The sequence below is a fragment of the Pestalotiopsis fici genome, assembly GCF_000516985.1.
Source record: "Pestalotiopsis fici W106-1 unplaced genomic scaffold PFICI_Scf_1, whole genome shotgun sequence".
Taxonomy (NCBI): domain Eukaryota; kingdom Fungi; phylum Ascomycota; class Sordariomycetes; order Amphisphaeriales; family Sporocadaceae; genus Pestalotiopsis; species Pestalotiopsis fici.
Genome location: NW_006917091.1, coordinates 4,358,426 through 4,611,940, shown reverse-complemented (window position 1 = coordinate 4,611,940; position 253,515 = coordinate 4,358,426). Strand labels below are relative to the sequence as shown.

General features: G+C 48.0%; 69 protein-coding genes across 69 annotated transcripts; 38 read left to right on the top strand and 31 right to left on the bottom strand.

The window, feature by feature from the left end:
- Nucleotides 1–3,608: 3,608 nt before the first annotated feature.
- PFICI_01382 (uncharacterized protein) lies at nt 3,609–5,664 on the bottom strand (the record flags this gene model as incomplete). The annotated part of the gene is made up of 4 exons (XM_007829963.1): nt 3,609–4,757; nt 4,814–5,080; nt 5,164–5,294; nt 5,355–5,664. The coding sequence occupies 4 exons, from the start codon at nt 5,662–5,664 to the stop codon at nt 3,609–3,611; spliced, it is 1,857 nt and encodes a 618-aa protein (XP_007828154.1).
- A 1,352-nt stretch (nt 5,665–7,016) lies between these two features.
- PFICI_01381 (DNA-directed RNA polymerase I subunit RPA2) lies at nt 7,017–10,794 on the bottom strand (the record flags this gene model as incomplete). Its single annotated transcript, XM_007829962.1, has 2 exons — nt 7,017–10,274; nt 10,333–10,794. The coding sequence occupies 2 exons, from the start codon at nt 10,792–10,794 to the stop codon at nt 7,017–7,019; spliced, it is 3,720 nt and encodes a 1,239-aa protein (XP_007828153.1).
- An 8,591-nt stretch (nt 10,795–19,385) lies between these two features.
- On the top strand, nt 19,386–19,995 carry PFICI_01380 (uncharacterized protein; the record flags this gene model as incomplete). Its single annotated transcript, XM_007829961.1, has 2 exons — nt 19,386–19,534; nt 19,659–19,995. The coding sequence occupies 2 exons, from the start codon at nt 19,386–19,388 to the stop codon at nt 19,993–19,995; spliced, it is 486 nt and encodes a 161-aa protein (XP_007828152.1).
- A 4,732-nt stretch (nt 19,996–24,727) lies between these two features.
- On the top strand, nt 24,728–25,387 carry PFICI_01379 (uncharacterized protein; the record flags this gene model as incomplete). Its single annotated transcript, XM_007829960.1, has 2 exons — nt 24,728–24,896; nt 24,993–25,387. 2 exons carry the CDS (start codon nt 24,728–24,730, stop codon nt 25,385–25,387), a joined length of 564 nt encoding a protein of 187 aa, XP_007828151.1.
- A 527-nt stretch (nt 25,388–25,914) lies between these two features.
- On the top strand, nt 25,915–26,233 carry PFICI_01378 (uncharacterized protein; the record flags this gene model as incomplete). The annotated part of the gene is made up of 2 exons (XM_007829959.1): nt 25,915–25,972; nt 26,031–26,233. 2 exons carry the CDS (start codon nt 25,915–25,917, stop codon nt 26,231–26,233), a joined length of 261 nt encoding a protein of 86 aa, XP_007828150.1.
- A 1,131-nt stretch (nt 26,234–27,364) lies between these two features.
- On the top strand, nt 27,365–27,694 carry PFICI_01377 (uncharacterized protein; the record flags this gene model as incomplete). The annotated part of the gene is made up of 1 exon (XM_007829958.1): nt 27,365–27,694. The coding sequence occupies one exon, from the start codon at nt 27,365–27,367 to the stop codon at nt 27,692–27,694; it is 330 nt and encodes a 109-aa protein (XP_007828149.1).
- Nucleotides 27,695–27,890: 196 nt separating this feature from the next.
- PFICI_01376 (uncharacterized protein) lies at nt 27,891–28,097 on the top strand (the record flags this gene model as incomplete). Its single annotated transcript, XM_007829957.1, has 1 exon — nt 27,891–28,097. The coding sequence occupies one exon, from the start codon at nt 27,891–27,893 to the stop codon at nt 28,095–28,097; it is 207 nt and encodes a 68-aa protein (XP_007828148.1).
- A 724-nt stretch (nt 28,098–28,821) lies between these two features.
- Nucleotides 28,822–29,211, bottom strand: PFICI_01375 (uncharacterized protein; the record flags this gene model as incomplete). The annotated part of the gene is made up of 1 exon (XM_007829956.1): nt 28,822–29,211. One exon carries the CDS (start codon nt 29,209–29,211, stop codon nt 28,822–28,824), a length of 390 nt encoding a protein of 129 aa, XP_007828147.1.
- Nucleotides 29,212–32,888: 3,677 nt separating this feature from the next.
- On the top strand, nt 32,889–34,681 carry PFICI_01374 (uncharacterized protein; the record flags this gene model as incomplete). Its single annotated transcript, XM_007829955.1, has 2 exons — nt 32,889–33,076; nt 33,154–34,681. 2 exons carry the CDS (start codon nt 32,889–32,891, stop codon nt 34,679–34,681), a joined length of 1,716 nt encoding a protein of 571 aa, XP_007828146.1.
- Nucleotides 34,682–36,492: 1,811 nt separating this feature from the next.
- On the top strand, nt 36,493–37,458 carry PFICI_01373 (uncharacterized protein; the record flags this gene model as incomplete). The annotated part of the gene is made up of 6 exons (XM_007829954.1): nt 36,493–36,530; nt 36,651–36,674; nt 36,738–36,794; nt 36,856–36,983; nt 37,046–37,135; nt 37,187–37,458. The coding sequence occupies 6 exons, from the start codon at nt 36,493–36,495 to the stop codon at nt 37,456–37,458; spliced, it is 609 nt and encodes a 202-aa protein (XP_007828145.1).
- Nucleotides 37,459–39,079: 1,621 nt separating this feature from the next.
- Nucleotides 39,080–40,344, top strand: PFICI_01372 (uncharacterized protein; the record flags this gene model as incomplete). Its single annotated transcript, XM_007829953.1, has 2 exons — nt 39,080–39,649; nt 39,718–40,344. The coding sequence occupies 2 exons, from the start codon at nt 39,080–39,082 to the stop codon at nt 40,342–40,344; spliced, it is 1,197 nt and encodes a 398-aa protein (XP_007828144.1).
- Nucleotides 40,345–41,865: 1,521 nt separating this feature from the next.
- PFICI_01371 (uncharacterized protein) lies at nt 41,866–42,791 on the top strand (the record flags this gene model as incomplete). The annotated part of the gene is made up of 2 exons (XM_007829952.1): nt 41,866–41,954; nt 42,023–42,791. The coding sequence occupies 2 exons, from the start codon at nt 41,866–41,868 to the stop codon at nt 42,789–42,791; spliced, it is 858 nt and encodes a 285-aa protein (XP_007828143.1).
- A 965-nt stretch (nt 42,792–43,756) lies between these two features.
- PFICI_01370 (T-complex protein 1 subunit delta) lies at nt 43,757–45,488 on the bottom strand (the record flags this gene model as incomplete). The annotated part of the gene is made up of 3 exons (XM_007829951.1): nt 43,757–43,954; nt 44,009–45,361; nt 45,432–45,488. 3 exons carry the CDS (start codon nt 45,486–45,488, stop codon nt 43,757–43,759), a joined length of 1,608 nt encoding a protein of 535 aa, XP_007828142.1.
- Nucleotides 45,489–46,207: 719 nt separating this feature from the next.
- PFICI_01369 (26S protease regulatory subunit 7) lies at nt 46,208–47,638 on the top strand (the record flags this gene model as incomplete). Its single annotated transcript, XM_007829950.1, has 3 exons — nt 46,208–46,210; nt 46,263–46,354; nt 46,414–47,638. 3 exons carry the CDS (start codon nt 46,208–46,210, stop codon nt 47,636–47,638), a joined length of 1,320 nt encoding a protein of 439 aa, XP_007828141.1.
- Nucleotides 47,639–47,952: 314 nt separating this feature from the next.
- PFICI_01368 (uncharacterized protein) lies at nt 47,953–48,431 on the bottom strand (the record flags this gene model as incomplete). Its single annotated transcript, XM_007829949.1, has 2 exons — nt 47,953–48,185; nt 48,281–48,431. The coding sequence occupies 2 exons, from the start codon at nt 48,429–48,431 to the stop codon at nt 47,953–47,955; spliced, it is 384 nt and encodes a 127-aa protein (XP_007828140.1).
- A 1,110-nt stretch (nt 48,432–49,541) lies between these two features.
- On the top strand, nt 49,542–50,040 carry PFICI_01367 (uncharacterized protein; the record flags this gene model as incomplete). The annotated part of the gene is made up of 2 exons (XM_007829948.1): nt 49,542–49,597; nt 49,671–50,040. The coding sequence occupies 2 exons, from the start codon at nt 49,542–49,544 to the stop codon at nt 50,038–50,040; spliced, it is 426 nt and encodes a 141-aa protein (XP_007828139.1).
- A 528-nt stretch (nt 50,041–50,568) lies between these two features.
- On the top strand, nt 50,569–53,742 carry PFICI_01366 (uncharacterized protein; the record flags this gene model as incomplete). The annotated part of the gene is made up of 4 exons (XM_007829947.1): nt 50,569–51,190; nt 51,250–51,479; nt 51,529–52,561; nt 52,622–53,742. 4 exons carry the CDS (start codon nt 50,569–50,571, stop codon nt 53,740–53,742), a joined length of 3,006 nt encoding a protein of 1,001 aa, XP_007828138.1.
- A 1,074-nt stretch (nt 53,743–54,816) lies between these two features.
- On the top strand, nt 54,817–55,460 carry PFICI_01365 (uncharacterized protein; the record flags this gene model as incomplete). Its single annotated transcript, XM_007829946.1, has 2 exons — nt 54,817–54,873; nt 54,948–55,460. 2 exons carry the CDS (start codon nt 54,817–54,819, stop codon nt 55,458–55,460), a joined length of 570 nt encoding a protein of 189 aa, XP_007828137.1.
- A 437-nt stretch (nt 55,461–55,897) lies between these two features.
- PFICI_01364 (uncharacterized protein) lies at nt 55,898–56,323 on the bottom strand (the record flags this gene model as incomplete). The annotated part of the gene is made up of 1 exon (XM_007829945.1): nt 55,898–56,323. One exon carries the CDS (start codon nt 56,321–56,323, stop codon nt 55,898–55,900), a length of 426 nt encoding a protein of 141 aa, XP_007828136.1.
- A 1,349-nt stretch (nt 56,324–57,672) lies between these two features.
- Nucleotides 57,673–59,889, top strand: PFICI_01363 (uncharacterized protein; the record flags this gene model as incomplete). The annotated part of the gene is made up of 8 exons (XM_007829944.1): nt 57,673–57,899; nt 57,962–58,147; nt 58,220–58,352; nt 58,465–58,513; nt 58,570–58,949; nt 59,002–59,025; nt 59,108–59,464; nt 59,557–59,889. The coding sequence occupies 8 exons, from the start codon at nt 57,673–57,675 to the stop codon at nt 59,887–59,889; spliced, it is 1,689 nt and encodes a 562-aa protein (XP_007828135.1).
- A 479-nt stretch (nt 59,890–60,368) lies between these two features.
- PFICI_01362 (uncharacterized protein) lies at nt 60,369–64,203 on the bottom strand (the record flags this gene model as incomplete). Its single annotated transcript, XM_007829943.1, has 4 exons — nt 60,369–60,609; nt 60,718–63,700; nt 63,763–63,858; nt 63,954–64,203. 4 exons carry the CDS (start codon nt 64,201–64,203, stop codon nt 60,369–60,371), a joined length of 3,570 nt encoding a protein of 1,189 aa, XP_007828134.1.
- A 7,003-nt stretch (nt 64,204–71,206) lies between these two features.
- PFICI_01361 (uncharacterized protein) lies at nt 71,207–72,613 on the bottom strand (the record flags this gene model as incomplete). Its single annotated transcript, XM_007829942.1, has 2 exons — nt 71,207–71,734; nt 71,867–72,613. The coding sequence occupies 2 exons, from the start codon at nt 72,611–72,613 to the stop codon at nt 71,207–71,209; spliced, it is 1,275 nt and encodes a 424-aa protein (XP_007828133.1).
- Nucleotides 72,614–95,537: 22,924 nt separating this feature from the next.
- On the top strand, nt 95,538–97,860 carry PFICI_01360 (uncharacterized protein; the record flags this gene model as incomplete). The annotated part of the gene is made up of 6 exons (XM_007829941.1): nt 95,538–95,694; nt 95,756–95,836; nt 95,966–96,045; nt 96,234–97,252; nt 97,318–97,342; nt 97,579–97,860. 6 exons carry the CDS (start codon nt 95,538–95,540, stop codon nt 97,858–97,860), a joined length of 1,644 nt encoding a protein of 547 aa, XP_007828132.1.
- A 524-nt stretch (nt 97,861–98,384) lies between these two features.
- Nucleotides 98,385–99,884, bottom strand: PFICI_01359 (uncharacterized protein; the record flags this gene model as incomplete). Its single annotated transcript, XM_007829940.1, has 1 exon — nt 98,385–99,884. One exon carries the CDS (start codon nt 99,882–99,884, stop codon nt 98,385–98,387), a length of 1,500 nt encoding a protein of 499 aa, XP_007828131.1.
- A 551-nt stretch (nt 99,885–100,435) lies between these two features.
- On the top strand, nt 100,436–101,560 carry PFICI_01358 (uncharacterized protein; the record flags this gene model as incomplete). The annotated part of the gene is made up of 3 exons (XM_007829939.1): nt 100,436–100,999; nt 101,074–101,296; nt 101,394–101,560. The coding sequence occupies 3 exons, from the start codon at nt 100,436–100,438 to the stop codon at nt 101,558–101,560; spliced, it is 954 nt and encodes a 317-aa protein (XP_007828130.1).
- A 308-nt stretch (nt 101,561–101,868) lies between these two features.
- PFICI_01357 (uncharacterized protein) lies at nt 101,869–102,411 on the bottom strand (the record flags this gene model as incomplete). Its single annotated transcript, XM_007829938.1, has 1 exon — nt 101,869–102,411. One exon carries the CDS (start codon nt 102,409–102,411, stop codon nt 101,869–101,871), a length of 543 nt encoding a protein of 180 aa, XP_007828129.1.
- A 1,685-nt stretch (nt 102,412–104,096) lies between these two features.
- Nucleotides 104,097–105,817, bottom strand: PFICI_01356 (uncharacterized protein; the record flags this gene model as incomplete). The annotated part of the gene is made up of 3 exons (XM_007829937.1): nt 104,097–104,626; nt 104,690–105,617; nt 105,689–105,817. 3 exons carry the CDS (start codon nt 105,815–105,817, stop codon nt 104,097–104,099), a joined length of 1,587 nt encoding a protein of 528 aa, XP_007828128.1.
- Nucleotides 105,818–106,447: 630 nt separating this feature from the next.
- Nucleotides 106,448–108,753, bottom strand: PFICI_01355 (uncharacterized protein; the record flags this gene model as incomplete). Its single annotated transcript, XM_007829936.1, has 2 exons — nt 106,448–106,800; nt 106,878–108,753. 2 exons carry the CDS (start codon nt 108,751–108,753, stop codon nt 106,448–106,450), a joined length of 2,229 nt encoding a protein of 742 aa, XP_007828127.1.
- Nucleotides 108,754–112,874: 4,121 nt separating this feature from the next.
- On the bottom strand, nt 112,875–116,525 carry PFICI_01354 (uncharacterized protein; the record flags this gene model as incomplete). The annotated part of the gene is made up of 3 exons (XM_007829935.1): nt 112,875–113,918; nt 114,075–115,816; nt 116,036–116,525. The coding sequence occupies 3 exons, from the start codon at nt 116,523–116,525 to the stop codon at nt 112,875–112,877; spliced, it is 3,276 nt and encodes a 1,091-aa protein (XP_007828126.1).
- Nucleotides 116,526–119,391: 2,866 nt separating this feature from the next.
- On the top strand, nt 119,392–120,105 carry PFICI_01353 (uncharacterized protein; the record flags this gene model as incomplete). Its single annotated transcript, XM_007829934.1, has 4 exons — nt 119,392–119,400; nt 119,460–119,473; nt 119,572–119,625; nt 119,769–120,105. The coding sequence occupies 4 exons, from the start codon at nt 119,392–119,394 to the stop codon at nt 120,103–120,105; spliced, it is 414 nt and encodes a 137-aa protein (XP_007828125.1).
- A 1,718-nt stretch (nt 120,106–121,823) lies between these two features.
- On the bottom strand, nt 121,824–123,371 carry PFICI_01352 (uncharacterized protein; the record flags this gene model as incomplete). Its single annotated transcript, XM_007829933.1, has 3 exons — nt 121,824–122,512; nt 122,604–122,918; nt 123,017–123,371. 3 exons carry the CDS (start codon nt 123,369–123,371, stop codon nt 121,824–121,826), a joined length of 1,359 nt encoding a protein of 452 aa, XP_007828124.1.
- Nucleotides 123,372–131,811: 8,440 nt separating this feature from the next.
- On the bottom strand, nt 131,812–134,047 carry PFICI_01351 (uncharacterized protein; the record flags this gene model as incomplete). The annotated part of the gene is made up of 8 exons (XM_007829932.1): nt 131,812–132,127; nt 132,202–132,328; nt 132,392–132,789; nt 132,870–133,062; nt 133,127–133,589; nt 133,716–133,789; nt 133,911–133,925; nt 133,981–134,047. The coding sequence occupies 8 exons, from the start codon at nt 134,045–134,047 to the stop codon at nt 131,812–131,814; spliced, it is 1,653 nt and encodes a 550-aa protein (XP_007828123.1).
- Nucleotides 134,048–137,776: 3,729 nt separating this feature from the next.
- Nucleotides 137,777–138,691, bottom strand: PFICI_01350 (uncharacterized protein; the record flags this gene model as incomplete). Its single annotated transcript, XM_007829931.1, has 3 exons — nt 137,777–138,297; nt 138,360–138,561; nt 138,620–138,691. The coding sequence occupies 3 exons, from the start codon at nt 138,689–138,691 to the stop codon at nt 137,777–137,779; spliced, it is 795 nt and encodes a 264-aa protein (XP_007828122.1).
- Nucleotides 138,692–141,969: 3,278 nt separating this feature from the next.
- Nucleotides 141,970–142,497, top strand: PFICI_01349 (uncharacterized protein; the record flags this gene model as incomplete). The annotated part of the gene is made up of 3 exons (XM_007829930.1): nt 141,970–142,007; nt 142,134–142,290; nt 142,423–142,497. The coding sequence occupies 3 exons, from the start codon at nt 141,970–141,972 to the stop codon at nt 142,495–142,497; spliced, it is 270 nt and encodes an 89-aa protein (XP_007828121.1).
- A 716-nt stretch (nt 142,498–143,213) lies between these two features.
- PFICI_01348 (uncharacterized protein) lies at nt 143,214–144,496 on the bottom strand (the record flags this gene model as incomplete). Its single annotated transcript, XM_007829929.1, has 3 exons — nt 143,214–143,697; nt 143,763–144,268; nt 144,329–144,496. 3 exons carry the CDS (start codon nt 144,494–144,496, stop codon nt 143,214–143,216), a joined length of 1,158 nt encoding a protein of 385 aa, XP_007828120.1.
- A 2,436-nt stretch (nt 144,497–146,932) lies between these two features.
- On the top strand, nt 146,933–147,951 carry PFICI_01347 (uncharacterized protein; the record flags this gene model as incomplete). Its single annotated transcript, XM_007829928.1, has 3 exons — nt 146,933–146,960; nt 147,030–147,465; nt 147,522–147,951. 3 exons carry the CDS (start codon nt 146,933–146,935, stop codon nt 147,949–147,951), a joined length of 894 nt encoding a protein of 297 aa, XP_007828119.1.
- A 2,371-nt stretch (nt 147,952–150,322) lies between these two features.
- Nucleotides 150,323–150,505, top strand: PFICI_01346 (uncharacterized protein; the record flags this gene model as incomplete). Its single annotated transcript, XM_007829927.1, has 1 exon — nt 150,323–150,505. The coding sequence occupies one exon, from the start codon at nt 150,323–150,325 to the stop codon at nt 150,503–150,505; it is 183 nt and encodes a 60-aa protein (XP_007828118.1).
- Nucleotides 150,506–155,574: 5,069 nt separating this feature from the next.
- PFICI_01345 (uncharacterized protein) lies at nt 155,575–156,396 on the top strand (the record flags this gene model as incomplete). The annotated part of the gene is made up of 1 exon (XM_007829926.1): nt 155,575–156,396. The coding sequence occupies one exon, from the start codon at nt 155,575–155,577 to the stop codon at nt 156,394–156,396; it is 822 nt and encodes a 273-aa protein (XP_007828117.1).
- A 4,687-nt stretch (nt 156,397–161,083) lies between these two features.
- On the bottom strand, nt 161,084–162,586 carry PFICI_01344 (S-adenosylmethionine synthase; the record flags this gene model as incomplete). Its single annotated transcript, XM_007829925.1, has 3 exons — nt 161,084–161,545; nt 161,604–162,269; nt 162,515–162,586. 3 exons carry the CDS (start codon nt 162,584–162,586, stop codon nt 161,084–161,086), a joined length of 1,200 nt encoding a protein of 399 aa, XP_007828116.1.
- Nucleotides 162,587–164,414: 1,828 nt separating this feature from the next.
- PFICI_01343 (GPN-loop GTPase 3) lies at nt 164,415–165,458 on the top strand (the record flags this gene model as incomplete). The annotated part of the gene is made up of 2 exons (XM_007829924.1): nt 164,415–164,462; nt 164,598–165,458. The coding sequence occupies 2 exons, from the start codon at nt 164,415–164,417 to the stop codon at nt 165,456–165,458; spliced, it is 909 nt and encodes a 302-aa protein (XP_007828115.1).
- Nucleotides 165,459–165,697: 239 nt separating this feature from the next.
- Nucleotides 165,698–166,334, bottom strand: PFICI_01342 (uncharacterized protein; the record flags this gene model as incomplete). The annotated part of the gene is made up of 2 exons (XM_007829923.1): nt 165,698–166,102; nt 166,167–166,334. The coding sequence occupies 2 exons, from the start codon at nt 166,332–166,334 to the stop codon at nt 165,698–165,700; spliced, it is 573 nt and encodes a 190-aa protein (XP_007828114.1).
- Nucleotides 166,335–167,547: 1,213 nt separating this feature from the next.
- PFICI_01341 (uncharacterized protein) lies at nt 167,548–168,808 on the top strand (the record flags this gene model as incomplete). Its single annotated transcript, XM_007829922.1, has 2 exons — nt 167,548–168,239; nt 168,292–168,808. 2 exons carry the CDS (start codon nt 167,548–167,550, stop codon nt 168,806–168,808), a joined length of 1,209 nt encoding a protein of 402 aa, XP_007828113.1.
- Nucleotides 168,809–169,503: 695 nt separating this feature from the next.
- PFICI_01340 (uncharacterized protein) lies at nt 169,504–170,877 on the top strand (the record flags this gene model as incomplete). Its single annotated transcript, XM_007829921.1, has 1 exon — nt 169,504–170,877. One exon carries the CDS (start codon nt 169,504–169,506, stop codon nt 170,875–170,877), a length of 1,374 nt encoding a protein of 457 aa, XP_007828112.1.
- A 1,013-nt stretch (nt 170,878–171,890) lies between these two features.
- PFICI_01339 (uncharacterized protein) lies at nt 171,891–172,673 on the bottom strand (the record flags this gene model as incomplete). The annotated part of the gene is made up of 1 exon (XM_007829920.1): nt 171,891–172,673. One exon carries the CDS (start codon nt 172,671–172,673, stop codon nt 171,891–171,893), a length of 783 nt encoding a protein of 260 aa, XP_007828111.1.
- A 21-nt stretch (nt 172,674–172,694) lies between these two features.
- On the bottom strand, nt 172,695–173,057 carry PFICI_01338 (uncharacterized protein; the record flags this gene model as incomplete). The annotated part of the gene is made up of 1 exon (XM_007829919.1): nt 172,695–173,057. One exon carries the CDS (start codon nt 173,055–173,057, stop codon nt 172,695–172,697), a length of 363 nt encoding a protein of 120 aa, XP_007828110.1.
- Nucleotides 173,058–177,037: 3,980 nt separating this feature from the next.
- PFICI_01337 (uncharacterized protein) lies at nt 177,038–179,285 on the top strand (the record flags this gene model as incomplete). The annotated part of the gene is made up of 3 exons (XM_007829918.1): nt 177,038–177,082; nt 177,142–177,408; nt 177,462–179,285. 3 exons carry the CDS (start codon nt 177,038–177,040, stop codon nt 179,283–179,285), a joined length of 2,136 nt encoding a protein of 711 aa, XP_007828109.1.
- A 542-nt stretch (nt 179,286–179,827) lies between these two features.
- Nucleotides 179,828–181,351, bottom strand: PFICI_01336 (6-phosphogluconate dehydrogenase; the record flags this gene model as incomplete). Its single annotated transcript, XM_007829917.1, has 3 exons — nt 179,828–180,268; nt 180,326–180,760; nt 180,818–181,351. The coding sequence occupies 3 exons, from the start codon at nt 181,349–181,351 to the stop codon at nt 179,828–179,830; spliced, it is 1,410 nt and encodes a 469-aa protein (XP_007828108.1).
- A 3,800-nt stretch (nt 181,352–185,151) lies between these two features.
- On the top strand, nt 185,152–186,330 carry PFICI_01335 (uncharacterized protein; the record flags this gene model as incomplete). The annotated part of the gene is made up of 2 exons (XM_007829916.1): nt 185,152–186,086; nt 186,147–186,330. The coding sequence occupies 2 exons, from the start codon at nt 185,152–185,154 to the stop codon at nt 186,328–186,330; spliced, it is 1,119 nt and encodes a 372-aa protein (XP_007828107.1).
- A 1,391-nt stretch (nt 186,331–187,721) lies between these two features.
- On the top strand, nt 187,722–189,455 carry PFICI_01334 (uncharacterized protein; the record flags this gene model as incomplete). Its single annotated transcript, XM_007829915.1, has 1 exon — nt 187,722–189,455. The coding sequence occupies one exon, from the start codon at nt 187,722–187,724 to the stop codon at nt 189,453–189,455; it is 1,734 nt and encodes a 577-aa protein (XP_007828106.1).
- A 1,019-nt stretch (nt 189,456–190,474) lies between these two features.
- PFICI_01333 (uncharacterized protein) lies at nt 190,475–192,535 on the top strand (the record flags this gene model as incomplete). Its single annotated transcript, XM_007829914.1, has 6 exons — nt 190,475–190,544; nt 190,645–190,887; nt 190,944–191,064; nt 191,134–191,385; nt 191,445–191,543; nt 191,593–192,535. 6 exons carry the CDS (start codon nt 190,475–190,477, stop codon nt 192,533–192,535), a joined length of 1,728 nt encoding a protein of 575 aa, XP_007828105.1.
- Nucleotides 192,536–193,735: 1,200 nt separating this feature from the next.
- Nucleotides 193,736–194,194, top strand: PFICI_01332 (uncharacterized protein; the record flags this gene model as incomplete). Its single annotated transcript, XM_007829913.1, has 1 exon — nt 193,736–194,194. One exon carries the CDS (start codon nt 193,736–193,738, stop codon nt 194,192–194,194), a length of 459 nt encoding a protein of 152 aa, XP_007828104.1.
- Nucleotides 194,195–194,566: 372 nt separating this feature from the next.
- Nucleotides 194,567–196,629, bottom strand: PFICI_01331 (uncharacterized protein; the record flags this gene model as incomplete). Its single annotated transcript, XM_007829912.1, has 7 exons — nt 194,567–194,802; nt 194,852–194,904; nt 194,958–195,408; nt 195,474–195,673; nt 195,725–195,760; nt 195,822–196,105; nt 196,228–196,629. 7 exons carry the CDS (start codon nt 196,627–196,629, stop codon nt 194,567–194,569), a joined length of 1,662 nt encoding a protein of 553 aa, XP_007828103.1.
- Nucleotides 196,630–198,927: 2,298 nt separating this feature from the next.
- On the top strand, nt 198,928–199,910 carry PFICI_01330 (Proteasome component PRE2; the record flags this gene model as incomplete). The annotated part of the gene is made up of 2 exons (XM_007829911.1): nt 198,928–199,065; nt 199,179–199,910. The coding sequence occupies 2 exons, from the start codon at nt 198,928–198,930 to the stop codon at nt 199,908–199,910; spliced, it is 870 nt and encodes a 289-aa protein (XP_007828102.1).
- Nucleotides 199,911–200,182: 272 nt separating this feature from the next.
- Nucleotides 200,183–201,721, bottom strand: PFICI_01329 (uncharacterized protein; the record flags this gene model as incomplete). The annotated part of the gene is made up of 1 exon (XM_007829910.1): nt 200,183–201,721. One exon carries the CDS (start codon nt 201,719–201,721, stop codon nt 200,183–200,185), a length of 1,539 nt encoding a protein of 512 aa, XP_007828101.1.
- Nucleotides 201,722–202,993: 1,272 nt separating this feature from the next.
- Nucleotides 202,994–204,550, top strand: PFICI_01328 (uncharacterized protein; the record flags this gene model as incomplete). Its single annotated transcript, XM_007829909.1, has 1 exon — nt 202,994–204,550. The coding sequence occupies one exon, from the start codon at nt 202,994–202,996 to the stop codon at nt 204,548–204,550; it is 1,557 nt and encodes a 518-aa protein (XP_007828100.1).
- A 3,580-nt stretch (nt 204,551–208,130) lies between these two features.
- Nucleotides 208,131–210,310, top strand: PFICI_01327 (uncharacterized protein; the record flags this gene model as incomplete). Its single annotated transcript, XM_007829908.1, has 3 exons — nt 208,131–209,000; nt 209,104–209,404; nt 209,460–210,310. 3 exons carry the CDS (start codon nt 208,131–208,133, stop codon nt 210,308–210,310), a joined length of 2,022 nt encoding a protein of 673 aa, XP_007828099.1.
- A 1,016-nt stretch (nt 210,311–211,326) lies between these two features.
- On the bottom strand, nt 211,327–214,008 carry PFICI_01326 (uncharacterized protein; the record flags this gene model as incomplete). Its single annotated transcript, XM_007829907.1, has 1 exon — nt 211,327–214,008. The coding sequence occupies one exon, from the start codon at nt 214,006–214,008 to the stop codon at nt 211,327–211,329; it is 2,682 nt and encodes an 893-aa protein (XP_007828098.1).
- A 574-nt stretch (nt 214,009–214,582) lies between these two features.
- Nucleotides 214,583–215,862, bottom strand: PFICI_01325 (uncharacterized protein; the record flags this gene model as incomplete). Its single annotated transcript, XM_007829906.1, has 2 exons — nt 214,583–214,689; nt 214,743–215,862. 2 exons carry the CDS (start codon nt 215,860–215,862, stop codon nt 214,583–214,585), a joined length of 1,227 nt encoding a protein of 408 aa, XP_007828097.1.
- Nucleotides 215,863–216,219: 357 nt separating this feature from the next.
- PFICI_01324 (uncharacterized protein) lies at nt 216,220–217,922 on the top strand (the record flags this gene model as incomplete). Its single annotated transcript, XM_007829905.1, has 2 exons — nt 216,220–216,843; nt 217,332–217,922. The coding sequence occupies 2 exons, from the start codon at nt 216,220–216,222 to the stop codon at nt 217,920–217,922; spliced, it is 1,215 nt and encodes a 404-aa protein (XP_007828096.1).
- Nucleotides 217,923–218,248: 326 nt separating this feature from the next.
- Nucleotides 218,249–219,174, bottom strand: PFICI_01323 (ATP synthase subunit 4; the record flags this gene model as incomplete). Its single annotated transcript, XM_007829904.1, has 3 exons — nt 218,249–218,274; nt 218,375–219,055; nt 219,144–219,174. The coding sequence occupies 3 exons, from the start codon at nt 219,172–219,174 to the stop codon at nt 218,249–218,251; spliced, it is 738 nt and encodes a 245-aa protein (XP_007828095.1).
- A 681-nt stretch (nt 219,175–219,855) lies between these two features.
- Nucleotides 219,856–221,317, bottom strand: PFICI_01322 (uncharacterized protein; the record flags this gene model as incomplete). Its single annotated transcript, XM_007829903.1, has 3 exons — nt 219,856–220,394; nt 220,494–220,709; nt 220,768–221,317. 3 exons carry the CDS (start codon nt 221,315–221,317, stop codon nt 219,856–219,858), a joined length of 1,305 nt encoding a protein of 434 aa, XP_007828094.1.
- Nucleotides 221,318–221,995: 678 nt separating this feature from the next.
- PFICI_01321 (uncharacterized protein) lies at nt 221,996–223,516 on the bottom strand (the record flags this gene model as incomplete). The annotated part of the gene is made up of 1 exon (XM_007829902.1): nt 221,996–223,516. The coding sequence occupies one exon, from the start codon at nt 223,514–223,516 to the stop codon at nt 221,996–221,998; it is 1,521 nt and encodes a 506-aa protein (XP_007828093.1).
- Nucleotides 223,517–224,594: 1,078 nt separating this feature from the next.
- Nucleotides 224,595–226,354, top strand: PFICI_01320 (uncharacterized protein; the record flags this gene model as incomplete). The annotated part of the gene is made up of 5 exons (XM_007829901.1): nt 224,595–224,694; nt 224,762–224,963; nt 225,041–225,175; nt 225,239–225,626; nt 225,698–226,354. 5 exons carry the CDS (start codon nt 224,595–224,597, stop codon nt 226,352–226,354), a joined length of 1,482 nt encoding a protein of 493 aa, XP_007828092.1.
- Nucleotides 226,355–227,620: 1,266 nt separating this feature from the next.
- On the top strand, nt 227,621–229,365 carry PFICI_01319 (uncharacterized protein; the record flags this gene model as incomplete). The annotated part of the gene is made up of 5 exons (XM_007829900.1): nt 227,621–228,405; nt 228,524–228,737; nt 228,797–228,830; nt 228,911–228,969; nt 229,297–229,365. The coding sequence occupies 5 exons, from the start codon at nt 227,621–227,623 to the stop codon at nt 229,363–229,365; spliced, it is 1,161 nt and encodes a 386-aa protein (XP_007828091.1).
- A 6,205-nt stretch (nt 229,366–235,570) lies between these two features.
- On the bottom strand, nt 235,571–237,433 carry PFICI_01318 (uncharacterized protein; the record flags this gene model as incomplete). The annotated part of the gene is made up of 1 exon (XM_007829899.1): nt 235,571–237,433. The coding sequence occupies one exon, from the start codon at nt 237,431–237,433 to the stop codon at nt 235,571–235,573; it is 1,863 nt and encodes a 620-aa protein (XP_007828090.1).
- A 7,883-nt stretch (nt 237,434–245,316) lies between these two features.
- PFICI_01317 (uncharacterized protein) lies at nt 245,317–246,957 on the bottom strand (the record flags this gene model as incomplete). Its single annotated transcript, XM_007829898.1, has 1 exon — nt 245,317–246,957. One exon carries the CDS (start codon nt 246,955–246,957, stop codon nt 245,317–245,319), a length of 1,641 nt encoding a protein of 546 aa, XP_007828089.1.
- A 521-nt stretch (nt 246,958–247,478) lies between these two features.
- Nucleotides 247,479–248,692, top strand: PFICI_01316 (uncharacterized protein; the record flags this gene model as incomplete). The annotated part of the gene is made up of 2 exons (XM_007829897.1): nt 247,479–248,288; nt 248,342–248,692. The coding sequence occupies 2 exons, from the start codon at nt 247,479–247,481 to the stop codon at nt 248,690–248,692; spliced, it is 1,161 nt and encodes a 386-aa protein (XP_007828088.1).
- An 811-nt stretch (nt 248,693–249,503) lies between these two features.
- PFICI_01315 (uncharacterized protein) lies at nt 249,504–250,612 on the top strand (the record flags this gene model as incomplete). The annotated part of the gene is made up of 2 exons (XM_007829896.1): nt 249,504–249,641; nt 249,869–250,612. The coding sequence occupies 2 exons, from the start codon at nt 249,504–249,506 to the stop codon at nt 250,610–250,612; spliced, it is 882 nt and encodes a 293-aa protein (XP_007828087.1).
- A 449-nt stretch (nt 250,613–251,061) lies between these two features.
- On the top strand, nt 251,062–251,532 carry PFICI_01314 (uncharacterized protein; the record flags this gene model as incomplete). The annotated part of the gene is made up of 1 exon (XM_007829895.1): nt 251,062–251,532. One exon carries the CDS (start codon nt 251,062–251,064, stop codon nt 251,530–251,532), a length of 471 nt encoding a protein of 156 aa, XP_007828086.1.
- Nucleotides 251,533–253,515: the final 1,983 nt, after the last annotated feature.

Here is a 253,515-nt window from a genome sequence, read left to right as displayed (position 1 = left end):
GGAAAGAAAATGAAGGAGAGAGGTGGCTACTTTGCCTGAACCTGAAGCATGACCTACCAAGGAATGGTACCCCAAATACTGCGGGAACAGAGAGAAAGAGAAAGAGAAAGAAGTCGAATTCCAACCGACACGCATACGATTTTGAGCTGGAAGCTAAAAAACCAACAGCCTTATCAACCGACCGTTGGAGGCGCCGTCTCACCCTCCATCGTGTGGTTCGAGAATGCGCAAAAAGACGCCTTGCAAGCTGGTCCTGGTCCCTTTCCAGGTCCTGGGTGTCCAGCCCAAATGAGGAGGCGACCATCCGGGCTCGGCAAAGCAACCCTGCAGGTCGCGTCACAGCAGCGAATCACAGCCTCGGTTCGGTCATGGACTTTCAATCATGGTCAACTCTCTCACATAAGAAGAGAAGCAAAAAAAAAATAAAGTAAGAGGAAAAGCAAGAAAGGAAGAGAAAGAAGTCATTGGCCCTCTTGTCTTTCTTTCGGCGGAAATAACCTGGTCCCAAATCATCCTTTCCATCGTCCTAGCCAAGTGTCTGTCTACTCTTTGCGCCGTCGCAACCAGTCGCGTGTTGTATGTATGTTGTCCCTCTGTTGACGAAAAGTGTACTATAAGTTGAGTTCAGGGTAGTCGGTTAGTCTAGTTCTAGTGTAAAGGGTCGTGGGGTGGCATCAATAGATAAGGGAAATGAATTAAAGCCAAGTATTAGTTTTGGTGTGTTGCAACTGGTAGTACTTGGCTGTAGCGTATGTACATTGTAGGTGGTGGTAGTAGTGGTAGCAAAGAGGGGGCCAGGGCTGAGTGAGAGTGCATTAAAAGCGTCCACTGGACTGGGTCTTTCTCTCTCTCTCTCTGCGCTGATGGGTGGTGGCCTGTGTCATTCCTGTCGCGTGGGGGCCCTCTGCTGGTTTCTTGGGATTTTTCAATGGGTGGCACGTTTTTCTTTCTTACCTGGAACCGACTTTCATGTCCCTTGTTGCCTTGTGATTTTACTTATTACTAGTCATGATTACCACCCTTTTCCCAAAGGATCTGATACACACCGGCAGTTGTGAGATCTTGACGTCAATGTTCAACCTTGACAAGTATATCTCAATGGCTAGCTGTCGGCAAAGACTCAAGTAGGATATATACTTCAAAGAAGTTGCAATTGTGGCAGACAGACATCATACAAAGAACAAGAGCAACAACAACTACTATTAACAAACTTCAACCCTTTGACCCGACCCCAGGTTTATTTCTTTCCGCCCCTCTTGCGGAAAGAAAGGCCGAAATGGACCATCAGCAGCAGGGATTCCAACACACAGACAGACCCCAAAGCTTACATAGGGACTGTTTCGTAGGTAGGCATGAATACACAATTTATATTGCGCCGCGCGCGCCCAGAACATTACATTAAATCCGATCAATTAAACCGAACGACTATTTGCCTTATGCACCTCGTACCTGCGCTGATGTTGTTCCGTCTGGGCATAATACCCGAACGTAGGTACGAATGCAACAACGACAAACAGAAGCAGCAGCCAACCGATTGGAGGGGAAGCGGCCGCTGGCTTGACATGCAAAGATGAATTCATTTTACCTTTTTCATTTTTCACCAAGGGCGTATCGTTGGGTTGATGACATTTGTTTCGTGCACAACTAACTGTCTGCTGGAAAACAATACTTCTTCCTCCTTCTCTTCCAGTCTCTCTACTATGTATAGATCGGAAATATATCGAGGCACACGCTCACTGTTCCCGCATCGGACGTTGCCGTGGAACCTCCCCCTCTCCCTCCCTCCCAGCGCTAGGCTCCGGGTGGCACACTTTGAAGGGGACTTTTCTCGAATAGTACATAGTCACCCCTCCAAAAAGTTGATCACGACTCTTACGTGCCCGCATACGTTCTAGTATTCCGACGCCGCCTGCGTTCTTGCATACAGACTACTGCAGCGTGTGCCAAGTCAAGCGGGCTCTAAAAAACTGTGGCACTTTGTACATTCAGAGCTATTCCGTCGGACGGCTAGAAAGGTCGGAGAAAATAAAAGAGAGGACAGAATGAGAGTGGCCAAAAATCCGGCACACAATAGTCTTTGCCTCCATCATTGCTAAAAATTCCTCCGCCGGCGGCCAGACATGATCATGGTCTCTGGCCAAGGCAATCACAATTACCACCATTGCTTATAGACACAATGAAGCTACAAAAATACCCAAAAGTCTAGTATGTATTTGCACACAAGTACGAAGCCATTCTTGAAGACCATCTGCCTTTTTTCATTTTGGATATATATAGCAAGCAATAGAAGGGGGCAAAAGGGTGGCTAGTGTATAGAGTACAGCAAATCCCCTGAATCGCGTTCAACCCACCAACTTCTTCTTAATGGTTTGCGGCAGTTTGCGGCAGTTTGCGGCAATCCAGTCTTGATGGGGGCATACAAATTGCCCGTCGCCATGAGCCACTCGATTCTAGGTTGGAACCGAAATGCAGATAGATACACACAGATTTTTGACTACTTGCCGCAAGCAAAGCCCGCGGCAAACTTCTTTGCCAGTCTAACAGCGTCCTTGATGTCACTTGTTCTCCCCCCTTCTTGTTGCAGCGCAAACAACCCTCCTCCTCTAGCTGTACCTACTGATATGATGACTGTATCTAAACACCCCCAAAGAATCGCGTGGGGGAACATGGGATGGGATGGGATGGGATGGGATGGGATCGACGGCGGGACACATCCCGTCAGCCTCAGCGACGCACCGGTTCATATGACGATCTCTCTTGTCATTTCCTTCATGATTCTAGAAAAGACATGTAAACCTTCCCACCCACCCCGTTACCTTAGTCAAGGCTTAGGCTTGGCAGTCCACGAAATCCATCCACGCCAGCCCCCGTCCCGTCGTCAATAGTAGATGGATGAAGGTTGACTTTTGACAGGTAGGATCGTCATGCAACGAAACGTGTTTTTGAGCCAAGATCTGCCTAGTAGCCGCTCATCGTAATTGCCCAATCTTGTTTTCTACTGTCATACAATCTAGTTTTAGCTACTATTTGTTTTTATTTCTCTTATTAGCCATTATACTTATTGAATCTATTGAATGTTGAGATGGCTCGCTGTGACAATAGTAGAAGCGATTGACCCAGTTCATGTCCATACTTGTCCCGTCTTCTCCCTCGGAATTGACAGTAGCTTCTTGAAAGTGTCAAACGCAACATGATAGCGATCGCAATATGAGAGATCATATACGCTCTCATGGGCACCTGTATGTTTTGTTTTGCAAAGCGGATTGACGCGCACACCGCGGTTCAAACTTGTCAAGCATCAAACAGAAGAGCCATTCAAAAAGCAGAGTTTCAAATTATCTACTGTACATTGGAAGAACAGACTGAATTACCATTAGCCCCTGCTAAGAGACAAAGTGTATGGGTATCTGAAATTATCGAATGAACCAGCTTTTTCACCTCACGTAATGTACCAAGATTGTGCTGCTGCCTGGGGCCGATAGTATACTGTATTTGCCAACGATTGAGAATGAACGCAAACCACCGATGCCACTAACCATCGTGAATTCATATGCAATGATATATCGACTGAATCCTGGGTATCAGTCCTTGGTGTAGGAATGTCTGTATCAATAAAGGTCGAGCCGTGTGTCTACTTTACCCCAATCCGCCAGCTCTGTCTTTGTTTCCGGTGCTGTGACTTGGGAGCTTACGATGCTGATATGTAGGCCATTGATTGCATTCGGGTCCATATATGATCCATTCTGATGTAACACGAGGAATCCCAGGCTCTGTTTCAGAAAAGGGCCAACGTCCACGGGGTGCATACTGGGAAGGTTTCCTGAGATTACCAGCTCAGCCAGCACTGATGTCAGAGGGATGGTCCCGCCGACTTGGAGAGGTCCCAGACCGGCATGAGTGTGATGACCGCCTGCAAATATGCCCAGTGTTCCAATCGTGCCATTTGACATTTCAAACTTGCCAAAGTATTTGGGGGCATGACCGAGAAAGAGGTGAACGGTAAAGGATGCACCCAAAGCGAATTTATTGACATGAATATTGGCAATCCACTCTCTGTACACTCCGTCTGTGGTGACAAGATCCTCAGAAGACCTTTCCTGAAAGCGACGACCAAAGTTGGCTTGGGCTCCATGCACATTGTGCTTGGTGGGTGACAGTGTTGCAGGAGTGAAGTCAGTGTACAGTCTGTTGATGGCCGCGATCACGTCACTTCGATTTCCACTGACCACATCCGCATAGCTGTACCCAAACACCTTGTGGTCACGGACGTCGTCAGAATTCCAGAACTGTGTTTCGTTACGGTAGAAGGGCGTCAAGTCTGATAGAGAGGTTTGATTGTCTCCAGTTCTGATCGTCCTGGTCGGGAGTATGGCCTGTGTCGGCTCTAGCCACGATTCATTGTAGACCACCTGCCACATTGCAAACAGCCTGTCAATGTTTGCATGGTGCAGAAAGAAACAAGGGTCGAATGACGAGTACGCGATAATGGCCATGTGTCCAAAGTTGCCTCCGCACGTCAAGTGAACAGTATCATGGAGAGATTCAATCGAGTCGAAGCTCGAGTTGCTAGAGTCTGGAATCCACGCTTCATTGCTCCATTCACTATAGTTGCCAGAGGTCGCAAAGAGTGCGTAGAGTCGTTGCTGGATGGTGGGCAAATTCTTGCTGAAGGCCTGCGACACCCATTCGTTGTCCGACGTCGCATTTGGGCTCTGCAGCGGATTCGGTCTTCGCTTTGTCTCGTTCCAGTACATGAACTATGGCTCAATATCAGTATTTTCTAAATTCGTCCCAACTACTACGTAAAACCTACGGGGTATTCCTCAAAAATGCCAGGATTCAAGGGGTTGAAGACGTAACTGAAGAGGGGGTTGCTGATATTCTGTTTCCCGTTTGGACCATCAACTTCTATTTTCGATGAGCCCCAAAGAATAGAAGGAAAGACACTAGATCCGTTTGATGGCTTCATTGCCCAATCCCAATAGGGTATACGGAAAGTATCGGCTGCACGCTGAAAGGTCTCACGTTGCTCATCGGGATACCATGCCGCAATGGTCTGGACAATAGTGAAGAGAGTTTGCTGTTTACAGTTAATCAGTGAGGACCTGACCCATGGGCAACTGCTGCATACTAGATATAGTCGCCTCGTGGACCAGTGCTTACCTCAAAGAGGGCCAGATATGCGCGATGCCAAGGAGGAAAGAGGATAGACACGTGGGTACAGTATCCATTGGCCTTATTGCCAGGCAATGCTTTGACACCGCCGTAGTCTGCAAATGGTGCGCCGTGTATACCTTTTCATGAATCCCTTTAGTCATTGTACATGAGAAAACAAGGAAAAGAAGAGTGCTGACCTGCGATTGCGTACCAAGAAGCGGGATCGCTCTGGTTGAGCCACTGCATCCAGCTCAGGGCCAAGATATAGAGATTCCACTGCTCATGGTAGTCTTGAAGTTCGCGCAATTCTGGTCGAAGGGGAATGCTGCCATTATAGGCTATGGGCTGCACCAAAGCATTTTGTGAATCATTCTGGGAGATGTCGCGCTTTCCAATGGTTTCCTGCGCTGTAGGGCCATAGTCATAGCCTCGAGGCTCGTTGGCGGCCAGCAAGGGGCAAGAGAAAAGCCCAAGGAGAAGAAAGAGGTGGCGCCACAAGACCAACATTGTAAGTTGCCGAATCGAGGATCTGGGGTTCTTGTCGAGTAGCAAGTCCTTCGCCAAGATCGCACAACAACGCTGAAGCTGGAGTACACAGCGAGCCCAGACGCTGAGAGCGCACCTGGATAGTGATCAAAGTGCTGGCTGGTCGGCTTGCAGTGAGCAGCACAGGGAAGACGGCGAGAATGAGGAGATTAGATTAGTCTCGGGAAGTCGAAGCAGAGCCCCAAGCTGCCTGTAGCAGGTCAGACATCGATATCTGGAGGAGCAGATACAAATGGTCAGCTGAAGGCTCGGGGATGCCGAGAAGTCCGAAGAGGAGGCGGAGGACAAAGATCAATTAGAGGTAATCAACGGGCGAGGGGAGGGTCTCGTCTCGCACGAGTACGGGTAGACGCTGCCCTCAAGTGCTCCTCCCAAAAAGGAAAAGAATTGATCAAGTAAGACAAGTTTGAGGATGGACAAAATTATTCCACCTAGTGGTTTCGTGTGTGAGGGTCGAGAATTTTTCCGTTTGTTCATTTACCTGTTTGTCTTTGAGGGCAGGTGCAATGGTCACCGGCTTGTCGTTGATTCGTGAACTTCAAAACACCTCATGTAGGTATCGCCTTGCCAACCATCTGCACCTGCCCGGTTTGTTGATCACTGACCACGCCATTTCTGTGTTTGATGTTGATATTGTTCTTTGTTTTTCCCCTCTCTTTTCACATTCTCCAGGCACTCTTCCAAATATCTTGAATATGTTGGCTTCATGACTGGAGAATTATGCACCTTCCAAAGTCGAACCAGTATGGATGACTTTGAGTCTCGGTCTCATGACAGCTTCACCTACCATGTCACTAGTTCTCGGAGAAAATACAACTGCAAGGGCCAGCCGAGTTCAGGATTCCCCAATTTCTAATTATACAGTGCAGAGACAGAATACGTATGTTTCGCTGGCCACGGCTTCAGTCAGGAAGAACAAGGCTCTGTATCCCACGATATACCGCAGAACTTCAACCCAACTTCATGGATGTTGTGACACGCAGATCGTGAGGAACTGCGTACCGCTTCTCGGCCCTCGGTGATTAAGCCTGTTTGATTCAAATGAAGGGGTGCAATATCGGCTACGTGCAGAGCTGGAACTTGTGCGCCGGAAGGGAAACTGGATTTATTACACGCCAATGCAATTTCAATGTACGAATACGTTCTTCTGTGGCTTTCTACCAACAGGCCAAAGTGTTTAATGTAACTACTGTAACGACTACTGTGCGATAAACTCCTAACTCACAGATGTGGAATCATGACAGAGGGAAACCCGAACCAATTTTGAACTCCTTTCAATGCTTAAGTGACTCCAACATGCTGTTGCACAAAAGCTATGCGGCCGCTTCGAGAGCAGGCTGCGCTTTCTTGCCAGCCGCCTCAAGCGCATCCCAGGTGGTCTGTACAAGAGGGCCCTTGCGAGCAGCGTCCTTGGGGTCGACCCTGTACTTCAACTTGATACCCATGGCCGCAAGCTCGACATCGAGGTACTTCAAAGCACCAGGCACGGCCACCAAGGTGGTTTGGTCACCACCGACCCATTGGTTGCCCTGTCCATCCTCCCAGATCTCACCAGCCACCTTGCTCAGATCGGCGTCTTCTAGCTCATCGATGCGCGTGGCACAGTTTCTGCAACGCACGCTGCTGACTGTCTTCTTCTTCCCAACATAGGGAGACACCGTGGGCTGCATCGAGAGGAACGAACCACACTTGCGGCATATCCACGAGCGTGAGTAATCGGAACAGTTCATCAGGCGGTCCTGGAGCAGGAAGGCTGTACCGTGTGCCAGCAGTGCATCGCGTTCCATCTCTCCCACACGGATACCACCACCACGCTTTCTTCCCTTAATGGGCTGGCCCGTTGTTGGCACCACAGGGCCCGTTGTTCTGACTTGGTACTTGTCGTTCACCATGTGACGAAGACGTTGATAATAGACAACACCAATGTAGATGTCAGCCGCCAGTTCCTCACCAGTGATACCAGAGTACAATGGCTCATTTCCATGGTAGTTGTAGCCAGCCATCTTGAGCTGGTGCCCAAAGTAGTCGCCTGCCGTGTTCTGTTCGTCGAATCGGAAAGGCGTGGAGTCCTGGGCCAAGCCGTGAAGAGCACCGGCTTTGCCGGCCAAGGACTCGACAAACATACCAATGGTCATTCGCGACGGGAAAGCGTGAGGGTTAATGATGACATCAGGCTGGATTCCTGACTCCGAGAAGGGCATGTCGACGGCTGGCCACTTCTGCGAAGCAACACCCTTCTGTCCGTGACGAGATGAGAACTTGTCTCCGATAACAGGAGATCGAGGGATTCTCAGCTTGATGGAGATTGTCTGCATTGGCTCGTTGCCTGTCTCGCTACCAATGACTCGCACCTCCTCAATGAAAGCAACTTCAGTCTCTTTGTACTTTTCATAATGGGTGATGCCATCTCGGTTAACCAGGTTGCCGCTGTAATCAGCAGAGACAGTGTGCCATGCGCAGAGAATGTCGCCCTCTTGGATGCAGCGACCGACAAACGGGAGGCCATCCTCGTCAAGCTGTGTCCGCTCCCAACCCTTCTGAAGTGTGTTGGGCGCATGTCCGAAAAGCTTTGTTACATGCTTGGCGGACTTGGTACGATTCTCTTCCTTCAGAGTGATCTTTTTGGTTTTGTAGATCGTTCCGTGACCGAATCCTCGTTCATGTGCAGATTTGTTCAGAATCATGGCGTCGTCCATGTCGTAACCGGTGTACGAGATGACAGCTACTACAGCATTGGTTCCGTTCGGGAAGTTGTCGAAGCCGTAGGCGTTGTGGAGAGGAGATCTCACAATAGGGGTCTGGCCGGTCTGGAGGCGGTACATCTTGTTGTCTGTTCTGTATCGAAGGGACGTGCCTGGTGTTCCCATGGTTTGCTTACCCATCTGGCACTGGTACATGTTTCTCGGCGACTGGTTGAAGTCGGAAAAGGGCGTCATGTTGGCCAGAATGGATAGAATGTTGGTGGGATCAAACTCGACGTGTGTAGACTCTCCGGAAACGACTTCAGATTCGGTACAGGCAATCGACATGTAAGGTTGTTCGAGCGGGCCGACAAAGTCTTCCTGCTCAAGTGGGAGGTACTTGGTAGGACGGACCATACGAGCTGGCTCAGATGACATGAAGATACCAGGGTAGGTTCCACCATTCGATGCTGGGACAAAACCAACCTCCAAGTGCAACGGCACACCATGGGAACCCTCCACCTTCCAGTGGCGGAAAGTGTCTGCAATTCTCCTCGACTCTGCTGGCTTACACCAGCCGATGATTTTTCCATTCAGCATGACAACAACACTTTCAGAAGTGGCAGCAGAGGAAGTGTCAACGACTCCCAGCTCAGCTGCCAAGGCCGGGATTGCTGACGCATCAACGGAGCTGGTCATGATCTTACACTTGTGGGCAAGATGGTTGAGCAAACCACAGGGAGATCCATCAGGTGTGTGGACAGGACATAGGAATCCCCAGGACTCCGGAAGCAATTTTCGTACCGTGGTTGTCTTCAGCTGAGCGAAGAAGCTACCTCTGTGAACCATGCGGAAGTGGCTGATGAAACGCAAAAAGTTGAGCTTCTCGGCCACAACAGTGAAGCCGGATACTTGTTGCAGATCCAAGCCCGATGGACTGGAAAGGTTTCCGGTAGACAGGAAGTATTCAAGAAGGTTTCCGATGTTCTCGCTCATCTTTGTGAAGATTCGTGCTGGGAAGTCGTTCTGGAATTCTTGTGATGTAAACGTGCGACCGGGAAACCTTCGCCAGTATTCGCGTAGCGACAGACGCAACCCGCCAGAAATGAGCTCATCCAGGCGTTCCTTCAGAATCTGGCCGTAGAGGAAACCTCCCAGGAGAATTTCCTGATTCTGGACCGCATCAGGGTTATCAACGGCACAATCGCCCGCCACCAATGAATAGAGCTTGCGGATCATGAGAAGAATGAGGCGGAACTTGTCAGAGTCCTGTTCCTCGGTAACGTGTACATTTCCAAGATGGACAAGTACGATTTTCCGCAAAAATTCGGTTCCCACTTCATAGTTTGAGAGAGTTTCTGAAACACCCAAGACAGGCCTGAATTTCTCGCCAAGATAGGCCCTTGTCTGAGCTTTGGTGTAGATACCATATGCCTTGTACGTCCGCAGCAGGAGCTCGACTCGATCCGTAAGGAAGGTGTTCTGGATTCCCTTTGAGTCGGGTGAGCCCACGAGACCCTCGAAGATTTCCCGATCATTCGTTTCCACCAGAGCCTTGAGAATCATCATGGCGGGCACGAGGAACTCGGACTTTCTCCATGAAAATCGAAAGGTAATGTTTCCATCGTTCAGGTAGTGCAGAGTATTTGTCTGGGAGGTTTCGTCTGGTCGGACGGATCTCAGAATGATACCCTTGGAGGTGTAGGTCGGTCCTCGGTTCGCGAAACTTGGTCGGTCAATGGCCAGGGGGAAATTCCTTCTGTTCATGAGGAGAAGACGAATGATCTTCTCATTTCCATTCACGATAAAATAACCGCCCAGCTCTTCTGATTCCTCCTTGTTGGCGACCAATTGAGCGGGTGTGTTGTTTCTCAAGTGGCAGAATTTGGACTGTGTGCAGCATGTCAGTTGGGAGCTTTCTTCCCGGGCTATCATGGAATTCTCTCACCTTGACCATGATGGGAAGGTTTCCGATTTCTCGGGTGAACTCCTGCGGGTCGCCACCATTGATTCGGTATTCAAAGGTAGCAGAGAGCTTGCCACGGTACGTAGCATGTCTCTCTCTGCATTCGGCGGGCAGGATCTCTCGCTTTTTTGCAAATTTGTTGCTTGGCGGGACTTGAGATTTGAGGAGCTGTACGCTCTTGTATCTAATGCTCAACCGGTTCCTGCCGGCTGTTGACGTCCTGTCGTCGCCATCGAGGAGGACTCTGGTGCCAATGTCGGCGAGACCCCGTTGTAACAGGCCATCAGGCTCGAAGATAGCATCAAACGATTCGATGTGTGGGTTGACGGCAAGCTGCAAGAGCGGGTAGGCCGAGTGGTCTTTGGGTGGCTCGCGAAACAACTTCTCTCGGCGCAGGGTGTTGTATTCGTGATCCCATGTGGTCTTCGTCGCTGCAGGCGCCATTGTGGGCTGATGCAGCCGCCAAATGCGGCAAGCTGTTACGACAATGGACGGGATATTCTGACGGTGAGAACAATTCAAAGACTGTCAGCTTGGCGCCAGTACGGGGGCTGACAGTTCCCTCCAGCGGCCGAATTGAGTTTGGGGGGAAGAAGGCGAGGCTTAAAATTTGAGGTTATCGCAGCATGTTATCGAGGCTCCGTTGCAACCGACCCGAGAAAAAAAAAAGTTTCCTTATCGCGGCTAGGAAGTAGCTGATAAGCTATCCATTGCACTGCGCTAGTGGTGGGGATACTGGGATTATTCATTGATCATTGCAGCCCCGCCATAAATTGTAACAGCAAATCAATTCACTCAGAGGCCGATGCGAACCAAATCACCTCGTGTCACCGTAGACACCAAAATAGAAGCCTGTATTAGAGTTTCAGGGGATCTATATAATCATGTATGCTAGCAAGGATCGGGATAGGATGTGTATGATATAAATTTCGAGCTCTCGTGATGGTTTGTAGGCACTCTCCCCATGTTTTGCGACTTATAAAGTGGGCAGCCCCGCCGGCTTCTGGTGTGGGATTTACAAGATACAAATACATATTTGTTTTCGAGATTTCCCGGAACATGAAATATGGCCAGATATGCTGGCAGATATGGAGAACTTACTCCAGGCAGTTCAGCGTAGATTGTACAGGAGATGCATAGTGCTAGCGGAAAAGGTCATTGAACAAACTCTCGGATATTGGCACATTATGTATGCATGGCATATAGTTCTCCAGCGTGTCGGTTCCTGCAGGAATCACGAGTCTCCGAAGGCAAAGCAGGAAATGCCGTCCTGGAAAGAAACATACTCTTTTTTACTTTGTGTGTACATGTCAGGTGCTCGCCCTGGCTGTGCCGGGCTATATGCTTGTCATTTTTAGAAGATATTCCACTACACGAAGAGGCACAGAGAAGCGGGCAGAGCTGTAAGTGGCTTAAACGTCCAGGTTACTATTGCCAACAGGTCGAATCAAAATCATGGTACAGTGAGCGGTCTTGTGTTAGTGGCCGCTGCTACTGCAGCTTGGGGGAGATGTAGCGAGCATATCACGTAACGTTTTTTTTTTTTTTCAATCACAGCGTGAGTACCTACATTGAGGTACCTACCTTGAGCAAACGCTGCCGCCATCGCGGCTAGGTTATATACTAGATACCTATCTAGCCTCTTTTTCTTGTATGTTTGCATAGGATGGCCAACTGGTGCCGGCCTACCTAGGACCTCGATAGATTAGATAGGCGCTTCTTGTGGTATAGCTGGTTTATGCCCCTCTTCATCAACGTCCTGTTTTCTGTTGAGGCCGTTAGTCTCCGACCCGTAAGTACGAGGGGGTGGTTGGTTTGGTCCCAGTCGTCGTTCCCGTCGTCGTCGGCGGCGGCCTTGAAGTCAGGCATCATTGCAACACATTTTGAACACTTGAGGAAGCTTCTTGCGGCCCGTACTCCAGCTCAGCCCACCGATCCCAAGCAGCTTTGCCAGCCAGTCATTTTGGGAGGACGCACGCCGTACGACGTGCATCGCCGCGTGCAGGGCACAAGCATCTCGAAGCCCAATCTGCCCGCCGTGCAGGATACATCATCACCTACCTCCCCTTCCCACACTCCAGGATTTCTCATATTGCACGACCATACCTAACCTACCTACATCCATACCACATGCGTACATACATACATTACCTACATTGCATCGCTTCTCAACTACGTACATTGCCTTTGGGGTTAATGTAGGCAAGGTAGTCCAGGCAGGCAGGCTGGCAGGCAGACAGACAATCTTCGGGTCATCGGGTCTCTTGCTTCAGCCCACTTATTAGTATTCCCTACCTTTCTTTGCTTGCCGCATATTACCATTACCCTGCCTCAAAACGTCCGGGGCCCGGGTCTTCTCCAAGGAACATAATCCATCAGTAACCTACCATATTACATACCATCACCTCACCAGCTACAAACCGACTGCTGCTGCTGCTCTACTCGGTTCTGCTCTTTCTTGCGCTGCTCTGCTCACCGGATCACAGCTGCCAACGTCGCCGTTCTCCACCAAGCGGTCGGCCTGTGTTTCCTAGAGACAAGATTCATCGATCGCAAGATTGCACCACCGTGCTTTGAAGTGTTTCAACACTTGCTCTATCTTGTGCTACGTTCTTCTGATTGCTTCCCCCCCCCAGAGCAAGGGTAGTGGAGTCTACAGAGGACGGCGAGAACTCGACCAGGCTAGGACCATTTCTGCTCTCTCCGCCGTGTCCTGGCAAAGAAGAACTTGCTCGAATTATCATTTACTTGCAAAAGCAGAAGCCAATAGCTTCCCACTCTATTGACCAGTCGAGTGCTTTTATATACGGAATCCCGGATCCCAGCGAGAGCGGGAAGCCTCCACGCACACGATCTGCAAAAGACCCCCAAACGAGGGACCGCATCGGCTCTTAGCAACAGCGGCCAAATCTACTGCGCCCGGCTCTTGTAATCTCATCACAATTTGATCTGTGCAACTATTGCTGTATTTGCTATTACTTTGTCTCTTTATTTCCCGTACGAGGAAGACATTGGACCATTTAATATCGTCTAATCGGTGTCAGCGTCAATCAGCACAAGCTGCGCACTCTTCTCTCCGGTGCAGCACCACAGCTGCCTGCCTGTCTATTTTTTACACACCTTCTTCCCACGGTACCTACTTTACGTGGGCACCCAGGGCCGCACTCTACGTCAACCAAGCATCAGCGTCAATCGCAGCTTCAGTCGCTGCTCTACCCCAACTCGAAGGTCTCACGGGTCTCGACCCGCCGCGCGCCCCGTCTGCCGCCGCCGTCCCGCACTGTTCGTCTTGGACAAGGTCTCTCTGCGCTTGCAAGTTGGACCGCTGCTGGGGCCGGTAGAGATCAGGCGAATGAAACCCCGGTCACTCTAGCCGCTGCCTTCGTCCAAAGTGCAAGGTTCAAGCTCAATTCGCTTCCGCTTGATCACCACCCTTCCGAGGCACGGTGCGCTATACAGTTTTGCAAACCTCGTGGTGGGGACTGGACTGCCATTGCGACCCTCTGCGACTTGTGAGCTCCTCGAGGGCGTCACCGTTCATCCCACCTGCACAGCTCCATCATTCTGTACCTACCGGCGTCCCGTAGAGGTACTGTACCTACTTCACCTGACCTGCCTACATACCACATACATACTCGCACACACACGCCTGCTTCCCTTTCCTGGACCACCGGCCAGCCAGCCAGCCAGCCAGCTCGGTCTTGTCGCCAGGCGCAAGAATTGCTCCTGGTCCCAGCCTTGCACCCATTTGACCCGGCAAGCGCTACAAGTCTATCGTCATACGAAGCATTTTATTTCTCATGTCACCAGAGCTTCAGGAACCGAGCGCAACTATTTAACACCTTGTCTGAGAACCCCCCCGTCACATTGGATCTCGAGTTCCCCACTAGTCCTCTGACACCCTAGCCTTGCGCAACTTACAATCACAGACAGCTTGCGCAAAACCAAAAGTTCTTATTCACTTAGGTGCATCTCAAGAGTTTGCCACAACTAGCTACCATACGCTCAAGCATATCAAGCGTATTGCCAAAAATGGCGGGCCTTTTCCGGAAAATGTATGACTGGTTACTGCGAACCTTTTGGTAAGTAGTACGCGACCCGAGCGACAAAGCTGCCCAGCGCGGGGTTATAATTCTCACCGCCGCATTCGCTCCTTGCGTCCGCGTGCAAAAACATACTAGCCAGGGCGCTTTATTGGTGAATCAACGACTGATCTGTCCGTGTAGGGCGACCGAGATGGATGTGACTATGATCGGATTGCAAAATGCTGGCAAAACATCGCTGCTGCGCGTCTTGGCGGTAAGTCGCTTCGGCGGGTTCTGGAGCTACGTGTGAGATGCTGAGTCTTTTCTTGTGTTAGGGCGGAGAGTTCACGATCGAGTAAGCGCAACCACCTCTTTTGCTTCAACGCAGATGAAGGAAAACCCTCCTCTTCATGCTTGTTCTTCTTCATTTTTGGGGGAGCATGACTCGGTGGCCATGAGCTAACATTTCACAGTTCCATACCAACAGTTGGCTTCAACATGAAGAAGGTGACTCGTGGCCATGTGACCCTAAAGTGCTGGGATCTTGGTGGGCAACCTCGTTTTCGACCGATGTGGGAGCGTTACTGTCGCGGAGTAGACGCTATAGTATTCATTGTCGACATTGCAGACATCCAAGTCCTCGGCCAGGCCAAGGACGAGCTTCATGCTTTGATGTCGCATCCAAGCCTCGAAGGCATTCCTCTGCTCGTTCTGGGAAACAAATCTGATCTTCCGGAAAAGCTCAGTGTAGATGAGTTGATCGATGCCCTCTCATTGAAGAGCATAGGGAACCGCGAAGTCTCTTGCTACGGCATCAGCGCCAAGGAAGAGACCAACCTAGATGCCGTAGTCCAATGGCTCGTGAAGTTCTCCCGGTGAAGAGATGCTCTTTGCATTCTGAACCACCCGTACACTCGAGGGTGAAAACATTCAATCTCCAATCGGCAAGGGCGAAACGATCTTGGCCCGCATGCTGATCGATGTACTTTCTGGGGGGGCAAAGAGTTTGGCGACGATTTTACGAATACTGCCGGCACCCGGGATGCGAGGCAAACACGGGCGTGTTCCACGGCTGCTCATGATCGGGTATATATACAAATTCTCTCGCGAGCTGAAAATCCCAACTGAGGTTTTGCTGCAGCGTTAGTTGTAATCGGCGCTTGTGCGCCTTCGGTTCCTACGAATAACGTATTTTCTTTTAGATGGGTTTTCGGATTCGAGTCAGGGCCAGGCTGCATAATGTTGGCGTGGGTTGATACCACTTTTTCGAGTCGCGAGGGTTCTGGGAAGGGTTTGGCGGGCTGCTTAGCACCTATTTTCCCCATTATTTTCTTCTTTGGAGGGCTTCCCTAGAAGCTGGCTTCAGCTTCCGTGGCACTACTCAATGCCGAGCATTGGAAAGCGAGCATCAGTATCTGTAGGCGCAAATCTTGATGAGATAAATGATGACATAATGAGAGCCGGGTGTTAGTCTTCTTGTTCCCTGGGCGCGTCATTCGGGCCCCGGTGATGTTGAGACAGTGCATGACATTACATGCCCTCGCCTGATAGTAGATGAGAGCACGGGCTGGACGTGGAGCGCACACGGTGAAAATGAGCGCAACATGGGGTGGCGCCTCGAGTATAATGGCTGCTTGCTGTACGGCCGACACATTGAATGAAGCACGCTGAGAACCCGCCCCATACCAGGGAGAGCGATTTTGGAAAAGTCGAGGAAACCAAATAAAGAGTTGAGCAAAAGAAAGACCAAAAATGGCCGTCTTTTTTGTTTCTAGGGGGATGGTGACCAGGAAGAGCAGAGAAAAGAAAAGAGGTGGGAGAAAAAGCAGACAGAAGAAAGAAGACCATCTGAGAGCCTCCGGATGGGGGATACTACTACTTGAATGCTACACACAGACCACACTGATGCGGTGATGCGTTGGCAGAAGCGTCGTGATTTGATCCGCGGGCGCGCGGTGCTAGATTTGATGCGTTGTCAAGACATGGAGTGCAAGGCGTTGCAATTGGCTCGACAGGGCACGCAGAGTGGATTCCTCTGGGAGATCCTTCCAATCATCCACGTAAAAGAAGGTATCAGCTTGTACAGACCCGACTGGCCTTTTTTGCTGCCCTTCTCTCAGTCTCCTCCATCTTCTCTTTCCGCAATAATAGGCGCGCTACTTGGGCAATATAGTGGTATATTAAGTATATATGTGTGCGAAATTCAGGAATCCGGATAATTAATGGGAGTTGCATGTTAGTGCTGTGACGAATTGTGCTCTAGCTGCAGGTCTGCTTAGTTGGGTTCAAAAGAAACAAAAAAGGAAAAGAAAAAAGTCGGGATCCATGGGCTGCAATTCGATCTCGCAGGAAGGGCGCGAACTACTGTACAGAGTACACCACCTACTCACCTAGGTCCAGGTTATCTACGGGACTTGCTCGAAACCCCCCCAAAACCCAAATTCGAAGCGCACATTGCACACACTATTACCATGCCCGCAGGTCACACAGCCTATCACAAAGAGCGGAAAGCAGGGGAACACGAGATCGGAGATATTTGACGTGTTCGCGCAAAGCAGCAGTTGCATATGCAATGCGCTTTGTCGAATCATGTTACCAGAACCTGGGAACCCCCTACAGAGAGTACTTACCTGCCACTCTTCAACAAGTTCTCTTACACCACCTCAAGTAATTCTGCATGGCTCACGGCACATGGATTGCACGGCAAGTCTTTCTTAGCATCAGCAGCAGGCATTAGTATGTAGGAGGAGGAGCAGGAGGAGCAGCTACATCGTCATCATCATCATCATCATCACCATTGCCACGCGTGATGTTGTAGCAGTGTATACACATGAGGCACGGTAATGATTCACTAACTTTACATATCCTGAACTTGTCTTTCGCTACGTTTCCGCGGGTCTGCTGTTTCTTCTGGAGCCAGTGCAACAAGTCGACTGCCATACGAGACCGGCACTCGCCCCCAGTCTCTCCCAAATCACCGACCTAGGTGTTTACTGAACGCCCAAATAGTACAGATTACTGGCCAAGAGGTATGTCCGTCATATGGCGCTGTGTTGAGAAATGCTGGACTAGGGTCGAGGCACACTTTCCAGAACCATGCCATGAGTGAGTGGCTCGGATATCCACATGATACGCTATTCTCAGTTCCTGGTTACTGTGTAGAGGTGGGAGTTCTCCATGTTATTGTAATCCAATGTACGATATACATTGGCTACCAGGGCCATGGTAAAGGATCGTAATGATTTCCTTTTCCCTCCTTGTCTTCTTCCATCGCTTTCGCATTCATCGCGCACTATCTCATGATGAGTAGGTAGATATTTAATGATGTTGGTGCCAAAAAATCACTGCTCATACCTAAGATGATGAACGAGGTAGCATGGGGAACAACGTATACGCCATTTGGACTTTTACACAAATACTAGTATGTACATGTAATCAGCAGCTCCTACAGTTAGCCAATAGTGCCCCGGGCGGGGGCGTGGAACAAGGCGCACGTCAGAATGATCACCCACTTATTCAGGGCTTGATGGATCAATTGATCGTTGCAAAGCCTGGGCCATCAGTGACCTACCCAGTACGTTTGCTAGTTATGGTATTACCGCTTTGGGGCATGCAAGTCCGAAGGAGCCTAATGGATGTTCACGATACAAATCATACGACTGTTCGGTAGATGCAAAAATGTACGCAAATGGCTGAGTCATACCATAAGCTGAGCTATGCTGGACTCTGACCACGTCGAAAGATTACACTATCAAGGCCGCACAAGGCCAAAACAGCCCACCGAGGAACAGCAAAACCCGGTTATCCGAGGGAGTGTCTAGTGTTGCGTGTCGGGCTCAATCGTATCCGACGTTTCCAAACGACGAGGCAACACTAATGTATGGTAGATCAGGCATTAGTCAATCGGACGAAAGCTGGGTAAGTAACTAAGGCTGCAGCTATAGCTCATAAACTGGGGATTGATTGATATAGAGCTACAAATGGGTATCATCATGCAATAGCTATGTCTGTCTGCGTATTGAGCAGCAACAGGTGATAGGTTGGCTGAATAGCTGTCAAACCAGATAGCGAAAGGCTATTACAAGAATTTGGAATGCGATCGTTGTGTTAGCAGCAAAAGTTTGACCACACAGCGAGTGTATTGTGTCGCCCTATCGTCGTCAGCATGCTCAGCCACTCCATCCACGCGACCTCCTCAGCACTTGGGCACAAAACCCAAGCAGCAGCCAGCTAGAAGGTGCTAGCAAATACGTCAATCGAATACGCTCTTCCATTCTTACTGATCATGGACAAAGGAAAATCAATGGCACGAGGTAATGACCCCTCTCTTGCCTCTAGCCAAGGAATGCTAAGACGATTCTGCACAAAAGGCCAAGCTTCCAGTCTGCACTGCACAGCCACCTGGAATTTGAAATGTTTGGATTGGTTTTAGGCGTGGAAAAGACGGGGGAATCTTGGAATCGCCACGCCACTGCCCCATGAGCGCCCCGGCAATACGGCAGCGGATCCCAGTGTAGAAGACTCACCTATCAGTCTGCTAGGCATTTCACCAAGAAAAGACGTAAAAAGAGACCATCATTCCGGTTCTTGTGCCAGCTTCTGGCTATTTTAGCTCGTCCTCTCATGCTGTTGTAACCTCTTTACACCGTGATACTGTAACTCCCTACAAAATCGCCCGGTGCAACCATAATAACCTGTAGCGTCGCATTCACAGACTCTACGTCAGTCATTCATACTGCTTAGGTGTAATCGACGTCACCAAAAGCATCGACCTCGTAAGGTTCCGATCCTCTTTAAGCTTCATAGCTGCCTACCTACTGCCCACCGGCTGCCTCCGAAATTATTGTCTGCTTGTCGTCCGTGCCGCAAAACACCAAGCCAAAACTTTTCCGCATCCTCCCAATCTGAAAAGGGAGTCATCGGTTTTGTTTCTTTACAACCAAATAGTGTCAAGCCATTTGACAATTCTTCTTCTCCCAATCACACGCGCCTGCCGCCTGTAACACCGACATGGCGCCAACAGACTCAACGTCGCTCTTGAGCGCGCGCCTCTACTACAATGATGGATACTACCATCACTCGAACTGGTATTACTACGGTCGCTGGATCTTTGCCGCCGTTGTCATTGTCGCAGTGGTATTCCTCTTCTTCATATGGGCGTAAGTGACCCTCCATTCCCCCCCCCCTTCTTCAACCCGCGCGCTTAAGGGCGTTCCGCTGGGGGGCGCTTTTCGTCGCAACACGCGAGTATAGATTCATATATGCTGACATGTACCCCTGCAGTTGCATCAACTCGCGCCGCCGCCGTAGACGCGGTCTCAAGCCCATGTACGGAACCGGCTGGATGGCCAACGGCCAGCAGAACTACCAGAACAATCCCAACGGCTACTACCAGAACGCCCCGCCCGCTTATGGTGCACCTCAGGGCCAGTCGTATCCGATGCAGAACCAGTACACGGGCAACACCTTCAACCCCAACGACGGCTATTACGGCCAGCACGAGGGTGTCCAGCAGCCCAAGGACGCGCACGCTCCTGTCCACAATAACAACACTGCTGCGACTGGCGACTACGCTCCTCCTCCAGGCCCGCCGCCCCCGGGCAACAAGCCTACCTACTAAATACGAAAGTGGTAGGAGTCGGCGTCGGTCTTGTATGATTGGAACGGAGAAAGTGTTTGATATTGGCCGATAGTTGCCATGAATGAGAAACCGAATTGACGGAGAGTTTGGATGGAGACATGGATGATATACCCCCAACAACGAGGCATCACAAAAACTTGACAATCATTATGGCGTTTGAAGCTTTTACTTGGATTTTTCTACTTTCAAAGGGATCAGAGAGCATGCGTTTGCCTACCGTCCTTTCAGAGAGCCTATACATAATGATATTATTACTCTTCATCACCTAAGTACCTACTCGCTTATGCATGGCAATGTGACAAAATGTTGGCAAATCTAATACATTGACAACTTGGCGCGTCGAGCTTAAAATCCCTTGTGACTTACGTTTGACAGCCAAACCATTCAATGCTCAAACTCAACATGAACAAAAAGAAAAGACAAGAGGTCAAAAAAATTGTTTTGCTCTGAGAGCCAGTTGGTTTCCAAAGATTATTATTATATTTTGCAATCCGTGAACAGATTTGCAAATCATATAGCATTGTTGAAATGCCATGTAACAGAAGCAGGACACTAAAGGGTCCAGGCAGACTGCAGAGGGGCCAAGTAGACGTCAAGTCAAGTTGAGTAGCAGGCTGAGCCGTGCATGTATGTAAAGTGTCAAGAAGAGTCTGTTGTCAAGAAGTGTCTGTCAATGACACAAGAATGAGTCTCAAGCCGTAGTCTGACGAGCTAGACCACTCTGCCATGTTGGTTCAAGAGTGGATTACCTTCGGGGTAGCTGTCTGTGCTGTTTCCCCGAAGGCGAAAGCAAGACGGATTATTTTCATTTATTAGGTCTTCTTTCTGATCAAGGGAGACAAGAAAGCAAATCATGGCTTGGAGGGCTTGAATGTCTTGAGTGGGCTGGCAGAGATAGCCAAGAATTAGACGACATGGAAGCTAGAATCACTTTGGGAAATGTGTCTCGGGACGGGACAATGCATATTATGACCAGTCGAATCACCGCCCAGGTAAGGGGTCCTTTGACTGACCGAGTATTCTCTTGAATATCTTCTTGTATAGTATTTTGTCATCATTGCCATGCTTTGAACTGCTACAACTGAGTTCATAAATCCCAACACCGATGTTAATAGGATAACTCAGCACATATGATCTTTTGCCATGAGACTAGATCATATATGACTTGTCACATCATGAGTATTTAATATTACTAGAGCTATATTGGCCATCGCCAAGTAACCCAAGAATCTCAAATATTCTCTGACGACCATAGAGAAGCTAATATTATCTTCTTCAAGCATCAGCAAGTCGACTGTAACAGTTCCTGGCAGCCATTCTTGAGTTGGAGGTTACATCTTCCACATATATAATGTTACTCATAAGCGAGTGTGTAATTCTGCTTACTCGTTGACTTTGCTTGGAAATCTTGATCAACAGCCAAGAAGATGGACTCCAAGGCTCATGCCTATTGATATTGCTTTGTAACTCTGGTATTTGAGAATATGATAGCTAAACCGACTATATGCCTGGGTTAAACCCCATTCGCATGATTTGACACTCTCATGATTCCGGTTCGGCTCCATCTTTTACTTTAGGGAATGTCCTTGATTATAATACTAATTCTTTATTACCGGTTATAATCATGTTGTCCACACCCTATTCTTTGTACTGGCAATTACCTGGCCGTCTACAGTCTCATTCTTATTATCGGCAATTGCCTCATCGTCCATACCTTCATTATCAGTATGGGCAACTACCTCGTCGCCTAGCTTCTCATTATCAGTATTGGCAATACCTTGTCGTCCACAGATTCAGTTTCTATAAAAGGTAATTGCCGCATCGTCTACGTTCTTATTATCACAGTAGGCAATTGCCTCGTCGTCCACATTCTCATTGTCATTATGGGCAATTACCTCGTCGCCCATAGGTTCATTTTCATAGCAGGCAACTGCCTCGTCGTCCACATCTTCCATGCGAGCCAGAACCTCATCGTCGATCACGTCCTCATCGTTGGCCAGAAGTTCACGACAGCCGTCAGCTGCCCAGCCTACCTGTCGCTCTCTAGGGGCTGCCACGACTACAAAGAACTTCACAGACCCCCGTCAGCTGGCCAGCCTACCTGTCGTCCTCTAGGTGCTGTGGAAACCAGAAATGCGGATCCTTTTGGCTTGCAAACAGCCAACTGGCACAATCAGCCCGCAAATTTTTCTTTATTTATTGAGGCCATCGTGGGACCCGGTCCTTGTTTGTGATTATTCCAACCCCATCGCACCCCAAGGTCTTCACACTTCTGGACTTGTCCACACAACTGAAGCCACAAATCAAAAATCACCACTTCCACTCCCACTTCTATCACTCTTCCACAAAAGTCCATGACTTTTCCACACAAGTCAACCACTCTTCTACAGATCCATCACTCCTTTGCAAGAAACGCACTTCCCAAGTTCAAGGTCCCAGTCCCAAGAGCTACAAGTCTTCAAGCTCCGACTCAACTCCACTCCGTTTCCCCTGTCACTCAACAGCCTTTTGGCAAGATTCTTCAGAAACACACATTAGCAGCAAATCACCCCATTCACGCTGACAGCTGCTCAAGAAGCAGTCACTGAGCGACCCATTGGATCAGAAGGTCATCATCAATTCCCATTGCCCAGATGCATCGTCTTCTCCTCACCTTCAAGGCACCCCCCTCCCAGAACAGCAATGGACTGCAAGCAACCTGCCCGACCGCGAGAGCCCCAGTAAGTGATTTTGCGCAGTATTTTCTTCATTTTGCAGTTCTTCCACCTCTCAACTTGCCCGTTTGACCATTGTGGGGTCTCCTGGCGTCTGGAACTTTTCCGTCTGATCAAACTTGATCCGTCCCATCACACTTCTCGTCCGATTATTCCTCCACCCAACTCCTTTTCCCACGTCCAGCAATCCTCTCGCCTTTCCGACTTGTCTTCTTTACTTAAGTCCCTCCTCCATTCTACATTTGTCATTACCCCGCTGCTCCATCTCTTCAATCCATCACACACCTTCTTCCACCAACATCTCCTCCAACAAACACCTCACCCAGCCAGCAACTCTTCCAATCAGTATCACTTCACTTCTATCCAGCATCTCGTCCATCCCGTTCTTGTTCTTTCCATGGAGCTGTTCCATCAGTACCATCCTCGAATCAATAAGCGTGACTTCTACCAGCAATACTGGTTGCGCGGGTAGAAATCTGCTTGCTTGAGCCATGACCCATCTCACCCATCACATCCAACCACTCCATCCTTCCATCATCTACTTGACATCCAACAACACCATATCATCAAGTCAGACTCGTCCCATGGCAAGAATTCGTCCATCCTCCAACGCCCGCCCCATCTCACGATTCCGTCCCAATTTACTTGATGACTCTCGTGAGGAGACCACCGTGGAATCCATCGTGGGTGATACTGACCACGCGAGTGATCAACAGTGAGGAAGAGTTGCAATCACCGCCGAAGCTTTCCTCGCTTCACGAGCTGCTTGGAAGATCCGAAAAGTCTGTTCCCAGACAGAAAGTCATCTACCCCGCTACTTCCATTACAAGTAAGTAATTCTCCATTTTCCCTTTCCAAGTTGGTATGCCATCAAGAATCGTGTATCAACACAGGTTTGTCGGCTTCACAGTTTGAGCACCTTGGAGTTGTCTCTTGCAAAACCAGAGCTTTACTAACACCGGTTTCCATGAGCAGCGACCACATCTTCGTTTACGGAATGCCTTCATCAATGGCAAAGATCACGTCGATCGCTCTACCTATGCTGAGCTGTTCCAACTAGAGTTGTGTGATTTGTGAGACCAGGGAACTTTTCCAACGGTCACATTAAATCATCTGCTACAGCTTTCGCAAGCTCTACTAGCACTTAAGGTCTCTACACTAGCATGCCAGACACAATCATAACGCTTGCGACATCTCAGCATGCAGCTGCCCTCATTAGTAAGTACGGTGAACTTCGTTTTTTCATCATCGTGGATCCATTCCCCCCCTCCCCCCCCTTTTTTTTTTTTCCCTCTCTCGCCAGAGCGTTCTTCCAGGTTCTTTGGAGAGAAATTTTAACCAGATATTCATCTGATATACACCATATTTATCAAAGAAACTCGCTGACGTTGTGTGTCTTTAGTGTCCAATCCTTCGAGAGCTACAAAACGGCAGACATGAGATTGAGATGTTTGCCCCCGACCCGCACTACCCATCCTGAGATGTCAAGTTGCTGAGATCGTTCAGTCATGGCTGATGGCATCTCATGATTCAATGAGTCAACCATTGCTCTCTTAGTCAGTCACCCCTCTCTTGCGACATCATGTTCATCTATAAGCCACAATTTCAATTGGCGAATCGGACAATGTTGATGTTCGCTCGGCTTGTTCACTTGAAACCAGCTCTATTATCACTTAGAGTCTATCGGACAGCAGGCAATCGACCACTACAACACCTCCCGGTCTCCACAACATTGACAATACCGGCTGTTTGAGCAGTCTATTGGAATACCCCTTCTCTGTCACCACTATGTGTGTCATGGTGGTACACTATCATGATCAGAGTGTCCACTTCTGTGCTGCCTGCCAAGAGCGCAGCCAGGCCTGCTGTACCCCCCTTCCCTAAAAAAAAAAAAAAAAACAGATGACACAGCCGTCTGCCCAGGCACGTTGATCTCGCGTGCGCTGAGTTGTCTTCAAATTCATGAGTGACAAAATGGCATGTCTTATGGATTCAACATGGCATCTTGGGCGCTCATTGAGCCTCCCCTGCAACGACACTTGCAAATACTTGAGGATGGGACGAAGGCGCTCCTCCGGGAGGCCCTCTCAGTTGGTGTGGTTAAGAGTTCGTCACAGACGTCTCCCCTCCGCCTCCTCAAGCGACACAGTACGCTGTGCCTTTCAGGTACGTCTTGTCTCATCGGCTTCCAACTATTCGTCATTTCATCCATCTCAAAATGTCATACCTTTTGCAAGAGTTCATTCACTGACCCATTTTCAGGTAGCATCACTACCAGCCGCACCAGCAGCCACACCACTGCTGAGCCTACTGCTTTGGCAGTGGCTGCTGCTTGGGAGGGCGCCTTCGATGACGCCATGGACGAGTGGATGCAGGAGCAGGTCTACATCGAGGCCGATGAAGCTTCACCGCCGCCGAGGCGCAGGTGGCTGAGGCCAAGGATGCTGCTCCTGTCCTTCCCAGCCCGTCTGACCTGGCTAAAACCGCTCAGCTGCTCGTTTCTGCCGTCGAGAATGACGATTCGTTTGAGTTTCGAAACTCTATTCGCCGCCTGCTTGGGCGCTTTCAGGAGCTCCCCCTCCCTCCCATATCCTCTCTCCAATTCTTGCTTTTCCTCTGTGGGTCATAAAGCAATGGAAGAGTGGCAGAATTCTTGATGAGATCATCTGGTCTCCCCCGGCTGGTGTCCGCGCCGCCCCCCCTAATGGGACCGGACGAGCCCTTCGGTCTCGAGGCTCGTCCGCTGGATCGTCGCATCCAACCGGTCGTCGATCGTTCAGGTCGACAACGTGGCCATAGTGGGCGACGATAAGGAAGACGCAGCTTCCCTAGCTCGTCCTAGTGAGCGAATTTCCGGTGTCGACGGGATGATCCAGTTCCGTTTTGCACAAGGATCGCCTGAGAAGGAGGTAAGCTTCGACAAGGAGTTGAAGACGGTTATAAAACCGCCCAAGACAATTCTTGGCTGGCACGGCAGCAGCCTCGTGAACTGGCATAGTATTATCCGCAACGGCTTGGATTTCAAAGTTATTGCGAACGGGCGAGCATTGCTCCCCCTCCAGGAAGGTGTCTCGTGCACCGCCCCCAGGAGTCCGGCGTCTCATGGGATGAGCACTGCTCCCCCTGGTGGCTTTATGCTGACCAAAATGAGAGCGCTCGGAACTACCAATATCTGAAGGCGACCATGCCAGACCAGAATGCGTCTCATGAGAGCCCAGGACGAATCGTCGTTGTGATTGCTGGTAGGTGGCCACTGTCTTTTACAGAAATCACATGCTTGAAGATGCTAACGCAATGCAGGAAAAAACAACGAGCATGCCAATATCTCTCAAGAATACTGTGTCTTGGGAGAGTATCAGGTGACGGATCTGTGGCTGGAGAATTTTCCCGACTCTGGCTCGGTACAAGCTTCTAAAGCTGTGGCCTCTTGGATGGTGAGGCTGGAAGCCGAGTTCAACAAGTCATCATGGGCTGAGCATTGCTCCCCCCCTCCTAAATGGTGAGGCTTGAAAAAGTCGAATTCAATGAACCATCATGGGATGAGCATTGCTCCCTCCCCCGGTCATGAAGTTCGCAATCTCATTCGCAAGGGTTTGTGAGTATATCCCTGCTATTACCTATTGGCTGTCTCAATTAGATCTTCTGCTAATATTCCTGTATGTGGTGAAGCCAACATCAACGATCGGCCCGTTCACATCGTCCACGACTACGTGCCCGACGCACGTAATGCCATCCTCCAGGCATTTCACGAATATCAGTGATCTGAAACGTGAAAAAAAAAAAGAAAAGAAAAGAGAAAAAAAACGGGGTAGCCTTTCGCGGTCATCAGTTATAACGAATTCGTGCCCTTCGAGCTCGTCTACTCACCGTTCTACACTGGCCCTGGTAGACAGCCGGGAAGATCAAGATTTTCGTTCGGGGATATGGATGGTAAGCAAAGATTTGATCGAAACCAGTGATGTCTTTGGCTGACTGATGTCAATTTTCAGATGGCTACAATCCATTGACAGAGAGACGAGCTCCGATTATGCGTACGTCGTGCCGAGTCCCCAAGGAGCTTCCAAACACGGGTTGAGCATTGCTACCCCTTTGCTGGAATTTTCCAGTAGCCAATCAGCCCTCGCTGAGGCCCGTATGAACTCGGCTTTTACACAGCCGACGGGCAACTTCGTCAGCGAGATGAGAGTGAAGAGGTCGACTCCTTCAGGGGGTACGTCGCCTCCCCAGCTAAAAATTCTCTAGCTGACAAGCGCAAGATTCTTCCCGGCTCAGTCCGATCATCAATGTACTAAGATGAACAAATAGAGACCACTAGGATAGATCCCGGGTCCGATGACCCCAAGGAGACCTGTCCGCCTTTGAGCGGCCTCAAACAGCACCAGACCTTGAGGGCATTTATGCTGGCCACTGGCCGCACCCCACGACTGTAATGGCAAGCCCCATTTGCCACTTGGAGGCAATGATGGTTGTATCTGCCCACGGCATCATCCGCGAGCTGCCCATGGGCGGCTCCTGTGCCACCAAGGTCCGTCAGAGACGCCTCGGGTCGACTCCTTGAGTCCCCATGCTCTGATAAGAGGAGAAACTCATGTCAGAAGGGGGCTTCGACAGCGACCATGATTGCTCTGCGCAATATGATTGCCTTCTTGGCCACCGCTGTCCATTGTGTCGGCGTCGGCATCTTCGCCCATCCTGGCGAGGACATTGAGCTTGTGAACCACAAGGCTGCCGTTCACAAGGCCACCTTGATGGTTGCTCACGCTGCCATCTCTCGCTGCGACGACGCCCCCGCTGCTCTGCTACTCAAGCAGAATGCCATTTTTCGCCGCTATGGATTGACTGATGCTCTCCAGTACGAGAACTCGCTAGGACGTTTCAGCAGGAAGCAAAGCTTGGTAGAAACCAATGATGTCTTTGGTTGTAGTACTGCTACACCCGCTCTGGTCGATCCATGTGGATGGTGACAGAATATTGTGTCGGTCGTAGCTCTGCTACACCCTCTTTGGTCATCCCATGTGGATGGTGACAGAATATTGCGCCGGTCGTAGCACTGCTACACCCCAACGCATGGGATGAGCATTGCTCCCCCTCATGGTAACTCGATGGATGAAGGGTACCCGGCCTCTGGGCGTTGCGTCTGTTCACCCCACTACAACCACGATGACTACCACAACGGTCAGAACAACCAGGGCAATCACATTGATCATTTACAACGACTACAACGATCATAACGGCTTCGATGACCACTGCAACCACGATGACGACAACAGCCACCAATACCACGGTGACCATCACTACCACGGTAACTACCACAACCACGGTGACTACCACAACGGTCAGAACAACCAGGACAGTCACATTGACTAGAACAACCACAGCGGCCTCAGCGGCCAGGACAACCACGACAACCACGATAATGACCACAAGGATCTTAATAATCACGACAATTACTACAATTATAACGATCAGCAGACTGGCTGCGTCTGTGCTTGGGGCATGGGCTGAGCACTGCTCCCCCCTCCAAGGAATCCCTAGACACAAAGAAGATCAGGCTGCATAACCGAAAAAAAAAATTTCATGGTTGCTTTTGAGAACGACTTTGATCAATCGTGGCGTTCGCTTGGCTGTATCTTGTAGAGACTTGAAGACGGCAACGAGGCTTGGGCTGAGCATTGCTCCCCTCCCCCAATATGCGAACGAACTGTCCTAGGAGTCTTCGGTGCCAGATGGGAGGATGTTGTGGCCGGAATGCAGGGCTCTAGGCATCAAAACTGGTTGATGCTGCTGGTCGAGTGATTGGAAACGATGATGGACTCTTACAAGAGGACGGAGGAAATGTTAGGGGAAGAACGAGCAACAAGTGCGCAGACAGCAGGAACGAAATGGACTATTCAAGCAATTTTCGAGTGAAATTCAATATGGGAAGGTTGAAAGACAGCAACTCTTGCACGGACGATGTTATTGTGATGTGATTACTACGGTACCCTATAAATAATTCGACCAAACAGTCAATTCTGTGCGTTCCTTCCTAACTTATCTGCACGTCAAACCCCCCCATTTTTTGAGGGTTTGCCATTTCTCAACCCGACGATCACTTATATCCCATTCCTAACTTCTTTAGATCGCGCTCAATACGCTTGTAATTACGCGGGCGCCAGTCGTCAGTCTCGGGATTCGACGTGAATGCCCTAGCAGCCTTGGAGCCCTTGGAATCGCTGTTGGAACTGTTCATTTTGCTTTTTATGCTAGCCATGAGGCTCTCCAAGCTCTGACCAGAGCTGGATCCAGAAGTGTTGCTACTGCTGCCTTGGGCGTTGCCGCTTGAGCCTCCCGATGAGCTGGACCCTCCACCGCTTCCCAACGATGAGCCTGATCCTCCGCTTGCGGCGTTGTTGGAGCTGCTGCCACCTTGACTGTTAGGTTCGCTGGCAAAGTTGATACCGGGACGTGAACGTCCTTCGGTGTACTTGGTGATCGCCATTTGCGTGGTCTGATTTATTTCTTGTTGGCGATTTCTCAGTAGATCGCGGTTGAGTCGTAATATTTGCTGGTTGCTCTGGTGTTGGGGGAGAGGTAGAATCAGCAAGAAGTCTGTGGCTTACGTTGAGTAATATAGACATTGAGTGTCAATGATTCATTCACGGCCAAATCAAAGCTGAATAGATAATTATGTAGAGTCTATGATAGGCATGATTAGATGACTATTGCAGTCTTCACCATCGTTGGGATTCTGAGATTACGCGGTCAATTCACTTGCGCCTCGAGGAAAGGTATAGATCACGAATTCCGACCCAACGCAGGATTGCGGACGTCTGGCATTGTTGTACAATGTTCAGGGAACCTTGCCAACATCCTTTCATGTGCTTCACTTAAGGTCAAATGCTATGGTTAGCTTGAGTACAAATTATTTCGGTTACTTTGTAGCTGTATGCTGTGGCAGCTGAGCTGCGAAGCCTGGTCAACTGTAATATGCCTCAACTACTGGCGGTGCTGATTCATTCGGGAGGGGGGAAGAAAAACAGCACACGAACAAAGCACCATGAGATTGACTTGGACACGCTGGACATCTTCTTTGACTAATTCGGCTTGTTGCCAACATGCGATGATTTAGCTTGAAAAATGTTTGTCAGTGAAGCGAGGAAAGGTTAAAGTCTGTCGTGACACAATGAGGAGACAATTCGCATGCAGCTTGGCTGGAACTTCTACTCGAAGCATTTATGAATGGCCGTCCAATACTCGTGTCCAAGTGTATCATTCACAGGTTGCAGTTAGTAAACGCCGGGCTATTCCCGAGAGCCTTTGAAGACAAAAATAATCACAATAAGCGTGGTTGTTACCTGATACAGACCCTTCGGCCTATCAAGTGCACCAAGATGGAACATTGTGAAGATCCCCCTGGGGTTATAAACTTGTACATGCTGTAGGTAGGTAGTATTGACCCAAACATTTGAACATCATAATGCTTCGCCAAGTGTCAAGTCTTTCCGGCCAAGTGTTCAAAGACCATGGGTGAGTGAGGAATAGGAAATGGATCATTGGCACAGACTCTTTGTCAAACCGGCGGCCCCTGCGCGCGCATACGTCGGATGGGGGGCCTCGGGGGGCTTGTCTGGGTATGACGAAGACGGTAATATGGTTCGGCCCTCCTCCAATCCCAAGACTCATCTCCCGTCCTTGCCGATATGTATCGTAGTAAGAGCACTAGTATATTGAAAGGGAGCGCCACGTTGCAAACACAGACCTTGGGGGAAACATGCGAAATAGGCGCCCATGAGAAAGCATCCAGATGCCTAATCTACCATGTATGATTGACTTCGGTGTTTTGTGATTTGAAAACGTCGACTAGCCTCGCTACAAAGTACATATATGTATGTCTCACAACCGACCACTAGTTGTGAGTTGCATCCTGTACTCCTCTTTTGCTGATCATCTGCGGCCTCAGTGGTCACGGATCCCGTGCACCTTTTTTGTGCTGGTGCGGTGCTCCGCTGGTAGGCCCAGTCGTCCCATGTTTGCGCAGCTCTGTCGGTGACAAGAAACGTTATTTGCCGCGGTACACTCGCGGTGAAGTGTTGAATTTCTAGTGTAGTCGTCATTTGTCGTGAGGCGCAGTATGCAATTCCAAACTCTCAAAGCGGTGCAAATGCCAAAATATGGACCCTTACGATATACTACGGCAACGTTAGAGCCTTTCGAGACGGTCTCCCACCCCGTAAAGATTCCGAGATCTGGGCCACTTCTGCGATGACACTAAGCCGAAACAATATGGCAATTCCCATTTTGGCCCATAGCAGTAGGCCCATTTGAGACCTCGTCTCCGTTTACACGTACGTACGTACCGACCGTGTACGACTTGCCAAAAAAATTCAAACCTCTTCATGGAGGGCATTTGACTTGTTTGGGTTGCGCACAATTGCGAATGCCGTAATTGACATCTGTCGCGGGGAATTGCCAAGCCTCGCTCTAGTGCCCTGACGGGACCATGCTGGTTGGTTCAAGTGCTTGCTTGGCCTTTTGCATTCGTTGGCTTATATTTCCTTCCATTCGGACAGGCGCTTGCACAGCCTCTTCTTATGGGTTTCACACAATGCTAGGCGGAGGTGATTTCTGGGTAACGGAACTTGAGACTGGCACAAGACTGGGGCCTCGCATGTCTGTCAACATTTTCCAGAATTTAGTTTATTTTTTTTTCTGCTCGGCGCGAGACTGAGAGACATGAGGAAAAACTCCGCCGATCAGATATGAATGCAGGGCCCGGACGGAACCCCGGCGCTGAAAAGCGTGAGAGAAAGAAAGAAAGCATGGGCACAATCCACCAGCCCACTTCCATCAGCATGCCCACCAGGACGGTCCTCCGCTTTCAACGGCGCAGGACTTGAAAGCATCAGCTGCGGCCAATATACTGCAATAGAGGCCCCCAAGTTGAGCACGAGGTCCCTGGTACTGCTGTAGTCTGCAGGAATTCGGCCCCCGACGCACGCTACCTAGGCGCAGCGGAGCACCTTGTCAGGGGTCTGGCATTGTGCAACTTTTGACCATGGGAGGGTCGTTGTCGTCGTCGTCGTCCAATGGCGAAATCGCAAGCGACGAGACCCGCGACCCTGCAATTGCTTCTGGGCATTTACTTGGCTGGGTTCAAGGCCTTGTCCAACCTTTAATGGGCCCTGATCGGTACGTACTGTTAGCTCCAGGTGCCACTGTACCAGGCACAGGAACACTCCCACGATGAGCCCCCGGTCAGTCATCCAAACGCTTGCCAACATGGGCGACTTTCGATGATCCCAAACGCATTGAGTTAATTGCGACTTGCCCATCTTGCAGCGGCGTTCCTCATTTCTCTGCTCCATCTTTCCATACTCGAATCCACAGGGACGTTCCCTTCTTACCTTGCGTTTTTTTTCCCACTTCCTTTCGTTCTGTGTAGGTAATAGGTGCTATTCTACCTGGCTGTTAGTGTAGTAGTGTACCCGAACCGAATACGCACAGGAACAAGAAAAGATCGCTACTACTAGTAGTACCTTGCCTACCATCGGCCCTCCTGGCTTTTTCCCCCGACAATTTCGTTTCGCATCCTTTCCTCAACGCAACCTCGAACACCGAGGACGAAGGAACAAAGCCTCCTCCTGTTCCTGTCACACTCTCTTTTTTCTTGTCTTCAACAACGGTAGCGCAACCGTCTCGAGTCATTCCTTACCTAAACGTCCACACCACTTCGTTGTATTACGACCCAACTATATTCTATCTCTTTACCTCTTCTTCTTTTTCCCGACCTTGCGCGGGAGCCGGCTACTGCAGCAGAGCCACACATCGGCCGCGACGAAAGTATCCAGCCATCTGCGCCAACTTTGCAACTATTTGGGTAAAGGCGGGATCGGCGGACGATTGAGTTTCGGGTTGTCTCTGTGCCTTTTCTTATACCGACCATCTTTACGATTACCGGGTTTCTGCGTGCTATATTTGCGAACATCTTATTCACTACCTCCCGACCTGCCACCCTTTTACCTCTTCTGGAGAATGGATTCGTAGTGGTCGCTTCTGTTTCGAAACTTTTTTTTTTTTTGGACAAACGAATCAACGCAACCGTACACGGCGATCGAATTACGCGACACACGGTTTTATACAATTTCGTTGGTGATATCGTCACCACACACCGCCAACATGCCGCACGTCGGAGTAGCCATGCAGCGGAGTCTGGCGGAGCCGCGCGACTTCGCGGACGCTCTGAGGAATCTTCTTGCTAGGAGCATTGTAGCAGGAACAAGCAAAAGGGATATCACATCATCTATTGCCGACGCAAAGACGGCGTTCTCGAGTTGGGATAATTGTATGCAGGCCAGCTACTGCAAGTATGTGCCCGTACATCTTCCAGAGGGGAACTCTATTGCTGTGTTGCGAGAACAAACTGACAGAATGTTTCCCTTAGGTGGCCAGTGATCGCCGTGATAATCATCGGCGGTCTCATCGTTTTCTCCATTGTTTGGTGTATTGTCCGTTGCGCTTGCTGTGGTCTCTCCTGCTGCTGCGAATGCTGCTACTGCCTCAAGTGCTGCGGTTCCTGCTGTGGCATGTGTGACTCGCCCAAGAAGAAGAAATATCTCGACGACCCATACATTCCACCACACCATGACCAAGGCTACCGCACGGAACCAACGATGACCGCTGCTCGTGCTGTGCCGGCTTCCACCTTTGACCACAGTTACGACAAACCCATCGCTAAGCCTGAGCCACCCATGTATGCCGAATTCGAGACGGGTAAGAAGGGCGGAGGTGACGAATTGCCTGCCATGCCCAGCTGGGAAGGATCTAGCTCCAAGAAAGTCGCACTTGAGGATGCAGTAGAATTGGAGCAGCTCAAGAAGCCGGAAATTGCACAGAACGCACCGCTAATGGCACCGGGAGCTATGTCTAACCCCGCAAGTCCCAACCCAGCGTCGCCGATGCACGGAAACAGCCCATACGGTGCTCCTGCTATGAATGGTTCTGGATATATGACGCCCGCTCGTAGCGCAACCTACCCCTATGGGGCGGACCCCAACTCTCAACAACAAGGCTACAACCAAGGCAACTTTAGCAATGGTGGCTATGGCCAAATGAATGGCAGCAACGCGGCTCAGGGATACGACCTAGGCTATGGGAATACAGACTATGGAAATCAAGGCTATGGCAACCAGGCATACAACAACAACAACCCGAGTTATGGAAATCAAGGCTATGACAACCAAGAATACGGCACTCAGGCCCACGATAACCCAGGATACGGAGCACAAGGCGCCTATGATACTCAAGGATATGGTGCACAGGGCTATGGAGCCGGAGCCGGAGCCGGAACCGCTGCCGCTGCCGCGACGGCTGCTGCCGGCCCCATGGCTCAAGGTCGACGAACGCCACACCAGGATTATGGAAACTACAGACGTGGCACGGCAGACCAGGTCTACCCGCAATCTCGAACACCGAGAGCATATGAAGACTATGGGCGCAGCGTGACTCCACGTATTGGTACACCACGCAGCAATACACCTGGAAACGGATATAGACAACCGCCGCGCCATCAATCACCAGCACCACAGACTATGCCCTACGGCAACATAGAACGCACGCAGTCTCCTGCGCTTCAACAAGACGCTTACGGACTTGACCGAAGCAACACTCCCAACAGCTACGGGCGTCGTAACCCACCCGCCCCTGTAAGACAATATTCTGCCGCATCGAGTCAACCAGTACGTCATCCTGAGCCGGAACGCTCATACACGGAGCCTTCATACGGACAAACAAGTTCGGCATATCAGCAAGAACCTGCTTCGCCGACGTCCCCCATCACCAACTCGGGAGGCTTTGATTTTACATCTGGCTACAGTCGACCACAAAACTCAGGTACAAGCACTCCCGTCCAACAGCCGGCTGGTGGTGGAAAAGCGTACCCTGGCTACCGTGCATACAAGCCTCAACAATAAGCAAATAGAGCATGAACAGTGAAGTGGAGCAGCATTGGATATTATGACTACAACTGATGATCAGTTCTTCTTTTTATTTTTTATCTTAGAAATAGGTGGTTCAGTTGATACCCCTTTTATACTGCGTCAACAAGCATCCTAGGCATGGGTGGCTGTTATTCGATTTCTTCAAAAAGAGGCGTCACCTTTTGGATTGGGGCGTTTACATCATATTTCACAATTTCGCATATGGGCAAAGGTAGATAAGCCGTGGCTCAAAGGGGAAGAGGCATTATTTCGCCATCGATTAGCATGTTGATAAATGTCGACCAAGAGCAAATAAAGAAAAAAATCTTTCAACCTGACTACATTTCCAAGACCCGATGAATGAATGAGTATGGATAGGCGTAGTATTGGAGCCGATATCAAAATAAGCGACTGGCTACCTATATCAGAGTGGGGTGTCTCACTTGCCCAATGACATTCAAGTGCTTGTGAGTATACACACCCATTTTATATGCTTTGCAACAAGTGGTAACCTTAATAAATTCAAACTTGCTGGATGAGAATTAACCTGCACGTAAGCTGCATCACAAATGGGCATCGAGATTAACTTGCCTTGTCGGCACAGCCGAGAGTTCATCACACCACCCAGACGGCACCGGATATTCATGGTCATGAACTTCTCCTTTTGACAAACGAGCAATCAATAACCAACGAGCAAATAGGGCCACCCAATAGAATTCGAGTGATGAATAATGGCGCAACAGGATGTGTCAAAGAAATACAGAAGATCATAGACAAGGATGACATCTACCTGGACATATTGATACGTTGACCGCCGTTGCCATGGAATTCGTGCGTAAGGTATCCATTAATGTGCCAGGTTAGTTCAGGTTTCGAGTTCTTGATGTGTTGGCTTGCATGGGATACGGTATAGGGTGCGGTATACTCTGTACTTGGATAATGCCTGATCTACCCGAATTGACCCGAAAGGCGGAAACGCGTATGATAGCTCTGATAAGAGAAGTGCTACTCCCACCATGAATGAGATGCATGCGTTAATATTCTATATGATGCATCCCATCTTCCCTCCAGAGTATCATGGAATGCCCATTGCCTAGTGGTTGGCAAAATATACATGCCGGGTGGGCGGAATGGCGAGGTGGTGATAAGGAACTCGTTTTGTTTGATGTTCTCTGGCGGTCTTCTAGAAAATGGGCTTTAGACGGTCGATCGAGATACATACGTGGACCGCCTCAGTGAATCAAGAACCCCACTTCGCATCGCTGCCTGAGGTCGCGAGGCGAGCGTGTAGTCCAACCGTTGCGCGAATGGGTTGAGCTATCCAGGGGAGGTCAAGGTATTTAGAAGGGCTTCAGTTTTTGATCCAGACACAGAAGTAGGAAACAATACTTTGTTTAGTCTACAAAAACACAATTATATATATTGTAATTGTATTTGTTTTTAGAGTTTCGGTGGCTTGATTCAACGGTCACGAAGTCCAGTCACAGTCCCTTTCCCTCCGATCAGCGCCGTGTTTCCGTGCGCCCTGACCCCCGACCGATCCCGGGTTGGCCAACTTGGCAGTCACGCCAACCTGCTTCTCCACCTTTGGTCTTATCGAAACGTGCTATCACGTGATCCAGCTGCAAGCCTCGCCCGCCCAGAACTGCACGTGGTGAATCCGAGCAATCCATCCTCTTAGTCCCTTCGACATCTCATCAATCCATCCGCGGCCAGCCCGTACAACCCCCGAAATCTACACCAAGACGACTTTGTCATACCCGACATCCACCGAACCTGGAAATTTACTGTCATATCATCGAGATATGAGTCGCGCCGGCAAGCTTGCCCCCGAGGTCAATCGGTACGTCTTTGATGCCCGCGAATCCTCCCGGATCCCCTGCCCCGAAAAGCATGGCCTCAACGGCTGCATGGCCCCTGCTCCATCTCATCCGAGGATCATGATATGCTAACCCGTCTATAGAGCTTTGTTCGTGAAGCATCTAAGGTATTTTGCGCGCACTTGTCGTACTTGCCCCAAGGATAACAGTCACTGATGCCTCCCTTGTAGCTACACTGTCACGCCAGAGGACCTATTCGAGCTCTTCGGCAAATTCGGACCCATTCGGTACGCTCTCTCGATGTCGCAGAACACTCCTTCTTAGACACACTGCTAACAGACTGCGCAGCCAGGTCCGCCAGGGCATTGCTACCAACACCAAGGGCACTGCCTTCGTCGTCTATGAAGATGTCATGGATGCAAAGCAGGCCTGCGACAAGCTGAACGGCTTCAACTTCCAGGGCCGATACCTGGTCGGTACGTAGCACGCGACCACCTACCAACGTCCACGCTCGGTCGCTCTCTAACACTTTTGCTAGTATTATACCACCAGCCAGAGAAGATGGTCAAGTCAAAAGAGGACCTCGAGGCCCGCAAGGAGAATTTAGTGCAGCTCAAGCACAAGCACGGTATCGATTGACGATTAGACGGGCCTGCGGCCGCTCTTCAGACTACCAAAGCCCGTCGTACGTCTGCAGACCCGTCGATATCTTCCACCTCCACCTACACCTCGTCCAAGGCGAGCCCCAAATCTAGGCCCCTCTCGACACCGATTCCAGTGAAGAAGAAGGAAGTCAAGCTGGCTGTTGCAACCAAGGTTGTGACAACGACGGCGATGACGCCGAGAAAGGGCAAGCCGGACGAGGTTTCCGAGCAGGCACGAAGAACAGTCCTTAGCTTCGTGCGTGGCTTCCTGCCCCAGAAGACAAGCAACAAGATGGTCATGACCTGATACTCTTTGCATGCCCTATGCGTGTGTAAGGAGGAATGGGACAACCTATCTGATTTATTGCGTGGACTGGCTCTTTGGGATTGCCTGGTTTTGGCTACCCCTTCACGCATTCTTCCGAACCTCCTAAAAGGAGTCTTTCATTCGTTAAGGGGATGCCTGAGAAATTCATGGTTATAGCGGACGTTTGATCATCCCCACTCATGATCAATCTGGTTTTTTTACTTTTACTTTTATTGACGTTCAGAGAAGATGGCAAGACGCCAGGTACTTTTTGTTTTGGGTTCATTTGGGCTTGACACGATATATTGCTTCACGATGACAAAGCAGCGGACCCCTTTGCGGTCGCTCTGGCGAGAATTCGAGGTATTACACACCAGTACCAGACCAGCCTCGTTGATGATCTGTATAAGCTTGTGACCTTTAAGTAACATATGGATCGCATGTGTTAGCCAAGCTCTGACTTGCATGATGACAACCGATATCCTTAAACGTTGTCTTTTGAACTTGGCGTCGTGTTGAATGTTGTCACTTGCGGCGCGGATATGATACGAAGTTCGAATCTTGCTGAGTGCCGCAAACCAGTGGGCATCTCTACGTCGTCATCTAGGGACGGGCTGGAATTCATACATATAAATTGCCCATGTTCCAGATTCCAGAGCGGAGCCGTTTGAGCATGTCGACGGGACGGAGTGTCATCTGAAACTTGACCCTGCTTGCGGTATGCATATATGAATGTATGGCTGATGAGTAAGGCGTAGTACTTCCTTGGACTTCTGACGGCTCGTGCAGACGCCAACTAATCTGTACAGCCATGGCATCAGTCCAAGGAAAGCGACACAGGACCCTTGGACCCTTTATTGAGCGAGGTACGATGGATATCCTATTCTTAAGTATCTCATATAGCAGTTAAAGTTTTGCATTACGCCGACCTTTGCAATCAATGTGCTTGGTATGTGTTTGTAGGTTCCTACGCTGGCTAATCGGCAACAAAGAGTGGCTGCGCTTTGGTGCAGACTGGCTGTGAACTGAAGCCTAGCGCCTGTTTTACGCTTAAAAGCCCCTGTAGAACCCACCTAAAACAGTCCAAAATGGTAGCAATGGATGACCTACAAGCGCTTACCTTAGCATTTGGTGGGCATTCGAGGAGCTAACTTATGCTTAGAGGATGCCAAGCCCACAGCTAGAGATTGGGGCTGTACTTTACATGACACCTACCCGAAGTGCCTCGATGCGCTGTTCGGGTCAGGTGCTGGCCATTCGGTCGATGCCTGCGAGCCTCATTACTTTTGTCCTCTTGACTCGTCTCCTACTTTTCCCTTTAACCTAAGGAATACCACATCTCAACAATTGATTAAGCTCACTTATTATTGTTTCTTTGTGGCGCGCCAACGTACGACTTTTCTTCTTCCTCTGAAACACTTTCATCGATTCTGGCGCACGGTGGGACTTGCCGATCGATCCACTTGCAGCATTCCCGGGGTATTTTATCTAACATACAACTGCGTCATCATTCTTTGCTGCGAACTCAACTGTTGTCTAAAAAGACGCGCGAGCACCAGCTTACTGTTTTATTTACTCGATTTTCGATACAAGGCATCACAAAGAATATCTCTTGTGACAAATGAGCCCGAAAGATATCATCGGCGCCGCAACTACCGCTCTCTTCCAAGACGCGCCCGACGCCGTCGTTACGGCCTTATCCAAGGCACCCATCGGCGTAGACGTCCCCGCTCCCACAGAGGTTCTGTCCACGATTCTCGCCACCACCACGACATCGCTAGCCGCAGCCTCGAGCGCGGCCATGTCTTCGTCGGCTGCCCTTGTGGCAGGCTCGGAGAACGGTCCATCAGGCGGCGATGAGGGATCCGGGGAGTGTCGCCTGTTGGGCTCTTTTGCCCTACTCGTACAGCTCGCGCTCGGCGGCCTGGCCCTCCTCTCACTAGTCTATAAGCGGTGGCGCGAGCGGCCACAGCGGCCCCTCAAGATCTGGGCCTTTGATGTCTCGAAGCAGGTCGTCGGAAGTGTCCTGGTGCACGTGGCCAACGTCTTCATGTCGATGCTGACGAGCGGTCGGTTCTCTATTAAGGTCGAGCCCATGAGCGTACAAACGGCAGCGAGGCTGTTGAGGAGGGACGACGACGCATATGTGCCGAACCCATGCTCATTTTACCTGCTCAACTTGGCTATTGATGTAAGTCGCTCTTTGGTTCTGCACTGCCAGAAATCATGGCATAAGAGTCATGCTAATACATTCGACAGACAACTCTTGGAATACCAGTGTTGATTATATTGTTGCGCGTATTCACCGGCCTGGTATCTTACACATCATTCGGCAAGCCCGCCGAGTCCATCCAGTCTGGTAATTACGGCAACCCACCCAAGACCTGGTGGTGGGTAAAACAGTCCATGATCTACTTCTGCGGCTTGTTTGGCATGAAGATATGCGTCCTGATCTTGTTCCTCATGATGCCATGGATTGCGAGAGTTGGCGATTGGGCACTGGGCTGGACCGATGGCAACGAAAAGCTGCAGATTGTATTTGTCATGATGCTGTTCCCCCTCATTATGAACGCCATGCAGTACTACATCATCGACAGTTTCATCAAGAAGAAGGAGCTGGAACACGAAAGACTACCTCAGGAGGATGACGACCGTAGCTTTGACAACACCTTGGCTGATGATGATGAGACCAGCGACTCGGAAGATGGAGCACGCCACTCGACTTCAAAGCCGTACAAGGGTATGAAGAGGAGGGACTCAAAGACGGCAGCTGAGGAATACGATCCCGACCACGATCACGAGGTAGTTTGGAGCAACAGCAGCAACAGCGAGCAGGGAGGAAAGACGGGCAAAGTCCTACCCAAGGAGCTATTGCCCCGGGAGTAATATTATCTTGATTTGCACGAGGCGTTTCGGGGAAAACATTGGGAGCACAAGATTGCATTAGAGGCGTATCATTTTTGAGTTTTGGACTACCGGCATGACATTCCTCACGAGAATATGTGGCAATTCATCTCTTACTTTTGGCGTTGGTGTCAACAATTTCAGAGCGCTCGAATATGGCTCCACTGTACTCGCAGTCAATTCCGTACTTGTGAATGAAACTGAACATTGAAGGCTTCGATCATGTGTGAGACTTTTGAAGGAACCTGGAAACGACACCGCCCGTGTTCTCTAAAGAGTACCCGACAGCAGTGCAAGTGCGGCTCAAGTCCAAGGCGGCGGCAACGCACACATGACGGTATATTACTGGTTGTAGCAATGCGAATTTCCTTTTCCGCCGTGGCATTTGGAAGTGTGGGCGGATGTCTCAAGACAATTCGTATTGCCGAACCGCTACCTTCATACCACGTGGGCTTCGGCTCACCTACCTTTGAGATGGTTCATTTGGGTGTATCGGCAAGGTGACATGGGGGATAGCGGGTGGTGATATTGCATGCATACATGGGGCTGAAAGATCAAGCACCTTTTTTTCTGTCATCTATTTGAAAGAGAAACTTCTGATTGTAGAGTATATTGCAATACTGTTAATGTGTGTGTTATGTTGAGGGAGTGATACTAGAATATTTCCGGATCTTTAACACTTTGGGATGGGCATATTTATCCATGTGATCGTTTATTGTTTGTTGGGTCCTGTAGGTGAGAAGCAAGTAGGCATAGCGTAGTATAGATCCCTTCAGAAACGACCAACAATCTACCTAGCGTTATCAATTGAGAACCACCTGACCCTTTACCTACTCCATAGCATGATGTCACGATGGATTGAAGCAGTTCGGAGGACAAAAGTAGAATTGCAAGATGTGTCTCGCATGACTGATTGGACACATTGATTGGCTAATATTCTTCTTCTGTTTTCTCTCTCTCAAAAAGACAGCCTGAGTATACGGCTGCTACAAGAAAGTGAATAGTAGCCCATACAGAGTTTAAACTCTCTGATAGGTCCTTTACCCCGGAAAACACACCAAGGTAATGAATAGTGATGCACTGGCGGAATTAGCGAATCGACGGCGGAACAAATGCCCCAGTTTGCCAGTGGGAGACCCATTGTCCCTGCAGGCAACCACTACGCGAAGTGGTTCTCAGCGGGCTTTGGTGGAGTTGCTTTTTCGTCCATCTGCCAGGGACCGGGGCCGTCATCGCCCAAAAACCTCCGGGCAATTGTTCCGCGCCGCCAAACGGCACTTCAACAAAGACAATCTACCGTCCTGTTACACGGACGGCAGTGAGCTTTTGTCAGCTCTTCACACTTCAAATCGCCGTTCATCACTACTATAAGCACGGCTGCCCATCATTTGCCCGCCTACGACGACATTCTTGCACAGTTTCACTCACCAATCGGCCCAAAGCAGCGGGCGAATTCCCCAAAGCTTTCACCCCCCCCGAGAGAGCTGCAAAAGGGCTGTGGCCATGCCATCTGCAACATTTGCCGAGCTTCCCACGCTCTCTCCGGGCAAGAAGCGATCTCGAAACGAGAATGAAGAGCTACAAATGCCAATGTATGTAGCTTATAATTTGAACAACACGCCTAGGCCGAAACCCAGCTGAGCTAACCACATGTATACAGTTTTGCCCACGCAGGCAACGAGGCCCATGCCCAAGATAAGCTCGGTCGCCTAGCTTTTCACAACATCAGCAACAAGCGATCCGCATCCAGCTTTGCCGGAGAGGTTCAGAGAAAGATTCTCCCGCTGCCTTCCAGCAAGCGAGCTCGAGTATCGGATGATGAAAGCGAGGACCATGCACACTATGGCTCCTACAAGGATGATATACAACGCAACAACCATGCTGTTCTGAGCAATTATTCGACACCACCCATCTCGCCACAGCTCCGACCTCAGGGGTCATACCAACAGGTCCCCGTGAGGCAGACTCTCGACCCTTGCCACATATGCCACCGCAAGCCTACGCGCAAGTCAGATCTGGATTCTTTTGCCGATTGCCACGGATGCGGACAGAGGACTTGCTATGTCTGCATCAGACAGTGCCAGGGCTGGCTACCCAACGCTGGAGGAGATAATGATTCACGACAACGACGACACACCATTTTCCGAGAGGAGCAGCAGCAACACCAACACCAACAACCAGAGGAAGACCCGCTTTCGCGATCATTCACAATGCACGACGTGGACGATGGCGAACGAGAACAATGGACAACTGCGTCGCTATACCACGCCAACAACAGCAACAACATCAGCAGACGAGACCCTTCGCACGACCATGAGGTGGGATGGAAGGGCCATGCCTCGGTCATTTGCAGTCGCTGCTGCATAGAACGCGGCAGCGAGGGCGATGTCATGTGTCTGGGCTGTCTCGCTGGCGTAGAGGGCGCTTGAGGAGGGCCTTGCCACCAAAAAAGGCAGGAGAAAGACCTCATTTCCAGAATGGGGTTCACGACGCTAATGAGGAGATATTCGTCTTTGCGGAAATGACCTGTTCTTTTCTTTTTGTCTTTCAAGCATTGCCGTCCTTCAGAATGTCTTTCATGTTTTTCATTGTTTTCCTTTTTCTACACATTCTTCATACCCGCCAGCCTACTCTGGTACAAAGGTATTTGCATCATGCATTAGGGGGAAATTCATGGAAGATGGAGTTTTCCCCCGAGGACGCAATTCTGATCGAGATGATATTCTTTTCAAGCATAGGCGTTTAGGAAGAGGGAAACATAAGTAGATACCAAAACTTTCGACAAGGCCTATTCTGCGCCGTCGAAATGTGCCAAACTGTATATTGCCCAGGCAGCCACGACTTGCCCATGGTGGCGGAAATAGGCGCTGGCATAGGAGATAGATGAGATAGATAAAGCAACTTGATAATCAAGAACCTTGCCATGCAGCGGCTTCCTCTCTCCCAATCTCGTTTTCGTAAGGCCCCTTTTGGACCATGTTTGGATCCACCGTACACTTGAGAGGGCCGCCCCCCTTTCTCAGACACGAGACACCAAGCACACGCAAAGTGTGTAAATGGCCTCCCAAAAGCACGGCTACTTCCGACTATATAGATATCCGTGCAGCTTTTGAATAGAACTGCTGATACTCAGTAGTTACAGCGTAAGAATGTTTGGAATTTGGTATTTACTCTTTCATTGATATGTCATTACGAGACTCTTTTGCCTATCTATAAACCCTGCGGTAGGATCTTGACAGTCATACCAGTCCACTTCTATCCGATGCGGCATCAGCACATTTACACGACTGCACATAAGAATCCGTCGTGGTCATGTCCATCCTGCCTATTCTTTTTTTTGGTACAATCCGTTTATATGACGTATATGCTTGAGTCAATCCCTCTTGATATCTCTCTATCGGGTGAGTGCGATATCGTCAATGCGCAGAATCATCTTGACTGTCTCTGCGGCCAGCTCGATCGCACTTGTAGAGACCAAAAGGGGCTGCAGCACGTTCTCCTTGGCAATGTTGTTGTTGACACCGCCGCTCTTGATGCTGACACCGGCAGACTTCTCGCCCATCTCGTGGCGATGTCTCAGTTCCGTGACGACCTGAGTCTGGTTAGTATAGTGTACACATTAGATCCCATGTTCGAATGACTTTACCTTGATGCTGTTGAGGCCAGCGTTCTCTGCAAGAGTCGTAGGGATGATTTCCAGAGCATCAGCGAATGCCTTCCAGCAGATGGCCTCAGTGCCAGTCAAAGCACGAGCCTGCTTAGAAAGTTGTGCGGCAATCTCAATCTCAGGAGCGCCTCCACCAGCGATGAGAGCCTTCTTCTTGACCAAGCACCGGATAACGCAGAGAGCATCGTGCAGCGATCGCTCAGCCTCATCGAGAATCAAGCTGTTGGCACCTCTGCAGACGACACTGATGGTCTTGCCTGCGCTCTTGGTGCCCAGGATCTTGACCATTCGTGCGCCGTTTGCCTGAGACTCTTCGATAAGGTCGGCAGATCCCAGCTTATCCTCAGTGAACGAATCAATGTCGGCAATGGGCTTGCAGCCAGTCGACTTGCAGATGAACTCAACCTCGTCTCTCTCGATATCCTTTACGGCCATGATGCCGAGCTTGGCAAGGAAGTGGAGGGAAAGATCGTTGACAGCATCGCGTAGGATCGACTTCTGGATAAGGAGAACATTGCACTTGGCCTTCTTGATCTTCTTGACCAAGTTCAAAAGGTACAACCGCTCCTCCTTGACAATCTTGTCCATCTGGCGGTAGTCATTCACGGCAATTGTGTTCTCCATGTCGGGCTTGGGCGGGCTGAGCTGGAACTGGATCAAGCCAATTCGTGCCTTCTCGATCTTGGTGGGACCTCCTGCTGACTTGATGACGGGCTGGTTGAGAACAACACCATCAACCAGTTCGCTGTCTTCTATCGTGCCTCCAACCTTCTTGATGATTCTAATGTTCTTCAGGTCGACGTTGTCGGCATTCTTGATGTCTATCGTCTTGGTAACGGCATTGACGGCCATGGAGCCAAGCAGGCCAGAGTACTGAGAGACAATCTTGGAAGACAGCGAGGTGTTTGCTGCCTGCAGAAGTGTGGCATTGTCGGAAAGTGATACCGGTTGTGACATGTCGTGGAGGATCTGGACCGAGGCGGCGGCGGCTCTCTGGAACGACTCGGAAATGACTGATGGGTGAATACCCTTGCCCAATAACCGGTCGGCAGCGCCCAGCAGAGCACCGCAGATGACAACTACGGAGGTGGTTCCATCTCCTGCCTCTACATCCTGCGCTCCAGAGAGGTTGACCAACATCTTGGCAGTTGGGTGCATGACAGACATGCTCTTCAACATGGTGTTGCCGTCATTTGTGATTATAGTCTCGCCCCTTCCATTTCTGATCATCTTGTCCATACCTCTGGGACCTAGAGACGTCCGGATAGCATCGGCGACAGCTCGGGCAGCGACGATGTTGGAAGACCGCACTGCAATCGGCTTCTCCTTATCCTACAGCCAACAGGGTCAGCCAAACAGGGGCTCCGGGGTCATTGGGTAGGGTGACAGAAAAGCATCTTACTCTGAAGGTGGCATTTGAGTGGGAGGACGAGCCAGCGGCCGGTGCTGCGGAAGCCATCTTGACTGAACCGATCGAGGGGCAAGGATGGGTGAGGTGCAAGGGGTATTGTGGTGTTGAAGGGTTGGTCGAGCTTCTGTCTGAATCTCTCCCTATGGCGCCCCGCGTTGAGGCTGCCAAATAATTTTTGTAAGTCGCAAAAATGTTCTGGGGAAAGCTGCGAGGCTACTAGCTATCAATGCCTCTTCGGGTTAGACTAAGGTTCAGTCTTACAGCATGCAAACAGAATAAAGTGCTCTATAATACTCAATGATATGTCATAATGATAATCAACTCATTTTATGTGCATATTATTTGAATCCATCGATTTGCAACCAGTTTTGAGAGGTTGAGACAGCGTGAATCAATCATTGAACTCCAGCTGCTTGATTGTTCTAAGCACAGCGGCTGATTCATCACGCTAAGCCATCTTTAGCAATAAATTCAGGCTTTCTCAGCAACGGCAGCTGCCACTGCCCGTACCTTCGACACCCCTGCCAGGCAAACAGAGCTTATGCAATACTCCCCCAGTGCTCTCATCAGTGTCCAGTCGTCACTCGCCTCGCCTGGCCCGTTCAGCCCGGTCAATCAACTTCACACCCATCACCCCGTCCATCGAATATCAAAGCTGCCCAAAGCCGACTCGAGCATCGCATCACCACCCCCAAGCTGCCTGTCCAACTCACAATCCGAATCATCACATCTAATAGCAGCAACCTCCCCATCGGGCCCTCGTCAAGATGGTGCGTCAAGCTATCGCCTGTTTACCCTAGAGCTCTGCTAATCGAGAACAAGCCGTCCGCCACCGGCCAGAACTGGGAGAAGTACCAGAAGAACTTTGCCGATGACGAGGTAGAGGAGAAGAAGATCACACCTTTGACAGATGAGTGCGTAATCGGCATGCTTTACATCTGTATCAATACCCGCGGGCTAACCTCAAAGCCAGAGATATCCAAGTCTTGAAGACGTACGGCGCCGCCCCCTACGGATCGGCCCTCAAGAACCTCGAGAAGCAAATCAAGGAGAAGCAACAAAGCGTGGACGAGAAAATTGGAGTCAAGGAGTCCGACACAGGTCTTGCACCGCCACATCTATGGGACACAGCAGCCGATCGCCAGCGCATGGCAGAAGAGCAACCGCTTCAGGTAGCGCGGTGCACCAAGATCATCGCAGACGAGAAGGACGAGTCCAAGAGCAAATATGTAATCAACGTCAAGCAAATCGCCAAGTTCGTGGTCCAGCTCGGCGAACGTGTCTCGCCGACCGATATCGAGGAGGGAATGCGCGTGGGTGTCGACCGCAACAAGTACCAGATCATGCTGCCACTTCCGCCCAAGATTGATGCCAGCGTTACCATGATGACCGTCGAAGAGAAGCCCGATGTCACGTATGGTGATGTTGGTGGCTGCAAGGAGCAGGTGGAGAAGCTGAGAGAAGTTGTCGAGATGCCCTTGTTGTCGCCAGAACGATTCGTCAACCTCGGTATCGATCCCCCCAAGGGCGCTCTGCTCTACGGTCCGCCAGGTACTGGAAAGACCCTTTGCGCACGAGCTGTCGCCAACCGAACAGATGCTACATTCATTCGTGTCATCGGATCCGAACTGGTACAGAAGTACGTCGGTGAAGGTGCACGTATGGTTCGTGAACTTTTCGAGATGGCTCGAACCAAGAAGGCCTGTATTATCTTCTTTGACGAGATCGATGCCATTGGTGGTGCTCGATTTGATGACGGAGCTGGCGGTGACAATGAGGTGCAACGTACCATGCTGGAGCTTATCACACAACTGGACGGTTTCGACGCTCGTGGAAACATCAAGGTCATGTTCGCTACCAACAGACCCTCAACCTTGGATCCTGCTCTTATGCGACCTGGTCGTATTGATCGAAAGATTGAATTCTCCCTTCCTGACTTGGAGGGACGTGCCAATATTCTCCGCATTCACGCAAAGAGTATGAGCGTTGAGCGTGACATTAGATGGGAGCTGATCTCCCGATTGTGCCCCAACGCTACGGGTGCCGAGTTACGCAGTGTATGCACAGAGGCGGGCATGTTTGCCATCCGAGCAAGGAGAAAGGTTGCCACAGAGAAGGACTTTTTGAGCGCCGTGGACAAGGTCATCAAGGGCAACTTGAAGTTCAACTCGACTGCTACTTACATGCAGTACAACTAAGGGGTTTGAAATGGGTACAATGGCAACGGAGTCTAGGTGTACTATTTGTATCAACAAGATCAATCAGTCTAGGGGTCTCAATTAGACGAGTGCTTGTACTTGGAAGCATTGACGATTAGATAATGAGACATATCGCCAGAGTTTGGATCTGGCCCAGACGAAATAGCGTTTCCTGTTCGCACTGGCACATGACATGAGGATCTTAGCAACCTGAACAAATTACACAGCATTTTCAGTAATTCAAACGCCCGGCCACCAGGGACTTGATTACAGTCGACATCGATTTCTCGGTAATTTTGTCTAGGTTCTATGTCTCATCTCGTTGGAGGACAATACTTGTCGAGGAATTGGTCGCAGCCGTCTACTCCCTTTGACTTCCAAGAAACCTTTCGGCCATTTTCTTCCCACTCTTCATGAGCGATACGTCTCTTAACCTCTTCTTCCCACTCATTAGACTGCTCATCAAGATTCTTGAATGGACCAGAAAGTTTGGCTTGGGCTTCCACGACTGGGGTGATTTTGGCACCCTCACCTCTCAAACGTGCGTCTATTGAGTAACTTAGTACCTTCTATTTGGCAGTAAGGTCATGTGATAAGAGGTGGAAAAAACCATGACGCGACGTCAGGAAGTAATATACGTACGTTGATCAAATGCACCAAAGTAAATATTATACTCGGCTTCGAAGACGTACTCTTTCCAGGCTGCCAAGGCGTGTTCTAGCTCCTGAAGGGTCTTTGTGTGCTCGTCATCATTCTGCAATGTCTTTTCTTTGCTCGTACTGCTGGAGGACATTGTTACGATGGCGACGAAACTTTTTTCTCGAGGTTTTTCTGTGCTTGAAGATTCTGTCTCCAATAGTAGTCGACTGGTATCTGTCAATTCGTTGCAAATCGGAGAATTGCGTCCCTTTATTCCTGAACGCGAGACAAAGAAAGCGACAATATTCAGAGTTCCCTGCAAATGCCATTGATTCAGACTCGACGGATCAATAACATGATTCACCCAGCCGCATGCTGAGATGATCCCACAACACTGGGAATTTCTTTCTACCAAGTGTATTATTGTTGATGATGCGAGAGGGAAGAGAAGCCTTTTCATTTGTGCGAACCTCGAGGCGCAGCTTAAGCTCGATTTATTAGCGTGCGGCTTACCTAGACTTGCATTGGCTGATGTCTAAAACGGACGTTTTCTTCAGTTATATCCTAGATGATGGGCACACCAAATATGGGTTCTCGCTGCATCTCTCTGATGCGTGTATTCTATCCACAAACGTATCCGGCAGGGGTGGTTGCTTTCTTCCGGTATGGAAGTGGAAAGACCTCTACCTCGCACGCTCGCACTTGTCAGGTATCTCACTAGGGAAAGTCAGGATACCTGAGTTAAGCGAGTAAAAGTATGTAGAATAATCGAGAATCTTATTTGACTGCTTGCAGATTGGGAGCATCGGTTATATATGGATTACTTTGAACAGTGTAAGTAGATCTAAATGAGATCGTACTGCCGAGCCGTACTTACAAGTGATGATTAGATGTAATGAGTCCACACATGAGTTTTCTCAAATTCCGACATGATTTAACACATTCGTATATTTTGACAGAAATCTATTTTCCACATATTTACTTATTTTCATGACATGCTCATGTATTACCGCTGGCTGCGAATTAGCGGAATTGGATTATACATGAATACCGTATACTCTATCACGGCAGTTGGCGAGTCTAGCGGGCAGCTGGTCAAAGCTCAATGCGGCAGGCAAAGGAGCTGTGGTGCACATCAACACCACCAAAGCTGCCTACCTAACTGATAGCTCCTACGCCAGCAAGCTCCCAACTACGTCCATTGGCTACGTCAAAGATTCCGCATCGAGTGTCTCTACTACCATAACCAACGTCGGCAATCGAAATGACTTTGATTTCTAAAACGACGACCACTTTTGGTCTCATCCTTTTGGCGCATGCGTAAGCTGCCATCGCTCGGCAAAGCAAACTGACACAGATGAGGACACACGCTGACACAACTCGTTCTGTTTAGCTGTTACTCTGCCCATGAGCACTCGGCGCTACAGGCACACCGCGCTGCCTCGCTTGCCTCTCTGACCGCATCACAAGCTGGCATTCTCACTTCATTGCCCATCGATATCGCGATCGAGACTGTGGTAGCGACCTTTGTGGTGGTTTTCGGGCTGGTGCTGAACACGGCTCCGCTGCGGCCAATCCGATGGCGCGTCTGGGCAGGCCAGATTGAGCGAGAGGGCGAGCAGGCGTTCAAGAATGCCAACGGCGAGGTGGCCAAGGACTTTGTGGGCAATCCATTCAAGCTGCTAGAGTCGCGGCCGGGATTCGTGAATATTCGGAAGCAGAGAGAGGAGTTTGCGGAATGGGTCAAGACGCAAGGTCAATGATAGGGGAAACTACATGGGATTCGGGCCAGGCTCATGGGAGCGATATGCGAGAAACAGCACATAATACGTGTTGCCACATCTGTACAACAGGACGAAGAAACCTACAGCACAAGAGGCTATGATATTCTTGTCGTGGGCGACAAGGTCGCCATTGCAAATTAGCTGGGACAAATGCGGCCCTGGAGAGCCTACGTGTGCTCGAATGCCCAACCCAGACTACATAATATGCGGCGGGAATCTCGAGTCGATGGCGAGTCGAGATTGCCTTTGGTTGTACTTGCATAGTTGAGTGGGCGGGCGGCCGCACACATGGCAGGAGCAGCCGACGGGGAGCCTCACCCCCGTCCCGTCCCAACTGGTGGGAAACTGGCGAGAATAAATGATATTCTTTTTGTTTTTTTCATGATCATAAGAGACCAATTCTTCTTGCAATAGCTGATCAATTCGTTTCCCGCTACGTCCCTGCATACACACAATCACAACCCGCAAAGACAGCTTAGTTTCTCGACTGGTTTGAAAGTGACAGTCATGTATTCGAGAAGTACCTCTGGCCCGTCGCAAATACATCGCCGTTTTGCTGGTTCCTCCGATCGCGTTATTGCCAGCTCCCCGCCGATTCCTCGCAGAGGCCCGACGAGTGCGTCATCTACCTCAGCATCACGCACTCAAGGATATTCAGTGTCATCACGCACTCGTACGTCAAAGGCTGCTTCTCCCTCTGGCTCAAGCTCTGCACCACGGTCCGCCATCTATTCGCCCCAGCTACCGCCGCATCCTCTGCGTCAACGCTTATCACAACGCCCAGCGCCACCCCGAGGAGCATCCACCACTCCCGGATCAAGTGTAGTGGACGGGGACGATGATGCCGATCGTGTGTTGGAAGGGGATCATCTTGATGCGGATGCCCTGGGCGAGATCATTATGGCCATAGATATGAATAAGACTGGCAATCTTGGCTGTGCATATTACATTGCTGCTGAGGAAAAACTCCTACTGCTCGAGGATGTACCAATGGCAGGACCTGAGATAGTAGACACCCTTCTATTGAACGCGGAGCCGACAACCATCCTGACACCTTCTCGGGCCTCCGAGACACTACTCTGCATACTCCGCAAAGGCGCTCAGGGTGTTGAGCGAAGCGATGGAGGCGGTAAGTGCTATCAGATTCTTGAATGGCCTATGCTACATATCTGCTTATACACAGTAAAGGTGCCAACTTTGGATCCTACGTCTTGAGGTCTCTCACCACATCCGAGTTTAAATACGAGTCAGCTAAAGAAAAGCTTCTTGGTCTATATATTGAGTCACGAGAGGAGCAGGGAATGATCTTCGCATCTGTTGTCGATGAGCAGGCAGACGACCAGCACGACCAGCACGGCTCGATGCTAGGCTCGCTAATGAGACTTGGCACCTCAATCAACCTCGAAAGCCAGTTGAGTGTGAGATTTGACTTCTGTTCCTGTTGTGTCGGAAATCTAATGCTTCCAGATTGGATGCGCTGGTGCTGTTCTAAGCGATCTTAATCGAAGGAGGACTGCAGAATACCTTCCAGGTGATCTCGATGCAACCATTGCTTTCAGAATCAAATCGATCGAGATGTTCAAGCTGTTTGACTCAATGTTTGTCAGCGCAGATACATTGGCCTCATTGCAGATTCTCCGATCAGAGTTCCATCCCAACAGTCAGATGCGAGGACCAGATGGGTCAAGTTCTGGAGCAAAAGAAAGCCTGTCCGTCTACGGGCTTTTCCATTACCTAGCCTGCACACCACAGGGGAAGTCAAAGCTCCGTCAGATCTTCTTGCGACCCAGCATTGATCTCGACTTCATCAAAAGCCGGCAACTTGCAATATCCTTTCTTCTGAGATCTGACAACTCAGACCTAATCAAGAGACTCTCGAAGGAATTGCGCAAGATCAAGAATATGCGGACAACCATTGCCTTCCTTCAAAAAGGTGTAGATTTACCTGGAAAGAAGGCCTCGATGGCGAGCAATGTGTGGTTGACAATCCAACGTTTCGCCCACAATGCCCTCAACATTCAGAGCACTCTTGCCGAGATGCAAGGCTCTGCGATGGTTGAAGTGGTCACGAAGGTTTTACGCACAATCCAAAGTCGACCTCTGCACCATATTGGAGAACTCATCACTCGAGTAGTCGACTTTGAACAGTCAAGGGAGCGAAAAAGAACTGCAGTGAAGCATGGCGTTGACGCCAATCTAGATGAGCTGAAGCGAAGTTATCATGGAATGGAGCATTTCCTGACAGAGGTGAATATCAAGCTTCGAGCAGATATTCCTGAATGGGCTCAGAACTACGTCCAGGGCTGCGTATTCTATCCCCAACTGGGCTTTCTCACAGTTGTTGCGGTCAATCCTGAGAATGGTCTTCCGAGGTACGAAGGGCAAAATGCTCAGGATATCTGGAAGTGCATCTTTACAGATGACAACGTCGTGTATTGCAAGAATCCAAGAATGAACGAGATGGATCATCATTTTGGGGATGCATACTGCATGATCATCGGTAAGTGCATTTACCCTTCTACATGTGCGTCACTCGAGATATCAGACTGATTATTTCTAGACCGAGAGATAGAGATCCTACACCAGCTCTCGGCCCAGGTACTCGATCACGAGAGTGCCATCCTCGCTGCCTCAGACATCATAGGGGAGCTGGACAGCCTCCTCGCTCTCGCAGTTGGCTCACGCAAGTACAATTGGACTGCACCAATGATGACCAATGAAAACGTCTTGCACATTGAGGGTGGCCGACACCCCTTACAGGAACTTGTGGTTCCGTCTTTCATCGCAAATGACTGCCACATGACTGGTGGCAGCGAGCGCCTTGACGAAGAAGTCGCTCAAAGGGAATCGATGGTGAGCCAGGGCGTCCCAAGCACACTCATTCTCACAGGTCCCAACCATTCGGGTAAGAGCGTGTATCTAAAGCAAGTCGCTCTGATCGTTTACCTGGCGCACATAGGTTGCTATGTGCCAGCCGAGAAAGCTATCATTGGAATCACCGATCGGATCTTGACACGGATAGCTACCCGTGAGAGTGTATCGAGGAACGAGAGTGCGTTCGCGATAGACCTCAGACAAGCCGCATTCGCAATCAATTTTGCCAGTCGTCGAAGTCTCATCTTGGTGGACGAATTTGGGAAGGGCACAAATACGGTTGATGGTGCTGGGTTAATGGCAGCATTGTTGCACCATTTTAGCGCTCTCGGATCAGAAAGACCGAAGCTTTTGGCGGCTACGCATTTCCATGAGATCTTCGAGGCCGGTTGCCTCCGAGAGAGTGTAGAGCTTGCCTTTGCGCACATGGAAGTCCATGTGGATTTCGATACGCCAGTCGAGGAAGACCAGGTAACATACCTTTTCAACTTGAAGGCGGGTCGGAGTGTCTCAAGCTTTGGAAGCAGGTGCGCTGCAATGAATGGTATTGATCAAGCCATTGTTGACAGGGCAGAAGCAATAATGCTATTGCTGGTTCGCGGAGAAGATTTAGAGGCTGCTTGCTCGAAATTGTCAGAGGAAGAGGAGTACAAACTCCAAAAAGCAGAGGACATTGCTCGAGCCTTCTTGGAACAAGACATTGAGGTCCCGAGCCGAAAGGGCAAGAGAAGGGAAGGGCATTATCGCAACATTCTTCGGGGCATCCTGGCTGCCAGTGAGGAGTCGTCAATGTTGAGCTTTGCATAAAACCTTGGGTTGCTTTGTCAAAGGCTTCGTACGCGGTGCCCTGATAATGCTGGACTCGTGTCCTCAATCTATCCGAACCGACACAAGACTGTTATTTCTTTCTACGTATTCAATCTCGCTGACGAATATTCATCATCCAGAACACGACATCTCAATGCATTCAAAGCAACATCTTTGTCATGCAGTAGGAAGGCATTCATGGGCCAGTCTGGCTTACCCTGAATTGCAGCTGTAAGAATAATACCATGGCGTTCTGTGTATTGAGATGGGAGAGAAAAGCTCTACAAAACGTAGCTGAAGCCTAGCCATCCTTGCTTTCGCGTTTCAAAATGTCGCCCTTTCAGTCCGTGTCAGAGAATAACCCACTGCTTAGGATGTTTCGAGCTTGGCGCAAATTCAGACAGACCCTGGCCTCTGATTATAGTATGATTTTCAACTTTAAAAAAAGAGCCGCATCTGTTAGAACATCCCTGCACGGCCTATATTTACTGCCTCTGCGACACTAGCTTAGAGCTTTGGACTGGAATTCGCCGAGCCTCGACTCAAGTCACCATGAGACGACCCCAGACTTTTTGTAGAGGCTTTGATTGACATGACTCGGATCCTCTCCAAGTCTGCTCGTCTGATATCCTGTAACATGCTGCATGCATAGTCTATTTTCAGCCATCTGCGAATGAGTGACCTGGAAGCGGACGATCAAGGGGAATCGTGAAGATCCGCCTTTCTTACAGAACGACATTGAGACGGGCTTCAGCTTGAAGCATGACACTTCGGCAAAGCGATCGTGGATCCCCATGACTGACTATGCACGTCCCATCTAGGTAAATCATTGGCGTATGTCCGGCATACCTCCGGAGCCGTGAATTGTGAGACTATCGTGAGGGCGACAAGCGTATAAGAATCTAGACGACTCGCTTTCATAGTTCCGACTTGGCATCTCAAGCTCAATTACAACGACCCAACCGCAATAACAACATCAACTCTTCAGATTTTTACTGATCCTGAATCTTCCATCATTGACATTGCATTTGAATAACAGAAAAAAAAAATCATCTGATTAACAACAACAGCAAAATGCATTTCTCGACTGTCGCCCTTGTCAGTATTGCAGCTGTGGCTGTATCAGCACAAGTAAGTGGTTCAATATTCTTATCCCGTATCGTGTCTGGTGTCAAGAATATCAGCCCGACTAACACGTCTGGCAGCAATATGTCCCTCACCACGCCGCCATGGCCGAGCGGAGCGAGATCTTCATACGCGCCAACCACAAGGGCAGCAAGAGCAATGACACGGCAGCCACAGCTACAGAGTCGGGAGCCGCGACGGCCACCGAGACGGGAAGCAGTGGTAAGGGAGGCGGCAAGAACCACGGCGGCAGCAAGAATAACTCGACCGGCGAGGCAACGGGAGGCTCGGACAACAACAGCGGAAGCAATAGTGGTAGCGGCAAGAATTCAACAACTGGTGGCACCAGTGGCAGCGGGTCGGGTAGCAGCAATGGTGGCAAGAACTCGGGATCCAACAAGGGCAACTCAACCTCGGGAGGAACAGGTTCGGGCTCGGCCTCTTCGTCGGCGGCTCGCGCTGGTGCCTCGTCTACAAGCACGAGCACGCCTGTTGTCCAGGGCGCGGCTGCGCGCTCCGAGATCCTCTTGAGCAATTCTGGAGGGTTGGTAACGATTGCTGGTGTCGGTATTGCCTTTGCCTTGTTCATGTGAGGTGAAGCGGGGGAAAGATTAAATTCCCTGGTTGTGGTTTACCTGACTTGTATCTCCATGTTGTCATGATTTATACGCTCGTTTATTATTGGGTCCTGGGTCATGAATTTGAATTGCAGAGCTGGGTGTTTCGGTTGCATCTACTGAGATTAGAGTTAAAAGAAATACATCAAGTTTGTCACTTGTGCTGTTTAATTTACAAATTTTTGAAATTTATGAATACATGCGGCCTTTTCCTGTGACCTTGGTCGTTGCAACGAATGAACATGTGTAGGATGTGTAGTCTAGAACGACGCGATCACGGCTCATGATTCGATCAAAATCAGTAGCCCAGATTTTCATCCAAATGCACCATGTTCAGTCGAGCCAGACAGAACGTGTATGTTCTGACAGTATAATCTAGAGGTGTCTTTATGATTAGCTACCTAAAGCTCTCATCATCCAGCATCATTACCAGTCTTCTCAATCCCACTTGCTGTATCACGGTAATACATGACCACTTCAGGGCGAGCATCGTCAGTATCCTCGTCGACGGGCCGGGGCCCGCCCACCACGAATCCGCATTTTTGATAAAAGGCAATAGCAGCCGTATTTGTCGTGTACACGTCCAATGCGAGCCGGCAGCGGCCGCCGCGCCGTCGGGCGTCGGTGTGCGCATATTCGGCCGCGACTTTACTCAAGGCCTGGCCAAGTCCCTGACGCCGGACCTCGGCGCGGGTGTAGACGCCGGTAAATTGGTAAAGTAGGTGGGCGCCGTCGGCATAATTGCTCTGTTCCACACTGGCTGAAGTAGAGATGACGGTTATGTCGGCGGCAGCAGCAGCCGCCGCCGCTGGATTGGACATGACTTCTTGGCTAGGCATGGGCCCAAAAACAGTCGTAGCAGCCAGGATTCGACGGTCTCGTAGACGGACGGCTATGAATGTTTTGGCAATGGGTTTGTGTAGGCGCCTATACCAGTACTCATCGACAAATGCGATTTCTCTCTCGTAATTCGAGCCAAATGCTGTTTTCGACAGTGTGTTATTCCCGGACAGAGGTAACGGTCTTCTGACCTATACAATTGTAGTGTGAAGGGGGGTGGTGCCCTTACCGTTGGGGTCCTCGCGCAAGGCGGTCAGTCTGAAGGGTTTGTACTCGCTCAGGTAAAAGGCGAAACCTGCCTCGTCTGCGGGTATACTCTCGATGGCCCAAGTTGGGTCTTCTAGACTGCTTAAAGTCATGGTGGCTGCGCGATCTTATTGTTTATGGATATCCGTTTGTATAGTTATCAGGTTTCCATTTCTCTTTTTGGAGCACACGGTACGGCACGTGTAAGTGTCAAGACTCGAGAGCGAGTATAGCGCACCTAGTGCTAGTTTAGTGCCTAAACAGTGGGGACAATATTTCGGAAACCGGCAACTATTCGTACTTACAGAAATATAAGTAGAGTTTCCATCATATACAAGGGGAAAGGTTGTATGATCTTTAATAAAACATTCACCCTGGATGTCTGGAGAGAGACATGAGTCACTAATGAGATTTGGCTGCGAAGAGTCATAACGTTGTGTGTACTCGGAAGAAGGAACAGTTTATTATTTGTCTCGCCAAGAATGGATGGTGATTCCGACAATTTGGGGGCTGGGCTGGGCTGGGCTGGGGGTCAGTCACCTACACTTATATTTGGTAGCAGCTGTCGGGGGCTCTTTGTGGCAAGGTCAGCGTACCTACCTGCCAATCTACCTTACAGGTAATCGACCACCACAGTGTGGCTGGCATATGGGAAATGCTTGAACAGGTGGGTACATAGGCATACAGCATGTAGGCGCCCAATGAAAGTGCAAATACTCTGGTACATGACCACAATACGTAGGTATGCAGGTGTTGTAGTGTAGGGAACTAAGTACCCTAGAAGTGGGATTGCTTGTAGGCGCTGCGCAACCACACTAGCGCGACATGGATCAGGCAGCCCCCCAAAGCCGCAGCACATGAGAAGCCAAGTCAGCTGCGTCTGTCGGCTGAGACCTTTGAACATTTAGAAATCCACACACAAAGTACCGGGCTGTAGCCTCGTCGTACTCTTTCTTCTCACTGTGCTGGACAACACGTTTCTTTTTTAAAACAAACTGCAGTTACGGGGAGCGATTATGTCTTGACTTTATATACTCCCTTTGTTCTGACTGACATCGCGCCAACTATATCGTCACACTAGTTAGTACCGCTGCTGTTCAAGATGGCTTCCGAGACGGTCACATCGGCGCCCGCCATCGACTGGAAGGATTTCGATGACAAGCACGTCTTTGACGAGACTCACACCAAGGCTGTAGCCGGAGAATGCGAGAACTTTGTACTCGAGTTTGGTCCAAACAATGCGCGGGTCGTTCGAGATCTCAAGCAGGACCATTTCAAGGCCATGTTGGGCGGGCACCAGAGAGATGCAAAGTACCCAATCCGATGGATGTAAGTTGCTTTATTGAGCGTCTTCTTCACTAGGAGTCAATCACTGACCGCTTCGATTCCAGCAATATTTGGGAAACCAGTAGATCCAAGGACATTGTGGAAGTCATCGGAGATAAATATGCCTTCTCCAAGAGGTTGAAATCGTTAATGAAGAATGATAAATACGAGCAAGAAGTCACCAAGCAAGGCCGAAAGAAGAAGTCTGCTGCTTCAGGCAACAAGAACCCATCCACCTTGAATCTGGAAGGGTCACAGACTACCCCTACACGCCCGCACGACCTGGAAAAAGGCAACGTGAATGACGATTCTTCGACATCCAGTCCTGTGGTTCAAGGAAAGCAAGACGCCTCACCTCTTCCACAGGGCGAAGAAATTGAACTCTTCCTTCTACTCAAGAATACTGTCAACTACTTCTCCATCGACCATACAGAAAAAGGCACGTACTACTCCACAGTTTGACTGCGCTGGGTGTCTCTAATATCTTTGCTATATAGCCCTCTGTGTCGGCGATCACTGGCTGTACAAGCGTCCAGCGACACGCAATCCGGGGTCCGACATCAATGAGAACTTCCTGCCGCCCAAGCACTGGCTCTGGCTAGTCTTGTGCGATGATCGTACGTCTTTGAGCTGCTATGTAACAATCATTCGTGCTAGTCTCTAATTATTCCAGATACCGTCATTACATTGAACGAAAGCCCTGACCTCGAAGCTGCGCCAAAGGAACTCGACGCAGGAAGGTGGAAACAAGATCAGTTGAGGAATATGCGGCAAAATTCACTCGATGTTTTGATACAACAGTCAACACATGGCATGAGCTTGTACGAGAATCTGCCACTCTCTCAAAACTCAATCAGGCAAGCATGGTCCGATGCCTTGCAACGTTCGGGCAAGGCCGAGCTCGGTAGAGTCAACTCGGACTTTGCCCCGATAGAATCCAATCCAACTTCAACTCCGGAGGACGATGCCACAAGCAGCCTCTTCTATTACCTGTTTGAAGACTATTCCGCTGCCGGTCCGCTCAAGGAAGCGGGTAGAATATTGGAAGACCTTGTGAGCTTCTTTCCAAGACTATTTCACGCCTAGTGACTAACATAGTACCCAGAGCCCAAAAGTTCTTGGCAGCGCCGTACGTGAACCAAGCCATCCTCCTTCATACATCCATTCTGGTTCGTTGTGTAATATACTAACATGGGTGATGAAACCAAAAGGAGCGCAAGAGCCGTGTCAAGAGCCGCGACATTATCAAGCCTCTTCATCTCCTCAGCAAGGATTTGCGCACTCTCAAGCACCTCTTTGAGAACTACATGATTGTCATTGGCAAGATCATAACCGCCACGAGAAGACCAGGCAGTGCACCGTCGCTTGACCACTTGGGCACCTCGATCCTGATAAACTCCGAATCGAATCTTTCCGAGTCCATGCTCATGGGAGCCGACCCCCAACGCAAGGTCTTTCTGACGGCTTCGGCGCTGCAACGGTTTGACCGTCTCCGGGACCGCCTAAAGGGCGTCATGCTCAATACCATTGAAGGGCACTTTGAGGAGATTAATGCGCTCCAGGGTACTGTAAGTCAGCCAAGTCAACACGAGCGGAAACGTTTTCCCGGCGTATCATCTTTCACAAGCTTACCAAAAAAAACCTTTTACCACGATTTTAGTACTTTAACCTGACGCAGCAAAAAGACTCAACGGCTACGGCGCGTCTAACGCGCAGCGCCACCCTGCTCGCCAAGCTCAGCGTCTTTTTCCTGCCCGTCGGCTTCATCACGGCCTTCTTCTCCATCCAGATTGAGGACATGTACATTCAGTGGACGGCATCGACGTACTGGATCACCTTTGGCATCACCATTGGCGTCTCTTTTCTGAGCCTGACCTTTTTCGGCCGCATGCTCATGTTCTTTAGCGACGTGCTCGATGAGTGGTCCGACGCCTTTTCTGGTAGGATACGCTCTGTCTGGGGTGGCGGCAACGATGACGACGATGATGAATGAGCGAGACAGCTTCTGTCTTTAGACCTCACAGGTTTGGGAAATCATTACTTGTTGGACACGGCCTTGAGACTGGCCATTTTTTGTTTCTTGAGGGCGGATGGGTGAATCTTGAACTTGAAATCGTCTTTCTACATAATGGCTATATGCAACCGGTACAAGTCTTGCATATCTCATTTATATATATAGCTACCATATGTAGCGTAACAATACTGCAGTGTCTCTTACACAAGTGAGAGGTTCACGAACTGCAAGAAAATGGGTTAATTCAAATTTGCATATTAATGCGTCGGGCAAATATATGCTCTGGTATCGAGAAATGTAATGATAATGACCACCAAGAAAGCCCCAAATGTGACCAGTATATGCAAGTTCAAGCGAGAGGATAAAACAAATATAAAAAAAGGGGGGGAATAACATATAAATCTTGCAAAACGCCACAAAGCCTTGCCATATTCTGGCGGCATGAAAACTCTGGTTCCTTACTCCGCCCCTTGATCCGAATCCAACTCCATTTTATCCTCGTTGCCTCCTCGTTCAGCCAGCTCCGAGGCAGAAGCGGCAATGTCCTTGACCTCGTCGGCGTTGTATTCCGCAGTGGTCTTGACAATGATTTCCGACTGCTCTTCGCTCGTGGTGGGCGGCGGACTGGTATCCTTTGATTCCGTCTTGTGTGGTGAGACGGAGGCCGATTCTCGCGACGGCTTGGGGGTGGTCGGTACGCTGGTAGAGTGAACATGTTAGTTTCGTATCTTATTTGCCGCCACCATGATTTTCCAAGCAAGGATCCACGATGGGATGTGGAGGGACGGGGGTTTCGATTATACTTACACAATGACGTTGAGCACACAGTCGTCAAGATGCTCGTAGAATTCCTGTGCCGTCGAGAATCGGGCCTGACAGATGGAACAGCGGGCATCGCCGGCTCGCGAGGACCCGCCGCCCGTCATGATCATTTTGCGGCTGTTTGGCGGCGTCTGCTCAACATTGTGGACAGCAGTCAAATGTCGCTTGAACACATCGGCGCGGTTGAAGGCCTTTTCGTAGGCTGTGCCAGGCCCCGGACAAAAGGGGCAGACCATGGTCCCCTTGTAGTGCGTGAGGGCGTGCCGATTCTTGTCGTACTTGCGCGCAAAGCCCTTGATATGGTATTCGCACGTCTCAATAGGGCATTTCTCAGGGCGCTCCTCCTGATGTGTTAGCATATGCGCGGCGAGATCCTTGAAGACTCTCCCGCAGTCCGGATGGGGACATCGGTTCCGGTTATCTTCGATTTTGGGAGTAATCGGACTGCTGTGCATGGTGCTCTCCAAGGACGAAGGGGCTATCGAAGACCCTATTGACGGAGCTATCAGTTGTCCTGGACCCTGCGGCAACGGTGCTGGTGCCAGGCGCGGCGCTTCGGAAAAGGACGGTTGCCTCGGCATGGCATACTCTTCAATCATCCTGATGTCGTTGTCTTCGTCCCCGCTAGAGTCGTCATTGTTCTCGTTCACGTCAACAGACTGTCGTACTTCCCGCATCCAGTCTTTCAGAATGGTCATTGGCGGCCAGTCTCCGCTGGCCTTGCCACCGCGATGTGGATTAAAGTGAGCGCGGCGCAAATGTGCAGCTGCATTGTAGTAGGCACCGTAGCGCTTCTGTGTGACACAAGCTTTACACTTGACCAGAGGCACTGCTGGTTGTAGCGCACCGGCGCTGTGATTCTGCGGTTCCGTACAAACCCATCTCTTGACCAGCGCAGCATGCTTGGCGTCATTGTGCCTTCGTAGCTCATGTTCGCCGCGGAAGCCTTCCGGATACTCATTACACTTATTGCAAAACACACGACGCAACGGTGGCCGTTGGTAAGACGTCCTCAGTTTTGTGGGAGAAGCCAGACCCCTAGATATAGCACGAGTGAACGCCGGGCTTTCTCCCACTGTGTGCCTCCTGGCTGATTCAACCCCAAAGACAGTCGGCGCCAATTCAATCTCATTTCTGGGACCCCAGGCCTCGATCGATTGCCACTCTGGCGTCGGTTTCATCAGTGCCTCTGCAGTCTGACCCGGAACAATTACAGGCTGATAAGAGACCGTCCGGTAGACAGGTGTTCGTTGTCTGAAAAAACCATTGAATCCTGAGTTATCAGCCAGGTAGCCACTACCCAGGCTCAGCAGGAAATCTCTGGTCGAATTGATACCCCATGTTCCCCAGAGCTCTCTCCGAAGTGTGTCGTTGGTGCTTATGAGCAGTGAATGATCACTCCCATCTATATCCTGCGGCAGCTCATCGAGCATCATGGGCGACGACCAAGCGAACACGCTGACGAGAACTTTATACACGCTATGCATAGCCAGGGCGCCGTTGGAGAAAGGCTGTCCGGTCAGAGAAGATGCTGCGTCGTTGCGGCTTGACGTTGAGACCAGATCTGCCAAAATGGTCCGGATGATACTGAAAATACACAGCGAGAAGAATGTAGCTAACCAACTTTTCGGATCCGATGGCACTCGGCGTAACGTACTGCTCTCGAATGACTGGAGAAACTGTGTCATGCAATTATACAATAGCCTATTTCGGCTGTCATAGTCCATATCGTCGGGCAGAAGCTGGGCATTCGAGACGTTTACGTCTGTCCTAATGGATGGCTCAGGTTGCTGTAGGTCGTAGAAGAGAATCTCTCTCAGAAGCAATTTCGCCCGGTACAGTACTGGAAAATCCTGCCTCTCGGCTTCGCGGTTTCTTGACAGATATCCACTCAACTTGAATATGTTCCAAAATTGGAAGGCAACGCCCTCGACATTCCAACTTGCTGCTAGAACCTTGAGTACTGGAGGGGAGCCATCGATTGGGTCCTTTGCAAATGCCGCAGCCGTGGGGTTCGCTGTTGGCAACGTAGCCAAGTCCTCAGTCCACCAGAAACCATCGTTAAAATCCAAATGGGTCTTGGCTACTTGGGCCATGGCAGGACCGATGATATAAGTTCGTTCCAGATAGTCATTCATGGTGCGCCTTCGAGCCATGGGCGAAGTAATTGGGGTTTGTACTTGCCTGGGGGACAAAAGTTCTGGCAGCATATGATCAGCCAAGGCCGCCAAGGACGTTCTTTGGCATCCCAGAACATGCCAAAAGTCTTCATTCGGAGACATGGGAGGTTCGAGACAAAAGTGACAGTTGTCCTGGGAGTCGCACGGCTTTGCTTGAACTTTGCAGCGCAAGCATGGCCCTGACTCACGGGGAAGTCTCAGCTCGCCAATTGACTCCAGCCGCCCATAACCAACGCGACTTCTCTTGAGGGGTGGCAGAAGCGGGTCGACTTCCGAGTCCACGGAGCCTCTCTGTTGTATCGGTAGCTCATGCACAAGCCCAAATCCTGCGAGCGATTCGCGCCGATCTCGCGGCTGGTTGACGGCGGCCAAAGGTGGCAAGGTCGCCGGGACCGTGAGACGCGGTAGAGCCACTGGCGGACTCTTATGAAGCTGGTCCGAAACAAAAGATCGCACCGGCACCGGGTCTTGAAAGGCCATGGGAACAACGCTGCCAACAGAGATGCCCGAATCTCCCCGGACGGGAGACCGGTGCTCTCTGAGGTGCCGATCCCGGTCATCTGGGCTGGAAAACCCGTATATATAGTTGACGCAGCGGTCATCCCAACATTTATACGACGCTTGGTTTCGTGATATGAGCGGCAGCGATTCTCTCATCCTCCAGCTGCGAAACACTGGATCATGGTGGGAAATGTTTTTATCGATCCATGCGCCAAACCCCAATGGTGCATCGTCCTTGACATATGACTTGAGGGTTTCTAGCAACTTTGGGTCATGTATATCCACGCCTAGCGACAAGATGTGGGTTTAATTTCGTGTATTTCCTCTGCATAGTATGGAAGATGCCTACCTCGGTCTATCAACAAACTCTCTATGCATTCACATTTGTATTGTAGCGTGCGGGCTTCTTCAACCTCGGACAGGATTGGGGCTGTCGTTGAGAGGTCTTTTTGGTTGAACAGATGTTGTGTCAGCAGGAGACACGGATTTCGTGTTATCGGAATGTCTTTTTTTTGGGGGCGGTGTTAACTATATACTGACTTTGATTCTGTGCGTATATCTCAAGTGCCATCAGCTTGAGGCGTAGCATGTTACGCTCGAGATGTGAATTCGGGACATATTTGGCGGGTAGTAAAGCAGCAAGTTTTGCTTGGATGTCGGCCTGTTGTTCAAATAATTGCCTGATAGTATGGTCCAGTGCAGGGTCGAAGACAGAGGCGACCGAATTGTCGAGGCCGCGAGAGCCGCGACGATCGTGTCGAGTCTCTCTCGACGACAGGTCGGCAGCCATATTCTTCCCGCCGCCTCACTCAGGCTCTCTCACACACACTGCTTGCCAGGCTGCGCCAGGCCAAAGCTTGTTTGTGTGTGTGAGTGTGAGTGTGTGTGTGTGTGCCTCGCGCACTCACTCGCTCTCTACCTTCAAAGTCGCTCCACCACCTTGAGATTTACACATATAACATGTGAGAAATAATAATGGGGGTATTTTGGTTGATAAACTGAAATGGACTAGTAGCAGAGAAAAGATAGACAATAGCATGCATCAACTGCGATAGGTCTTGCGGCGAGGTTCCTTCGGAGGCATGATCGACACCATATGTAAGCTGCAACTAGGTGAGACGATAGACGGAGATTGATAATAGGTAGTAGTAGAAAAAAGATAGTGAGGCGGTCAGGTATCGAAGCGCGCGCACTGCCTCATATCGGAACAACAGAGATGTGGCTGCAGATCTGACTGAACAAGGTGTGGGAAGCGCGAGAACATCTGACCTTTTTCTCAGTGGGGGTGTGGGAAGGGTAACTTGCTTGATTTTTTTTTTTTTGTCCCTCTCTTGTTCCTTGAGTCCTTTGGCTACTCTTTCCCTCGCTCTCGCTCTTTTCCCTAACCCAGTCCCAACGGACAAGCGCTGAGAGAAACCCTGGAGACTTGGACGTCTACGTCAAAATTGATTGGCGTAAGTCAAAACTCGCAACGGGCAAAGGTACCTGAACCTGACTCCATCCATACCTACTTTTTTTTTTTTTTTACATTACCTACCTAGCAGCAGAGCCGGTAGGTGGGGCATTTAGTGGTCGCTCGCCTAGGTACGGCATGTGGTGGTGGTGGACTTGCACTGATTATTGCAGTACATGGTACCTAAATCATATACACCAAAACTACCTAGCACAAGTGCATATAGCCATGTACATGCACGGGTAAGCTGCTGGGCATCACTGAGATGTATGCGAATGTATTATCCAGACATCAACAATGCCTGCCGTTGAGTTCTTACCTGCCTTGAGAATTGACGATGATGGCTGCAAGGGTCTGCACATGTATGTGTGCTGGGGGAGTTGAATGGAGAGGAAAGAAAAGGTGACATGGGGGTGTGTGCACCTGGGGCATTTGGGGCTGGCAACGGCAATAGGTACCAGGCCGTCGTATATACTTTTAATCATATCATTTCTCCTACGTATATTCAAGTACTTGGATCTCACTACATACCTAACACTCCTCGGTTGGTAGATTACCTACATATCCATTTCCCAGCCTCAGACAAGGATCACGTATGGTCATCAGTCAATTGCTCCTCCCGTGGTCGGAGTGCCTCGGTGCTGAATGCCGATGTTCTTCTGTGGATCTGACGAACAAGTAGCCGGCGTCGTCCATGTGTGACAAAATTTGAGCCTGGTCTGGATAGGTACCCCCCGACTGCATACCTTGGTTCCTATAGGTAGGGGGGGGAAGGTACTTTGCAGTCACTGGTTGGAGAAGGAAGCAGCCTGATGATGGTAATTCGGAGTTTCCGCCCTTTTACTCAATCAGCTGAAATGCACATGGCAACTTGAAAACAGAAGCATCGCAACCCAGAGACCGGACTACAACTACTAACAATCACGAGGTAGCCTTGCTGCCTTGTAAATTTCATTTCATATTAGGTCGCATAGTCCAGGACTCCCGGGCGGCATCGCCTAATTAAGTATTGTTGTTGAGGCATGGGCAAGCTATGCACCTCTCAGAGTTCCGAGACTTCTTCAAAATCAGCTAGGTTGCTGGGAGGCAAGCTAGGAAGTACGTAGGTAGGTAGCACCCCCCATGTTTTCAGCTGCTGCAAATCAGCTTCTTGATATATTACCTATATCTTGACCAAATGTACATGCTTGACAAGCAGCACAAACCTTCGGGGTTTGCTTTGTTTGTCGGTCTTTGGAAAAGAGACCACCTCACGCTCAGCTCTCTGGGATATCTGAATCTCGTCGCAGCCGACTCCTTGTCTTTTTTTTTTTTATCTTTATTACGGCTCGCAGGGAAGGAGCACAAGGCATAACCTAGACCACAGCTCCGTCCCCTCCCCGAGGATGGGGAATGTTGGATGGTACCTAGGTAAGTGAGGATGGACTTTGCTGATAGGTAGATGGCCAAGGTAAGGTAGCTATCTTGGCCTCAACCTACCTGTGCCTCCATGATGGGGATCACACATACGCACACACACACACATTACACGCGCCACTCGCATACAAATCTCACGTTGCGAATTCCCCATGTAGGACGACGGGGTGTGATCAGCCACATGGAAACTTCGGTGCTAGCCCGTCTTTGGGGTGAGCACGACGCGGCAAGACGACAGCCCAGCAGCACTTGCGCTGCAGTGAGCTGTGGCCATGCAGTGTCAGTGGGCGAGCCGGACAAGAGATTGGGAGAGCGCTGGCCTCTGATTGGGGTCAGACACAAGAAAGCTCATGTCACTCTACCCCAGACCCAGGATACGCTCCGACTCTCTCACAGGCCGGCGGTCTGGGGGGTCCTTGAACCTTGGGCCTTACGTACGGCCGGGCTTATGTCCGGTTGGTACGACCTCGTTGCGGCAGCCCAGCTTCTCGACGACACCGCTTTTATAGAGTTGTACAAGCCGCCGCGCCCAGAGCCAGGGCGGCGTGACAACTCGAGGCGGCTTCCCGCTGAGTGCTTCGTTAGCCTGCCGATTGCAAGAGCTGTATGTACGCTTCATCAACAACATGCAGATGCCGAGTTACTTGCACAAACTATAATCAGGTGAGATGGCCAACACTCAAAACTACATCCTTGGGTCAGGACACCCGTACCTTACCCACGGCTCCGGCAACATTGTTGAATTTTCAACCCCAGACAATGGCATGCAACAGCGACGCCGCTCGCTATGTGCAAGTATCCATCTAGTGATGAGTGGTAGCATATAATAGTAGTCTAGCTATCTTCCAGATGCTCTAGACCGTCGACAAGTACCGGATCTTAAAAACTTAACAGGCTGACGCCAGAACCTTTGCGGCAAAGGCGCCCCGAAGATCTACAGTTGAGCTGACATGACCACTGGCGACCCATTCGCTCGTCGAGTCTAGATGGGTGGGAAAGACGACTATTGCGAGCTTCCTGATCGTGATCGGCGCGTTGCACTTCACCAGACGTCCGTCAAAGCTTGCGACCCCATTCGCCATGGTTGAACCCCTCACTCATATCTTCGGCTAGGGAGCCCTGGCGCGGTGGTCTGGATAATGTAATGTAGGTAGGATCGTGCCGCTGTGCGCAACGTCTTGTCTTTGCAGCTGGAGCAGCTGGGTCAGGTCAGCCTGCCCTCCTAAACTCTCTGTCTCTCTCTTGTGCATCCGACAAAGTTCTAGGCGAGCGACCGAGGAGGAGGCTCCATTACCCAAAGGGTCCGTCCGTCCCTTCTCCCCTTCTCGCAGACAGGCGAGCCGAGGGGGAGGAGGTTATCCACACGCAGCAATTGCTGCTGCACCCCTCGCTCGCGCAACCAGAGACTGCGGCGGTCGTCAGCACGCACCATCTACAGTCTACCTTGCAAACCCATGTTTGTATGTATGGTCCACCACTAATAGCGCGCAGCCGTTGAGACTGCTAACCGGCGGGTGGGCGGGCAAGGCAGCGATAACGTCCGGCTAGAACCATTTACAAACCTTGCCGACCACCACCACCCCTGCCCGCAAGCAACATGATCCTGGAGTCTTAATGGGCCCTGATATTGGGGTGCGCTCACGTTGAGATGATGAAGAGCCGACAATGCCTTGCCTTGCCTCGCCTGTAACGTTGTTCGTCCCGTCCCTGCGCTGCGCAGAGTAGTAGTATGTAGAAAGAACCATGGTGATTCGATTCCTTCACACGCGGCTGGCTGGCTACCTACCCATCTACCTTAGCTACCACTCTTCGCGATATCTTGCAAAAATGCACGAGATGCTGATGCTGCTCTCCCTACCTCCCTACCTACGGCACACCCCGACTTTGTTTTCCCCCCATCTTCAGCTGGGCGGCAGGGTCCTTTTCCACTTTCTTTCTATGGTGCAGGCTTGCGAATTTGTGCGAAATGGCGCAAGCCACGGCCGCAGATCACCTTACGGGAGATTTCACTTTCGCATTTCAGCCCTATGCAACTGCTTGGGAGGCTGCTGGGTGAACTGAACTGGACTGACTCGCGCAACCATTTCTTACAATAAAGTTATCGCCACCATGAGAACAAAGCAGCCAAGCCGGCGGCAGCAACGGAAAGCACAGACCTTGGCCACTTCTACTACGACTATACTACATATATTGGCAGGCTTTGCCATCAATGTATGAAACAAAAGGGCATCAAGACATGTAATTGCCCAAAAGCCAACCAAGCACCTTTGCTGTCTGTCGGCCTCTCGGACTCTAGGTTGCCAGGTGGGCTCATGGTCTAGAAGAAGTGATTGCGCGTCGCCAAGAAGCCGTGCAGCATTGCAGAACTACCAACCCCTCCACCTTCTGCCCATCGCTTACCTTTTGACCAGACCTATTGGTTACACTTTTATGAGCGCGTTACTTTTTTTTTTTTTTTTTTTTTTTTTTAAATTTCCTCCCTTTCTATGAACGGCCCCACATGCTCTCTCTCGGCTGGACGTTGCGATGGCACGAGTCTCGCAAGTCTGACAAGTCTGGATAGAAATAAGCGAAGACGCTGGGCTACCTGCTCGTTGCGCCAAACTAGACAAGGCGGTACCAGTACCATGTGTGCCAATGTCCCTACTTCAAATGATGCCTTCAACATGTCCAAGCTTCACCACTCTAGTCGCCAAGGCTGCTGCTATCCAGCTGCTCCAAGTGAGGCTGCAATGGGGCTGTATAGCTTGTTCCGCACCAGTTTTTTTTTTTTTTTTTTTTATTGTGCCTCTTTATGTTCTCAACAGTATAATGTACCCAAGAGTTTTGTTTATTTTTCAAGTCTCTATAAAAATCTCCACTTGACAAGTGTCTCTTGCTATTTACACATGAGATTTGATACCTTGGCTCTTTATTAGTGTGGACAACGACGTCCGTACGATCAATTGCCGCGTAGGTCGCCAAAGTTGCCTCGTATCTAAGTTGCAAAATTCAGACCCACCATACTCGTGGCCGACCTCGAGAAGGAGATGCAATGTGTAAGTGGTTCAAACAGTAAAATATGACTGACACCCAAGATTAGAGATATGAGAAAATTTTGCCAAAAATGTCGAGTAATGCAATCAGTTAAATGACTCATTACTCGGCAGCTATATGTCCCTCGAGCCGGATTTGAACCGGCGACCTGTGGATATTCCTGAATTGGAATTGTGACAATTACAGTCCATCGCTCTGCCAACTGAGCTATCAAGGGCTGGTTGTGGCAAATTCGGTCATAAATACAGTCTATGTAGTTCATCTGACTTTTTTCCCACCTCTCGAGGCTCTTTGCAATTGCTATTCAACCTGCAGTCAGTGCAAGCTCGTGGTAGATTGCAAGTCGCTTATGTAAGTAAGACTTTGTTGGACTGGGTTTAAAGTATCGAGCGTGTTGAGAGGATCTCTCTGCAAATTGCTTTCCGACCAGAGTATGGGAACCTTGGTCACCCGCTGAACCAGTGAGATCTCCCTGCCTCTGCAGACACCTTTGCTTGACTTTGAATGATACCAATGATTCAAGCATATGAGAGTAATATGTTTTGCCTGTCATCACCAATTCCAGGAAAACTTTGTTGCTGCTGGTGGCGGGGACTGGTCTTGCCCATACTTGTTGGAGTCTCAATTTTCTCGTAAAATTCTGCTTTGCTCACCGAAAATAAGTACGATACTTCTGACAAAGCTCTCCTGTCTTCTCTTGTCTTACTCGTGGGAGATGCATTCGTCTCCATTCAACTTGCTAGTCGATCGTTGGGTCATGGGGAGCACTGCTTGATTCCGCGGTCCCGGCTGTCTGGCATACCAATGCCCACTCCCTCTCAATAATACCGGCTGAATTAGTGCAATGGCAGATATCCAAATAGACTAAGAAAGGCATGTTCTTCAGCGAATGATCTCTTGTGTTTGCAGCAGAGTGTGGTGTGGTTACGTCGCTGTCAGAAAGATGAAAAATACCTAGTTATGCCTGCATGCAACATTTGATACAATGATATAAATCAAGTGTTGTAGATCTTCCTTTTCAGACACGCTATCTATTTGACCTCGCAAGTCCTCATTTCTGAAGCAACCATGACACCAAAGTGCCGTGGCTCGGACATGAAGTATAAACGCAGGTTTATACAGCCAGGTGATGATGTGTCGAGGCAAATTCAAAGTGCGAGCGCAAAACATTGACCCAACGATGGCGATATGGATGGCTTTGACTGATTCTATCCTGTACACAAATGGACACCAAAGCAGTTTGTCAGAGATGTAGACCAGAACAGGATCACTTTATACTTTATTCCATGGCTGCCCAATGAAGACTGCCTCGGTTTTCATCTATCCCTACTTTTGCGAGAAGCATGAATGCTTTCTTCTTCTTCTTATATTTAGTACATGTGTCTAGTATGTTTATAACGTAGCAAGCAGAGATTTGATCTAGAACAGCTTTGAAGTACCCGGGTATGGCTGCAGACAAGTAGCGTGCAAGAGCAGCATCGTATAGGCATTTTTAGTTTGCAATTTCAACATTAGATGACTACGGGGATGTTATGCTAGCTTATAGTAGTACTGTATTCTCTAATTGCATTACATTGCCATCTTCACGCTTTATTGATATTGAGAAAACAATATGCACCGCAACAGATACGATATGTAGACTAGCCCGCAAACACAGGGGATCTTGATATTATTAAGCTTTACGTTGAGTCTATCGCAATAACGCCAAGGCACACGTTGAGTGGTATCTGCCTTTATGCTGAACAAACGACTTCGACCTGGAGTCCCTTTTCTGGGCACACGCATACATGACAAACACGCTAAACATGGGTTGAGAAGTATTATCCCCGAGCCATTACTACACGCCTAGTACTTGATCTTTCACAAGCACGTGAATCATGGTGTCGCTCTACTCTGGCTGAGCCCATCTCCTCTCACGCAAAGGCATCTCTCGGCCCTCTGAAGCGCGAGATCCAGTGACCTCGTCTCGCCAAGCCCAGTATTCGCCGAAACGGATCTCTGCGTAATTAGCATAGTCGAAATCGATCTGTGATATTTGCGCCTGGATGAGCGACCAGATACCCCAGTAGAACCCCGGGAGGCCTCTGAACACATCAACCTCCTCGAACAGCTTAGCGACTTCCTTCTCCTCGTCAACCTCTGCCGGCTTCACGTCGGCAGGGAGAAGCTCGAAATAAGCGTGTATATAAGCTTTGATGAATTCGAGTCTCTGGGCACGGGTCGGGAGCACGGAGAAGTCGCAGTCAAAGCCACCCCACTCGGCAAAGTGATTGGCCAGGTCAAAGGCAGCCGGCGAAGGGGTCGCATACTCGTAGTCAATGAAATTAACAGTTTCGACAGTGTCGTGCTTGTTTGTTGCTCCCTTAGGGACGACTATAACATTTCCGCTCAATAAATCGCAGTGAGCAAAGACCAGCTGTGTTCTGATTAGCCCTGAACAACTTTCATGTCATGATAAAGGTTGGTTGCAGTGTCTGACGTGTAATCGCAGAGCACAAATCGCAACCAAGAAAAGTTAAGCAGTCAAGTCGCGAGAGGGTGAACCTACGCCATTCTTGCCCAAGCCAGGCCTTTGACTCAAGTCTGTAATCATCCTCCTGAGCTCCTCCTGGAGCTTGTTCTGCCTCTCGCGCTGAGCCTCGGTCTCGGTAGGCAAAGCCAGCAGCCACTTCTGCATGACTGTCCACACATTTGGCGGAGGTTTGCCGGGGGCCACCTCTTCTGCTACAAAGTGCTTGGTCACGCCATTCCCATTTGTAGCACCATGGGTCCCATTTCCATTCGCGTGGACGGGTACCTGTGCCAAGCAAGGCACTCTGGCGTGCCACTCTGCAAGGCGCTTGGCGACGGCCAAGTAAATGGACGGCTTTCTGAGGTCTTCGGGCAGCGTCGCCTTGCCCCTGATATATCTATACATCATGCCATTCTTGAACCTGGCCAGCAGCGCGGGGGCTAGGCCGTACTGCATCAGCAGCTCGTGGTTCTCGGTCTCTCGTTGTCGGTCGATCAGCACCTGGGTGCCATTGCCGTAGGCGCGCAACAGGACGGCATCGTTGTCCACCTCCTCCTTGGACAGACCCTCCTTCTTGTTGACGGCCTTGAGCAGGGTGTTGGTGATGCCCTCGGTGAAGCGCACAAACTCGATCTTGGAGCCGGGCTCCTTCCACTCGGGTCGCAGCTCCGTGACGAGCTGCAGGGCAGAAGCATCCGAGTCGTTGCCGTCGTACTCGAGCGAGATGAAGCGGACGTGGCCCACGACGCCGTTGGTGTCGCCATTGTGACTACCAGGCGACATCGTGGAAATGGGCATAGTCTGAAACGGGGGAAAGGCTGGTCGGTGTCTGTGCAGTGTCGTCGCCGGCTTCTAAAAAGGGCAGCGAATGGATTTTCCTCTATCTCTCCTTTCCTCCAAGTATTGATTTACGAAGAAGAAGAGAGAGAAGAAAAAAAAAAGGTTGAATGTTTTCGGTAAGTCGAGTCAACAGAACAGCTAGCGGAAAAAAGGGTCAGGCGCTACGCAATTTCACCTGCATACAGGAACAAGCGATTTTGTCAAAGAACGGTTGAACAAGAAACGATAGGACATGGGAAATATATTCCAGTCGTTCTTCTTACTTAGTATTTGAGGGGAAAGGGAAAAGATGGAGGGCGGAAAGCGAAAGTGCAATTCCATGAAACCAAACCAACGTCATTGCCCGCACGAGGGGCGGAGGCTTTCTGGCTCTTGCCTGGAGCATCTGCATTCAGGGACCAACCCAATGGTTTGGAGAATTTGGGGGTTCAACCAAAATCCAGGGGTAGCTCGAAGATTAATTTTTTTTTTTTTCTTTCTCTGCTTTGTCCTTTGGGGGAAGTGGAGGTTTGGGTCTAGACGGTTTTTAGGGGGTTACAAGGCCAGAGAAAGAGAAAGATCAACTGTGTTTTTTGCTCTTTCCGAGGAAGCAAGTGAGGAGGTGCCACGGATTCTCGGCACGCTGCATTTTTGCAAGGCAATGACATGTCTATACTCGAAAGGGATTTGTGAAGCTTGACAGTAGTAGTCATCTCGCACTGCCCTTTGGACACGCGCACGAGATCAATTGCCCTTCTTGGGGAGCAGATGCACATCGCGAATTGTATGTAACACTTGAGCCTACCCTAAAATGTAGTGGACAGATAGATTTTGGATCTGACGCTTCTTACAGGGGCACCACACGCTAGAGCAGGCACTTAGTTAGTGGTAGGCCAGCTTGGAGACTGGGTCCACTGAAATGAGCATGTGAAAGTCGTACAGTGGCGCTGATCTACGGAATGCCTTTGTCAGTGCCACAGCTTCATTAGGCCATAGCACCCTGTCGACTTGAACGGGAAAGAGAATATAGCTTACACACTACTAAAGTCGCTCCCATTAGCTCAACGACCTGATTAAAGTGACCAGCCTGGAGAACAAATGTTATGGTGAGCTCGAGTCGTTAAGGGGTTTCTTCCATTTACCCAACATTACTGTCTTGTTTGTTTCGCCACTGAAGACAGCTGGTCCAATCGTTCCTGAAGCGCCGACGCGTCGCAGTAGGGTCGAATATCCCAAGAGGCGCTCTACCACTGATAAGCAAGCTGGGTCGGCGAGATATTACGGCTTGTCCACTCGTCACGTTTATCCATCATCTTGCAGGCCCACATTGAATGGGTGGGGAGCTACAGATTAGGTCGGCTTTATTGGCACAGAACATACAATCTAGGTACTGACTTGTTATCATGATTTTGGTAGATCTAGTATCTGTCAGATGGTGGATTATGGTTCCCATACACTGGGGTGTGCTTGAGCACACGGATCAACCCCATAGTGTTCAGATAGATGTACGGGACCTCCCGGGGATTAGCCGGGGCCACCCAAATAAGCGTACACTTTATCAAAACTAAAAGGCGCAAAATATAGATTAATATATTATATAATTGACACCTATATTAAACCAATTTAAACTTTAATAGGAAAGCACTACTTTAATTAATAATTAAGAGTCTTAGTGCCTCCGCCGAAGCTACGAAAATGATAACCATAAAGGAAGCCGGAATCGGCCTAACGGTATCGTTAAAGATAACCTCCGACTAGAATAATTAGGAATATACGTTCTAGATCCAGGCATAGATTACCGGACTAACTAATTACCTTAAGAATAAAACGATTTTAATCAAAACCCTAGTCGAACCGAATATAAAAAAAACCAAATATATAAAGACCGCGGCAGCGACCTTCGAAGCTATAAACGAAAGCGACGATCCGAGTATCCAAAATAAAGAGAACGGGGAATAAACGATAACGGATTTTACTAAAAAAGGTTAAAAATCGTTTAACCTCGATTATAACTATTATAAAATAAGGGAGGCTATATACGCTAAGCAATATACGGCGATTAAAGAGATTACGAAGTAAATAATTATTACGATTTCTTTAAATTTTTTTTTTACGTATTACTTAATTAACGAGCCTTTGCATAAATAATACGAAAATTTAAAGGCTCGCTATAGCAAATTAGCTATAAATAATAAAAGAGAAGCAAAGAAATAATATTTAAAAGCTTTTAAGCCTCCGAAAATATTAAAAGAAGCTGTTAATTAGGTTAATAAATAAAAAATGGTTATAGCGAAAGCCTAAGCAAAGCAAATAATTAAAGCATAGGATAATTCGGTTTGGGCTATAAATTTTTTAAATATAATTATTTTAATTATATTATAATAGGCCGCCTTTTATTAAATTTATAAAAAATAAAGCATTTTAAATAGGAATTTGGAATATCGGATAATAAATAATGATTTCCGTAAAGGCTTAAGTATTTAATAGCCGATTAGGCCAAAAATTAGGAAAAGCGCTTTCGTAATTTACGTTAGTAAAGCTAAAAAATAGCCCTAAAATAAATAAAATAAAGACGCTTACCCCGTTAAAAATTAAATGCTTCCCCGATTAAATACGGCTAATTTATGTAAAAAAAGGGGTAAACGAATTACTTATAATAAAAAGCAAAAGGATATTAAATACCTTATTTATTACCTTTTTTACGCTTTTAATTTATATTTTTACGTATTTTTAAAAAAAGCCTATTTAGGTTTCGTCCCTAAAAATAAAATATAAGCATAAATAATTAAAGCCTTTAAAAAAAACCCTAACTTATAAAAACAAATTTATAATATAAAAAAGATTAAAACTAACCGAACTAATATATTACGAATAACTAAAAAAAAATCGCTCCCGATTAATATAAATTAATAGGACGGACGATTGGTAGCAAACGTATAAAGCAGTTTTATAATATTTACAAAAAATTACCTTTTGCGCCATTTAGTTATCCTAAATCTAACGATAACGATTTTAATTATAAATATAAAAATAAAGCTTATTAATTATAAATAAGCTTTTAATTACGATTTTATTTAATTAGGCGACCGGAAATTACTTATTTACGGGTACGGCATAATAATTATGTAACTCGGATTTAAAATATTACTATTAAATAATATAGCCTATTATCCTAGGTTGCTAACTATATTGGTATTATTCCGTTAACTACGAAAACGAAGATATTATTAAAATAACAAAAACGACCCTATAATATTATATAAAAAAATAAATTTTTAATTAATATACTCCAAAACCAATACGGATAATACGTCCTCGAATATAAACCTTACAAATTACCTTTAGCGTTATTTGCCACCTACCGGAAAAAATATATAATATAGATAAAAAGGCTATTATTAATTAGGGAAGCTATACGATAATACTATAAAATAGGATATCTAGGCCCGGCAGCTTTCGAATATTTTATCTATTTATCTTAAAGGGTAAAAATTAAAGGACTAATTATAATAAAATATAAAGCCTGCGTATTTATAAAAATTACGCGTTAACTACGGTAAGCGCTACGGCTAATTAACGAAAATTATAACGAACGATTAGCTATAGATTTTTATAATTATACTAAAGGGATCGAAAATTATATATCCTAAATATTAATTATTTATCGGTAGACGGGATATATATAGGACTATTATTTTACGGAAAAAATTACGGTTATATTAATTAACGCTTTCCGATCGTTTTTAGGTATAATAAAAACCTAATATAATATTAAAATTAAAGTTATCGAATGCGATAACGAGATTATAAAAATTAAATAGGTAATAAAAAGATACCTCGAAAATAAATATATTAAATTCGAGCCTTTAGTACTATATATATAAGCCTAAAATAAAGCTACCGAACGCTTAAAAGATATAATTAAAAAAAAAGAACGGGTAATGCGTATTAGCGCAAAACTCTTTTATTAACTTTGGCCCGAAATCGGCAAAACCGCGGTATATTTATATAATCGTACGCCGAATTATAGTTCCCGATAGCGTATATTATATATAAAATTTTATAAAGTAATTGCGAAAACAAAAAAAATTCCAAATCCAAGCTATAAGCCTAATTAAACCTATTTTAAAGTATTCGGATATAAAGCGTACGTAATAACGCTAACGGTATAATAGAAATTCGGCCGTTTATAGCGATTAGCACCTAAGGCATAAGTAGGATACCTAATCGGATATAGGTTATCTAATATTTATAAAATTTAGATTTTTAATTAAAATAAATTAATTAATATAAAAGATATAATTATAAATAAAAAGGAATTATACGACGGAAAATGGGATATATTTAAAAACGAGCTCTTAAATACTAATATTTAGCTTATCGCCGACTTCGTAACTAACTACGCAATATCTAAAAACGAGATCCTATAAAAATTAAAAAATAAAAATACCGCCGCAAAAAATATCCTGCTAGGCGATAATTAAAATAATTAAAAAGAAAATAGTAATTAAAAAAATAAAAAAGCAACGCTAAATAAAAAGGATAAATAATACCCTTTTACTATAATAAAATTTGCCTTTTAAATTTTACTATAAATACCTTTATTAGCTTTATTAATATATAATATAAAGGCGATTACGATTAAAAATACGGCGCTATTAAAAAAAGGACCTAAAATAATCCTATAATAAGCAGCTTTTTTAGCTGGTTATAAAGCCGTTCTTAAAGCAAGATAAAGCAATAATTAAAACGATAAAGCGAAGCTAAAACGCTTTTTTCGTTAAAGGGTAAAAATTTATAAAGCGGAAATCCCAGCTCCCCCTAAATAATACCATAAATTGCATTATTATCCGTTTAGCAGATTATTCCTTTAAGCAAAAGCTGATTATTTACAAAATTATAAAAATATACGATTTTAAACCGAGATTAATAAAAAAAATTTACGAATAAAAGGCAAATAAATCCTTAATTATATATAGGTATACGTATATAAATTCGATAAGCACAGGAAATTCTAAAAATACAAAGCAAAATTCGTCGTTTGCGGTAATTAATAGGCGAAATCCTAAAACTAGGAAACTTACGCGGCTATACTAGCTAAAAAATTATTTCGCACCCTAATCGCGATCGTAGCGAAATTCGATTTTAAACTAATATAATACGACGTAATAAACGCGTTTATATACGCTCCTATTAATTAAAATATATTTATAAAAATACCAAATAAATATCGAAAAAAAAACGCTATATTATTATTAAATAAAGCACTTTATAAATTACGGATATTACCGCTATTATAGCAAAAAAAATTTATAAAAATTTTAGCCAAAATCGGTTATACCTAAATACTATATAAGCCTTACGCATTTATTAAAAAAGGAATGCTAATCTTTTTTTACGTTAATAATATAATTATCGCATATAGGAACAAAAATAAAAAGGCTATTAATTACTTAATATAACACCTTATAAAAAAATATAAAATTAGTAATAGCGAATTAATATAATAGTTCTTTAGGATAAAAGTAATTAGAAATCGTACATCTAAAATAATTTAGCTCTCCCAAAAAGCTTACCTTAAAAAAATCGCCAAATTTGCAAATAAAAAAAAAATTTATATAACGCTAATAGGCTGCGAAAAACTTATACCTTAATTAACTATAGCGTTTCCCTACAAAATATAAAAATATCAAAAAAAGATCGGATTACTGCTATTCGCGGCTATATTTATAAAACTAGATATCGCATTCGCAATAGCTAAACTAGCTCGATTCCTTAATAATCCAAGCTAAGCATATTAAAAAGCTGCTAATCGAACTCTAATTTACTTAATTAATACTAAAAAACTCTCGTTTAAAATCGGAGGATCTTTTAATTTAATAATTGCCAATAACGCATTATTTGCCGATAATAGCATCGATCGCAAAAATACCCAAATATTCGCTATAAAGCTATTCGGAGGATTAATTAATTAGCGATTAAATAAATAAAATATAATTACTACTTCCACCACAAAAGCTAAGTTATTTGCCCTAGCGCAAACTGCCAAAAAGATATTATTCGTTAGCCGACTATTAAAAGAACTATCGATACAGCTGGATAATAGCACCATCACTATTAAATATAATAATAAGCAGACTATTAATTTAATTAACGCCGAAATCGCGTTATTAAAAACAAAGCTCCGTTATATGGATATCCACAACTATTAATTACGACAAAAAGCCTAAAAAGGAAAAATCAAAGTTATTTATAAACCCTTAAATAAAATAATAACAAATAAATTAACGAAAAGCTTGCTAATAGGCAAATAGCAAAATTTTCTATAATAAATAGGATTTAACGTTGCCTATCGTAATTAAAACGAATAGCCCTAAAAAAAGCTATATTTTGCTAATTAGCAATTCTGATTTAAATATAGCTAAATCTACGATAAATCGTAGATCTAAGGGAGTGTGTTAAATGGTGGATTATGGTTCCTATATATTAAGGTATGCTTAAGCATACGGATCAACCCTATAGTATTTAAATAGATATACGGGACCTCCCGGGGATTAGCCGGGGCCACCCAAATAAGCGTATACCTTATTAAAACTAAGAGGCGCAAAACATAAATTAATATATTACACAATTAACACCTATATCAGACCAGTTTAAACTTTAATAGGAAAGCACCACCTTGATCAACAGTATCCCTTTAAGCACGGGTTGCAGTCCCTTTTCGATACGTACCGAAATTCCACTTTTTGAACCAGTCAAAATACGAATTCCACCGCTAAGGCATATTAGATTATATATGGCTTAGGTCGTGCATATATCCCATAAAAGCATAACGCGTCGGTTAAAAAATTAATTAAATAGCTAATTAACAAATTTTAATTAATTAGGGAAATCCGTTTTTATATATTAAAAATATATATAATTATAATTAAGCTTAAATTAAAATAAAATTAATTAATTAGTTTATTAAAACCGAGGGAAATAATAATATAATTAACGCACGGGCTATTTTTTATATAAAAATATATTTTATAAATAAATACCGCTAAACGCTTTATTTTATCGGCTTAATAGGCGGTATTAATCTTTTTAATATAATTTATAAATATAAACCCTACGGTAATTAACGCAGATTTTCCGGGTCTTTATTACGTAATTTTTGCGCTGTAGCAAATTAATAGCTTAGCGAAACCGTTTTAAATAGCTTATATATGCGCGGCGCTTTAGGGCTCGTTTTTTATAATAATTTTTTAATAATTAATTAATATAAAAGTTATTATCGGGAGTTTTTACGGAAGCGCCGCTTATAATCCGGTATTATATAAAAAGCACCCCGTATTTTTTAATAAGCCCGGCAATTAGCTAATTACGGCATTTTTATTAGGTTCGGCGGCGGTCGTATTCGATTTTACTATTTTTAATTATATGGTTTTATTAGCGCTAAATAATATAAAGGTTTATAAAAATAACACTTATTTTTAGTTAAAATTAACAAAAATTTAATAATAATATAATATATTTATTTAATAAAAAATTATAAATTAAAGCTTATTAGTTATTACGGCGGAACCGTTTTATTTTTATAAATCCGAATATACGCAATTAATCCCTAATATTAACGCTATTTATTTCTTTATTATATGCTTTTTAAAATGCTTAAATCGGGAGGTCTTTAATTAATATAAGGTTTAGTTTTATAGCAATTTTGCCTTATATTAGATTTTAAAGTAAAAATTAGGATTTTAAGTTAATATTAAAACTAATTTTTATAAAAGGAACCCGGGCTATTTTAGCATTAATTAAGGTTTTCTTAGGCAAACGGCGTTTGCTAATAATAGCTTTTTTATAGCTAATAAATATAATTAATATTATTATAAAATTATTATTATTAAAAACTACGAATTAACTAATTTTGCTATCGGGTATAAATTTATAATAAACGTTACTTTATAGCAGGCTTTTAACGGCTTTTAGCTTAATAAGCTTTAATATTATATTAAAAAGCTTAGCCTTAATAATATTAATAACAGCTATGCTTTATATATAAAGGTAAATAAATAAATTAATTATAAAAAAAAGGTTATTTATAAAAACGTAATAATATAGCTTAGCTGGCAATATATAATTAATTATATATTTAAATAGCTTAATAATAATTGCTTATATCGCTGCTATTTTTTCGGCTAATTAGCCGGGGATTTAACGCTTTTAGGGACCCGTGCTTTAAAGTGCTAAATTTAATTTAGAAAATAACCGCCTTAGGCTATAACCCACGCTTTAAAGCTTTATTTAATAGGTTTATTTTTATTTTTAATGGTGCCTTTGCATCGCTTTTTAAATTTAATTATAGCTTTATTATAACGGTTTACCAATAAAACGTCAGGTAATAGTTAATATACCATATATTGCTATATAGATTGATTCTTATAAAAGCAAAAATTTAGTGCGATTATACTATATTAATTATATTTAATTATAGCGTTAGCGCTATAATGGCGGTGCGGCACCGCTATATAGTATTTATATAAAAGGTTATTATAATTATCCCCTTTTTTAATAATAGCCGACCTAGCTATTAATTTATTTATACCGTAGCTATAAAGCTAGCGATGCCATAATAATAAAAATTTATTTAGCTATTTAATATTATTTTTAGTATTAAAATAATAATTAAGCTTTTAGCGCCTTTTTTTTATTTTTAACTTTTTTTTCGGCTATTATTATATATTTTTTTAGCTAAAAAAAAAACCGCCGCTTTTATATTTTCGCATTATTTTTGCGTTTGCGTTTAATTTTTTTTGCGCCTATATTTCGCCGCCTTTTTTTTTTTAATTTAACGCTTTTTTTTCCGACGTTATAATGCCGAAAAATAACCGCTTTTACCGCGCTAAGCGTAAAATTTACGCTTAAATAAAACTTTTCCGCGTTTTACGCTTTTATTTTTTAAGTTATATAAAATGCTAGCGTATAATAATTAAAAATTTTTCGTCGGCCTTTTTAACGGCCGTTAATTTTTCGTATTTTTTTAAATTTATTATAATTTAGCGCTATAAATAATATATTAAGCATAATTGCTTTTATAAATAAATAAATTTATTTTTTCGTATACGCCGCGTTATTAATTATATTATTTATTATTAACGATTATTTTTTAAACCGCTGCCGGTATAGCCGGTAATATAAGCGATATAATTAGCGTTTTATAATAAATTAAAAATTATTAATAATTTAATTAGGATTAAAACGGCGATATTATCGTTAACGATAAAAGCCGTCGTATTTATATTTTTTTTAAAAATATTTATTTATACGTCGTTACCGCTTTTTTGCGATTTACCGTAATTTTTAAAGCTAATAAAAAGGCTTATTATGCTAAATATAATTTTATTACCGCTAAAAAAAATTAAAAATGCCTGCGATATTTACCGTTTATTTATAAACGGCCGTTTAGCTAATATCCGTACTAATAGCTTTTATTACCTAGGCTTCGTTATTATAAATTTTTTATTTATTTTATATTACGCTAGCGCGTTATTAATATTTTATCCGTAGGCTTCCGAGCTTTTGCGAATTTAAAAAACCGCTTCGTTTATATATTTAGTTTTTAATAATACCGGTTATAATAATTAGCTAATAGCTAAAACGGTTTTTCGTAAAAATTATTTATATACCGTAGGTTTTTTTTCCGATAAATAAAAAAAGGCTTATAAAAAATTTTAGCTTATTAATATTTTAATTAATTAGCCGTTTTTTCGCTTATATTTTGCGGCGTTATTGTTTTATTTTATATAATTAGGTTTATAATTTATATTTTTATTATAATAGGCTAGTAAAAGGCCGTTATTACGCTAATAATATGCGTAGGTTTTATTATTATTTTATTTTTTATTTATTAGGCTTTTTGGCTATAAAAATATCCGTTTTTTGCCGTATTATAAATTTTTATAAATATTTTTTTATAATATTATTTTTATCGTAATTTCCGGGGTTATCCCCGTTTTTGCTTTTATAGTATTAATATTTTATTTTTTTTATTTTTAGGTTACGGTTTTTTATTACCTTTTTTTTAGGATTTTCGGCAGGTTATTTTCCCGAATTATTCGATTTTTTTAAGCGTTTTTTATATTATTTATTAATATTTATTAGTTATATTTTAAGGGTTATTCCGTTTATTTTATAAAGTATTAGGTTTTGCTTTGCTTTATTTTTTAATTTAGCATTTTTTTTTACTTTTTATTCGTTTTTTAGGTTTTTTAAATTTGGTATTTAAAGGGAATAGGCTAGATTTTCCTTTTTTTTTAGCTTTTAAGGCTTTAATAAAATAATAGGAAATATATCGTAAAGCAACCGGTATTTATTAAATAATATTAACCGATACGCCGACGATTTAATTGGTTTTAATACCCGAAAAAGGCTTATAAATTTAAGTATTAGCTTATTATTCTTTTTCGTTTTAATATTTTTAATAAATAATATTATTATATTATTTATCCGGAATTATATAAAAGTATAGCGCTTATTATAATATTTTTTTTGTATTTTAATAGCTTTTCGCTATTAAACCCTTATTTTTTTTTAGCTTTATATAATTTATGCATTTTATCCGCTATAACTAGTATTTTTTTTTTCGGGGACGTCGACTTCGGCGTTTATCCGTAATTATAAGTGGTACTTATATAATATAAAGAAAAGTGTTATTTCCGTTATTAAATTTTTAATATTATTTATAATATATTCCGCTTTTAATAATAATTAGGGCTAATACGTTTAATTATTATTAGCGAAATACCGTAGGTATATTTCGAGTATTTAATTTGCTTTTTTTATTTATTTATTTATTTAAAGATAATATATTATCGATAGTTTTTTTTTAATTTTAAAGTAAAAATATAACGCTAATTAAAAATTATTTATAAATAGGCTTTTTTTATCGGATATAATGCCTTTAGGTGCCTTAAAACGTAATTTAATTTTTTTATAAATAAATTTTATAAATTAAATTACGGTAATCGAAATATTAATTAATAAGAACCTATTTATTTTCGTATATTTATCGATTATAATAAAAATCGTATTATATTATTTTTTATTTATTTTTATTTTTAAGAATTTTATAATAAAATTTATATTAATTTTTTGCTAAAGTCCTTATAATAAAAATAGCGATTTTAATTTTTTATAAAATCGATATTTTCGCGCTTTTGATTTTTAATATTAATTATAGGTTTATATTTATTTTTTTATATTATTATATATGCTTTTTTAAAAATACCGTTAACGTATTAGCTTTTAAATACGGCTAATACCGAAATAGCCGGCTAGCGGGTCGTTATAATATAAGGCGAAAATCGAATTTTTTAAGCCTTTATTATTTAGGATATAGGCCGTATTTTTTAAAAAAACAAAATTTTTAGGATTTAATATTTATGCTTTATTTTTAATTTTTTAGGTCGGGCTTTTTAAAGCGGCGCGAAGCCGGCGTATTTTTAGGTTTTTTTTTTTACGTTTTACGGATTAATTTTAGGAATTCGGTAAAATTTTCGTTTTCGTAGACCTTTATTTTTTTAAGGCTTTTTAAGCCGTTTTATAATTTACGACCGTTTATATATTTATAAACTATTATACCGCGGTTATAAAAATATTATCGTATATAACGAAATTAAAAGCAACGCTTTATACCGCGGCTATTTTAGCTTATAAATCGTATAAATATTTTATTTTCGTTAGCTTTTCGCTAGCGTAATTAGGTTTTTTTAACGATATATTTATAAAATTACTTTTTTTATTATAATGCTTAATTATAAAATTAAAAAAAATAAAAATATATATTATTTAATTTATTTATTATTAAGCTATTTTAAGCTTATAAAGCTTTATAAATTTACGTAATTTATTATTATTTTTATTTAATAATTCGCTTTTTATAAATAATAACGCTAATATTTAAACGATTTTATAATCGCTATTATTTTTTTATTTAAAATATTATAATTTAATTCGGTTTTAGCTTTTAATTTTTTTAATTAAAAAATAATAAAATGCTATACGCTAATATCGTTTAGTTATAAAATAATTCTTAAAAAGGCAAAATCCGATATATCGGTTTTTAAGCGAATCGGTCGCGTTAAATTAAAATAACGCAATAGCGGCGCCGTTTAAAAGGTAAATTTAAGGCTTTCGAAAATAGCCTTTATTATATTATTAAATTTAATTTATTCCGGTTTCCTTTTATTTTTTATTTTTTTAGCAAATCGTTTAAAGGTTTTATAATACGCGAATATTTTTTTATAAACCGTCGGTAAAAATTATAAAATCCGAAAAATACCTAAATATTATAATAGCTTTAAAAGCACGGTTATATTAAAATAATAGCGATATATACGGGATTTATAAAATTTTTTTTATAAATATAATAAATTTAAGGAATTTTACGCGATTTTAATAAAATATATATTTAGAAAATTTAACGTAAAGCTTTATTTGCCGTAATTTTTTTAATACGGCCCGGAGGTTTTTAATATAGTTTTTTTTAATTTTCGAAAAAATTAAGATATTATTAAAATACGCGATATATACGGTATTTAATAAACCGCGTAACAATTTATAAATATAATTTTAAAAAATAGCCGGAATATTAATTAGGCTAAAAAATATTATTATATATTCGTAATAACCGTAACGCGTACGAAACGCTATTTTTTTTTTTTTTTTTTTTAATTTTTACGCGGTAATAAGCGTTTTTAATATTAATTTTAAAAAAAATTTCGCGCTTATTATTCGGTCGAATATTTTTATAATTAAAAGTAATAGATATCGATTTTTAATAATTATTTAGTTTAATTTTTTATAATCGATATAAAATCGCAAAAAACTATCTTTTTTTAGTATAAATAAAATTAGGATATTAGCTAGGCTAATAGATTTTCGGATCCGTTTTAGCTCGAGGTTTTTTGCAAAATATTTTTATAACGTTTATAGCTCGTTTTAGGCTAAAAAATAAATAGGCTTATACGGTAGCGTTTCGCCGGATAAAAGGTTAATTATATAATCCGTTTTTCGATTAAAAGGAAAAGTTTTTATTTTATTAAGGTTAAATATATTTAAATAAAATAATAGCTTTAAAAGGATTTTATCGTTTTATTATCCGTTATTTTAGCTAAATAGGTCTTATTTTAAAAACGCTATAATAGCAAAAATTTAGGTTATTTTTTTAAATTTTTAAATAAATTTTTTAAATATTAAAAAATATAATTTATTAATAGCGATCCTATAAAATTAGCGGTTTATTTTTAGGTCGAAAATAATTTTATATTTTTTAACGTAAATTAAAATAATAAAATAGGATTATTTTCGGGTTTTAAATTTTAATCGATAATAATATAATATCGTATAAATTTACGTATAGCACGTTAATAATTAATAGCTTATATTTGCATTTTATATATTTTATAAATCGGGTATATTAAATTATTTACCGCTTTTAATACCGGTGCCTTGCTTTCGATTCGCTTTAATTCCGTTTATTTTGCGAAAATACGGCTAATATAATTTATTTTTATATAAATATTTAGGTCGGTAAACGTTATTATATTTTAATTTTTTAAAATAATAATAAAAATATAAAAACGGGTTATTATTAAAGGAAGCCTTAACGTTTAAGAATTATTATTAGGGCTTAAGCTTTTTTTCGGTTTTATTTTTTAAATAATCCGCTGCTTTTTTGCCCGTTATTTTTTATTACTTCGATTTATAACGTAAGGCATTTATTTAATAAATAGGTGTTATTTTTGTAAATATAGCAAATAAATATGCGTTTTTTAAAATTAATAAGGTTTTTCGTTAAGCCTTTATTTTTAGATTTTAAATTTAAGCTTTAAATATAATTAAAACGGTTTTATTTATTCGAATTATTATAAAAGCTTTTATAATTACCTTTTAATAAATAACCGTTTTACCGTTATTATTTATTTTTTTAATAATTAGCGGGTTAGTTATTATCGCGCTTTTTTTTAGCGATTTTAATTTATAAATTTTAGTAATTTTAAGCCTATATTATTATATTAATTTATTATTAAGGCTTTATTTTAGCATAAACGTTAAAATATATTTGGAAGTTTTCGGCTAATTTTAATTAAAACGCGCGAGTTTAGGTTTTTTCGCTTTATCGGGGAAATTAACTTTTAAGATTATTAAAGTAAATATTAAAATTACGGGAAAATTAATTCGATCGTTAGGATGCTTTTTTATATATAGCTATAATTTTATAAATTTAGTTTTTTGCGTTTCGTAAAATAAAAAGCGTTTATTTAGAAAATTTTAGAAAATTATAATAAAATTTATTGCGTAATTTTTCCGCTTCGACGGTATTTATATAGCGACGCTAAAAAGATTTATAATTTTTATTTATTTTATTAAGGGCATAAAGGATTTTTTATCGGTTTTTACGGAATTTTTTCGGGGCTTTTATATAAGCTAAATCGAAATCGTTAAGCTAATTTTTTCGTTATCGAAAATTTTAAAAGGTTTTAAAAATCGGGATATTAGTAATTTTAAGGTTTTTTTTATTATTTAAAAAAAACGGGAAAAAATTATTTTATTATTAATAATTATTATAGCTTTCGCTATTGCCGCGGTTAAATTTTTTTGTTTTATTAAAGCTTAAAGCATAAAGGAGTTTTTTTTATTATTTTTTTAAGCGTTATAATCGCTTAAAGCGCTCGATAATTTTCGAGATTTAATCGATTTAATTCGAAATTATTAGGTTTAATATTAAAAATTTTAGTCCCGAGGCTTTTTAATTAAAAGCGGGATTTTCGCCTAATTATAGCGTAACCGTTACGCTTTTTTTACGCGTTATATTTAATTTTATTATTAAAAATATTTTTTATTAAATAACGTATAAAAAAAATTAAAATTATAACGGTTTATTAATAAAACGTTAGGTAATAATTAATATATTATATATTATTATATAAACTGATTTTTGCAAAAGCAAGAATTTAATACGATTATATTACGCTAATTATATTTAGCTATAGCGTTAGCGCTATAATAGCGGTGCGGTACCGTTATGTAATGCCTATATGGGAAGTTGTTATATTTATTAACTAATATATATAAATTAAGCTAACGCTAAACCCTTTTAATAACCTAGCGCAGGTGGCTATTTTAAATGCGGATTTTAGCAAAAATAAAGGGGTACGTTTTAAGGTAAAAAATAACGAAATTACGGTATAATAACTGGAACCTTTCCCGGCTAAAATAACGGCTAATTATACGGTAAATTAAGAAATCACTATTAACGCGCTAGTAATTTTTGCGATTTTTTTTTTCGTAGATTTTTATATAAATTAAAATAGCAAAATATAAATAAATTTTAATAGCGTTAGTATTAAATTTTTACCGATTAATAAATCGGGCCTTATAGCTAATACCGAGCTTTATTTAACATATTTAATACCGGGTATTTATAAAATCGGCAAATATTAAGGCAAATTTTAAGGATAAAAAGAATTCGAATAAAGATACTAAATTTATTATTTAGAATTTATCGTATAAGACTTTTTTTAAAAGCTTATTATTTAGCTTTTAAAAAATAATAATTCCCTTAAAACCAACCGAAGGAGCAAAGGCTATAAATATATTAGTTAATTAATAAAATAATCGGATTTTATAAGGGGGTATTATAAATAGCAGCTATGGCATAGGATCTTTTTTACGGTCCGGCGCCGGATTTACGAACGGTGTAAAACGAGCTTTTTCCTCCGGATTTATAAATTTAAAACCAAGGCTTTTAGCCTTAGCTATTTATAAAATAATAGCATTTAGTTTTTTATTAAATGGCTTTTCCGTGGATTCGTCGATTTCTTTATTTTTTTTTTATTTTTAAGCTTAAAAGCCTTATTATTAATAAGCCCGTTACGGTCGTAATTATCGTCCTTATTTGCTAAAAAATAGCGTTAATTAAGTAATAAAAATTACTAAATTAATTAACTAAAATTAGTATTAAATAATCTTTAAATTTATTTATTTTTTAATTTCCGTAATTAAAGGAATTTATAACGGCGTTATATAATAACGTTAATTGCTAAATTATATATTTAAAATAAAATAAAAAAAACGGGAATATAATTATTAATTAAGGTGGTGCTTTCCTATTAGAGTTTAAACTGGTCTGATATAAATGTTAATTATATAATATATTGATTTATATTCTGCGCCTCTTAGTTTTGATAAAGTATACGCTTATTTGGGTGGCCCCGGCTAATCCCCGGGAAGTCCCGTATATTTATCTAAACACTATAGGGTTGATCCGTGTGCTTAAGCATACCCCAATATATAGGAACTATAATCCATTATCTAATATACCCCCTTAGATCCACGATTTATCGTAAATCTAGCCACATTTAAATTAAAATTGCTAATTAGCAAAATATAGCTTTTTTAGGGCTATTCGTTTTAATTACGATAAACAACGTTAAATCCTATTTATTATAAAAAATTTTGTTATTTGCCTATTAGCAAGCTTTTCGTTAATTTATTTATTATTATTTTATTTAAAGGTTTATAAATAACTCTAATCCTTTTTTTTTAGGCTTTTTATCGTAACTAATAATTATAGATATCTACGTAACGGAGCTTTATTTTTAATAACGCGATTTCGGCGTTAATTAAATTAATAATTTGCTTATTATTATATTTAATAATAATAATGCTATTATCCAGCTATATCGACAATTCCTTTAATAATCGACTAACGAATAATATCTTTTTAGCAGCTTGCGCTAAGGCAAATAACTTAGCTTTTATAATAAAAATGGTAACTATATTTTATTTATTTAATCGCTAACTAATTAATCCTTTAAATAGCTTTATAGCAAATATTTAGGTATTTTTGCAATCGATATTATTATCGGCAAATAATGCGTTATTAGCAATTACTAAATTAGAGGATCCTCCGATTTTAAGCGAGAGTTTTTTAATATTAATTAGGTAAATTAAAGCTCGATTAGCAGCTTTTTAATATGCTTAGCTTAAATTATTAAGGAATCGAGCCAGTTTAGCTATTATAAATACGATATTTAGTCTCGTAGATATAGCCGCGAATAGCAATAATCCGATCTTTTTTTAATATTTTTATATTTCGTAAAAAAACGCTATAATTAATCAAGGTATAAATTTTTCGCAGCTTATTAGCGTTATATAAATTTTTTTTTTATTTATAAGTTTAGCGATTTTTTTAAAATAAGCCTTTTAAAAAAGCTAAATTATTTTAAATACACGATTTCTAATTACTTTTATCCTAAAAAACCATTATATTAGCTCGCTACCACTAATTTTATATTTTTTTATAAGGTATTATATTAAATAATTAATAGCCTTTCTATCTTTATTCCTATATACGATAATTATATTATTAACGTAAAAAAAGACTAATACTCCTTTTTTAATAAATGCGCAGGGCTTATATAATATCTAAATATAACCGATCTCGGCTAAAGTCTTTATAAACTCTTTTTGCCATAGTAGCGGTAATATCCGTAATCTATAAAATGCTTTATTTAATAATAATATAGTATTTTTTTTTCGATATTTATCCGGTATTTTTATAAATATATTTTAATTAATAAAAGCGTATATAAACGCGTTTATTATGTTATATTATATTAATTTAAAATCGAATCTCGCTACGATCGCGATTAGGGTGCGAAATAATTTTTTAGCTAATATAGCCGCGTAAGTTTCCTAATTCTAGGACTTCGCCTATTAATTACCGTAAACGACGAATTTTGCTTTATATTTTTAAAATTTCCCGTGCTTATCGAATTTATATACGTATACCTATATATAATTAAGGATTTATTTGCCTTTTATTCGTAAATCCTTTTTATTAATTTCGGTTTAAAATCGTATATTTTTATAATTTTATAAATAATTAGCTTTTATTTAAAGGAATAATTTGCTAAACGGATAATAATATAATTTATAATATTATTTAGGGGGAGCTGGGATTTCCGCTTTATAAATTTTTACCCTTTAACGAAAAGAGCGTTTTAGCTTCGCTTTATCGTTTTAATTATTGCTTTATCCTGCTTTAGGAACGGCTTTATAACTAGCTAAGAAAGTTGTTTGCTATAAGATTATTTTAGGTCCTTTTTTTAATAGCGCCGTATCCTTAATTGTGATACAGTTAGAGGAGCATATAAAGTAGGTTTGAGAGAGTCACAATATTGAAGTAAGCTAAGAGCGTTGAAAGGTATAGGTATGGTTATAAGGTGTATTATATCTGTCTAAGTTCTAATTAAAGAGGGAGCATATAGTCCCATTTATACACTTATTCATCAGAAAGATTTGTTAATTTCCCTGGAGCGTACGGACCTTATCCGTAAGCTCCTTGCTTTTGATAGGGACATCCATATGCTCCTTGTATCTGGTATCTTGAGGACCCTCAAGGTTTAACTGACTGCCATATTAATCGTAATCGCCTTTATATTATATATTAATAAAGCTAATAAAGGTATTTATAATAAAGTTTAAAAGGCAAATTTCGTTATAATAAAGGGGTATTATTTATCCCTTTTATTTAGCGTTGCTTCCTTATTTTTTTAATTACTATTTTTTTTTTAATTATTTTAATTATCGCCTAATAGGATATCTTTTGCGGCGGTATTTTTATTTTTTAATTTTTATAAAATTTTATTTTTAAATATTGCGTAATTAGTTACGAAATCGGCGATAAGTTGGGTATTAATATTTAGGAGCTTATTTTTAAATATATCCTATTTTCCGTCGCATAATTTTTTTTCGTTTATAATTATATTTTTCGTATTAATTAATTTATTTTAATTAAAAATCTAAATTTTATAAATATTAAATAACTTATATCCGATTAAATATCCTATTTATATTTTAAATATTAATCGCTATAAATGGCCGAATTTTTATTATGCCGTTAGCGTTATTGCGTACGTTTTATATCCGAATGCTTTAAAATAGGTTTAATTAAATTTATAATTTAGATTTAGAACTTTTTTTATTTTTATAACTGCTTTATAGAATTTTATATATAATATGCGCTATCGGGAATTATAATTCGGCGTGCGATTATATAAATATATTGCGGTTTTGCCGATTTCGGGCTAAAATTAATAAAGGAGTTTTACGCTAATGCGTATTACCCGTTTTTTTTTTTAATTATACCCCTTAAACGTTTAATAGCTCTATTTTAGGCTTATATATATAATGCTAAAGGCTCGAATTTAATATATTTATTTTCGAGGTATTTTCCTATTATTTATTTAACTTTTATAATTTTGTTATCGTATTCGATAACTTTAATTTTAATATTATATTAGGTTTTTATTATACTTAAAAACGATCGGAAAACGTTAATTAATATAACCGCAATCCTTTTTATAAAATAATAATTTTATATATATCCCGTTTGCCGATAAATAATTAGTATTTAGGATATATAATTTTCGATCCCTTTAATATAATTATAAAAATTTATAGCTAATCGTTCGCTATAATTTTCGTTAATTAGCCGTAACGCTCGCCGTAATTAGCGCGTAATTTTTGTAAATACGCAGGCTTTATATTTTATTATAATTAATCCTTTAATTTTTACCCCCTAAAATAAATAAATAAGGTATTCGAAAGCTACCGGGCCTAAATATCCTATTTTATAATGCTATTGTATAGCTTTCCTAATTAATAGTGGCCTTTTTATTTATATTATATATTTTTTCCGGTAAATAGCAAATAACGCTAAAAGTAATTTATAAAATTTATATTTAAGGATATATTATTTGTATCGGTTTTGGAGTATGCTAATTAAAAATCTATTTCTTTTATATAATATTATAAAGTCGTTTTTATTATCCTAATAATATCTTTGTCCTTATAGTTAATAAAATAATACTAATATAATTAGTAATTTAGGATAATAGGCTATATTATTTAATAATAATATTTTAAATCCGAGTTATATAGTTATTATGCTATATCCGTAAATAGGTAATTTCCGGTCGCTTAACTAAATAAAGTCGTAATTAGGAGTTTGCCTATAATTAATAAGTTTTATTTTTATATTTATAATTAAAATCGTTATTACTAAATTTAGGATAACTAAATAGCGTAAAAGGTAGTTTTTTATAAATATTATAAAATTGCTTTATACGTTTGTTACTAATCGTTTATTTTATTAATTTATATTAATCGGGAGTAATTTTTTTTTAGTTATTCGTAGTATATTAATTCGGCTAATTTTAATCCTTTTTATATTGCAAACCTATTTTTATAGGTTAGGGTCTTTTTTAAAAATTTTATTTATTCGTATTTGTATTTTATTTTTAAAAACGAAACCTAAATAGGCTTTTTTTAGGAATACGTAAAAACACAAATTAAAGGTATAAAAAAAGTGGCAAATAGGGTATCTAATATCTTTTTACCTTTTATTATAGGTAGTTTATTTATTTTTTTTTTTATATAAACCAGCCGTATTTAATCGGGGAAGCATTTAATTTTTAATAAAATAAGCGTCTTTATTTTATCCGTTTTAAGGCTATTTTTTAGTTTTATTAGCGTAAATTGCAAAAGCGCTTTTTTTAATTTTTAACTTAATCGGCTATTAAATATTTAAGCTTTTACGGAAATCGTTATTTATTACCCGATATTTTAAATTTTTATTTAAAATGCTTTATTTTTTGTAAATTTAATAAAAGGCGGCCTATTATAATATAATTAAAATAATTGCATTTAGAAAATCTATAGCCTAAACCGAATTATCTTATATTTTAATTATTTATTTTACCTAGGCTTTCGTTATAATTATCTTTTATTTATTAACCTAATTAATAGCTTTTTTTAATATTTTCGGAGGCTTAAAAGCTTTTAAATATTATTTTTTTATTTTTTTTTTATTATTTATAGCCAATTTGCTATAGCGAGCCTTTAGATTTTCGTACTATTTATGCAAAGGCTCGTTAATTAAGCAGCACGTAAAAAAAAAATCTAGAGAAATCGTGGTAGTTATCTATTTTGTAATCTTTTTAATCGCTATATATTATTTAGCGTATATAACCTTTTTTATTTTATAATAATTATAATCGAGGTTAAACGATTTTTAACCTTTTTTAGTAAAATCCGTTATTATTTATTCCCTGTTTTCTTTATTTTAAATACTCGGATTATCGCCTTTGTCTATAGCTTTAAAAGTTGCTGCCGCGGTTTTTATATATTTGGTTTTTTTTATATCCGGTTTAATTAAAGTTTTAATTAAAATCGTTTTATTTTTAAGGTAATTAATTAGTCCGGCAATTTATACCTGGATCCAAAACGCATATTCCTAATTATTCTAATCGGAGATTATTTTTAATAATGCCGTTAGGCCGATTCCGGCTTTTTTCGTAATTATTATTTTCGTAGCTTCGGCGGAGGCACTAAGATTTTTAATTATTAATTAAGGTAGTGCTTTCCTATTAAAATTTAAACTAATTTAATATAAATATTAATTATATAATATATTAATTTATATTTTGCGCTTTTTAGTTTTAATAAAATATACGCTTATTTAGGTGGCCCCGGCTAATTCCCGGGAGGTCCCGTATATCTATCTAAACACTATAGGGTTGATCCGTGTGCTTAAGCACACCCCAGTATATGGGAACCATAATCCACCATCTAACAATAATCTTACGCGTTTATTTATCGCATTAAGAAAATTAATAATATAAAAGTAATTATACGCGAAAAAACGCGGTAAACTACTTTATTTATATTACTAAATACAAAAAGCAATATGTGCTGTTATAAACGAAATTGACTAATTAGCCGGATGTGGTGCGATTTTCGGTACGTATCAAAAAGGGACTGCAACCCGTGCTTAAAGGGATACGCACTTAGTGCGGAAAAATTAATAGAAGCCGAAAGATTCCCAAAATCCACTAGCATGCATGAAGCATTCCCAAATACCATGTTATAGCTGCTTATTTTTTTTTTCTCTCTCTCGACAAGGCCAGTGAAAGTACGCAGTCACTGCTATCCATGTTTATAGGAGAGTTCTGCAACGGCGGTAGTTGCAGCGCTTCTTTGACGTTATTGGGTCAACTTGTTATACAACGACCAAACTCCATGGATTGCAATTCAATAAGTTTTTTCTTCTTCTTCTTTTTGTTTCATTATCTGAAGTCGAAAAACCTGTAGCATCCGGAGATCTCAAGATGGCAAAAGAGAATATGGCACGGAACAGCTCTCTTCCATGGGGAAAAAAAAAAGCCCTTTTTTTTTTCTCCACTTTTTTCCCCTCCACCTTTTCAGAAGGTTGGCATCCTTCTTCGGGAAAATCTGCGGGAAGATGAAACGACTTGGACATCTCTTGAAGAGATTCTTCCCAACGACTCGGTCTCTAGACTCAACTTAAGAACTGACTGCTAAACTGCTGCCAAAGGTTGAAGCGACATATTGTGACGGTTGAGCCGCCGGTTTCTTGCTTTTCCCCAGACTATTGCTATGATAGTATTTCCGGCAGAACCGCACCAGCAAGCAATCACAAGCTGGATAGCCGGGAAAATTCTCTGTCAAAAAGGTTCGGATTTGCCGCATTGCCCATATCAGCTACCGAGCAAGGGCGGATAGCAGATTACACTGGGAAAAGCTTGTGACAAAAGATCGGGAGATGACTACATGATCAATTCAAGTCGAGATATAATGCAAACAAAATACAATGATGCCCTTGAAATTTTCTCGATTGGATGCCGACATCCTCTTCATCCAAATATTCCCCTTAATGTCTTTCTAGGTTCTAGAGTATGAGATCTTAGATCTTGCTTTCACTCTTTTCTTCAACTTATCAAGGGGTCTTCAGCCCCTAATTTTGATTTCTATCATGGCAGATATAGAATCGCTCACAATTCTCGGAGCGGTGACTAATCCATGCAGTCTGCCTTATTACTCGAGTCTCAGCTCCCTGATCGCGACTGACCCATTAACTCAATACCTTTGTACGGAGAAGTTCGACATCAGTGTCCCTACTACGACGACTAGTAAGTATTCGTTTCTTTGAATCTTGTGAATAATCAACGCTGAGATATACAAACTCAATAGCTATTGGCTTCGGTGCAACAACTACCGTAACAATTATCACCACTGCTACAACTACAAGCACCCCAGTCTCTACGAGCACCGGTAGGTATTCATTACTTTTTATTCATGACAAATAGGATGATCAGGTACCGAAATCCAGGTTTGAATAATGTCAATCATATATTCCGACTGCTTAGTGCAGCTAATGCTCATTAACCTGCACAAATTTAGACCGAGAGTCAGAAACCGTGACTGAGACTGCCGATCCGACCACGTCGACCGTAACCACCTACTCAAGCATCACCTCAACGGTAAGTAAAGCATATATCAATCTTTTCGGTCATTAAGCCGCGTTTCAAAACCCTAGCCAAGGTAATTTGTCACGTATCGACCGTGATGGAGGCAGATGCAGTATGGACGATCAGAACTGAGCACAATTCAATTTATCTCACAAAAGGACATCAGATCAAATGACTAATTGCTTTTCTTTTCAAACCAGGAAACCGACTTCGCTGTAGAAACGGATTCAACAACAACAACACTAGTTGAAAATACTGCCGTGTCTGTTTGTGCATCCACTGCCTCCACAGCTGCCGCCGCAACTGAAAAGAAAAGGCGCGATCATACTCGTGGCGGGTGTGATGGCGACAAAAAGGCCTCGCGCTCTCGCCCGGTAGCTGGTCTCAAGCCGACCCCGTACGTTCAAGATGGCTCTGGCTCTGATAGTGGCTTTCCCTCCGGCCCTTCGTACGGCAGCGATGGTGGTAGTGATGCACACGGTGGCCAGCTTCCTGCATATGCTGGGGGCAGTGGAGGCGGTCATGGTTTTGAAGACTCCTACAATGGCAAAGCTAGTCACCAAGGAAGCTATGATGAGAGTTCTGGGGGTGATAGGGGTGGCAGCGGATATGATGGTCACGAAAGCGGCCAAGGGGCCAGCCACAATGGTAACAATGGCGACTACGATCTTGGTGGTAGCAACTCGAACTACAAGGGGAATGGTGGTAACGAACCTGTTCAAGCGTCTCCATACTATGGAGATAGTTGGCCTGAGACGACTCTTGACCCTTTCTACACTGACTCCGGCGGCCTGAGCCCATACGAGCCGTGGTATAGCACTGAGACTACCGCATTCACCAATCCAACGGAGACGAGCGTTCCGACCTTCGGGTCGACGACACCAACCAGTACTCCTACAGGTACCAGCAAAAGCACGGACGAGCCAACCTTGGACTCAATTATATGCAGCTGCATTGCCACTACCGTGACCTCCACTGTTACGTCGACGGGTCTAACCTCGACGGAGACTGATACAGATACTGCCATCATAACTGCGCCGACTTCCACTACGACGACGACGCAGACGGTAAAGAGCACAACGACTGAGACCCCCACCACGACACAGACCCTTACGAGTAGCACGATAGTCGCTAGCACAACAATCACACAATTCACCTCAACGACCACGAGTACAGCCATAACAACAAGCACTAACACGGGAACTGTCACCGTATCTCAGTAAAGACTCCCCCCCTTTTTCTTTTCGGAACAAGAAAATTGATGTGCTAATTCTTGCTTAACAGGGGCATCTATACAAGCCCTGCACCTGTGAGTACTTTATTTCCTTGAATCTTGCTCTTACTTTCTCTATCTGCCTTTTTTTTTTCATTTTTATGTTGGACTGGATAATTTTCTATATCCACATGGACAAGGAAGTAAGAAGGGAAAGGAGAATACTAAACACGTTTTCTGCAAAACCCACTTCTCAATTAAAAAAAAAAAAAATTATATTAAAAAAAAGAGAAAGCCCAAATCACTGACAGTAACTGACTTTGGTTGGATAGGGAGGCGACGGCTGTGGTTGTACCTATGAGGTGACCTGTGGACAAGGGTATGAGGGCCCCGAGACCAGCGACCTCGTGACGTCCGATTACCAGGACTGCATCGACTACTGCAACAAGTCCATATATTGCGAATCCTTTGCATTCGATCTCGTCAGCGGAACATGTTACCTGTATATTGGTGACGGCGGGTTCGGCGGTACCACCACCGTTTCCTTTCCGTACGCAGTCCAGGGAACCAGTGTGGCTTGCTCCGACCCGACTAGTCCTGATTGTAATTCATGAGGCAATCTTGAATTTTACCATTGGTTTTGAATCTGTCGTTGCCAGCTCTTCAGCTCGAGTGGGTATTATATTTCCTTTTCTGTATCTTTAGCCCCCTCCTTCCGCCCATTGATGAACCAAAAGACATCACAAAGAACCGGAATAGAAACTTACTGGTGGGTCGCTAGTCTTGGGTTCTTCGGGTCTTTCGGGGCAGAGATTTTATACTTGTTGTTTATGGGACTATATAATACACACTACAGTAATATATATACGACGAGGCCTATGGATCCTAATTCGAGAAGTCATCCGAAACCCCAGAGATTAACCTAAGTATGAGGCCAAAACCACTTCGAGGACGTTCATGATGGAAATAACTTCTTAGCAAATTCCTGTAGACAGGTGTTGGCTCGGATTACATGAATTAAGCTCAATAGATCAGGGCAAATTCGATGCTTCACGTCTCACAACAATGAGTCATATTTTCTACATGTCGAGTAAAGAGAAAAGAAGCATTCCTGACATCAACGTGGCCAACAAAACCGTTATAACCACCTCGAGGGATCCGACAATGACGAATCCATGGCCCCCTTTTCGTCCATCCACCTCTCCAGACGCTCCTCGCCAAAATGTACGCCCAGGAGCGCAAGTCCAAAATCATCGACATCACCAGGTCCCGCCCCTTCGAGCGCGTCGTCGAGGCGCGTAGTCAAGAGTCCCAGCAGCGGGTCTCGTGTGTTCATTGTCGCCGCGGTCGTGGCCAAGGAAGGCGGAGGAGCCGCCAGGGCCAACCGCTTCTTCCACGCATACGCACTCCTGGCCGACCAGACGCCGCGCCGCATTGTCAAGACGACGCCGCCGGCACATGACGACCAGCCAGTTTTTTGCATCAGGTAGATATTCTGCACGATTTGCGCCGTGAGTAAGGCGCGGCGAACCGATTCGACGTGGATAAAAGTGTGCCATAGACTATTATCGTCGTAGTCGTCGTCGAGATTGCCGTGTGCCTCTTGATCTTGGTCTTGGTCCGGATGATCATGACGATGACAACAGAGTCCCGGCGGAGAAGAAGAAGAAGAAGAAGAGGAAGAAGAAGCAAAGTCATGACGACAACCACAACAGCGACCCTTCTTGATCTTGTTCTCCTGGTCCGCCTTTGCGCTCGTCCACATGGCATCGCACCAGGCGAACAACGTATCCACGAGGCCGTCGGCGCGGGCGCGGGCGCGCACGTTGCCGTCAAAGAGGCCGAGGACCTGGTACGCCAGCAGGGCGTGGACGCGGGCCAGGTGCTCGAGGGTGCCGCGGGGCGGGTCGCCCATGGCCTCGCGCACGGCTTGCTCCTGGATCAGCTGATCGGTGCGGGCCTCGAGGATGCGCAGCGCCGTCTCCGTGTTGGCTGGCGTGCGGTACTGATACGTTGTGATGGCGGTGTAGGCGTCCTGTATTATGCGTGGCATCTCGCGCCGGTATAGTTCTGGGTGGATTAAGGGGTTTGTGGCGGGTGAATCTGTGGAAGTGGAAGACGATGAAGAGAGGACAGGTGCGGGTGAGGACCCCGAAACCCAGTCGAATAACCAGTTACGTATCGTGTCTACGTATAACTGTTGGCTTGATGCCAGCATTTCTTCATGCTGCTCTAGTAAGCGCTCGCGCTTCCAGCTTGAAGGATGGAGGAACCATGGCAATACTGATGACTCGGGCTTTCGAGCCGGCGTTATGTCTACGAGGGTCTGTTGACCACGACCCAAGTCATCCGAGACCAAGTTCGGGATAGTAGAGTCCAGATCTGGCAAGTTGCAAGAAAAACTGATGTCTTCATCCAGTAGTGATGCTGCCAGTAATTCGCCAGTGTCGGTTGCGTCGGCCACAAGCGCGGAAGAAGACAAGGACTGCGGCAATAGCAGCGGGGCCGGACGCCGCGGCGGTGGATAATGACAATCCGCTCCGCGCTGTATACATCTCCGACATGCCGGCGTCTGCTTTGTGCATTGACGTTTTGCCTTTGTACAAGCGGTACATGCTCGTCGCCATGGTGTATGCATGTTTGTCTTCAGTTGACAAGGTCACCAGCCGCGAGTGATCCCTCTGTAGCTGTTCAAGTCAAAATCTGAGAGAAACTATGACCCCTACGTCGTACGCCCACGGTACATCTGATTCTCGCGATGGCAGTCAAAGTCTTACGTGAGGCCCCTTGCAAACTGCGGCTCCGAGTGGAAAATGTCAGCATAATTGCGGAAGACTGGCGGACAATTGTGGAGACATACGGGCCTGAGTCAACGGCACCGCTAGTATAGGCGCGGACACTGCTGACGGGTTTCCGCTGATCTATCATCGACACACTATTTTCCGCAGGCAAATTGACAAACAGTCATGTTTTGAAATGCTTGGAAGTATTGCAAAACCAGGCAGAAATCTCAAATTTCCGCTCAGCGCCCGCCAATGGACTCGAGGCTCGGAGCAGAGCCAATGCTCATGGGCAAGATGTATATAAAGTATGGCCACCGTGTCTGATCCTGATCTGGACCATCATCATCTCTTCATACAGCATCACCAATCATACAATTACACAGTGTAACAACTTTCAGCTTGAAAAATGTCTTCCAAAGTAGAACAACTACTTTCCTCCGCAGAGAGTCAAGATATCTTCAAGTCTCCAGACTTGGTTAAAGTCACCCATAAAAAGCCCTACGGGGAGGTCTCGCCGACACGGCCAGAGCTATCTCAAGCCGGTCGTACCGTGCTCATCACTGGCGGCAACAGCGGCATAGGCTACGCCGCCGCCCTCGCCTTTGGCCAAGCCGGTGCCTCGCGCGTCATCATCACCGGCCGCCGAGCCGAGGCCACGACTGAAGCTGCCGCCATGCTCAGCTCGCAAGTCTCTAGTGACGGGAACAATAACACCCAGTTCATCGGTGTTACAAACGATATTGCCGATCCCGCCGCCATCGAAAGTCTATGGAATGACCTTGAAGCCCGGAGCATTTCGGTCGATGTCCTAGTCCTCAATGCGGCGCGGTTTTCCGAAGCTCAAGGCCTCCTTGAGCGTGGCATCGAGGCTGTCTGGGGCGACTACAACGTAAACGTCCGCGCGCAGCTGCACATGGCGGAGAAGTTCTATAAACAGAGAGCTGTGGCAACCACCGGGAAAACGCAAAAGGTACGAGGTTAACCAAGCAACCCCTTGATTAGCAGAACCAAAGTTGCAAACCGTCTCTGACAACATGTTTTTAGTTTCTTGTCATGGTCTCTTCTGCTGCCATCCACCTATGGGCAGCCAATGATCCATACCCATCCTATGGTCTCACCAAAAACGCTGGCTCACTAGCCATGCAACTCATTGCAAGAGAGGCCGACCCAGAGCAGATGCAGATCGTGAGCTATCATCCAGGAGCCGTATTCACAGACGCAGCCAAAAGGGCAGGGGCGAAAGAGGATACCTTGGACTATACCGACGGTAAGACTTTTCTGTACTCAATCGCACTTTCAGAAAACGTCAATATCATGAAAGCTATAAGCAACAAATGCTGACTCGAGAATCTATGTTGCATTAGTCAATTTGTCAGGACAGTTTGCTGTGTGGGCAGCCTCGAAGCAGGCGAACTTTCTCCATGGAAGATATGTCTGGGCCGAATGGGATGTGAATGAGCTAAAGAACTTGCGGGAAAGGCTCGAAAAGGACGATAATCTCCTGCGCATTGGTGTCCACGGTTTCGAGTAAGGGAACCTTGAGGAGAAGTGGTGTCGGGTATGTTCGGTGGCTCTGTCAAGTATGTATGGAGGCAGTTGTAGAGTGTCCTTGTTTACTTGTTTACTAGACTAGAACCGGTATTAGGAAAACAAATCACTGGGTGTAGGACATAAATTAAACACTGCTCTTTGTGAAAACGAGAATGGGTCATACACAGATGATGATCGAGTGGTGCATGTATTTCGATACGTGTATTACGTACCCTTTAGTCAAAACCAATCCAATAAACAATGAACACCTTAACCATGCCGAGTGCTTGTCCTACAAGCGTCCATCCTCTACTCAATCATGTCGACATCGTCGCCGCCAGCCGGAGCCTCAGTAGCCGGAGCAGCAGCCGGTGCGTCGTTTGCAGCACCGCCAGGACCGAAATAGTCTGCCATTTCAGCGTCCAGCTCCTCTTGGGTCTTCTTAGGTCGCCCTCCACGTCCCTTGCGTTCACCGCCATCCCGCTGAGTCTGGCCTCCTTCCTCGCGTCTTTGGCCGGGCCGTCTTCCTCCTTGTCCTCGTCTGCGAGGAATGGGACTGCGCGATCGTCGGCCACCAGAAGGCACATAACGGTCAATACCGCGATCCATGTCGGGAGAGTAGGATCTGGATCGGTCAGACGGCTGAGTGATTCTGTCGGCCAAGGACCGTCCAGGCATTTGAGCAGAATCGAATGGATTACGTCGGGGGCCGGACGGAAGGATAGTCAGTCGGATCGGCTGGCCCTTTGCGTTGGCTCCGTCAAACTCTCGAACGGCTTCCTTTGCATCCTGGTGCTCTTCGTAGGTGACGTAAGCCAAACCTTCAGAGCGCCCAGCGCGGTCATAGACCATGTCAATCTTCAGAAGCGGACCGATTCTGTTGAAAAGCCCCTGTGGTGATGATTGTTAGCCATCACTTGGTAAATTGAATTGTGCCTGAAGCGGTTGGCTCACCTCCAAGTCCGACTTGCTGAGGTCGTAGTGCAGGTTTTCGACCTTGATCTTGGTGCCCCGGGTTTCCTCGCTACGTGGTATGCGTTAGCACATATAACCTGAAATCCATTGTGCATGGAACGAACCGTGACGAAGGGCCGGGTGATCGTCGTCGAGAGTTTCGAGATCGGCTATAGGAATGGCTATCCTCAAACTTATCGTGAACCCATTCCCTAGAGCACGGTTAGCCCATTGTCTTCTCGAGACTTATGGCTTCGCCTGGGAACATACGAATCCATGTTTCTCGAATCATCTCTGGTGGACTGTCTCGCAGAAACGAGGTCGCTACGTTAGCCGTGACATTCCTCAATGGTATTGGCGACCCAGCACCCGAACCCAAGCCATCGAGAATCGCAAGTGTTGGGGTTATATCGCTTTCTGGAGGATCGCGCGCGTGAAACTTGTTTTCGATACATCGTTGGGAGGGGTTCGTGGGCTCTGGTCTTTAGGTGTGGACATATTTCAAGTGGTAGGAGAGTGAGCAACCTGCAAGGTGCCGCACTGGTCAGCTTTTCGAGGTCTGCACTGAGGGGATTGTGCATGAACACCAATGGAAGGGTGCTAGAGTATTTGGTCTTCTTGCCTTTCTTACGCCATCTCGCGGGAACGAGTCTCGCTCTCGAGGTCGTGAGCCACCACCACCTCCTCCTCCACCAGAGCGGCCGCCGCCATTGCCGCCTCTGCGTCGAGGGCCGCCTTTCTTCTGCTGCAGAGGCCATGTACGTTAGCGAACCTGGGTCCGAGTGCGCAGCAATGCTGCTGCTGTGGCTGCAATTTCGATCTGATTACGATGGACATACCTGATTCTCAGCGACGATCTCGTCCAAGCTGCGGTCCATATTGCCGGTGGTTATCTCAGTATCGTGAGAAAAAAAAAAAAGGATAAATGAGGAGGACGAACTGCAATTGAGAGTCAGATCCTCCGACGCGGCTGATGTACCTAACCTAGGTGACCTAGCTTGGTGTGGATGGTGGTTCATCCATTGGTCCCAGTTTGTCTGGACAGCGGCGGCGGATTGTGGAGCCCGCCGAAAGAGAGTGGGGCCGCTTACAGAGTACATAGTACCTGCGTGCAAGACATTGACATATGCATTGTACATGGAGCGTACTTTGGTACCTACACATCAGATTGGTTAAACGCCATTTCTCGACGCAACTACTATTCACTTATGTGCTGCGTTAGGTACATATATTTTTTATGAGAGCTTATAATATTTACTTCGAGATTCCTGTGTGACTTTCTTCCGTTACTGTCAAGTTCAAAAGCTGTGAGTGCTACCGAATATAAAGTGCCACTTAGCAAGACTGCTTGACAAATATCATCGACCCTAATATGAAGCACTGTGATGAGAGATTCTGGCTCATCTTTCGTTTTCCTGTCCTCATATTTTTTTTTTCTAGACGGTAGTAAGAACTCTCTAAACTGACAATACAGTCTTACTTGAAGCTGTTTGCTTTACCGATTCCGTAGCCGCCTTTTATGATGCAACACATACCTTGTAATATACATATCACCCTGCTCCTGATTTTCCTTTCATCGTCTATCAATGACTTATTATCGCATGCGGGACGTCAATCTTGGTCGTGTACGGGAATGTGGAGATCGCAGCATGCTCCTTGGCCTCGCCTGGAGTCCCCAGGTTCAGATAAACGCCCTCGGCAGACATGGCCGTGAATGCCTCCGGCACAGCCGACACCGCAGGGCCAGCATCTTCCTCCACGACCTCCTCGACTTGCCGGTCCCACGCATCCTCGTGTCTCTCTGCCACACCGAAATTCCAGCCGCGGCTCTCGCTCGTGCTGACGCCGTCTAGGTCCTCTCCAGCAACATCGGCCTGCGCGCAAAAGATGAGGTACGAACCTGGCGACACAATATCAGATGATGAAGACGATGTTGTCGTCGTGGTTTGATCCTGGTCTGCGAGAGCTTTATTGCTGTCTAGCTTCATCTCATACTGGGCCTCGAACGCCCTGATGAAATCGTCAATGCCCTCTTGCTCAGGAGCGCTGTAGCTTGTTTCCGGGTCAAGGGACAGCAGTCCCTGTTTTACTCCCCACCCACCGCCACCGCTCACTAATAAATTTAGAATTAGTCAAAATAGCGACAGCATGATAGACTTTGGGGGTTTGAACTTACAAATCTTGTGAATCCGCAGGCCATGCTTTCCTATCCGGGACAAACACTCCCAGTTCATCTCGACCATCTTCTTTTCCGATTCAAAATTCTCATAGTGTTCACTGTAAGGCTGGATAGACGCAAATGCATTGTCTCTCTTCACGACGTGCGGTGGGACCACGACGGCCCATACACCAACGGCATGGCTCTTCTGGCGTTGCGCCAGGAATCGCGGGATCAAGTCCTCGAGCTCCTTGGACGCGGGCTGTGGCCGGCCGTCCACCAAGACCTGGCGCACAATGTTGCCCAGGCCCGCGACAATCTCCCGGGGCGGCGTCAGCGGGATCAGCGGGAGCTGAGGCGTGAACCGCGGGCCGCCGTCCGTGACCACCTCAATGTCCTGGTGCGCCTTGTCTTGCATCAGGGTAGCCTCGAAGCGGCCCGAGGAGGCGCTTCTCTCGTAGCGCGTGGCAAACAGCGTCGACCGCCGCCCGTTTTGAAAAATGGTGTTGGCCATGGGGATCGTGATGTGCGAATTGAAGGGTTGGTCAGGGTAGGCGGCAGACACGGATATTGAGGCTGCGCGGTCCACATCACGGCCATCCGCGTCGCCATTCTGCTCCCAAATGCGAGGCAAAATACTCTCGGGCCCGTACAGGACTGACAACCCCGACTGTTGCCGGGCTCCCAGTTCGTTTGGCTGGAGACCGTCTGTCAAACCGGCCAAGACGTCTATGGTGGCACTTCTGTGGGACTCCTCTGCAGGCGCAACGGTTTCCAAGAAAGTCGACATGAATTCATGACTCTCTAGGCATTTTGCCATGTCCTTGGAGGCGAGCAGGACCAAGGCGCTCCTCGACTTCCCTGAACCAGCAATCCATGCTTGTTTCCAGTGCCCTGATTGGGTCCTGGTCTTGACAAATTTGCGCAGCTCTTCAGTCACAATTGCCTATTGTTCCATCAGTACTATTGTTCTTTGCATTACCAAGAATCGTTATCAGACATGACCCAAGTACATACCGGGTCGGTTTTCTTGCCTTTGACAATCAAGCTGAAGTACTCTAGAGGTGTGGTATGTGGCTGTTGGCCACTGCTGGCTTGGCTGTAGCGACGCACGAAGCCCAATGGGGCCACGAGACATCGTCGCATCTCTCAAAAGTCCGAATAGTTGCAGCTAATGGAGTTGCAGCACATACGAATGATGTTACAATGGACTGTGTTGCGATATCGTAGACGTCAATAAACTCGGCCGGATTACCAAAGCTGAGGACGAGAACACGCTAATTGGTTAATGTGGGGCCCGGACCACATCTGGGGATCGATCCAGGGAGGTGAACATGCGTCTAGATACTGAATGTTGAAGTTATTACAAATCATGCATCAATTGTTTCAAGCATGTGCCCAGTAAGAAATGCCATGTCAGATTAACTATTTGTATTAAACAAGTCATTGGATGCCTAGTTCCCGGATGTAGAACATTTTGTCGTGGTATTCATGTGACTTTTCGTGGCAGTTCCATCCAGAAGTCGAATTGAATAAATGTTTGAATATATGTTTCTGTATTGTTGATATTACACCATGCCTATCTACACAATACCCGTTTCTGCACCATATGTTAGTAAGATAAGGCGAGTCTGTATCTCAGCCAGCTTTATACAGTTTTTAGCCCCGTATCCCAAATATATATATATAAATCCCAAAGAATACTGATTGACTATGCTGCATCACATTCGTTGCTACAGTGGTCAAATCCACTCGCTCCCGGTGGCCCTATTTAGATTAATAGCCGCCGGGTCGCCGGTAACCACCATAGCCCCCGACATTGGGTACCGTCGGTTCTCGTCCCATTGGCGCTGCACTGCCCAGAAGCTGTTCGTGGCTCTGGTCGGCCGCATATGGTTGACCGGACGTCAGTGGCCGGTTGTACGAAGAGAGGGAGTAGGGGTTGGCCGGCTCTGCGCCCATGTATCGCTCAGGAGACTGTCCTCTAGTCAGAGGTTGCTTGCTCTCGTGAACGTGATCGCCCAGAGAGAACGTTGTCGCGCCAGGCTCATCCTTTCTGATGGGGTCAAGAAGGAGCGAGTTGCGCGCGTCAAGAGGTGTGAGTGTATCCATGTCACGCTGCATTTTTTCTGTTTCAGGAAGCACACGGGTTAGTATGCCAACACCATCTGATGGAACTTTTGGATAGCTTCTTGTTCGGACTTACCCATTTCCTTTCTTCGCTTGCGGTGCGGGTTCGCCTTGACACAGACAACAATGGCATTGTAAATGATCAGGATGGCCAGGATACCGGCGAGTGCGGCTTGTACGGCGATGAGAGCCACACCGGCCACCGTCTGTGTTGTCTCTGCAATGGCGAATTCCTCCACAAAGATCAAGATACAGGCTACTGAAAGGACCCGCACGACTTGAATCATGATGTTGACGACATTGCCGGATTTGCGCTCGAATGGCCGACTCCACAGAAGGAGACCAAGCATGAGTGCCTCAATGACGAGCGACGTGACTGTCTGCGCCATGCCGCGGCCGTCAAGGAGGGTTGTTGAGGCTCCTTTGGCGAACAGGTAAACGATGACCGGGATGAATATCCACCAATAATCCTTCTTGTACGAATCATAGAACAGACTGTACTTCATCCAAAGACTCTTGTTCTCGTAAAGACCGGAAAAGTCACCCTCGGCATTCTTCAGCTTTCGGGCGGTACTCCAGATTTTGTAAGCAAAGAAACTCAAAGTGGCGGTAAATATAGCAAGCGTGACACCGGCCAACACCTTTGCCGCCCATGAATCGCCCTCGGTGAACTGGTACAAGCTAATCAACACCCAAATTCCGTACAAGAGGAGTATTAGGTGCGTCACGGTACGCGCAATGGACTGCCAGTAGTGCTTTCGGAATCCGGTCCAACTCTTGGGGAAGCTTCCGAACAGAGCCCAAGCTTCGAGGATGACCTTGACGAGTAGGATACCAACGATAATGACGGCAATCAAAATAGCGACAATGAGAAGAACGGTCATGTATGTGTTAGCCTTGGGAACCGCGAGTTCCTCGTAGTAGCCAGCAATACCAGAGACGGCTTGACGGAAACTCGACTCCGTGCTGGTGGAAGTCTCGTTGCTTGTGCTGGTCGCGTTGACAGAAGTTTCGAGGGCACGCATAGAAAGCGCAAATTCGTCAAGGGCGCGCCTGAAGAGAGTCGAGTCTGCGGTGCCCGTGCTTCCATCCGAGTATACGAGTGTGGCATTTTGCAGGTAGTCAAAATTGGCTTCGGTCAGGTTGCCACCAGTCACGTTGCGGAAGCTGTCGATCGACCTTTCCATCGAAGCCCAGGGAATAACTCCGGTGGAGAAAGCAAAATTCTTGGCAAAAGACTTGTAGACTTTCGGGTAGTTGACCGAAAGCATAGCGTTGGTCGCAAATCCCTGAAAAACACCAATGACCTCACCAAAGCTGGGACTCGGTGCGGCGGCAGCACCACCGGCGCCGGCTCCGGCTCCTGACATTGCGGCACCGACTGCTGAGACACCTCCGGCAACAAGGGCCACTCCTGCCACTCCGGCCATGATGTAGGAGACGGCCGCCACGCTTGCTGTCTTGCCATTGGTAACCTCGGATTGCACACAACCCACCTCCGTTCCGTCATCCAGTGATGTCAAAGACATCTGTGCCATGGCTGCGATATCAGGAACCGAAAAGGCAATTGCTGGAATCTTGTTGGCATATTCGGAGGGAATTGCCTGGTCACCCTTGGCAGAGAAGGTTCCTGCGGGAACGGGGCACAGCTGTTCCACATAATTCGCAGCGTCGCAGGGGTTGAAGCTGTTTGTGTATACATCCTGGCCATAGGCAGTGACCTTCAAAGTTGCTGTAACATTCTGCACCTTGTTGCTGGTTCCCGACACGTCAAACGTGACAGACTTTTGGTCCTGGTTGTAGGAAATATCCACGTTGTTCACCACAATGTCTGATGATGCATTGCAATTAGTGAAACTGCTGGTTGTCAGAATTTGGTCGCCGAGTGCGCCAACTGCAAACATCGAGGCCAAGGCGGCCGCCCGCCATGTTGTCCAACCTGAGCGTGGCATGCTGGATCGTTTTGTCGATATCTATACTGATGGAAAATAGAAATGCAATCGCTATGCTTCTATTCGGGGAATCAAATCCAAGGAAATTGAAGAAAAAAGTTTGGAGGTGATCGTATAGTCGTAATAGTAGACTTTCCGGTCTCAATGCATCCGGGTTTCCTTCTTGCTGCGAATAAGGACTTGGGTATATCTGCTTCTTCTTTCTTCGTTTATCTCTGCTCCGGGTAGGAAAAAAAATTGGACGGGAGATCGATTTGCGCGGTAGTTGTCGGTGAAATCAAATGTATGGTATGTATATAGACGAATACAAAGGTCGACAACTCTCAGAGCGGACAAAGAACAATGGGCCAAAGAAGATGTCCAATAATGGAACTGTTAATACGAATGCAATGAGGGCCGAGGATCAACCTGGAACGAAAAATAAAGAGAAAAGGCGAATTGTTTCGTCAGAGTGGTGGTTGTAGTGGTGGTTAAGGTCGAGCCCGTATAGGGGTAAAGACGAATTTCCACGGACTGTGGTGTTGATATTCTATCCTTCGTCGCAAGCGCCCTGGGTATGGTCCTGGTTGGCCTTTGGTCCAGGAAGAGTTGGGCGTCAAGCAAGACGAGACTGACAAGAAGGTCGACGATGGTCGAGGACTAGGGGTCAGGAGGAAGAGAGGAAAATAGACAAGATATGAGAGAGAGAGACGGGCGCATATATGAAACGAGGGGACGCAGCATGTACGATAAGGTTTTCTTGGTCAGCTCTCTTTCTCGGTTGGGATTTCGCGAGGCAAAAAGCTGCAACCAATGGACCAATATCTAGGACAGAGGCCAGAACAGGGAAAGAAGGACAAAAAAAGAGGAAAAGGAAAGAGTGTGGTGTCAGTTCAAGTCCGATTTGGCTTGCAGGTCCGTAGATGGTGAAGAAGCAAAGAGTCTAGAAGGTCGACCAAGAAACGATTCCCTCTCTCGCTCTTTTTGCCTAGCAAAAAAGCACAAGGAGGGTCAAAGGGTACAAATCGACTGGAGTCTGAGCTGTCCCAGAAACTGCAAAAGCGCTGCAATATCCCTGTACCCCTGGCCTTAGCGGCTAGATCCAGGAACGCGGGCCCTCTTTGCTCAGTGGTTTAAAAGTGCTTGAGTGGTTCGCTAGGCCTTGGTATTGGGGTTGCGCTCTTCTCGTTCGAGACCGCTTCGCTCGACATGGATAGACAATACCAACTCGCCAAACCCAGCCAAGGGGGGGCCCCCCGTTGTCGATTCGTCCCAACCCCAGCCTAGGGTGTACGGAATGGCGCTCAACCTACGGTAATGGCTTGATCCCCCGGGGGTCCCTTGTTGCCATGGCCATGCCATGCTATTTCATGTCTGGGCGGAGAGAGGTGGGCGGGCGGTCTCAAATAGTGGCAAGTCCAAAGACTGACGGCGGCTCAAGCAAGACAAGATGGACAGATCCAGAAGCACTGAAGCCCAAAGAGATAGACGCCGCGCCCACACGAAACTGGACACCACTTTGCACCTCCATCTCTGGGGCAGGCGACAAGACAGACAAAGACATTGGCAAAGAGAAAAAAAAAGGTAGTCAGGGGTTGAACTTGGCTGTCTCCTTCTGTGCTGCATTCTGGAAACGATTGGCTGTTGGAGCGGGCGGACATGCTTTTTGGTGGGGTAGGTGCCTCCACCCGGCCTAGCTTTGTTACTTTCCCAACTAGCGGCGGGGACCGGCTGCTATTTTGAAACGAGCCACTATCTTGTCGAGCAAGGAGATGGGCAGCACCTGGCAAATGAGGGAGCAATCAAGCATTACGAACTCAATGCCACTCGCGCGCCTACCTTGGGTCACTGTCAAATTATCTGGACAAGCTTGGGAAATGAGTGTCATTATTACTACTATTTTCTGCATTTTATTTCTTTGCATCTCCCTTGTGTCTCGGGACTGGGAACAGGAAGAAGAAGAGTCTGATTGATTATGCTTGGGGCACGCAGCAAGGCGACTATTTGGGAAATCCTCGCTCTCTTGGTCTTCTTCTCCCTGAAAACAAAGTTGGTCGTGATCTTGTTTGTTCGTCAATGCTTCGATTAGGCGGGGTGGTTTTGGAACCAATGTTCGTTAAAATGGCTGGCCTATCACTAGTCGGGCGGTGGTACGCTGATTAGGTGGTATTGGTAGTGGTCGGTGACATTGCTCAGCCATGATCTAGGGCTACTAGAACGCTCATCGTCATTAAGTCGGGACCCCCCAGCTAAACATGTGCAAAGCATCGATGTACAGAACTGAATTGCCCATAATAAGGAATGCAATTATTGTTACCAGTTACCGTGTATGCACCCCGATCAATATTCTCCAGATATTATCGGTACATGGACTACAGATGGGATTTTGCACACTCACTTTGATTGCCGCGACAAGAAAGAAGAAAAGAAAAGAGGCTGAGACAGCCGTTGCAAAAGCCAAGCCAAGGTCGGTGTCGACGCCCAAAGACATCATGTTTCTCCCGCTTCTGCAGCGTGGCGCAGTACTCTTTGTTTGACACTATGCGTCAGAGGGTTGCAATACTGCAGTCTAAGCCGCAACTGAATCAAGGCACAAAGATATGCAACACCCCGCAACTTTGACCAGATAGGCTGCATAAATGTCAATCACTATTGCTACCTATAGACGACCTCCATCGCCAGCACGCAGACAACCCATCTTTTGCCAGTTTTGGGGGAGACGACCGAGCTCGATAGATATTATTAGGTCAGCCGGCATGAGAACGTATAGTGGAACAGACGTCACAGTGCATGTAAACTCTAAAGTCCCAACGATAACTGAGGCCCCCGAGGGACAAACTTTATAGTGATCCGTGCAATATGAGACGACGACCGACGACGACGATTTTGCCAAGTTGCTGCTGTCACGTAGCAGCGACAGCGACGACATCATTATAATTCAATACGAGCCTTGGTCCATGACCAATCGGCAAATACGAAATAACCCTGATAATCCTCTCTGCTCCAGAGTTCTATGCCACCGCCTGGAATACTGGCCCTCCTTGCCTCATCTTTCCGCAGCCAGTCTAGTAAAGGGTCCGTCTGACCTAGGAAATAAATGCGTGGAAAGAGAGATCACTTGCGGCTCTTCTAATAACAGACTGGGAGAGGCATGATTTGAGAGAACAGAGTCATCTCTTTTATTTTATTTTGGCCGTCTCTATCGTTTTACCGTGTAATATCACCATGCAAGCCATGTGCCCACTGACCATTCTTTTCCTAGCTTCCCATTTCTGAGCGATCTGGTGGTGCAGATGTCCGCCTTGCTCACTACCGTCTTTAGAACCAACGAATCGAGGCGGTCGCGAACAATGGGTTCGTCTCATGTTTATATGGAAGTGGGGTCTTTCTCTGTCTGCACACATTTTACCGAGAGTACGAGGTAGGGTATGTAAATTGATTCTTGCGGGTCACGCAATAGACTGAGTAATGTCGCCTGTTCCGACTTGGGTTACGCTGCCAACTTTTTATAGGATTTAGAGTTGCTACTGCACTTTCTAGACCATGCAAAAAGGGATGACCCAAGAGGTGTGAAACCAATTGCCAAGGCTGAGGCGAAAGTGGCTGCCGACTTACACACCTGGGTCGCTATCTATCACAACCTGGAAAGCAAAGAATCGCTGCAATTTTCCAAAAAGTGATTACTGTGCAAATGTAATCATTCAAAATGCGAGAGTCTAGTCAATCAACAAAACACATGCCCATTTGTTCATGTCCCGTTACCGAATCCACTGCTTCCCTCCCATGAGGGCTCTCCATTCCGAGTCCATCGAAACAACGAAACACCACCGCATTATATAGTCCAAATGACCAATCCTGAAATAAACCATCCAAGACTCCGTCTATATAGCCCAACCTGAGTAAACAAACGCCTCCAAGCAGCATCAACGGGATATCTGAAAACGCAAAATATCATCGAAAAAGAAGGACGCTAAAACAAGCTATAATCCAACCAGCATAACGAGGCTGCTTCAGCAATATCGTACCAATGCCCTTTCTGTGGAGGGCTCCATTGGTGAACGCACGCGTGACATGTCTCCATCAATCATGCACTGCTTTTGCAGGCGGCTCCAAAGTATATGCGAACACACTGATACCCGCCATTATTGCATATAGAACCCGTTGTTTCCTGGATGAGGAGATCGTGAATATGGTGATACTGAGCCATGGTAACTGGATTGATCCGCAGGCATGACAGTGGGTGCCATGTTATCATATGGCATCTGCCCATTTGTATACTGAAGGCCCAGTGCGTCGTTGTTGAATGCCGGGAATGGTTCTGCTTGATTTTGCATTGCCACGTAGGCATTCCCGAACTGGCCTCCAGTTGTCACGGGCATGACCGAATACTGGGTTTGCGGGTAGCCAGCAGGTCCCTGCGGCATCATCAATCCACTGCTCGCGGCTTGTCCCATCCCGCCAAACTGTGGATTGGCTTGTCCTTGGTTATAGAAATGGGACAGGTTGTTTTGTTGTGCCATCGCTTGGAATCCTAGGTTGCCGTGCGGGTTGTAGTCTATTGGATTCGAAACGGCGTGTGGCCGTTGAGAAGTGAACACTGGCTCCTCGATTTTCACCGGAGTGGTGGGTGCGGGAAAGCTTCGTGGCGGGGGATCTTGCACAGGACTGATTATTGTGTCTTGATTGAGGTCTTTCGTAGACACAAGTCTCAACACTGGCAGACTAATCTGTTCCATGTGCTTTGCAAGGTGAACTGTCAACTTCTTCCACGAGGGGAAGGTCTTGCCGCAGAAGCTACAAGACTCTTCTTGTGGTTGTTTCGGTGTTTCAGCATGACATTCCTCAACTTTCTGCCAGGTGAGATCGGTTTGTCCTGACTTCTTGACCGCTGCTTTTGTCTTGACCTTGGGCTCTGCGAACTTGTGCTCACGGACGAGATGCTGCAAGAAGTTGTCGCGCCTGTAACACGTATGCTTACATTCATCAACATCACAAGTCCACCACTCGAGATGGCGATGGCCTTCATTCTCATGTCGAACCCAGTCAGCCTTTCTCTTGAACATTTTTGGCTCACGACAGTGATCCCAGGTGCACGTAAAAGGTTGGACATCCTCATGCACATGCTTGGTCCAATCAGAAGGCTTGATGAATTTGCGGAAACTGAAACAGATCCGACATTCAAACTCCTAAAGAAGGGTCAGCCAGCTGTCAACAAGAAGCAGTTCTGAGACGGTGAGAGATCCTTTCAATTTTCCCTTTGGCAATTGCTTTGTAGCACCAGAATTTCAACCAAAGTATGGGCCGATGGATGTGTAATTATATGAGAACAGAAGTTTACTTACTGCAGGCAGAATGGATGTGGGTGGCATAGGAATACCCGTAGGAAATGTTTCCGTGTTGATAGTACCTTCATGAGGGTTCGCATCGCCATCTGAAGAGTCTGCTTGGGCCGATACAGGGTCTGTATCGCGAACGCCGCTTTTAGACTCCAGAGGCCTGACCATTCCTTCCCTTTGGACACAGAACGCGCCAGAGTTGCAGTGTCCAGAATGCGCCGCTCTGAGATGCTTGATCTTCTGGTTCTGGAGGTTCTTGTACCGCACAACCATTTGATGCGCAATCCGATCTACCAGGTATTGGTTGCTGGTTGCTAGAAAGGGGTTTAGTTTGAGGATGTGTTGGCGGAACCCGTCCAAGGTTGGAGTGATATCTTCTGATTTGCTGAAATCAGTCTTGATGTCCAAGTCCTCAAAAGCCTCGTCGTCTTCATCGTCCTCATCTGCGTCATGGGGCATTTGTGACTTGGCCAGTTGAGCCACGGGCGGGCCGCCATTTTTCATGAGCATGCCCACAAGGTTGTTGGGGTAAGGCGGAGGCTTTGGCGCTTCAGTTCGACTCCTTGGTCTCATAATAGGTATCTTGGCTTGTAGGAATGACGGACTCCTAGGAGGGACGGTGTTAGTTGCACTCATTGAGCCGTTTCGAGTATGAGCCGTCGAGGAACCGATGGAAGCCGCACCAGCAGCCATTCCGACTAATGCCGTGTTCAAGCTGGGTGTCTGTCTTGAGCGTATGCCCCAGCTTCCACTGCGGGCAGGCGGAACCAGACTATCTCGAGATTCCCGCCGATTACTCGAACTCGAATCTTCCGATATTGGCTCTTCACCATTGGTACCCTTGCGTTTGAGAACACTCTGGCTTGGCCTCCTGACCAATGTCGAAATCTCCTTGAAGAGACTCGGGCGACGGGAAGAAGTGCCGTCACCTTTCAGTGCCAGCTTTTTGAAAAAGTTTCCGCTAATGACTCCTTCAGTATCGACAACACTAGGCATACTTCTCCGTCGAGTTCCCCACGTAGCAGCATATGATACGAAGGAGTCATTGTCATGGCACATTCTCTCAAATTTCGCCATTGCAGCTGCCGAGGTCTCAGGCTGGTTTCTCCTCGAGTTGATGTCGGATATTGGCTGTACCATTGGAGAGTTCTCCCAGTTGCGAGCAGGTAGGAGGTCAAGGTCGGCCAACCCGATTCGGCCGGAGCCATTGGACGGCCCATCACCTCTCTGATCATTCGTGAAGTCTCCATTGTAGTAGACCTGGTCTTCTTTATGCGTGTTAACAGTCCAATGGCCCATTGGAATATTATCGTCTTCTGTGGCCGTTTGACCAGTAGTGTTCTCCGCAATTGGAGGTTGTGCTTGATCCGCAGTGTTTGAAACCCAGGATTCTACCAACTGGCTTTTTGCATCAACTTCTCGTGTGGCAGCCAGCTGATTGACGCTGGTTGTTTCTTCGGCAGAGCGATTTTCAGGAGCCAATCCACGCTGACCCGTTTCGCTGTCGGCCAGCCAGCCGCCTTGTTGATCGCGTGACACGCTTGGTGCTGAGCCATGAAGTGTCTCAACAGACAGTGCATCTTCATGGAGAGAGCGAAATTGGTGGGGGCTTGAAGCCTCTGAGGTCAGAGGCCTCTCCATCGCGTGAAGTGGCTGCTCATTCTCTTTGCCCCAAACTGAGACAGTCACACGGGGGCTAGTTGTGGACATCGCAGCAAGGGCAGGACTCTCGGCGTTCGACCAGCCCTCTATGAGTCAAGTCAGTAAATTTCCTGTATCAACCCACGTCGCGGCAAAAGATATAGTTGGAGTTCCTTTCTGGGATGGGGGCAACGAGATTTGATCCAACATAGATTCGCTCGGCAGTACCAATAGTTGACAGCGGCATCAGTTGCACCGTGGCCGACCCAGTATAGAGCATGGTGGATCTTTTTGACATGTATAGGGAAAAGTTATAATTTACTGACCTGCGTTGGTGTCTGGCGTCAGGTGGGGCACCGATGTATTTGACGCTATCGAGTCTGGTCCCTGTGGTGAAGGAGCATCAGGCTGCCCATAAGAAGGATCGCTTGTGGGCGGCGCTTTCCAGCTTGTCTGAGATTCCGAATTGAAAGGGGACTGCTCTTCCAGGAAAGATGGTGTCCCACGATCGATGTCAAAGTTGGCACCAAAGAATGGGTCGTCGTTGCTCCAGTCACTTTCACCAAACTCGCTCGCCACGACGTACAAGCTGGTCGTAGAGTCAGCCGGGGTGAGCGAAGTGTTGCTGGGCGAGGCAGAATTGCTCCGCATATGAGAAGAATATGGCGACAGCAACTGTTGATGGTCTGTCGGAGCAATGTGGTTATTCTGCGTATAGCCGGTGTCGTTATAGTGGGGCCCGAGCTCACGGTCGTCCTTATGGTCGTGGAGCGACGCCGGGGAGACGGTGGCGTAAGGAGAGTATGCCGATGACATGATGAAAAATATAGATGTGGGTGGAAAGCGGCTGGTATATATTATATCGGCGGTCTTAGGATTATTCAGTTCCTTGGAAGGCTTGTTCCCCGCGCATGTTCTTGTGCGCAGACTGCGGTCGGGGGGGTTCAGAGCCTTGCGATCGGCTTCAAGGTGTGCGCCGCTTGACGCAACGCCGATGGAGATGATGCGCCGGTCGCTCTTGTTCTCAACACGGACACGGAGCGCGATGGCAAGGAAATCCTTTGAAGAGTCGCAGAGTGAAAACAGTGAACTTGATCAAGCGCAAAAACAAAAAAAGATGTTGGGAGGAGGAAGAGAGAGCTCAAACACGCCGCGGCTGAAGCTGGCCTTACGTCTGGCGAGCGCTTAGACAGAAGGTGCGCATGTGGAATGTGGGACCAAATTGGACTGGGGGGAGATCCGCAGCGGACAAGGTGGAAATACTCTCTCTATCTAGGTAGCTGGTATGGTAGGTAGGGTGGAGCGTAGGACCAGTGACTTGGAGCAAGGCACGTAATCCGCATAAAACGTTGTACCTTGGTCAATAGTAGTAGTGTCTTGTCGAAACTAGTCGCAGCAAGAGATAAATCAATCGCGCAACGTGCTGAGAAAGTGCAGAGAGGAGGGGGAGAAAGAGAGAGATGAAGACAGAGGGCTTCAATAGATTGACTGCCTTCTGTCCAGATTCAACTTGGGAAAAGACTGACAAGCTGGCAAGATCAATCAATCGACAGAATGGGCAGGGAGAGAGATGTACCACAGACGGACGGACGACGGGGTTGTTGGAGAGGAAGAGGCACAGAGCCCTGGAGGCTTAAACAAGGTGTTCTGATGGGCAGATTCTCTGGGCAGACTCAGACTCCCTGCGGCTCAAAGTAGTTGTCACTCGACAGCAGAGACGATTGGATGTCACCCCCATTATTCACACCACCCACCCACCGAAGGCGTTTCCCACGGGTAATGTAGGTAGGACAGGGGTTCCAGCTAGGCGTTCTTCTCAGCCCCGGGGGGCTGCCAAAGGTACAAGGGTCCCGCCGTCGCCTTTCCGCTCTCGAGCACTCCTCCTGCCCCCCTCTGCTGCTTCGAGGCCCAAAATCGATCGCGACTGATTGATTACATGATTGTAGTAGGTGGGTTGATTGGTTTGCCGGTCGGGTGACACAAGTGGCATAGACAGGCTTGAACATATGCACCCAGCATTTGCAGAGTGGCTGTACGCCGAACACCGGGAGTGAATCGGCAGGTAGAAGGTGAGGCTGTCACTTTTGAGTTTAAATACGAAATACCTGCAAAACACTGGCAGACAAGTATACATGGTATGAATGCATTGACATGGCAAAGCACATGTGGAGTGGATATAGAGAGAGGAGACAGAGGTATTGTTTACTAGTCTGGATGAACAATGCTGCTCGGTTGTTTGAGTCCGTCCTATTCGAGTCTTCTTTGGTGCACTCCAATTCCATCGGCCTATATGTTCTAAGCTGCCGTGTCAAAGTCAAATACTAAGTGGTTCGCGAACCACATCATACAATTTCCGCGCCGCCTCAAATAGCGCTGCGTATAACTCAGCTCTTTCGATTTGACAAACCTTCTAGCTGCTTAGGCCATAACGCATTTGTGCGGGATCATCTAGAATGTAGCAAAGGGCGAGACATTTTCTCGAAAAATTCCACAGCCTCCTTTTATCTGTTCCCGACTTACTCAAACTGAATGTGATTTTTTGTTCTGGTTGCGCTACTACTAGAAACCCATTTCGGGGCTCAGCCACACTAAGGTAGATGGCGCCCGCCCACCATGGGAATCTGACAGCACAAGGGTGACAAAAGATGCGATCGATACGGTAATGTACTCGCACCTACGCAGTACGTGGAATATATTAGTGATGACTTCTGTAAACCTGCATTGCGTGCAGTCATCCTGGACTCAAGGATGAAAGAGCTGGCACACGATCGCTTCTGTTGCATTCCACCAACAAGTGATGGATATGTGAAGATGCGATGCAGAATGGCGTAACGATCTCTCGGTTAGATGAAGCGTGCCAAGTGTACTACTATTGGAAATGTCGAGGTTTGGGGGCCAATAAGTGATTGCCAAACTCCGTCGCGTCCCACAAAGAAGACATGCAAATGCCTGCCGCCGAGAAGGGAGGATGTGTACCATGTAGTAAATAGGTAGTGTAGGCACCGAATCCTCGCTCGTCGGATCGACTTTGCAGGGGACGAAGGCGGCATCTTTTTTAGCATAGCGAAAAGTGAGCAATACCCGCGCGCTGTGATGTCACCCCGCTGCTCGGCGGGCGATCTTGTTGTTGCATGTATGTATGTAGGTACTTCTGTCATTCTGCCTTCCAGTATTCAGTGTTCTCGTATCATACATTACTCCTGTCTGTTGATCGAGACTTTCAACTACATGAGACAAGAACCAGGAGGATCAGATCTGAAACACAATTTCAAGCAAAAGTGAATATAAAGTCAATACCAGGACTCATCGACGCAGAAACAAGCCAAAAGTTCCGTCCGCAACAGAATATGAAGCAAGCGAAACTTCAACGGTGTCGGTAAGAATCGGGATTTGCCGTGCATGGCAACATGGAGATTTTCCTTTAAGGTTGTTCCCTTTTTGTTCAGCGCGCCGTCTAGTGCCTTTTAGCTAGCACTGGCAGTGCAATAGCCCACCAACCGCTAAAATGGCATCTCCACCTGATGGTGCTGCAAGTGCTTCGCAACGTCACCTGCATGTCGACAAACATCCAACATTCACAATTCGCCCTACCGCCGTCGCGAGTTGGGGGACTCAAGGAGCCGAAGGAGGCTCAGGAACCCGCTAGGAAAAAGAAGCTTGGGAGTGATCTATCCTTTCAAACATGTTCCATGTGTGTACCTGTGCGCGTGCTTGCTGGCGAACTGCACCTTGCTGATGATATTTCAACAGGCACATCCCGAAGAGTGAGTTCAGCCCGGCGGCTACTCTATCTATGCACCCGGGAACGACATTGATGGCGATTTTTCTATTGCAGCAACGCTTGCTAACGTGTTCAATTCAGTCATCTGCATCTTCGGATGCACCGAGCAAGATCCATAGTGCTCACTTCTGACGAGTAAGTATGAGCATCAAATCTCGTTACAACAGTGTGAACATTGCGCCCTACCTATCCGGGCAATATCGCGACTGCGCCCATGTCGCTGCCGCCCGGTCATTATGTAGACATAAACTGACGCGCTGGTTTTGCCCTGCATGCAGACTCGTGGAGATCCGGGCCGCCCAACGCACGTTTGAAGGCGCGTACATGCGCACGGCGCTGTCCCAGTTCAGCTTTGCCCTCATCATCCTCAAAATCTTCACGTCCGAGTTCTACGCCATTGGCGCGCTCTTTTCGCTGTACGGTGCGGGCATCATGCTCGTGGCCATATACCGCCGCTATCAGGGCAACCAGCAGTTCTTCACCATGACCGACGACGTCACCGGTCAGGTCCAGAAAAAGTTCCGCACCAGCGGCAACAGCGTCCTCATGCTGACCGCCATTAGCCTCTGCGCATACGTGGCTCTGCTGGTGCTCACATGGCGGTTGGAGGCATAGCAAGGGAAATCGATCCAAGGTTGCCAAAGTTCCCTGATACCGAGCAGAAGAATGCAATGTCTATCTTCTAGGCTACCTAGCATTAGTGATATCTTAGGCACAAGGCTTTAGTAAGTGGGAAATAATAACAGCACGAGGCAAGAATGACAAGTTTGCCGCGAAGGCCGTTGCCATTCAGCTGCCGGTGGCAGACTCCTCTTTGATGTAGATATCCTGTGATGGGGGTGGATATTGTATCATTGGCAGGGTGTCTGTTCAAGCTCGCAACGATGAGTTGACAAGATGAACCAAGCGTACAGCTTCTTCCGGGGCGGGCATCCATCAAGCACTCATTGCCATGGAATACGCACTTTGGTTTCATCGGATCGAAATCACCCTCGCTGGGCTCCATGTCCATAGAGGTCATACTGCTAAACACGGAGGAAACCAACACGGATGCTAGTAAAAACGCAATACATATATAACAAAATGATTCTATGGTAACAAGAATTTGAGAACCTACACGTCCTTCTATGTGCAGCTCCAAACGAATTATAGTATTTGCTCTATTTTGAGCACCCAGAACCCGCAGGTCCTAGTATTATTAAGAGTGTCCAACGTTTCGGATTTTTTTGTTTCTCGTGAAATGCTGCGTGAAGATGAAAGAAAAAAACACCACTGGATGCTGAAAATCAAAGTTGATGAGCGGGAAAAGGAGGGGGGAAAATCGAGAAACCAAAAATCTTTTGTGAACCACCGAGCACCAAATGCAAAAACCAAAATCCGCCCTCTCCGTTGAATGTGTGAACGGTTTCCCACCAAACTCCGCCCATCGCCGCCGGCATCTTTGCGCAAGCGTTCTTGATCGTACACATGCTGTTTTCAAACTTTTCCTGCCAAGGCTGGGAAAGATTAGGGTCTTTTGAGTTAAAAAAAATGACTTGCTCCCCGGAAGCGTCTTCCCCGGCAGGCCGCGTTGTTGAGGAGGGTAAGCTTGAACTCTCAAATAAGTCGTCCCAAAGTTCGTTTCCCGGACCTTTCCCACCACCGAGTCCGAACAAATTGTGCGGAAGTCTCTTCTCAACGCGCGAACCTCTTTAATTTTCCATTGCTCTTTCTCACGATCTTTTTCTTCCACGCGGCAAAGTCATCTTTCTCTGTGTGTGTGGTTGTGTTCTCATGGGGTTATGGAGAAAGAGACAATGGGGAAAAGAAAAGAAAGACGCAAGCAATTATTTTCCATCTTTTTCTCCCCGGTCCGCAGCTTTGCCCATGGGCGTCTCTCTGCGTCGGAGATCGTGTTTCGTGTTATGATGATGCAGTGCAAATCCTCCACCGGGGGGTTGAGGCCCGAACGCCCGCACACAAAAAGAGCCCTCCAGAAAAAAAGTCTTGCCCTTGCCTCTCGAATTCATTACAGTGCGGTGTCTTTCTTTCTTTCCGAGCTCTCCCCGGTGAAAAGGAAAAGGAGAAGGAGAATAATACGAAAGAAAAAAGCAAAAGAGTTACACGGGAGAAAGACAGAGAACACAAATCAACAGCTAAAAAGATATCATTTCTTGGGGTATTTCGAGTGGGATCATTGACGCGTTGCGACATGAATCAGAACGCACACTGAAACTTTTGGTCCTCTACTAGAGCTCCGGAGAGAAAGCTCTTAGGTGTGGAAGAGGTCAAAGATGGTAGAGGCGTTCTGGAATAGGCGACGGAAGACAGGCAAGGGAAAGAACCCAGCCATTTCATCTGCTGGCGTAGTAGACACTCTGCGGCGAGTGATCCGTATTGGAGGGGACCTGGGTGGGCGTCTGGCCCGAGGTGCTGTACCAGCCCTCGTAGCCGTCTCCCGTCTTGGAGTATGTGTACGGCTGCGCTTGCCAGGGCGCCCCGTAGCCTGCCTGGGTCGGCACGGCTCCGGCGGATAGGGATCCGCTGGGATCCAGTGCCGTCCCCGGGATGCTGCTCTCCACGTTGGGGATGGTCGTCGCGATACCGCCCGCTGCACCTGGCGGATACATGTCGGATGCCGCTGCGGCCATGGAAGACCGTCTGTCGTAGACGCTGTTGGGCGCCGAGCCGGCAGCGGCCACGTGTGAAGGCACTGGCGCATAATTTTGCGAGTTCTCGCCACCTCCGTAGGATAGGGACCGGCCCGGCGTGGGGTATGGCGACCAGGCAATCTCGTCGTGGCGGGATGTTGAGTCGTTGCTGACCGGGGTTCCCATTGCCCCTGTAGGCCACGGCGACGTTGTGTGCGGGTGAGTGGTGTACGACGAGAACCCCGGCGTGACCGGCGAGTCTTGCGTGTACGATCTCCACGACGCATTCATATCCGGGGTCTTTGCGGGGTTGGCTCCGGTATCCGTCGACACCCAACTGTTAGCATTGTGGCTGTACTGGAAGTTCCTAGTGGTCGGCGTGCTCGTGGACACTATGGATTCCCTCTTAGCATAACCGAATACTCTTAACCTTTCAAGAGAAAGTGATTCGAAAGGGGAGGAGGCAGTGCGCGAAGAACCTACACTTGGCGTCCCGGGAAAAGGATTCCGGCTTAATCGGCGGGCCCATGTGGGAAGAAACAGATGTGATTTGCGGATAGGGTTGATTTGGCGAGATGGCAGACTGATGGCCGGTCGTAGCCACAGGTGAAGTGGATGCTGAAGCTATCTTTGGTCCTGGTCCTGTCCTAACTCCTGGCCTCTGCGTGTTGCTGGGAGGGATGTCCTGGCCAACACTATGAAAAGTGCACTCCTTCTTCAATCTAATGCAGTTTTGGCACCGGCCTTGAGGGTCATTGACATAGGGTATGCACCTGATCTTCCTTCGGCGGCAATGGGCTACAAGTTTTCGCTCTTTAGTGGAACGTTCACAAGCACGGATCGGTCATCATCAACACGAAAGAAAAGGAGACAGAGAAGGGGTTGGATCGACGTACTACAGGCAACTGAGGTGCGGTGGTACCCAAGCTTGTTGCGTTTCTTTTCTCCAGCGGATCCAAATTGACCATGAGCGGACTCGTTCGTCCCCTGTGTCCTCACGTTAGGAGTCGTCTCGGGTCTTCTCAATTTGAGGGCTTTGTTCAAGTCTCGGCGCTGGGCGAGTGACATGGTAGAACCTTGGGCTGGGAGGACAGGCTGTGTGAGATGCACAGCCGGGACTTGCTGGTTTCTTACCTCCAAAGAGGAAGCGGCCGAGGTCTGGTAGTTGGACAAGTAACCAGAGTGCGGGAGATCCAAATCGCCGCCATTCTGAGGCGGCGGCGGGTATTGGTAGGACATCATGTCGGTCATCAACTGGAGTGATTCTCGAGGATGACTACTGTTATGTCTGTTCGCGTTGTCCGACGATTGATGTTGTTGGATGTGCGAGGACTGCCGGATAGCGATGGCCATGAAAAAAGTTGTTGTGCCCGATGGTCCCTAAAGGCCGTCGAGAGACAAGAGAAAGATATGTCTGTTCTATGGGATGGATCGCGCTGAGCCAGCAGGTGGCGACTTGCCCTGCAAAACCAAGATTAGACCCCTTCCTTTCAAAACAGGATGCCTCTACAGGATGTTCGAGGGCTGGAACACCGCGATCCAAAGGGATGGATTTTTTGTCCCTGGTTTTGAGAATTCCCCGATGGCCTCTTGCGGAAATGGGAAAACAAGAGTAGACGCCGGACGGATGCCAGTATTGTTGAGAGAGGAGGGCCAACGGCGGAGTGAGAGTGCCTGAGCGACCGACCAATGGAATCAGTCTTGCGGGTTTGCAGTGGTGGTTGAACCAAACTTTGGAACCGAGTGCAGCAAGTGTCCAGGCTCTTATTCGATGAGGCACTATGGCAAGGATTCTTGCTTGGAGAGCGGCACAACGCGCGCGCACGAGCAGCTGGACGTATGACACGACAAAGCGTAGAGGCTCTTTTCCACACTTGAAGGGACACGGAACCCGGAAGACGCCCAACTTGGAAGCAACAACGACTGTTGAGATCTGTTTTTGGAAGTTTGATGCAAAGGCGGCTCGGCAGCAAAGGGGGGACAGACAGTAATGGGTTTGTTGCTGCAGTCTTGTCCTGGGAATGTATCTTCTCTTCTTTCTTTTGGATGTTTGGAAACCAGGGAAAAGAAGCGGCGGTCTACCTTATGACAGCGGAAGGAGCAGCAGGTAAAGAACTAATAAGAGTCCGTCACCGTTTGCTTTCGTTCCTGTTGAGGTTGCTGCAGGTTGGGGTAGCCGGCAGCTGGCGATGATCCAGATCCCAGAACTCGATAACGAATAGGCGACTGGCCAGGCGACGACGGTTATAGGCTCAGCTCCACCTTGGAAGCTATGATCAAACTAAGAGAAGCCCAAGTAACCTTGTTGACATGCCGCTCGATGGCGGCGTAGTGATGCTAAGTCAAAAGAAGCGAAGAATAGTTCTTCTTCGTTATTGCTTTTTTTCTGGAGCCCGGGTAGCCCCGTAAGCTTCGCGGCAAAAAGGTGACGGCGTCAAACCAGGAACAGGGGCCACCGATGTTCTCCCCCCCAGGCAGATCATCTGCACGTTGTGCTTTGGTAGTTGGTTGTATATATGAGGTCTCGAGATACAAAGGTTCCTTTGGGGGGCCAGTTTGTGCTGCCAGGCTACTGGACTCGGGCCCGAGGACATTGATCAAATGGAGAGAGAGAAAGAGAGGAGAGAAAGGGTAGACAGACCAGACCAGACAGAGGACAACGATGACCAGAACCGCGACGAGTTTCGTCCTCCTCTACCTATTCCCAGGCGCCTGGATATAGGAGTGCTTGTGCTGAGATTATCTGTCTTGGAAGAACAAAGGACAATAGACTTTGGAGGATCTCACAGCGATACTAACCAAAGTTAGGTTTCCCTGGGCACAAACAACAACCTGCACTACTTGCAGGACAGATGAAGTATTTTTTTTTTTCTCTTTCCTTCCTTCCCAATCCTAGATGAGAATGAGAAAGTGGATTTGGTAATTTCCTATTATCCTTTTGCCTCAATCTCAAAGGCTGAAACCGCGTGTTCAGACATCAATGCTTTGTCAGAGGGACTAATGAAGTATGATGGTCTCTTTCGCGCAGCGCGAGCGCTTTACAGAAAGATTCCTAAATAATGAATCAAGGTAATAATTTCGAGATTTACCCGATTTCAGATGAGCCAAAGTGCTTGGCTGGGGGCGACCCTTCCCCGAATCGACCAGACAACAGCCCAGGGCGGCTCCCGGGAGTCCTGATTACAGCCAGCCATTATGACCATGGTCGTCGAGGTTAGGTGGGGACGAATCATGCGGATCGAGCATATCCGATCGACCCTGCTTCCATAGACTTGACGACTATGATGATGATGCTGGTAATGGCTGGGCTGCCTTGGTATATCCTGTCTACTAACTCGACCTAGGCATGTCCGTGTATGTGTAGTATGATGGGTGCGGACCTGCGCTACTGGGGGACTCTTCCGTCCCATCATGCTGGGGGGTTTGAGATCGATGCACCTCAGATCAACCCAGGCTACGGATCTGGTTGTGGCCATGTGCCATATTACAGGTGCTTTTGGGTAGCATTGCGACAATGTGACAGCTGAAGCCTTACGGTTGACGTGACGCAGGGAACCCCGAGAGAAGACATCTATAGCAGAGCGAGCAGCCAAGTAAGTACCTAGGTTCCTACCTAGGACAGAGATCAGAGCAGAGAGCAGGACCAGCATTGTCGCAGAGTCATGCTGCTGCATGACCGGCTATTTCTTTTATTTCTTTTTGCAAGACCGTCAAAAATTCTCCGTTCCTGCAACCTCTTTAGAGGCTTGATCCACGGCGGCGACCACCACCACCCACCCCTCCTCTTTCTCCTCCTCCCACAAAGTAAGTCAGAAAAAGCATAAAATACAAGACCACATCAAGAACCAGGGTTGTCCAGGGACCTGTCATGACTTTTGCTGATCCCGGCGGATGAGGATGAACGCATCCCAAAGCACCCACATATCGGATGAAAGGCCAACCCCTGTTACCGATTGGGGCCCCCCCCCCCTGCTCAGGCACGATGTCGAGGCCGAGGAAAACATAGTGAACTTATTTACACAAGCTCTAGAGACAAGGGGGAAAAAAAGATGGACCCATATCCAATGGCAACCTGGATACATTTGTTGATGATAAAATATATTGCCGGCGAAGAATGAAAAATAATGATAATAATTGTCTCGTATCACGCCAGAAATCTTCTGTGCACTCAGCCGCGGATGAACAGTAATACTGAAGTAAATGACTTTTTCTTTGCAGATCTTAATTGAGCAATGAGCAAAGGCATTTACCCGCACTCAGCACAGAGACATGATGCCTGAAGAGGCCTAGTGGCTGTTGAGTTCAATATGGGTTCTTGTATACTGGGTGGTATTGGGGTGAACCCCTTGACCTTAAACATGCTTGTCTGAGAGGCGTTGTGCTCCCGTCCTATACAACAGTTGTTGTGTGTGCTGACATAAGTACTGACGGTTATTCACAAAATAGCTCATCCTGGCATCCTACAAGGGGGCATGAGTGCCGGTTGCGTAGGAAACCGATGAACTGGGTGGCATAGGTTATCTACTTGGTTCATCCGAGTATGAAAACCCACACAACCATGTAATGCGACGTTGTGGTGGACGATGGGATGATGACATACATGCTTTGCCGGTAGGGCAGCAGCAGGGCAGCAGGACAGGGCAGGGCGGGAGGAGGTCACCTAAGGTTAGCTGCTTTGGTTCTGCTGTCCTGTTGCTAGGGGGAGGGAGTAGTGAGAAAGGCAAAGGGGGAAGAAAAAAAAAAGAATGTACAGATCCCCCTCTACTTTGCCTCGCAGCTTTCTTCTTCCGTATTGAGTTATGCTTTTGATCCTGCGACTGGGCAAAAGAAGCAATGACGAAGCTCTGGGGTGGCTTTGCTGACTAGAGGACTGTGTTACTATTGAACCCAACGGTCAGCTACTACGTAAGGGAGAGGGTGGGAATAATGCTATTGGGGGAAATCGAGTTAACAATGGGGAGGGAAAAAAAATCGAAATCAACAACAAAGATAAAATCCAAAGTGCGCCGCCATTGTTACAGAAATCTGTATGATCTGCATGTCTCTGCCTAAGATCGTAATGCTCTAGAAGCAATTTGCATCAAGAAAATGACAAGATAGGATGAACCCGATCTCTTAATGCAGGAGATAGCTTAACTATGAATCCTGGTCGTCGATCAAAAAGGATGTGCAGCAGGGGAGGCATGTCACTCACTACTGGACTTGGCCTCAATGTCAAGGTAGTTTAGTGCAGTCAGTGTATGTAGGGAGGGACCTGTGTGAGTAGATGAGCTGGGATGTAACTTGACGTCCCACTGGTACTTGGGGAAGAAGAGTGATGCATTCCCGAAAGAGCCGTCTTGGAGGGGAGGCGTGATGCTTCGTCAATCTATTTCCCCAGGGGAAGGAATTCTCTTACTTCAATGTTGATGAAATTACTCCGGCTTGGAGCCTCCGCCAATAACCTCGGTTCCTCCGATTGCTGCTCGCTCTGAGAGGGTCTCGTATCAAGTTCGATTCCCCAACTTGCGAGCAACAGCCAGCAGCCAAAGAAAGAAAGAAAAAAAAAGACAGCATGCCTTTACCCTGTCACAAAGCCTGTATCGTACCTTGGGTTCTGGCCATCCATGGGACGATTTTCGAGACCAGGCCGAATCATGCTGGGCGCCACTTGCTTGCTTCTTCGGCTGCTGCTCATTAGGCATGTAGCACAAAGGTGCCCATATTTGGGGTTGCGGCGTTATTTTTTTGGGGGGGTGGTCGAGTGGGTGGGTTACGCAGCGCGTCAACTTCTTTCCATACAAGACGTCAGAAAGGACTATTCAATAGTGAAGAAAATTAAAAATCCCCCCCAGCCTAGTTCGGAATTATTCAGTCAGCCAGCCCAGTCAAAAGAGATAATTGCAGTCTTTTGGCACAGACGGGGGGTTCGTAGAGAGGCTTATTGGTATGTTGGTGAATTGACAAGTCACCTACATGACATACCTACATACATACATACCTACATACATGCGGACAGTACAGAATAGTAGTATACTTGATTCGATTTCTTGCAGCTAGACACCTACCTACCTACTAAAGATCCCTGCTCGTCCCAGTTTCAGTGCAAGTGCTGCAAGCATACAGACCTACATGCCAGCCCCACCGCCTTCGTGGAGCCAAATAGTCCCATACATTCGCGGTGTAGGACCGACAAGTTCTCTACAAGTCATATGCTTCAACCAAAAACTTAGATGCCGACTAATCATGATGATGATAATAATACAATTGCCTTGGTTCTTTCTACTTGACCTGTACATGTAACCTGCCTAGCAATTGGGCCACCATTATTCTTTGGGGCGAACATGGACAGGAATAGGTGTGAAAGAAGCCTGCTGCTCTCTCGCCATGCAGGCAACGGCTCGGAACCGAGCTCTGGTACTACTTCTACTACTGCTACTACACTTTTACCAACTTATAGTTCATCGCCAACGTATATCGCATAATCGTTCATCCCTTGCTGCCACAATTGAGATCCCTGATGGGACGGACGGCTTCGGCTCTTCGGACGTTGGCTGCTACTTCTAACAGTCATGATCTTGCGGCAGATCAGCGCAAGGATCCATGCTCATGCGAGGCATCTGCCAAGAGACTTGTCTGCTGTCTCGTTACGTACGGAAGGCTGGGGAAGAAAGGAAAAAAAAAGAGAGAGGGAGGGAAAGAGAGAGATGATCTTAATTGTGTCTTAGCATATCCATAAAAAGTTCTACTCGAAAGAAAATTATTCGTGGACCTTCTCGTGCTCACCTCGCAAGTTTGATCGTCGATTAGCCAGGAATTCCTTTCTCTCCCGAAGCATACCCACCACCCCTTGCCTCACCAAAATTACATACACTAAATCCCATGGGGAAAAAAAAAAGATTCGAAAAGATGACGCCGATTTGGGAAGCATGATTTTCGGTGAGCGGATCGCTGCTGGGGGAGGATCTGACCTTGCAAAGGGGGAAGGGGAAGCAACGCTCCGGTATGGGGGACAAATCTCATTTCCATTGCCCTCTAATTTTTAACCTCTGGTGCAAGATCAATGCTATTCCCTTTCGTAAACGCTACCAATTGACAGGTCCTACTGCCTCGCATTAGCGCTTGAGCTTACCATGGTGAAAAGAAAAAGAAAAGAAAGATCATTGGAGGGACTTCGACGTGTACGTATCACTCAGCTGAGAGGGAGACAGAGACATAGACAAAAGAGAGAGACAGAGAGAGAAAGGGTCTGGGCTTCAATAAAGTTTCCTTTCAAGCAAGTCAGATTATGGAACCAAAGTACCCTTAAGGACTCAGTGGCCACGAGGGAGTAGAGAGAGAAAAGGGAGAAAGCGAGAGAAACATATGTAACGTGCAATTCAACGTCAACGGTCATGCTACGCCATCTTAGACCTTCCGCGTGCCGTTCTCCGAGACATTTACTAAACTACTTTTATATTTCATAGGAGAGATCTAGCCAATATCACTTCGAGCGAAATCAAGATACGTTGTACATGGCGCCATGTTCGTTCACAAGGTCGATTTTTCACAACGACTATTGGAGAGGAACACCCGAGATAGCAACGCCATTCATAACAAGAACATTCGATTTTTTAGAGGCATCACTTTGATCACCCTGTTTTCTTGAAAGATAAATAAATAAATAAATCAATAGTCATATATCACCGTTTTCAAAATTGGGAAGCACTGCATGTAAGCCCAAATCCTATCGTGTACTAGTAGATTCTTGTGTGTCCGCAGTGGGAGCATCACCTGGACTCATGGCAAGAATGAGAGAATTTCCATAACCGCACATTACTCCCCCCTTCGGAAGGAAAATTCCACAAGTATTTGGAATTATCGCGCAACCGTCTGGGTTGTGGACACGAGAATTGAGGGGCAACACGGGCCGTTCCAATATACACTTGTTTGTGCCTGTCATTACGCTCATTCCTATGTGTGCCCGACTTCTTTTTCTTTCTCTAATATCAGCAATATCCACTGCAACCTCTTAGTGTTTGCGTCTTTTTAAAGATGTTTATTTTGTCTCTCTCAAAGGGAAATAGACGCGTTCACGTTCACGCGTCTGTCCCTGACAATTCCCGGGATGAGGATCGCCTATTATATCCTCGGCGGCGGCACGGGTAAAGAAAACAAAAAGGGTGCCTCTCAGCCCCTCTACAGAGATCAGATTTATATGGAGATAACATGGTTCAATAACTAAATCTTGATGAATCATAAGCTTTTTTTCCCCCTCGTTGACATGACGGAGAGAGATGGATTTCCTTGTCAAGAAGGTTTCCCGCTATAAAACGGGTGTGTCTGTCTAGTTAGAAAGCTTGCATGTGCCGCTGGAGCAGAGTATGTCTTTGATTTGTTTATAAGCTTACTCTGACAAATGTTGGGGGAGGGTTTTTAAAGGGGTGGTGGCCGCACAAATTCTTTTTTAGAAACCTGGTGTCAAAGGGACGGGATGGGCGGGCGCGCCGCTGACTATAACCGTTTTAAGACATACACATACACACACAAACCAGAGTGCCAGATTGGCAACTTTCCTGACCACCGGGTTTCCCTACTGAACACTATCTGGCTCCTTCATTCAAACTTTCTCCCAGCTCCTCATCCTCGTCCTCACCTATTTTGACTTTTCGTGCCGCACAAGAAAAAAGAGGGTTCTGTCTAATGACTAATCGCGGGCTCGAACAGCGAGCACTCACTTGTCAAACCTGCCAAAAACAATCAACACGTTGAAGAACCCCTAATTGACACGCGCCTCTCCCGGAGTTTTAGAGGCTCTGGGGGATAATGGGGAACACGTGTGAGTTGTGGCGTTCAATCACTGCATGGTATAATAGAGTAATCTCAGCTGCGAGTACATAGGGGGATTCATCGGAAACTCTATAGCGTGAGCAAAATCTCTGCAAATTTGACCAACACGGTTATTGGCTCGCTCACCTTTTTTTTGAATTTTCCAAGTCAAGTTGAGCGTTTCGTCGCCCGGGGCAGCCAGCCAGGCCAGCACTTAGGATTCCGGCTTCCCAGCCACCTCTTCCGGCCGGAATTGCCATGATCGACTCCGGACACTAGGCGAGATGATCGCGTGTTTTTCTTTGGAGGGAGATTTTCTGTAGCGGACCTCGCGGCATGGGAAAGAACAACAGAGTCATTGCCTAGCCATTTGAGCCGTCCGCGTCGGCAAATCTCCCCGGAGAACAGGATACATCAACAACGAACGGGAGAGAGACCGAGTCAGAATCGAAAAAAAAAAGAAAAGAGAAAAGGAAGAACAGCCAGCTCTCGATCAAAGCCACTTTCATTTTACTTGTATCAGAAGATAATTGCTACTTTTCTGTTCCCTGTTGCTGATACTCTTTTATTACAGCTTCCGTATCGTATCATTTGGTATTCACCTCCCCGAGAGAAGGTGTACCTCACTTCTCCCGCTTTCCGAAACGCAATCTCAAGTTTCGCGATACGACCTCCTAATCAGCTACCATCGAGGCTCAACCGGACTGTGATGACAACAGTGAACCTTCCAGCGAAAGGAATAGAAAAAAGAAAAAAGATGATGAATGCGCCTTCAGTCTTGCTCGGGCCGTCCCCAAGTGACGCCTTGAAAACGTCATCTTGTTCATTGAAGAGAGAGAGATACAGTGAGAGAAAGGGGGGAAAGCACAAGAAACAATTATATACAGTAGAAAGGGTTGGTTGCCTAAGAGACTGGAAGAGGTGTGGTCCAGAACAAGGGACGAGGCCGAGGTAGTTCGCGGACGTCGGGAAAGCTCTTGTGGTGCATGGTTGAGTACCCAGCGTTGCCAGTCAGGTCCTTGTCTACTGCGGCACCCTCAGCAGCAGCAGCAACAACAGCGTGGACCGATGAGCACATGGCAGAGCATACGGTACTCCGGGGCGAATCTGCCCAAAGTCCGTTCTCGCTCTCCTGTTCGACAAATGTCTTTTGCATGAAGTCCAGAAACGTGTCTACATCTTGTCTCGTGCTCATGGCTCCAAGGCTGACTCGAACAATGCTGCGAAAAAAAAAAGTTGTTAGTAGTAGTCTACTTTCTTATGCTGAGACGAACTTGTATTTTACTAGACGCACCCAGTCGGTAACCTGTTGATTATGTCAATGCCTTGCGAGCCGCAGTGGTGCCCGGCAGATAGAGCCCGCTCCGTCATCCAAGGCTCGTAGCCCAGGGCGGCGAAGATGCCCCCGGGATTGCACACTCCTAAACCTAGGTCAGCATCAAGAAGCAGCAATGTAGTGGGAATTCCATGAGTTTCAAGCGTACCCCCAGACCTGATATAAATACCAGCATTGTTGGCTCGAGCCTCGACGTCGCTGTAGGGTATATACTCCTCGTCGGCGTCGACCACGTTGAAGGCAATGACGGAGCCTTGCCTGCTAGGATCCCCAAAGGCGCTGACATCGTCGCTGTAGATCCGACATACCGGGACGCCGTTCCAATGCTGCAGACGCGATAATGCATCAAAGAGATAATGTGCGAGACATGTCGTGTGGAGAGAAATCTTGGCCATGGAGTGAAAGAGCCTCTCGTGGACGTCTATGGCCTCGCCGAGCGCCAGGATGCTGTGGAAAGGCAAGGTGCCGTCTTCCAGTCCTTCGTGCAGCTTATACGCCGAGGCATCGAGGCCTTTGGATTTATGCCAGCTCTGTCCCAGCATCGTGCTGACCATTGCAATGGTGCCTATTTATAATTTTCAAGTCAGTTACTGGAACGCAATACGAGGTTTGGTCATTTTCAGCACTTGCCTCCACCAAAGTATTTCCTCAGGGCTAGAATATGACCTGATCCTCTTCGTATGACAAGTGCGCCAATATCTGGAAATCCGAATATTTTGTAGAGGGAGAGACAAGTGAAATCTGGCGCGTTGTCTGGGTCTCGGAATACGTATTCCATCGGGCTCGTCATGGCCAAGGCTGCGGCATCAAACAATGTGTCTACAGAAGACTGAGTCAGTACTAAGAACTTTTGATCAAACATAGATTTGTGATGTCAACCTACATGTATTTTTCAAATGTCTCGCGCGCCGAATACTACCGGCCCATGACACTGGCAGTCTCTTTCCAGACATGTTGGACTGCCCAGGATAGGCAAAGAGCCCCAGGCGCCGATCAGCTTCACGACGGACCGCAAACCTGGACGATGATGGCGGAGGCGACCGCAGCCACTCCTCTACTTCTCCGTCGCTTTCAAAGAAATGGTGTCGGCCGTGCGTGTACTCCCTCACACCGACCAGACTGGTGTGCGAGTCCTTGTGATATCCATACCAGAAGCGGCCATCGCGCGACTTCTCGGCCAGGTCCCGGAATGACTCGGCGACGAGCTTGATGGCCGCCGTTGCATTGGCCACGAAGACGAGGTCAAAGTGCTTGGGGTCCGCACCGAGAAACCGCAGCGTCTTGGCACGGACCTCGTCAACGACGGTGCCAGAGCACTGTGCAGGAAGGTTTTCCGAGTGCGGGTTCTATCATGGACAGCCAGAAGCCATGTTAGCCGTAGTTCTGAGTTGCTAGATACTTGGGAAAGTGTTCAAAGATTGTATCCAGTACTGGTTCGCGGTAATGATGAAAACACTTGGAAAGTCACTTACACCATAGAGATTCGATATCATCTTCTGGGTAAACTGTTCAACGGTAGACTTTGCATATATTGTAGCACCGCTATCTGAGCCATCGAATTAGTAACATGTCATAGCTGTGACTCTCTTTGTGTCCTGCAACATATCGAGAGATATGGAGAGATATGGCGGTCCTGATCAGTGCCTTGAATTTCAAGAATGTCTTACGGTCAAGATAGATCCCTATAATAAATATTTAGTGAGTACTCCATCTTGCTAGACAAATTCCATCACGAACCGTTATTCATATGAGGATACTCTGTTTGGCGCAGAGCCTCAACCTCGGGATTATATCCGTCTTCCATCACGCCAAGTCCAATGACAACTTGAGTTGTGATGGAAGAAGAAAAAGTCGATGATGTAAGAAAACTTGACGGTCCAGTGTTATAGTCGTTTCTTTCGAGTGGCCTGTAAGAGAATGCAAGCGCTAAAATCTCATACCCCTTGACGATTATTCGTAGGAGAAGACTCTTTGTGGCAGTATAAACAAGGCAGGTGTCGTAAGGACTTGGACGCTAGCTTCGGAAACTGAGGTGATCCGGGATCTTGGCCTTGTTTCTCCTACTGCTGACAAGTTTGCGAAGAGAGCCCTTTATTTAGATCTTGGATCCCACGAGCTCGTGATGGATGCCTGGTTCGTCGCCCGGCTGAGAAAAAGTGACATGTCCACTACACCCCATCTTCGGGCGGACCGCAATTCGCCTCTGTAGAAAGCCTCCGATTCGATGATCACCAGTGTGACCATATCAGCTATTGGTTCTCTGCTCTTCCGGTGAGCGGAGCCTTGCTACATGTTGGTTTGTGTATGATTGAAAAGAACTACCGAACCCCTGTCTGTTGCTATCCCTTGCGTTCTCATTAGATAGTAAGATTCTCGGGCCGCGGGAACGGTCCACCGGCATATCGACCCAGTCTGTTGGCGACATCCTGAACGATAGTTTGAGGGCGCTGTCAAGGATTATAGGTGCAAACATGATCCATCTGAGGCTGGGCCTTGGAAGGCCATGAGCCAAAATACAGACATTACATTGTACATTGTCCCCATCATGAACCAAGCAATCTGCCTAGTGAGGGATTCGCATGCATCTTGAAAATCAAGTACCATGGAGTGGACGTGACCGCGGTGTGTTCGTCTTGAGCCTTGCGGCCATCAAGTGCTGCGCCTAATGTGATCACAACTTGCAACGGAACATGCCAGGAAACCTTGGGACAACGGCAAGATGTCACTTGCGCTTGGCATACTTCACCGGCTTCCAATGTAGTTAGGTCAAGGTACAAGCGTAACCGACGTTATGAAAGATGTGTGAAAGCAAGTGGCAATGGGTCAATGGGCGAGATGAGGCATGTGACGAAGCTCTCGTTGAGATAGTTCGCAAGCCTTACAAGGATTGGCAAGTGCAGATCTTCTCATACCCTGTCGATGCAACTCTACATGCATTTGACAGGTTGACAAGTGGGTCGGCTATACCTTCTTATCGTATATGAATACCATAGATGTTGCGTCAAAAGACACTGAACAACGAGTGACATGTTGGAGTGATATTACAGTCGATGCAAAGGATGTCGTGGAAAACAGCAACTATAACCTCGCTCAACCAAAATAGTGAGTGCCGCCATCCGTTGCTGCACCTGGTATACGTCAGTAGACCTGTCAACTCACTGCCTAGCCTACCTTGGTACCGAGTGCATTTGCTGACTGGATACACGATTCTAATTTGACGCCTCTTTCTCAACGTTTTGTCTTGGGCAACTTTATTCCCGCAGAGCGACTATACTTCTTGTGGCTGTCAGATCATGGCAAACTAGAAGGATCATGGGCCTGGCGCCACGTTTGTTGATAGTATACTCGCGAAATGTAGCCTCGTTGCATGACAAATGGTACGGGTCAATAGCTCAAGTGCTGAGTATAGATGAGACATCCACATCCAGCGTAGGTCTGACCACGACCGCCCGATGACACTAGAGAACCCTGGCGACTGGCAGAGGTGGTCAGCAAAGAACGCCATGCTTGGCATCGAATAGTAGAGAGTGTGCCTGTGCCGATCTGAAAGTGGTGCACCTACGAGTTTGCAGGAACCAGATCACAAGAAGTAAACGCGGGCTTTGCGACATCCGGCATGAGTAGAGTCTGTCTGCCATGTGCACAAATTCACTGCCCAAAGGGCCTCGACATGAATGTTACCTATTGTCGAAGCGCGCATATTCTTGGTCGTTGCCCGGTGATTGGCCACGGAAGCGTGCAAATGGCGAGCCTCGATGACTAGGTCCAGGTGCGTACTCTGTAATCGACAAGGCGTCCCTCTCTATTGTCTGTGACGCACAAAAACCTCCAACTGCAATGGAGGCGGACCCGATTCGCGGAGTTCGGAAACTCAGGTGAAGCACCCTGCACATAGGACCTCGGGACCGTGATATCGGTTGTCTAGTTGATGCGACGCTGTTCCCATTGGCCTGGTATAGGACCAATGGTCTACACTAACGACCTTATATGTGCCTGACGGATCCATTAATTGCCCCCCCAGAACGGTATCGGGTGGCTTGACGGCCTGCAGCTTGACAGCGGGCGTCGATCATTCCTTTCCCCATGCCACCCTTTTCCTGGCTGCACGCTTTTGGCCCTCGACGAGTCAGGTGCTAGCTGTGTTGTCCAAAACCGAACAGCGCGTCGCTCATCATTACGGATTGCGGAAATCCTCTGAACGCTGCATACCCACCCAAACCGCACAGCATGAGTAACCCTCTGCAGCAAGCGACAGGCGGCATTGGGCCGTAACATGCATTGCTACAGTTCCGGCCTATCAGGGGGCTTGTTCGCCAGTGACTCGATGGTCTGGCCACAGGTGGCAGTTGCAGACTCTTGAACCCTTTCCGGACTCACGGCTCCAGGAGTGCAGCCCTAACGAGCTGAGCGCAGCAAACATACGATTTAAACTGCAGTTGATGCTCAGTGATCGCTGCAGACATCGTGCATTGCACTGGTCTATCCAGATCCAAGCGCCATACCCGAAGCGGAGACAATAATATGTGGAGAGAGTGAGGGAAGAGCAGGGTGCGCGGCAAGGCCAGACGAGACCGATGCCGATGAGCGACAGCGGGAACTGCAGCAAATGCTCTTTCCCGGCATGGTTGGGCATTTGCTATCCCGGAGCAGAACAAGAGGCCTTCCGGTAATACATTCGGCTTACTGCGTCATAGGCTTGTCCAGCTTTTCCCGGCTGAAGCTCGGTGTCAGGAAGTCCGAACGTAGACGAACAAAATACGAGAATTACGAGAAAGAGCGTGCAAAGTGTAGCGAAAACGATGGAATTCCTGCGTTCATTAGGTAGGTGATGTTATTGGGAGTCGGTTCGACGTCCGAGAAATGCCAGAGACCACAGCCTGAGCTACTTACGGTTGACAGCGGCCCAAGATGGTGTGACCGGGAAAGTTGAAGCACCTCAGGTCTGAGTCCTGACTAGGTTCCTAACCTTAGATAGTTTTGGCTCAGCGCTTATCTACATTCAAAAACACCCCGCCACCAGCTTGAGCTTAAAGCAAAGTCTATCTGTAGTCTATTTCGACGAGCGTCGTTGATTTTCAGCATCTGTCTGAAATGCGGGCGAAGACAAGGAGTTACCCTGTGATCACTTGCGTACTTGACCTACTTCTCTCGGCACAAATCATGCTGCAACTTGGGAACACATCCAACAAGGAGCGGGCAGGCTTGATATCCATCAAGTATGCAAGGCGGGAAACAAGCATTGTTGGGCCAATCAAAAGGTATCATCAATTGTGTATCAACGAATTGGTACTATGAACTGGAAGTCGAATCTCGTCAAGCGAGTGTCCATAACACATTACTTGCCTATCCTACAAGTGGCAATTTCACCAATGTTCATGTCTCTAGGGATCGTGCCCTGAACTCAATTTCGTGGGTCTTCCATGCCGCCCACTTCTTGTCTACCGAAACGCCTGAAATGCAATCATCAACTTCCGCCTCAACCCGTCCTCGTGACATTCGGTCGAGCTATTAGTTTTGATCATCCACTCGGTACTCAGAAAAGAGTAAACAAAACTGCAATGGCGACCATGGCGGCACTAGCAAGGCCAGAGTCGATAATAGCAGCTCCACTGATGATCGGGGTCGTGGTCGGGGAAGCTGAGCCCGAGGTGCCTGCAGCGGTTGAAGCGGTTGTAGGCAGAACGCCTCCAGTGCCAGTAGCAGAATAGGTCGGAGCGATCGAAGTGGTCATGTTAGTTGTGCCGTTTCCGTAACCCGACACAGCGAAATTGGCGCAAGTAATACGAGTCTTGTTGGCGAAGTGGACAACAAAGCTTCGATCCTGGATGGAGGCGTTGGAACCAATGTTCAACGAGCCAAACTCATCGTGAAAGGTGGCTTCGAAGGGATCTGAGGTGATCTTTCCATACTTGCCGCTCAGATCGCCGACCTGGCAGGTCTGAGGGAACTCGGCATTGCAGACGGGATCCTCGCCGCGAACGAAGGGATCCAGGTGAGCCAAGGTGGCAGTACAGTTTCCGTTGGATGGGACAGCCGATTGGTGAATGTGGTAGGCTGCGTCATGGTCAGAATACTTTGCTAATTGTGCTTTCCTTCCGTTGGTATGCGTGACTTACGGAACGGGCCGCCCTCCTTGGGCAGGTTAGAGAAGGATACGACATAGTCAACTCCGACACCGTTCGCGCCCGTCTTCACGGTGATGGAACCTTGGACATTGCCGTCCAGGGAACCGGCAGTGAAGAAGGCATCCTTGGGAAGGGTACCGACGAAGGACTGGCCAACCGGATTGTTGGTCACGACAGTGGCATTACCCAGAGCCTATCAAATATTAGATGAGCACACTGTCAGGCTAATGGATGCGCTGGAGGTAACTTACACCAGTGGTGAGATTCTGGGCAAGGGTGACGCCAACCCAAAAGGCCAGGAGGGCAGTGATGAAGGTGCGCATTTTTGCTGGACACTTCGGTCTGAAGGTGATGATTGTGTGTCAAGCAAACAGTCTACCAGGTTGCTGAATCGTGTAGAGATGCGCTCGAGGTGGATGGAGATGTAGGAATATGCAGCTGCGCTTTTCCTTAGGTCTGGGAGGTGATGAGGCTGTGAAGGGACAATTTGCAAAATAAATAGAAGTTCAGCCACAAGAGTCGAGGGTCAGATTAAAAGGTTTTGCGTTTGGCAAACGGACCCAGCAGCTGATTACAACAGACCAGTCAGTCACAAAGATTATTGGCAGGCGCAAGGCAGAAGCCGACGAGATGTGATAGAAGGAGTGAAGTCGTCGACTAGTTCGGCCGGGCGACCCAAGGCTCTTATGTAGGTACAGCCTCATTGATACTCGCACAAACCTTCACCAGCCTAGTTCATGTCTAGCCGGGTCTCGGCAGGGCAACCAACGTGGACACAGCAGATGATGAAAAAGGAAAACCCCCGGCCCCATGGAGGTATCGTTTTGTTCCGTACCGTCATACATCCACAAGGGCAAGAAAGAGGCTTGGGGTAAATTGGATCGGAGCTGGACATGCAGTAGCACTAGCAACCAAACTTCAAGGAGTTATTATGCATCATCCACATCATAGACAACGGCAGAGCAAGGGATGGAAAACCCCCCGGATTCCATGCGGGACAAAGGACAGCCAACCAATCTAGTTGGACTGGTGAGCACAAAGGCAATCTATGTGTTGTTGGTTGAGGGGCGGACAGCCAAGAAGGCCAAGCTTTCCTCACATGCCTTTACCCGAGCAGATTGGGATATGCCAACATTTCCAAGCCAGTCAAACTTACCTTGGTTAGGTAGGTGGGCTTGGTAGGTACTTGCCATATGATAGGCACTTGGCGCCCTCAGTTTCAAGAGATTGAAGGTGAGAAGATGGGGACCATCAGCAAAAGGAGATGTTTGCCGTTTGTTTGGGAATTGGATCTAGCGGCAGATCTGCAGAAACAACGACAGAACCAGGGCTGACAGAAAGTCTTAGCGCTCTGCTAGACCTGCTCAGGCCTGACTGAGACTGGCAAGCTGGTAGGCTGTCAGATGTCCAGACATTTCTGCATAAGAAAAAAAATGATACGACGTGAGGGCGAGGAAGCACATCCAATCCGAGCCTGTCTGTCTAAAAAAGGAACCGCCGTCAGCCGTGGCAGTGCACAAGGGTTGAACATTATACGGGCTGCAAAGTAATGTAAGTACTGTAGTATACCTACGACCTAGGTAGGTTAGGTTACCTTGGGGGCGTGTCTCCGGCAGTTTGTCTTCCATTTGGGTCATCTGGACTGTGATTTGTCTTTGGGCTACCCGAGACGCAGAGCAGAACTCTTCTCTGCCCAAAGACAGAAATGACGATCGCCAGATGTACGGAATAGGGAGCACCGAAGGCATCAAAAGTGACAGAAGACTGTTTTTTGATCCCTTAATAATTTCCCCCCCAAAATTGCAAGGGCAGGCAGTGTGAGTGTGCTGCGCTACAAACATCTGGGGGTTCCTTGCAGCGATCGCTAAACTTAGACCCTGAAGCCACCGGCGCTTATTGGGCCTCTGGTTGCTGGCCACTTGGGGGCCTCTGGGGGCTGAGAACCTTAAATTATCCATTAATGTAGTACATGCTGCATGTTGCCGGTAGCCTGTCCTCTATCATAAGTAGGTAGGTATGTATGTTGCACACTGGGACCTGAGTACAACAGAATTGCCCGTTGCCTCCTTGCGTTCGTGATCACGGGCAATGTTTTGTTTGTGTTGCTTGGAGAATAGCATCCGATGTTTGATATCAACGTCAACTTTGCCCAGATACATATTTGAGAGCATCACTTCGATGGACCGGGCTTCGTCTGATTCGACTTCCTCTTCTTCTATCCTGGTCTTTACTCCGATGCATCTCGTTCCAATTCTGCGGCTGAATTTGGGGAAAGGATTATCAGTGACGCGTTGATCCTTTCAGGCTGTACGTTATGACCAACTTGACAGGCGAACTACAGGTGCCATGCACCCCACGAATGATCAGATTATCCCAAGAAGTTATGCTGGGGGATAGGCTTGGTATGTAGGTATGCGATGATACTGTTTAATCAAGAGCATGAGATCACTTATTGCAAAATATGCGGGCGTAGACTTGTGTTCTTTTTCTTTCCCCTTGGGATGTGACGAATGTATGTAAGCGTATCGTCACAGCTAGATTAGCAGTCAACTTGCCTAATTCGTAGCTCTTCACAGGTCGATAGTGGCTTGGGGAAACTCAAATGCTCGGCACTTGAATGTCAACTTTTGTGCTGTCCCAGGCTTGGAGCGCCAAATCATGATCGTCACTTATTTATGCATTTCCGGACGAGATTTACCACAAGAGTAAGATATTGGTCGCCAGCAGCAGTCGTCATTGATAGTCGATAGGTATTCACTTCTATTACGATTAGATAAGCTGTATGCTGATGGCAGTTGAAGGGAAAAAATCGTCAAGAACGCCAAGCATCATATTCCGCTCCAAATTCATCCGATATGCCTGCAATTCAATACCGTTTGTCATGTGAGCTGCCCTTTTTGCGGAGAAAGCGTATAGAATATATAGAAGAGAATGAGGTTGCTCCTGTTTGTCACACAACGTTGTAGTGTGCCACTTGCATCTACAATTATAGCGAGTTAATGCTGCTGAATTTTTCGACTTTGTTGGAATCCGTAGCTGGGGCTTCACAATTGCAACGACGGTAATGCACAGAGGCGTCACTATCGTAAGGTAGGTATGGAGGACTTGGAAGCTGGTGTCAGACTTTCTCAAAGGCGCAATGCTCCGTCATGCTATTTAATGTCAAAGTCGCCCATTCAAGGTCAGAATCATGAAGAAAAGGTAAGAGGCAAGGTATTCCAAGATGAGAACATATTACAGGAAAAGTGAACGAATAGGTGCATAAATATAGGCATATACCGCCACGTGCAGTAGTGTTGATAGGAATGCCTAATGCATACGTGCACTGTACATACCTAGGTAGCAGATGCAAGTGTGGGCCCAGAAGAAGCACGGAAGCTTGGGCCACCCAAGCGGTCGGCAACCACTGACTTCATCGCCGACGACAACAACGTTCACCCATCTGAGGCCAAAGCTAGCGACCAAGGCTGAGGGCAATCCAAAAAAGATACCATCGCGAACCTACCCAAACCGTCAGCCAAATCACCTCGCGAGGAATCCAATACTTTTGCTTTCTTCTTCTCTTTGTTCCCGGAACGCAGCACTCCTCCTTTCGCCCATCATGAAGCCCGTCGTTGGTTCCATGCAAGCATGGTCTTGGTAAGCTCGTTCCTGAGCAACACATGTTGCCACTTCACACCCTGGCGACGACATGGTTTTCCGAGCAAAACAATACAAAACGAAGAGGAGAATCATCCCGGCTGACACTGGAGGGAATTATTTTAGCGTGGTCATCTCGGCCTTTGCCATCCTCATCCTCTCCGTCATCGGCTCCCTGTTCCGCAGCGGACACCACGAGTTCCTCGGCAGCAACGACGACCCTGATCCCAAGGTCGCAGGCGAGATTGCGAGCACCATTTTCATCGCCGTTGTCGTCTATGCCGTACGTGTTTACACTTCCCCGTCACCTCCGCGCCCAGTCGAAAGCGCTCGGAATATGCTCTCCACCACCTTTATTATCGAGTCCCAATTCGAAGGAGAAATACAATTTGCTAACGTGAGGAAAAACTTCTAGGGGTTCTTGATCTTCTGCGGTTTCCAGGGCATGCTCCACGTGAGGGAGTCGAGGCGAGGTGCGATTGCCCTATAAGTAGCCGGAAAGAAACGGAGAGAACGATACGACGGCGAATAGAAGTCAAACATTGAGCAGTAAATGCGGGCGTTATTGGGTTCAATTTGTGTGGTTTTTCCGAGCATCATTCAAAGGCAGTGGTCGTCGCAGGTGCATTGAGAGGGGAGCAAGGGCATAGTACGGTACCGTACATGAAATGCCAAACAAGTCGTCTTCGACGAGATTGGCTGCCTCTCTCATCAAACAGCCGTCTCTTGCGGTATATCGAATGGCATACCGAGCCCGCTACGCGCAAATACGCGATATTGGCATTGTCTTTCCAGACGATCAATGCACGGGGGAGAAGTATCCGATGAGGTCAAGGGAGAGTGATTCCGTGTTTGGGTCTGCCATGTACAAATATCGCGTGTCATTAGTAATTTTGCATCAAGCAAGTGTCAATTTACAATCATCGCCTGAACGCCAGTGTGGCTTAATATATTGTTTGCGTTCACAAAGCTGACATGTTACAAGCATCACGCCATTATTCACAGCATAGATCAACCTCGCGTCAGATGTCTCACGACGATTGAAAACTCCCAGGGACGTCATCTTTATGGTCAGAGTGGAATATTTGGGATAGAAAATAATTACACAAGGTCCATGTTCTCTAAATCTCGTGCTGGTCATAGCTGCCGGCATTTATAAATGGCTCTGGTAAAGCAAAATTAAACGATAAGGTGCGGCCAATCATTCTATAAGTTCGGGGTCCAGGAGCCCGGTCTTGGCCTTTGATCCTCAGAACCCAAACCGAACTCGACATCTCGATCCGCCATTTCATATGCCTCCAGAGTATGTCGTCGCGACGAGATAGCCTCGTAGTTTTTCAGCGCCTGCTCCGAGGTGGTTGAGCCCGACGCCAAGTGTCCCCTAGGTCCAGAAGCTTGACCGGAACCGATACCGCTATTGCCCGGCTGAGGCAGCTTTCTCAGGCTCCGTGATGCGCGCCACTTATTGACGACACGTTTCCCGCTTCCGATGCCGGATCGGCGACTGCGGCTGAGGCCGAATCCCCATGTCTTGAACAGTGGCCTGATGGCTGCTATCGAACCGGCCATGATTCCCAAGGATGGTTCGATGACCGACCAGGCCGCGAGACTGACTGTATCGAAAAGGAAATCTGCGGATATCGCGATTCTCTTGACATATGGGATGCGTATGAACAAAGCAATACCGGCACTGGCTTTTGTGTTAGATTGTGACCTTGAGGGGGCTTCAATGCTTGGCGGAAGAGCACGACTTACACAAGTCCCATACCGAGGAGCACGGCGATACTGATTTTCGTTCGGCGGTTGATATTGACCTTCCAGAGCATGGCGATGGGGAGCAACCCCAAAGTCCAGTCAGACACGGCACTGACGATGCTGTGTACTATGGTCGCGATGGGGACCACGTTATGGTCCATGCAGGAGCCTCTAACTTCCGGGACGGCTATCGGACCCTGCCAAAAGTAATTCGAAGGAAGACATTGCAAAGCCATGAGAAAGAAATACACGATCGATATCAGCCAAATGACAGTGATATTGATCCATATTGTCCACTTCTGCCATGGCTTGGTCGCCAATCTCAGGATGAAAATGGCGATAGAAGTTCGTATAAGAGCTGACAGAGGTGCGTATAGAACCTCGCAGAAGTACCAAGCCCGCAGAGCTACTTCGATTCCGGATGGCGTAAGTTCCTCGGTGTGCTTTCCTGTACCGCCCGCAGCGACTCCGTGAATGGCGATGGCGCCGTACGCGGTATAGACAGCCTGTTTGCGAGAGGTCATAAGTGACGGAAATCTTCGGGCATCGCCAGTAAAAGAGCTTACCAGACTTGCGAACATGAACCAGTCATCCGACAGAACCCTTTTCTGCATAAAGGCCTTGACGTACAATCGGAGTAAACATACTATCCAAGCAAGGACAAGGAACACAATCTGGCCGATCACAAGACGAGTCCCACCCGGGTTGACGTCGAATCCTATGTTCTGAGCCATCGTGCCTGACGAGAGAACCTCGAGAAAACATTGAACCGTATGCTCACATTCTCACAGTCGACAAGATACCGTTTTCTGGTATTTCTATCATCAGCCCATGAGAGAAAAAGAAAGCGGCAAGGTACGCTAGACATTACCTCGTGGTAAACACTGAATAAAGTCTTCCTTCATAGAATGACACATAGTGTGACGATATGTTGCTTTTTTGGCTTGGTTGTGTTCCCCGATACAAGTTGTCAAATGTAGAAGCAATATCAACCTTGAGCCCAGACCAAGAGCTTCGTCTGTTTTCACGCTGGCGTGTAGTCGGATTGCTTCCCTAGGGAAGAAAATCCGATGGATATAACCACGGAGACAATTTCCCGTGCCCCAGGTGGGTAGCACAACAGCAACATGGATATATGCTCGGCCTCGGACCACATGGGTCTTGCAGGGAAAGGGTCGTTGTCCACCGAAGGAGAGAAGTGCCGAACGCTGAAACAATTCCAAAGTCGTGCAGGGCTGGTTTCTGCAGCATGGGCAGTGCCGGCTTCGCACTGCACAGCGTCCGTTGGCTGTCATCGTGTACGAGTACGAACGTACATCGATCCTCATATTTCCGAGTCATTTGGCCCGTTAAGAAGTTGGTCACATGTGAGCAAAGACTAGCAGAGAGCATACTAGCAGGATTAGGTCTTTCTGCTCTACAAGAAATAAAAAAGCAATTCAACGTCCCCGCATCAAGACCGTTACGACGCTTGCCCATCTTATGGACTGGGAAGTCGCGGGTTTCCTCATAGTAAAACAAGGAAGAATTTGAATTTGTCTGAGATAACCGAAATCTCAAAATTCAGTCCGAGGTCCAGGCACAGAGTCTGAGGTCGGACTCGGAAGAGGGAGACATGGCAAGGAGGTCCGAGATGCCTCTCTCCTCTCGGGCTTCTCTTTCAGCCCTATCGATACACACGTACTCTTATTAATCGCCTGCACCTGCCTCTGCGGTGGATGTGATTCCGTACGTCTTGGTCAGCTCCAGGGAAAAGGAAGGCTACCATGGTATCATCTAAAACGGCCTGGTGTGTCTATGATGCCTCCAAGCGGGAGGCCGCATTGGCTGTGCGCACGCCTCGACTCTTTTTCTAGAACTTTCATCAGTCAGAACAGTAGGAACAGGCGAGCTCGATATCCTTACATGGTCATGGTAGCGACTGTTAGATCGCAAAAACGATAGATAGCTTATCTAGCCCGTCAAAGATCTCGTGGCGTCCCGAATCAGTGGCACTCGACAAACGCGCCTGGGCAGTGTCACGAGATTGGGGCAAAGATATGTTGAAATCATGAGGGCACATGAACGCAAATCTAAATCATATGGATACTGGATGTCGTGGTGTAGTACCAACTGTATACAACGTACGAGTTAGTAGTCCTCCAACCCATTGATGGTTAGGCGGGCATCACTATTTTTTGGCTTACCGCGACTAGGATACCGGAATGAATTCGAGAAATCAGTTAAACGATCAACAGGTCGCAAATGCAGCTGCATTAGTTTCCTCTCTGGAAGAGTCCAGATCCTGTCTGTATGCGGTATGGTTCATCTCTAATTGGCATCTGCTATGGTAGTATAGAATTTGAAGGATCCAATACCTACCTAGGTTACCTTGTACTCTGTACGTAGTATAGGCAGGCTGGGTGGCTGATAAGTGATGTTTACACCACATGCAGCCCTGTCGGATCGCCATCGGCACGGGTGGACCTCCACTGAAGACACTATATTGTAGTTTCTCTGTGACGCTATGGTTCTCCACTAACCCAGAGCTACGGTTAGGTAGGTGGATTTCGAAGCAGACTGGATTTATTATACAGGGTACACCAAATTGAAGCGCGAGACAAAAACGAATTGAGAAGTACAAATGAATAAGTCGATATATTAGAGAAACTGTAGCACATCAGTGCTTCTCAATAAAAGAATGCGGGAAAGAATCAAGCATGTCGCGATTACTCCAATTTCTTCCCAAGCAGGACGATACGCTGCTTTAATGTACTCATGTAAATCATCATACCATCATTGCTCCTGAATCTCGATATCGCGTTTGCATTCAACAGTATAATTCTGATGACGCTTGTCTCGCCCTTCTATAGAGCGGAGCAAACTCTCCTGACGAGACTCACTGCGATGCAGTATTCTTTGCAGAGGGCAGGCACAAAAAGCGGCTCCTACGGTGGTATGATGTCATCATCTACGACAAGACCCATCATCAACATGTACGCAATCGACGTTCATCGGCCCCTTTCTTTCCCTAGGCCGGTCGAAGAAATTTATACTCGGGACTTTGGAGCGGTACAAATAGATCCATTGCATTCAAGTCCTTTGGAATTGATATTCTGAACCACGTCTCTCAACCTTCTCCGACGAAAAACAGATCATCACACCAGAGCCTCAGAGCTGCTACAATCATCATGTCGTCTGGCGAACAATTCAAGTCCGGTGAGTCAGAAGAAATCCGTGGGACAAGATAGTTTTTATGCTTTGAGAACCGAATCTGAACATTTCAAGGCTTCTTGCCCAACCCTACGGATCAGTCGTTCCCTGGCAAGGAACAGCAATTGCCCGTGGAAGCTGTCTATGACCAGTTGCCCGATTTCAAGGGCGGCTTCCAAGACTACAAGGGTGCCGGCAAGCTGCAAGGGAAGAAGGCCCTCATTACTGGCGGCGATTCTGGTATCGGCCGTGCGACCGCAATTCTGTTTGCGCTAGAGGGCGCAGATTCTGTCATTGCTTACTTGCCCGACGAGCAAAAGGATGCCGAGGATACCAAGAGGCTCGTGGAGCGAAAGGGAGGAAAGTGCCATCTATTTTCCACAGACTTGACCGGCCAGAAGAACTGCGAACAGCTCATTAGCGAGGCACTTCACGCCATGGGAGGCATTGATATCCTTTTCAACAATGCTGCTTACCAAATGATGAAGGATGACATTTCCCAGATCTCAGAGTAAGCAGGCCTGGTGTACATGAGAAAAGGCTTTCATGATTACTGACACGCATTAGGGAACAATGGTTACACACTTTCAACACAAACATCCACCCCATGTTCTACCTGTCAAAGTACGCACTGCCTCATATGAAGCCAGGCTCGACCATCATCAACAATGCCAGCATCAACGCCTACATTGGTCGTCCTGATCTTCTGGACTACACCTCGACCAAGGGTGCAATTGTCTCATTCACTCGTGGTTTGAGCAACCAGTTCGTCTCCAAGGGCATTCGTGTCAACGCTGTTGCGCCTGGTCCAGTGTGGACTCCCCTCATTCCTGCCACCATGACTGAGGAGGCTCAGAAGCAGTTCACCTCGCCAATGGGCCGTCCGGCTCAGCCCTCCGAGATTGCCAGTTGCGTGGTATTTTTGGCTTCGGCTGACAGCTCAGTGATTAGCGGTCAGACCATCCACTGCAATGGTGGTACTGTCGTCAACGGCTAAGGCGTGCCACACATAATTGTACATTATTTCATCATGATCACATCTGCTTTCCGGGGTGCAACGGGCTGAGGGATCATGGAAATGCATGTAGGGTGTTTGTGTTCAAGGGTAAGGTTATAGCCAGGCGTTAATCAGAGATAGCGTGATTCATAGGCATTCTCAATTAATCAAGACTTCTGTCATGACACACTCCACTGTAGATGACATTGAAAGGACGAGGTTGTATCATCCACCTGACTCCGACTATTAGTTGCAGACACCTTAAAAGAACAAGTCAACCCTGAATTATCAGAATTCTGGACAGGCACAGCAGACGCTAGTCGTCCTGTGATCATCACAGCTAGAAGAAACATACAAACGCGACACCTGTCATTGAGTATCGAATATCATGATGCAGTGCCTTCACAGCACCGAAAGTATGTTATGCACTACTTTCATCCCAATATGCCTTCTGCACCTGCCTGCACTCTTGCTCGATCTAGTTGTCTTTTAAGCAGTGATTCACTTGCCCCTGAACCCCTCTTGCCGTGACTGCTCCTCTCCGAAGCTCAAACTGAACTGTTTTTTGCTACCTTATCTTAATATACTACAGTTGCTGTTCTAGACGACATCCTCGCTTGCTTGCGGAACAGAACCGTTCCCAAATCACACTCTCGATCTTCATTTCATATCCCAGTGCTCGTCTTCTCGGAAGACTCAGCAAACAGCATCAAAGATCAGAAGTTGACAGGACAGTTCCGGTCACGACTCTAAACCGTCCAGCAGATTTCATGGGACAAAATCAGCTTCCTAGCTCCGCAGTGGTTATTATGAAGCAGAGATATTCCAGCTGAACAGATCCATCGCAGTATTCGGACAACAACAAGAAGATCTATCGTCGAATTGAGAGAAGAACGAATGGTAACGACAGGGGACTGCTGGATCTAGTACTCCAAGTACTCCAAAGGTTAGTAGTCGTCTCTTTTATCGGGTTGACGTGCCCGTTGTCTTTAACACTCACCCACAGGATTGAGTGCCGCGCGCGCTTGTCTGTTGAAGTGCCGACCGAGAGCTCTATTTCTCGCCTCGTCGGGGCACATCACTCTATCGCTTTTCTTGGTCTTTGCCATCAGTATTGGACCCGGCTCATATAGATCCTCGGGGGGTCTCTTGACCATCCCATCAAACATCACTACCTGGAGCTCTTCGAGGTGCTTGCTTCATCTTGCTGGCAACTTCTAGCCTTCGCACTGGCCACCCATTGCCTGGCCGTAAAATATGGCAGTTCACAGTCACTTTACCAAGGTGGAAAGGAAGGGCGGCAGATGCGACGTATGTGATCAACGTAGTCGCAAGAGTGAGTTCATTTCCCTTACGTGACGGTCCCACTATCAAGGCGAAGATACGACTGCCTGAAGCAAGGTCCATTGGCGGAACCAGACGTTGTCGAGCTGACTCTTCCACGCATAGTCATGCAGAAATGCAACAGCTGTGCACATTCCACTTGCAGTGCCTGTCACGAAAACGGTCAATATGATCCCAATCACGACCTTTCGAATCGAAGTGATCTCGACTGGATCGACGGCCGCGGCCGCAACTCATCAAAATTGTCACGACGGCGTATTACACGATCCAGGCAGGCAGTTCACGAGCAGAGTGATGCAGGCACACCAGAACCAGAAGTCAATACCCCTTCCCTGCCTATATATCCGCGAGTCCAACGGCAGCCCCAGGCACAGCAGTCTTCCTGCCAAGTCGATCCAGGTATTGAATACTTCCCGAATCCAAGTCGGAGTCTCATTCCAGAGGAGCAGGAACTCTCTTTGGAGTACAATGCCCCTACCGAATCACTTCCTCTTTCCGAGCTACGACGCGATGCTCAAATGAGATCCTGGTTTGGCATCACCTCGCCATTCAACCCACCCACTATGACGCAGAATGAGCCAGCAGAGAAGGGCGTGCCTCAACACATGGAGGGGGCCACTTCACAATACAGAAATCTACATCCCGCGGTGTCCCGCTCCTACATTGAACGGATGAACGGACACCCTGAGCGACAAGACCAGATGTTATTGACATCGGCGCCCATTTACCGAGATTTCAACACTGGTCTACCTAGTCATTCGGATCCGACTCAGGACCAACAAGCAGAATCTGTTGCTGCTCACAAAGTCCCAAAGTCCGGGGCAGTTGAGCGGAGAAAGCTCTTAGACACCCTAACCGCGTCCGAGACATCTAGCCCTGGGCTGCGAAGAGTCTACCGGGAGCAAGGTACAGACGCAGCGTTGGAAATGCTGGAGGCTGCCGTCATTTTGACGACTTTGAGAATGGGATAGCCGTTCAAGGATGTTGCGAATGGTTTCACATCTCGTCTCCACATCGTAACCACGATATGGACATGAAAAATGAGCTTGTCGTGAATGACGACGCACTCATGGAAGATGAGGCTGTCAATGACAAGGACGACGTGGCAGCCGAGGGACAGGAAAAGCCGTTGCGAGGAAATGCTACCAGGCCATCCAGTGAGATTCTTGTCATTATTGTGATCACAATGGCTGGGTGTATCTGGGTTTGAGGTTTCGGCGTTGACATTTACATCTGCCTTGACTTTAACTACATAATCGCTGAGCCACTTACAGTCAAGATGAACAAGATACGGTCATGTTTAGGGGCCAATAGGAAGAGCCTGCTTAGCCATCAGCAGTAGTACAATAATTCGTTTGTCCCGAGTTATCGCACAATCATACAGCCTTTGCTAAAAGATTATACGCCTCGATGAGGGCCCCTCCACTTTGATCTCTCCTTGTGATCCCATGCCCAACCGAACCAGTATGATATCCAGTCACCATGATGTTTGTCCATTCTTCTTGGGTGGGTCTTTCAAGTTCTGGCAACATGAACGGCTTCCTCTCTCCTGGCCTTTGCTTCAAAGACGGGTTCAAGTTCGACCTCTGTCCAAGAAAGCGACACGTATCGACAAATTGATTTCAGGGGAACCAAAAGTCTGTTTTTTTTTTTTTCAGAGTTCAGCTGATTGTTCAAAGACTATTTAAGCCTTCCTAAGAGTGAGCGTTTTCCAGCCCCTTGGGTGGAAAACTATAAACGCGACAAAGTTCATGTCTGCACTATTACGCACAAATTGACTTTCAACTCGTGAGACTTGGGTTTATATGCTGTTTCACAAGGCGCAACCAGCCATTTTTGGCAATTTAAAAAGACGGGGGGAAAAATAAAGCATGTCTTGTCAAAATGCTGTGTCTTGTTGGAAAAAAGCGCCGTGCATATGCAAAATCTCCGATTTTGATTGAAAGTTTCTGCAGCAGAAAAATGAATGCCGTAAACTTTTGACACCTTTCAACAAATGTCCAGCTTAGCATAGAGTTCATTCCCAGTGCTCATGCAGAGCGGTTCTCATGTCCTAGAATGGAAGCCCAGGGCAAAGGAGAAGGGGGCGTTTTGCAAAAAAAAAAAAAAAAAAAAAAACCGGAACCCACGTGGAATATAGTGTGCAGTATTCCGTAGCAAAAAAAGGTTATTACCTATAGTAAGGATCACGGCGATCATATGCCGCTGTCAGGAACCCGTTTTTTCGGCTTGCAACCGTGAGTCTACCCTCTCGTGTACGCGCGTAATTGTCACTTGTTTTAAGCTGTTTTCAGCAGGCCGAGAGAAGAGAGGCTGCGAGATGATGAAATGTGTTGCTATAGTAGAATGGAATTAAGGAAACAGGTCATTGTCGTTAAAATTAGATGAGGCTCAGATTGCCCAAATCAACCATGCTCATGCGTTGCTGCATCGGAGATTTTTTTCTTCTCTCTCTTTGGAGGACGAAACATGAGATTTTATCCATTCTTGTCGCCATTGCCGAAGGACAAGTCATGTAACCTAGTAACCTAGGTAGGTATCGGCCGCTCGGTGATACCTGGAGAGGGTGGGAGGAGGGGGCTGCAAAAAGATGAAACGGAGCCGATCTCCGAGCGTGCATTTTTCTTCTCTCGTTCTTCCTGCAGGTTTGTTGCAACTCTAAAAAAGCAGGAACAATGACCTTGTCTTTATTTCCCATGCGCGCGGAAGGAGAATTTGTTCATTTCAAGTGAGCAATCCCGAGCGCAACGAGCATCTTTCTTGTTAGGTTCTGCGGGCCCCATTCTGCCAAGCAAAAGTATAAAGAGAAAAAGAGGCAGCTGGGGGAATGAGGCAAAAGGCTCGAGCGCTGTTCACAAGTTGCAAAGTTGCGTCTTGCATCGGACCTGTGACTTGTGAAACAGGCGCAAATGTCTGTTCTTACCTACAAAAGTGCAGACAGAGTAACAGACTTGAGATTCTCCTAGCAATGTTCTGTACAAGAATCATTGCTGGGTGGGGGGTATTCATGTCACCCATAAAAAGGTTGCCATGGTGAGGCAGAGAGGTGTGGAGAATCTCTGTTTTCTGTTCTCGGTGAAATAGGTAGATAGCGCGACGAGCTCAAAAGGAAGGGAGAACAACGGAGCAAGTGAGTGAGTGACCAGATGAGCAATATGTGACTGGTTGCAAAAGTCTTCTCTCTGGGCGTGCTCAGGTGCTCCCTCTCCTTTCTTCTGATCAAGCGGCCACACGGGTAACGAACGGGGTGTGTGTCGAGGTCTCAGAGGCTAGAAGTCCAGAAGTCTGAGAGGTGGGTAACAGGCAAAGATGCACATGGAGAAACGAACATGAACCTTGGTGGATGGGTGGGGCGGAGAGTCAAAGTCCCACTATGTCTGACCAATCAAAACCGTATAGTGGAGCATTCTAGCGTCATCCAAGCTCTGATTGGGGAATTCCATATGCAGGCAATTAAACGCGTTAGAGCAAGACGCGAACACGTCGCGGTTCGACGCGTCTAAATCGACGACATCTCGTCATGATTCAACGTTTCCCCCATCTCCCACTTTTCGTGTTGCTTGCGGTGTCGTGGATCACTGCCTGCACTACACCTATGGTCAACTCCGAGTGCTCCGTTGCTCTCGTTTTTCCTTTTCGTCTTGAGCGTTTTTTTTTTTCCCAAGCAGACGAGACTACATAGAAAGCATGCAGACTCGGATGCTAAAAAGACAAAGTCAACGCTCATGCAACGCGTTTTCGCTATACATGACCTGCTGTAGATAGCCTTTTCCTCCTCGTGCCATACGCGAAAACCACCCCTACTTGGGCAGTCAATTTTAATTGACAACTTGTGATCCATTCTTTTTGGGCAAACGGGGGAATTTCCACTCACCCACATTTCATGGCTGCCCACCTTCATGGTAGTCGGGTGATCAAAGCCAAATGTCTAGGTCAAGAAAGTCTCCTGCCGGAGCGGATCTTTTGGGAGCGCCTCCTTTAGCTTCCCAATGGGCGCGCTGTGGTTGACTGTCTGAGCAGATTTCATCAGTTTGTAAAATGCAAGGGCGAGACAGCCTGACTGAAACTGAGAGATGAGTGCCTGTTCCTGCGCGCGTAGGGATACAGTCATCCACGTAAGCCGAACAACCAAAATGCCATGAGATCATTCATCTATCGATCGATAATACATCAAGGCCAAGTACGTAGGTTGGCAAGTGCCGTTGCTGTGCTGTACTCCGTATTATGCTATGCATTGAAGAAACATGGGTGCCATGTGAGGACAGTAAGCATCGAGATTCAATGTTATTCTGGAAAATCCTGCTTTCATCCTTTTCTATTCCATGGGCCAGGTTTTTTTTTTTTTTGTCCTGATCGCATGCTGATACTCGCCCAGTTCCTATGACGACGAAGGACCCGAAGCAATTTTAGCTCCAGGAACCTGGCGATCATCAATCAGACACTGGACGGGGACCCTTCCCCCCTTTGAAAGCGAAACAAGTCATCCGTCCAGGGTGTCTGGGGGTGCTGTCTAGTTTCGCCTTGGTAGTGATGGTGGTGGTGGTTGTTATCGGGAACACGGCTGCAATCGAATCTGGCACCCCTCTCTTCCCTTGCCTCCCTCTTCTCTGATGTCCCTTGTGACTGTCGCACAGCATAATGGTGCACGACTGCAATCTATTCACCGAGGCGGCCACCATGTCTTGGATTTGGGATTGGGGCGGCGTGAAGAGATGTAAGACATGCTGTTTTAAGATGCAGGAGATGGCGGCTCATCAGAGTCTTGACGCTGCAAGTCTAATGAGTATACCCAGAATGTCTACCTAGATTTGCCACAGAAATCTTTATCAACTTTAATCGGAATACCTCATTAGGATCGTCTGCCGCTGTCTATGAATATAGAGTTTAAGATGACAGCGACCGAGGACTCCCTTCTGGGTAAAATTATATGACTATTTGCTCGTCGCGTTGCCTAGCTACGGTAGGTCAGGTCAGGGCAGGGGAGGAGCTGCCACTTCTTTGGGACTGTAACCGGGGGTGTCGATTCGGGGACCATGGAGACGGACGTTCTTATCTTGCGTATGTAGCACGTCGACGGCTTTCCATGGGAACTACCACGTCCTACATTTGATCTGTCTCCTATGCCAACACTGAGAGACGGGTCCACGAAGACCCTAACGACGAGCCACGAAGACGGGCAGGATGGAGATTCCGTGGCAAGCGTCCAGTAGTATGACTTTGTCGACGCATCTAGAGTCTGACCTGGGTGACATGGCTCTCCACCCGGGCACCAATGGAGAGTTACCTACTGTATGTAGGTACGTAGTGGTGCGGAGCTACGCAAGGTACCGTCTTGGGCCTGCGGTGAGCCATTGAGAGACTGTGAACGACATACATTGATGCCGCCGCCAGGGAGGAACAAAGTGTAAAACCAATTGATCAAATGGAAGAAGATGGATAGATACAATCCAAGTACCTCAAGCAAGCCCCTGGCAGTGAGATAGGCTTCGCTGGAACAACCCTTCTGGGTCGCGTACCTTTCTAGGTACAGGTGGAGCAGTCTATTGGCCCCACCTATAAACTAGGCTAGAACAGGTCTAACACGCCCAGAGCCCCACTGATGGGCACTCCCGCCCCGGTCGTCGCTTTTCGCTGCTCGTTGGCCTAGCATGGGATGGCAAGCTGGGGCCTAGCAGTGCGCCGTTGTACCTGGGGGGTCACCTCTGGTCTCTCCTCTCTCTCCCCCCCGAAGGAAAGGCGCAACCTGCTGACTCCCGACTTGCTGCCCTTTCGGGGGGGCGTTCGGGTCTCTTATTAGGCGAACAAGTCCTTGTCACCCCCCAAACTCCCCAGCCCCGAAAGCTCTTTTTCTTCCTTCAACCCACCAACTTAGCAAATTATTACCATTTACCTACCTACCAGTCAATAACAACAAAACGGTCGCGACCAACAGAAACTCAGTCTGCGACCTGGGCATTGCGCGCTCTTGTCGCCGACTATCTATTTACTTTGCAACAATCTACAAAACAAATCGATTACGCTCCCGCCCCTTGTGACAGCTCAGCCGTCCCGCGCGCCGCAACTCAAAAGCAAAAAGAAGCGACATTTTGCGTGTCGCGCCATTTGTCGCTTAACCTCAGGGAGCGCCGTTACCACTTCTGCGATTGTCGCAAACATAATCCTCTCGTTCCTCGCTACTTCCGTTTGTACTTGCGCAAACAAGCGCCAAGGGGATTGTCTATACATACACTGCTGTCGCATCCCACCCATTCATTCCAATCGACTATTTTCGACACAACAATGCTGCTGCCTTCGGCGCTATCTTGCGACTCGTCGCAGCGACCAAACACGCGACTCTCATCGCCTCTCTTTTCATCGCCACCCGCCAGCCCACCTATCAATGCTTATAGTGGTATCAACAGCATCATGACGTCGTGTCGCGCACTTCACTCCATGCTTGCGCCAGCACCTGTCATTATATCTGGGACCGACGAAGACAACATCCCTCGTCGTGCAGCCCAGCTCCCAACACCACCCTTGGCACACGCTACCATTCCGTCACCCATGAAGTTGCGCCTTCGCGCGCGCAAACCAGATACCAGCCCAGAAATGATGGGTCGCAAGAAGATCGTCAAGCGCGCCCCTCCACCGCGAGGGCCAAACAAGAGGCGCAGATCTGACGACGACGACATGGGTCGCGACGATGATATCGACAGCGACCTAGATATTCATGAATCGGATTCGGCCGACGAGGGATCTCACTCGGGCCCCAGGACGCCGAAGCGCGCACGCATTGCGCCTGAGATTGTTCCCTTGGGTCTAGTGCGGTCAGACTTTCACAACCTACACAAGGCAAACACAGATTCAGAGCAGACCCAAAGTGACGAGGAAGTAGAGGTCGAGGCAGACGGCGAGAGGTGGAGCACAGAGGAGGACCGGATGCTGGTCGAGCTTATTCTGGAGAAGCTGAAGCTGTCTAAGAATGACTGGCAAGATTGCGCCAGGAGTTTGGGCAAAGATCGCAGCTCAATCGGAAGGAGGTGGAAGAGTCTCATGGTCAATGGAGACGTCGGCCTCAAGTCAAGGAGTAGGCGAGGCAAGATCCACGGAACCTGGCGGTGATGGCCACGTTTTGTTCATTCACTCATATATTTTCCTTCTTTTTCATCAAACGACTCTGGAACAGACAGAGTCGCTTACGAGCATGCCTATGACAGGCAGTATTCTTCTCATTTGTTTTTAGAGCATTTTCGCATTATACCTTGTCTAGACCCGGATAGGAGGGCAAAAAAGGCGTTCAGGATTGACATCAATGAGGACCACAATAAGTGATATCCCATGGTTTTTGCGCATAGAAGCGCCTGAATATTTAGTCCAGTCTCAATAATATCTTGAATTGAGCCAGCAACATCAATACTTTGTTTATCTGCAACCTTGAGATGTGACTACTTAGTAAGTACTATCTGCTTTGACCTTTGTCCCTGTGCCAACCGTAGGATTCCCTACCTAGATGCTCGCCTACACAATAGGTGACTTCTGTCAGCGCCGCAAGCGCAAGCAACGCACGGTTGGTTCTATTCTCCATTGAATAATATATCTGCACATCATACAGAATGCCGCACGGTGTCTCTTGATTGTTTCAAGATGGGCGGAAACAGCCTTCTTGTTCTTGATTGCCTTGCCCCCGGATCCGGACACCACAGCTCCCCATTCTTTTCCCAGATCTCCTCATCTCTGTGTGTCCCCACGGGCTTTTGGCTCCTTGACAAACTACTGCTGCACCTAAAGCACTCACGATCCACTCCCTTTCCAGCCCCCCTCTCAAGAAAGTATATTCGCGTAGTATCCCACAAAGAGGTGGGTTGGTTTTGGATTGGAGTCAACGAGGGAAGGTTCAGAGAAAGAGAGAGGGAAAAAAGTCAATGAAAGAAAGAATAAGAAAAAGCCCGCAAGGGATAACCCAGGACACTAGGCGAGGCAAAAAATTCCCCCCATCCAGGAACAGAACAGGGAGCAGGGCAGTGGATGATGGGAACATGAAGAGAAGACTTGGTAAAAAGAGGAAAAGAGCACTTTTGATTTTGCTTTGGGTTAACCAACGTGGTCAACCTGGCAGGCTGGTTGTAAGGGTCCCAAATAGTCTGACGCCAACTAGTCCCGAAACTACCTACGACTCAATTTTATCCCTCTTGTCCTTCTTTCTTTTCGTCTTTAATTTTTCTCACTCCTTACCTCTCTCGTCCTGATCTTCAGGGTCTTTTTTTTGCCCCCGACACTGTAAGTCTCTTTTTTCTGCTCCCTACAACCTGGAAGAAGCGGGAAGACTAAAAGATTGCACTTTGACCTTTAAAAAAAAAATTAAAAAAAAAAAAAAAAAAGCCTATCTTCCCAATGCAGTGCTTGAAGATGGGCCGCAGGTTTCGTGACACACTGGCTTGCCACGTATAATAATAACCCCGTGGTCTGCATACAAAGCAGGTTGTTCACGTAGAAGTGGACACTGACGCGTTCAAGAGGTGGCCCTTTTTTTCCCCCTCGCCCTCTTAATTACGTGTAAATGGGTTCAATTTCGCGTTTTCTTAGCTAGGTACCTAGGCAGAGAGGAATAAAGGTGGCTATGCTTTTTTGGCCTTTCAAGGGTCCTTTTCCTAACCCAAGAGGTCCAAAGGGTCCTCACAAACAGGGTCCTGGAGAAAACCTGCAAGATTACTCGCGTCCCCGGGAATGGGGGGACAAAAAGGGTCTCGCGGGTCAATTTCGTTGGCCAAGGGGCCTTCCCAGCCAAGGTGGCTGGTGTAAAATTGAAAAGGAAAAAAAGTATGAAATTGTCCACCTGGCACCATACAAGACTCGAGTTCCGATAACGAACCATGTGCTGGAGCGTGCTTTTTGGTTCCTGGATTTTGACAAGCACAATGGGGTCGCCTTTTTACCCCCCAGGCTTGGTGCCGATTGGCCCAATTAAGGTATTAAGAGAGAGGTTGGGCTCCGTTGAACGGGGCATATCTAGGTGGCCATTGCTCGTGGGTCGTTGATTCTGTATGTGACTTGCTGAGTCGCTGGTTGGCTATATTGGCGCTCTACTCATCGACGCAAGATCCTTCATCTGGGGGTTGGGTCTGATGATTACTACTCTGCTTGTTTCAGAGGCAAGCTTGTGGTTCAGTCCACTGTATGTTATATCCCTTGTGCGTTGCTAGGCCTGACTATACTATGTAGTGTACATGATCGTGATTGTGGATATCACTATAGTGTAAGGTAGGGTCCCACTCATGAACACGATTGTGGGAAACACGTGGAAATGCACAGGTGACATGTCATCCTGCAAAGTCCGCGGTGCAGAACTTGGCATTGCTGTCATCCTCTCGAGAAAGAGAAAAAGAAAGGAAAAAAAGCCATCTTCACGAAGGCGCCGTGTTCTCTCCTTCCAGCTGCTGTTGACACATAATGCTGCGAATGAAGATTTAAATTGGCTTATGCCAACATGTTACCGCCATCAGGCTTTCTCAAGGTCAAACCGGAGTAGTATTGTGAGTATTGACAGTAGGAAATGCATGATTCTTAGTAAACTTCAAGCCGAATTAAGGTCGTAACCATCGGCCAACGCCCCGCACCATAATGATGGATGTGTGTTGATATCTCTATGACGGTATGTCAGGAGAGGTGAGAGTGAAGCTTGCGTGATGGTACTCCGAGAAGCAAACGCTCTTGCGCTCAAGTCGAGTCTTGATCAACCAACCGTGTTGAGTCGAGGTTCGTTCAATGACTCAAAGGCGAAGTGGCCGACATGTGCACGGCAACGTACCATATGTAATTCCTGTTGTAAAATATCCTCCATGCACTGCTATTTGCCAATCTAATCTCACCTCTGTAATTTTAAAAGGCCGCTGAACAGAATGGTCGAGGAAAAGGCAGAGAGACATGTGCTGCGACACCAAGAAGTGGTTGGGCCTGTATAGAACAGAAATGACAACTTCGAGGACACGCTCGAACTCCCAGAGGTTTTGTGGATTTAGAAATTTTTCTATATTTTGGGCCGAGGCCTACCATGTCTATCGGCGAAAGTATGCCACCAGGGGGCAAATGTGAGATGGTTCAACCTTCTCTCTCTCTCTCACACACACTCTCCCTCACTCTCCTTCACTCTCTCACCCTCCATATCTACGAGCCACACGTCTGAGATTCTTTTATCCTGTATGCTGCTACTGGAACCTTAAATCATCCTCTCCAAACGTCCTTTGATCAGACAATATCGACACATCATTATTAAGAATGCTTATCAGTCTGAATTCCACAGTTAATCTCAACGACGTCGAGGTATGCCGTACTCTAGGTCACTTCTTCGGATAAACTACACGTCTACCGACAGAAGCTCCTCGCTTATCCTAGGATCATATGCAGTTACGAATAGGTATTACAACACGCAAAGACTTACGGTGCCCTCCTTGAGTTACGAGATCGAGCCGTGTATAGCGGCCTTACGAAGGGGAGCAAAAATGAGGAATAGACCAATTAGAGCTCCCAGATGCGTAACTCACAAGTGATGGACTCGAGCTGTCCATAAGATCCAGCGGCGCAATTACTATTGTCACATGGTCATTCTGAGAAAATTGGAAATGGTCGGTATACTAACATTACACCCTTCCCATCTCTCGTTCACGCCCACCTCGGCGGAAGTATCGAACATCAAGGTGGCCTGGTCATCCAGATTGGCCGCCACGAGTCCTCAATCTCAGCCACCCATCACAAAACACCATGCTCCGATATGCGCTATGACTGTCCCCAGCCGATGATAGCTCAATGGTGAAAGGAGAGGTTTCCTCAAAAACCCCTCATACCACAGAGGTCAGGTTTGCAGTCAGATGAACAGCAAGTGGCTCTTTCTTGGTTCGCAGTCATTTGTTATGACGTCTCAATGATCGGCGCATTGGGTTTGTATCAGAACAATTGCCGAGGGTTCTATCGTGGCTGGCATGTCATTTGGCGACTGGTGAAATGCTTCCGCAAGAATATTGGAAGCAATGGAAGAATTGGCTCGGCCTCACGGTATCTTATACTTCTAGAACAACATATTCCATTTGGTTCCCATTCCCAGCTGATCTGCTCACTAATAGACACTAATAGAGTCAAGCAATGTCGCTCTGCCACCACCCAGCCAAGAAGACCGTACAATCATGGTATAATTCCAGCTCCGCTTTCTTTCAACACGTCTTCTTCGGTATGCTTAGATAGATTGCATGAAATCGCACGAAGCAGAGTGTACTAATTCGTCTCATGTTTGATGACAAAATGACAGGCAAGGTATTATGATGTCTAATATTCGTGAGCATCATACATTGTGTCAACAATGGGCTTTCGGGATCATGGGACTTGTGCTTGTGCATAAAGTCATTGCAAGGTGACACATGTAACAAATCAAGTTATTGAAATAAGAGTGAGATTGTTATTCATCTATCTGCAACTCTTAAACAACTTGGACCGTAAATCATCCTAGATATCGGAAATGATTTGTCGCTATTCTCCTTTTCCATGTGGAGAAACTTGTTATCCATTGTTGAATTCCACCTCTTAATTAGAGGTTTAGCAAACGAACCGACTGTCTTCCAAGGCTTTTCCTGCCTTGCCGAGACGGTTTTGTTGAATACCGTACGCCATGCTTTGCCTTTATATGGTCCGATGAGGGAATCATTAAAATTCTAAACCCAAAAAAACGCCTTTCTATGCTGAAGAAGTTGATTCTTCCGCGAGTGATATTCAGTCCCCCCACGGAACGGCAGACATTATGCTACAACTACCTGGTAGAGCTCATTTAGAACTTGAGCTCCTTGGGCTGCTCCCAGGTGAAGCTCTGGTTGGTACCGAAGTGACCGAACTTGGCAGTCTGGTAGTAGATGGGCTTGGCCAGGTCAAGCTGCTTGACAATGACACCAGGTCTCATGTCGAAGTTGGCACGGACAATGTCAACAAGCTCCTGAGCACTCTTCTCGGATGTGCCGTAGCTGTCGACGTAGACGGAGCAGGGCTCAGCAATACCGATAGCGTAGGACAGCTGAACCAGAGCACGGCGGCAGAGCTTGGCGTTGACGAGGGACTTGGCGATCCATCGGGCGAGGTAGGCAGCGGAGCGGTCGACCTTGGAGAAGTCCTTTCCGGAGAAAGCACCACCACCGTGGGCACCCCAGCCACCGTAGGTGTCGACAATGATCTTACGGCCAGTCAGACCGGCGTCACCCTGAGGACCACCGATGATGAAGAGACCAGAGGGTTGAATCTAGAGAAATAATCAGTACGGTCTCGAAACCCAAGTTGGTATATCTCTTGCGACTTACGTGGTAGACGGTCTTCTCATCGAGGTACTGAGCGGGGATAACCTTCTTGCAAATCTTCTCGGTGATCTCCTTGCGCAGCTGCTCAGTGGTGATGTCCTCGCTGTGCTGGGCAGAGACGACAATGGTGTGGACACGCAGAGGAACGACGGCACCGCCGTCGTGCTTGTACTCCATGGTGACCTGGGTCTTGGTGTCAGGTCGCAGCCAGGGGAGGGAGCCGTCGCGGCGAGCGTCGGACATGGCCTTGTTCAGCTTGTGGGCCAACAAGTGGCTGAGAGGGTGCATCTCGGGGGTCTCGTCAGTGGCATATCCGAACATGAGACCCTGGTCACCAGCACCGAGAGCCTCGAGGGCCTGGTCGTAGTGAAGACCCTGGGCGATATCGGGGGACTGCTGCTCAATAGCGACGAGCAGGTTGCAGGTCTTGTAGTCGAAGCCCTTGGCGGAGTCGTCGTAGCCGATATCCTTGATAGCGGCACGGACGACCTTCTGGTAGTCGAGGCTGGCCTTGGTGGTGATCTCACCGAAGACCATCACCATACCGGTCTTGGTGGCGGTCTCGCAAGCAACCTTGGAGAGGGGGTCCTCAGCCAGACAGGCGTCGAGGATGGAGTCTGACACCTGATCGGCGATCTTGTCGGGGTGACCCTCACCGACGGACTCGGACTGGATCCGATTGTTAGCATCGCAGTTCTTCGTCTCGAGTATGTTTGCGCCTGGAGAACGGGCCGCAAAGTTGCGATTTTCACAGCCTATCTGTCGCTCACGGCGCAGGTAGAATGAATATCACAGCCGCGCGATCTGTGGACCGTGGCGGCTTGAGAGCGCCACAGATCGTAGATCGCGCAACGGACCGACCGACATTGGTTTGAGGGAAGAATCAAAGTAACCAAAGGGGGGAAAAAACTCACGGTGAAGAGGAAAGCACCCTCGTTGTGGATGGCGAAGGCATCGCCGTTGGAGGTACCGTTGGTGGCAGGCATCTTGAAAGTCTTTTTTATTTCTTTTTAGCGTGTAAGCAATAGGACAATGGCTTCTATTGTCTAACGGCAGACGCGATGGGACGGGGTGAAGGAAAAAAAAAGAGGACACAACTGGAAATGAAGAAATAGGACTGAGGAGAATGGGGAAGGGACGATGGCTGGCGAATTTATGGGAAGAGATCGAGTACAGAGAGTCGGGGAGAAACGAAACAGGGTCCTTTTTCCAATTGATGAGGGACACACAAATTGGCCAACCGACACAAGCCAGGCACAAGCAGAAAGCCATCAGAACTCGCTCGCCGCGCTGGATGCCGAGTGTCGGATTCGACTGAAGGAGGGGCAGCTTGGGAAAGTATTTGATAGGTCCGGGTACTTTTTCGTTGGGCTCCTGCTTGTGTGCTCCAAAAGTACCGGATACCTGCCAGAAAAAATAATCCCCCTCCTTCGACCGTCTCTCCAACAGCAGCAAAAAGTTTTTATGGGCCGAATTGCGCCATATTGCCAATACCATAACAGAAATGCTCATAGTCCTTACTGCCGACTGGACTGATTTTTTTCACCGCTCCCCACCTTGAGACCCACGAGCTAGAAGAAATCCCACCTTGTCCATCATATCGGGGCATTGGCCGCTCCCACGGCCACCACGCAAATCGACATGAAAGCCTTCCGCGGGGCAATAAACTAGCTACCTTTTAGTAGTAGCAGCAGCACATAGCAGATAGATCAATGCCTTTTCTTGCTGCCAAACTGGGTACCCTATCTAACCTGGCTAACTTCCTTGGCCATTCGGATGGTTTCTCAACAACAACGTGCTCCGTCCGAGCTTTGAAGGATCGATACAAGTTCAACCGTCTGGACACCTTGCTACTACTGGCCAAGCATGACGCCTTGTCGTTACGGGGAAAGCCATTCAAGCCATCTACTCTCTCATCCTCCGCCGTCTGACTGCATGTAATCGTAGGTAGCTTACACCTCTTGTCTTAGCCGGCGCCCCAGTAGACCACCGTTCCTTCACAGGCAATGCAACGAATGTATGCACGGGGTGAGGATTGTCTAACTCGAGACAGACATGCGGTACATGATCTGCAGAGAAGAACATGGCCACCTGGAAGACAAGCCATGGCAATTCAATTCGTCCGAGAGGGGAGGGGGAGAATGGTATCCAGCTTGCCAGCGTCACTCCGCTTCGGGCTCAAGAGGTCAAAGAAAATCTTCATTACCCCTCGCGCGCAGGGTCATGGTATAAAATCCAAGTGGGATAATGTGCTCTGCATGCATATCGCTTGCATCTGTTGCCTGTTTGGTCCATTATTGTCCCTATTGTTTCTCAGTAGAAGGTCTCGAGTTCCAGCAAATAGGGACTTGGTACGCGATCGAGTCAAATGCAAGTTGGCTAGATCTGAAATTGTCTAGCACTACGTAAATTGGGTCGAGACATGATCAATCCAATTTTCCAAAGTCATTGAAAAGTAAAATAAAACAAAATCAATGGTTCCTTAGTGGACCCCACATGCGTCTGTGCTGGCAACTGTACTGTCAGCCAATCCCTGCAGCCGTGCTCTGTAACGTATATTCTTGCCCCTCCAGACCCCTCCATTGGGGGTGGTTAATATTTTTTTTTTTCTGCCAATCGCCCGGACGAGGCGGAGATTTTATCGTACCTTGAATTCTGCAAGGCTGGAGTGAACTCCAAAAGTTCAACGATCCAACAACAACCACCACCACCTGCGCCGCTAAAACTTTTCATCGTGTATAACAGCCTCAGACAGACAAGCAAAAGAATCGGCGAGTATAGCTTGTATAAACCTACCGAACCCCAAATTTCAAGATGAGCAAGTTCGGCGTCATGGTCATGGGCCCCGCCGGGGCGGGCAAGGTGAGTTGGCTTCCTAATAATATCATGTACAAGCCGGCTGGATACGCCGGTACAGCACATCAAGCTTGTCTCGCGTTTATGTTTTCTTTGCTCTCTCCAATGGTGAAATGTGTGATTGACAAAATTGAACGACAGTCCACCTTTTGCGCTTCGCTCATCACTCACCTAAACCTGAATCGTCGTTCATGCTTCTACGTCAACCTCGATCCGGCCGCCGAGTCCTTCGAACACCAACCCGATCTGGACATCAAAGATCTCATCTCGCTCGAGGATGTAATGGAAGAAATGGGCCTGGGGCCCAATGGTGGATTAATCTACTGCTTCGAGTTTCTCATGGAGAACCTGGACTTCCTGACCGAGGGTCTTGATTCCCTGACGGAGGAGTATCTCATCATATTTGATATGCCGGGCCAGATTGAGCTGTACACGCACGTACCGATTCTCCCCGCCCTCGCGCGCTTCCTCACCAAGACGGGTAACCTGGACATACGACTCTGCGCCGCCTACCTGCTCGAGGCAACCTTTGTCGTCGACCGGGCCAAGTTCTTCTCGGGCACGCTGAGTGCCATGTCCGCCATGATCATGCTCGAGGTGCCACACATAAATATTCTCTCCAAGATGGATCTGGTAAAAGATCAAGTGCGCAAGAAGGACCTGAAGAGGTTCGTCACTCCGGATCCTCTCCTATTGGACGATGACCCGGCAGAGGTGGCCCGGCGCAAGGCCGAGGGGGGCACGGTCGACGATGACGCCATGGCGGATCCGCAAGATAGGGATGCCGTCATGAAGGGAGCCAGCTTTCGAAGGCTGAACCGCGCCGTGGCCGGCCTGATTGAGAACTTTAGCATGGTCAGCTACCTCAAGTTGAACGTGCAAGATGAGGACAGCGTCGGTGCCATCCTCAGTTACATTGACGATTGTATCCAGTTCCATGAGGCCCAGGAACCCAAGGAACTCAAGGACGAGCAGTATGAAGACCAGGAGTTGGACTTCTAAGCCCGATCAAGTCAGGAGAGACCTTGGAAATTGGGAGAAATGGCGTCGCCCCTACATCTCGGAGCGACCGCCTGGGGAGAGTTTGCATAGCGAAGGCGTTCATTGATTTGATCTCACATGATACCAATAATTAGAAAAATGAATCAACCAGTAAATTCCAATTGCGTATCTCATGTCTCGTAAAAAAATGTAACTCCCGAATCAGCTATCGCACTTGCCGTAAACGTGTGGGTATCTTTTTATTTTCCACCTCTCCTGCCGGCACCAACCTTTCTCCCGCTGTTCTTGGTTTGTGCATCATATTTGTTGTACTCGGCCAGCCAAATGTCCTTGACCAAGGCGGCGTAGCCGGCGGCCTTGCTCACAAACACGACAGCATCGCGAATGACGGCCTCGGGGCCTCTCTGCCAGGCCATGGCGAGGACCGCAGCCACCAGACTCCACAGCAGCAGACGACCGAGCAGGCGGGTCCAGAACATCATGATGCGGTGCACCCACAGCAGGGTCTGCAGGACGGCAAAGAAGATGGCGACAAGCGAGAGGACAAAGACAAAGTCTGGGCTGTCGGACAGCATCGTGCCAACGCGCACCAGTATCGGTTGCAAGATGGGGTACAGCGCCGCAACTGTGCCGTTGAGGAGTGTCTGCAACGAGCGCAGTACTGTCTGAAAAGGTGCCCCGCGGGCCAGTACATGGTCTGCTAAGAACTGAACCGTTTGTTCGGGGAGGACGCCTGTTGACGATGGAGGAAATGTTAGCTTGGTCCTTGCGAGTACAGTTTCTTTGACGACGCTGCTGGGCGTTAGGGAACCAGGTAGGTAGATAGGGAGACTGACCATCGAGGGCGTCCAGTATCCATTGGTTTTCTTCTGCCATTTCTGCTCTTCCCAAGCTTTGCCGCTCACGAAGTAATGCCCCCTGGGAGTTTTCTGCGACAATGAAATAGACACGGGTTGGTATCGCGTCTTGTTGTCGCCAGGTCACGCGAGTGCAGGACAGGAGTAGCTTGCGACGTGATTCAAAGCAGATAAGACTAGCGACCTGCGTAAAAAGTAAGGGAGAAGTTGGACTTGACGCGTTGGACAACAAGGTGTATGGTCGGATGACGATATTTGCAGAAAAGAAGCTTTCTTGTTCCTTTTTTTCCTTTTTTTTGAACAGCGGATGGAGAAAAAGTCGAGACTTTGGGCCAGGGTTGTGTTATTTCCAAGGGTTCTGGGGTTGATCTGCAGGGTATTGGGATGGATGTGATGCGTATCGTGTTCGTTGGCAGGGAAAAGCTGCGATCTGCTTGGTCCTTAAAGCTGGGTAAATTGGTAGGCTGCGAACAGCGCAAGCGGTGACATGTGTTAAGCTAGAAAGGTCCGGTGGGGTGGGTGGAACTAAATGTAATGCTGGACTTTTGATCGGCCTGGGAAACTTGACCGACTGGACCTCCTCCCCACTGGATATACCTGGAGCAAGTCACCGACCGCCTATCTGTTTGGATGGCTCAACCGTGGTATGTTCTGGTCGTCATCCTCAAGCATTCTTATTGCTCAGAGGGTTCTTTTTGGCACATTTGATGCCGCTTTGTGCTGGTGTCTTCTTTGATCACCCCCAGGCCAGTCATACCACACTCTTCCGATCATAAAAGGCCGAGCCGCCCTTCTTCCTCGTGACATTGTTCGTACCGCTTCAGCTTGAACGCTCGGAGGCGGCTGGATCACAGACCCCATCTTTCCAACCAGCGACCAAGACTCAACCTTTTGCAGGCCAAAGCTGCCACACATCAAGAACACTCTTCGGCCACAAGGTATTGGGGAGGGTTCTGCTTATTATATCAATTAGTTTGGTGCAGTATATCCCTCTTTGTGTGTCTTTTAGATTCGTTTCAAGCTAGGACCTTCAGAGGCATGGATTTCTAAACTCTCGCTCGAGCCCATGTTGTAAAGATCGGGTGAAACTCAACACAACCAGCCGTGACATGATAACATTTCAATTTATATAGCTTGGGCGGTAAGAATGAATCAACAAGCTTTCTTTCCAATTAATTGAACATCCATCTTCTTTTACGACACAAGCTCGGAATGCTATACCAACTCTGACAATGAACCTATTGCAACTTTTCGCTTCTTCCCATCTCATGTGGTTAGTTCGGTCTGCCACCTATGCAAGCATATGCCCTCGGACACCATTGCAAGCACAACTCTCCGATTTTTCGGGGCGTGATGCTTTTCCGCTGAATCTAGGAGCTGCCTACAAACCAACGATAGGAGGTGGCCAGCAGCCTCTTGACTGGAAATGGCAAGGTCCGCATACCTGCATTGGCAAATACTGCGTGTGGTCGAGCGAAACATCATCCGGAGATGGCCTGTCCATCATAACCACGAGTGCAAACAGTATGCTTGTGCAAAATATGACTACATCAATGGGCAGCACTTTCACATCTCCTGCTTTACGTACCGTGCAAATTGCCAACAAGGGCGTTGGCATGATTGCTGTTGAACCTATACGACGAGGAGAACGAATACTTGCTGCAGAACCAGTGGTCTTGGTGCACAGAAGTCTCATAGACGAGCTCACCGATGCTAGCCAACATGACCTATTGGAGATGGCCATGAAGCATTTGCCTGAAGCAAAGAGACGGCAGTTCATGGCCCAAGCAGGCGAATTTGGTGGCCACAGAATCAAGGACATTATGTTTACCAACTCCTTCCAGATCAATCTGGGTGGCCATGATGGTCAGCATTTTGGAAATTTCCCCGTGGTCTCACGTTTTAATCATGACTGCAGACCAAAGTAAGTCCCATGTTCACACCGTCATCTTGTTTAAGCTGACTGAGATATCTAGTGTCGCATTCTATATAGACGGGAACCTCACTCATCACACACACGCGATACGGGACATTGAGCCGGGCGAGGAACTCACAATATCTTATTTGGACTCGTTTAGAGCAAGAGATGTTCGACAGCAGCGAGCTCATGCATCATGGGGCTTTGCTTGTACCTGTTCGCAGTGCAGTCTGTCGAAAGATGAAGCTGACATATCCGACGCGAGGTTATATTCGATTTACAAAGAGGAAAATCTACTTGCCGACCTAGGCAACAGCCAGGTCACGCCAACAATGATTGAGCATCTCATTGAGCTCTATGAGCAGGAAAGACTGGACTTTAAGATTGCAGATGTATATACGCTTGCAGCGCTGAACTACAATATTCTTGGCATGGCTGAAATGGCTCAAAAGTATGCGCAACTTTCCATAGAACAAGGGGTAATGGAACATGGCCCTGAGGCGCCCGACATTGAAGCCATGCGACTTCTCTTGGCAAACCCCCGAGGACATTGGACCTACAACCGGAGAGTATAACGAGGTATCTTGAAACAAGGATAAATCAATCGCTGCAGCGTCGTTATATCACTTATCAAGTGTAAAGATCAGTGGAGAACCCCCCGGCTTACATGGTGACTGGCGTTGTACACTAACGATAACTTGGAGCAATACATCAACGCGCCTCAAGAATATCAGGGCACATGAATTATCCATGCATATATAGAGAGCTTAATTAAAAGAATGTTCAGAAGCAGTTGAGAGGCTATAGTGGTGTATACCCGGAGTAATGCTGTTTAATCGTTGTATTGAGTGAATTGGACCAACACAAGCGTACTGCTGCCATTTCTTCATTGAATAGAGAGGGTACAAGACAGTCACTCGAATTTGACTTTTTGGTGACACATGAGTGCCGATGTTTATACTTGGATATTGTGCCGCTTGCCTCATTGAACCCAGCGTACGGTTTTAGACTTCAGCTCGTCAATCGGTCATTGCATCAATACAATAATTAGCATACACCAGCCCCACCAGGGGATGCCAGGGTACGTCTCTCCCGTGCGGCCAAGCAGGAGCTTTGATTTCATCTTTCAGTATCGTGCATATTATTGTTTATAAAGGGGAAAATGAGCCACGAGGGAGGCAATTAGTACCAGAAAAGATCAAAACTATCAAAACATTTCACCCTCATGGGCTCTTGTTGGTCAAGCAGCCGCCCAGACCCCCACCAAGAGATGACGGATCTCACCATTCGGAACCTGACGGCGACCCCCCTGGAACTGAAGGTCGTAGAACACTTCGGGGGAGAGCCTCGCAATGGCAACTTCAAGAGCAGGATAACTGGAATCTTCAACTCGACTAGCACGTCACCCAACGGTGATGGTGACCCCAAGGAGCGCCGGGATGTATCCATACCAATCCCGTGTTTCGAAACTCGCAAGACGGATCAGGTCAAGGCGCCGGGCAAGGACGAGCTCCTGCGGCTGACCTTTGAGTCTGAAGGGCACCGGTATCAAGTCGACATACCGAGCTTCTCGCGACGCAGCACAGTGCTCAAGAAGCTGGATGACGGCCCTCGCGAGTACACTGCCGTCTTCGTTGTTGCTGCCGGCTGCCTCGCCATATTCAGCTCGGCCAACCTGGCCTCCTGGATGCGCGAGCTACGCGATGACTGGCCGCTGGCAGCGCTGTCGATCCCGGGCACGCACAACAGCCCAACCTGCCATGTTGCCCTGCCGTCGGTGCGCTGCCAGGCTGTCAATGTGCGGGAGCAGCTGGATAATGGCGTGCGGTTCTTTGACATTCGCGTCCAGACCAACCCCGACAACTCGGACTTGATCCTGGTACACAGCGCGTTTCCCATTTCACTGACGGGCAGCAAGTACTTCCAGGACATGCTCAACGACATTTATGCCTTTCTGGACGCCAACCGCTCCGAGACGCTCGTCATGAGCATCAAGCGCGAGGGCACGGGCAGGGGCACGGATCAGCAGCTCTCCAAGTACCTGCGGGAGCGGTACTGCAGCGACGGCAACAAGTGGTTCACGGAGCCGCGCCTCCCGCACCTGGGCGAGGCGAGGGGGAAGATCGTCCTGTTCCGGCGCTACGGCAACGACGCGTCGCTGGACCAGGAGCACGGTGGCCGCGGCTTTGGGCTCGACGCCAGCGACTGGCCCGACAATTGCGCAAACGAGTTGTCGGGCGGTCCGCACATTGCTCGCGTGCAGGACTTTTACGAGATCACCCAGGGTCATAATATCAGCAAAAAGGTTGACCTGGCACGCGCGCATCTCGAGCGCGCCGGTGAGCCCATCTGCCCTCCGGCTGCTGACCGGCCCGAGTATACACCGTTTTTTATCAATTTCCTCTCTGCGAGTAACTTCTTCAATGCCAATTGCTGGCCAGAGAAGATTGCGGCCAAGGTCAATCCCGCCATTATTGAGTACCTGTGTACGGCACATGCGGAACAGGGCAAGGGGCCAAACAACTTGGGTATCGGTGACGGCTGTACAGGAATTGTGGTTACCGACTGGGTCGGCCAGGCTGGCGACTGGGACCTTATACGCTGCATCGTGGGTTGGAACGCCAGATTGCAACTGAAGCAGTAGAGTTGCCTTGATTGCATGCCGGCATTATTCAGTGGAGTTCTAGGTAGGGATAGAGAAACAAAGAGGCATTCGTCAGCGGCTATCGCAGATAGACTGTCTCGTGAAAGGAACAAAATAAGAGCGTTAAGAGGATCTAGGCGAGATGCTTGATCTTCTCCCGAAAATCGCAGGAGAAGAGGATCTAAACCCATGGGCATTGCTTATGGTGTACACGAGAAACACCTGCGGCAGACATTTAAACAGCATTTCACCATTATAATAATCACAATTCTCATTCTTTTTCAGCACATACAGATTGCTTCACGGTTATGGTAATCACAAGTGTAAATGCTCATCGGTCCAAGATGAGTATAACGAAACCGTAGCAATTATATCAGTGCGTGGAGACCCATTTTGAATCACATACGCCATATTGAAATAATCAGCACATTACACTTGATCAAATGCCGGTAGCATCCACAAAATAAACTTGCATTCGGACCCTGGCTCAATGTACGGGGTGATCGCCAGGACATTACTTTGTGCAACACCCGAGGTTTCGGGACTCGGAATGAGCCTAAATCCACAAAACATGGGTCTGGCCTCATCATACATTGTGTACCAAAGTGATGCATCAGTATTTGGAACCACCTACTAGGTAAAGATGAAGAAGAAAAGATTGACCGTAAGTCGTTCTGCATCTGACTTTCATCATACTCACTGTGGCGGGCATTTATTACAGGCACTTTTGTAGCAATGATCAAGGTGTCTTTTAAAAGTGTGTTTCTTTATGCTGATTTCTTTTTTCTAATTTTACTCTTTCAAGAATGAATGTCGTGCTCCTTTTAATGAGAAGAGCAATATATTGGCCAAACGCAAAATGCTGCATCTGTGGTCTTGCCATGTAACGCTCCTCAATCCTCGTGTGCTTGCTATTCGCTACCATGGCGTCACTGTGTACCATGTAATATGCTCATCCATCCAAGATGAACGCCTTAATCCAGTTTTTGTCTCAGATGCATCCTCTAGAAGAATCACGGCAGGAGGCAGGCAGTGATACCAGCAAGCACTACCGACAACATCCAAGGCAGCATGACATTCGTGGCCGCCTTGGCGGTAAGCACTGAGCTGGCCACGGCTGAGTTGAACCCGTTGGTAGCTGTCACGGTTCCAGAGGCGCCTGCTCTGCCCGACTGGAAGAAGGTGGTTGCTGCCGACTGCGCGCTTCCGGTGATGCTGCTCAGTGGCTGCAGCGATGTGGCCGCCTCGGTGCCGCCAAGCGGCTTCAACGACGTACTAGTGGCATCTGCTGCTGCATTGCTCAAGGGCTCGAGGCCGGCGGCCGTGGTGGTCGAGGCGCTCCCTTCTGCACCGTTCAAAGGTTGGAGAGATGCCGTGGCCGCGACGGAAGACCCAGGCAAGGGCTGTAGAGGACTGTTCACGGCTGTAGCAGTGGCAGTGGCAGTTGCTGCTCCCCCGGCGCTACCCAGAGGAGTAAGTGCTGCGGTGGCATTGTTTGAAAGAAGCTCAGAAGTGGCCAGTGTCTGAGATAGGTCAGAGGTCAAGACAGATGCCAATGCAGACGTCAAGGCGGATGATACGCTTGACTCGAGGGCGGATGTCGCGAGAGAGGCGCTAGAGGAGAGTGCAATAGGCTGGAAGCCCTGAGCGGATGCCGTGGTCGTGGCTGAGGGTGCGGTGAGAACAGAAGTGGCACTATTCTCAACGGCGCTGGACAATGATGTAGCACCAGCAGCAGCATTTGGAATGGTGAAGAAACCCTTTGGGGCAGCTGATACAACTTCACTCTGCTTCATCTTTAGTTGCAACATTCCTTCTCAGAGTCTACTCGAACTTACGGATGCAGACGTCAATACGACGCTCGATATTAAGGTAGCAGCACCAGCGCCCTCTGCAGAAGTCAAGGTGACCGATATAGACTGCCCAGCAGCTCCAGTGTTTACCAAGCCGGTGCTCGAAAGAGGAATTAATGGCTGCAGACTCTCGACTTGAACAGCACTGCCGGGAATTGGTTTTAGTCCCGGGCTCGCTGCTCCATTCGAGCCATCGACGGCTACGCCTTGGGCTCCTGGCAGTCTTCTGAGTCCTTCTGTGCCATTATTCTGTCTTGGATAATTGTTTGCGAGCGTCAACCTTGCGCCAATGGTGGCCAAGACTATTGAGAAACAAGTTGACTTCATGATGAATGTGGTCGGTAAGTATTAATGAAATGATTGAAAGAATAAATTTGGTGGCAGTAAGGGTGTGATTAAAAGGCTTGATATGTTGATATATGAATGGTCCTACTTTCCAGAGTAGCTGACCTTTGTAATGAACGAAATGAAGAAGAAAAAGGTACCACAAGATCAAGAGTGCTACGACAAGATGAGTGACCGACTGCCAGGACAAAGAAGAGAGTGGCAATGGAAACCGCTTCACAGAGGGGATATGATCACCTATATAGCACGGCTCAGGACAATGCACCTATTTTGCCTAAGTGATCTGCGGCAAACATTGTTGAGAATAAGTCATCACTTCTGATCCGGGTTCAGATGGTGCCATGTGGCAAGTGACGGGCCTGTCACTTGGTTCAGACGATGAGGCCCCGCCCATGCCATTAAATTTCGCTGGAATAACAATTGAGATGTTTTGCTTTTGTGACGTTGATAGACCGTGACGAGTGCAACATTTGTGAGGTTGTATGTTTGATAGCCATGTATATCTCAACCAAAAGTGACTCCTTGAATTGAAGTTTTCATCCGAATTTGGGATGCTGTATTTAGCAATGTTCAATCGAACGTCCTGCCAAAGCTGACGTGCCATCATCTCAATAACTTGTCATGCAAGTTAAGCTTAATCGTGGGCATGATCATCCGCCCCGCGCAGCACATTTTCAGTGTTAGATCATCATGGACGGAAATGCGGAGACTGTTGCATACATGACCAATTTGAGTGTTCACGGTGTCAAGGAGCTGTTGCGTCCAATTGACAGACAAGGACCCTGGTCAAGGGTCTTCTGCACTTGGTTGGAGAGGTTGTCACAGTGCATGCAAGGGCATGAAACCCTCCTGAACGGGAAGCAAGCCAGTCAGTCGAACGCCGTGTCTCAACGCAAGCGCCAGCAGCCACATGCATCGTGATTCAGTGCCATAACAGAGTTGACCTGAAAATCTAGAACTTTTCTTTCTCAGTCAGATGCAGGATGACATAATCAGTGCCTGCGTCAGTTATAAATCGCACTTTACCTTTTTTCGACAACCATTGTAAGCTACTCGCGATGAACTCTAACTTGAGCTGAACTTTGTCTTCCCTCAGCTCGGCTACTTGTAACTCTATTAGTTCTCATTGAACGGGAAGAGTCATGCAATAGTGATTATCTAGTGAAAGAAAACTTATTCCAAGACTCGTACTGCTGAAAATATGTCACTTAATCATTTAGTTTCCAAGCTCAAGCAATGAGAGCAATATGAATATAGAAAAAAGGGTAGTTCCGCCACCACTATCAAGAAACATCTGTCTTGGAAGATTTTCCTATAAACGTGAGCCGGCATCACTGGGCAGAATAACAATGGAATTCACGACAGACGTGGCCATAATATCGAACTCTTGACCTTGTTCACTTGCTGCACTTTGGTCTCTACCATTCACTCCTGTCTTATTTTCTAATGGAGTGCCAGGATGTCGGTAGCTCCAACGTTGATATAGCAGGACTTGGTGTATGTGTACTCCTTGACCCTCTCGGCTACCTCTCTCGACCCACAGCCTCGTGACATAACTGATCTGCTCGCCAGATTGTGCTCTCCTTTACAATCCAAGGGGGGTTGTCCTTTGCTCTTTCGGCTTGGTACGCTTATCTGGACCTAAAGTGTCAGATCATCCGTTCGCGATGGTACATACAACAATCGATCGACCCAGACACGCCACCGCTGGGCGACATCAATCAAAGACGAGAACTCAAGATGATCTTGATCGCGGACATTCTCAAGATAGTGAGCGACGCTCAATTGCTTAATGGTACAGCTGCCTGAAGCCCGCCCTGTCAAAAGGCCTCCAGTGCTTACTTTTCAGCAATCTCACTATTGATCGGTGCTCTTGTTCAACGAAACACACTAAGCTTGTACCACTACCATATTGTTTACGATAGTGTGAATGTCACTGGGTATCTACACCCCAACTCCTCCTCATGAATGATGACCGCTGACGTTTGAGAAGCGTTTCTGCGGCAGCAGCAGCAGTTGTTGTGTTCAAATCACCAGTTGCAATATTTCATACCATCTACTTGGTGGCGATATATGTGTCGCTTTATCTAGCATATGCCATTCTGTTTGGCCTGCGACTTGGAAGCTGGGACAACAACGTTGCTGGATCATGCTACTACGCCAAAGGGATAACGGCTCCCATCTCGACTGATTATGATTCCTTGCCACATCCTGTTGATGACATCGCATACCTTATCTTTACGGCTACGTACCTCCTGGTGAGCCTAAACCTATGCCTAGCCCCGGCCCGCAAAAACCTTTTAGACCGCTTGGAAGATGCTGGAATTTCTGCACGCCGAGGCCCAAAGCTATTCCGTGTGATGTACTTTTTGATATACCATTTCAGCGAGCTTCTCATGGTACCCGCCTTAAATGTTTTAATTGTTCTTAGGTTCTTCCTCTGGTGTTTGAGGTCAACCCCTCGATTATACGAACGAATGGGGCTAAATATAAGAGACCGTATGAGGCCTCTGACAGCTTTGAATTCAGAGTTGCATCGTGCTTTCAGAATATATATCCAGATTATGTGGCTGTCGAGTCTGTTTGAACCGTGGTTCGGCGAGACAGGCCTGGGAGTGATGTTCTTGGCGATCGTACAGTATCCGGTCCATGCATATATGCTTTTTCAACTTCGACACGCGAATGAAGCATTCCTATCTGGCGATCCGGAGAGTTCTTGGGGATTTGGACAGGTGGTTGCGCTCGTTTTAGTTGCAGCCACGATCAAGGACTGTGTTCGCTCTTTCTCCAGTAAGTGTTTTCATCACGATTGTTTTGAACTAACGCTTGCTAAACTTGTCTAGCTTTTATCATTCTGGTTAGGAGTCGAAACGACACTAGCAAGTCTGACGAATGGAAGGAAAACATGTCATTGCTGAGGTCGCTACTTGTTGATGAAGGCATCCAATGGCCAACCACGACTGGGCCATAGATCTTTCACCGAGGCAGCAAGGCCAGCTGCTGCGCAATGGTAAGAAAGGGAAGGCGATGAATGTATCCTAAGAGCAGTACCGATAGAAAGTGTCCACTGTCTATATGATTTCCAGCGCAAGCTGTTGAGCAAATGACAAGCTTGATCACCAGTTTCTAGGCTGACATGAGTGGAGTGTTGTTTATACTATGAAAGTTGCGCGCTCTTGTCAAGCAAAAGATCATATCGGAATATAACATGCTATCTTGGCTGGTGATGCCATGCAGCTGCTCAGTGCTACTACAAGCGTGATAGCTTCGAGATTGTATTCATATATGTTCTTTGCTACCAATCATTCGGGTTTCGACGACCCGGCGCTGACGAGACGGAAGTCTGCAAGTTAACATTTAAGCAATCATCGAATTCGACCGATTCAATGGTACTTTGGGGCCAGTCCTGCAAGACTGCACGCTAATCGAGGCTTATTGCCCTTTTTTAAAAAGGATAAAAATGAAAATAAAAGACCCTTTTTTAACCAAAGGGGAAAAAAAATCTCTTGTGTATTAAGGTATTTAACATAGATCCGCTGTTTTTGGCATTGTAGATTGTTTGCTTGTATTGCTAAGGTACATTTCTTTGCGTATTACGATGATCGTCGGTTCTCCCAGCTCTTATTACACGTGACCCCCACCACAGTGACATAGAACTAGCACCAATGAGCCCCAGCCACAACTCCCTAGCCACAAGCTTTCTAGGTTTCGCGACTCTACGGACAATTTGATCACCCAAGCTTCGCGACCAACGGCGCGACTCGCAATTGAAAGTTGGATCATCAGCCTTGTCGTCGCACGCACGCAGTTCATTGCGCCAACCCAAATTGCCATTGCTGCGTTTCATCGATTGGCACGCCCGCGTCTCTGCGCAATTTTTCTAAATAGACGATCCTTCCATTTCAAACAGACACCTCATTCCGCTGTCGATTGCGCAAATCGACGCAGCTCAGCTCTCAGCCATGGCCACTATGAGCGATCCCAGCCATGGCATCCATCGCGACTTGGTGCGGCAAATTCTTTCATCATTGCTATCTATTGGTAGCCACGCTGACTCCAATCACAGCTGCCGCATGTGCATCTTCTCTCAACATTTCGATACACGCAAAAGCCACGAATCGAGGTGCAGGAAGTTACCCAGATGTTGATGAACGCGCCGTCGGTCGCCCGCGACAAGGCTCCCTTCTTCTGGACCTACCTCGATAAACCTGATAATGGCACTACTATGCTTACTTGGCAGCCGCTGCAGCTCATGGGCACAAACTTTGCCAGCGACGGCTACATTTGGCCCCCGTCTGAGCAGTACTTTACGCAGGACATGGGAAATGGCATTGTACGCTTTTGCAAAGCTATCAACTCCTTCCATTAGACTAACTTGTTAAAAAGATACTCGAAATGTGGTTTCACAAGGCCGGATATGCCTACGGCGAGCCCATGGCCTCCCATTCCCGACGAAGATTCCGTCTCTGCCCGAGCAATGCAATGAACCCGAACGCACCTCAGATCGACCCGAGTTTATGGATTGTACACTATGGTCCCATTGACAACAACGAGCGCATACCAGTCAACATGCTGCCACGCGATCCCCGTCTGCAAACTATCATGGAAGCCAGAAACTACCTACAGCGATCTGGCCAGATCCAGCGGAAAGACTTCATGCTTTCTGATCGTGTCAACTGGCCCCAGATTACGTGGCCTCGGGAGCGACAGCCCATGTACCCAGCCAATAGGCCTGTACCGCAAGCCATGGCATATCCTCCCCATCCCCAGGCAGGAGCTCCGCCCTCGAAGCGCGCGAGAACCGGCCAGGCTGGTAACCAAGCCCCTGTGGGACTTACTCCTGACGACGACGACGAGGACTACTCGCGGGGCGATGTATTTGACCATCTCACTCCACGAGAGATCAGCCTCCATCGCTATCAACAAAACCATGAATGGATGGAGGAGATTTTGTCCTCGCCATATCGCATGGGTCAAATAGGCTTTGCGAACCTCGGACTTGGACTCAAGGGAGGACTCGGTGCCTTGACTAATGGCATCTTTGAAGCCCAAGGCATCGATGCTCTGAGCAAGCCTTCGCAGTCTGCGGGAAGCCATCTTGATAAAGACCAGGCTGCAGAATTCCGAAAGAGGGTCTCCGAACACATCGAATCTACCAATGATGAGATTGCCAAAATGAAGGCCGACCACGAAAAGAGGTTGGCTAAGTTTAAGAAGAACTCGGTGCTGACTGCCGCCGAGAAGGAGCTTCGGACTGCCGTTGATGATGTAGCTCCTGGTCCTCTGAGTCTAGACCGACCTGAGGAGAATGAGGAAGATGCCCCACGTTGGACCTCAAAGCACAGCAAAAAGGTGGAGGAGATTGTGTCGCAAGTTGAAGCTCAGCTGGGACGTCGTGCCGAAGTCATCTATGATCTCAAGAGGATACAGGATGGCGGTTATCAAGAACCCGCTCCAGAGCCTATCCCCGAACCAGTTCCCGAGCCTTCGGCGGGCGGCGACTCGGAGGATGTTGACATGGGTGGCACTGCCGGCGGCCTACTTGATCAGATGCAGACTGGAGGTGCATCTTCCACGTCAACGCCTGGCAATGCCAACAACTTCCCCACACCTCAAGGTTTCTCTGCAGCTCAATCCGGCTCGGGAACACCCGCCAATGCAAACGTCCCTACTACCGCTCCTGCAGCTACCGCGCCAGCTACTGAAGCGCCTGAGGCCCCGAAGCAAGAACAAGATGTTGACATGGGCGGCACAGACATAGAACCCAGTGCTGCGGCGGCAGTCGAACATAGTAGTGGCGCTGACGACTGGGTTGTCGTTCCTAAGGGGGGTGTCTCACCTGGTGGCACAGCACCTCCACCTCCACCACCAGCAGCGGCAGCGGTAGCGGCAGCACCGCCAACCACAGCGACCCCCACTGCTCCTAGCAACGACTCGCCCGCTCCCAAGCCACCGTCGCGGCCAGCAAGCAAGCAGGCCTCGGCGAGCGGCACACCTGCTGCCGGCTCTGTGGGCTACGATGCCAACGACTTTGGCTCACTGGGCGATCTCGATAGTGCAGGCGACGCCCTAGCAAGTTTCTCCGACACACCCGCCGATATGGGCGGCGACTTCATGGAGGATTCGGCTTTTGGTGATGCGTTCCATGGCGTCGAGGCTGAAGGTGATGATAATAGTGGCAACACGCCGGCTGGCGATGCGAACTTGTAGGAATTGTTTCAATGACGGCCCCATTGATTGTCATCTGGGACATTTTTCATTTTTATAAAGTGTATGAGGTTGCGTTGGCTTGGAGGCGTTCTTGGGTGTTGACAAAATCGCAACCACAGTATCCCATGGTATTAATCCTGTCTCGTCCCTCGAATGGATAGGCGAGACGAAAAGGGTGTCATTTGTTGAGTTGCACGCTATTCAGTTGAATTATCTGGGACTGGCGGCCGAGAGTCTTGCATAGATTATCTAGTACACTCGAGTAAGAGACATAGATTGCGGACTGCTTCAAGTCAAAATTTTAGTTGTCCCTGCCCGAGCTTGTCAGGGTCTATCAAATGGGCATTCACATTACTCGAGTTTGGACAAGTTGTGTTTTTTCTTTCTCAAAAGCAATCTGCATTTTGTCCGTCTATGAGACTATGTAAAAAAACGGGGCATTACTATTTGCCCTCTGCGGATATCGCGCCTAGTTTCCTTGATCCTTTATTCATACGAAGTCATTATCCCAATCACGTCACACTCGCACCAGTCGAGAGCATTTATGCCTGGTAGGTGGAAGCAGAGACGTTTCCACCACGGCCAGTCCAGTTGACGTGAGTGTAGGCACCGACGGGGTACTTGTCGCTGGCGAACTCGGGCTTGATCTGGAAGGTGTGGGCACCGAAGTAGTCACGCTGGGCCTGGAGCAGGTTGGCGGGCAGGTCCTTGGTGCGGTAACCGTCGAACCACGACAGAGCAGTGGAGAAGCAGGGAGTGGGGATTCCGAGAAGGGCAGCCTTGGAGATGACGTCTCTCCAGCCGGGCTGGGCCTTGTGGATAGCCTTGTTGAAGAAGTCGTCAAACAGCAGGTTCTCAAGGTCGGGGTTGTTGCGGTAAGCAGCAGTGATGTCCTTCAAGAAGACGGAGCGGATGATGCAACCACCTCTCCACATGAGAGCGATGGAAGGCTTGTTAAGCTTCCAGCCGTACTCCTTGGCGGCCTATTTTATTACATTAGTCATTGAACAGCAAGTAAGTTCGGAAGAGGTGGTACGTACATCCTGCATCAGCATGAAACCCTGAGCGTACGAGATGATCTTGGAGGCGTACAGAGCCTGCTCAAGGTCCTCAAGGAACTGAGCCTTGTCACCCTCGAACTTGCTGACACGGCCACGGTACTCCAGGATGGTAGAGGCCTTGGTACGCTCCTCCTTGAGGGCAGACAGGCAGCGAGCCAGGACGGACTCGGCGATCAAAGTAACGGGCTGGCCGAGGTCAAGAGCGTTGACAGCGGTCCACTTGCCGGTACCCTTCTGGCCAGCCTGGTCGAGAATCTTCTCGACGAGGGGAGTGCCATCGTCGTCGTTGAAGTACATGATGTCACGGGTAATCTCGATCAGGAACGAGTCCAGAACACCCTTGTTCCACTGGGCGAAGATATCACCAATCTCCTTGTTGCTCAGACCCAGACCACGCTTCATGATGTCGTAGGCCTAATTTCGTGATGAGTACTCAGGAAACAGCAAATAATTGTTGGGGCTTCAGCTTACCTCGCAGATGAGCTGCATGTCACCGTACTCAATACCGTTGTGGACCATCTTGACGTAGTGACCAGCACCCTCATCACCGACCCACTCGCAGCAAGCCTCGTTGTCGCTCTTGGCCGAGATGCTCTGGAAGATGTCCTGGATGTAGGGCCAGGCGGCCTCGTCACCACCGGGCATGATGGAGGGACCGTAGCGGGCACCCTCCTCACCACCGGAGACACCGGAACCGACGAATCGGAGACCCTTTCCGGCCAGGTACTGGGTTCGGCGGTTGGAGTCGGGGAAGTGGGAGTTACCACCGTCGATGATGATGTCGCCCTTCTCGAGCAGGGGCAGGAGAGTCTCGATCCAGTCGTCGACGGCCTTTCCGGCCTGGACGAGCAGCATGACACGGCGGGGCTTCTTGAGCTTGGAGATGAACTCCTCGTTGGAGTGAGCACCGACAATGGACTTGCCCTTGGCCTCGTTGTCCAAGAAGCGGTCAACCTTGGAGACGGTACGGTTGTAGGCGCAGACGGTGAAACCGTGGTCGGCCATGTTCAGAATCAGGTTCTGGCCCCTGGATCGGGGTGTTAGTACTGCGGGCGTTATGAAGATGTACGTCCTAGAGGGACGGGGAAACATGGGGAGATTTGACTTACATGACGGCCAGACCGATGAGACCGAGGTCAGCGCTTCATGAGAGTTAGCACGATTCCGAAGAGTCCGAAATTGGAATAATAGAGAGAGATTTGTGCTGCGAGGACGGCATGAAATCAAAAGCAGAAAGCTCACACTCCTCCTCCATAGTGCCCGGTAATGCTGGCAAGTCGAGCCCTAAGACCCAGCAAGCCGCCTTTAGTCAATATGTTGCCGGCGACAAAGGGGTATTATTTTTTTTATCATGTCTTGCTCCTACTCTGCCTCGCCTTTTTTTGTCTGGAACACGCCAGAGGCTCTTGTTCTAGTCTTTGTTCTAGAAGGAGGGAGAGGGAACAGAGTTGAGGGCATCGACGGCGGGGTGGTGGGGTAGAACAGCGAGGGAAGTAAGCAGCGCTGAGGGGTTTAGAACATTGAACTTACACAGGTCCAGACATGATTGCAGATGGTTGGGAATGTCCAATTGGGTATGCGTTTGTCTGTATTCAGAGCCAGCTACGATGAAGAAGCTGGGCAATAAATCTAAATCTTCTGTCGAAGGAGGAAGGGATGGTTGTTTGTGGAAGAAAGATCAGGTAGAGTTCGGACGCGACGGCGGAACTCGTACTTTTCAATGATGTCGAAACGGGTCAAAGTGGGCTGGAGGGGTAAAATCATGGACTGGGATCCAGATGGCTGATGGGTGAGGCACTGAGGAAAAAAAGGTGAGTAGCGTCGATCCGGCCCGGCTTATTAACATGAACAGGCGCCAAAAAGTTGATTCCGCATCCAGGTTTAATATGGATCACTCGGCCCTGGGAAGTTTTATGACATGGGGGGTTCACTCATTCAGTCAGTTTTACTCTCAGTCATTCATTTATTATTCATCAGTCAGTCAGGTGTTTGTCCATGAGGCAGTAGTTGGTTCGTCCGTGGTTGTGGTTTGTGATATTTGTTCGGATATGCGCATTTGCCTTGGAGCCCCAGTTGGCCGGAAAAGGTATTAAGGTTGTTGCTGTACATGTTGCTAAGGGTGACGGATTTATATCTGACTTTTCTTCCCTGCCTCTATTCCTTTCTTCGTTTTACCAGTTTGTCATGGGGTTGAGTTATTATATGGCTTGGTGCCTGTCTAATGTGCATGCAAGCACCCAATGACATGCCATCTGAGCGCCGTGATTCCATGCATGGACATGGCCTAGCCTCAAAGACGTGGTGGTGTGTTGTAGTAGCGACGGGATCAATTGCTCGTTTCTCTGCAATGGGCGGCGGGGCTTACTCAGGACTAGGTATCCCGTCCTCCCAACGTCGGCGCCCGTTTTGATCTGGATTTAGACTCTTGTCAAGCAGGTCGAAACTATCTGGATTCATGTCATAGCAGATATAAACGGTTGGCGAGAAGCTACACACAGAATATTCCTACAAGTCTACACTAACAAGAGAACCAATCATGCCAGCAATGCGCTTTGATATCTCCAAAGTTGTTACTAAGACCCGACCCGTGCCTGCCCACGTCCACTACACGGCGCATTCGGAGTATCTATCTACATGATCGCCCAGGAGCCGACTCGAGCTTACGGCCCCAGGGAGATCCTGATACCGCCACATTGACAATGCAACAGGATCATGTGTTGCCTCTTCATCCTTGCTCGGACAGTTGCTCGTGAGGTATTTGCACCCAGAAGTCAGATAGCAGTTTTATGCTGGCATTGGGCCCCTTCTGCTTCTTCTTCACGTCGCACATTCGGACGTTTCGAAACCCTCATGCCTGGCGACCTACCTGGATTCTACCGTGACGGAATAGGGATTGGGGGTTCCAGGTCCTTTGTCCTGCAGCCCGCCTGGCCCCCCAAGGCGCCCCCCCTCCCTGCCACGGCTCGGGAGTGGTGGAAGCTCTGACAGAATATTTATGGACCTGGACGACGCTAGTTAGTAACAACCTCCTGCTCTGCTTTCAAAGCTTCATCAGCCTCATCTGTCCAACCCGTTGATGGTTCTGGATCGCTTTTGGAGCTGGAAAAAAGTGTCCAGATCACTGTTGATCCTTATATCTATATGCATGGTTTATGGAGTCCTTTGATACACCCATATCTACTCCGTTTCATGCAGGTCCAATTGAGTCGGGATTTGTTGGGAATACGCCTTGGGTAGGAGGCAACGCATGGATGTTTCATAGGTAGGCTCCAAGCTACATTCGGTGTACGCTACTAGGAGATAGCACGCAACGGCCGGACAAAGTAGAAACACATGTACCAACGATATACCATTGGTACACTCACTAGCTTCGACGGATACTGTATGACCCAATCCCGTTCGTACCTTTTGTCTAAGTTGACATATACTTTCATTACCCGATTCATATTGACGAGCGGCAAGTGAATGCGACTATAGAGAAAAGAAACGTTTGACTATAATATTTTATAATGGGCAGCGTTGCCATGCAGCAAATCACGATACCGGACCCAAGGACTGAATGTGACGATGCTTCCTTCTCTCGATTAGACGAGTACATACTGTAACATGGGATTCCATAATGTACCATCCAGGTCTCTCCTTCTCGCGCCCTACCTACCTTAAAACGTCATTGGGAGGAGCTCGACACTTGTTGCCCCGAAAATGTCGCATATACTAAGGGGCCCCGCCGGTTGCTCCCCCTACGACGACAAGTCCCTCCGACGACTTGCCAGCCCTCCGTAAGCGGACTGGCGCCAGTAATTAACGCAGACCTCGTCGTGCCTATGGATCTGTTATGGCTGCAAGGCTACAAATTGCCTCAAACGAGGTGGTCATGAGCCAACACCAACGGAGGGGGGTGTTTAATGCACTCCAAATCTCTGGCTGCTTTCCTACCGGACAGAGAAAACAAGCAGACATTCTGCGCTGAGCATGGTCGCTATCGTGGAGCGCCACCACTTTGTGCTCGAAACGGACAAAATCCGCGCATGCCTGTTGTTCTTGGCAGAGCCGAATCAACGGGCCCGCTATCGGGCCTTGTATTGGGCAATACTGCCCGTCGTTTCCGGAGTCCGAACATGATGGAAGAAAGCAGCCGCCCCTCCACAGCAGAGCTTATGAATCAGTGCAACACGGTCACCGACGACAAAAGCAGGGTGGCTATCACCGACAAAAGACAGCCACTCCCTGAATTGTTAGGACTTAAGGAGCATTACACAGCATCAGATAGATACTCGTACTAGTAAATCCCTGGGCCAGGTCAAGGGCTTTCCCGCTTTCCTTTCGAGACTTTTTACAAGGGACTTGGAAGCCGGTGATAAAATTAGCGGATAGCAGATGGGTGACATTTGACGCTAATGTAAATCAGTGTGGCTTAACGCCGAAATCTGTGGCGCGCCGCCACATGCCAGCACCATTCAATGTTGAAGGTGGGCTATTGGGTACGTACTGCAGCGCTAATGGACTGCCCACTCATGTACACTGTAAGGCTGAAGTTGGCAAGGCCGAACAGCATTTTCCCACACCATTGAATGAAGAACTGGATACAACTCCAACGTCATCGTCAGAACCACCGTCATTGATACCAAAACGACGCGTGATCAATACAAGAAAAAACTACAGTGACCTATTAGCGCTTGTTTCTGGCGACCTCACTGTCGCGACAGAAGGGACAAAAGTGAGCAAAGTCTCATCGCTAGAGCTGGGCTCATAGGTACGTTTTGCGTCGCAAAGATCAACGTTCCCCAACGGACAGCAAATTCATCATGCCCTACCCTCCTACTTCAGGTGCCGCGAACTCCTCGTCGCTTCCTCCGCGGCCACCGCCTTCCAAAGTTTCAGGCTTCAAGCCGGCCTTCTCAGCAGCGTCAACACATACACCCAGTCCAGTGTCGGGCAGTCCATACACACCTCCCGCCTACTCGACCGCCCCTAGTTATTCGAACCCCCCGAGCTATGCAGGCGCACCGGGCGCATCAACTGCCCCATATGGTGGTGGCCGAGGTCAGCCTTACGCGAACTATCCGCAACAGGGCGCCGTAAACTACAACCGCGGCTACCAGCAGTCGGGTTACCAGCAAGGCCCATATGGTTCTGCCGCCCCAGCAGATAGCAGTAGCTATGCTGGCGCACCACAGATTAGAAATCCATTCCCCGCTCCTGGTCAACCTCAGCAGCTGCAGCAGCAGCAGCAGCAGCATCAGCAGAACAGCGACTATGACCCCGATATGGCCGCACAGATTGCCCAATGGCAAAGCGCCTATGTCAAGGACCCGAGGGACACCGCCGGGGCTGTCGCTCGACCTGGTGCGCCGACCACTACCTACTCGGCCAACCCCACCACGGTCACTGCTCCAGCAGTGCCTGTGGAAGGAGAAAAGAAGAAGACCGTGGTTCGACAAGGTGGAGGCAAAAAATGGACCGACGATTCACTACTAGAATGGGATCCTGCTCACTTGCGCCTCTTTGTGGGCAATCTGGCTGGTGAAACCACCGATGAGTCATTACACAAGGCTTTCTCGCGCTGGAAGTCGCTCCAGAAGGCTCGTGTCGTTCGAGACAAGGTCACCAGCAAGAGCAAAGGCTTTGGCTTCGTTAGTTTTAGCGATCCCGACGACTTCTTCCAGGCCGCAAAGGAGATGAATGGCAAGTACATCCAGAGTCACCCTGTCGTGGTGCGCAAGAGTACCACTGAAATCAAGTACGTAATTCTCCAATCCGACAAACAAGTTAACAAATGTACTGACAAGCTTGGTACCAGACCACATACAGTCAAGGACAAAAGACATGGAGGTAAATGGAACAATAAGAACAACAACAGAAACCGTAGTGGCAACGGAAGTGGTGGAAGAGAGGGCAGTTTTGAACCTTCCCTCGGCCCTGCCAGCGGCGGCGTAGTCAAACCCGGACAAAAGACCAAGAACGGTCTCAAGCTACTCGGCTAAAAGCTTCCCGCGAAAAAAAAGAAAAAAAATTCACTTATTGCCATTGTGAACAACAATTCAATCTTAGGCTAGTATAACACTATCACTTCAGTCCGACTGACTTGGTTGAGACCATGGATTACAACAGACGCCGGAGGCGACTTGGATTTGTTCTCCCTGACTTATTCCTTCAGAAGCAGTTTATAAGTGAAGCCGCCACGAGAAGTCTCTAGTGGAAATCACGATGTTGGGTTATTTCTAGACATTCTGCACACAGCGGATGACATTGACCTGGATAGAGCCGAGGAATAGCATGAACAATCAGGCTATATTGATACTGTGAAGATAAGATTGGAGGAAATCCGATAGATACACCGTAATTCATATTACAAGTCATCCCAGATAAGCACATTTCCACATGACATTCAAAAAAAGTCGCTTCGAGGCTCAAGCTCATTTTCTTATGTCAGATTCGGCACTGAATCTGCAACTGGCCTACTCGTGGAATATAGGACATGTCAGCACTACATGACCATGCAGACATTGACAAGCAGGGGACCAAGGCGAGGCAGCACTATGTAACGAGTCCACGTATGAATAAGGACGTAGAGCGCGTTATCAGATTGTCGAATAAATGTTATGGATTCGAGGTCAAATGATTTGAGAAGGATGCGATGTCCATGGACCAGTATTACCTTCGTATCACGCCTAGGATGCTTCACTGCAGCCTTGACACATGCCGATCATGTGTACTCTCCTATTACAAGGTAATACTAGAGCTGTCACCGGTCCGCAAGGGCAGCCAATAAGGATGAAATCTTGCACCTCTAATGGTCAACGGCCCGAAAATAGTTCATCTCAAGGGGAATGGCAGGCCTATAGTTGCGGTTTTCCGTCATCCCATTCAACACCTACACCGAACAAAGCACTACATTGCATACCCCATATACGGAGCTGTCCTCTTGGATCTACTTTTCATTTTGTGCGCAGAACAAGGTATTCTGAATATCATTGTAACCATTGCACAAAGACTTTTTCATCTTTTCATTAGCACGAGCAATCAGTTTAGGGCGAGGAAGGTTTAGCCTGGAGACCATTCTTTGTCGCTGACGAACGCGCGCTATATAATCTTCAACAAAGTTGTGTATGCGACAAATATCGTATGCGGGCACATTCCATTATGTCCTCCCCGGCAAACAATTGGCACAATATGCAAATCGTTGCAAACAAAGCCACTCGGATATGCTCAGACTGGCTCAAGATGAAGTATATAAACGAGATACGATGGACTCACAAGTTCTGGTTGTACACGACCATAATCATACAGCAACCGCAAGAGTAAGTAAGCCTCTTCAACATATTCACCAAAGATTCAACACAGCTCATATTTCAATTTCTCAAGAAAAGTCAAAATGTCTGCTCGTCACGATATCGCAATTAAGCCTGCAGAGCTTCTGGGTATTTTGCACATACCGATTCGCGGTCTAGAGGCGGCAGCCAAGACGAAGGTGTTTTACACCCGGAAAAGGATGGACAAGAATGGTCGCATGGTCGAACAACGGTGCGAGGCGGGAGTCGAGGTGGACAGGACGCCCTGCAGCGTCCAAGTGCAGTTTGAGGTGCCCCTGGACCACCGGACGACCCGGCACCATGATTTCGAGCATCTCAACATTGTTCTCACTTCCACATTCGTCTTTGGAGGCCTGGAGACGGGTAGCATCAAGACAGTGGAGGAACTCCAGAGCCAACTCAAGCAAAGGGAGAACATTACCGTCTTTCTCTGTGGTGGACCGGGAGATTACAACCCAGCGGAGCGTAACCCGCTGTTCAACGTCGAGTATCTCAAGAATGATGGGTGTCTAATCTTCCTAGACTACAGGGGCACCGGCTCCAGTCATGAGATTCGAGACAGGAGCAAGCCTGCCCGGCACGTTGAAGAGGTACAGCTACAGCAGCGTTACATTAACCTGCTGCGACCCGAACCATGGGTCAGGAAGGCCGACAAGAAGCCTCCGAGGAACGAGACCGAAGTCAGGGCCATGGCGAATCTGCTCAGCCTCTTTCGCCAGGACAGCATCGTGTACGACCTCGAGTCGATCCGCCAGTGCCTCTTTGGGCCGGGCAGCACGCGCAAGTGGAACATTTTTGGCCAGTCGTACGGCGGCTGGGTGTCGCTCACCTATCTGTCGCAGTACCCAAGGAGTCTCGCGAGCAGCACCATTACCGCCGGTCTCGCACCGATTACCGCGAGTCCCGACGAGGCATATTCAAAGCTGTTCCAAGTAGTAAAGGAGCGTAATGACGCATACTACCGGCAATACCCCGATGATATCCATAGGGTCAAGCGAATTGTCGAGTATCTGCTAGACTACGAGACCAACCGCAACCCGGGTGTCGGTCTCGAGATTCAGAATGGTCGCCTGACGGCGCGGCGTTTTCTGTGCATTGGCCGCGGCCTCGGTGCTCGAGATCGATTTTCCCGGTTGCATGACCTTATCGAACGGATGTATGAGGACCTTGAGGAGAGTGGAGATTTGGATCGGAGGACCCTTGACTTGTACTGCTCAAGTGAGGACAGCTGGGGTTTCGACCGGCGACCGCTGTACGCCGTGCTTCACGAGGCCATGTACTGCCGAGGAGCCGCGTCAAACTGGTCAGCCCAGCGCGTGGCTCGGAGCATGCCAGAGTTTTCATGGGCCGGGGTGGGTCGGGAAATCTCAGAGCTTCTTCTCGGTTCACAGTGCAAGCAGGAGAGCGACGAGTACAAGATCTACTTCTCTGGCGAGATGGTGTACCCCTTCATGTTTGAGGACTATGACGCTCTCGTGCCGCTCGCCGGCGTGGCTGAAGCGTTGGCTCGACATGTCTGGGTCGACCCCTACAACGATGAGGCTCTGCATCACAACCAGGTCCCCGTGTATGCCCTCAGTTACGAGTCTGACATGCACGTCAACACGGAACTGGCCAAGGCAACTGCTGGTGTTATTGGTAAGAACGCAGACAAGGATGCGCGGGTCGTGCCCATCCGACACAAGATCCTGACCAAGATTCCGGGCAATGGGCGTGACTTTCAGCATGCATCGCTCCGAAGTGATGTAGAGGCAGTATTGAGAGAGCTCAAGGACTTGATCAAGGGGTCAGAGTAGAGGCTGTCAGGATGTGTCTTGTTGTCTATCTTCCTTTACTTCATATAATGTGGGTAAATTTTGGTAAGTCACTATCTTGGTAAGTCATAGAAACAGAATGCAACAGTAGACAATAGAGACAATAGTAATTGGAGTTCTGGTACAAAAAGAAGCCCGAGTATGCACAATTGTGATTCCCTCCTTGTAAGTATACATATAAGTATGAACAAGAATACGATGGTGCAACATTCAAGGTGGTTGTCTTGGCAAGACTATACAATATTTATAGTGATCAAGTGTAAACCCTTTCATATGGGGAGGGTTTTTGATAGTGTCTATGTGACCTAATACATGATTGACTACCTTTCAAATGATATTCGCTGACAGATTAGTTGAGCGCCATGTTAGTCTACCTAACTAGGTATGCACCAGAGATGATTGTGCTGTCCACATTAAGGACAGGTCTTATCATCTTGTTACTCGGCCAAATTGACGGTACAGGCGGCTAACCATCAAGTCTTATACCCCGAACGGACGAATTGCAGATTACCTGATCTAGTAATTTGCATGGTAAAAAACGAGCTCACGGAATGGCACGAGCCGCCAGCGAGCATGTTTGAGCAAATTGACCCTCCAGTTTCGTTTACCCGGGTCTCCACACCTACATCAAGAGGGACGGGACCCCTGGGCCGACGCGCGACAATGTTCTAAATGGAAATACTATTATTCGCTGTGACAGCATGGTATCAGATACAGGGTAGTCGTGTGTAGATTGGGTTGATTTCAAGGTGGGTTACTCGGAAGAGGATAGAAAATAAATCCATATGACTTCCTCCGCCGTCGTTTCCATATTGTTTCCTTTAGGTAGTCTACCATCGTTGATTTGAATGACTGCATGCCATTTGCGCCAGTGAATGGAGTGCCTAAAGACATTCCTCACTCCTAGTCGATAGTTGTTCATCTGGACTGGAAGAATTACGGATTCTTTTTGCAGTGTCACCGGGAAACAGAACGGCAACGAGGTCGAGATGGAGTCAACAATGTGGCTCGACCAACCGGTCACCTTGCACGGTTCTCGCGAGGACGAGTGCGAATTGACTGCAGAGCAATGTGCATACCGTGCTGGACATTGGAGATATTGGCAAGCATTACTTGTTTTTGAATGTTAAAGAGGACATTCACTAATGATTCCGATACTCCAGGTACATAGCTGATTGGGTCTATGCCCTCGGAACCATCTACTTTTTCGTTGCGACGATAGCAGTGTGCACATTTGGCTTCTGGGCCTTGCGGTTGGCTCCCAAGTCGTTACGAGCCAAGAAGCCGTGGCAGAAGCTGATAAGCAGTTTTCGTTTTCTGGCTTACAGGCACTCAAACTCGAGGGCATTGTATAGCTATCTGCCATCGCTTGGAGTTGGCATCTTATTGGCGATTGGTGCCGTCTTCTTCTTTGGTAGGCATATTTGATATTGTGGTGCAAGAGTTTTAATATTAACTTTCTCCTGGTAGCAATGACTTTGGGACCTCAGCCGTATTACTGGCCCAATACGAGAACATTGACCTATGCCGGCTCACCGCCGATCGCGACAAGGGCGGGATGGATGGCTCTGGCTTGCCTGCCATTTGTTGTGTAAGTTTGCACTCTATAGCTCTTGAGTGATGAACTTTTTCTCTGACTGGAAGCTAACGAACTTACCAGAATCCTCCCTACCAAGGCCAACACAATTGCCTCCTTCACCGGCGTGTCCCATGATCGTCTTATCGTTTTCCACAACTGGGTCGGCTGGGCCATGTTCGTCCTTGCACTGATTCATACGTTTCCATTCATCATATACCACAAGTGGAAAGGAGATTTAGATATGCAGTGGACCATGAGTATCTTTTATTGGTCAGGGACTGCTGCGCTCATTTGCCAGGCCTATCTACAATTCATGTCAATCTCGTCGATTCGGTAAGATTGATGACTATGCGTTGGAGACATTTTCACTGATTTCTTCTTGTTCTATATAGGAACCGATACTACGAGGTCTTCAAAGTCACGCACTTTGCCGCGGCCATCCTCTTTATACTGTTCTTGTTTTTCCACTGCGACTATACACTCAGCTCCTGGTAGGATTCCTTCAATATTTCTACTGTTACGACTCTGACACTTTCATAGGGATTACTTCATCGCTGCCGGCGTCCTTTATACCCTCTCATGGTTATATTCCCAGACGAGAACCTACTTCGAGCACGGAATTTCTTGCAAGGCCACTTTTGAAATGGTTTCGGATGTTTGCATGAAGATTACGATCTCGATTGACGCGAAATGGACGACGGCCCAACATGTTTTCCTGCGTTTCATTACATTGAACACGCACTCTCTGACGGCACATCCTTTTACAATCTGCAGTATACCGACTCCTGACAAGGTTCCCGGGAAGACCAAGATGGTATTTTATGTGCAGCCCCGGGGCGGCACAACGGGGCGCTTGGCCAAGATTGCAGCAAATCAGCCTGGATACACTGTGCCCGTCTTGATCGATGGCCCGTACGGAGGCGTTCAGAACAGGCCATTGACAGAGTACAATCGCAGCATTGTCGTAACCTGTGGGTCGGGTGCGGCTCTATCTCTTGGCACGGCCATGGACGTTATTGTCAAGTCCATTCCCAGTAGCCGTGAAAAATCGGATCACCGCATGCACATTGTAATTGCGACTCGGGATCGGAGCCTTGTTCAATGGTTCGAAGACGCTCTTCTCGCATTCATGGAAGAGACACGGACGTCTTGGCCACAAGACCAGCTCGAGATTTCTATCTACCAGACTGGCTTTATAGATTCGACTCGTACTTCTTCTGATGAAGAGAAGGGCGACAGCAATAAAGTAACGAGCATAGCGCAAGGTAAACTTCCTATAACAGTCTATTCGGGCAGGCCAAACATTTCCGCCCTCGTCCGGGAGGCGACCTTGGAATCAAATAGCACCGTGGGCATCCTCGCGTGCGGCCCTGCAGGTGTGCTTCAAGAGGTCCAGAGCGAGGCCGCTGCTGCGCAATTACGCATCTTGAAGTCTGAAGCCGGTGCAAGAGAAGTATATCTGCACTCGGAGCTGTTTTCGTAAGTGGGACAAGAATCCTTCCTTGATGAGTGCCCGAGGCTAATTTGACTGTGTAGTTGGTAAACATCAAAGGGACTGTGTTCCTTGGAATAGATGACGATGCTATGAATATCTAATGAACCAACAAATAATCAAAAGAAATTTTTAATAGCAACTTGTTCAATGTGATAGCTGACTTTAGGAATTCGTTTCCAGACTTGACCATGTCGCACTACAAACAAAGTACCTAGAATATCGAAATACAGTATACAAGAAGACCCTTGACCGACAGACTTGGCAATGCCGATCCCCCAGCCCCTCCTGGTAGGTAACAGGTATATTGGGTAGTTTATAGTATACAGAGCTAAACAGGCAACTAGAAATGGTGCTATGTTTTTTTATAGGTCTCCCCGCCTTTCTGAGCATTCTGCAGTTTTGCAGCTCCTCGGACACGGACAACTGACACGAGAATGATTAATCAGTAGATGCTTGGAGTTTCGATTTCTGGGATACAGAATTCGGCACTGATTGATGGCAACCGATTGCAATTATTGGAGGTGCTCGGAACAGTCATCAGATGGTGCTGAAGCATCGCCAAACAGATCGAGTAGGAGCGACGCCAGGATGTTGAAGCCCTACCGGCAATAAACAGATAAGGATGAGCAAGTTTACGCTCAGATGTTGGAGTGGAATCCGGAGTCTGAAAGTGTGTGTGGTTCATTCTCACTGTTTAGTGTCGAGGTGGACGCGCGGGAGTGGCGCCAAACTGGGATTATTTGAGAGAGATTGAGCAAGTTTTCTTGGGGGGGCAGAGAAGGGACGGATCTGCACGCTCTCATCTCAATGGACAAACAAGCACCCAATGCACCCATGGAAAAGAAGAGAGGGCTTTTTTTGTGAGAGGGAACAGTCTACTTTCTGTTCCTGGTAAAACATGCAGCGTTTTGAGCAATTTTGGCTGACGGACCACAAAATTCGTTAAAAGACTGCGACTGGCTTACCATTGAAGGTGGTATCCAAAGCCTCTCTTCATTTTACCAACAGCTTTTCGTGTAAAGTTCAACAAACACAACTTTTGCCGGATTCCATATCCACAATCAAGTTGGGGCGATCAATTGAAGACACAGTCCAGATCGGTACAAAAAGACAAGCAAACCACATCGAACAAAACTGACATAATCAAATTCCGTTGCCGCCGCGAAAATGGACATGTCTGGAATGACAATGGCAACCGCCACCTCTACCGACATGTCGGACATGTCCATGACAATGACGAGCGCAATGTCCACATCCACCAGCAGCATGGACATGGACATGTCATCATCCAGCCTCATGACCTCGTCGGAAATGGCCATGGTGTTTTTCCAGGCCGTTACAACACCCCTCTTTGCCTCGGCATGGACGCCCACCGGCAATGGCTCGTACGCCGGCACCTGCATCTTCCTCATTGTCCTGGCCGCTCTCCACCGCGTCCTACATGCCGTCAAGTCCATTGTCTTTGACGCGAGGTGGCACGGCCGGCAGAGACTCATGTCCGAGGACGAGGCATCTGGCAAGGAGAGAGCCGATACGCCGGCGCGACAGCTGCAGTCTGAGTGGAACAGCCATCCCTTCCGTGTGGCGACCGAGACGGCTCGAGCATTGACCGAAGTAGTCGTGGGCGGTATCGGATATCTACTGTGAGTTCCAATAATGTTCATGGCTGAACCACATGAATGAGACCCACGGCTAACGATTGCTGAAATTTAGTATGCTTGCTGTCATGACCATGAATGTCGGCTACTTTCTCTCGATACTGGGTGGTATCTTTTTGGGTTCCTTCTTGGCTGGACGATTTGGTGGCCCTGCCAGCCATTAATGAGATATGATAATGACCGAATAAACTTTACTTGTTGCAATTGCAAGGCCATATTTTATGTCCATTGTTCCAACATGACGACTTGATCACACGCGAAATGGTGGCCACATGTGCCTCGGCTTTGGAAGAAGGCTCTCATGATCCAACTCAATAGATCAAGCCTTTGGTTCTAATCTAGCTGGTATACATTGCAGTTCTCAAAGAGTATACCTGAACTGTGGGTTCTTCATATCCGTCAGGTCGTCCTCGTACGCATGCTCAAATGCCTCCATTTCGCCCGTCTTGTCTCGGCGCCGATTTTCCCATGCGCAAACGAGTCGGTAGACTAAAGCCAACGCTATAGCCGAAGCTGTAGTGGCGACTGTAGTGATCCATCCGGTGGTATAGTGCGGAGCCTCATTTGCCTTGAATACGAGCGGACCGAGAAAATTGCCTTGCCAGTAACATTAGCCATTTGTCCATATCAACTTGATGTCCCTTACCTAAGCAATAACCGACAAATATCCCACTTGATCCAAGTGATCGCTTGGTATAGCTACACAATCTTTAGCCCATCATTCGATTTGTGACAGCCATATAGACTCTTACCCAGCAGTATTCGCGATCTGGAGACTCATCAACACTGCATAACCACCACCATAGCTGGCCAAGATGTACACGGCAAACAGTCTCCCTCCAATGGCACTGATTGGTAGTTGCCAAAGCAAAAGACATGCCAATAGTGAAAAGGAAGCTGTAATGGCAACCAAATAGCAGCGCAAATTCGCAAACTTCATTGCAACGAATGGCACCATGAGTTCAATAGTTCCAATAACCGCACCCGCGGGCATGACTAGAAGAAGAGATTCAAGACCGGAGAACCCAAGATCGGATATGATGATTGGTGTGAAAGTTGAAATGGGCCCATTGACTACCAGTAAAAGGAAAGCCATGGCAAAGGCAAGCCAGAACTTGACGTCGGCTAGCAACTCTACGAATTGCTCCTTTTTAAAGTGTGTGTTGCGCACGCCCGAGTTGTTTGTCCGCATTCTTGCGACTGCTATGTAGCGTTCCTAGCACCAACAAATCAGTCAATGGTCAAAGCAGGTAGTCTTGATTTAGCACTTGCGCGTTCCGAAAGTCGTTTGGCACGAGTTGGATCTGGCGGTAACAGGAACAGAATCACGAATGACCACACTACTGTGATCAAACCCGCAACAATGTACATATATCTCCACGGTGACAAGGAGCCAGAAATGTGGCCCAAGCCATAGTTGATCAATGGCGCGACAATGGACACATATCCGGTAGCGCAATACCAAGCCCTATGACATTTCAGGTCAGTTCAACCTTGATTTCCTCTTCATCTTGCTTACCCCATTCGAAACGCTTGTTCTTGCTTCTTATACCATCTATCGAAATAGTCAGCCTCGGCCAAAAAATCAAATCAACCCGGACATGGAGAGCACAAACCCTCCTACCACCAACATCCAAGCAGGACTAACACCACTCTCCAAGAGGCCGAGAAAGAACCGCTGGGCGTATAAGCCTTGGTAGGTCGTACACCCTGCCGTGGTGGTGAGGCAAATACCCCAGAGGAGGACGATACCAAACATGACTCTCTCAATCGGATATCGCTGCGCCATGGCAATAGCAGGATAAGCGCCACAGATGAATCCGAGATAAAAGATGGAGGACGAGAACGAGTAGCGCATGCCTATTCCCAGATCCAAGTCTTGAATCAAACCAAACAGAGCCTTTATATTTTTATTACAACCCCCCAGAAATTAGCAATGATTTCATCAATGTTTTTGGTCTTTTGCTCTTGGAAGCTAGAGTTGCTCAGGGTTGGAAAGGGGGGGATGGGGGAACATCTTACAGCTTGCGCGAGCATGGCTTTGTCGTAATACTGCAACCCATAGGTTGTCACGACAATGGACAAGAGCTGCCGATCAATCTTTCTGACGAGTTTCTTCTCCTCCTGCTCCGTCCACGTCCGATCCCCTGCGTACGCGTCGAGGACGCGGATGGCTTCATCGTGGTGGACGGTATCGAGCGTGGTGGTTTTCAGGAGCTCCTCGACATGTTCGTGCTTGGTGGCTGCTGCTGCCTCGATATCTTTATCCTCGTGGTCATGATGAATTTGATTTTTCACATTGCTATTTTTCGTCTCGTCTGAAAGGGTATCGATACCCGGGTCTTGTCTGGCTAGTCCGTTCCCCTCGAGCGTGGTGCTCGGCTGTGCCCCAATTACCCCAACTCTTGACGTATTTGAGGACATTTTCGTTATTGATGCACGGAATTTGGTAAACTTGAGAAAGATGGACAATCAAGTCAGACAGAGTATGCTGTGAATTTTAATGACTGTGCCAAATTCTGAAATTGACGGTCTGGGTGAGCCATGGGATATTCTCTTATTTATATTCGATATTCTGATCCATTTCTTGTCTACAGAACCAATCAGGGCTATCAATACATGCAGTTTCATGAGCTAATAGTCATTTAGATTGCGGGGAATGTCTTGGGAGCGAGATAGAACTGCAGATGCCGCGGTACAATTCTTTTTAGAACAAGCCAGCTCTTTAGTCTCTAGTAAGCAATGCTCATACGCTGAGCTGAATGGCTGATTGAGATCGTCTTTATGAAATTTATATCCTCTGGAATTGTCCTCTTTCTGCTTAGCAGTATGATCATCTTCAAGGTTTGCAGATGTGTGCGGTTAATGATAGAACAGTACTCCTACATTGAAACGACTTGCACGAGAGAGACAATACCCACTTTGAATACAATATGCGAATGCTTGATATGACAGGTAGTTTACCTCGTTTGCGTAGTAGTACGCTTGTGAAGAAAGTCGTCATCAGACAGATCGTCAGCTTGGGAATATTGTAAAGTCCATGAAGCCTACAGACCAGACTGCGAAAAAAAAAAATTGAATGAAAACCAATGGAAATTTCTGGTAGTGAAAGGATCGAAATCTGCAGGCCAAAGAACAATGAACCCCGTTTGCAGGCTCTGGCGAATGGAATTAGCCCTCGGTTTTTCCGGTCAACTAGGAGGGGTTAAATACCTAGATAAAACGTGAAGCTATCACAGGTCCTCGGGTTTGGGTCATGACCTGGATAATCAAAACTGTAAACTAGTTAGGCTAGTGGGAGTGGTCTTTAGGCTGCTCGGTCTCTTTTTTCTTGATTCAGTAGTTCGATCCCAGTGGTGTTACTTTTCTTTTTCCCTTTTTTTATCCTCTCCCTTTTTCCAACACAGTCCTCTATTTTATTTCACATTCAAATCGCATGCTGTCTTCAAATGTCATTACATCAAATAGTTCGTGCTCAGGGCAAGAATATAGAATTGCACAGCGGAAGGCGATGTATGGCAGAGTCTAATCACCATCAGGGAAGTATTTGGAAAGATAGAGATCAGGATGTTCTCAGCGAACAGATAGAAGTAAAGCGGCAGAGGCATAAATAGCACAAGTCCCACGCGTTTACGTGAAACAGATATTGGAAGCATTCATTGATAGTTCGCAAAGTGTCATGAGTGTCAATTGTTAATACATTCATGAAGATGGAGACGAAATTGCGTGACTGCCTCCTGATGAGCTAGAGACAGCCTTTACATGGAATATCTTCAGACCGCATAAGAGCACAAGAAATTGGTTCAATAGTGGAAGGCGCGTGTATTTCAAAAAGAGTATAATTTCCAACCACTGGAACACAAACGTCTAATGGCCGAGTCGTTAAAGAAGCTCTTGAGTGCGATGGCCACCAAGGTGAAGTCTCTCTGTTCTGATGAGAGGATTCTACGTGAGGGGCCCATGGCTCGAATTCAACGAAACCACCAGGGCCGTCTGTACGTTTTGGCTTTTGGATTCTTATAATACATTTCCTTTCCCCTTCCTTTTCCATATCTTCCCTTAAGCTTGCCATCTACGTGTTGATAATTTACACATGTTATCCTCTTCAAGTCAACTATTAAAGTCAATATAATGTTTTAGTACCGGTGGAGATTGTATGCATAAAAAGCTCATGACAGTGTTGGTTGTTTGATACATTTTGAGGTGGAAGAATGGTTGCTTGTTATACCTGGAATACTCACATTTGGCGTTTGCTATACTCTTATGCATACATAACTTTATGCCGATATTCTGAGCCAATACCAATTGAGTCTAGCTTCAGCCTTAGGTACGACATGCACGGGCCACAGATTTAACAGCAGTTTAGGTTCACAGCCAGAGAGCTTGACGCGAGTCTCAGCTGCCTTGAGCTCCAGCTCTGGCCAACCAACAGGCCAGCCCGCCAGCGAGTACAGAGCACGTTAGCAGTCATCAATCAGCAGCATACCTACCAGACCCAGGCGCAAGGCAAGCCTTGTCAACGTCAACCATCTACGCCAACACCAAACAAACCGAAAACCTTCGCCCTCTTTGGACCTTTCCATTATCGCAGTCCATTGATTTGTATCACCACCAACTAGACTTCTAATACGTACCACACTCCTTCCGAAATACAAGCTCGGACGCCCCCCAAGTCAAGCACCAGCGACCACCACCACCACCACCACCAACACAAGCCTCGAGATGGATACCCTCGTAGCCCGATACAGCCGTCCGGCTGCCTTCACGAGAGAGACGTACGCCGAAGACCACCAAGATGAGCTCCACGATGATACCACTCCCAGCCTATCTCTCAAGTTCGCCATGCCCCCAGTAGCACAAGTAAGCTCTGACTCTAGCTCCGACTGCTTATTGCCGGCCTTGCTGCGTTCCCGCAGTATCGCCAGCAACATCTATTACCTTTCATCACAAGCTGACCATGTCCTCCACCATAGCCCTCGGCATGGCTCCGTGCAGCAACCGATGACCGTGCAAACCCCCAATGCCCCATCAAGATTGCCCACGGTACCACCACCCTCGCCTTCCGCTTCCAGGGCGGCATCATTGTTGCCACAGATTCTCGAGCCACGGCAGGCAACTGGATTGCCTCGCAGACCGTCAAGAAGGTGATTGAGATCAACGATAAGATGCTGGGCACCATGGCCGGAGGTGCTGCCGATTGCCAGTACTGGCTCGCCTGGCTCGGAATGCAGTGCCGCCTACACGAGCTACGACACAAGCGCCGCATCTCCGTTGCCGCTGCCTCCAAGATCCTCGCCAACCTGGTTTACCAGTACAAGGGCATGGGCTTGTCCATGGGTACCATGTGCGCCGGAGTGACCAAGGAGGAGGGCCCGGCTCTCTACTACATTGACAGCGATGGCACGAGACTTGCAGGCAACCTGTTCTGTGTTGGTTCGGGTCAGACCTTTGCCTACGGTGTGCTGGACGCCGAGTACAGATACGACTTGACAGACGAGGAGGCTCTGGCCCTGGGAAGCAGAAGTATCCTGGCAGCCACCCACAGAGATGCCTACTCTGGTGGTTTCATCAACTTGTACCACGTCAAGGAATCGGGCTGGGTCAAGCATGGATTCAACGACACAAACCCCATCTTCTGGAACACAAAGTTGGAGAGCGGCGAGTTCAGCAATGTAACAAGCGATTTTGTGGGAGACCGGGTGTAAGATGCTAGAGATCGTACATGAAATTAGATCAGCTTTAGAGTCTCGGGATTGAGCTCTTGAGGAAACGTGCTATCAAGGACTGACGAGGCAAGGCATGGAATTGCACTGGTCTCTAATTCAAGCTATGTAAATGTACAATTAAGACATTCAGTGTGACTCTTGCACACCATTTTATCAAGTCCCTCGCAGATGACAGTCATTACACGTGCACATTTATTGGAACGGCCGACCCTTTTTCAGGCGTCATTCCATATTTCTATGATACATTGGTTTTACACTTTATTCACATTGACCCAGCCTGGCTCTCCTAGAATGCCGCCACCCTGGGCCTCTGGGTCGATCGGCCACTTGCGAGCAGCCAGGATATTCAGCTCGCTCCTCCAGCCTGCCTCGTACATCTCCATCCCTGTCCAGGCAATCATGGCAGCATTATCCGTGCAGAGAGCAGGCGGAGGCGCATTAATAACTAAATGTCCGTGGCCTCTGACCTCCAACATGCTTTTCATGATATGCCTGAGGTACTTGTTGCTCGCTACGCCCCCAGCAGCAACGATAGTCTTTATATCTCCAAATTGAGACCTATCTTTCAGAGCAAACAGGAGTCGGGAAACCAGATGCTCAAAGGCGATGCGCATGGCGTGTTTGGCCAGGTACCGCCTGTCCTCCAAGGACATGTCGGGGTTCTCCCTGACAGCACGCTCAACCTCGCCATTGAACCCCGAGAAATCATAAACCATCGCCGCCGATGTAGGGATGGGTGGCGTCAGAGCCCAGCCGCGCCCCGAGTCAAAAATCTGAATCTCGTCCATCCGCTTTGCCGGCGGCGTGTAGCCATAGTCTTCAGGCGACTTGACGTCAGGGAAGGCGAACCTCTCGAGCGCCGGGCCATACATGACATCGTCCAGCTCGGCGAGATGAGAGGCTGGCAGGATGATCCGGGCGCACTTGTCAATCATGTCGCCAATGGCTATGTTTCGAGTCTGCGCGAGGATGCGGTGGTCGGTTAGGGAGCGCGAGTGTACGAGTAGCGTGTGGCCGCCCGATACCAGCAACGAGAGGAACGGAAAGGCAGGTTCCTTGATCTCCTGCTGCTCGCGCTGCCGCGGTCTCTTGGGAGCGGTTGTGCCTGACTGCTGCTGCTGCCGCCTTTCTAGCTCTTCCGCTCCCCGCTCAAGCGCCGATACCAGACGCGGCGTCAACGCGTGCGCCTGCATGTGATTGACGCCGAGCAGTGGGACATCCCAGGCAACGGCGAGGCCCTTGGCCGTGTTCAGGCCCACGGACAGATTCGACGCCATGCCGGGGCCCCGGGTCACGGAGACAAAGTCGGGCTTGCGCCGCACCACGCCATCGACCCAGAGCATCTTTTTCCAGACGCGGTAGTCGCCAATCTCGACGGCGGGGACCTCGGGCAGGGCCTGCAGCGCCTCCCGGACCAGCGGCGCCAGCGACGACGTGTGCGACAAGACGGCCGTCAGCGGTTCCACGCCGCCAAAGGCGCGGTTGTCGGACGTTACTTTTTTGTTGAAGAGCAGATGCGCCGCGGCGGGAACCGGCGCCGAATCGTTGCCGTCATCACCATGCTGGTGATGAGGACGGCGGCGGCTATGGACGGTGAGGTCTGGCTTGTCGAGAATAGCCACGCAAGTATCGTCGCAGGAGGACTCGATCGCGAGGGTGAGGAGGGTTCTCCGCTGCAGGAACCGGGGCCGGAGGAGGAAGGCCGAGGGAGCAGCCTGGCGTAGCACGCGACGGGCGAGGCTATGCGGCGCGCATGATGCCCGGATGGAGGAACACCATGGTGCGCTCATCAAGGACAGTGTAGATGTTCGGTACAACATGTACCAGCGGACATGGCATTGGGGGAGATGAGAGACAGAGACAAGACCGTGGGAACTTTTTGGGGCGAGGATTGTCTTGGCTTATCGATAGAGGTATAGCTTCACATGCTTGTCTCGGGCTTATACGTACTCCATACATCAACACTGGGGAAACACAACCATTCGATTTCACAACATTGTCAGACTCACAGTTTCCCATTGAACTCAATAGTGGCACAGAGAGTGATCTTTGAGAATTACACCATTATTTTTCGAATCAATTGCTGCAAACATGGTCAGAATCTTGTGTTACATACAAGTAAGGGCGATGCTGTCTATAACTCTGTAAGCCACCTAGTATCATTGAACAAAAGTAAACTCTAATATCCAAAAACACTTGAATAAATACAAATACAACAACAATGTAAACAAACGGCAATACATCAATGAATGTGGGCGATCCAATTGTTTACATGTTGGGCCTGTATATATGATCAATGTTGTAGCAGTAAAACTAGAACTTCCTGCGAGACCTTGAATCTCTGGTTGTTTTCATATTCCCGCTTTGAAGATGTGTTATCTCCCTCTTCTATGTAATAACATGGTTCTCAATAATATGACCAGCTCTAGCAAGTCGATTAGCAAAGTCATCTTGTTTACAATAGAACCAAGCTTCAAGACAATGGGTTTGCGGACCAACTCTGTTCAGCCTCAAAAGTGAGCACACCACAAAGCAAAGACCCACCCCCGGGCTGTCGGACGTTTGAACGGACGGACAGTCTCTCACTGGATGATGGCCCCTGCCCACCAACCTCAGCCCGACGTCATGTTGGGACGGTCCACCTCACTCACATGCATCTGAGGGAGCTGATTGCCGAATGTTCCACGAACTTTACCTGCCTGGCCAACGTCTGACCATTTTTTTTTCTCTTCTTATTTGTTGCATTGTGCCCGACCTACATCGCACCTTTCTTTTGTACATATTATCCTTTTCTACATTCTTACATCAGTTCTCGAATCGAGAGTACCTAGTCCATCGGGTCGCATCACATTAAAAGAGTGCCGCGACGGCCTGGTCGGATACCCCTGGATCTTCAAGGTACTTAGCTCTCCAAATTGAGCTATTGCAGACGACATATCCAAGAGCTTTTGGGAAAGGCTATAGCAAGACCCAAGGATTCGACCCTGCACACCGAATACGCAGGGCGCAAAAAACCCAACTACACCCCAAGCAGCAGCCAAAACTCCACCAAGGCGGTGATTATGGCTGCGAACGAAGAGCCCAAGGAGGGCTCCAAGGAGTCGTCCTTTGTCCATCTGAGCGACGCCCCGACTACCCTGCAAATGAAAGATGGCAAGGCCGGAGACAAAACAGGCAGCGAAACAAAACAGAACGGAAACAAGACTTCGGCGCAGAAGAAGAGTTCTAAGAAGAACAACAACAAGAAGAAGCAGTCAGAGGACCAGCCCGCCTCCAAAGTCCAAGACGGCCTCAGCTTTGCTGAAGCGCTTAAGGAAGACGACAATGAGCCAAAGACCAAGGACGAGAAGACATCAGACTCTCAAGTGGAACCACAAAGTGTAAATAAGTCTCCAGAGGAAAAGCCCGAGGAGAAAATCAACGGTCAGCAGACGCAGCAAACTGCCGGCCACATAACGTCCACCTCCAACGGCAACGGGATAAAAAAGCAACAACGGCGGGATGTGAGCGAAGACCGCAGCGACGACTCCTACCCGGAGCTGGACGAGATGACCATCAACGAGATCCACACACACCAGCCACCACGTCAACATGAGCCTTATGCAAAGATTAGGTGGGCACCTTTCAATGTCCCAGCCGAGCGCCGCCTGCAGACACTGGCTGTCCTTATGCACTGCCTTTGCATAGGTGCATTCGTGTCGGTCTTTTTCGCCCTATGCGCAAATCCTTTTGCATGGCCTCTTCTGTTGGTTTATCTGATGCACCTCTTGACGTCGACTGCAGCGACCGACGGCTCATTGAGATATCGATCTGAATGGTTCCGCAGCAGCTATATTTGGGACCTCTTTGCGGGATACTTCCCGGCTCGACTCCACAAGACTCACGATCTGCCGCCAACCAGAAAGTATATCTTCGGCTATCACCCGCACGGGATCATATCTCATGGCGCGTGGGCCGCGTTTGCCACGGAAGCGCTTGGCTTTGCCGAAAAATTTCCCGGCATCACCAACAGCTTGCTCACACTGGACAGCAACTTTCGCATCCCCTTCTACCGCGACTACGTCCTCTCCATGGGTGTTCGGTCAGTGTCAAAGGACTCGATTGTCAACATTCTGACCCGGGGAGGTAAGAACAACGAGGGTATGGGCCGCGCTGTGACCATTGTCATTGGCGGTGCTCGTGAGTCCCTGGAGGCACAGCCAGGCCAGATGCGTCTGATTCTCAAGGAACGCAAGGGCTTTATCAAGCTCGCAGTTCGCACAGGTGCCGACCTGGTTCCCGTTTTAGCTTTTGGTGAGAACGAGATTTATGACCAGCTGCGACCCAAGGAACACCCTCTGGTACACAAGATTCAAATGTTTGTGTTGAAGGTGTGGAAGTTTACATTGCCATTCTTGCATGGCCGAGGCATCTTCAACTACGATGTCGGGCTCATGCCATACCGCCATCCCCTCAACATTGTGGTTGGTGCGCCCATCAAGGTACAGCAGTATAAGCGTATTGATGACCAAGAGATTGATCGTCTACATGAGCTATACGTGGAGGAGCTTATGAAGCTGTGGAACAGATATAAGGATGAGTTCCTGCCGGACAGGAAAGAGGAGTTGGAGATTCTGTAAGACTGCTGATTCTGGAGTAATGCAGTCGAGCTCTTGGACTTAAAACACAAAATCCTCGGTTACATTCTTTACACCGCAACACGGAAACCACATAGATTATTTGTACTTTACATTCAAAAAGTGAATAGATCTTACTTGACCACTACTCTGTTATTCTCGACAAAGTATGGTCACATGTATGCACTTGCCATGAAGTCGAGTAAACAATTCGCTGGCAAAGTGGAATCGACATCAAACATGTCGTCTATGAGCGATTGCAGTGGTTTGTCTGCAAATAGATTAATGCTCTTCTTACATCACCATCGATCGCATCGAGGGCTTCAAGTATCGCCGCCTGGAAGCTCTTCCCCCCTTGTTACTTGCCTGCGCGCGAACGTGCTAGCAAGCTTGACCCCGACTTTGCTTGTGTTGGGTGGTGTCATCATATTTCTGCGAGTTTCGACCCAGAAATTCCTTGGGGGGGTTCCACTGGTTGATGTCAGTGGTTTGCGCCCGCTACATCACCAATGCTTGCAGTTTACTGTTTAGCACAGGTAGAGCCCTGCGCCATGTATTGGTCTAATGTTTTAGTGTAGGTACGGTATCTGTAGTTTCCATGAGATCGAGGACCCATGTGCTGCCGTTTGTGAAATCATCGAATATGGCTTTGCATCGGGGGCGTATAAGGCACTACCTGGGTGTTCATGTAGATTGAGTATGGGGAAGAGATCATTGCAGCATACGTCAAAAGAATGGAGACGATTACACGTTATCAGTTGTTCCTTTGTCTGGAGCTCATTCTCAGGCAGCAATAAGAGTGTCCAAGACATTATAGCAGCAAGCGAAACGGTAAAAGAGCGGCAATGCATTTTCCACTTTCTTTTGGACTTTTTTTTCCTTCTCAAAAGACGTGTCAACAGTCTATCTCACTCGGAAAGGTCGGCGAGTCTTGCTAATTAGATGGAATTATTAGTGTCGTAGCTATTGGAAAGCCTAATGAGCTCCTGTCTCTCCAATTGCTCGGGAAGTTCGTGTGCCGCGTCGGGTTCGCGTTCTATTGTCCCACACTTACTTGTTTCTATGTTCTATTGTATTTTTACTTACCTTGGCAATTTTAGGCTTGGGGGGCCTCCTACTGTCTAGTAATGATGCCCCATTCTCATGTCCCTCTTGGGAAAGCAACGAGAAGAAGAAGTGATGGAACAAAATTCAGGCAGACATATATATATTTTTTAAGATTGCGAGATCCGTATTCAGGCGGATGCGTATTGTTTCTTAATCGTCGCAAATTGTCGGGTCTCCATCGCGACCCCTTGAATTGTCCCTGTATTGTTCTGGAAAGGAATCACACACACTCTCGAGGGGTTTTGTTCTATCGATTGCTTCGGCGGCGTGCCACATGTGATCATGGTACCGGGTGCTTGCTCTTCAATGGACCTTCTCCAGAGTGACAGGCTGATGTATGGGAGGGAATGCTGAGCTGCTCAAAGGATTGGGAAGAGGGTCAAAGGGTCCTCTCTACCCGGCACTAGGGGGGGAGGGCTGCCCAGGTGATGTGATTGATGTGTACACAAGAGAAAAATTGCCCGGGCGGGAAGTTACCCCCGCCTCTTGCCCCAGGTTTTTACTTGTTCGAATCGGGGAGATCGGGTGACTTGGGCGGACTTTTTTCTCTCTTTCTTCCTCCTCGCTTCTCTCCCCCTTGGGCGGCAGTGTGGTAGGTACACAGTAGGTAGGTAAGGTAGCATTGGGCAAGCCACTGAGCAAGTCACCAAAAGCGAAGATCCCAGAATCCAGGCCAGGGCTTGCCAGGCTCGGGGTTGGACTTTTTTAGTGCATGTAGTGTAGGAATCGAGACCCACGCGCTTCTCCTCACGCGCACAGCTAAGGTAAGGCCCTGACATAATGATCTGCCTCTTGGCCTTGCAGCGGAACATCTCTCTACTGTGAACTGCTAAGTAATGTATGTAGTAGTATTCCGTTGACTACAGAGTACATTGTACTAACCACATTTCGTATCAGCTTTGATTTTTCGGGTTCCTCCCCGTTGAACTCTGTGAGGCTCAGCCGCCCTTGGTATTGGGGTTGCGCGGTACCTGGTTTCTATTGTTTACAAAGTTATTGAAATTTCAAGCCTGAAGCGCTGGTGACTATTGCATGGGAGATGAGTACGAGGTAATGAAAATTGAAGAGATGGTTTATTTTCTGGTGCAATCATGCTGAGCACTATAGTGGATGGGAAAGGTGTCTGCGATTGATTGCCCCAGTGTGCAGTCTAAAAGTGATAGACCATTGAAGAGTACTCGAGGTCTGGTGACAACATTGTCCATTCACACAAATTGCACAACCATATAATCGACTTTTGTGTCTCATTCTCTCTTTCCCCCCCACATCGCCACAATCGATTTGCGTTGTCAGCGACAGCAGATTTTGATATCTTGGACGAATTCTGTTAAGAAAAAAAATTCATGGATCTGAATCACACCTCACACCTCACTGACCTATCCAGATCCAGTTCCCGAGGTTCCATAATTTTGTGTCTCAAGCGGTCAGTGATGTGCATAGAAGAGGCCGGACCAGAAGCCACGGCCCCAGTTTTTGGTGCAGAAAAATTGGGGGGACAAAAATGCCCCCTCAAGCCCGCCCAAGCCCCGTTCTGGCTGACATGTCCGCCAAGACCCTGATAATCTTTTTTTTTTTTTTTTTTAACTTCCAACGAGTCTCCAAGAAGGAGTCAGAGAGCAGCGCCAGTAAGAAAAGGTCACCAGCTAAAAAGTGTGAACCGGCTTACCTACCTGTACCCAGCTACACAGTAACCATTCAAGCCGCCCATTGTCCGCTTCATCGCCCGCCCATTGCTCTGATAAGCTGCACAAACTTAAAAGGCACAAGCACACCGACAATGCAATTAATGACTTGTCCGGTAGTATTTAGGGATAATGGGTCAAGCAAAATAGACAGCATGATGTGGGCTATTGTAGCACAAGAAAGTTATTAGTCAGTCCGTCACTTATTTTAGTTATGTCGGAATTATTAGAGGGATCAGAATACATGCACTCACTCACTCACTCACTGCATTATTATCATAGCTTTACCGCCAAGGTGTCTCCTGCAAGCAGTTTGTCATGCCCTGCCGACCAGAGTGGAGGAGCTGAACACGTCGGACCCGTGGACTCAAGTGCTACTTACAGCGCAACCCTTTCGAACCGTGAAATTGCCCGTCAGCATTGTGGTCGGTAATGTACCACCACCACCGACTCCATCCATCAACACACACAAAAAGTGTCCGAGCCAGGGAGGACCTGGACCCCCTGACCAGCACACTTTACTTCCATTCTCCTTCCATGGCCCGAGAATCCACTTTCGGCTCGTCGCTCGCTCGTGTGCCCACGACTGGACTGACCGGACTGGCTGGACAGAAGACGAATTGGATTGGACTTGGACTGGACTGGACTGGAGACTGGCGAGACTTTGACTGGGACCTGGACTGGATTGGATTACCGTACCCCCGTTCAGACGAAAATACCAGTAGTACTACACAGTACATACATCTGACCTAATAACCCAGTCCCCTTCCTGTACACACACTTTATTACTTATCATGCCTTCTCCTTTGTCCAGCCATAGCAATAACAACAACAACAACAAAATTCAACATCACGTACATTCCCTACCATCACAACCCCACAGCGATCCGAACCCGACAGTACTACAGCAGACGACTACCAATAACACCACTACTCCTTCAAATTCTTCTTCAAACAACCCGAGGCAGTACAGCTTGGCACCGCCCCCTTCGACACCACATCTCAACAACAACAAGAAAACCAGAGCCGCGACACAGCTTGTAACCCTCGTGCTACCCACGGGTAACAGCGGATCCAGCAACGTCGACTTCTCTGCTCCCTCTTCTGCCTCGTCGGCCACGACCAGCTTCCAGCAGCAAGATCGGAAACTCCCACTGCCCGCCGATGGTGTAGCCGGGACCAGCGGCCACCGTACGGAAGATATTGAGATGGACCAGATGGCGCCAGTCAGCGGCCATAGGAGGCGCCGCAGCACTCTGACCTCGAGCGTTGGCGCTGCTGCGCCCATGGGTCCCTCGCACAGTAGGGGTCGCTCGATAGGCCAGAGTTTCCGCAAGTCAATGGACCCCGGCGCCGATGGCAAGATATCCGAGGAATCGGCATTCCGCCCGGCCGGTGAGCCGTCAAAGGTAGAGCCATCCGACGACGAAAGGAGCTTTAGCGATGAGGATCTACACAGCGACGAGGAGACGGGTTTGACAAAAAAGGATAGAAAGAGAAGGCGCGCCAAGAAGAAGCGGAACACGCGGCTAGACAACCGAATCGCGAGACAGCATATCACCGACGAGGAGCGCAAGGAAGCCGACCAAAATGTTGCGCGCAACATTGCCATCAACTGCGTGCTCATTGGGCTGTGGTACATATTCTCCTTGTCAATTTCTTTGGTAAGTCTCTTCTAACTTAGATATGCTACCTTCTCGCATTTGTGTCTTCCTTGGAGGGCAGTCATCAATAAGCTCCTATGCTAATCTCTTACTCAATTCTCAGTATAACAAATGGATGTTTGACGCAAACAACCTCAACTTTGCTTTCCCCTTATTTACAACATCCGCACACATGCTGGTGCAGTTTTCTCTCGCCAGCTTGGTGCTATACTTTATACCTTCCTTACGACCAGGTGCTGGGCGCAATTCAGACATGGGCCAGTCGCGGCACGACTCGGAGCCTAAGCAACCTCTGATGACAAATTTGTTCTACCTCACCAGGATAGGACCATGTGGTGCGGCCACTGGTCTAGATATTGGCCTGGGCAATGCATCTTTGAAATTCATCACACTCACATTCTACAGTAAGTATTGCTTCCTCAAGGCCCCTCCAAGAACATTGTACTAACAGATTGGCAGCCATGTGCAAGTCCTCATCACTGGCCTTTGTGCTATTGTTCGCTTTCATGTTCCGCCTCGAGACGCCGACATGGAAATTAGTCGCCATCATTGCTACCATGACGCTGGGCGTTGTGATGATGGTGGCAGGCGAGGTGGAATTCAAACTCAACGGCTTTGTTCTTGTCATCTCCGCTGCATTTTTCTCGGGCTTTCGTTGGGGTCTCACCCAGATTTTGCTCCTCCGGAATCCTGCGACATCGAACCCCTTCTCCAGCATTTTCTATCTGGCACCAGTCATGTTTTGCACTTTACTGATTATAGCGATTCCTGTGGAAGGCCTGCCTCAATTGATTGAGGGTTTGAAGGCCTTGAGTGAAGCCTGGGGCCCCGTTCGCGCTCCTCTGATTCTCATCTTTCCCGGAACCATTGCGTTCCTCATGACAGCGTCAGAGTTTGCCCTGCTGAAGCGAAGCAGTGTCGTAACACTGTCAATTGCCGGCATTTTCAAGGAGGTTGTCACCATCAGCGCCGCCGCCCTGGTGTTCAATGATAAACTCACACCCATCAACATTTTTGGCTTATTTGTCACGATTGCAGCTATCGGTTGCTACAATTGGATCAAGTTTACAAAGATAAGGAATGAGGCCCAGGTGGAGGCACACAACAAGCATGGATATCAACAAGCGGAAAGTGGCTCGAGCAGCGACGGCGGCAGCGAAAGCGATGAAGATACCGGGCTTCTGGCGCATAGTGAAGCAGAAGATGAAAGAAATATGATCACGGTGGACGGAGATATCTATCCAGATCGGACAGCGCCTGCCGACGAAGGGCGACCACCGAGAACCAGCGAGCATGCCAGCAGAGCATAGACAATCTAATTTGGAAATACCTTTTGGAATGGATCTCAAAAAAACAAAAAGATGAAGCTTAAAGCTACCGCTTCCCCGGCTCTTGACAGACTGTCACTAAAGTTGAAGGCTTCGGTATTCATCTGCAGGCCTGTTGAACTGTAGATACGGGTTTGCTTTTTTTTTTCTTCCAACGCTGAGCAAATGTGACTCGAGTTACACTGGATGAAACGAAACATGGACACCAGCTAGAATGATACCCATCGACTGATTCGTCGGAAATTTAAAGCGGTGTGAAGAGGGAAAAAGAGGTTCGCACACGTGAACTTTGGGGGTCGGTTTATAATAAATAGATGGCAAATATACTTTGCGGCCTGAGGGCTGCAGTCATATATTCTATATAAGCGCAAGAAGCACTATATCGTTCAACGCAGCTTTTATTTGTGGTCATGGTACAAAGACTACGAATTTAGTTGGCTTTATTCACCTGTCTCCATGTCGAAGAATTGATACTTCTTTTGTTTCCCCCTTCTCTCTAAAGAAGTACATGCGCGATCCATTCTTGATCTGCAAGGCCATGTCATCATGCATCGTCTGAAAACAAACAAATCTGGTTATAAAGCATGTTTCTAGACTTTATGATTGTATATTGAAAATGACTTTCTTGGCGCATGCTGGGCAAAACGTCGCAGCGGCTGTCCCTCCACCAGTAGCACAACTTTTAAGTACATGACTATAGCAAAAACAAAGTCGCCCATCATTATATATGCCTATGGGGAATTGCACATAAGTCATAGAGTATATCACTGATAGATGCTAATCTTAGGTGAGTATGTTGACTGAACCTCTTATTATCTTGCAGACTTGTCTCATTTGCTCACTCTTCAGGCCCACGGAGGCAATCGAACTATGCATCTACATGATTCTTGTTCCAAAAAAATTACTATACCATTGCTACATTTGGTAGTACCGAGTGAGTAGCAGAGCTCTCTCTTTAGCGTGCGCCAGCACGAATTCATTCATACATCATCGTATCATCAGTCATCTTCTATATCATCATCGCTAATCACGAGTGACTGGACCGGCAGTTCCGCCACGACGCTTTCCTTGGTCTTTTGGCGAATCCCCAGAGTCTTCTTGCGTGGTGATCCGTCCTCGGCAGGTTTATCCGTGGCCCATGCCTCGCCGCTGGCTGCTCCGTTGACCTCATCGCCGTCACCGCCTTCTGCGATGGCCTCGTCATCTCCACCTCCTCCAATTCCAGAAAAGGAGACCACCTTTTCTAGTTCTTTCAGCCGGTAGTTGTTGGCAGCGCTTCGCTTCCGACGTACGATATGCGCCATGTATGGGAGACGCTCCAGCAAGAGTTCATTGCGTGCGGAGCTTCCAAGAGAGAGTAGTGGTGGTGCTGCAGGCTCCTGTGCTCTGGCGGTGTCCTTGCGCAAGGCGTTTGGCCGCTGTGGCCTCTGCTTGTCAAGCCAACTGCCCGAATCATCCGATTTCGGCTTTCTAAAAGCTGAAGCACCATTCATGACATCATGCATGCCGGCCTCCTCTTCGCCACGCATGAGTTTGGTGGCCCACAGATCGACGACGCTTCCGAGCTCTTCCTTCTCTCGCCAGAGCTTTAAACTCGTGGGGTAGAACATCTTGTGCGCATCCCCGCCGCCTCTGTGTGTAGACGTTCCTATCCTTTTCACGGGATGGGGAAGGGAGAGGAGCAAGCCTCGAGTAGCAACCTGAAAGGTGATCTCGTCTTGCCTGAGAACATGACTAGCAGAATCTCTGCCTCCAAAACCACCAGAACCAAACCCTCTGCCACCAAAGAAAATGTCCGATGACGGACATAACAAGTCACTATCTGAAAGATAGTCGAGGCAATCATTCATATAATCCACTGATGACGATAGGTCATCTGGCCCGGTAGGTGCACAAGAGAGTGGGTAGTTCTCATGAAGTGCCGATATGAATGTGTGAGTATCAGTTCCAGTTTCGTCTATCAAATTATCGACCGAGACTTCTGAGCGCTTCGGGCGAGAGTAATGAGCCATGAACGCCGGAAGCCTTTCCGCTCTGCCTTCATCGGTGTTACCTACAAGGGGAGTTTCCTCTCTCTTGTTGTACATGACTTTTCCCACTGCATGAAAAATGCCCAAGCTGGCTTCTCTTTGCGAGATTAGCTCGAGACTCTCTTCCTCGCCTTTTGTGAGGGCAACATTGCTCTTGATACTCCTTTTGGGCTTGGTAAATGTGATTTTGGAGCCCCAATCTGTATCACTGTCTCCTTTCAAACACAAGAACTCGAGTGATGATACTGCACTTCGGATGTCGCCTATCTCGCCCAGTCGTTTCAGCACAGTAGGACCAGGCGTTCGCTTCCGTCCAGATTTTCGAGCCTCTTTTTGGATAATGACTTCAAGCGCTGCAGCGAGGAGTGTGGGCGCTATCGAGTTGAATTCAATTACAGCCGTCCCAGGGTGTCTGGTGATTTCCGGGCCGAGTAAGCGATGCACAGTAAAGCTGTCTGCCAAGGCTGATGTAGTAGTCAAAAGAGTTTCTGAGATGACCATTACGACGGGAGTCACTGGTTCTCTCGAGGAAGGTTGTGTGAAGCTTGCAAGGGATGGCGTGTTCGAGGCTAGATATGACAAGACGGTATTTCGGAAAGACTGCAGAGCTGTCGAGGACTGGGTGAACGTATTGGGAAATTCTTCAATCAAGATGATCTTGCGGTCGTTTTCCTCAAAACCCGGGGTCTTGTTGACTGCCGTCGTTAAATTTGGCGATTCCGTATCGAGATCCAACTGACTAAACTTTCCGCTCCTACCCAAGAACTCCTCGAACTGGGCAGAGGCTGATTGAAAACCGAGACCGCCTACTGATGTTGGATTCCTCCACTCCAGCAGCTCACAACGCATGTCCTTGGCAAGAAGTTTCACCGTCGTAGTTTTTCCAGTCCCCGCAGCTCCTTTCAATATCAAAAGTCGTTGGCGTAGTCTTCCGGCGATCACATCCTCTAGCCATTTCCGCACATCAGTCACTTTTCGCTTATGCACCGCAAGCTCTTCGAGGCTGACGGGCCCAAAACGTTCAGACCATGGCCTTTGGTCGTTATCATGCACTACGGTACGTGTTGGTTTGGGTGGTCTCAAGAACTTCTGACTTGTCGCTAGTGGTCCGCCGCCCACGGGCGCCGCCGACTCCTTGAAGCGCTTCTGGGCATTCTTTGCAACGTGGCTGGCCATGGATGCCTTGTGATCTTGTACCCCATCGTCGTCGGAGATTGGATCGCTCAATATGTCGTCAATCTTGGTAGGGGAAGCAACGGGGGCCCGTTCGGCCTGCCTCGAGAACAGCGTCTTGAGGTCTGCCGTCTTGCCCTTCTCTTCGAGCTTTGCTCGTATGGACCGTGCTTTTGTCTTTTCGGGGCTTACACTCGTACTCTTTCTTGGTGCCCTGTTCTGCGCATTGCTTCTCAGTTGTAGATTCTTGACGGCAGGCTTCGGTGCCTGTCCATCGGTTGCGGCTGGTCTCGGGGCCTTGCGGGCAACTGGGCTCGGAGATTCCGTCAGAGGTCGTGCAGCATCAGGTGCAGAATTGCTTGGGCGATCGGGTGAAGAGAACAGGTAATTAGCCAATGTGTTTTGCTTTGGCTTGTGTTCTCCTTCGTCGTCTGATTGCACAACATTGCGCTTGCGGCGTTTGGCTGGAGGAGCCATGGCGAACCAAGAAATCGTCTAAAGACTGCATCTGCTGGTGACGCAATCGCTACAGCCAGTAATTCGGCAACGAATCTGATGTGGACATGGGAACAAGCAGTGGTGATTGTATCGCTGCTTTTGTGGAAAAAGACCTGCAACTTGGCAGCATCTGAAATAATCGATCCCGATTTTGCGGGTGAAAATGGAAAGATGTTCTGGGTAAGCGCGGACGACGCGTCTTGGGCGCAACTTTTGGAGGTGCGTTGTCAGGTGATAAGCCAGCTTCAATTAAACCACCCGATTTGGCCTCGCTCGTCATTATGATAATAAAACATATGGGCACCAAGAAGTTTATAAGTGGTGGATCAATTGCAATTCTTTAACGCAGATTCGTTTTTTTTCCCTTCCAGATAATTTATTTACTTGGTTATCTTTTCTCTCTTAGATGACAATATCTGTACGAGTTATACTTTCATGTCCGCCTGGTTCGTTCATTGGCCAATACTTACAGTCTGCACCAGCTCATACGTGCTGCTTGTAAATTCAAAATGCTATTTTTACACTCAATTCGTGCCGTATTTATATGCTCGCCTTAAAATGTCCAACCCTGAAAATCGTCCACAAATCTCACGGCCGACGCAAGATACCTATCATGGACGTCGCCCCAAGTTCTGGCTGCCTCCTTCATCGCACGCACCGCTAAGAATCGTCAGCTGCTGGCACAGAGATTTAGATTTTATATCAAAACTGACCTTTTACGAAATGGGCATCGGTAGAGTGTGGTCCATTGAGTGCCCTATCCACGACGTGGCTCCATCCTTTCCCACCCAGGTCTCCTGGCACCCAGTCGCGATCAATCTTTGGCCGCAACTCGGAGACATAGACTGCAATTGCCAGCAGCCACCATTCCCGTACTAGATTGATGTGGAACTTCTTTGGTATGATGGGTAAGAGTATCCTCACTGCATGGCTCGTCGTGAGTACATGGCATATGAAGAAATTATACGAGTGCGTCCCCGGGGCCACTGAGGCAACCAAGAAGGCAACCGCCGCCTCTTGCGAGTCTTGGAACTGTTTGACCGGATCCTCCAGTGACCACGCATTCCAGTACTCGAGCACGAGATCCTCGTGCTTTTCAAACAAGACATCCAAGTTACCCAGCGTTGGCTCCTTGAAAATACCGTCGAATCGGCTGTCGTTGGCTATCCTGTGGAATAGCTCAAGCGGCGATGTGGACTTGAACGAAGAGGCCTTGGTATAGGCTGGATCGTCCAGATACTTGTGCAAGAAGTTGTATTCGGTAGCCGCCAAGCCCAGCGCTTCCATGGCCACCACTTGGTTGTCCATTTCGAACGCATAGCCCAAATGAATGAGCGGGTGGCCGAGACCGCCAATGAGGCCGTTCACCAGCGGCTCGTCGCCCTCAAACATGAACTCCTCCACCACCCGCTTCCACTCATAATTGTGCCGCATGGCCAGCGCATCCTCGAAAAAGTCGACGTACGCCCGCTGATAGCGTCGATCGCCCAAAAAGTCCCTCCAGTCCACCATGGTGATCTCCTGCGGCGACGGCTTCCACGCCTCGAGCTCGCCGGCGGCTACATCGTAAATCTTGTGCAGCTGTTTGTCGTTGGCGCCTAGTAAGTAGGCCGAGGACAGCACGTGCGGCATGTGATTGTCATACTGCAAATCATGGTAGATGATGGAGTGGTTCACGTGGTTTGCTCGCAACAGGTGCTTCAGCGTCCTGGGCCGCTTCTCCGGATCTGTCTCCACATTGTGTGTCTCAACGGGCGGAATATCAATCCATTGCGTCGCGTTGCCGCCGACGAAGAGATTGACAACGGGGATATATGAGAGAAATGAGGCCATACTGAGAGAGTGATCTCACAGAGTACAGCTGAAGATGTGATTAAAATAATTTGAATACTGCAAACTCAACAAGCAGTCAATCAAATTCGATGATGAACTTGTTGAAAGCTCTCCCCAACATTGAAGCTTTGGGATATCCAGAAGTGGGGCCGTTTATGATGCAAAATGCGGGAGAGCTAGTACCGTTGGGGTCTAGCCTAGCACCGGACATTGATTTGAAAGGTCACCTTTCTTCCATCGTGTAGACTCAAATGAAGGTGCTGCCTCAACTAGGTACTCAAAATATCTCTCTTTCCTCTCCTTTTCTTTTCTTTCTTTCTTTCTTGTCAACAGGACGAAGTTGAAATACACATCAAAATGTCAGGACCTCCAAGGATAGTTCTCTATGCCGAGCTTCTCTCAAATATTCGCCAGGTCTCAGTGGGATGCTCACTTTCCTCCGCCTGCGCCACCACTACCGAGGCAAGTCTCTCGCCCGACGGCCAGCAGCTCACCGTCCGGCATGAAGGTGAAGAATGCGCGGTGCAGCTCCCGGGCAAAGTATCAGCTCCTACCAAGTTGCCAATGCAGACCCGGGACTCGCGGAACCTGTCCTGGCGTCTCCCGCTGGCCGGGGCAGCGCCGATGAGGTTCATACCGCCTTCGCAGCTGGACTCGCAGACGGTGGCCTGGTCCGCGTCTGAACTGCCAGTAGGAGGCATCATCAAGTGCCGAGATTGTCAAGCCATGGTGATTGGAGAGGGTACCATCAACGCGTGGAAAGACCTCCCTAGCGAGAACTGGGCAGAGATGATGGAGTTCTGGCACTGCCACAAGCCTGACAATGCCGACCACGACCACCTCCATGGTCAGACGGAGTCGGAAGAACATTTAGCTGGCAGAGGCTATGGTGCCAACTCTCGCATTGCTGGAAAAGCAGGGACCGGCTTCGTAGATCTCTCCTCGCTATTGTTTTTGGAGAAAGACTGCGCAAATTTGACGGTAAGCCGAACCTTGTTTCTTTCATTTTCTTCTCGCATACTAGATACTTCTCATCCGATTCATCATTGTATCATGTGAATGCTCTGGGTATATAGAAGGTGGCCAATCCAGTGGACTCATTCCGCAAGATATCAATGGCGTGGTCACCGATACTCATACCCTAGAATGACAAGATGGATTATTATTCATTTCCGACGGTACTCGGTCGCAGAACCCGGGTTCCCTTGGGAACCATGGGTTTAGCCTCTGGGTTGCCTGTTGCGGCTTGATCTCTGTTTTTAGTTTGGTAAATCGAGTCTTTCTTTGGATGTGGAAGTCTTGAATCGAGCAGAGGTACATTTCATTTGGTCACTACTTAGTCCGGACGTATCATTATTGTATACTGCAAATCACTTTAATATAACGCCGCGTCTGTCATCACATTGCTCTTGTGCTTTGACTCGAGAAAAAAGAAAATCAAACCAGCTGCTAATATGTAGAGTATACAGCCAACTGAGACCAACACCGCCTCCAAAGAGTCCAGCAGCTCGACAAAGCATGGCAGTCCGGTGACCTGTAGTAAATGCTCCTCCGAGATCGGGGCCATTCATGTTGAGACGTCATCCGTGACCCTGTACAAATGGCAGGTCACCATATCCTCTCCAGAATCTAAAGTCGACCTTCAACCTCAGCCAACCCTGGCAAATTGTGTAGCGTCCATGCTCGCCTCCACACTCTCGCGGTCTGGCTGTTCTAAGTCCATCATCCTCCCAATTGGTGCCTCTTCGTCGTCATTGAGCCAGTCGGGCGAGTCGCTGCTACATATCTGGCTCTTTAATGGGAATATTTCCTTCACCTCATCAGTCGTCGAAAGCAAAAAACCTATCCCTGCAGTCAAGGTCTTGTACCGGTTCGTGACCAAGGCCGAGGCTGATCGTCTAAGCGATTCCATCACTTCCGATGTCCAGGAGATCACATTGCCAATTCCAGCGGTGCGGGGCTTGAGGCATTTGCTCGAAAGAAGCAATCAATGGTTGCCATCCGGTGATAGATTATTCAGAGAATGGACCGTCGGTTTGCTGGAAAAATGGAACGCATGACGGGAGCTATCAAGTTCGTTACGTCTCGGTTTCTGTATATATGTACGGGTATACCTGCGACAGATCAGTAGGTCTATAAATAGTGAGCGATATACTACCTTCAAAAGGACCATGCTTGTTTCCGTTGGCCGTTGTATACGCGATCACATGTGCTATTTCGGCGAAGAAGTGCAGTTTATGAAGTTTTGTTTTGACTAATGCACAAGTGTTATTTCACACGGGTTGGTTGACAAAGGGAAACTCGTTCTCTACTGCGCGTCGCGGGAGTATCTCTCTGTAACCACTATCTCCACCGTCTATCGAGTCTCGAAAACAGAACAAGTCGCTTATTGGGCCTTGGACGAAACGATTCCTATAAGTTCAATACATTAGTCATTATGCCGCGTGTATAATTGGAAGAAACAGATATTTGTTCTTCAGCTTCGGCGAATTTCCAGGAAACTGAAACTCACTCTCAACGTCAGCAACGCTCTGCTGCAGGATCTGCTGCAGAACCTTGGGGTTCTCGAGCTCCTTGGTGACCTTGGCGATGATGGACTCGGCGAGCTCCTTCTGCTGGCGCTGCTTGACCTGGCCCTCGTAGCGGACCCAGCTGTCAAGGACAGCCTTGGCCTCGGCGGCCAGAGCGGTGCTCTGCTCAAGCTCGTAAGCCTTGGCCTCGAGCTCGGCGGTCTCCTTGGAGACAGCAAAGAGAGCCTTGGTGGTCTCGACGACACCACCCATCTGCTCGACGTTGCCGATGCGCTCCTTGACGGCCTGGGTGTGGTCGGTGCGGGCAGCGTTCAGGATGTCCTTGATCTTCTTGTTCTGGGCATCGGCCCACTCGGCGTACATGGGACCTCCGAACTTGATGAGGGCACCCCAGACGGAGAGCAGACAGAAGGCGACAACGGACTCCTCGTTCACGACGTAGTACTCGTTGCTGATGGCGTAGGCGGACAGACCGGCGGCCGAGGACAGAATAGCCGACTTGGAGATCAGGGAGCTGCCAGGCAGGGCATCAATGATGCTCTGAGCCTTGGTCTTGGGGTCGGCCTTCTCGGGGACGTTGGACGAGGCATGGCGCTGGGCGCTGATGGAGGCGATGGCCGGGACAGATCGCTGGGACAGGGCCGGTCGGAGGCGGGCAGCCCCTGTACAAAATCACTTCGTGTGAGCCTCTGCAGGGCCAATTGGGCGGGAGGAGCGGCAGGCGCGCCATCTCGAGGTTCGTCTACTTACCGGCAGCAGTTCTTGCCAAGCGGGAGGCCATTGTGAGATGAGTGGTGATGGGGGGGATTGCGAATTGCAGGATTGTCGTAGCTCGGAACTGAGGTTATTTTCGTTGCGGGTCTTGCTATCCAAGGCTTTGGGAGTTCGGTTATTCGGCGCTACCAATTTTCCCGGGGAATGACGGTGCAAAGGTCGGGCGCTGTGCTCGCGACAAGGCAAAGATGGGTCCAACTGTCGGGCGGACACGGGTCGCTTTCTGCCACCTGGCAGCCAACCAAGTTCCCTGCAGCTTACATGTCAGGACGATGAATTCCGTACACAATAAAATCGTGATCAAGGCCCAAAATGCTACGTTTCCTAACTTGGTTTCATATCATGAATGGTCATACATTTGGGTTGCATAAAGGATATCAAGAATTGATTGATTGCACATATTGGCTCGTTTTTTTCTAGGCGGGAAGTCTTGATAACTCACGCACATAAACCGTTTCGCGAACGTGGCAAGCATAACTTATACAAGATCCTTTTTCTTTTCTATTTTCGAGTTCCTCTATTCATTCTTTCGTATGCTATTTCTCATGTTTCAATAATATTATTTACAGGGTATCGTTGCCCTTGAAGAACTGAGTGACTCCGGAACGCCCAATGGGTATCGTCTTATCCACCAATTTTGACCAAAAGGCAATGCAACATTGACATTACAGACCTGTGATGTTAGTGCTTAAAATCCAATGTAGTCCTTGGAAAGATCTAGTTCATCCGAATCGTCATTGCCAATGAATTCCTCCACCTCGTCAGAGTCTATATCATCAGGGGCAGCGCCCTCGTCCTCATCGCTGGACAGGTCGGCCATCTCCTCGTCATTGCTGCTAATGACTTTGTTGCGGAGTACGCTTGCCCGTTCTCGGTGAAGGAGCTTACAGCCCTTGCTCTTACAGACACCGGTGTTGCTGAAATCAGGGCACTCGAATACGTGGCGATCAGGGCACTTGGCTCCTCGCTCGCAATAGCCGTGGAAACCAAAGTCGCGGCAAACCGGATCAGTCTGGGAATGTTCAGCATGAACGTACGGACATGAGTCATTATGACATTTGCCATTGGCAAAATGCAAGCATAGTGGCGTGCGCTGTTCAGAATTCTCGTGGACAAGATCACAAGCATCGCCATTGGGGCAATCGTTCTTGAAAAGCCAGTCACGGCAGATGGCGACTTTGGATGGGTCATGAACGAATCGACAATTCGGACCCTTGATACATGAACCTGTGCCATAGTTAGTATCCGTCGGGAGTTTCTCTTACCACGCCAGTGCGAGAGATCCTGGCGATTTGTGTCATGAATCGTAGCTGGAGAAGACAATACCGGTCCAGGAGAAGGTCTTGCAAGGAATGTTGACCTTCTTAATTCCACCTGCCAATCTGCTCGTCGTTGTTAGAAGTGCGCTTTCTCCGGATCGGGGCACATACCGTTGTGCCTTGGCAATGCCGTGTCTGACGAGATTTCCATTCTTGGTTCGATAGAACTTGACACCACCGATCGTGGTGATTCTGGGAGTAGCGGAAGGAGGGTTCTTGTCGTCTGTGGTTTGCTAAGCATATCAAAGAACTTGACGGAAAAGGTAACAGAGGTGACTTACCAGGGGCGCGGACAAGTTTACTGCCCTGCTTGGTGATCTGAAAACGGATGCCTTCGACTGTGATTTCGTATTTGGATGCTGTCGGGGTAGAGTTAGAGGGCAAGGGTGGCATGCTGTTGCCGTTCTTCTGCACATAATTCAAGAATCGGTTCTTCTCCACCTGCTCCTTCTGCAAGCGCTTTTGCCGCTGCGTCTCCTCGATGGCAGAGGCTCGAGCCTGTGCGTCCTTCTCGAAAACAGAGCTGTTAATGAGTTGGAGATGTCGGTCGGTTCGGCTCACCCATGATCCGCTGGCGTTGGGAATCGCCGGCGAATCAGAGCGCGCCTGCCCCGACTGTCCATTCTGTCCATTCAAAACCAGCGTTCTGTTGCGATACGTCGGCGCATGGCCTCGCGATCCACGGTGAGTACCACGATGGTACGGGGAAGACCTATAGGTGCTTCTGGGGTAGGACGAGGTCGGGGTGGCGTGTTGTGCTTTGTGTCGACTGATGCGTCCTTCCAGCCGATTGATCTGAGCCAGAAGCTCTTGTTCCTCGGCAGTTGTCATGTTGTCGCAGTTGCGCAGAGGACTACGTAGATGACGAGGTTTGTGCAAGGAAAGTGGGAAAAGTTGTGAAATTTTGGGTTTGGTTTGTCGCAAGTTGCAACATTTGGTTGTGGAGAAACTGAAAGCAATCCAAGGCGCCCGCCGACTGGGATAAAAATGGCGGGGCGAATTTACGTACAGCACAAAGCAAGTTGACGCCACTATTACTAATAGTATGAGCCAGTATAATAGCAGCACAAGACTGCCCCATTGTCCCGCACTTGCAAGTAACAAGGTGTATTTCAATGCCAAGAACGCTGTTAGTATGCTTTACATGACCAAGAAGTGGCTACACGATGTTTTCATTTATTTGCTTCGATACAGCATCTACTGCAAAAGTTTGTAGTCGCCTCCCAAGGTCTGCCTGACGGTCATCACGTTTACCTTTTTTTTTTTTTTTTTTTTTTTTTTCAGAATTATTTAAAGAATCTATAGAATTCGAGTTATTATCATTAGAATTCGTATCTTACATGAATCCTTTTTCGTTTGCAAAAGCAATAACTTAACCAAATAAAGTGATTTTCTACCCCCAGAGATTTACCAAGTTGCATCTTTCTCGTCATTCAATGTACAACTTTCAGAAAGCTATGACATGTGTAGTAATAAATATCAGCATGACAGAGAGTTCGTATAACCCATTCATGATCCTAGACCCCTTTGCTCGCAATAAGCCAACAACTCCTCGTCTGCCTCAATGCGTGGATAACAACTCTCTTCGGCACTAAATGTGACCTCCATGCCCTCGTCAGGACGAGCACCCTTTTTGCCAACGCGGCTCGGCATCATGAAGAAGAAGCTCTCAAACGCCATCTGGGGCCAGCGGAAGCCAGTCGGCAGGCCAAAGCCATAGTCGTGCATGGTATAGGGCTTCATGTCGTGCCAGCCGATGCCCATGCAGTCAAGGCCGTGAACCCAGGGCATGTCGAGCTCGGTCCAGCGCTGGTCGGGGCTGCCGGCACCCCACGCCATCTGCTTCTGGATGTACTCTGGCGTCACTTGTTTGGTGACGCTGCGGATCGTCCGCGCCAACACCGGCAGCGTTGTCTCGCGAGAGCCCTCCAACACCTGGCCGACCGTCAGCGGATTCGACCGAGGGATCGCAACACTGCAGCCAATGTAGCGCGACGAGATGGGCTTCTCGACGCGAGTGCGCATGTTTACAGCGTGGATGGCGCTGGTGGAAGCCTGGTCGTCGAATTTGAGCCAGGGCTGTCGCGCCCGGAGCTGGACTCGCCACCACAGTGCAGCCACGGCGTCGTATGATGAGATGAAGTCAATACCATCCACGGGCAATCCAATACTGCACTCAGCCTTGAGCTTGGCCAGTTTGCTTTTTGGAAAGTGGAATACGCGCGTAGTGACGACGGGAGGTACAAAGTCGGCTGGTGGCGGTGGAAACGGCTTCAGGTTGTACTTCATGGTCGGGAACTTGCCTCGCAAGCTCTCCCATTCCTCTGATGTAGGCTTGTTCGCTGCGGTAAACAGGCTGTGTGGTAGAATCTCGGGCTCAAGGTTGGCTGATTGGCCTGTTGTAGCTTCCTTGGAGTAGGCTGCCCATGTAGTAGAAAAGGCATCAACGCCGAGCCCATCGCTAACTTGATGACTGATGGCTGTTCCTATAATTACACCGCCCTCGATAAAAGTCGCTTGGAATGCGGCAACCACGGGACCCGGCGTGTCCAAGTCTTCTGCAACCACCATGGGTAACGAGGCAGCCTCAGCTGGGATGAGCTTGGCAACCTCGAAGCGGTGTACAGGGTAGTCATGCTCATGATACCAGGCATAAGATGGGAGCTTGCCTTTCTCATCTGTAGCTTTCGTGGCATCTTTGATGTGCAATGCTGCTGTGGCCTCCTCAGGCTTCTTGATGATGATGCGCTTGGTGACGTTGTCGAAATGCATCGTCCCCATAAGTTCTGGGTGGTCACCAAGAGCACGCTCAAGACCTTTATTCAGATTGGAAATAATCTTATCTCGGTCTACTGAGTCTGGAAGCTCGAAAATATCGAGCAGCCAAATATACAGGCTCAGCATCTGGCCTCCAGTGTCGGAAAGTTGAAAGATTTCATCTCCATTGGGCAGCATCTGGCCTCGATGTGGCGTCACGATTTTCTGCGGCTTGACGCTCAAAACGCGTGATAAAGATTCGGTAGTTGTCATGGCAAACGATATTATTGATGATTTTATATATGTACCGAATAAACATAGGATAAAAGGTTGGATTCTGTCAACGACATGAAAAACAGACTAGGGCGAACTGTCCTTATATACCCCTCAACAACCTCTGCCAAACAACAGCCACGAAGCGGAGTTTCCCAAAAAGACAACGAATACTGCCCACCGATCTGCGGTCATGTTTCTGCAACAACTATAGAATTGCAGAACCTGGTAGATATATTCGTCGGGTCTAGCCTCCCGACATCCGTATACCCTAGCGGTATTCCCAGACGCCACAAGTTCATCACATCAAGCAAGTATCGTGATTATACAAATGAACAGGCGATGACCCACTCTGATTCGCCGTTTGCAACCCGTATTAGAACTCTCCCATGCAGGGGTCATCATCTTTACATCGTGAATGGCTGTCAGAGCCGGTGATTACCAGGAAATACCAGTACTGATGACTCTAACAATCCTGTGGGCATGGTCAAATAGGAAACTCCCGTCCCGCAGGCTACCAATAATATGTATGCATTCTAACAAGAAAGGACCCATTACGACCAACTCGCATTGCTGTGCCCCAATGCTTTTTGGGCCAGACTTCGCGGTCTTCTCTGAGCGCAACCAATTCATCAGTCTTTCATGATTCCAACGGCTCTCATTTTGCTCCATAGTGAATTTGTACAGCCTCTTACTTCATCACTCACAATAGATCTTCATCTCGAGTCCACTCTAGAAAGCGTATCCCCATCATCTCCACTTCCTTGTCTATTAATCTACGTGAATTAACAATAGCTGCCGCGGAAACCTTTTTGTCGAGATGGTCGAGTGCAATGAAATAGATCAGACCCGGGGAAATGCACCAAGCAACGACAGGCTTCTTGACACATCCCACGAAAATTACACAACCATCACAACGACACAAATCAACAAAGATGAGCCGATGTACCTACCAATGTCGCAATTGCTGCCCGTTTTCTTCGCAATGGCACTTGGTGTCTTCATATTGGGCCTCGCAAGTTTTTCTTCTTCTTTTTTCTTCTTTTTCCGTGATGATATGATATGCACCTGCTGATCAATGTTACCCTACCAGGACAACACCATAATAGGAACCGCAACCCCGACTATCACGAATGAATTCAATTCGTTGACAGACATTGGTTGGTATGGCTCTGCGTGTAAGTGAAAAGGGGACCCTTGCATGCACCGTCCGAGCACAAGGCTAAGCTAAACATGGACCGGCAGACCGACTTACAACGTGCTCGACACAAATATTCTTTGGCAAGGTGTATGAAGAATTCCGTGTCAAATGGGTTCTACTCATGGCCGTCGGTATCCTCGAGGTCGGGTCGATTGTGTCGGCTGCGGCGTCTAGTTCAGCTGCTTTCATTATTGGGCGAGCCATCGCCGGCTGTGGCGCATCGGGAATCTTGACTGGCGTTTTAATGTACGTTGCAAGAGCCTCTCCTGAGCACCCAGGTTACACGAACACTTTATATACTCACTTGGAGACTCTCTGATTAGTGCAATTTCTACTTCCGTACCACCTCGCTGGAGGCCGATATGCAACAGCACAATCGGAGGCATCGAAACAATTGCCATGGTTGTAGCACCAGTCATTGGCGGTACCTTGACCACAAGAATCAGCTGGAGATGGTGGTGAGTAGCTCATAGTTTTACATGCATGGAAACTCAATGGTACTGATCACTCGTATGTAATAGCTTCTGGATCAATCTGCCACTGGGCGGCTTCACCATGATTGTGATCATGGCCTTATTTCGAAACCCGGCACACCAAAAGGTTTCTGAAGATTCGTTTCTCTCCAAAATCAAGAAACTCCATGTGTCTCATCTCATTATTTTTACTGCAAGCATTGTGTGTCTTTTATTGGCTCTGGAGTGGGGCGGTGTGAGCTTGGCCTGGACTGACATTAAAGTCATTGCTTTGCTGGTTATATTCGGTAGTACTTTTGGAGTCTTTGTGGCCTTGGAAATGCTACAGAAGGGACGCGGCACCATTCCAAGATCTGTGCTGTTTGATAGGACAGCAGGTCTATGCTTGTTGTATGCATTTTGTGCTGCGGCGGCGTTCAATGTCACAGACTACTTTGTAAGCATCGCCCCATTCCTCGAGCAGCCCGTCCATCATGAGGGTCATAACTAACACACAGCTTCTCAAAGTTGCCCATATGGTTTCAAGCCATCAAAGGAGCCACGGCAGAGCAGTCGGGCCAAATGCTACTCCCTTCAATCGTCGGCCTGTCTATTGCTGCAATCAGCTCCGGATTCATATTGTCCTATGTGGCGTACTATACGCCTCTTATGTTATGCGGATCAGTTTGCATGATCATTGGCTTCTCCTTTCTAACAGACTTCACCCCAGATACTGGACATGCTGCCTGGATCGGATGGCAAGTCATGTTCAGTGTAGGCCTCGGTCTGGCATTTCCGCAATCATGGTCCGCTACCCAAGCTGCGCTCAAACCCAACGATATACCTGCTGGCATGGCTGCTGTTGGATTCTCCATTAGTATTGGCGGTGCTCTTTTCATTTCCATTTCACAAAATATCTTTGCAAACCTCCTCCAAAAAGGCTTATCTTCAGTGCCTGGTTTGGATGTAGACGGGATTATTTCCCGCGGAGCAACAAGTTTTCTAGAAATTGTGCCCGCACCGAAGAGAGATCAGGTGCTTGGGATCTATAACCATGCAATCACCATGACCTTTTGGGCGTCTGTGGCAGTGGCTTGCCTTGGCCTGGTGGCCGCGTTGTGTATGGAATGGAAATCGATCAAACCCGTCAATGAGATAATTGATGGTGAGGAAGAAAGGATTTAAGGCAATGATAACCCCCCCTTCCCCACTGATGCTCCTAGTCGCGTTTTTTTTTTTTTTTTTTTTTTTTTTTGGTGAGATAGATGATCATCCTCTTGAGAAAACTGCGACTGATTGGGGACTTCTGTGTGACTCTCGGACATTTCTCGTGGGTTAAACGCTATTGGAGGACATGGACCTTGGAATGATCTTGTCAAGGCTTGTGTAAATGTTATCTAGTTGATCTGACTGAGTAAACATATACGCACATATTGGCAGAATACAAAAGGGGAGACAAACATGCTCGTGTATGTTAAAAGTTGCTATGCGTCGATGATAATTTGCGTGTCTACGTATCGACTTCGGATCGTCAACGCAAGCAATGTCGGCTGTGCCTGAGTCGTTGATTTACTCTATGGATCTGGGTTCCATTCAAAGAGCTATACTTGAATCATGGGCTACTATTGGCTGCTTAGTGTACAACTCTACAGCGCTGATCATAGCAGTGATTAGCCCTGGGGGCCTCGAAGCTCGCAGGCAGTACCGGCGCTAACTAATCTCCGTGTGGGGAGATTTTAGATCATGACGGCCTTGGAAGCCCAGGTATTATATATACTTCCGGGGCCGTAGGTTGAACAGAAACCATGTGCCAATACCGAGACTATTCATACTTGGCTGGGCCAGCTACGACAGTATCATTTCCGAGAATCTTAAAAAGAGGAGAGAATCAATTGGAAAGTCTGGGCAAATCAGAGACTCGTCAGACTGGGTGGTACCATACGTACCGCAAGTAACTCATAACCCCCTGGACTGTTTCTAAGGACCCTGGAGCAGCATTTCGTAAAGACATGAGGGGCTCAGCCACCCCTAAGCGCCCCTCCAAAGGCAACCGCAGCCAAAGAAGCTGGCTGGCTGCTTGCGTGCGCGAGGGCCGCAGTCTGGATTGCATGTATGAGCTGGAAAATGGGTTTGGCTGGGCAGGATCATGACAACACGGAACGGCTCCCCCATAAACTATGTCAGCTCATCATCCTTTGCGTCTCTTTCTCTCCTCTGGCATTCTTGCCCTTTCTTTGTGTATTATACTCGAATCTGAGCATTCGCCCGATTAATTAGCGCCCGCGCCAGATCTCTCGGCCTACTTTTAGAACCCCTTTCAGGTACGGTACAAACCCGACACGACAGACCACCTCGTATTCCCGGAAGACGAGACTAGAAGCTCGCAACATTCGCTCGTACAATACGACAATACGATAACCCCCAGACGAAGGGGGGGAATCCAGGTTCAGAATGGGTCTCCGCGATATGCTCAAGAAGAAAGACCGGGTCGACCACGAATACTCGCCGGATCAGCATGCAGCAGTCGACAGGCTTGCGGGCCCTGAATTCACCTTCATACGCTCCGACACGCACACCCAGGAGGTCATCTACCCGCCCCCGTCTCCGGGCGTTCGCGATGACCCCGACCAGTACCTGAGCGCCAAGGACAGCAGCAGCGCCGGCGCTAGCAAGACGCGCCGGAGCCTCGACGTATTCAAGCCCCGGTCGCGGGGCAGCAGCCTCTCTTCGTCCAAGAGCAGTGAATTCGCCGCCGCCAAGAAGGAGGGCAACGTGACGCGGCGTCTGAGCCATCGCCTGCACCTGTCCAGGGCGTTGAGTACTTCCGAGTACGTGCCCGAGAACCTACCGACGATCAAGATTGGCGACGGAGACGGCGATGGTGACGCCGATGGCGCTCCGGACAAGGACGCGCGTGAAAGAGAATGGGAAAAGAGAGCCACTATACTGGCGCAGCGCAACGAGCAGACGCTCAATCGGTCTGCCTCTATATCACCATCCCCAGGCAGGGAGCAAACAGACCCGTTTGATATGCAAGCCGTTAGCAGAAGCTTGCAGGCTCATAGTACTTCGGATGGGGTAGTCTCTAGCAAAGCTCTGGACGATGACATTCAGGAGGCCATCAGGTTGCACGAGGAAGGGCAGCTTCAGCAGTCAACAGCAATATTTGGGAGACTTGCAGACCCTCATGGCGACAATAATCCATTGAGCCAGGTCCTCTACGGGCTTGCTCTCAGGTACGTTAAACAGCCGGATCAAACAATGGAGATTTCAAGGTTGGAATCGAGAAGACGTGCAAAATTGTTTTGCATATATCACTATGGAGAGACGCCCGTGGCTAATACGGGTCTGCAGGCATGGCTGGGGATGTGAACCAGATGTGGCTAAAGCCGTCTCATATTTATCAATCGCAGCAGCAAACGCCGCCGAGGTTGAGAATCTAGCCCTCAAAGCTGGGCTGAAGAAGGGCGGCGCTGCCAAAGGAGAGCTTGTCCTGGCCATGTTTGAACTGGCGAATTGCTTCCGTCAGGGATGGGGAGTGCCCAAGGATCCGGTCGCAGCAAAGAATGTCGGTTGTCCTATGCCATGGAAACACACCGGGTCTCATGTTTGCTTACTTATCCATAGTATTACGAAACCGCTGCCAATCTTGGTGACTCCGGTAAGTGGCACAGCTGAGTCGCGCCTCAACATTACAGTTGTACTATACCTGGATCGATGTGCTAATACACTTTTTCTTAGATGCCATGAACGAGGTGGCTTGGTGCTATCTTGAAGGTTTTGGATGTAAAAAAGACAAGGTATGTTGGGCAGTAACCATCTCATCCCGTCACATATCACCTCATGTGGGCAAGTCACTGGAGCGAGACCGGAGCTCCAAAGCTTCGTCATGAGTACGACACGGGAAGACTTGATCGTGATCATCAGCCTCCTTGCCTCGTCATGGAGGCTGTTTGCGGAAGTCATGTATTTCAATCCGGGAGCTTGACCTCGCATACCTCATGTGTCATGATATGTTGGGCAGCAACTTGGGAGGGAGATGCACTAATCACAACGCCCTGCTGCGCCCTTTTTGGCAACGTTGAGCCATACTTTTAGATATGGTGCTGACCTCTCTATTCTCCTAGTTCCTTGCAGCAAAGTATTACCGGCTAGCTGAAAAGGCCGGCAACAAGACTCTAGGAAATACATGGTAAGCTTCCTCTTCACTACTGCATACAAACATAGCCCTCATCGGCTTCCTTCTCCAACTCTACCTATTCCTTGTTGGTACCCGCGCACAATTCCTTGGTAGACATACATGCATGGCCGGCTGTCGCATAATCCGGCCAGCCAGGCGCTTTCATAGGCTCTCAGTGCACGTCGTTCGAATGTTGCAATCTCGCCTCGTTTCTGCGGTCTAGACTCCAGGCCTCTTTCTTGTCTCACCCTGGGTCACAAAACGGTGCACGTTGGTTACCAAAACGGTGACACGGTTGGGGGCCAAATGAGACGGCTGAGAAAAGATGGCGTCCCTCCCTCGGCCTAGTTGAAGTTCTGGCACACCTTGTGTTACCTCTAATAGCTCTCCAACCCTCCCTTCTTCCACGGCCGTGGCTGATTGACGCAATGTCCTGCCACCCACCCGCTCTCATCTAAGCCATACCTACCTGGTCTGCGATAAGCGAGCTCACTGACGATTGCTCAAACACAGGATATGGAAGGAAAAGTACGATCCGGATAAAGCGCGCAAGAAATAGATGGTGCGCTGCTTTTATTTGCATCATTTTAGTGGTCGTACCTTGACACACAGTGTTTATTTACAGAACTTGTACTGAGATGCTGCTCTCGGATAGCCTGGGCGTTCTAGCTCATCGGGCACATTTTGTGTGCGCCATATTGCAGTGGCTTGTTATTGTTGTTGTTGGCTTAGCATCGGGTTGGATACTTGGAAGTAGGTCATGGGCGAATTAGCGAGACAGAGAGATGGGGGTTTTATCAAAACAAATCAAAAGTAGGCCTATGAGCAAACCTGCTGATGACGATGCCAATTTGCACCGAATTGATCATGAGGAGTCCATCTGCTGCCAAAAGACCTAGAACACCAGGGCGGACGATCGTTTTTTCATGCAGGCTGTCTAACGATTGGAATCTGAGCTTACAGAAACGCATCTGTTATGCATACATTCTTTGCATACGCAGAGGAGGAGACTGCCACTGCCTGTGGGGGATTTTGTGCTTGCGCAGAAGGGATTGGATATATGACCACAGGGGGAGGGTCGCACTCGACTGCTTGCTGCAGCAGAGAGGTACACTGGGCTTACTTGCATTGCATGTAGCCTATCGGAAAATCTATGCGCAATGCCGAACCATTTCAGCAAAAATTTGAGGCAGGCAGAGAAATGAATAAATAGATGATACATGTTCTGACTTGCTGCCTTGAAGACATGTTATCTTGATTTGTATATAAACCCGTCATGAAAGCTCAGCCTTGAATCAGGCACCATTAATTCATTAGACATGGCTATTACTTGTCAAACTCAAAAAATAAGTATAATACTTGTCATGTATGCGAACGGGTGCTTGATGAGCCAACCATGACGCAAAAACGTAAAGTATCGGTCATAGCAAAATCCCAAGCTTTTCTTCTGCTTTGATTGCGGCGACGTCAAACGTCTCTGGTAGCTCTGCAGGTCTCTGGCTAAACTTGCGCCCGCGGCATAAACAGAGCCCGGAATATATGTATATCTTCTCTTGAATAAAAACAAAAGCTCCGTCATAAGTCGACGTTTACTAGTCTCCGCATTCGGCGCTGTGTAATTTATGGAACGAGGAATTTTGACTTCCAATATGCATTTAAATGGGGGGAAATAGTAAAATGCATGTCCCATCCCCGGGACCGAAAGCCTGTATTACCAAGCTAGCATATAATTCTCAGCCTTTTTCAATTTCACATATAATGGATTGCCCATCTTGGTTCGTGGAGATGGCGATTCTACATTTCAACCAAAAGACGGATATAGGATTATGCGAAGAAGGGTATGACAACTGCTAGCAAGAGACTTTTTTAGAATTACCACCATTAAGAAAACATCGGCCGCAAGAATTTTAGAATAATATATGACCCGACCAGAGTCTGTCTCCACCTTGGATACCCCAGCGGCAGGGCAAAGGGTTGTGATATCATACATATCTTTTCAAGGGTATACCATGATCCCGCGCCGAAGAGTGCGAGAAGAAGAAAAAGAAGCGATTGTGGCATAAGCAGCGAATGGATCATGGTGGAGGGGTTTCGAGTCCCTTTCTCCGATCGGGCCGTATTGCTAATTTTGTAACGTTTGGCAAGAAAGCGGGAAGACAAAATGTTTCTTCTTCTTGTGCTTCAATATCTTCGAGTACACATGGCAACACACACACATACGCACACACGATATTGCATAATCCCGCCTCCTCCCCTCCTCCCCTTCGGCTCCGGAGCATTCCGGATCGTCGTACGTAGAATTCAAAAAAGACGAAAGTTGTTGCACGTTGTACGCGGCAGGGCGCGTAGAAGAGGTGAACTATGTTTTCCCCTTCCCTCCCCCTCTTTTTCTCGCTCTCTTTAATTGGGATTTCTGGGCCCCGAAAATAATGGTGTAGTGAAACAGGGGGTGACAAATGGGAGGCTAAGCGTCTGATCTCGCAAGTCATTTCGAGAGTTATATAGAAGCTCACGCAGGTAACCGTGACGAATCTATATGTAATATCGTAGAACAGTCGCGGCATTAGTCAAGGAAAAGTCACGAAAAGGGCCGGAGGGACTAAATGTATTACTTTCAGTCAACATGTGAGAAGTAATGGTGTTGTAGATATATCGTTTGCCCAGCCCCCTCCCTCCCTCTGGGCGTGGCACATGGCGTTGGGCAACTTATTTCTCGTGTACAAAAGACGAGACTAACACTATTGCTTTCCTTTTCTGCTTTGTCGGTTTCATTATTAAATATATGAAAAGGGTTGGCAGTAAGAAACATTGGCCTGGGGGCGATTCCCGGGCATTGTTATACCGTATGTAAAACCTGGTGCGAGATGATGAGATGGTTGGACGCGCCACACATGGTATCACCGTGACACTGGGTGGGATAGAAAGGATGCACAGATAATTTGAGATGGCGGGGAAATGGAGGGTTTGACAAAGGAATCTTTTTTTTTTTATACAATCTCATCTTTATGCAGTCCAACTATGACTCGAGACGGTTCCAACGACGCACAAAGACAAAAACAGTGAGAGTTTCTTCGAGGCTCGTTCCTAGGGCTCATTCCTTCCTTGCTGGCCCACCACAGGCGGCGCCAGGCAGGTAGGTAGGTACATATCAAATGGAAGCAAATCTGCTCTAGTCTTTATTCATACTTGTTTATTTTGGGAATCTTTTGACATGTATTCTCGTAAACAAGAATAAATCACATTCGCTGCCCAAGCAAATCGGCGCGATAAAAGTCAGGCATCGTTTTCCTTCCCTCTTCCTGGCACCGTACCCGAGATCAAGTGACTTGAGTTACCTGTATCCGTGAGGCGCGGCGGCAGGCTACCGAACAACCCTGCTACGAAAAGATGGGCAGCGCAGCCAAAAGGAAAGAATCAGATGTCCTGTTTTATTTGGGGCAAAGATAATCGAGATATGCAAGAATGTTGGCGCCCGCAAAGATTTGATTGGTTTATTGCGGCGAAAAAAAAAAGCAGGTCTCTTGGTCAGCTCAAAAGAATGACGGCTAATACCTGTTGTTGTGGCGCCCCGTTCCTGGAGTGCATTGGGAATAAAGGTGGGAGGGGGCGTTGATACTAGTAGATGACCATTTTCTTCCGCGTTTCGAATAATCAAGGAATCAGAGAAGAGAAGAAAGAGAGGCTAATGATATGATGATGACTGCCCTTCCCTCTCTCTCTCATCTCAGCCCATTATACGAATGATGCCTAGGGGCTTGGATTCTTGCTACTATCTTTGGGGGGGGTCTCCACACACCGAGTCGGGGGTGGTGGTGTCAATAAAAAAAAAACGAGGGATTATGATTTGCTTGAAATATAGTCCCGACTATCTGGAATTGCCGGGACCGACCAAGCCCACCCACTTTCCATCCTTCTTTTCTTTCCCGTGAGCCTGTTCAACGGGATCACGGGGTTTCCCCCTTCATCCAATGTTGTTTTACCAACAAGGAAGCCGGGGCTGATCGACTGTACAAGGATACGAGTGTTGTTACGCACATGCGCGCGCACGGTAGTACACACACAATTACACGCATGCACATACACATACCCGCGATCTTGATCTTATTCATGATTCTAGCTCATTCACATCTCGAACATCTTGCCGTCGTCCTACCCGCGGCAAAAAGTGGCGAAGCACGAGTTATGGAACCCACATTCCCAGTCCCTCCCCTCTATTTCTTTTGAATAATCATTCCTAGGCTGTAATCCCATCCCAAGATCTAGTTTGCCTGCCCGCACTCCATATCCATTGTGGCCGTGTTCCCAAAAGGTCAAAAGAAAAGAAAAATGGGGCGCGTGCTAAAACGGAAGAGGCTCGGCTATCCTACCTATCTTATCCACTACACCATTTATATATCTTGCACCAAGTAGCTACTCGTCATCCGACATCTGACAGACAGACAGATCGGCATACAGTAAGTATTACCTAGTTTGTACATTTTAGTTCAGCAGCAGACGGGGCCCTGTAATGATAAAAAAGAGACTGGTAGGACAAAAACGGGTCTCCTTTCAGAGAGGGTGTGTATGTGTGCCAGAGCAAGTGAGCAAAGTCAATACAAGCGAGCTGCAAACCCCGCAAAAATCCATCCTCCTCAGGCCTTTCCTTTGAGGGGGGGTTAATGGATGGGTTGCCCGGCTCTGTTTGCAACAGAACACATGCACACCACAAGAAAACCTCAAGAAATCCTATAGGCTCCCCCCTCTCTTTACCTCTCCCCCCCAAAAAACCGTCCCAAATTCCTCGTACAGGATAGTAGTCCTCTCGGCGCCCCGCGGGTGACATGGAGACAACCACACCCCTTCTCCGTAGTGGTCATCTCTTGTCGTCTCGGCCTTCCTTGTCCTACTTGCACGTCCGAGACATGATCAGGCTCAGTCCCTTGTAACGTGCCCTGTGGCGATCTTGTCGGGTAATATTTTTGATTTTTATTCATTTTCTTATCTTTTTTTTTTTTTTTTTTTTTTCGCGATTGAATATTCGCTGGTTTTTCGGAGCAAAATAGCAAATGTCCAAGACTAAAGTGACCATCCATGTCCCCCCAATGATAGGCCCGGCCTGCCTGCCCTGCCCAGTATGACAAAAGCAGACTGTCTCAGCGAGTATCACTGTGGATTCTCAGTTCACTTTTCACCATACATGCATGAGTTGAGAAGAGTTCTTGAGGTGGAAAGAATAGAGGTCTGGTCATGCTCATTTGACAGTTGGAGGAGTGTTCTAGCTACATGAACCGCATTAGAAGGATCATTACATCAAGTAAACCCCGAAACGATGCCCTCCCATTCTGTGACTGCTGTTGATGGCGCTGTAATGCTGTTTCTGTTGTTCTGTTGACATTTGCTTCCAAGGAGACTGCTCATGTTTCTCGTGACCCAAAAGAAAAAAAAATATGTCGAAATCCACGAGGATGAAGCCACTGGGTCGAGCTTTTTATCCTTCATCGAGATGGTGTAATTTGTTTCCTCCTCTGCCTCAAGTGGGCCGACCGTTCCGTCTTTCCAACACAAAAGCCCAATGAGCTGTCGTAAGACATTACCAATCGTACTCCCTCCAAGAGTTCCCTCCTTCACCCCTCCATCTGTCCTTCGTCCACCATGAGACCCATGGAGGATCCCTGGGTGGTAGAAGACTGATGGTAAGACAGTCTTGTATTCCGGCCATGTTCCCAATCTTCTCCAAGAATCCAAAGAAACAGTTATACAAGAAGGAAAAGGTCTGGTCCGGACTAAGCCGGTACCACAAGGAAAATGATTGCCCATCATCCGTTTTCGCCATGCAAAATGACCCAAAGAAATTCCCCATCGATAAAGGTATATCGAGAGAGGGTTGACGCAAAGAAATCCAAATCAGTGTAAAAATCAAAGGTAAAATCAAATGCTGGCTCGCTTGCTAATCTCGACACAAGGATAAAAAAAAACAAAAAGTGACTGAAAATCCGCTAGACAAAGTAGACAAAAGGTGCTATCAGTTTGCACATTTGCGCGTGAGCTGCATTTGGATGTAGTTTGCGCGGTGAGCGGCGGAAAGTGTATGAACAGGAGAGGATTTGTTTTTGAGGAGGAAAAAACAAAAGAGATTTCGACAGATTGATGATGACCAAAGGAAAGAAACCACGCTGTGTCGTAAAAGTCCGGGAGAACGAGTTCACGTTGAATCATCGTCTTTAATCATTAATTCGTAATAATCATGTCATCGCCTCGTTGCCGGATTGGTGCTCCTTGTGAGCATTGGCCTCGGCCACCATTTTAGCAAAGTTTCTGACAACGTCGCGAGGGATCTGGTCCCACAAAAGAGATCTAGTGTAGACTTCGGCGGCGGACTGTTTGTCGTTGTTGCGCATCGCCGCCAGGGATTGGGCAAGGTTGCGGCGGCCCTGGCTTGTTGATGGGGGAGGTACATTTTGGAGAAAGTCTTGAGAGGTGACTCCGTTGTATTGCGCAGGTGTCATGGAGAAGAGCTGCTCCTTGGTCTGCTCCTGCGTGGGCCTGGTGAGGGAGTCGCTGAGATCGCCTAGGACGGAGGGGGCAATGCCGTTCATGTTGACACCGTGCATCGGAGTTGGTGTAGCCATGGCCCAGCTAGCTCCCGAGGGCTGAGGTGCTTGAGCGGACATGATAGCGCCAGGTGCCTGCGCAACGCCAGCGTCCTTGAAGATGTTTTCGAGGAGGGTAGCGGAAGCCTCGCGGACATCTTCAGAGACGCGAGGAATACTTGGAGTGGCCGAGCGGTTAGACATGACGAAGGCGCCGACAAGGAAGAGCATGAAGAGAAGTCCACCCTGAGTAGAGTGCTTGTCGCCATCGGAAGGAAGCGAAATCTCGGTCTTCTTGGTTGACATGATCTGGACTTCCTGCTTGACGTCCTGCTCCATGGGCTGGTATTCGCCCATAAAGCCCATGTTCTCCCAAGAGGAGGGATCCATGGTCATATCCATCTCGTTGAAGGCGTTGGAGTAACCGACATTGCTGGGCATGTTGGCGGTCTCGAGGCTCTTGACGTGCTCGCTGAGGACGCTGACCTTCTTGCGCAGCTCGCCGGTCTCCATGGTGTGGTTGCCAATGAGCTCCTCCTTCTCCATCATGAGGCACTCGGCGCGGTTCTGGAAAAACTCCTTCTCGCGCATCAAGTGTTCGAGCTTCATGTTCAGCTCAGTAATCATGTCCTCCTGCTCCGAGATGACGGCGGTGTATTGCTTCTTCTCATCTTCGAGGCGCTCAGTGTGCAGCTTCTTCCTCTGTCTCGAGTCGAGAGCTGCCTGGCGATTTCGCAGAAGACGCTTTTGCTGCTTCAGCTCCTTGATCTCCTGGTCGTCATTCGACTGCGAGATCAACTGATCAATGTTGTTCAGGTTGCGCTCAGCAGGAATGTCGAATCTGGCGTTCTTTTTCCTGATGCCATCGCCCCGGCGCAGCTCATTGTGCGACCTGATGGGCGGGCTATCGGGTTGCATGCGCTTGGCCATGGACTGGTGATTCTTGGGGTCCTGGCCCATCCAGCCCTTCATGGGTTGCGCAGGTATCGAGTGACCGTTGGGACCAACGTTCTGGAACAAGGGGACCTGGCCGGTGGGGTTTGTGAAGGGAGTCTGGGTGGGCATGGCCTGTTGAAACACGGGAGCACCGCCGTCATACTCGGTAGCGAGACCATCGTACTGCTGCAGAGGCGTACAGGTGCCGGAACCGTGGTTCATATTCCACTGACCCTGCGGGGCATAGGCGGCGGCTTGCGACTGATCCATGCGCATAAAAGGGTTGTTACTTTGGGGTTCCAAGAAGGGATTATTCGAGGGCACGGATTGCATGTCCACGGATTGCCAGTCCTCTGTCTTGGGCGAGAATAATGTCGATGAGACAGCAAAAGAATCTCTGCGGCTACCCGCCATGGGCGGTGACATCTCGAGTCCCGAGTCGAGACTTCCGTTGTGGTCTAGAAGACTGTCGTCGAGCAGACTGCTATCCTCTTCCTCAAAGTACTTTTGAGCTTGCGATGTGTCGACACTCAGTGGGTTGGGCCTAAAGTAAGCCGGCATCTGATATGTTGAGACCATTGCAAGGTCGGTTTGTCTGTTGCTGTTGTTGTAGTGTGTATAATCGGTGGTGAGACCGAAAATGTTGTTGTGAAATCTACACAAATGTCGAAGAGTTCAATGCGAACTAGCAAGTTGCCCGTATTAGTGCTCTGAAGCGGTGAGGAGCTTAAAAAAAAATAAAGGCGGGCGACTATGTGTGAGGATTATATGCTCGACACTGTATGAATGCTTGTTGCAGTGCGGCGAGAAAGGAAAAAAAAAATTCTGCTTCTCCTGTCCCCAAAGAGAATTCTCTGATCTTTTTTCTCGTTGCAAATATGGTCGTGACTCGTGTTGGGAAATAATGTGCATGTGTGTAGAGGTGCAGGCAGGTATTGAATAATAATACTGCGAGACAATTGGGAGGGGAAAGGTCTCAGACTAGAGGGGAGATAGTGAAGTGCAGAGGGAGAGATAGAGAATAGTGGTCAGAGGTTGGTGACTGTGTGGGGAGACGGGAGGAAGCGGGAAAGGTTTTAAACAGCAGGTGGGAAGATAGTCGGTCGACTCACTCTCTCCAAAAGGTCTTGCTTCTTGTCTGGGAAATCTCACTCTCTAACCTGTTATACAGAGAGCGCTTCGCGAATTTTTTTTGTCAGACTGTGAAACTGAAGATTCGCGGGTGGGAAAGAGGGCACAAAAAAAGAATCAAATAATAAAGAAGAAGAAGACGATTGTGCTTTGCGTTGACGACGTAAGTTGTTGTTGTTGTTGGGATTCTGGATTTTCTATCGTGAAATGGGGGCGGCATACCAGAGGGCAGCGGCCGGGTCTTGTACTCAGCGATGATGTGCGGGCCTGACCCAAGTCTGGCTCCCAGGGTCCTGCTCTTGGGGCATTACGGGAAACGGGGGGGGGGGGGGGGGGGAGTACAAGAGCCAAGTCGCTATTTAGGTGGGGATGGGGGGGAGAGCAGATGCCCGCGAGACCATGGACTGACGAACGGGAAGTTTTCTTCTGGCCTAGCGGGTGGGCAGCTGGCTTGGTGTGGGAGGAGGCATGTATGTTGGACGTGGGTATCGATTGGCTTGACCATACCCAGAGTACGTAGGTACTTTACTTTGCTTTGGTGTGTGATGGGAAACGAAGAAGAGAAAATACACACAGTAGAAAAAGAGAGAGAGAGAGAGAGAGCCCATAGTTCCCGGCCCTGCTAGTGTACAATCTTTCTTGCTGGGGACAGGACAAGTACGGAATATGGAGAGGCAGAGTCACAGTTACAGACCTTCTACGCACTCTCTTCTCTCTCCGTTTCTTCGTCACTTCCTCTTTTTCTCATCGGCTCCGTTCAGAATAATACTCTGCAACTGACATTTTGCGTGGCTTACGAGAAACCCGTAATACTATAGACGGTCATACCCCGTTGCAGACCTCCATAATCTGGTCTTCCAATGATAGTTGGGCGGCCTTTGATAGACACTGCACAGTATATTCATCACAGTCGCCCATCAAGGTACTAGACTATTGGCTCTTGTCCTCAAACTTGCGGCCAGACAGGGCTGCTGATACAGCCAGTCTAGGGCAGGCTTGACATTGGCATTGGTACGGACAAAATAGTGTAGAGCACGCACAAAAGAGGGAAAGAGAGAAAGAGGGAAAAAACGGACGAGCCCTTCGGCTTGCATCTCTATTCCGCGCATGAATATGACTGGTGGGACTAGAGGGGCCAGACCGTGTGTCTACAGATGCGTACAAAATCGTGATGGGCAGCAAGCAGCAAGAGCAGCAGCAAGCAGAAAAGAAAACGGATGTGGGCATGAGAAGAGAACGGAGGTCGGATCAGTATCGTATCGTAGCGTATTGTGACGGGATGCCCCATTAAACTGGCCAGATCCAGGTCTCGGATAGGCTGAAAAAACCCCGATGAGGGTAAGCAGGGGCTGCAGTATTAAGCCGTTGGTACACTAGAAAGTAGAAAGTACGTAGAAAATGGCCCATGAACCAGCCAGTCAGCCAGCCAGCTTTGGAGAAAGAAAAAACGGCAGCCCTGTTGACGTTGGGCATCAACGAGAGAAACCATGTTGCTCAGAGTCAGGGTGCAGTCGTCGCTACCTGATGTCCTGGGGGAGGAGCACATCCATGGCACCATTAGTACCAGAAATGCACACGAGTGCTCCTCTTCGGCATCCACTGACAGCCACTAGAAGCCATCTGGAAGATCCTATTGCTCAGCCAGCTGGGTGGAGATGGTGTAGAGGAATGACTGCTGAGCAACTGGCTGAGAGCGTTTCGCACGGTGAGGTAAGCCTGTCGCGGGAGCCCAGAGGAGGTCGCTTGACGGGCGTGATAGCGCTCCCATGCTGCCGCTTCAGTGGTCACTGGCAGCCCCTTGAGGCCTTACCGTCAAAGGTGTGCGCGCCTGAATGTGACAGGACAGAGGTGATGAGCACAGTGCTCGGGCGTAGAGACGCTTTTGAGGGCTAGTAGTTGACGCAAAAGAAGGTCGATAGTGGTTTAGTATTGGCAACTGCCCTGCCTGCCTGCCTGCCCGTACATGAGACGACCGACGTACGTACAGTACATACCTTTCCTGGGAGCTGGCTTGGCTTGGCTTGTTTGTCAAGTTCCTCCCTGACCAGGTACTATAGGCAGGTATAAGCCCAGTTCTGGAGCTTCACATAGCTAACCAGACCACCTATGGACTATACATGGCAAACCTCTGACCTACCTATAATGTACACTACCTAACGAGGGGCTGAGAGCCTCCCGGGATGAATGCCGGAGCGAGCGGCCTGACAGCGACAGCCCCACGCCTTGCTTGGTTTGACATTCCAATCCGATGAGCAAGTTTTCCCAACAGGTCGAGACGTTGCTGTTGTTGAGCAGCAGGAGCAGTAGTAGCAGCAGCCAGCAGCAGCAGCCAGCAAGTATCTTGTTTTCTCAGGTGAGGAGACCGGCATCTTTCACAGTTGCGAATTTTGGAACATGGCCAAGCGCCCACCCGAGAGTGAACGAGCGAACAAGCAAACCAGATAATCATCAAGTCAGCAGTCACGTTATCGACCTTTTAAAAGCTGTTCTGTAAATAGAAGGTTTAATAGTGCCACTTGCTAGAGGGACAGATAGCACCTCTTCTGCCACCTCCCCCGCAGCAAAGTGTGGCGCCAAACGCCCGGCTGGTTTTATTCAGCAGACCCAAAACTACCATCTGTGACCTATGTAAGCTGCAGTAGTCAGAACGTTAGAGCAGTAAGCAGGCTCCTTTGAGACTTCATGCTATACCTTTTGGCATCCCAATTTGGACGTGCTATCAAGCAGTATAGCGCTACCTACACTACTCAACCAACATCCATAAGCTGCTACTCATTAGCTACTTGTTACTACTATACCCCGCGCCGTATATATTTTGTTTCGTGTTATTTGTGGGCAACGGTTTTAGTCTATGGAGTCGCATGGCGCAAGCTCTCGTTGTTCGTCGCACGTTGATCGCTTTGATCTGATACAAACACCTTTTTTTTCGGTAGAACAAGTGGTTTTTACTGGTGAATACAGGGCTTGAGGGGATCCGCAATTCCGTGATCTGACGAATCTAGTGTAGCGTAGCCGTAGCCCGGTAAGGACGGGAGCTTGGGGGGTGCAAGCTTAGGGGGAGAGCCCATCACTCTTTTTTTTTTTGGTCTGTGTTGCAAGCGAGACCCAGGAGTGAGCCTTGAGAAGATCCCTCCTCCACTGTGTTTTCGAACAACTCCATTCTTCTGGAAGCGTCCTCTCAGCTTGGACTGATCGCCTACCGCTAGGTGAAGATCAAGCTAGCAGGAACATCAAGACTGGAGCAAGGAGCCTCTTTGGCGCAATGCACGCATGCATCGTAGCGGAGGAAGGCCCTCAACATCCAGCGAATATCAGAGCAAGAGAGCTCCGTTCCCAGAGCAACAACGTCCAAGGGGTCCCCAACATCAGCCGGTTTTTCGCGGCCAAAGGCGTGAATTGGCAAGGTGGTGATGGACTCTGCTGCTGCTGTTCGTTGATGCTACTCTTGCCTTCTCCATCACGTCTGTATACTGTGCAGAGCTGGGACGCACGAAACCCACTGGAATTATTCCGTATGTAGAGAATATCCGCTAGAAGCTTACTAGAAGAGAGCATTTTAGAGTCGAAGCACAGGCAGCGGAGATCGGGACTGATCCCTCTGACAGCTCCAGCAGGCCCATCCTGGACAAGGGCAGCTCCAAGGGACGCAGGGTGCGGACGGGCCTCTATGTACACCATGAGTCTCAAAGAGGCAGAAAAACTTTTCGTGGTAAGCTTGTCGTCGGAATATTTTTTGTTTTGGCGCAATCATGGAATGGGACGATGGGGAAAACTTTTGGGTATCAAGGTCAATCCCGACACGGCCAATCTAGACCGCAAAGGCTTTTCAGCAAGAGAATCAAGGCACAACCCAGCCGGGTGCTTTAATAGCAGACATGATTATATTATGACGTATAGCTCGTAGTCATGGGCTCAACACAAACAGCCTTGACAGCCAGCCGGTAGACGGCCTGATGTGGGAGATAGAGAATCTCTCCTGTTGTACATAATCTGTACATACATGCCTCCCGGCCCAGATGCCCGGAACCGAAGAGAACCTCCAATTGACAGCAACGACTTGGGGGTTTGATACGTAGAGATCCGAACAGTGGATCAAAGCGGCTTTGTCGCCGAGCTCGCGATAGGTAAGCAGGCAGCGCACCCGGGGCACTGTGACTGAGCGGCAAAGAGGCTCCTGGGGACTTGAGTCACGACTACCTAGCCTACCTGGCGCAGAGACGCGTTCCGTAATCGCTCCTCCAGAAGCGATAGGTTATACTCGATTGATCGTCAAAACACACAAGGGCCACCATTTACTGGACCACCCGCGCGCGCGCGTGTAAATACTCCCCAAGCCAAGCCCAGCACTTGCACGGCGGCGCGAATGGGAAAAGCGTAGCCGATTCTCGAGATATGGAGCCTTTGGTCCTGCGACAAGTGCCTGCCCGTACCACAGTGTGAAAACATCGAGCAGAAGAGCACTCGGCGACATTCGCAACTATACTGCCAATCGGGGCGTCGGCCGCTGCGCTTCCCACGCGACATTGGCGGCTGCGACATACATATCCAGCATGGTCGGCACGTTGGGCAGAATCCATCTTCCCATCCACGGCCTGATATGAACAAATAGGAACTCTGATGAACCCTCTCGTTCGCATATCTCTCCGGGCCTAAGCAATGTAGGAAGGGTCTGAAAGAGACAAGCCTGCGCAAGCGCAAAGGTCGGCGCATTACTCGTGGGTATGCACATTAGAACTCCATGATGGCCAAATACGGGAAGCCCTTGGTAATTTTTTTTTTCTTCTGGTCCTTCCTCCCTTCCCCTGCTGTTCTTGTCGTGAGAAGCCTGGCCCGCCTCAAAAGTTACTGATTGGTCCTCAAGAGGCTATGGAGCACCGGCGCACTCGCGCGGGAAGAAGCATTGATCAGGAGACTAGCTGGGCTTCGGGAGACGTGCATTCGTGAAACCTCTGTATTCCCACAGCATGAGAGAGATCCCCGCATAGTCTTGAAGCTAAGTAGGTAATACTCGGACGTAATTCGCAAGGCATAGAACCTGGTTATGCCTTCATTCCATGACGCATTTCAAGGCAGAGAACAGACCGCAAGGCCATATACAGATCCTCGCCCGACTTCAAGGAGGAGAGGAGGGGGGGCCCAGTACTATACTATAGTACCGGCCGCTGGGCTCCATTTCATCGAACGGGGAACTTGTGCTGTGGCCCCCGGGTGGGACACAAGGCTAGGAAAGGCAGAAAACAAAAAGAGAGAGACACAGAGAAAGAAATACAGGTGTACACCGACATGGCTAATCATTCCGTGGTGCCGAATTAAGAAGTTAGGTCTGTCTTGTGTGTGTTTGGTTTATTGACCTCGCTTGGTCGTTTGCTCAGGTAAAAGAAGGGTCGACCTATTTCGACGGCGTTGGGCACGAACCAGAGGGAGAGGATTGGTGTGCGTCGAGCCAGTCAAAAGGAAGAGATGCTGGCGGGCGACCTTTTATGCGGCCGGGTGTCACCACCAAAACCCACCACGAGGATGTGATTGAGCCCGGACCAGGTAGTGATCAGAGAGACCTCTGCGAGATGGGTGTCTCCTCCGACGGCAATCGGAGATCTGAAATACGCAAATCGGTGGCATAGCGTTTCTAGGGCTGGACACAAATGGGAGTTGTCTGGGCTGAGTGGAACTGCTTTACGGTTTATGATCTTTTTGAGTCAGGCCCCCTGGTAACCTAAGGTCAGAGAATGATAGCAAGCAGGCAAGAGAGCCACGCCCACAAGAGCGGTGAGCATGCAGCATCTGAATCTCCCCCAACATACCCTGGTTGACAAGTTCGCACTGTCGAGGAGCCATACTGATTCTCCCCCAGAACAACTGTATACGTACAGTAGGCAAAATGGTGGTTCGTAAACCTGGCGAGTCGTAGAATCTCATGCCTCGGTCGATAAAGACACGGAAGAGAACGAAATGCTGTGACAAGATCGCCGCATGCGTGGCTCGATGGCAGTAACACCTGATGATGACGATGATGGATCATCTTGACAGTCTGTTTGATCACGTCCCCATAGCATTCGGTCCTCTTTTTTGTTTTCCCCCTTCAGAATTGCTTCCTTTGTGGCACTTGCCGTCGTAGCTGGAGATCCCATCGCGGAACAAGGCCAACCAGGACATTTCTTTCGTCCTCAGATTTGTGCTCACCTACGGCCACCTGCAGGGCTGCTGGTGTGCCTGCATAGATACGTAAGGTACTCGCGGATCTTTTTACTGCTGACACCAGTGCCACAAGAGCTATTTTTGTGATATTGTCCTTCTCGAGTAAAGTGAGTTTGAATATTACCAATGATCAATGGCCATCTCTTATCTCGAATGTGGCTGGGAATCAAGGGAATCCGTTTGGCTATTATCGACGATGCGGTCGCCATTGGTTCCCATGCCCGTGGCTTGGGTCCATCAAGAAGTCGATCTCTGTCGACCAAAGGGAGGAGCCCAAGCCTCAGCGCTCCTATGGGATCAAGCCCAATAGTCTGGAATTCGATCTGCTGCAAGCCGAGAGCAAAATTGCTCTCAGGGTTGCAAATCTGTTTCCTATGCTGGTACTCCGGTGTGAACAAGTCATGTATAGTAGTTGCAAGTATACCTTGCAGTCCTGAAACACGGTCAATTCTTGCCCAACATTGATTGCCTCCTGGCATGAATCGAAGCCGACTTGTTACGCGTGAGTTTCCACAGCCACGAACTATTCAAGGGCGAGAATTGAGATCCTTCGGAGGTCGTACCCTAGGACTTCCAAGAACGAGCGAGTCGGCGTTGACGACGGGTGTTTGTAACCGCCGCAAGCTCTCGTTGGTGGTTGTTGAAGGCCTTGAAAGAATTCTTCGCAGCCCAAAGCCTGGGCTGTTCTACACTGCAGCCAGTCATTTTCAAACTATACTAATTGTGAATGCATACATACCATGCCTGTTAGCGAACAACGCACAGCACAAGCCCAATCAATTTGCATACGCTCTTACCGCTTACACGTGATTGACAAGATGTTTGACTCATCCAAAGCGACGATTCCATAACGATCATCATCTCGCAGCTTGATAGCGGGACCAGGCAATATCACAGCCTAAACGTGGACGACCCAATAGCCTTCCACATCATAGTCACGGATGTCAAGTTGCAGTCAGAGTGGAAACGGTCAACGGGCAAAGCCGACTGACTATGCAAGCACGGAATAATGGGCAAGCCAGTTTCGCACATTTCCCTAAAAGTAGAAATTGGGATACAGAGTAACATGGGTAGTCGGCAAATCATTGCGACTCATTTGGTATTCGCTGGTTTTTGTCTATTGATGCATACGGTTGCTACTCAAAGTTCCACAGCTTGGTGAGAAGGTTGTCCTCTACTCCCGACGCCGCGTCGTGAGGGAGGAAAACTCGTTTGGGTATCATGAACTCCACAACTGGCGGCTTCTTGATTTGTTTCAATAGCTCGGCGTCCAACAAGCTGCTGTAAGAATGGTCGAGGAAATCCTCGGTGTTGTATGTCTGCTTGGTGAATTGCTCCGATATGATCTTTGCAATTGTCGCCACATTCGGGTGATAGTGTGATTGTAGTTGAACAAGTTCCCAAACACAACTATCGATCGCTCGCGTCTCCATTGGATCCTCCTCGTTGGCGTTGAAGGGGTCATCAAGGCCATTTGTCTTGATCATTTGTTTTTCCTCCTCCGACCTTGATTCTCGGTGCATCATAAAAGTACATAATGGATGCTTTTTGAAAAGGTTGTATATCCAAGGAACTGTCGCCACTACTGCAGCTGGTGGCGCATTGAGACAGAGCCTCGAAAGCCTCTTGATGAAGCTGGCCACCAGCACTGCCGGCAAATGTGTAGATGCAAGAAAAGTGTCAAGTAATCTGAGGAATCTTGAACGATGCTTTGAGTGTAGTATACCGGAATCCAGTAGTGAGTACAGCTTGCGGTAGAAGGATGGGTAGTCCAGGTTTCTGTGCTGGATCAAGAAGAAGACGCCCGACAAGGCAAGCAGCGAGATGGAACCGCCTTCATTGTATGAGTCTGTGAGGAAGTCGGCCAATAGCTCTGGCTGCGTGAACCAAGGGGCGATCGATTGGGTCATAATCTCCAACACTTGTTTGCGCTGATCTCTGTTTGGTCCTGTGCGCAAAAGGGCTACCCAAGCTTCCTGGCCCTGCTTCTTTTGTTGGTTTAAGGATGACACAGGATGGTTCTTCTTTTTTGGCGGCGCAGTGTAAAATTCACCCAGGTCCTCAGCGGAGTCGGGTACATCCTCGAAAAATGATAGTATGTCGAAAGCATTGCCGAAAAGGGTATCTGATGTGATGCCGGCCGATTCCTCAGCCAGGATAGTCTTCAGCGCCTTGAAGGTGTAGAAGCGAACGTCGCAAAACTCTCCCAGGAACTTTTCACAGAATTCCTGCCTAACGTCTTCTGATGCTTCCTTGACCAATGCTGAAACAATGTCCTTGAGGAATTCTCGAGGAAAGTTGTACTCCTCCTTGCTGCTGAGGTACTGGCCTTCAGCCTTCAAGATGCGCATCGCCAATGTCAGAGCAGTCGAGGCAGTTGCCTCATTGCGAAGCGCGGTCAAGACGACCTGCTTGTAGTCGGCAAGCCGTCCTTTGAGCCATTGGATAACAACAATATCTTTTTCCGATTGGCCGGGATTTCTTGTCAGGTTGCCGGCGGCTAGCAATCGTATGAAAACTCGACATAGGGAAACCGTAGCGAGCACAGCTGTCTCTTCATCACCCTGGGCAGATGCGAGTTCCAGCAGCTTGGAAATGTTGTTGTAATTTTTCTTTGACTCGAGAATCGCATTTTCTAAGAGCAGGATGTCGGCTTCGGGGCTCTCATCTTCGCTGTCGCTGCCGCTGCTACTCTCTGGCTTTGCTCGCTTCTTTGGCTTCGCAGCCCCGTCAGATCGTTTGCGCTTCAGAGGAGGCTCTGCTACTTTGGCAGGCATCGTGAAAAGCCCTGGTCGTTGCGCCGTTGTGCTATTTCAATGCTTGCACTGATTCCAGAAATTTTGTCTTCTGAGGTTGTTGCGATAAGATAAGTCTTTCCAAAAAGTTTTGGCGACTGGCGCACAGCTGCTGCGATAAGAGGAGCGATAAAGAAGTCTAGCCCCGCTCAGGTACGTACCTGGAAGCTCGAACTCCCCCAGGTGCCAGTGCCCATCATGAACTTTGAACTTGAACACGCCCTGTAACTTGACCTGTGCTTCTCCCAGGCAGACGGCTCAATACAGCCACGTGATTTGAAGACCTTACGTAATCCACCGTGACGTCGGCATTCCAGCAAACGCAACCAGCAAAGTCAGCGACAGAGCTCATTGATTTCTTTATTCCGAGCATCCTGGCGGCAACTTTGACCGCACGGTATATTAATAACCTTCTTTTCTCCACGATCACCGACCGGGCACGTCAACGCAGAGATTAGATTTGTGCGACGTACCATCAATTGAAGCGACCCCAGTTTGTCACCATGGCGGCCGTTAAGAGCGAGCCTGGCGTCAAGCTGGAGCCTGGTATCAAACCGGATCCTGGCATGGAGATGGACACAGATGATTTGAAGCCCTCGCCCGGTGGATTTGTAGACGACGAGCTTTACGAGGACGCCGGAGATCTAGAATTCTACGATGCGACCCAGCCGCAAGACCCCCAGGGGAACGCATTTTTGGCACACCTTCCAAAGTACCTTTACGACCAGTGGGCACAGCTGGGCGACGATGAAGAGCTCGTAGTTGGAAAGGTGCGGACTTGGACAGAATTGGATAAGACTGGACAGCAAGTACAGAAGTTCGCGATCCTCGCCGACCCGAGCAACCCCGCCCACCAGAATGTCCCGAAAGAGTACACATTGGAGATGAGAGACCCGAATCTTCTCAACACATTCATGTTTACGGAGCAAGACCTACCGGGCTTCAAGAACAAGTACCCAGGCGGACCGAATAATGACATCCCGGCTCATCTACGTCCCAGACCTCCCCAGCCCAAGGAGAACGGAAAGACAGAGGGCGGCGGCGGCGGTGGTGGCGGCGGTGGACGAAACCGAAGAAGAGAGCCGTATTACCGCAAGGCTATACCCAAGAAGACTGTTTTGGCTGCCAGATTTCGCAGGGAGGTGAATGCTCAGCCTGTCATGACTCCCGAGACCAAGCACATCCTGGCCATGAGAGCGAGCGACGCACTCAAACCCAAGGCAACCACTAGCATCATGTCGGGCACAAGAAACCCAGTGGGTATCATTCACGCTGGCACAGCTATGGGCAATGCCAAGATGAGCGGCTTTGTGGTGAGTACCCCTCATTATTGCTCTGGGTGGATAGATGCTAATAGCCACGATAGCGCACCGTCGATCCCAAAGCCAACAACAAAAAGGCGAAGAAAGAGGAAAAGGCCGCACGTATGGAGCAGTCTGCCCTGCTGGATGCAATTTTTGCCTGCTATACCGATACCAAGTATGATTACTGGAGTATGAAGGCATTCAAGAACAGACTAAAGCAGCCCGAAGCATGGCTGCGTGAGAACCTGGAGCAAGTGGCCGTACTACACAAGACCGGTAGATTTGCCAATTACTGGGAACTCAAGCCGGAATATCAGAAGCGAAAGCCCAACGCCGAGACTGCAGCCGAGGTGGCTGACTTTGATGACGAAGATGATGAAGATGACAACGTTGAGATGGAAGACGTTGTATAGTATGCGCGTCAAGGTGCATTTGCATTGAATTGTGTGGCATGAGTGCAAAGCTTTTGGGAAATCATTTGGCGTTTCATGGCTTCCATCATCGGCCAGGAGTTGACTTTGCAGAAAGAAAGCGCACAAAACATTATATAAATTAGAAATACCCAAGGACTGGACAGTGAGTGATTTAGGAGATTGCACGGTCCAGGTAAGATCAGTGCAAATGGGAATTGTTTAGGCGTGTCGCCGACGAGCAGGCATCATTTGTTTAGTCAACAAATTCTAAGGGGAAAAAAGAAGAATAAGGAATATTCTTGACCCAATTTACTTGGACAGATGTGAATATGGTGTAAACCCCATGCTTTTGCATACGTACTAGGTACCTATACTACTAGGTAGATACAGACAAGTGCAAATGAGCTTACCTACTACTTGTTTCAAGTGCCCGAATCTCTCCGCAGCACGAATCGCCGCCCGTCAATCCCCTTGATTCCCCTTCCGCTTCCGGCAATCCACCGTCCCCGCAATCCCACATTTTGACTCGGCTCGGGGGGGAGCTGCAAGCCCGCTTCTACTTTCTAGACTTCTGACAATCCGTTCCCCAACTCCCCTCAATACGTCATATCCCTCCAGTACATGCCTAGTCCTTGTTTTTGCATGTAAGTAGTCGTCGTTGTCGCTCAAATTTTTGTTGGCAGACAAGTCTGGGGGCGGAGCGGTCAATTGAGCAAATGGTGCGAAGTGGGAGATAGAGAGAGAGAGTCCCCCTCCCCTCCCCTTCTGTGAAGGACGGCATTCGTGAGCAACGCATTCCACCCTCCTCATCATGTCCATATTCCTCGACTTTGACGGTACAATAACCGTTCGCGACACCATTGGCGACCTCGCCAAGGCTGCCCTGCGCATTCAGTCTGATCGTGGCGTCGATCTTGACAAGGAATGGGACGAGGTCGTCCAGTCATACGTAAGTCACAGCAACGACTCAAAATTCAAGGGGAGGGGAAAGGGTGATCTGGCTATCTTTCATGTCCAGTCAGGAGAAACCAATTTGTGCTTTTCATAAAACCCAGCAATTCCCTCACTTTTGAACGACTGAAATTGAAGTCTGCAAGCCATGATACCTGCCAGCTACTTCCCACTTGTGGCCGAGATATCCGCCCAAAAAAAAGCTAATTCATCTTTGGTCACCAGATACAAGATTATGAAAATCATGTGGAGGAGTACCACATCAAGGAGGAAGACCGACAGCAGGCCGCCGCGGAGGTGGAGTTCCTGCGAGCAATGAAGACGGTCGAGCTCAAGTCGCTCGACCGGATCAACGCGTGCGCCATCTTCAAGGGCATCAGCGAGGAGGACCTGCGCGAGGCCGGCCGCGCGGCCGTGGCCGACGGCACAGTCCAGATTCGGCCGGGCTTCAAAAAGTTTGTGCACAAGCGGATCAGGGAGGGCTGGCGGATATGGGTCATTAGCGTCAACTGGTCCACGGCCTTTATCGAGGGCGTGCTGGACTGCCCCGACGAGATCCACGTCATTGCCAACCGCATCAGCGGCGACGACGGTACCGTCCTCGGCCCCGAGATGCTCGGCAGCATCGGCGGGCGCGACACGTGCCCCGAGGACCCGCAAAACCTGACCAACTCGAGCGACAAGCTGGACGTGATGAAGGGGGTTCTGCACCGTGACGGCGTCGACAAGGCCCCTAGCTTCTACTTTGGCGACTCCATCACAGACTTGGAATGTCTGCTGCATGCCATGTACGGCGTGGTGATTGCAGACGGACAGGGCGAGAAGTCAAAATTGCTGCAGACACTGCGGAGAATCGGCAAAGCCGTACCCAGAACTCGAGAGTCTGAATCGCTCATCCATGGTCTCACCTGGGCAGAGGACTTTGAAGAGGTGGATAACTTTGTCAGCTTCGGCGTAGGAGGAGGATAGGGCAGTAGTAAGCGTCAATGACTGCCACAAACTCTTTGGTAGTTTACACCGAAGACAATCGGAGCGTACAATTCTTTTCTTTCCGCCCTGGGGATTGCCCAGAGGACAAAGCCTGCGTAGGTCACGTAGACAATGGGCGAGTTCGTTAACAAGGATTGTCTCAAGGCAACATCACGTCAAAGCCGCCAGCATCTTCTTTATGGGCGAGGGACTATTAATTATGTGGTCTTTTCGGGTCTATGGACTACGATCGTGATCCAACTTCTCTCAAGCAAGCAAATCCGCATTCTTGTCCACTTATTTCCTCCCCACGTAGGCACAAACAGGACCCAAGATCACCGCTCCAGTCCTCTGCAAATCCACCACAGAACCCTGTCTCACGGCGAAACCACAAAAAGAACAACGCGCCAATCACAGGTACTGGGACTTGCTGAAAATATTTGATCACCATGTGTGTGTACAAGCGTGTACTGTACGAATTATGCAACCACTCACGATACTCTGCCAAGGTGGAACGAAAGTGTGACGAGCAAAAGGCGTTTGACAAGGGCGAGGGAGCGGAGGTGTGCAAAAAGGTATCGAGCCACCCGCTGGCCACGCTCAAGGTCGCGGGACAATGCCCGCGGTGCGACGGCTCGCAGAAAACCGTCACCCAAAAGCTGCAAAAGGCCAAGGACATGATATCGCAGAGCAAGAAGACGCTAGCTAGTACCGATGCGCGGTGCAGAGCCATTCTGGAGGACGTTGGCATTGACATGAGTGTGAGTGGCAGCAGCAGCGACGACAATGATGATGTGGAAAAGCTCAAGGGGGAAATGAATGAACTTGATGGCAAGGAGGGATCTGGCAAGGATAATGCCGCGGCCGAGGAGTTTTTGAAGAAACGAAAGGAGAGCGACAGTGCAAAACTGTACATGTAGATGGCGAGGTCTCCTATGCTCACCACCAGGTGATGATGACTAGCACAATACATGTCACTGCAGGGTCAAGTGCAATCGGTCCTGGCACAACTGGGAGCTCTGACGCAGATTGAACGGATTTCTTAGAACGGGAATTTGGAATGGAAGTGCAGCACAAACAAATTGACACATCATTTGGAATCTAGACATATTGCGCGAACAAGAATTTTTTGTTCACGATATTAAATTGGCAAGCCACTAGTATAGCAAGGGGAATCTCATTCTGGGTGGTAATAATATTACGATATCACGAGAACTGAAAACCATCCATCACGAAGCTTTGTACCTAGGCGTTGAGTCGACTCTTCCAACGCGGTTCACTTCTAGTGTGCTGATATCGATCAAGTGTGCGTTCGTATAATTATTTCTGTCTTTCAGCAGCGCAAATCCAAAACTTCGCCGTCTCATCCCGCTTGTTTCGTTCGATTCGACTCACTTTGCATCATATCTGGAGTATTTTGATATCTAAGCCATAGAGCGCAACCAACTCAGGTGAGACAAGTATCAAATAACAGTCAAGCAGGTAAACTACTCGCACACGATCGACTTCTCTGCACTATGAAGCCTGGAAGATAGATATATGCGTTTGGACCAGTCGGAATCCGCGCATTGTCGAAGGAATGGAGCTTTTCCATCATCCGTGGAACCGACTTGATCAAGATCATGGCAATTGACATGACAGCAACTGAACATGAAGTCACGGACTACTGCAACCCCCCAATATTCACTAGGCTTGGGGAAATTGAGCAATGAGAAAAGAATTTCTTGATCTGCGTGCCGGTGGAATTGTGTTCCGTCGTGTGTTGCTCTGTGTGTTGCTGTGCATTCGCCAAGATCAAAGTTCACTGGGCTGATAGATCAATGATCAATTGTAGCAGTATCCTGATACTAAACCCTACAGCTCAGCTCAATGTTCGATATCTTGCCTTTGTACTCTGGGGATATGAAATATCGTGTTCGTCTATGGAAAATGTCCTCAAGCTAAGCTCGTGCGATGGCACCATCATGATGTTCGGACAACAAATCACGGATCTTGAATTTTCCCTTCCCCTCCATATTCACTCGGAAGTCTTGGTAGACACAGAAATTATAAATCCGAGACTTTTCCACCTTGGGTAATTTTACATCCCGAGACCATGTTGATTTCATATGATGCTGTAGGTCCGCAAAATACCTCTACTACGGTGAAGTCAAATGGAGAGTCTTGGCTTGTTACTTCCTGAATCGGTAGACCTCTGTACCTGATATCATGTACACTATAGTCATGGAACAAAGTCTGCAAAGCTGCAAACCAGCTCTGTATCCTATACATGATTAAGAAAGACAATAGGGGGAGCCCACAACCAGCGGGCAGATGCGGTGGCACATGGAAAAAAGTGTTTCACAAAACGTTTTGATATAATCTTGACATCACAAATGGCCTCGGAGAAGCTGCACCCTGGAAGTTCTAATTAGGTCATCATGTAGCTCTGCTTGGGACTACCGCATAAAGTTGGTCAGTAAATACATCTCTAGTAGCTTTAGCAAACGAAAGATGTGCAACCAGATGGGAATTGAGGGGTAAGTCGAGGTCATGATACTTTTTGGTCCAACTTTCCCACGTGTCGGGAAGTAATGTCAGGGCACAGGGAAAGGGGAACAAACTACTCAAACGCTTGGGGGGGAAAAAAACCGTCATGTAAGAGAGAGAAAACCGCCACTTGGAAAAGAAAAAAAAAAAAGTACCAAAGACAATTCCAACGTCGGGACGTGCTGCGACTCAAGTGCTGGAGCAAAGTTTATATGTCCCTAACACCCCGTGTGAAAGTAGCTCTGGTGTCTGGGGTATGGCGATACTTGGATACATAATCTTACCAAACCTTCAATGAGGTACAAGGGTACTTGGGCAATGTATATGCATACTCTGTTGGGCCAATATGAGTCTCGTTTATTGCCAAATCTGGC